Source organism: Neovison vison, chromosome 2 (genome assembly GCF_020171115.1).
Source record: "Neovison vison isolate M4711 chromosome 2, ASM_NN_V1, whole genome shotgun sequence".
In the NCBI taxonomy this organism is placed as follows: domain Eukaryota; kingdom Metazoa; phylum Chordata; class Mammalia; order Carnivora; family Mustelidae; genus Neogale; species Neogale vison.
In genome coordinates this window covers 184,409,827-184,662,877 of record NC_058092.1, presented here as the reverse complement: position 1 = coordinate 184,662,877, position 253,051 = coordinate 184,409,827, and the positions used below count along the sequence as shown (strand labels likewise).

At 48.2% G+C, this 253,051-nt stretch overlaps 5 protein-coding genes across 8 annotated transcripts; 4 read left to right on the top strand and 1 right to left on the bottom strand.

The window, feature by feature from the left end:
• The first annotated feature begins 11,425 nt into the window (after positions 1–11,425).
• Positions 11,426–18,853, top strand: NODAL (nodal growth differentiation factor). Its single transcript, XM_044239692.1, has 3 exons — positions 11,426–11,622; positions 15,784–16,481; positions 17,945–18,853. Exons 1-3 carry the CDS (start codon positions 11,427–11,429, stop codon positions 18,095–18,097), a joined length of 1,047 nt encoding a protein of 348 aa, XP_044095627.1. The 5' UTR covers position 11,426; the 3' UTR covers positions 18,098–18,853.
• Positions 18,854–21,606: 2,753 nt separating this feature from the next.
• Positions 21,607–44,558, bottom strand: EIF4EBP2 (eukaryotic translation initiation factor 4E binding protein 2). Its single transcript, XM_044239691.1, has 3 exons — positions 44,233–44,558; positions 28,908–29,093; positions 21,607–27,972 (listed from the first exon to the last, which is right to left on the bottom strand). The coding sequence occupies exons 1-3, from the start codon at positions 44,375–44,377 to the stop codon at positions 27,941–27,943; spliced, it is 363 nt and encodes a 120-aa protein (XP_044095626.1). The 5' UTR covers positions 44,378–44,558; the 3' UTR covers positions 21,607–27,940.
• A 278-nt stretch (positions 44,559–44,836) lies between these two features.
• Positions 44,837–163,302, top strand: LRRC20 (leucine rich repeat containing 20). 4 transcript variants are annotated; one of them, XM_044239688.1, is made up of 6 exons: positions 76,318–76,383; positions 82,115–82,259; positions 120,828–120,977; positions 138,891–139,058; positions 151,670–151,725; positions 163,056–163,195. In XM_044239688.1, the coding sequence occupies exons 2-6, from the start codon at positions 82,178–82,180 to the stop codon at positions 163,122–163,124; spliced, it is 525 nt and encodes a 174-aa protein (XP_044095623.1). In that variant the 5' UTR covers positions 76,318–76,383; positions 82,115–82,177; the 3' UTR covers positions 163,125–163,195. The 4 variants fall into 4 exon arrangements, with proteins under 4 accessions (XP_044095622.1, XP_044095623.1, XP_044095621.1 ...); XM_044239687.1 differs by lacking the exons at positions 76,318–76,383; positions 151,670–151,725 and adding an exon at positions 44,837–44,859 and having other exon boundaries at positions 163,056–163,302; XM_044239686.1 differs by lacking the exon at positions 151,670–151,725 and having other exon boundaries at positions 163,056–163,302.
• An 11,870-nt stretch (positions 163,303–175,172) lies between these two features.
• Positions 175,173–194,934, top strand: NPFFR1 (neuropeptide FF receptor 1). The gene is made up of 6 exons (XM_044236824.1): positions 175,173–175,179; positions 183,974–184,049; positions 188,006–188,046; positions 188,734–189,048; positions 192,822–192,921; positions 194,055–194,934. Exons 1-6 carry the CDS (start codon positions 175,173–175,175, stop codon positions 194,932–194,934), a joined length of 1,419 nt encoding a protein of 472 aa, XP_044092759.1.
• Positions 194,935–213,630: 18,696 nt separating this feature from the next.
• On the top strand, positions 213,631–250,607 carry PPA1 (inorganic pyrophosphatase 1). The gene is made up of 11 exons (XM_044239685.1): positions 213,631–213,790; positions 216,604–216,662; positions 230,862–230,915; positions 231,754–231,873; positions 234,255–234,341; positions 235,526–235,652; positions 240,753–240,880; positions 241,177–241,262; positions 248,507–248,576; positions 249,606–249,648; positions 250,270–250,607. The coding sequence occupies exons 1-11, from the start codon at positions 213,727–213,729 to the stop codon at positions 250,299–250,301; spliced, it is 870 nt and encodes a 289-aa protein (XP_044095620.1). The 5' UTR covers positions 213,631–213,726; the 3' UTR covers positions 250,302–250,607.
• Positions 250,608–253,051: the final 2,444 nt, after the last annotated feature.

Here is a 253,051-nt window from a genome sequence, read left to right as displayed (position 1 = left end):
GCGAGCTGTGAGCACCGAATGAGACAAGTGTGCACAGCGCTCCCGCGGGTCTGGCTCAGGCACGGGTGCACTGTGGCAGACTGCGGTGACAGCCAGTGTAGCCCGGGATCCCCTGAGGCTGGGGGGTGTGGGGACCCCTGCTCTCGGTGCGCTCAGAGACAGCAGCAACTCCTGGGGGCAGGAAACACTGAGGAGGACAAAGAGGGGGTGGCGGTGTGTGTGTGACCCATGTCTCCTGTCATATCCTTTTCCCAGAGCTAGCCTGGTACCTCCTGGGGGCTCTGCAGATGGTCCTAAACTATAACTTTATCCTCGGGTCCCCTGGTCTACAGAGCAGGCACCTGCCACCCCTTGAGGCCGGCTGGCAACAGGAGAATTAGGCTATTGGCCAGAGACCCAGAGTGGGAATGGGACGGGGGAAGGGGGACACATCCAGCCACCCCCAGGGAGCCCTGACCACCCTGCTGCCCCATCCGGGGCTCACCTGGGAGTGCCCCCCTTTGGCGGGGCTCAAGTCCAGGACCCCATGGTAGTGGCTCGACCCACAGGGCTGGGGAGAAGCCTGCTGGGCGGTGCCAGGACGCGGGAGCCACAGACAGGACTGGGGTGACTCCACAGCGTCCTCAGGCCAGGGCTCAGGGTGGGGGCGGCCCAGGGAGGGGGCGGCCCCGGGGACACTCACCGCTGCCTCGGGCCTCCTGTCCAGCGGCGCCACAGCCGCTCTGCCTGCTTTCCTACAGAGACGGGGCCCGCGAGGCGCCGTAGGCACTCAGCTCGGTCCCACGGGGTCTGCAGGCTCCAGACGCCTGGGCTGTGCCAAGGGCAGGGCCCAGTGCACCAGGCGACTGGGCACCGCCCCCTCACATCCCTTTAAGACCCTTCTCCAGAAACAAGGAAGCGAACCAGAGGCAGGCACACACGCTGAAGGACACGGGTTCGACTACTGGGCCAGCCGGTGCTCCCTTCCTTGGCCTTGGCCACCCCCTGTGACAGCAACCAACCTGCGGGGGGTGGGGGGGGAAGCAAGCCTTTTGATAAGAAAAGTACCCTTTGGGGCCTCATTTATTAGCAACTACTGTACACAGGGCACTGAGTGCAGGGGTCAAAAGGCGACTTCTGTCCCCCTGGAAGCTCATAGTCCAAGAGGAGGTAGGTCATAGGGGGCATGACGTAAAGGCCCTGGAACCATGCCAAATGCAGAAACAGGCTCCCTGAAGCCATGTGCCCTAGTCAAGGTCACATGCTGGTCTGGATTGAGCTGAAAGGAGATCCTAGGTGTCCCAACTCCCTTCACCTCCCCCCAACATACTGCAAGTCTAATTGGTACTAATTTAAACCAATACTGTCCCCTGCTCCTGGCTCCCCTGACCTGAGCGGGATGGATGCCCCAGCAGGGCAGGGCCCTGTTAGTTTCTATTTCCAGTCCTCCCAGTTCCACTAGGGCAACTCAGGTACAGGCAGAAAAAGGGAATCTTTTTAAATCTTAAATCTTACCAGTGGGGAAAGAACAGTGTTCTGAGAGTACAGCCCACGGGAAGGACGGAAAAGGGGAGCTAAGGGATGAGGTGGTAGAAGGGAGGGAAAGGGTGCTGCGAGCCAGGAGTAGGAGCTGGGCCAGGGTGTCCCTGCAGGGAAGCCAGTGTAGCCTTTGTCTCACCTCCTAACCCTGGTCCCCTGGCTCTGAGTCTCAGCTGTCAGGGGAGTGACTGGGGCGTGGGGGGTGGATATGGAAGCCGCAGGATAAAGTGGGGGCATGGGGTGGTTTTGTACATATATAACATCTCAAATCCAGGGGACATGATCCCAGCACTGGCTTACCCAGTCCCTGTCCCCCCAAAGATATGAATGTAGAAAGTCAGCAAGGAGGCACAGGGCCTCCGCCCCCTGTGCCTGCCACCCTTCCAACAGAGTGAAGAAAAGACCAAAAGAACACCCAGGGGTCTTAACTGTTTGTCCCTTTCCAAATGATAGGATAGAATATGAGGGTTAGAGTCGAAACAGACCTTGGACCCAATTCCGGCTCAACTGCTTAGTACCAGTGTGACCTTGGGCGAGTATTTAAGCAATCCAAGCCTCAGCTTTCTCATCAGTAAAATGGGAATAATTTTATCTATAGACTACAATGTGAAGGGAGTTGGGCGTGAGGCCCGTGTCCAAAGAACTCAGCACTAGGCCCGTGTCCAAAGAACTCAGCACTATGCCTGGCACAAAACTGGTAACAACTGGTTTTCAACATGTTTTTCAAACAGCTCTCACCTCCCCCCCTAATTCCCAGGGGTCTACAGTGTCTGTTCGTAGCCACAGAATGAAAGATGCTGGGGGTGGGGGGTGGGTGAGAACGTATTCAAGTTCCTTCCACTGAATGATCCGCTCCATGAAGACTCTTCCTGCCCCATTGGGTCTCTGGTTAATCATATTAAGCTCTCCTGGGCCTTTCCTGCATACCCAACCAGCTATGTGCATCTCCCTTTAACCTGCCTTTGAAGCCTGGGGCCCTTTGATGTGGGTGGGGAATGCACCAGCCTGGGATCCTGCCAGCCTTGTGGTCAGGAGCTAACAGAGCACAGAGCTTGGTAAAGTTTGGAAATTCAGGTCCCCTCACCCTGCCTGAGTTACCCCAAGTGCAGGCTTTGGAGTCAGACTGCCTGGGGCCCCCATTCCAGCATTGTGTTTTGTTTTGTTTTGTTTTAAGATTTAATTGATTTAGTTGACACACAGAGACAGAGAGAGCAGGAACCCAAGCAGGGGGAGTGGGAGAGGGAAAGTGGGCTTCCCGTGGAGCAGGAAGCCTGATGCTGAGCTTGATCCCAGGACCCTGGGATCATGACCTGAGCCAAAGGCAGACGCTTAAGGACTGAGCCACCCAGGCGCCCCTCCAGCACTGCTTTTAACTGCCTTCGTGAGCTGGGACAATTCACCCAGCCCCTCTGAGCCTTGAACCCCTCAGCTGTAGAACAAAGCTGAGATAAAGCAGCTACGTCATGGGTTTGTGGAAAGACAGAAGAGAGAGGAAAAGAAAGAAAGGATGCCCTTTTCCATCATACTTAATAAGACTCCTCCAGTAAGTCCAACAGACCTAGAAGGCTTTGGTATTCCAAGTTTTAGTGCATTTTGAAGCTTTAGCTGAAGTATAGTCCATTAAAGGGGCTTCTATTTGCTAAATGCTTTTAAAAGCTTCTTCTAGAATGCTACAAATTTACAAAGAACACTGAAGTGTAATTATCTGAATGTCTTTTTTTTAAAGAATGGCTTATTTAATTTTTTTTAAGATTTTATTTATTTATTTGACAGAGAGAGATCACAAGTAGAGGGAGAGGCAGGCAGAGAGAGAGAGAGAAGGAAGCAGGCTCCCTGCTGAGCAGAGAGCCCGACGCGGGACTCGATCGCAGGACTCTGAGATCATGACCTGAGCCGAAGGCAGCGGCTTAACCCACTGAGCCACCCAGGCGCCCCGTGGAATGACTTATTTATTTTAGAGAGAGCAGGGAGGGGCAGAGGGAGATGGAGAGAATCTCGAGCAGACTCCCCCCTGACCTCGGAGCCCAATGCAGGTCTCGATTCCACAACCCAAAGATCATGACCTGAGCTGAAATCAAGACTCGGACGCTTAACCAGCTCAGCCACCCAGGCGTCCCTCTAATTTTCTTTTATGCCTATTTAGTTTTGTGGATTTCGAATGATGATTTTTATATTTTGAAAGTTTATTATGGTTACATTCATTGTGACAAATTTCTTTTCTTTTCTTTTCTTTTAAGATCTTATTTTTTTTAAGTAGTCGCTCTACCTAACGTGGGGCTTGAATTTACAACCCTGAGATCAAGGGTCCCACACTCTACCAACTGAGCCAGCCATGTTTCCTGATTGTTACAGCTTTAGTTAGGTATAATAATTCAGAATACCTGAAGCGTGTGTTTTGGTAAGCTTTGACATGCTATACAGCCATTGCTACAACCAAGACAATAAATGTATTCATCACCCCCCAAACTCTCCAGGCGCCTGGGTGGCTCAGTGGGTTAAGCCGCTGCCTTCGGCTCAGGTCATGATCTCAGGGTCCTGGGATCGAGTCCTGCATCGGGCTCTCTGCTCAGTAGGGAGCCTGCTTCCCTCTCTCTCTGCCTGCCTCTCCATCTACTTGTGATTTCTCTCTGTCAAATAAATAAATAAAATCTTAAAAAAAAAAAAAAAAACTCTCCTTGTGCCCCATTGTAACATTTCCCTCTCCTCCGCGACAACCACTGAGCCGCATCCTGCCCTGTTCACCTGCAATCATTAGTTTGCCTTTTCTAAAATTTGAGAGAAATAGAATCCTACAGTATATCCTACCTTTTTTCTGGTTTCCTGAACTCAGCATCATTTTTTTGAGGTTCATCCTCGCTGTGTGTGATCAACAGTTAATTGCCAAGCAGCATTCCCACGTACAGGTACACTACAGTCTGTGTGTCTAGTCACCCACTAGTGGGTGCTCGGGTTGTTCTGAATTTCAAACAATGAAATTTTCATTTAATATTTTTGGGAAGACAGCCAAGGTCTCCTGGAACAAAAAAAAATTTTCATTAAGAACGCCATTAAAAATTCACAAACTAGTACAAAAGGAATTTCTATCCTTGTACTGTCTAAGGGGGGTTTTTGTAAGTTTCTATCCTTAGTACTTGCCATATTGTTAACATTTCAAAGGGCGCTAAACATGCACCCAGACTTTGGGGGCTCCCTTTATCTTTAAGAAGTGCCTCCTGGGGATTACTGTGGTCACGCAGTTTGGGGAGACACCAAGTCACGGTGCATGTAAATCTTTCGGCATAGCCAGGACCTGGCACAGGGGTGACGTCCCTAAGCTCCCCTTATTGTCCTTCGAATGTTTGCCCATAGTTCTCATTCTTTTCCCTGCCCCCCACGCACGCACACATGCGCACACACGCACACATGCGCACACACGCACACGCACGCATACGCATACACAGAGGCTCTCCGACTCCCGGCTCTCTTATATCATCAAGCTCCAGCCCACCTTCAGCACCAGAGAGTCTCCCTGGAAGGAGATGGGGAGGTGGGAAGCAGGAGGTGGCTGGCGGGGCTGTGGGAATCTCTGAGAAGCTTCCCAGTGGGAGGAGAGGGATTCTCCCGGTGGTCTCTTTGTTTGTTTCCCAGGGCAGGCTGAGCCTTCACCTCCTGACCCTGTGGGAAGCACAAGTGGAGCCTGGGCTCTAACCAGGAGGGGTTTCGAAGGAGAGCCCTGATCGAAGGGAGCACTGGACTCCAAGTCAGACAGGCCTGGCCCCTACTGGCTATACCATCTGAGGCTAAGCCCCCTCTCCAAGGCTGACGGCAGCCTTGCTCAGGGCACAGAGCTCCTAGAATGCGGCAGAGATGGCTTCCTTACATGAATCACGGTCAGAGAGAGCCAGGAGCACTCAGGAGGCATTCTCCTGCTGGTGTTAAGACATCAGCATGCTAAAACAGGTGTACTGACTATTTATTGAGCATCCACTGTGTACCCGCCAGCCATGTGCTCAGGACAGTGAAGTAGAAGAACTTGAAACCAGAGGAAACTGGTGACCTGTGATGCTTACATCCTTTTGACGGCCCCTGGATCTCCCCGTCCTTGTCTTCTCACCTCTGTGTCCCCCAGTCCAGGGACTGGGTCAAACAAATTCATTCAATAAATAGGTACTGAACACTTGCATGTGTCCAGATCTGTGCTAAACCTCAGGGGTTCTGTGGTGAACTGAACAGACAGGGAATCTGGCTTAAAGCCCAGGGCTGGGGGAGGGAAGAGACAAAAACTGAACAGGACCAAGCACAAAAGGTGAATTTCTGACCAGGGAAGAAATGAACATGGTGATGTGATAGAGCCCAGAGGGCGCGCTGAGATGGGGTAAGTGGAGAAAGGCTTCTCTGTGCACAGGCGGTAATAAGTGACTGTGTAGGGACATGGTGGTAGTCAGGCTCACTTCAAAGTCAGAATAACTGAGGGTCCATCCCAGCTTGACCACTTGCTAGCGGTTCTGCCTTGAGCAAGCTCTGAGTCAGTTTCGTCACCTGTAAAATGAGAGTCAATATCCAGTCGCTTCCTAGGGGTAGGAGGGGTAAATTAGATAATGCAAACACATTGTGGTAAGCACTTATTTAATAATAGATTATTCATAGCTCATCCAGCCTGGAACAGGTCCCCACAATCTGTGGGTTAGTACCCGTGGAGTAGGACACTCCTGAGTCTCTGTTTCCTCACTGCTTCCAGAATGTCTCTCTCTCATCCAACACACAGCACGTGTCTCAAACTCACCTGTCTCAGGCGGCCGGGCGAATGGGCGCAGTCAGGTAAGGAGTGGTGAGAACCGAGGCACGCTGTGGACAACAGAGCCTGCCACAAAGCAAACAGCTACTGTTCCGCATTAGGGAACATTTGCCATGTTGAAACGAGGGCCAAGACCTTTCCATTTCTCAGACGACGAAATAAAACCATTTTATTCAGGGGCACCTGGCCAGCTCAGTGGGTAGAGCACACAATTCTTGATCTCAGGGTCATGAGTTGGAGCCCCACGTTGGGGGTAGAGATTACTTAAAATGCAGAGGTATTTTATTCAAGATCTGAGGCATTTTTACTGTTGATGATTTAAATGAAAACCTTCCAAAACATCGTTGGGGGTAGGTAAAACACTGCTGCAACCCAAGGCTGGCTGCAGGCATGGTTTGTTCCCTCCCCTTACAGAGTGCCAAGCCCTCCACTGAGCACTCTGACGAAGGCAAAGGCCGACAGCAGGCTCGCTGGTGGAAAACTCCTGAGGGCTTGAGGACCTCAGCCCTCAACAAAGAGTGGCTTGGTTCAGAGCCTGCAGAGGGAGAGGGACCACATAGGAAGGCTTTGGGGAAGAGGAGACCCTCAAGTTGGACATGGGAATAAAAAGGAGTGTTTTGTGTGAATGCAGAGGGGACAGAATTACCCTGGACAGAGGAAGAGGGGCTTTGAACTTTGAGGAAAGGGCAGGTGTTTCCACGGGGCTGAGTACATTTGGAATACAAAGGCACTGTAGTGGGGAGGGCTGGGTCTCTCTCTCCAGGTCACAGGGAGCCACGTGTGCTCAGCAGAAGCATCTAGATGGTACCTCCCAGCTCCGGGTGTCAGCCTCCAAGATCAGCAGAGTGGGCAACAGAAAGGATGGACAAATACTGAAGACAGAAGCCTGTGCTGAGAGCCACCTCTACCATTTCTTCCTTTCTTTTTAAGATTTTATTTATTCATTTGAGATAGAGTATGAGAGAGCACAAGCTGGGGGAGAGGCAAAGGGAAAGGGAGAAGCAGACTCCCCGCTGAGCAGGGAGCCCAATCCACGACTCGATCCCAGGACCCCGGGATCATGACCCTAGCTGAAGGCAGACGCTTTACCAGTTGAGTCACCCAGGCGCCTCTCTACCATTTCTAGGACTGGACTCATTCCTCTAGGTTGAAGATCACCACAAGCGACAGTCAGTTATGAGCCAGGAGCTGGGGCTTCAGAAGAAATGGATCAGGAGCCATCTCTGCTTCTTGGGAGCTCACAGTCCAATGGTGGCCACTGAAGACAGTGTGGATGATGGCTCTGTCATGCTGTGCTTAGAAGAGGCCCTGCCTAGTTGTGGGGGAGCTGGTGATGGGTCCTTTAAGCTGTGTCTCGATAGCTGAGTAGGCGTTCCCTCGGGATACAACGGACACACGGCCGTAGAAGAAGGAGCAAGAGGGGCACTGGGGAAGTGGGGACAGCCCAGGTCACACTGGCATATAGGAGATGCTCCCTAAATATGTGCAGACCGGAGCTGCCTTCCTGCCTTGCCCCGAGGTCGTCTAGCTCTTGCTGTTAACCGAATGTAGGCACACTAGAAAAGCATGTCTGTTCGATGAGTGAATACACAGCCAGCGCGACGCTATGCACACTGTGTGCTTTACACACATTTCCTACTTAAAACACCCTGTCGCAGGGGTCCTATCCTTTACTCCCGTTTTACCACTGAGGAGCAGAAGCTTCGAGATGGTTAGTGGCTGGTCTGCCGCGCCCAGGTAGGGACATAGAAGGATCCTGACCCTGCCTCCTGGCAGCCTGGGCTCATGGTTCCAGCATGTAACCATTTAACCATGCTAAACGCCTCTGCCTGTGTCAAGGGAGGGTCTGCGACTCTCTGATGGAAAGCATTCAAGAACTTCGGGGGACTTTGCTCCCCGACCCTCCAGCGAGCTGGGAGGGCCCTGAAAGGTTATCTCCCAGGTCAGGTAATCTGTTGGTCAGTCCGTCTGGGGCAGGGGAGGCGAGAAGGTGTCATCCCCACCCGGGAACAGGGAACTTGTAGTCCTTCTTGCAGGAAACAGATCCTGGGTGAACAAACACCCTTAAGAAATGAGCGGGAAGACAATGAGCCTTTGTCCAACAGAGGTGACAGATTCTATTTCTTCTAGGTGTGGGAGCTGCAGAAAGGTCGGTGATGGATGGGATTTGACAGTCGCTCTTGCTGGCTGGAGAGCACTTCCAGGCCCCTGCGTGGTTCTGGGCCAATACACATCAGAAATGAGCTCTGTCTGCAGCTCCCAGACCCTGAGAGAGGCAAGGCTTGGAGAGATTCTAAGTCTTAGTACAAGGCACACATTCACCTTCTCATCCGTGGGGAAGCGACAGAGCTCAAAGCACAGCTTTGGGTCCCAAGCACACCTGCTCTTCACATGCTGGCCTCTCCCATCTGTAAACCTACGGCCTGGAGCAAATCACCTTGTTTCTTCCAAGCCTCTGTTTTCCCTTCTCTGTGATGATAAAAATCAACTGCAAGGATGAGCAGAGTGCCAGTTGCATGAAGGACTCAGGAAAGGTTAGCTACCGTCCCAACCATTCAGCTTAGCTAAAACATTGATTACGCACCTTCCAGGTATCACACAGTGCAAGGGACACAGGAGGAATAAAACTTTATCCTCCGTTTCAAGAAGCTTCTGGTCCACTAAAAGTAGATTCATCTTTGCTGTTCCTTTCCCCATCTTGGGGGGGTCAGACTGCTCTGTACTGAATGTTCCTGTTTCCACAGGGACCACCAGGATTCTGGCGCACGTGGGACTTGGGGAAATCCAAATTTGGAGGAGACTGACTCCTGTACCTCTGTCAAGCTCTACACCCCTCCCCTGTGTTGCCATTCTCGGTGCCCACATCCTTGTCAGGGCTCCCGCTGCACTCTCAGTGACCTGTCAGTTTTTTATTTATATAATCGTCTGAGGGCTGGGGTTGACCATCCCGAACCAGCAAGCCCCTAGGCTGGGGAGGCTGAGCGACAACCATGGACCACCCATAATGTCCACGTGCAGAAAGTTCTACATATACACCAGGTTTCAGAACTTCTGAAACACTTTACCCTTTGCTCCATTTATTCTGTATGAAAGGAGGGAATCTCCGAGATAACATTTTACAGATGAGAAAACTGAATGCTGGGACGGGAAGGAGGTCTGAACTACAGCTAGAACCCCAGCCCCGCCCAGGTTCTCGAAGTTGTCTAGTCGGGACCATGGGGTGCTTGTTAGAAATGTAGATAACCAAGCCCTCTCTCCAAATTCTAAGTCTAGAGGTCCGGATTGGGACTCAGGACTTGATAGTCTGACAGACACTCAAGGTGATAGTTATCTCTAGGCCAGTCCGGACACAGGGCCACTCACTGACTTATGGACTCAGCTAAGATTCTGGGGGTCCAAACTCAAATGCATACTGTGGGGAAAGTACAATGAACAAGGCAGTCCCCTCTTTTCTTTTTTTTTTTTTTTTAAGATTTTATTTATTTATTTGACAGAGAGAGATTACAAGTAGACAGAGAGGCAGGCAGAGAGAGAGAGGAGGAAGCAGGCTCCCCGCCGAGCAGAGAGCCCGATGCGGGACTCGATCCCAGGACCCTGAGATCATGACCCGAGCCGAAGGCAGCGGCTTAACCCACTGAGCCACCCAGGCGCCCAAGGCAGTCCCCTCTTTAAGGAACTAATAATCTGCCGGCTGAGCAGATTGTCCAGGTCCCAGGGCCGGCGTGGGACTGCAGCCCAGCTGTGTCCTAAGCCAGGCCCCTTCCTGCTGGCTGTGGGCCTGGGTGTGGGCCCAGGTGTGGGCCATCTTCTCCCCCTCGACCTTCCCCCACTCCCCCAAGTCTGGAGCTCCTGACTGAGCCTGCTGGGCTTCCTTTCCCTGTCCCCACCTGCTCTGGAATGAGTCTGTGGTTCTTTAGAGCTCAGCATCCTGTGGAAGGAGCAGAGGTGGGCCTGGCACACCGCATTTCTATAAACGCCAGCTGGCTACTTGTGTGCCCAGCAAAGCTAAGGAAGGAAACGGGGAGGAGGAGCCCTTCTGGGTGGAGGGAGGACAGCTGTGGCCCGACAAGGGGCAAGGATTTCTACTTCTTTAAAGGTAATTCCAGCTCTGACCTGATTGCCCCGGGAAGGGCAGCCAGACCAGGGCCAGTCCCTTGCAGATGAGGAAAGCAGGGCTCAGAGAACGGGAAACCAGAGTGCTGAGCTGAAACCCAGGTTTCCTGCCGGGCATGGAGACCACTGTCGACACCTTTCTCCTGAAATCCCCTGGGGGATGGATGGAAGCCTGTGAAGGGAAGAGCTTGATGCCCCCACCACCACCACCCGCAGGTGCTCCACTGACCAGCGGCCAGGATCCCCCTGTTAGCCATGCCCCAGCTTCTGCTGAACACCTCCCTTCTCTGATGGAGAGGTCTGTCCTTTATCCTGGTCCTATCTGCCCTTTGTTTTCTCCAGGAGAGCCCTTCTATGCCTGTCTAAAGCCCGTCCCATGGGCCTTCCTCTGGAGCTCACCTTCCTTGATCCAGCAACTCCCAGTACTCAGTGGTTTCCCGGAGGCTAGGCCTCCCGACAGGCCTTGCGGGATGAAGCCAGGAGTGCTCCCGGAGGCCATGGGGCGGTGTCCTGGAAGGCTGCGTCTGGTGGGGCTGGATGGGAGCCTTGCAGGCCAGTGTGGGGAGAGCCTCCAGCACCCACCACTGTTCTCTACCCAGTCCTGTTGAGCCAGACATCTATTGGGAGCCTGGGGACACAGGAAGGGGCAGGGATCCAAGGTCAGGCAGAGCAAGGAAGCCACAATTCTAATCGGAGGGTTGCCGGTGACATGTTTGCTGTGCCTCCAAAATCAGGCCGTTAGTACCTAGAGGAGCCTGGGCTCGGTGCCCGGAGGGGCCACCAGGAAGGTCCCCCACCTACCATCACCTCCAGCTCCGCGGGTCTCCTCCCTACCAGGCTCAGGTCTGGCCCGCCCCAGCAGGTGGTCCCTCTGGGGGCCACCACCAACAACCCCCTCCAGGTTGAGGGCAGGTATAGGAGCTCAAGGCTTTCCCCAGGGAGGGAGGAAAGAGGCGGGGCGGCGGCGAATGCCGGGGATATAAGGGGCGGAGGCGCGGCTCGCAAGCCCAGCCAGCCCACCATGCACGCCCCCCAGCTGCCCGTGTTCCTCCTGCACGTCTGGTGGGTTCTGCGCCAGGCGGGCGCCGCCACGGTGGCCCCGGTGCCGCTCCGAACGCGGGTACAGCCCTCGTCGCCGTCCCCTCTCGCGTACATGCTGAGCCTCTACCGGGACCCGCTGCCCCGGGCGGACATCATCCGCAGCCTGCAGGCTCAAGGTAGGCTGCGCCGCCCCGCCAAGCAGCCGGGGACCTCGGGACTGCGGAAGGGCGCCTGGGCGAGTTGCGGGCGGGCGGTCCCGGGCTGGGGACGCCACCGCTGAGGGCGCACCAGGCTGGGAGCGCGCTGCCGGGGTCCGGCTCTGGGATGCTCGGCGTCGGCACTGGCTGGGCGCGCGGGGTCGGCGGGTGGAGGGGTTGTGGCATAGGAAAGGGCCCGGGCGGAAACCTTCGCGTTGCGACTCTTGCTTTAGAGTGGTCAGAGCACGGTGCGGGAGGGTGGGAGGCCGACTGGGCCAGGGGACCACGTGGGCTTGTTGAATTACGTAAGCTCCCGTCTCCTCGGCGTCCGATTCCCTGCAATGGGGACACCAGTACCTACCTCCCTTAGAATACAGTGGTGAGCGCTGGATGACAAAACACGTAACAACAATTAGCACGAAACCAGACGTAGTAATAAATGGTCGTTATTATTGCTACATACATTTTGCGGATTTCTTTTCCCGCGTCAGGGTGAATGGGTGCGGGAGTCTGGCGCGGTGAGAGTCTCAGGCTGACTGCGAGCTTCAAAAGCCAGTGGGAGCATGTAACATCAGGGATTAGAGTTCCGAGATCCTGGAGGAGAGATGGGGTGCCGCGAAGTCGGGAACTGAGACAGGCTTGGGAACTCGAGTCCAGACTGGGAAGGGGTCAGCGTCCTGAGTGATTCCGGTTCGGAGCCTAGGTGTGGATGGGAGGAAGCCCTCAGCGACCATGGTGATTCGGGAGGATCACTCGGAAAGGGCTGGGCGTTCCAGGTGTCGGGTGCGACAGGCCGGTGGGTCCCGGCCCGACAGCACTCCCCCGGGGTCCCCTTGCCCCTTGCAATCCACATCCTGATGCCTGGGGTTCCCGGCCGCCCTGCTCCCGCCTGTGCCTCCCTCCCCATCTGGGGCCAGACGGCCCTCCCCCACGCTGGGTCGCAATCCACATCCTATAATCTGACCTAATTGGTCACCCGCCAGCCGCTTGTGGTCTGGGGGCGGGGGCTCCTAGCTCCCTGGCCGGCCACATCTGGGGTCAGACAGTTGATGACCTTCTCCTGAAGGGTCATCTGGGGACCAGACTGTGGACACCCGAGGGGCAAGCTGGCTTGGAAATGACTGGAGTGGTCTCCTCAGTTTTTCTACCAGAAAGCTGCGTGCGGGAGGACGCTGGGCAAACGGATGGGGGGTTGCCCTTTTTCAGTTCACTTGTCCTTCTGGAGAGTTCCAGAAGGTTTGTGGGGGTTTGACAGCCTGGGAGACTGGGAAATGGAGTCCTGGTCTTCAAAGCCCGCTTTCCAGTTTGGACTGGGTCCTGTGCATATCCATTGAGTTCTCTAGTTTCCCCTTCAGTAAAGCGGGGGGCTGGCTTTCTGCCTCATTGGTGTGTACACATGGTAAAATATACAGGACCAAATCTACCATTTTACCTCTTTTTAAATGTGCGGTGACATTAAGTACATTCAGTGTTGTGAACTGGCTTTATTTTTTAAAAAGCAGCAAGAAGAGTCTGCCTGGAAAGACAATGGTGGAGAAGGGACATTCTAAATGCCCCTTTCCCTTGGGTTTATCTATAGGCCGCCCCAGGAAAGAGGGTAGTGGGTGTTGGAGTCTAACCAAAGTGGCTTTGCATCTGCCTCTGTCCGTGTTAAAACAGCCTCAGCTTGGGCCTTCAGTTTTCTTACCCCACAAAAACAGTAATAGTGATGGTGACGATTGAAAGAGACCAGGCTTGGATGGGGAAACAGTTAGTGGCACTTATCTTCAGAGCTGGACACCTAGTGTCATCCCCACACTCTCTTTCAGAGCCCCATGTCCTAACTCAGCCTTAGCACCCTGTCTGAAGGAGAGAACCCAAGGGCATGGGCCCAACCAGTTTCTTCTTTAGAACTGGACATGGGTCAAGATTTCACATGGGGCCCGTGTGGCCAACTCTGTTCAGTGCCTGGATCGGTTTCAGGGTGTCTGTGAACCCCCCTCCTGATACCGATCCCCTGAATCCCATTTATTGTACAGGTGGGTGCATTCTTAGCTTGTATCAGGCATCAGTGAACCCCAAAGGATTAGGCACCCCTATCCTAACAAGAACCAGAGCCAGATCTAAAAGAACCTATCAGCACTGTTTCCCAGGGAGCCCTGGGCTAGGGGTGAGCTTGTGGAATCAAAGACTTTTCCTGGGTATGGAGCACTCCATGCACATTGTCCATCCTGGGAACAGATGACTTTGCTCCTTGTCCAGGTCCCTCACTACCTATCCTGACACCTTCATTTCTAACCTTGGCCATCGGCAATAATAAGGAGGTAGTTGACGCCAGCCAACTTTTGCTGTACTTTGGTTGTGTTGGGTAAACACCAATGCATGTTATCTCAGTAAATCCCAACACTCCGTCACTATCTTCCTTTTACCAAGAGGCCTACAGAAGGAAAGTAATCTGCCCAAGGTTCAACGATGAGTGGCAGATTTTGAAGCCTCACAGGATGCACCAGAGCCCCTGGTCTTGACCGCTGAGCTGGAATGTCTTCCTCTAAGAGGCCATTTGTGGGTACTTGAGATAAGACTTGACCAGGAGTTGCTGCAGGTCCCACCTAATTCCCTGGAGGCTAGGGGGTGCTGCAGTGGGCCAGGGAGAATTCTGGCCTCCTCCCCACACCTCTGGGGAGAGTTGCTAGCCAGGGGCCGGTTATTGCCCCCTGCAGGTGCTAATGAGGAGGGAAGTGGAAATGAAGCGAAGGGCAGCTGGAGGTGGGCTGGGAGAGGCTGCCAGGAGACCAAAACTTGTCTGCAGGTTGGATTTCTCACAGAAATTCACTTACCATATGACCAAAGATGCTTCAAAAAAAAAAAAAAGTGGAGGGCACCTGGGTGGCTCAGTCGTTAAGCGTCTGCGTTCGGCTCAGGTCATGATCTCAGGGTCCTGGGATCAAGCCCCGAATCAGGCTCCCTGCTCAGCGGGAAGCCTGCTTCTCCCTCTCCCACTCCCCCTGCTGGTGTTCCCTTTCTCGCTCTCTCTCTCTGTCAAATAAATAAATAAAATATTAAAAAAAAAAAAAAAAAAGGAAACTGTCATGTGATCTGCCCAGAGTGGACTTAAATCAGAGACCATTACCACCCTTGAGATGGGTTCACAAAAGAGTTAGTGTTTCTATTCTAAGGGATGATCCCTGACTTTGATTCAGCAATAAGCCTTCAAGCCTCTTTGTTTCCACGTGGGCTCCTGAGAACGCAGGAATGGATCGGGCACCACCGTTCCTATCGCAAAGAAGAGGAAACCAGGCTTGAAAAAAGTTAAAGGTCACTTTTAGGTGACCTGAAAATCCACAAAAACATGTTATTCCCAGACATCGGACCAAATTAGTCCAGGACTAAAATGAATGGAATGTGCTTCCCCATTCCTTTTCATCCAGTTTGGGTTGAGTTGTCTTGAGGAGGGGGGTGTGGAAGAGGGCCAGGGGCTGTGTGTGTGCTGCGCTGTCTGCCCCAGGTGTGGGAATGCCCCTTGTGGGGGCGGTGTGATAAGCCCCATGTGGGTAGATGAGAAAGCCCCACTGGGTGGCAAACTGCCAGGTCATGCTTAGAAAGCCTGCAGAAGCCTGTGCGTCAGGTTGTCAAGAGCTTCTGAAGTTTCTGCCTCCACCCTTAGAAATGGGTGGAGCAGAGAGGGGCCAATCTTGGCCCCCTGAGGCCCCAAGCCTCACCTTTCCATGATATATGCCCATGAGCTAGACCACCCTTCCCAGGGAGGAGACGGAATCTGGGAAGGTGACTTGCTCAGGGTCACAGGGTGGGTGGAAGCTCAGGGTGTGGCCAGAAAGCAGGGAGGACTCATCCAGTTTGTACCAGTTGTTCTCTAGCTCTCAATCCTCTTGGAGGGAGCTGCAGAACCGTGATTTGCTGTTTGGGCAGATCCAGGTTCATTCTTGGCTGTGCCACCTTGTGCGGGTGATTTAACCTCTCTGAGCCGCAGTTGGAATTGGACCAAAGTAGACTCCACATTCCCAGCACCTAGGGCTGGGGAGAGCATGGAGAGGATTCCTGTCAGGTCAAGGCTCCAGCGTGAGCTCCGGTGGTTGTCAGAGCGATGAGGCTGCAGGGGGCCCCCACTCATCCTGCTTCCTTCCCGGTTTTTTCCCCACCCAGATGTGGAGGTGGATGGGCAGAACTGGACCTTTGCTTTTGACTTCTCCTTCCTGAGCCAAGTGGAGGATCTGGTGTGGGCCGAGCTCCGGCTGCAGCTGTCCCGCCCTGTGGACCTGCCCCCCGGCGTCCCACTCTCCATCGAGATTCTCCACCAGCTAAAGCCCGATGCGGAGCAGGACCCGGCTGACTGCCACGAGCGTCTTCGGATGGACCTGTTCACCGTCCCTCTGTCCCAGGTTACCTTTTCCTCAGGCAGCATGGTCCTGGAGGTGACCAGGCCACTGTCCAAGTGGCTGAAGCACCCCGGGGAGCTGGAGGAGCAGATGTCCGGTTTGGTCGGAGAGTGTCAGCGGCGGGCTCCCACCCCGCCTGTCACCAGCGTGCTCCTGCTGCTCTACTCCAACCTCTCCCCAGAGCAGAGGCGGCTAGGGGGCTCCACCTTGCTGTGGGAGGCTGAGAGCTCCTGGCGCGCCCGGGAGGGACAGCTGTCCCAGGAGAGGGGCCGGCGGCACCGTCGACATCACTTGCCGGACAGAAGCCAGCTGTGTCGGAAGGTCAAGTTCCAGGTGGATTTCAACCTCATTGGGTGGGGCTCCTGGATCATCTACCCGAAGCAATACAATGCCTATCGCTGCGAGGGCGAGTGTCCTAGCCCTGTGGGGGAGGAGTTCCATCCCACCAACCATGCGTATATCCAGGTGCGGAGCCCTGCTAAGGGGAGGGGAGGCCATATTGCCCAATCAATGAGGGGACAGGACTCTGGCTTTGCTGGTAAATTTGTGTTCATTCATTCACCGTTACTCAGGCACCAGCTGTGTGCCCACTCCTGTCCTGGGAGATAATGATAGCCTGTGACACGGTCCCCGGAGGGCCTACGTGCAGTCGCGCCCCCTTAGGTTACCTTGAACACCTTGCGTCCTTAGGCCCCTTTCCTTGCCTTTCATAAAATTGCTTTTGACTTCTCCTTCCTGAGCCAAGTGGAGGATCTGGTGTGGGCGGAGCTCCGGCTGCAGCTGTCCCGCCCTGTGGACCTATACCTGGAGGGTATAGACCAGAAGGCCTCCGCTTTTCCTCAGCTCTGGCTTCTAGGAAAGGAAGTTCAGAATCTGGTCTCTGTGAATAAACCTGGCTTCGATCCCTACATATTAGCTGTGTGGTATTGATCAGGTTGCTTATTCTCTCTGAGCCGGACTGTTCCTGCCTGTAAACAGGGGATGGCAATGCCATGAGACGAGATGGATACCGTGTGTGTACCTGCTGACAGGGGACCAGCATGTTGGATGTTGTATTATCATTTCTAGAAGCCTGTGATTCACTGATGGAAGGAGGGGGTGCGTTAATGGGGGCGTGGTTGGGGTAATCCTGTTCCAGCCACTGTCCTTTTGCTCCCTCAAATGGGAGTTGGACACCGTTATATAGTAGAGAAAGCCCAAGACTACCACTGTGTGCCACGAATCAGCCTAAAGTCTAGAAAGTGGTGGAGGAGAGCAAAGGGAAAATGAGAGGGAGGGGGAACAGAATAGAGCCTCACATGGGGGCCCTGATATTGGGGTTCAGATGCTCTGGGGAGCGCGTGAGCTGAGCTCCTACAAAGGAAGCACTGGTGGGGCCAGAGCCCTCTAGGACCTTTCCTGGGCAAAGGCCTCAGCCTGTCCTGGGACTTTGCTCCCTGAACCTCCCTGCTGCATGATCAAGGGGACCCCCAGAGACCCAGAGAGCCCCAACAGCAGCTCTGACACTGATCCAAAAAGACCTTGCTGGGCCACAGGGACGGGGCGCGGTTCCAGAGTGCCAAGGAATCGTTACCTTTTCTCCCGTTGACTCTCCTTGCCCTTCTCTGGGCGACAAAGCAAATCCCACTAGCATTTCCACATGACTCTCTTCTGCTTCATGTTTCTGGAACTAAACCAGGAGTTTCTTGGAATTGGTATGCACTCGAGGCTAGAACAACAGGAGGACAAGTCCGTTTGCTCCTGCTCTACCCAGATACAGCTTTTAGAATCTTCTCTTTAGCTCTACTTTTTTTTTTTTTAGCAGCCTGTAAAGTTACTTTACATGTAGAGAGTTGTGGATACATTGGCAGGCTGATTCCCTTTATGAGAACCAGGTTCTTCAGCTTTTGTACCAGAAACGGATTTTAACTGACTTTTTTCTCCCCCAGAGTCTACTGAAACGATACCAGCCCCACCGAGTTCCTTCCACCTGCTGTGCCCCGGTAAAGACCAAGCCACTGAGCATGCTCTATGTGGACAACGGCAGAGTCCTCCTGGACCATCACAGAGACATGATTGTGGAAGAATGCGGGTGCCTTTGACGAGATCCTGGTGGGGCCGGATTTGCCTGTACCCTGGGACGTTGGGAAGGTCCTAGAAGACACGAGAACCATCTAATGCAATGAGGAGACACAGAGGGGGAAAGGTTGTTCTGTGTGCTAGACCGAGGAGGAAGGGCTGCCCCCTCGGTAAAGGAAGGCTCTGGGAAATGTGCCTCATACGGAGGCTGCTGTCAGGAGATGGCAGGCTGGTTGGCTGTTCTTCCTGAAGAGACGGTGGTGATCAGAAGCACTAGGGCAAGTGTTCTTTACTTGACTTCTTAACCTATGAATCCCCAGAAATGATAGGCAAAAGGTGGGGCATGTGTGCATTCATCTTTGAGGTGGGACAGGTTACCGATGACTTTTATGTATTCTCAGAAGGGGTCTTGGACCAGCCCTGTCCCCCCCCCCGCCCCCCCGCCCTGGCAAGATGAAGTTCACTGTGTTAAATGAAAAACAGTTTCTCTCATTGTCTCCGGCTGGTTTAGGGTAGCCCCGCCCCCCCCCCTTTCAGGCTGGCGGGTGGCAATGTGCTGGTCTTGTCCAGAGGCTCCCCGGAGTGTGTCTCTGCTAATGATGTGCACAGACACTACAACCATTGTGAAGTCCTCCCAGGCCAGCTGGTGCCTTTGAAGGGAGAGGCAGGAACTCCCCCAGAGAGCTGGCCACGGTGCACTCCAGGAGTGGAGCCCTCGGGCACCCCCCCAAACCCCCCAACCTCCCCTACCCCCCGTCAGCCTGCTTGGCAGACACAGTCCGAGTCTATTAAAGTTGGTGACAGTTCTCCTTGGTCTCTCATTGTGTGCTGTTAATGAGGCCCCGAGCTTCCCATCCAACAGGGGTGAGGGCGGCCTAGGACTTGGGTTATGGTCACAGCTGAGCCACTAAGAAGCTGTGTGGCCTCAGGTAATTCCTTGCTCAGCCTCCTTCTGTAAGGTGTGAATAGGAGGATCCTGTTGGCCACCTGTAACCTTATCAGCAGGCCTGACGTCATGGACTGTCCTCTGGGCCTTATCCCTGTCTCCCTCTACAGCTTACGAAGCCTGCTGAGCCCCGGGGCCTGCTGTACCCCTCTCTTGAACCTTTATCAGCCCTTCTGTTGCTCAGGGCTTGAAGTCTGGCTTCGTTTCGGGTTCCACCTAGCCGCCCAGTAGAAGGAACCCCAGCTTTTTTGTGGGAAACTCTGCATCACAGCACCTGAGCACGGCTTTGCCTTTTGGACAAAAAGACCCCAAAGGCAGGAATCCTGTTTTTCTTTTAGCTGACCTCATAAAGCGTTGCCGGAACAGGGGCTGTTTCTGTTTGGCAGCAGGGAGGAGGGGGGCATTCTAGTGCGATTGCGGGGTCTACGGTCTTTCTACCCCTGCTCCCCACCAAGAAGCCGGTCAGCTTGTGCTGCCTCTATTCAGAGGAAAGGATGCATGAAGTGCTAGGAGAAGGCTTAGAAAAATGATCCCATCATGTGGGAACCTGTCCTGACATGAGATGTGACTCGACTGTAGTGACAGCTGAATCAAGTTAGCAATCCTGGCCTAGGCCAAGGTTGAAGCTAGAGCCAGGTCCGGGCTTGAGAAACCTCAGTGCCCTGATTCGGCAACCAAGCCATTCTGGCCTCTGGCTGCTCCTTTCCTGGGGTGGAAACAGAACTGCCCTCGCCATGATCCCAAATCACAATGGGATTCTGCCCGCTGACTCCATTCAGAAAAGAGCAGAGCTGGGGAGCCCCTGTAAGGCCAGCTTTTTATCCCACCCAGAGGCCCAGGGCCTGACCACACAGCTAGGAGGCACTAGGTCAAGACCACAGCTCTGGTCTCGGGAGCCCCAGGGCCCTATCCTTGACAGTAGCTGGAGGTTTTTGCTCCCCTACTTTGGGGTCAAGGCCTTTGGAACCGAACATCTGGACCCAATTCCACTACCACACTGAAGTTCTGGCAAGTGAAAATCCCACGCTGGGGCTTTCAAGCGTCTTGCATACTAAACAGGTGTCCAACATTCCTTCTCTGGCGACGGCCGGGAAAGTGCAAGTTCAAGCTGCTTGTGGCTGCGGCTCCCTGGGAAGGTTTACTGGCTCAGAGCAAACTCGAAGACAAGGCCCTACCCCTCCTCGCAGGAGGCAGGCACTAAGGGGCAGAGCTTGCTTCTGCGGAGCCCTGCTGAGTGCCCCGCACTGGGCCTGTCAGCCGTGGGTCGTCCTGCCACTGGGCCAGAGGCCTTTGGGGCCAAGCCTAGGAGTATAGCCTCGAGCCCTGCACTCCATGTGGAGGAAATACCGCCCCCCAAGAACAGAGGCCTGCCCTAACCTGGGGGCCACACGGGGCTCTCAGAATGGTTACTTCAAAGTGCTCTCAAGGCAAAGGTCTCCTGTACTCAGAGCCGTGCCAGGCCAGTAGCTGAGTGGGGACAAATGGATACCTTACTGTCCAGGGCTGGAGCAGGAGGTGGGCCTGGCGGCACGTATGAGTGAAGAAAGAGATTGGAAGGAGAGAAGTGGAAATGTGGGCTGCGTGGGAGTCGGTTGTGACTCCCACTGGGACTGTTCACCGCCGTCTTGTCTCCCTTTCTCCCCCCATCCTAAGTCACCTTGGAAGGTGGCATCCCACCTACCTTGATGTAGGGGAAAGGCCATATGAAGTGCTAGTGGGAGGGTTTGGAACCATCTTCCCCCAGATTCCTTCCAGAGGTCCCAGGCTAGGTGGCTGGCTGCAGCCAGCTCCATGCCTGAAGTTGCTCACTCCCGAGGGACAGGAGGCCCAGCTGGCCGACCTCGGGTCACCCCACCAACTGGGCTGTGCTCCAGCCCTTTCCCGAACTCTTCCTGTGCCCGGTCCAAGGCTAAACGCCTTCCATGAGCCTCACAGCCACCTAGGGGCAGGTAGTTCTTAACCTTGACCTACCTGAGCGAATCCTGGCAGGAGGAAGGCCTCCGAGCAGCTCGGCTGAGCTTCAAGTCTGGCTCACTCCGAAACCTCAGAATCAAACTTCACCACTGTCTGATCAGGAAAACATTTCCTCGGGTCCACTTTGACTCCACGGACCTCTGTTCACCTCTCTGACAAGACAGAATTCTCACTTGCGGTGGTAGTATGTGAGACTCACTGGATTAATAATAGCAAGGAATTGGATGCCCCTGCAGTACAGCCTAGTTTAGGACCTCGGAGGGGATGCGTGTCTGGCAGGTGCCCCTGGAGACACAGGTTGCCCTTTTGGGGAAAAGGGGAAGCCGCTGTCTGGGCCTCTGTGACACTGGTCCACGCCAGGGGCCTTCCTGGCACGTCTGGCCTCCTGCATGCACCCATTCACCACCAGGCTTGAGGGAAGGGACAAAGCATCTCGCCGCATCTCTGGGCCGGCCAGACAATGTCGGTTCTCCACCAAGGTTGAGAACTGCCCCACAAGATGGCTGACCACCCCTGCCCCTGCCCATCTACCTCACCAGTAGATATCCCCCCCAACCCCCCGTATGAAATCAACAGGGTTTCACCCAAAATTTAAGACAATCAAAACACAAGTTGATATTCAAGATCTTTATTGATTTAACTGTAACAGCAACCATTGGTGAGAATTTTTTCCCTAATTTCCATACACCTGCTGGTTTAGGACAGTTACAAAAACCAGAACCAAAACCAAAACCAACAAGAGTGATCACAGGCTCACAAAGGACTGCCTCGAGACCGCATGGCATCCTCTGCTCCCCATCCATGACGGTGAAATGGACGGGAGGGACGGGGGACAACCACGTCAAAGGGCATGAAGGGAAGACCAAGAAGTACTGGCAGTCTCCACTTTTCCGTTCAGTGGTTGGAACTGGGCCACTGGTGGCACCGACAGGAAAGGGCATTTGTTTTATACAGAAAATATCTTATTAAAGATGCATAAAATGGACCCCTGGATATGTGAGTGTCCTCAGGGCTCTCCAAGATGCCTCCTCTGAGGCTCGCCCCTGGGGTACCCAGGTGGGAAGAGGTGGGCTGTGTTCAGGGGAGGGAAAGGCACTGGCTCACAGTACTCAGTGATTTGGACCCGGCCACCAGGAGCAAGATGGCTTACTTGGAGCACCGGTCCTTACTTAGCTCGTGTTCCTCCCCAACCCTCCTGGTTTCAAGTAAAAATTACCCTTGGCCTGGACTTGGTTTTTTGTTTGTTTTTAAAGATTAAGATGGAGAGGAAGGGGCTACATATCAGGGGCAAGATTGGCTGTTCTGTGCTGTAAGTGTCCAGGAATTTGGGGGGTAAGCACCGGCAAGAGCCCCCTCTGGAAATTTCGGCACGGCCACATGATGATCAAACACTGCAGCATCAGTCAGTGCCCCACTCTCACAAAGGTGGCAAAGAATTTAATACCCCAGGAAATGCATTTCATTTCCCCCTGGCCATCCATACTGCATGGCCGGCTGGCCAGGGCTGCAGGCAGAGGTTAAGCAAAGAGAAACCACAGGCCCTCTGAACAGGAACTTGAGACCTCTTCAATCTAGTTTTGCCACAAGGTATTCATTTCTAGGACCAGCCCAGAGAAAGAGATTTAAATTCCGGGGGTGGGAAAGGTGACATGAATGAATGCTTGAAAAAAATCAGTTTGCATCTCTCTCCTTCAAGCCTTTCCTAAGAAATTCCTGAGCTAGCCTCAAGGAAACCTCAGTGCTGACCTGGAAAATCCTTACTAGAACAGGAAATGCCCCTGGGTGGAAGCATGCAAAAGAATTGTGACCCGGTTGCTTCAAGATCTGATTTCATCCTTTATTAAAAGCTGAGAGGTAAGGACACAGGGATGGGGGTGTGTGGTTAACCACACCCCTTTCAAAGTCCGGACAGAAAACTGCCCTGCCAAAGAAACCATGCTTCTTTAAAATGATTACCCGTGCCCAGATGCCATGGGTGGGTAAGTGATTGGGTTTCGCAGATTAATACACAGCTGCTATTCTAAGTCCAGAGACATGCCAAGACAGGCAAGCTCTGGCCAAGATGCAGAGGCAGCATACTGACCACCACTCTGCAGGAGAACTCAAAGGGCCCAGGGCCCTGGCTTTAAGCAGCCAAGATGCTTGACATGCCATCGAATATCCAAGAAGCAGAGAATGAATAAAAAGTCCGTTTCTGGGATCCTGCTCCAGCACTATCAGCTGCCTTGACTGCACGCAGGCACACAGTGTGTGCGGCTAAACAAAAGGCTTTGGGGTGAAACCCGCACAGGCAGTAGGCTGTGTGCTACTGCAGACGTCCGAACCCAGGAGGTCAGACGGTCAGACGGTCCCAAAGAGCTGGGAGCATAAACAACAACAAAAAACAAAAGACTCATCTATTTTGACTCTACCTCAAAATCAGAAGGAAAAAGGCAATTCATGGAAAAGTGGTGTGAAGGAGTCCATACTTGTGGAGGGAAGTGCCTTGTTCTCCAGGCTGCCTCAGCAGCAATGCTTCTTGGTCAAGTTCACGCTTAACCAAGCAGTGCTCCAGAGAAGAAAACAACGGGAAGAGGCAGAGCATAAAGCCAGACAGGACTGTGTGTCTGGAAGCTATCTCAAGTCTCTAAAACGTGGTTCAGCACGGGCGCCAGACACCCGGCAGACGTTCCCTAAAACTTAGTGTTCAACTGACTGGGGTCATCTAGGTTTCTTTCATGGGTGAAGCGCGGACCAGTTCTCTTTAAGAACACGTATCCATCAGGAAGCCCAGGCCAAGGTGGGCACCCAGTTAAGACACACACTGGATTTAGAGGTGTGATGAAGCACCAGCAGACATTTCTAATTCCCAGATGTTACCTACTGAATTGCAGAAGTAGCTTCCTGGGGGAGAGAACCGACCTGAACGTGTTTTGGCTGGTATGGCTGCAGAGAGCAGGTGCCAACCTCGACTCAGCCAGGGGCGTGGCTCACAGCTGCAATCGACTTTCCTCTGAATCTCAACAGAGAAGCTTTTATTCAGCCGCTAACCCAACACCTCGTTCACATACCCTCCTTTGGCTTAACAACGCTGACTCCAATGGAGTCCGCTTTAGTGGCTCAGTTAGAAGGATCCGGTTCCCTTTGTCAGTTCCTGGCCCAGGGAGAGGCAAAGATGGGGTGCTGGTCCAAGACATCCTTGCCCTGCTGGTAGCCAGGCAAACGTAGAACTCTTTTTATTCTCTTAGGAATTGTCATTTCTTGCCACCTCTCTCCAAACCTGCAGGTGGCTTTGGGGAAACAGAAAGCGTCTGTCTTCTATTCAGTTTGGACATGGCAGTAGCAAGCTATCTCTCTGTGGTATCTAGTTTCACCTTCCCCCCGTTGGATTGACTATATCCTCTGTTGGGAGTGAGGTGGTTTTAAGATAGAGCCCCCACATTCTCAGATACTGCACCACTGTTGGCCAGGCGTAGATCTTGCTTCTAAGGGCCACAGGACCGTCATGAAAGGCACTGCAGACTCCTCCTTGCCCTTCTCCCTGGGGTCCCCTGCTCAGGAGTAGCCTGCTGCTCTGGTGCGAGGACCCTCATGATGCTCTACACAGGGACCCGTACGGAGAGATCGAAGGCATCCTGCCAACAACCACAAAGAACGCACGCAGAAGGGGATTCTCCAGCCCCAGTGAGATGACTGCAGACCCTGCCAACATCTGGGTGGCCACTCCTGGTGACCCTGTGCCAGGGCCATCATGCTAAGCTGCTTCCCATTCCTAACCTCCAGAAGCTGACAGAAAACGTTTGCCTTTCGAGATTTAAAGTTTGGGGGTAATCTGTTACACAGCAATAGAAAACAAACACAGGCGAACGACAAACTCTGGCCTTGACAGCCCAATACCAAGAAGCCAGCTGCAAGACAGTGTGCTCTGGAGAACTTGAGCTATTTAAACAGAGTACAAAGACGTGGTGATCTCAGCAAACTACATGGTAAAGACAGACCAAGACAATGCATGTCTCCTGCTGGAGTTTTGAGGAAAGAGGTCATTTCTCACTGCAATGGACTGTCCTCAGGGGTTCAGAAACATGGTCTCGTCACAAAAAGAACAAATCATCACTAAGATTTTAAGAACCATCTCACTCAGATGGTCCCCAAAGGGTTCTCCCCCAAGAGAAAGCCAGGAGAGATTACTCATTCTTCTGGATCTGGCTCGCCCTGAAAAAAAAAAAAATCACTCCATGAGGCATGGTACCAAGGTGTCATCTGTCACAAGCTCATCTGCTGCCTTGTGAAACTATCTTTAAAATGCAGATCCGTGGAGGTCAAAGTACGTCCCACGGCAGTGGCCTCCAGGAAAGGACACCAACCAGTAAGGAGGTCCTTGCAGAGAAGGCTGAAGGAGTGGGCTGCTGCTCTACATACAGCTGACATTCCCTCAAAAACTAGAAAGATGGCCTCCGATTAGGGAGCCGTGTGCAGAGATTCCCCAAGATGGCAGAAGAGGGGGAAATGGCGCCTTGACATTACCGAAGCTGGCATGTTTCAAATCCACTCCCTGCTGCTCAGCGAGGCCGCCAGATTTTCATGTGTAGCAAGAAAGATCGAGAAGGAGCACTTTTCTGCTCACTGCCCGACTAGCTGGAGTTGGAGCTGGGTTCCGCAGAATGCCAAAGCCAGCTATGAAGGACGAGAAGCTTCATTCCCAAAGAATCGAGCTCCCAGCGGACTATGGGGTCCTGAGCAAGCTTCTCATGCAAATGATGGTGCAACTGAAGGTTTCCAGAGAGTATGGAAAGTGATATTTGGGAGTTTAATTACAATCAGAACAGGGATACATGAAAGCAACAAGAAAATACTTTTTTTGATCATCAATTTTTGAGACTGAAAACATCCCCCAAATTTTAGAGATCCAGCTTATTCCTGAGAAACATCAACCATCACAAAAGGGTCACTCTGAACTACTCACATTTTGTAGTAGAAAACAGAACAAAGTTCCCTGGACAGCCTTCCTTTCTTCTGTCTAAAAGGTATTCACAAACAGGGTCTTTTCATAGTTCAAAAGGAAAACAAACAGCTCACTTTCTTAGTTGGTTGGCCTGTTACTATCACCCCGGGATGCTGTCTCTCAACGAGAGGGTTCAGGGCACCGAATGCGACCAGAAGTTGCCAGAACACCAGTGGCTACTTTACTTGTCGTTCCAGGACAGAGGTGTTAGTCTTTCTACAGGGGTGGGGCGGGGGTGGGGGGTGTCACTCTCCCGAGATTACTGTACCAGTCAACAGTCGGGAGGGTGGTGGTGGGGACATGAAAAAGCAAAGGGGAAGGGAAAAGAATGAGGTTCTGGTGAACAAGCCACGTCAAGGCAGAATGGTCCAGTTTGACACACCACCCGCTACAAACTGCAAACATGCACACCCAAAACTAGAGGAAGCAAAGAGCTCGTCAGGGACTCGGTGGGGACAAAGGATGGTGACATGGAACAGCAGACTCGCCCGTGGACATTTCTCACCTTCCTAACACCGAAGATGTGTAATTAAAAAGTTGCTGTTCAAAATCGTATTGAAAACATATCTAAAAATAGGTCTGTAGTCATCTTAAAAATAAAAGATCACTCCTCAGATAAGAGGAGTGAGATATTATCAGATACCAACGCTTGAGGTATCTTTGATGTGTACTTGAAAAATGGCCTGGCAGAGAGAGAGGTGGGAGGGAGGGAGGGACAGACAGAGGCAGGGAGAGGACAGGAACAACTCTGAGGACGACGGGGAAGGCAAGAGAATGGGGAGAACCCACTTTCGAGCCGGTGCTTATCCATCCCAGCAGTCTCGGCAGGTCCACAAAGGAAAAAAGTTTGGCTCTCTTCGAAGAGCATTCTTAAAGTCATCTTTTAAACTCAAAATATAAGACCCTGCGGTCAGAGACAGTGAATATCTCGAAGCTCAGGGGACGAGGAAGCAAGGACTGCTGAGGCTGAGTAACCACCCGGTTCAGCACGCTCCCCAGGTCATTCTGCAGGGTCTCCCAGTAGAACGCTATGACCAGGCCTCCCCCAAAAGTGCCTGTCGCTTGGACAGGCCTGTTGCAGGAGCGGCAGAATCACCTGGGGGGCTCAGATACAAGGGGACAGCAGGCAGTGGCACGCTAGCAGGGAGGGAGGAGAGGAGAGCCCCGCTGCTTCCCGAGGACTCCCTCTCAGGTGGGGCCCACACTTTTCTGCACAGATGTGCTAAGTGAAGGACCAGGAAGCGGCACTCAAACATTAAAGACAGAAGACATTCGTGCCGGAGGAAGGAGGGGAAGCAGGCCGAAGCGGGTCTCAGGAAGCGTGGCAGGGTGATGCCAGCAGAGCTGTACAAGCCACACTCTGACCCGAAGGACAAATGTCTCAACGGACGAGGAGAGTGGCTCTCTCCATTCTCACCCCATCTGACGGCTGTGAAGACCTGAGACCCAGACTCCTGCAGCTCTGAACCACAGAGGGGAGACAGGGAGGGCACACGGGGGGTCAGGACGTGGACAGTGCCAAACCCACCATACCCGTGTCACTTCCCCAGACTTCCCAGCCAAGCAATTGTGGGCAGGTTGATATCTGATTTGGGATTTTAAAAAATGGGAGGTGGGATGGAGGGAGTACGGGGAGGCTAGGTTTTCTCAACTGTCTTTTTCAAATGACTATGGAAGCCAGAGTTTAACTGTTTACCTCTGTGGGCTGCTTAGGTCTACGGAAATATGCCAAGGACCTTGGATGAAATCTGTGTAACTGGGAAGGGGGACAGGAAAGAGGGAGAGGAAATGGTCAGATGAAGCTCATCTGCGCATCATTTGGCACCCAGAGCAAGGAAGAGGAGGACTTGGGGGCTGCAATGGGACTGCTGGCTGCCCCTTCTGTCCATTCATTGTTGATCCGATGGGCCCAATCCAGTGCGCCCGGCCTTGGCGCCGCTGCTCTCCTGCCGCTCCTGCAGGCGGTCAGATGTCCATCTCAAACTGAGCATCATCCCCTACGAAGAATCAAGACACAGTTTAGAACAAAAGGCAAGGCCAAGCAGCTCTGTCTTTCCTCCGCTGGAGGGTCAAAAACGGATCCAAACTCTCCCATTCTCTGCTGCCTTAGAACAATTATGTGTTTGTTTTGGCTCGTCTTTTTGATGTGGAAAAAAGAATGGCACTCAACCTGCAAGGAGTAGGATCTGGGAAAGAAGATCCAAGTGAAAACCCGCTCAGCATCCCTCTGGCTGCAGGCGACCCCAGTGGGATGCCTGCATCTATCATGCCAGCAAACTCTTCTGGAGGCTCTCAACTTCAGCCCTGCTCTCAATCAACACTTTGTCCATGCAAAGCTCATCTGGAATTTGAGAAGGCAGAAGGCTGGCTCCTGCACAGAGGTCGGGGGGTACGACCCGAGGCATACCTTGGGAGCTGGCCACTTCCACGGAAACAGAGTGGCTCATTACTCAGTGTGTGACAGAGAGAGAGTGAGTGAGTGTGTGTGTGTGTGTATCATAGGTAGTCCTGGAAAATGGGGAAATAAATCCTATTTCCCCCTGCACCACAAAAAGGACATTCTTCTTGTAAGAAAGAGGTCTATTTCTGAAGGGCAATGGAAATGAGGCCTGTTCAGTTCTGTTCTGTGTGTTACTCCCAGTTCAGTACAGCCCAGGCTGGAAAGGACTTGAGGGCTGGTTCAAGGACTAATCTAAGAATTTCCTATGCCCTGAGTTTGGATTTCTCCCTATTCCCGGATTAGATTCACCTAAGATTTAGAACCTAGGGTTTCCAGAACATTTCAGTAAACCTTGGTGATGGGAGCTGCCGGGAACCTTAGAGACCTATACATGAATGTTGGTTATAACCGAGGAATCAATTTTCAACCTGTCAACCTTTCGACTGACACTGGAATTCCCAGGGCTACCCACTCGGCCCCCCAAATACTTACCAACTGCATGCTTCCTGTCATGATTGTTCAAGTTATTCAAATTGTTTACTTCTACTTTGGAGTCTTCGATTAAGGTGCCAGGGCTGGTGACCCCTGGGATATTGGGCAGATGGCAGGGCGGGGTCTGAGCCATGGGAGAATTGCGACGATCCAACAGAAACTTTCGGTCATAAATGATTCGGGTTCCTGGAAAACAGGGTTCAAGAGTCTGAAACAAATTAAGGGTCTTTCAATCTACAATTATTACCCAGGAATTTATTTTAAATTCCATCAAAACCTAACTCTTGAGGGTTCACAGTCCAAACAAAAAGGATAAGTTCTATCCTCCCCGCCTGGGCCAGGCCCCTCTGCTGGAGGAGTGCCTTTTCCTCCTCTTCCACTCCAGCTTTAAAGCTCAGCCCCAACATCACTTCCTTTACAGAATACCTTAAAAAAAAATTCTTTCCCCCGTCCTACTCCATACACATCGCCTATTCTAGATCCCATTTCATCGCTTTGCTTCTCTAAAGCCTGTGACTTCCTTATGCCACAGCTATGTCTCAGTTCTATGTGACCTTGGTTCTACCATTTAGAAAGTTTTATTTTTTATTATTTTTTTAAGATTTTATTTATTTATTTGACAGTGAGAGACAAAGAACACAAGCAAGGGGAGTGGGAGAGGGAGAAGCAGGCTTCCCACTGAGCAGGGAGCCAGGTGCACAGGACCCTGGGATCATGATCTGAGCCAAAGGCAGAAGCTTAACAACTGAGCCACCCAGGGGGCCCCCATTTATAAAATTTTATTATTTATTTATTTTAATATTTTATTTAGAGTTAGAGAAGAGTACAAGCAGGGCAGAGGGGCAGAGGGAGAAGCAGAGCCGGATGTGGGGCTCCATCCTGGGACTCCAGGACCATGACTTGAGCCGAAAGCAGATGCCAACTGACTGAACCACCCAGGCGCTCCTAGAAAGTCTTAAATAAAGTAATAAACGCGTGAAAAAAAGGCACCAATAGATTAGATTGCTGCCTTTAAGTTGAAGGCTTTCCAAAGGCACTGAGACAAACATCCTTCCCAGACAGAGCTGTGGTAGAAACTGGACCCTTCTCTATTTTATGAAACAATCTGCATGCCAGTAAGTGCTACCTGATTGTTTTACCACAATCCTTCTAAAGAGGGCATCTGAATCTGACCTGATGAATAGTTAAGAAGACCTACTACTGCTGCCCCTTCTGTTGTCCCAAAGTGACTTAATGGAACTCACCGAGCAAACCAGTGTCCACACCAGAACCAGGCTCCTGGTGTGCGGACTCCCAGACCAAGTCTCTCCACACTCTAACTCCATGCCCGGAGTGGGAGCACATTGTCGGAAGTGAAAGAGTCGGACCGTAACCACCATTAACACACAAACACCGGGGTGAGCGGCACATGGGCTGCCCCAAGGGCCCCCAAGCGCTGTTTCTCAAGAGGGACACAGCAGGATGGCCACGACCTTACTGCCCCCCTTGGGAGGGCGATAGACACCGGTAGAGGTGGCTTCTGTTTTTCGATTTCTAAGTTTACCAAGGCTTGAGTGCTTAGGTGTTTTAGAAACTAGGTAATCCGTTCATTTTTGCCCACAGAACAGAAATAACGCAGTTTTAAAAAATTACACGAGCAGGCAGGTCCTATAATCTAAGTGCATTTCAGAATAATAAAGGGGGCCTCGCTGGTAGTAAAAGGAGATGCTGGAGGATCATCTCTGAAGGACAGCAGGGCACAAACCAGGTCAACAGCTCTAATCCCTGTTGCCCGCCGGCTCTTTCATTCCAAAGCCTAACCGAGATAGGGAAAGGCTGAAAACTTCAGAGAGGGAGTCTCTGAGTCCTAGAGTGGGCTACAATTATCTTCCTATGTTTACTATTAGAGTAACTGAGAGGCAAAGGCCCATAGCCCATGTACGATAGGACTCACACCGTAAACCTAACCTTAGCAAAGCACCTGGCATGCCTCCCTCCAACCCCTGGAGAACACCTAGAAAAGCTGGAAATCATTCCTCCCCAGCTGAAAGAAGACACAAGTCTTAGGTCCTGTGTCCAATATAATTTTAGGACAAGGAAAGTGAAAAAATCTACCCTCACCCTCTTTGCTTTGAAAAATAAGAACTACAGTAACAACTTAAAAAGGCATCTGGAAATGAGGAGGAGTGAGTCATTTTGGATAGCAGAAAACAGTTCAACTTTCCAAAAGTGAATAACGTGAATTATTCTGGGTGGAAATTTTTCTAGTACAGATTTAAAACTTTTTACCACCTTCCAACAGGAAACAACCAGACCCTTGCTTGATGAACTGCGGTCACTATTCTGAAGATCACCTCATGAACTGTGCTGTGGCGACTCTGGGAACCTACATTACTTTCCCTCCACTGCACAGTATTTTAACAGCCTGCACATGCCCCTTTCCTCATTGTTTCCTCCCTCATCGTTAGGCTTAAGAACTCCCCTCTTTTCCCAAGTCTCAGTCAGCTCGGGCTGCCACAGCAAAATACCACAGCTTCAACAGAAATCTATTTTCTCAGTTCTCGAGAAGCCCAAGACTGAGATGCCAGCATGGTCCATTTCTGCCGAAAGTTCTCTTCTGCGTGTACAGCCACCACATTTTCAATGTGGCCTTAGATGGGGCAGGGTGGGGGGCGAGCTCCCTAGTGCCTCTTCTTCTAGGGGCACGAATCCATCATGAGGGCCTCATGACCTCATCTAAACCTAATTATATCCCAAGACCCCAGCTGCAAAGATCATCACACTGGGGGTCAGGGCTCCAACTTATGAACTTGGCGAAGGGTGGGGGCGCACACAATTCACCTGTCCTAACCTGATGCTTCTATCCTTATAGGGACTTTGTAATCAGCGGTACTCTTATTCGGACACTATGTAAAATGAAGAGCAAATGGGCTGAGGGGCCGATGGCTTTCCAGTGAAAAAAGGGAAGGAGCTTTCGTGGATGGACTTTGCATATTTGCTGTATCACCTCCACTTCTATTCGTCACTAGCTTTCAAAAGAGTGAGGTTTCATTGTCAGATGTTCTTAAACTAACAATCAGCTTGCAAGTCAGAACAAGATTATTCTTACTTCTGCAGTATGCCAAGCCTGGAACTCTGGGGAAAAGACAGTGAAAAACACAACACAGGGTAAAAGCAAGCTTTCTATTTCTAAATTATATATTAGCAATAGCATATGCATTAAAGAACTGTAATTGGACCAACTAGGAAATAAGCAGTAGAGGGTCTACCTAAATGTGTGAGGTCTAAAGGAAATTTTGGAGAACTTCTTTGTCTTTGCAGAGGTGATAAAATCCATTTTTTACAGCTTTATTGAGACGTAATTCACATATAGTTCAAAGTGTGTAATTCAGTAGTTTTTAGTAGATTCACAGAATTGTGCAACCATCACTACAAGCAACTTTAGAACACAGCAACCATCCTCCAAAAGATAACCCATACACATGGAGCAGTCCCTCTCCAACCCAGAAGCCCAGAAAACCACTGTTTTCTGTCTCTACAGATTTGCCTATTCTGGACATTTCATATAAATGGAATCTTACAATATGTGATCTTTTGTGACTGCTTCTTACACTTGCATATGTTTTCAAGGTTAGTCTATTTTTAGTATCTTTCAGTGCTTTCTTTCTTTCTATTGTCAAATATTCCATTACATGTATATGTCACATTTTATCAAGTAATCAGTTGATGGGCATCTGGGTTATTTCCACTCTGAGTAATGCTGCTATAAACATTCATGTACCTGTCTTTGTGTGGACATATGTTTTCCTTTCTCTTGGGTAAGAGCAGAATTGCTAGATCATATGATTAACTCTGTGTTTAATCTTTTGAGCAACCACCAGACGGTTTTCTAAGGTGGCCGCACCATTTTACATTCCCACCAGCAGTATGTGAGGGTTCCAATGTATACACATGGCAGCTGACACTTTCTATGTTTTTTTATTGTAGCTATCTTATGAGTGTGAAGTGGTATCTCACTGTGGTTTGATTTTTAAGTTTTTATTTAAATTCCAGCTAACACAAAGGATAGTATTAGTTTCAGGTGTACAATATAGTGAGTCAACACTTCTATACAACACCTGGTGCTTATCACAACAGGTGCACTTCTTAATCCCCATGACCTATTTCACCCCTCCCCCCACCCACCTCCCCTCTGGTAACCATCAGTTTGTTCTCTATAGTTAAGAGTCTGTTTCTCAGTTTGCCTCTCTCCTTTTTCCCCCTGTGCTCATTTGTTTTGTTTCTTAAATTTCACTGTGGTTTGATTTTAATCTGCATTTCCCTGATGGGTAATGGTGTTGAACATCTTTTCATATGCCTATTGGCCATTGCAACGGACATCTTCTTTGGAAAAATGTCTATTCAGATCCTTTGCCTGCTTTTTAGTGGGTTATCTGTTTACTACTGAGTTTTAAGAGTTCTTTATATTTATGAATACATGTCCCTTATTCATATATGATTTACAAATATTTTCCCCTATTCTGTGAGGGTTTTTTTTTTTTTTGTATTCTTTGAAGCATAAAAGTTTTTAATTTTGACAAAGCCCAATTTATATCTTTTTCTTTTGTTGCTTGTGCTTTGGGCACCATACTCAAGAAACTATTTACTAACCAAGGTCATAAAGATTTGTGCCTATGTTGTTTTCTGAAGATTTTATAGTTTTATGCTCTTACATTTAAGTTTTCGAGCCATGGGCCCCAACTTCAGTTTTTGTGGGTGGATATCTGGTTGTACCAGTTTCATTTGTTGGAAAGACTGTTCTTCCCCCATTTACTTGTCTTGGCAGCCTTGTCAAAGATCAAGTGGCCATAACTGTATGGGATTTTTTTCTGGACTCTCAATTCTATCTCACTTATCTATGTTTATCCTTACAGCAGTACCAAACTGGCTTGATTTGTAACAATTATTGAAATTGGGCTATTTTAGGTCTCTTAAAATTCCTTATTAACTTTGGGATCAGCTTGTCAACTTATGCAACTTATGCCAGCTGGGATTCTGATGGGATTGTGTTGACTGTGTAGATCTGGGAAATAGTCATCAACACCATCTTCCAGTCCACGCATGGAGAATGCCTTCCATCTATTTAGGTCTTCTCCGATTGCTTTCAACAATGTTTTGTAGCTTCCACAATGTAAGTGCTGTGCTCCTTTCATTAAATCTATTCCTATATATTTTATTATTTTATGTGATTAGAAATGGAACTGTTTTCATTTTTGCATTGTCCACTGAAAGTGTAGAGAAGTGTATAGAAATACAATCGGTTTTTGTATACCATTCTTGTATCCTGTAACCTTGCTAAACTCAATTAGTTCTAATAGTTTTTTAGTGGATTCCTAAAGTACATTTGGTTGTGAATGCAAATAAAGCAAATTAATTGAGAAGAGAAGACACTCTGAAGAACCGGAGTCTTAAGGGTCGTCACTAAGGTTCTCAAATAATGCCAGGGAAAATAGGAATACAAAAGGATAGCATTTTAGGTGTTTGGATTTTAGATACCTGAAAATTAAAAAAAGTTTCATTGTAGCAGATACAGAGCAAAAATGGGGAATTAGCCTGTCAGCAACTGAGGATATACAGTACGATTCAAAAGCACCTGACCATTCAAAAAATCAAAAGTACTCAAAGAAAAACATTAAGATTTGACTATAAATAAAGTGGCAAGAAAAAAAGCCTTTGTTTCCCTTGTTATATACTGTGTTTACCATGAGATTATGTCTATTCCAAGATAAAAACAAACCAAAAAAAAGTGCTACAATACTCAGGGTCTCTTACACACATGTATGCAGACATCTATTTTCTAAAGCAAGAACTTCCTGGTAATCCACATTTCATCCAAACAGCCTGCCACACTTGTCAGGACAATTTCATGTCAGCCAATGCAGCCACAAGCAACTAGAAATGAGTTAATATAAATTCCTGAAGAAGGAAAACAAAAAAAAACATACAAGAAACCCATACCTTGAATATAACATATTAAAATGGGCTGCGAGGCGCCTGGATGGCTGTTGGTTAAACATCTGACAGTTTGATTTTGTCTCAGGTCAAGGTCTCAGAGTTGTGAGATGGAGCCCTGAATGGAACTCTGTGCTCAGCAGTCTGCTTGAGATTCTCTTTCTCCCTCTGCCCCTCCCCTGTGTATATGCTCTCTTGAGAAATAAGTACCCCCCTCAAAAAAAGACCATGATTTTGATCAATTGATGGAGTGTTTAAAAAAAAAAAAAAGTTCTCTATTTCACCTTGACAATGGATGCTTTTCCTTCCAGTGAGTTTTCTATTTCCTTTTCTATGAAAATAATCATGTCCCTTGGTTTTATATTGAAAAGTTAAGAACCAAAATATTATATATGCTATATACCAGATTTCACTGTTTGTGATCAAACTATAAAAAGAGCGAGGAAGAATCCTTACAGGAGAGTATGTACATGTTATATGCCTTCCCTGATACTGTCAAAATAATGGGGAAGTTGACCTACCACGGAATTAAAGCCAGAAGGGATGGTACAATTTTATATAGCAGAGAGCTAAGCTGACAGATTGTGACAGAGATTCTGACTCTATTATTTTACATTTTGAAGAGAGCTATCAGAAGAACCGATAACACAATTTACAAAAACTGGTAAACGGAGAAGAGCGGAAATGAAAGGGAGAAAGTAATGAAAGTGTTCGAGATTACTCATTTTTCATAATAGGGAATCAATGGTATTATCTAACGTTAACAAGCCAAGAAATTATGGTGCACATGTACATACAGCACCAGCAGTAACCAATAAAAGCACTAAAACCACTAAAAGTAGTTGTCTACTGGCATTTTACTTTGCATTTTAGGTGCTTCTGTTTTACTTTTTCCATCTTACCTCTTTTTTTTTTATTTTTAATATTTTATTTATTTGTTAGGAGAGAGTAGGAGCATGGGCAGGAGAGGGAGAAGCTGATTCCCCGCTGAGCAGGGAGCCCAATATGGGGCTCAATTCCAGGACACTGGAATCATGACCGGAGCCAAAGGCAGCTACTTAACCGACTGAGCCACCCAGGTGTCCATTACCATCTTATTTTTTAAATGTGCACATATTACTTCAGTCTACATGTTTGGATTTCAGAACAAATAAGAACTTCGAAATCTTTTAACATCAGATATTTATAAATTTTCCTCATGCCTTAATGACCAGATAGATAGATAAATCTAATACCTTGACCCTATTGCTTTCTAGATGCTGACACTACCAGGAAATCATGAGAGTACAACAGAGTTCCTTTAGTGAATGGAAGAAGGGGGAAAAAAGCTTCTACCCTTTGATGAAAACACTAGGAATTTTCAAAACGGCAAGGAACAAGAAGACCAATAAAAGAGGCCCCAAATTATGCTTAACAATGGTTAGGTACACAAACAAGGTCATTCAAGACCAAGGGTCTCTTTCTAGACCAAGTAGCTTGGTTTAAATAATTAATCCAGGGATTATGCTATATACATTCAAGAAATTTTATTAACTTAAACCACCTAGAGAAAGTCCACTGTCATATGGTTAACTGAACAGGGTAGTCGTAACTATACTTTCAGAGGGTCCCCAGCATAAAGTTCTGTTTAACTATGGCGGCCTCCTATATAGAATTAAGCATCCGCTCATGCAAAATGACAGCTCAGAGCAAGAAACTTCAAGTAACTTGCCCAGATTGCACAGCTTGATTGAGTAAGCTGGTGACAAAAATCTTCCAAAGGCTAAGATGGACCTACACCCCCACACAAGTGTGCAAGGAGAAAGGGGGAGTGTGGAATTAAACAGGGCTTCTCTCAGGGGACTCTCTCCATCTAAGAGAAAATCCTTCTCAGCAAACCCTCGGCACACTTTCCTCTACATCTCATTTGGCCGGAATTGGGTCAGATGCACACCAGACCAGACACTGCGGGAAGCCATGACTGGTAGGCATGGTGCATATCCTGGGGCTTGCAACACTGCCACTTAGAAGAAATGACTGCTTTTTGTTTTGTTTTGAAATGTCTGCTTAAACATCTATGCTTCATGGAGACTCTGGATGAAAAGCAGATTCCTAAAAAGCCCTATGCCGATAACCCAGAGTAAACTAAAAGCTGCCTAAGCCAGCCCCCTCCCTTCAGTGTGTGCCACGATCAAATCCCTGAAGTGCTAATAAAATCAAGAGGGACAATTTTTTACATCAACGGGACGTATGACTGGAGGCTTAGGATCCTCTTAACTTAGTATGAGTAAAGTACCAGGGGAAATGGGAGACGTCTAAGGTTTGTGAAAAGCCAATCCTACTCTGCTTTGTTTAACTTCAAGTTTCAATGAGCGGAAGCAATGATCTCCAAGATACTGTCCAAGGATGGCTTCTGGTGCAGTCACTTGGGACACAGCCATCACGGAACATACGCCTGGGCTGAAAAGGAAGTTGGTAACGACTGTGTTCCTATTCTGAAGGTCTGGTGTTAGAAGAGGCTTAGAGAACATCTGGCAGAAGCCTGTCATTTTAGACAAGAAAAAACTAATATCCAGAGAAGTTAAAAGTATTTATGGAAGGGACACATAGTGCCCCTGGAGTCAGGAGACCAACACAAAGTAGCTAGGGACGCTAGGCAAACCTCGTTCTCCAGGAGTCTCAGCTGCACTGTGAGTTGAAAAGATGATCTTTTTAGGGAGTACCAGGTCCAAAATGGTATATGAACCACAAACTAATCAATAAATGCCAAATGATTTTAAGTTTGTCTAGCCTTGACCTTCAGAAAATCTGGGTCAAAATAAAGTACGTCAAATATATCCACTTCTTTTTTTTTTTTTTTTTTAAGATTTTGTTTATTTATTTGAGGTGGGGAGAGAGGGAGACAGAGGGAGAGGGAGAAGCAGACACCCCACTGAGCAGGGAGCCAGACACGGCGCTCAATCCCAGGACCCTGAGATCATGACTGCCCTCTTCCCCCAAAGGCAGATGCTTGACCGACTGAGCCACCCAGATGCCCCCCAAATATATCCACTTCTACTTGGGCTTGAACATTTATCCCGAAATAAATCATCTCTACAAAAATGCCTTGCTCTGATTCCAGGAAAAAACTGACTGGCTCTGCCAGGTTGCTGACTGTGTCCTAGATCAATTCTTTGGATTAGAGTTCACAGACGTGGTTACGCTCTGTCTGTAATACTAATAATTAACGAAGGATCACTGCTACTGGTATGGGGAAAACATTCAGATTCAAACCTGGCTTTCATTTCAACTGTGTTTCTTCCAAATTTCATCCAAATTTCCCTGCTCTTGGGCACTTATTTAAAAAAATAAAAATAATGCCTATCTACTAACATCTCCCACTTTTCACGTATGGAGCCTGAAGTCTAACAATAAAGTCTTTTTTTTTTTAAGATTTTATTTATGTATTTGACAGAGAGAGATCACAAGTAGGCATAGAGGCAGGCAGAGAGAGAGAGAGAGAGAGAGAGAGAGAGAGAGGAGGAAGCAGGCTCCCTGCTGAGCAGAGAGCCTGATGGGGGACTTGATCCCAGAACCCTGAGATCGTGACCTGAGCAGAAGGTAGCGGCTTAACCCACTGAGCCACCCAGGTGCCCCACAACAAAGTCTTGATGAGAGGCAAGAGTCTACTGGAAAATCCCTGGTCTAGGTCACTGTTTTTACCTGCTGCCTATTCGCGATTCTAGGAATTTATCTGACCAGAGAATAGTTTCATTTCAACCTAAAACAGCCTGACTCGAACATAAAGTCTCTGGTGGTAACATGGGCTCCTCTGAGGCCCAAATGATTAATTATGCATCTTAACGTGAAGAATCATAACCTCTCACACTTTCTGAAAAGTGTCTCTTAACACCTAGAGAGCAATGGTCTACCTTCACCAATAAATAGGCAGCAATTTTGCTATAAACAGCAGGCCATTTCTAAAATAATTAGAAGTGAATGAGGCCAGTATTACCTTGATTCTAAAACCAAAGACATCATAAGAAAAATACAGACTAATACCCCTTATGAACAGAGATACAAAAATCCTCAACCAAGTATTAGCACAACAAATTCAGCAACATAGAAACAATTCCATACCAAGACCAAGTGGGATTTCTCCCAAGAATACAAGGCTGGTTCAACATCCAGAAATCAACTGACATATATGCTATGTCGACAGGATAAAAAACAAAAATCACACAACCAACTCAGTAAGTGGGGGGAAAAAAAGCATTTGACAAAATCCAACCCCTTTTCATGATGGAAACACTCAACAGACGAGGAATAAAAGGGAACTTCCTCAAACTGATAAAGGGTATCTATGAAAAACCCACAGCCAACATCTTACCTAATGGTGAAAGACGAGATATTTTCTTAATACTGAAAACAAGGCAATCTGTTCACACTATCTTGCCACTTCTGTTCAATACAGTACTTAAAGTTCTAGCCAGAGCAATTAGGCAGGAAAAAATAAAAGGCACTCAGAAAGAACAAGGAGACATACAACTATCACTATTTACAGATGATATGGTCTTGTCTCTAAAAAACCCATGGAACCTACACGGATGGAACTGCCTTCTCCAGTTCATTTGTCCTTGCTTGTTAAAGTTTTTACTTTCTTAAAACACTCAATGACTAGAACAGCTTCTGTTTGTCAGGGCATTCATCCTGAAGATCTAAAAGATTATTTACTTAGAAGTAAACTCCCAGGGATTTCTGAGCTTTTGCCTTCAAAGAATGGCCTGAGAACACATGCAGGGGACCTTTAAAAACTAGCCACTCATGGGATGGACAGCTGCTGCCTGTTAAAACACAGGTTCTAAGGGGCTTTCACAAAATGGGAGTTCCACAAGGAACAAATCTGAAAATGGAAGTCTAGGCCTTGCCTATTCAGTAAGGTGAATGACTGCAATTCTCAGCTGACTTTTGTTCTATTATAAATGGAGAAACAAAAATCTTTTAAATATTACACTGTTCGGGGCCCCTGAGTGGCTCAGTGGGTTAAAGCCTCTGCCTTCAGCTCAGGTCATGATCTCAGGGTCCTGGGATCGAGTCCTACACCGGGCTTTCTGCTCAGCAGGGAACCTGCTTCCCTTCCTCTCTCTCTGCCTGCCTTTCTGCCTACTTATGATCTCTGTCTTTCAAATAAATAAATAAAATCTTTAAAAAAAATAAATATTACACTGTTCATCAAAAGACTTGGAAGGCAAGAAAAAGTTCTGCTACTCACAGGCTGTCTTCTCCAACCAGATGTACTACCTTACCCACATTAACTGCACATTTTTACACACACAATGAAGCCTACAATGCAGCCAAACTATGCAAGACTCCTCCTCTTCTTCGTCTTTTTTTTTTTTTAAAGTAGGCTCCACGCCCAACTTGGGGCTTGAACTCACAACTCTAATATTAAGAGTCACATGCTCTACATACTGAGCCACCCAGGCGCCCCTTTGCAAGACCCCCTCTTATAAAATTGTTAAGACTCCAGTCATAAGTCTGAGTCATTCAAGATTAAGGGTCTCTTTCAAGACCAAGTAGCTTGGTTTAAATCATGAATCCAGGGACTATGCTATATACATTCAAGAAATTTTATTAACTTCAAATTAAACCATCCAAATAAGTACATTTGTTGGTTCAGAAGATTTTGGCCTAGAATAAACTCAACCCAAGGTTGAGTTAGAAATTTCACAACAGTCAGAAACTGACCTTCCTTCCCCATATCCACAGAGAGCTCTATTCATCTCCCAGGGAAGGAACCAGATCAAAACTAAGAGCACTCCTCACAAATACTCTTATTTATTTACAGGTCATGCCAAGTTTTTTATTTTCCCTTCTTCCTACTTTCTCCTTTATTTCCAGACCTTTCCAATGGCCGGCAGGTAATTCTGACCCAATGAACCAATCCCAGCAACCCTCCAGTTGGCAGAGAGGAGATGTAGCAGGACGAATAAGATTTTAGACCATCACAGTTAGTTCCCCTCTGGTGCTCTTGTTATGGCAACAGCACTTTTCCATAGCTGATGAGGATATTATGCAGCATAAGAAAGGCAGAAAGAAAGGCTAAAAGAGTTCTCTCTGTTTCTGCTCATTTCCCAGAAAACAACATTCCCAGAAGGAGAAAGTTCAGAACTTACGAAAGCATTAGGTCCCTTCCAGCTAACCAGAGTGTTACAAAAGTGAGGACAACTACCATAACTCTCCCTTCCATTGAGACTAGATGTAGCTTCCCAAAGGAAGAACCAAATATCATACTCACTCCTCCACAGGCAGATAAAACATAAAATCCAAGGGCATTTTTGTTGTTGTTGTTTTGCCTTGAATTTACTCAACAAAAATCTTCCTCCTCCTCAACAATGAAAATAAGTAAGCACTCTTCTAGCAAGCTGAGAAATCCAAAGGTCAGAGCAAGTGTGCTTCCACCCACCTCTCATTTCCTAAACTATGAGAAGGCAGTTTTGAGAAACCTTCCCAAGGGATAGGCTGTAACCTCTGATCCCCAGTAAACAAAGGACTCTCAAAGGAGAAGCAATTCTAAGTTCACTATGTTGTGAATGTCCCTGCCCAGTCTGATCACTTAGGGCACTGAGCACATCAACTGCTATCCTGGAACGCTGCAACATGTGCATGGCACTCCAAAAGGTTTCCAGAAGTTAAAGACAGGACATACTAATCCCCTTCCTTCCCACTAAGTAGAGATTTCCAACGCAAGCTTACTGACTACCATTTTTCCAAATGTTTTCACACCTGAAATGTATGTTAGCATTGGATTCTATACTTTATTGTTGTTGTTCTAGAACAAACAACAATCTCAGTCCCTAGCCCCCTTCAACATTTTAAGATCACTGAGCAAGGGCCGCATTTCCTACTTTTGTCTGTGGTTCTCTTTTGTGCAAAGCACTGCACTAGGCCCACAAAACACACTTAAAATACCTAATCTCATTAATTCAGGTACCTGAAAGAGAGACCAAATAAACTATCTTTCCCTGGCTCAATTACACAGTGGCAGAGAGAGGAATGTAACAAGAGATGAACAAACCACCACAGGAGGGGAAAAATTTCCAAAGGGAGAAAAATTAAATCAGTAACTACTGTGCATCTAAACAGCACTGAATTAATCGTGATTAAATCCAAGCCCAACAGTACTGTAGCCTACAAACACATTATGTAAGTCTCCGTGTTAAAAACCCAAAGATGACAATCTGCTCTACCCATAAATGTAAGTTCAATATCATAGATGAGCTAAAATGACAACTATTTAAATCTGAAACAAAAGACTGTGTACAGAAACTATCTGGAGGCAGTTAAGTGATATTCGAGAAAGCAGTAGTGACTCTAAGTTGGAAGGAAGGGTAAATGAATCAGTATCACCGACAGAATCTTTCCAAGCATTTCAGGAACTAATCCAGACTATGAGACGGGTTTCTATCTTTAAAGCAATGCTTAAAGACTATGCCCTTATTTTAAAAGCAAGGTAGCTTGGCTGTTTGAAATACGCCCAAAAGGTTCTCTTTCTGTGACTCTTCTGGCAGGGGAACAATGATTAATATATAGCTCAAAGTTTAGTTCCTTTCCCACATAAATAATAGCTCAGTGCAGCTGTAAACCATGACATGTTCTCAACAGCTGGCAGCGTGGGCATTTACTGACCAGTACCACCGAGAATTCTGCAGGACGTTACAAACCCCTTCCTATCACCTTGGAAAACAATATCCACTTCTTAAAAGCTGTCAGTTCAAGTTCAGGACAACTGTATCTGGAGCAGATCCTGGTCTGCCAAAATCTTTCACCATCAGAAAGCACAATGGCAGCATACTCAGGGGCTGGCCTTGAACAGATCAGAAGATCCAGAGGGAGGGCTCTCCAGTGAGGCAAGCCACCTCACCAAGCCATCCCACTGTCCCGCAAAGTTAAAGCCTCTTTAAGCCCAGCTATCCAAAAATACTGGTGAACTTCTGCTTGGGTCATTTTAAAGTCTTTCAAGGCAGCCACCCCTCCCCGTCCTGGACGGATTCCTCTGTAGAGTGGCCTGGACCGTTTCATCTGCAGAGCTCTCTCCTCAATTTTTATCCGTTGTTGTTGGCAAGTCTTCCTACTCTGTGGGCCTTGCTGTTGTGCAATCAAATCAAGGATGGCTGGGCCTAACTGCACCCGATTGGTTGTAGTACAAGCTGGTGAGCCCGGCCCACAGGAACGAAGCTAGACATCTTCTTCACCAGGAGCTGCCAGCAAAGTTCAACCCTCTAGGGAGAGGCCACCCCAACACCAAAAGAACGCAAAGTTCCCAAGTTAAAATGAAGCGCCAACCCCTTCAATGAGGTCCCACAAGATCTACTCCCCAGTCTCCTCCCTCTGAAGAACAGCCCAGTCAGCGGACACACAACCTTTGAGTTCCCTTTCCCCAGACCAATTCAACATGGTTCACCTCCCCTCCAGTGTTCTTCCTTGTAAACAGTTCCTGGTCACACTTGGAAAAGCAATGCTAGGGGAAACTCTCCCTGCGCTGCCCCTTCCCCAGAATCCAGCAATCCCACCGATCCGGGTGCCCTTCTTGACAATTGCCCTCCTCATCTATCCCCAAGAGCGTCATCGCCAAAAACTTATCGTTAAAGCTGCCAGCGCTCTACTACCCCCACGTCTTCTCCCTTAGCTATTACTCGAGTATTATTTTATCACTCTCTCATTCTCTCCCCCATCCTGGGCCTGGGGACTCCCCCCGCTCCCGCCCCTCGTGGGGCCTCGTCCAGCAAGTAAACAATGCTGTCAAAGCAGGATAACGCTAGGCGAGGCGTCCAAACTCTGCATTCCAGCCTCCTCCTGCTGTTCTAAAAGCAGCAAAACAAGTCATCGCAGAGTCCCAGCAGCGAATTACTCTGCCCAGCTTCCTTTCTAAAAAGGCCCGGGAGAGAGCTCCAAAGTCAACCACTAATGTGCACAAACGCAGGACATGCAAGAGGCAGAGGTAATGCAGAACGAGAGCAAGGCCAAGTGCAAGACGAATTTGCCCAGGAGGAGGCGGAGGTGGGGTGTGGGGGGAGAAAACTGGGTCGAGCGCAGAAAGCTGCCACGAAACGGGAACAAGGGCTCTTTTGCCCCCCACCGACGGGAGAGCCACGTTCCCCGAGTGGGCGCGCGCTGAACAGAGTTGCAGCCAAGAGAGAATGCGAAGTTAAGGTTCCGAAAGCATCCTTCGGGGGCTTTGGCGGAGCTGGGGGGGGGCATCTGGCGGAGCTGCGCGGGCCGAGGCGGCCCCGCTTGGACACGCCCTGAGTTAAAGGCCCGCGGTGGGAGGCAGGCGGGGACGCGGCGGAGGAAACGGGCTACAGGCTCTGGCCGCGGCGGGGCGGCCGGCGCTCACCTCCCGGCGTGGTGGAGAAGAGCGTCCCCCCGGGCGTGGTGCAATAGTCATGAGGTAGCTGCGCGGCGTCGCTGATGGGCACGGTGCGGGTGGGGATGGCGCGGCTCTGGCTGGGCTGGTGGCCGCTGCCGGCGGACGAGGACATGGCTCTGGGCGCGGGCTCTCGGGCTTTGTCCGGCGGGCGGGCGGGCGGGCGGCGGCGGCGGCGGCGGCTGGGGGCCCGGGCTGCTGCGGCCGCTCCGGCGAGCGGAAGGGCGGGCGGGGCTGGACGCGCTCCGCTCGCTCCTCGCTCGTTTCCTCTCGCTCCCTCGTCCCGCTCCGCTCCCGCCGCCGCCCTCTCAGCCGCCGCCGCCGCCGCCGCCCGATCCTCCGGCCTCCGCCAGCAGCCCCAGCAGCAGCAGCAGCGGCAGCAGCGGCGACGACGACGACCGGAAGCGGGCGAAGGCGGGAGCCAGAGGGAGTTCGGGGAAGCGGGTCGGCGGAGGTGACGTCGAAGGGGGCGGGGCGATGGCGCGAGGGGGCGGGGCGATGGCTGGGGGCGGGGCCGCGGACGGGGAGGGACTGAAGCCCGGCGGGCGGGACGCTAGTCTGGGAAGTCTACGCCAAGTGTTTCTGAGTCGTGAGAAGGTAGGCGCAGAAAACTTTGGTGGGCTTTTTCTTCTTTTTTTTTTCCCTGGTTGCCGGTTAGCACCACTTTACTTTAGCCAACTTCTGTTTTCTAGCCATCCAAAAAATGTAATTTTACTTTTAATTGCTCCGTATTAAGTGTAGGTGATAAATGCGCCATGTATTAGAAAAAAAATCAGAGTTGAAAAGTTAAACCACGGTCTCCCAGTTTCCAAATTCTTCTTTCCTGAGGGGTCCACCGGTACCAGCTGTATACTCGTATATCCCTCCAGAAACAGTCCCTACATGGGGGTATAGCTCAGTGGTAGAGCATTTGACTGCAGAAACAGTCCCTACATATAACATATAACATACAACATTATATGCAACATACAAACATTAAGGAAACAAAGAGATTAATAGCTACCCATGTCATAAGGATGAGAACTGTGTTAGAAAGGAACTGAAACACCGGGTAAGGATAAGAACCCGAGGTACCTGAAAAATCTCGATTTGGAACGCTACTCTTCCCTCTTAAGGGTTCTCAGACTTTTCAAAGAATTACTGAGGATCCCAGCTTTTCTTTGTGTGGATTATATCTATCGGTAATTACTGTGTTAGAAATTAAAACTGAGAATATTAAAAATGGTCATTAATTTATAAAGTAATGTCATTACATGTTAACATATTTTTATTTTAAAAATTATATTTTCCAAAACAAAAAGAAATTACTGAGAACAGTGACATTGTTTTACATCTTGGCAAGTATTTTAATGTCTGCTTCATAGAAGACAGTTGGAGCCTCACATCTGTTTCTGCATTCGATCTGTTGTGGTATGTTATTTTGATTCAAGTATGTGAAGGAAACCCAGATTCATGCAGGTATGCAGTTGAAAAGAGAGGCCCTCACAGAATCTTGGAAAGAGCCTCAGGGAACCCCCCCTCCATCCCCCAGGGATTTCCAGACCACATTTTGAGAACTGCTGCTCTAGGTAGCATTGTCTCTGCCCAAACATATCCAAAATGGAACTGGAAGGAGAATCATGGGTACCACCAACATAAGTACCCTCATTCCCATTTTTTGAATAAGGAAATTGAGGCTAAGAGATATTGAGTGTTCAGCCCAAGTAAAACAGCCACTACCTCACTACTGAGAGCACCAAGCAATTACTTAGTAAAGACACAAGCAAAAGAACTTAACACAGGGAAGCAAATATTGTGATTGGTGGTCAGGTTGGGCCAGAGCATGACATGGAACTGATTTTGTGGTGAGTGTCCAAGAATTCGGGAAAAAGAACCTCCTGCCTACTCTGCAGTGTGGAGGTCCCCAGAGCTGAAGGGGACGGAGCTCAACCTTGGAAGATTCTGTGCTTCTGTGGTTTTGCATATGTCAAGACAAGGACAGGGTGCCTGGCTGGCTCAGTTGGTGGTAGAGCTTGCAACTCTAAGTTCCAGCCCCACCTTGGGTGTAGAGATTACGTAAGTAAATAAATCTTTTAAAAAGAGAGAGAGAGAAGGAGGCACTTTCTAGAGGAAAGAAAAGCTAAGATACTAGTTTACATCTGTGTAAAGCTTGCAAAGTATGTGATTACAACACACCCCCTCCTTGATCTCTCTTTGATTATAGATATCCCTGTGTTCTGGGAAGAGCAGGGAGAGCTTTCTGGCCAGAGATTGGGTTGGAATATGAAATGAAATGAAGTAAATAAGGTTGCCACCAGGGTACAATTTTGAAACTGTAGAGGCAGAGGGTGCCTGGGTGACTCAGTGGGTTAAAGCCTCTGCCTTTGGCTCCGGTCATGATCCCAGGGTCCTGGGATTGAGCCCCACATCGGGCTCTCTGCTCGACGGGGAGCCTGCTTCCCCCCACTCTCTCTGCCTGTCTCTCTGCCTACTTGTGATCCCTGTCTGTCAAATAAATAAATAAAATCTTAACAAAAAAAAAAAAAAAGAAAGAAAGAAATTGCAGAGGCAGAGATAGGGAAGTATCAACTGGTTTTTTAATTCATTTTGACAGGCTGCCTGGAGAACAGAAAGAAGCTCTTCCATTAACAGCTGGATGACCCCAGGCAAGATACGTACACTCTCTGAGCCTCATCCATATAATGGAGATAAATAACTCATCACCTCACTGAGTACTCCTGTTAGTTAAGCATATAAAGGGTTTAACAATTGTCTCCTAGAAAGGGCGTCCTGAGGAGCTCTGGTGTCTTCTTTGCCTAGATAGAAGGTATCATACTCACATATTCTGGTTTCTGGTTTGAAAATAAATGAGTGTGTGCACATGTGCACGTGGTTGTGTATGTACATGTATGCATGGATTTCATCACCTCTAGAGTACCCTAAAAAAACCCAAAACACTCAACTAATTTTTTCACACCCTTTCTGAAAACTTGCTCTTGTGTAACATCTTTATTGAAATATAATAATTTACCATCAACTTTAGCCTTTTAAGATATGCAATTCAGGGGTGCCTGGGTGGCTCAGTCATTAAGCATCTGCCTTTGGCTCAGGTCATGATCCCAGGGTCCTAGGCTTGAGCCCTGCATCCAGCCCCTTGCTCCTCAGGAAGCCTGCTTCTCCCTCTCCCACTCCCACTGCTTATGTTCCTTCTCTTGCTGTGTCTCTCTTTGTCAAATAAATAAATAAAATCCTTTAAAAATAAAATAAAATAAAACATACAATTCAGTCGTTCTTAGTAAATTCACAAAGTCATTCAACTATCATCACCATTATCTACTTTCAGAACATTTTTTCACCCTGAAAAGATACTCAGTATCCATTAGCAGTAGCTCACATTTACCTCCAACCTCCTCAGCCCTAGGCAACCACTAATCTACTTTCTGTTTATATAGGTTTCCCTGTTTTGTGACCGCTTTCTTCCATTTAGCGCATTTTCAAATTTCAACTATGGATAGCACATATCAGTACTTTGTTCCCTTTAATAGCTGTTACAAATTGCACTGCTATGAACATTTGTGTACAAGTGTTGTATGAGTATATGTGTTCAATTATCTTGGTTATACACCTAGGGATGGAATTTTAACTGTAGCCTTAACCACTTGGAGAACTCTCAGGCTGTTTTTCAGAGTGGCTGCACCATTTCACGTTCTCAGGAATTGTGCATACGGGTTCCAATTTCTCCACATCTTTGCCAATACTTGTTATTAGCTGTCTACCTGATTATAGCTATCCTAGTGGGTGTGAAGAGGTATCTCTTTGTGGTTTTGATTTGCATTTCCCTGATGACTAATAGTATTGAGCTTCTTTTCATGTACCTATTGGTGTTCCAGAATATATCTTCTTTGGAGAAATGTCTATTCACATAATTTGCCCATTTGAAAATTGGGTTATTTGTCTTCTATTGAGTTTTAAGTGTGCTTTATAAATATTCCAAAAACTAGAACCTCATCAGATATATGACTTGCAAATAATTTCATTCATTCTCTCTTTTTGCTTTTTTGATGGTTACCTTTGAAGCACAGAAGCTTTTAATTCGATAATGTCCTATTTGTATTTTTTTCCTTTGGTTGCTTGTGCATTTGGTGGTGTCCTACCTAAGAAACCATTCCTGAATCGAAGATCACAAAAAATTATGCCTGTGTTTCTTTCTTTTTTTTTTTTTTTTAAAGATTATTTATTTATTTATTTGACAGAGAGAGAGATCACAAGTAGATGGAGAGAGAGGCAGTCAGAGAGAGAGAGAGAGGGAAGCAGGCTCCCTGCCGAGCAGAGAGCCCAATGTGGGACTCTATCCCAGGACCCTGAGATCATGACCTGAGCTGAAAGCAGCGGCTTAACCCACTGAGCCACCCAGGCATCCCTGCCTGTGTTTCTTTCTAAGAGGTTTATAATTTTAGCTCTTACTTATAGGTCTTGGCTCCATTTCAAGTTAATTTTTTATATATGGAGTGAGGTAGGGGTGCCGCTTCATTCTTTTGCATGTGGATAACCAATCCCTGTGGCACCATTTGTTGAAAAAGCTACTCTTTCCCCATTGAGTTGTCTTGGCAAACACTTACTTCTTAATCTGACATTCTCTGGGGAAATATACTTCCAGATGAGGAACTCAAGGAAGTGGGACCATTGTAGGTTGGCATGAGTACTTTTAGAAGCAACTAAGTGGTAACTGTGATAGCAACTAATGTGCAGTGTCTCACCATTTTAATTGATGTATACTACTGCTTCATATATTCCTGACAACAACCCTATACAGTAGCCCCCATTATTATAACCTTTTTACAGACGGGGAACTGAAGCTCAAAGGAGTCGAATCCCTTACACAACAAATTACCCTAAAACCTGTGGCTTAAAAGAATACATATTTGGTATCTCTCAGTCTTTGAAGGTGAGGAACGTGAAAGCCACTTTCTCTTGAGGTTGCAATGAGACTGTTTGCCAGGTCTGTACTTATCCGAAAGCTTGACCGGGGTCAGAGGATTTGCTTCCAAGTTCATTCACATGGTGGGGGATAGGAGGCCTCAGCTCTTCACTGTGTAGACCTCTCTAGAACCACTTAAGTGACATGTCCTTGTGACATGGCATCTGGCATCTTCCTGAGTGACTGCACTGCAGGAGGGAACAAGGAATGAGTTACAGGGAATCTCCCGACCTGGTCTTGACAGTCACCTATCATGTCATTACTTCTGCATTCTGTTCATGAGAATTGAGTCACCAAGTAAGGCAAACATTCTCTGGGGAGGGAATTAGTTTCCTCCACTTGAAGGGAGACATATTTTAAAACCACCACACTTGCCCAAGGTCACAAAGATTATAAGTGTTTTAACAGGAGAAGCCCAGTGTGCAAGCACTGATAAATTCCCGCTTGTACCACACTTGTTAGTGTTGCTTTGGCTAAAGAAATCAGGTGGCCAAGCCCAGAAGCAATGGAGGAGAGGACAGGAGCCCACTCACCAGGAGATAGAATTTGCTGGGAACCGCCAATGTAACAGTCTAGCACAATGCACTGCCTTTTATCTCCCTGAAATAATCAAGTCTTTTGGAGTTGTCTTTTCCAACTTGCTTTGTCTCTGTTTCCTTGGGTTTACTGTTTTTAAGCCCCTTTTCAGGTTAGAAACATCCCCCACATGCCCAGTGATCTTCGGCTGTCCATTCACGAGGGCCTGACATACTTAAAGGACACTCTGAGGTAGGAGGGAGGCTTGTCTCAGGGTGAGAGTCTCTGTGCAGTCATCAGATCCAGACCAGCTATTTTGGAGGGGGGTAAGGGGGTACCCTAAATGTCAGTAGCTATAGATATTTTATCATCTGCTGGTCAGTGTTACCCAAAAAGCAGCCTTTATTTTCCTGCCTGGGAAATGGACACTTGGGCCTGGGTTCTGAAAGCCAAGCGGGGGCCAGGCAGGGAGTAGGGACTCTCTCTATTCAGAATACAGACTCCCTTTCTTTTACCCCAGCATCTTCCGGAAGCCACACATGGAGTGTGTCTCTGAAGCCCCAGGTGTCCCCAAGTCCTGCTCTATCTCTTGTTCCACTTCTCTCAAAGGTAAACCTCCCATCCCCTGTGGGTGTCCTGGAGGGAAAGGTGCTTGGCTGGATAGGATAGTGGAAGAGATGTGGGGGTTCCAGCTGTTCCTTTTTTTTTTTTTTTAAGATTTTATTTATCTATTAGAGATGACAAGTAGGCAGAGAGGCAGGCAGAAGGGTGGCGGGGGTGGGGGGGAGGAGCAGGCCCCCTGCTGAGCAGAGAGACCAATGATGCAGGGCTCCATCCCAGGACCCTGAGATCATGACCTGAGCTGAAGGCAGAGGCTTAACCCACTGAGCCACCCAGGAACCCCAAGCTGTTCCTTTTAAAGACTTTAAGCCAGTCTTTCTCTCTCCAGCCATACCTTGCATCCTTGACCCCAGAGGTACCTGGAGCCATGGATCTGTGGGCCTTCCTGGAATACTGATAAAAACTGGTCTTTCTATTGTTAGCTGCTCCCCCCGCCCCACTTTCCCACTCTGTTGGGTCAGTCGCCCTACATCTGTCTGCATTTCAACTTCCAGAATGTTGTTGCTCTCTTTGGTCCTTGGCCATATCCTGTCCTGACTTCTTAGTCCTTATGGGTTTGTGCTTTAAAAAGAAAATTCCTCCAGTGTCACTTTGGGGGGTGTCTAATGGGAAAACAATAATAGCTAAACCTGTATGTTTCCCTGGTTTCATTTAAAGAACACAACACGTGTTTTTAAATAGTCTATCAGTTAGAAGTCTGTTGTAATAACAGAAGAGGTTTATTCAGAGGAGTGGGTGCTTAAAACAAACTGGGTGTGCTCCAGGAGGGGGGTCTCCAGGCTGGACCTCCAGGAATGACTCTCAGAACCCTATAGAACTGACCCTCCAGGAAAGCCACTACCTGGACTGGAGTCAGGAGGCTGGGGAGTAAGCAGCTACTGGCCCAGCCGCCAGCCCCACTGTAGCCCCTATTAGGGATCACAGAGCTCTTGTTGGACTGGTGGCTTCAAAGCCACACCAGACCTGCTAGATCCATCCAGATAACGGATGTCTGGGGCAACAATGCTGCACCTCCCTCCCCACTTAACTCAGTTCTGAATTCAAGCTTTGTGTGAAGGCAACTGCTGGTATAACCCCAATCCCTGAAACACACATCTGGGGGTCTTGCTGTAAAGAAACATGAAAATGCCATTTTTTAAGCTTTCAAGCCTCTGCATTGTGAGAAGGCACAGCAGAAGGATGTTAGAACAGGCGTTGAGTGCGCCAATCTGTCTGTCCTCCATGAAGGGTAAGGAAATGTGTATGAACATTTTGTAGCTGGACACTAGGATTCATTCCCACTGCTCTTCTCACCTCCCCTAATCTCCTTTCTCCTAGCCCTTAATTAGGGGTTAAACTCCAGGGGCATCCCCTCTTGCCTTTGATCAGAGGTTCACAGCCTTTTTCTGTAAGAGGTCAGAGAGTAAATATTCTAGGATTCGCAGGCTAGATGGTCTCTGTCACAAATATTCAACTTTACTTTTGTAGCAAAAGGGAAGCCAGAGACCACGCGGGGACAAATGAGTGTGGGTCCAGTAAGACTTACTTTCTTTCTTTTTTTTAAATTTATTTGACAGAGAGGAAGACACAGCAAGAGAGGGAACACAAGCAGGGGGAGTGGGAGAGGGAAAAGCAGGCTTCCTGCCAAGCAGGGAGCCGATGTGGAGCTCGATCCTAGGACCCTGGGATCATGACCAGACCTGAAGGCAGACACTTAATGACTGAGCTGCCCAGGCACCCCCCAGTAAGATTTTCTTAACAAAAGCAGGCAGCCAAGGCACCTGGGTGGCTCAGATGGTTAAGCGTCTGTCTTGGGCTCAGTCATGATCTCAGGGTCCTGGGATCAAGCCCCACATCAGGCTCCCTGCTCAGTGAGGAGCCTGCTTCTACCTCTCTCTCTGCCCCTCCCCCTGCTTGTGCTCTCTGGCTCTGTCAAATAAGTAAATAAAATCTTTAAACAATGACAGTAAAAAAGCAGGCAACCAGACAGCTGGATTTGGCCCACGGACCATAGTTTGTCGACTCCCATATTTGCTCATACTGTCCTTTAGCAAATCCTTTTTTTTTTTTTTAAGGTTATTCATTTATTTGTTTGACACAGAGAGAGAGAGCACAAGCAGGGGAAGTGGTAGGCAGAGGAAGAGGGGGAAGCAGGCTCCCTGCCAAGCGGGGAGCCCGATGCGGGGCTCGATCCCAGGATCATGGGATCATGACCTGAGCCAAAAGCAGTTGCTCAACCAACTGGGCCACCTAGGCACCCCTGTCCTTTAACAAATCTTTAATGAGCACCTACTATGTGTAGGGTACTTTCTGGGGAAGGGGATATGGCAGTAAACAAGATAGAGGCGCCCCAGGTCCCATGGAGTGTAAGAACATCCTACCTGGAGTGATGGTCTCCTCCACCCACGGCAGCCCCCCCCACAGCCCACACTCTTATTCAATACTCCATTTAGGTTGACCTTCCTTGACTTTCCTCTCCCCATCCAGGGTCGGTTCCCTCCCTCCAATTGCCCGCAGTGCCCTGTGCACACTGAGATCACTTTTACCCACCTTGTGCAGGGGTGCTGTTTGCTTCTGCTTCTGGTCCCCTGCAGGACTGCTAACTCTGCAAGGACAAGGACTTCCTTGCCTCACATTCCCCGGGGAACTGGCTCGGAACCAGCCTGTGGTCTGTACATGCTGAGCTGATTTTAAAAAGCTTCTGTGGAAGCTAAGGTATAAACAGGAGACAGTTGAGGGCCATTTGGTCTCGTGTGGCTCTCCCGATTCAGATGAGAATTTTTGTTTCTCAATTGCATGATGGTGTAATTGACACGCACTTCTCGCAAAGTGTGCTTGCCTCTGAGTTTTGAGGAAGGTTTCCATTTATGCAAACACCAAGATACAGAACATTTCATCACACCCAGAAGTTCCCCTCAACCTTTTTGCAATCAACCCTCCCATCAAAGCCCAAACCCCAGGTAAGAATCACTGTTTTACTTCCTATCACAACTGATTCACTTTGTTTGTTCTAAAACTTTGTATAAATGGAATCATACCACATGTATTGTTTCAGATGTCACTTCTTCATGCGGCATAACGTTTTGCTTCTATGAGTAGACCATTCCTTTTTATGACCGAGTAGTAGTCCTTGTGGATATACCACAGTCTGTTTGTCAGATAAGAATTTGAAGATACCTCTCTGCCTCCTCCTCTAGAGCTTACCATGGGGGACTAAGATGGTCTCATGGCTCAAATTTGCCAGTTGGGTATTATCACAGAATGAGGTTATCTAGATGGTTCAGGATTGGGAAGCTGCCAGGGCAATCATGACCCCATTGCCACTGAACATGCAAATTATTGATCGAACATGCAAAATATACCACATTTGGGCAGCCCTTTCTTGGAGAGGTTAACGTGCACTGATATAATTGGGGTTGCAAAAAACGGAACTTGCCAGGATATGCCCAAGCCGGGGATATCCTTCCTAGAGTCTACTATTTCAGTGGTTAGCCATCTGGGCTTTCCAAAACTCATTCCTTCTTCTCCCTGCATTTATCTGATGCCCGTGTTCCTTCTGGTTGTACCTTCCCCAAGGGCAGAGGGAGGCTGGTCCTCTGTAATGAGGCCACCCACACAATATCTGTATTGTCATAAGTAAGGATAATCACCCCTTACCTTTGGATAACACTTTGCCCCTTTCAAAGCACTTTCAGACCATCATCCCACGTAAGCTGAGCCACAGCCCTATGATGGAGGCAAGCTGCTTATTATTCTCACCTACATTTTACAGATAAACTGAGGTTCAAAGAGGCTATGACTTCACTGAAGCCATGCAGCCAGGACCCATGGAGCTGGGACCAGTGTTCCTGCTCCTGGCTATCCATCCTGTGCATCTCTTCCTTCAGCTTGGGTGAAGGTGCCCCTTGGGTACTTGTTCTTTATTGTCACATTTCTGAGTGTACTGGGCAATGAACAGCATTCATTTCCGGAGCTCCTGAAATGTAAGAGACAGAATGTGTTAGAAAGTGATAATAATCACAGATCACTTTTATGGGCATCCGGGTTGAGTCAGGTGCTGTATCAGGTCTTCTAGAGATCTTATCTCTATATTCCCACTGCCATACAAGGTAGGTTTTATTATGCATGTTTTACAGATGAGGGAGCAGCCTTAGAGAAACTAGCTTGCCCAAGGTCACCTGCTGTATCTCTAGAAATTCTCTAGCCTCTTGCTGTGATCAGGAACGGTCTCCAGTGGACAGGCTTTCATGTGCCTTAATTCCAGTGCTGGGTTTCCCACCTGCTGTTGTATGACCGTGAGCTTTGAAGCCATTCTGTCCTCCAAAAGAGGAGAGGGTGACCCCCCACCCATACCCAGACTGTTCTTCTAAGGATTACATGTCAGGCCCAGCCAAGGTTTGGCCAACAAGCCAGGTGATTAGGCACCGATCCAGATCCAAGAAGGTGCTGGGGGCCAGGAGGCTGGGAGAAGAGGGGCAGTTGGTGTAGCAGTGTGTGTGACTGTTGGGCATGCCAGAGGGGCTGGGCCTCAGCATTTCCTTCTCGGTAGGTTTTGTCGGGTGATGCCAACAGAAGTCTGTAGCTGTAACTTCAGAAAGAGGTTGGGTTGTTCAAGGTTACTTCAACAGAATGAAGTCCTCCATCAAAGCCAGTTTACTCTCTGCCTGTTTACTACAGTTCAACACCTGCCTTGCCTGTCTTTCTCCCTCTCCATCCCAATATTAAATGGAAGATTCTTCGTGGTACAGTCCTCCCCGTTTGACCCCAGGCCTGCAGGGGAAAAGCGGGCAGGACACTTAATGCCACACCACATCCATTGGTATGTTCTGGTTCTGATAGCTTGAGGTCCAACCAGAGAGAGCACTTTTTTTTTTTTTTAATTTATTTGACAGAGAGAGATTACAAGTAGGCAGAGAGGCAGGCAGAGAGAGAGAGAGGAGGAAGCAGGCTCCCCGCGGAGCAGAGAGCCCGATACAGGACTCAATCCCAGGACCCTGAGATCATGACCTGAGCTGAAGGCAGCGGCTCAACCCACTGAGCCACCCAGGCGCCCCCAGGGAGAGCACTTTTGACATGGAAATGTACTGTCATCCAAACAGTGAATGATGTGCCATGCCCTGTGCCAGCCACAGCCCAATGGCAAAGCACGCACAGTGTACACAGCCTGAGAATCAGGAGCCAAGAATGGGTGCCTGCCATGTTGGAGCAAGAGGTACTCTGCCCCAGGGAGCTCTGCTCTCTTTTGGTGGAGCCCAAGGTTTGGTTTCCTCTCCTCTCCTCTATTCTCCCCTCCTCTCCTCTCCTCTCCTTCCTCTCCCCTTCTCTCCCTCTCCCTCCCCTCCCCTTCCTTTTTCTTTTGTTTAAAGATTTTACTTATTTACTTGAGAGAGTGAGTGACAGAATCCGAAGCAGACTCCCCACTGAGCACAGAGCCCTATGTGGGGCTCCATCCCACATCTTCGAGATCACAACCTGAGGGGAAACCAAGAGTTGGACACTCACCTGACTGAGCCATCCAGGACACAATGGGAGCTCTTTTTTTTTTTTTTTTAAATCCTCTGTGGGAATCCTTTTTTTTTTTTTTTTAAGATTTTATTTATTCATTGACAGAGAGATCACAAGTAGGCAGAGCAGCAGGCAGAGAGAGAAGGGGGGAAGCAGGCTCTCTGCTGAACAGAGAACCAGACACGGGGTTTGATCCCAGGACCCTGAGATCATGACCTAAGCTGAAGGCAGAAGCTTAACCCACCAAGCCACTCAGGTGCATCAGTGGGAAACCTTTTATGATGACTAAGTAGGTGCTGTCAGATTCAGGATGAAAGTCTCGACTCCAGGGATCTGATTGTCCATGCAGGCTCTGAACAAGAGTCCTGGCCTCCATCACTCCATCAGCTAATTCATTCAGAAACATTTGCTCGGATCCTGGTTTGGCCCCAGCTCTCAGTTCAGGGGTGGACAAGAACAGACCTCATGGAGCTTCTGTCCAGCTATGGGACATACCTGTCTTGGTGACACCTCCTTGTATCTAGGTCTTCCGGCTTGATTCAGATGGGGGTTATTCATCCTTCACTCTGAATTCACCTAGAAGCTCTGGGGCAGCATTGACGGGAAATGCACACTGGGTTATGTCACCACTCTCTCTCCCGTGGCTTGCCATTTTTCTTAGAATCTTGAGGAAGGCCCTGCATGGTCTGGCCTCAGCCCTTTCATATCTCTGTCTCGATCTCTGTGCTCCCGTTCCTCACTCCCTCTCATGACAAGGCCTTTGCATGGGCCATTCCCTTTGCCTGGTTGATCTCTGTGACGAACAGATTTTAAGGGGACGACCATGATGCTCATCTCCTGGCCTTCACATCCTTGAGTGTGGGGGGACCCGTGACTTGTTTCTAACCAATAGACTATGGCAAAGGCGATGGAATGTCCCCGCTGGGATTATGTTAGGGACAACTCCATCTCACTAGTGGACTCACTTTAGGGTCCTTCCCTAACTCCATCTCTGTCACTCTGGCTCTCACTGGCTTTGGAGAAGCAAGCTTCCATGAGTCCTGCTGCCACAAGAAAATGAGTTCTGCCAAAACCTGAACGTGCTTAGAAGTGGATCCTTTCCCAGTCAGCCCTCCATGTGAGAATGCAGCCCCGCATCACACCTAATGGCAGCTTTGCCGAAGACCCAGCAAAGCCATGCCAGGACTCCCGACCCACAGAAACTATGAGACAATAAATGTGTTGTTTTAAGTCAGTAAATTTTTATTTTAAAAAAAGAAAGCTGAATAAATGTGTTTCTATTTTCCGTGTGCAGCATAGAAAACCAATATATTCTCCAATATTCACCTAGTTGACTTCTACTCATTCCTTATCATTCCCATCCCACTCGGATGCATTTTCTCAGGGCAGCCTTCCCTTTCCTGTCTGCCAGGACCCAGTGTCCTATTAGTGGCTCTCAGATCATTGTGTGCCTCACCTGGATGACCTGTCCAGTTACAGCTGTGTGATTAATTACTATCTGCCCCTTCACTGGACTGTTAGGTCCAAGAAAGCAGCCTATCATGGTCTCTGCTTTTCCCCAGGGACTAGCACAGCACCTGGCCCATGAGCAGATTCAGTAACGCTCTGGTGAATAAATAAATAATTTATCAAGAGGAGTCAGGACAAGTGTGTTTCTCTTGGAAGCTCCAGACTCCCTTCTCCTTTCAGAAGAATGTCTTGTATTTTGATCACCAGGCAACTCTCTTAACAATGTCCTCCTTTTGAGTTCCTACTTGGAGGACAGAAAATGCAGGGGGAGAAAGGAGGGGTAGGTAATGTGAACTTCAGCTTGGCAGTTCGGGGAAGGTCCACAAAATGCCAAATAGCTTTCCCCCATAAGAGATAGATAGGTAAGTACATGGTGCGAGGTACTGACAGGGTTGTCTCCACTCTCCCCCCAACCCATGTGCTGAAGTTCTAACCTCAGATACAGTATTGTATTTGAAGATGGGACCTCAGCCCAGATTCCTTGAGACTGCCTGGATGTCCCTCAATTAAGGTTAAAGGAGGTCATAAATGTAAGGCTTCAGTCCATAGGGCTGAAGAGGAAGAGATACCAGAACTCTCTCTCTGACATGTGAGAATGCAGCAAGAAGGCAGCTGTCTACTGCCAGGAAGAGAGTCTTCACCAGAAACCAAATCAACTGGCATCTTCCTCTTGAACTTCCCTCTTGAACTTACTGACTGTAAGACAATACATTTCTGTTGTCTAAGTCACCCAATCCATGGTATTTTTGTTCTGGAAGACTGACCAGATTAAGACATGGGGTTATCAGGAGGCAGTTTATGGTATAAATATAATGTTGAGGAACCTGAGTTTAGGCGTGTGTTCTCTCATATCTTCAACTGGACTTTTTCTGTCTCCTCTGATTTTTTTTTTTTTTTCAACATCAGAGTTTAGGCATGCCCAAGTCTCTATAGCTTTAAACATCCCTCTCTGGGTCCCAGCGCCCTTCCTAGCGATAGCCACCTTTTCCTCCCCACCTTCCAGCCAACCTTCTGGCATTGTCTACACTTGCGGGATTAGCACACTCTCATTTCTGTGTATTCACTCTTCGGTCCCTTCAGCTGGGCTCGGAATAGCTCGGAATCTGCTTTGTTATTACATCCATCAGACTCCCTTCGGTCCTCATCTGACTGTTCTCTTTTTCTCAGCCCGCCCTCCTCCTCTGAGTTTCTGGACACTGTTCTCTTCTGATTCCCTTTATCTCTTCCTGGCATCTCCTTTGCCGTCTTCATCTGCCCTCTGCTACCCTACTGCCCCACATGGAAATGTTGACATTCTCCAGATTTTGTCCTTGGTCCCCTTCCTTTCTCACCCCTTGGTCCCCTTCCTTTCTTACCAGGGAGCCGTCCCACTCCTTTTGCTCCAGCATCCGCTGAGGGTTCCCACACCTCCACATCCGCTGAGGGCTCCCACACCAAGGAATCTTCAGCCCAGATTCCTTGAGGCTGCTTGGATGTCCCTCAAACACATTTAACTGTATGTCCTGTAAGCCAAGCCTACTGCTCCCCCTCCTCCCACCCAGCTCCGAGTCCTCTCCCCTCCCGCACATCATTTCCTGGAACATGGCATCGTCATCCTCAGATCGCTCCAGTCAGAGACTACAGGTCAACCTCCATTCCTTTTTTCCCTCATTCCTCAACTCTAGTCAGGCACAGTGACCTGACTTCTCGGCTTCCTAAATATTTACGTGCACCCATCCATTCCTATCTCCTCTGCCTCTTCATCCCATATAGAGACCCTGAAGGACTCCAGTGTATCTGTTGCTGCTATATGGCAGGATTTAAACAGGCAAAGGGAAAAGTAGAATGGGTGCACTGAGGAAAGGATCTTTCACTCTTTCTAAAGCTGTAGGAGAGAAGTGGATTGATGTCTGGAGGTGCAGGGTTTTTAGTGGATTTTTAATGAACTCTGTGCCATTGGAGGCACTCAAGGAAAGGATACTATAGTGTGGTCTACTGCTTTGGGTGTGACGTGGGGCTGGACCCAACGTGGCACTTTGGTGAACACATCTGGCTCACAGATGTGTTCTATTTGGCTCATGGATGGTTCAAAATTGTTTAATGAGTTTCCAACATTCAAAACCCAGGTGGCTCAGTTGGTTAAGCATCTGCCTTAGGCTCAGGTCATAATTCCAGAGTCTCAAGATCGAGTCACACGCCAGGCTCCCTGCTCCACAGGGTGTCTGCTTCTCCTTCTGCCCCTCTCCAACTCATGTTCTCTCTCTCTCTCTCTTTCTCTCTCTAATAAATAAATAAAATCTTTAAGAAATCAATAAAACAGGGCGCCTGGGTGGCTCAGTGGGTTAAGCCGCTGCCTTTGGCTCGGGTCATGATCTCGGGGTCCTGGGATCGAGTCCCGCGTCGGGCTCTCTGCTCTGCGGGGAGCCTGCTTCCTCCTCTCCCTCTCTCTGCCTGCCTGTCTGCCTGCTTGTGATCTGTCTGTCAAGTAAATAAATAAAATCTTTTTAAAAAAGAAAGAAAGAAAGAAAGAAATCAATAAAACAGTTTGCTTTAAAATTAAAAAAAAAAAACCTGGAGATTTAAACATAAGAAAACGGATTTTTAGCTTTTCTGGAAAAATCGGAATTAGCAATTCTGGGCCCGAGCCCAGGATCAAGACTGGGAGGTGACTTAACAGCTGCTGCATCTGATGGACTGTTCCCCACAGTGTCTACTTGTGGCTTCAGTCACTCATGCTACTGCCTGGACCCTGGAAGCATCTGAGTTTGCTAAACCCGAACTAGATATTCCCCTGTTTCCATCCATCCTGGGATTTTACACTACCATATTTCAGCAATGGAGAAAGTTCCCCTGGGATTTCCTCGCGGCTCGGCCATGTCACTAGTCCCGGAAAGTCCCCCTTCCCTTGTCTCTGCAGTAAGAAGTGTTAACTGGACCTATCTGCTTTTTGCCTTTACCCACCACACATCCCTTTCCTGTCCACCCCACTAGTGTTCCTGTTCCAAATACTCTTCTGGTTGAGGTCTTCTGTTCTCTGTGGTCCACTCAGCTCTAATAGCGTGGCTCTTCGAAGCCCAGCCTCTTCAGGTATTTCAGTTAGAGGATGTGTGCCCATGTCTCACCAGAGGTTACGTGACTCGCAGAGTGAGACATTGCAAGATAGATGAGTAGGGACGTTCTTATACGAGGTTCAGGATGTCTGCTAATGGATGCAGGGGAGCGAATGACCATCCAAGGAGATGCTAGACTGGTTAGAAATGCTTTCAGCCGCAGATAAGAAAAACGGCTCCTCAAAATCTTGAATCAAAGCCATGTGACAAAATGTCCAGAGTTCTGAGGTTGCTGGAGTGGGTTCAGGGCCACTGTCACAGTCAGAGCTGGCAGCCGAGGTTGTAGCTATCATAGTCACACTCAAGGCAGGAAGAAAATGGTCTCATTTTATCAGGAAAGCAAACACTTGCCCAAATACCTTCAGCTGATTTCTGTTTTTATTTCACTGCCGTGGTGGGTGTCCTTCCGAAAAAGATTGGCCGGAGCCCTGAGCACCAGGACCCAAGAATATGACCTTATTTGGAGACTGCAACTTGAAAGAGGTAGTCAAGGTAAAAAGAGGTCATTTGGGTGGGTTCTAACCCCATATGACTGGTGTCCCTGTAAAACAGGGAAATTTGGACAGAGAGGCACAGGAGGAAGGCAATGTGAAGGAACAGTGGAAGAAGGTGGCCATCTACAGGCCAAGGAGAGAGAGCTGGAAGAGAGCCTTCCCGCACAGCCCTCACAAGGCGCCAGCCCTGCAACACTGCAGTACTATGTGACAGTAAATGCCCACTGTTCAAGCTACCAGTCTGTGGCACCTTGTCATGACAGCCCTAGGAAATGGACACAATCGAGCAGACCATGACACATGACTCCCTCTGGTTTCAAGAGAGGCAGGAAGGCAAGGACTTCATTGACATAGAGCTGCCCCGAACAAAATGGGATTCTGCTGATGAGAAAAAAGAAGACAGTGGATGTTGGAATGGGTGCCAGTAGCATCTGCCGATATCCTGTGGAGTCAGGGATAAGAAAAGCTGATCTACAAGAAAGGGTGAAGAGAATGGATGCATTAATAATTTCCTGGCCCACTGATGAACAAAGAGTTGGTTAATAAGCATTCCCAAAGCCTGTAGGGTCACCAGCCCCATTCCAGGTAGAGGTTATTTCCATTGTCGATCTCTGGCCTTCCCTCGAGAAGCTCATAAGTAGACTGCGGACACAAGATCTATGCTTATGAGCCATGTTTCCCTGGGCCCCAGTAGTCTGAGCATGAAAAGCAAGGTTTATTTCTTTGGCTTGGTCCCCACCTACTGAACTGTAGGCTGCCCGCATCCCAAATCCCTCCCTCGGGCAGAGATGCTAATTGTTCCCTAGTAGCCATTGCCCCTTCCTCTTTTCCATAATGAAATCTACAAGTTTTAACTGAGCACTTGACCACCCAGCCATAGACTATATTCCCAGCCTCCCTCCAAGTTAGGTGTGGTCACATGACCCAGTCTGGGCCATGGGGAGTGAAGGAAAGTGAGGCCAGCAATACAAACGGTCATCCCCTTAAAGGCAAACTGGCTTGGTCAGGATGCCTTCTTTTCTCCTTCCTGCCAGCTCGGAAAGGGTCTAACTGCTGCAGCACTCTGGGACCCAGAGGTGGGAGAAGCATACCGAAGAGGACCCCGTCAGCTGGCCGTGGTGGTTTTTAGATGACTTGCTGCAACAGAGCTGTCAACCCTCCCTAGATCACCGGTTTCCAAGAGAGAGGGAAACAGATTCTTTTGTTCAAGTTGAAGTATTTTTGGATCTTTTTTACAGCAGCCTAGCTGTCCGCTAGTTGAGATACTCCCTGAGAACAGAGTAGGGGTGCCCCATGAGTGCTTGCAGACATACTGCCCTCTAACGCTGTGGGGGGTGGGGAATATGCTCTGGGGTGACGTTGCTTCCTCGGGCTTTGTTTTCAAGTCCCAATGCAGGCCTGTCTCTGGCTTTCAGTTTCTCACTGGGACCCCCCCCCAGCTAGGGCCAGGGGCAGGGCCGTGGCAGACAAGCCTTAAAGAGGCACTTTCAGGCTGTGCCTCCATGGGATTAGCAGCTGAGAGGGAGTGGTTCCTTAAATGTTGTACCCTGGGAGCCTCTGGGACCACTCCCTAGTCTAGGATTGCCAGAAGCCGTAGATTTGTTGTGGCCACCCTCTTTTGTCTCTGAGGGGTCTTCTATCACATGCTTTCCACCTGGGCCTGGGAACAGTGACACTGCCCGCTGAGCTCCAGCCCCCATCTATCTCTGGACCTCCTGATGCTACTTCCAAGACCTTGTTGGACAGCTTCCAGTGGATGTGCCCTTAATGGTCTTCGGAACATACCCTAAATCCTGCTGCTTGTCAGCCCTAGACCCACATGTCCTTTGTTCTGTAGAGGGCACAGCCCAGGCCCCTGCTCCTGACCCCTCCCCCAAACATTTTTCCCCTTCATCCCCACATCATTTCCAAGCGCTGCCCTGTCTACCTTGGCAGTATCTCTTGCATCTGTCCCTTTACTGTTCTCTCTAGAGCTACCTTAAGTCAGGTCCTTGACTTCCTCACGTGGACCACCCAAAGGACGACCTTGCATGGGCCCTTCTAGACTTTGGCCACCATGCACGCAGGCTGTGGGGCTGGGCTAGCTGAGGTTGAATTCTAATTGTACTACTCAGTAGCTGCGTGACCTTTGACAAACTCTTTACCTTCTGTGTGCCTTTGTTTCCTCATCTTTAAAACGGGGCTGCTAGCAGGTGTGTGTGTGTGTGTGTGTGTGTGTAAAGATGGAATAGATAACACAAAGTATGTGGTGGAAAACGTGAGATTTTAAGTGTGAACTATTATTGCTGCTGTTATTAGCATTATTGTTTCAAATCACCCTGTGCTCTGTTCCTTCCTTCCATAGTGCTTCTGGAAGGAAGTGACCTGTTACTCCCTTAACCAATATGTTTACTCCTCCCCATACTTAATCCTCAGGGGCCCTTCCATATTGTCTCTGGGCTCGGCCATAGTTTGGCTAATAACCTAACAGAGTTTGTGCCACTAGCTGAGGCTTGAAAAGTTTTTTCACGATGGGCTTGCCTTTTAGACCGGGCTGGTCCCCGGTAAATGACCATGTGGAGCAGAGGCCCCCATCTGTCCCCGCTGTGGCCCCTCAGCCAACAGCCTGCTGACTGCCGGATGCGGGAGTGAGGCTGTTCTAGACCATCCAGCCCCAGCTGGCTGCCAGCTGACTGCAGAGTTCAGCCCAGCCAGTTCAGACCAGAACCACCCAGCTGACCTACAGAATTGTGAGAAATGACACGTTTATTCCTGCAAGCTGCTGAATTTCAGGGTGGTTTGTTGCAAAGCAAAAGCTAACTGAAACACCCAGGAAATCAAGTGCCACTTTATCATCTAAGAGCAAAGGCTCTCACGAGGGCTCAATGTAGCTTGGCGGACCAGTCCCATGGCTCCTTAGGCACCTGTCCCCCCCATCCCCTCATCCACTCCTCCCACCCCCAGCCTCAGCCAGAGTGAGCCCTTGGGTGTTCCCAGGAATGCTTTATGCTTTCTGGCTTCTCACCCTGTGCTGGGACCGAGCCCCACTCTGGGAGTGCTCTTCCCTTCCCTCCTCCTTTCCCTGTCTCATGTCCTACTTGGTCTTCTCTGTCTATTGTAATTCATCAGATCCTTGAAGGCATTTTCAGACTTCTTCGAGGGGTGGAATTCCCTGTGGCTGGTGGGCCAAATGGAGCAACACACCCTTGAAACTCTTCACTTGGTACTGCGGAACTCCTAGCTCTCTGTGGTTGTGGGACAGTCTTTCCCAAGGCAGGACATACATTCTTGGAGGTCCAGGAGCACTGCTTTGAGAGAGTGATTCCCTTTTTAAATTTCTTCCAAGCATTTTGAATCAACCATGGCACTGCCATGTCTTTACTAGCTCCCTAGCACTTGCTCGCTTCCTTTTAGAACAAAGAGAAGAGCCTCAGGAGCAGGCCGTTAGTAGGCAACCGTAATGTTTCATTTTATTCACTTAATTATATTTAACAAGTTTTTCCAGTTCTATTGGAATGGAATTAACTTGCAGTATTTATTTTTCAGGTTACATCGTATCTGTGGCAAGTGATACTACTTTTCATTTCTAGTAAGGATATGTGGTTTTCTGTTATTTTTTTCTCTTTGTTTTTCTTTCTTTCTTTTTTTTTTTTTAAGAGAGGGAGGGTGGGGAGGGGCAGAGAGAATCCCAAGCAGGCTCTGCCCTCAGTATGGAGCCCGACCTGGGGCTTGATCTCACGACCCTGAGATCATGACCTGAGCCGAAATGGAAAAGGAGAGATTTGAGGTCTGGTTTTCATTTTTTAGAGCTGCTGTAATAAAGAATCACAAACATGCCCCAGTTCTGGAGGCTAGAAGTCTGAAATCGTGGCGTTGGCAGGACTGGTGCCTTCTGAGGCCGAGGGAAGACCTGTTCCAGGCATCCGTCCTTGGCCTGTAGATGCCCCTCTTCTCTGTGTGTCTCTTCACAGTGTCTTCCCTCTGTGCCTATTTGTCTGTGTCTAAATTTCCCATTTTGACAAGGACCTAGTCGTATTGGATTATGATCCACCCTACTGATGTCATTTTGATTTGATTACTAATGTAAAAACCCTGTCTTGAAATAAGGCCACAGTCTGGAATCCTGGGGGTTAGGACTCTAAACACATCTTTTGGTGGCAGGAGAGCGGTATGAGTAGACCCACAATAGGCCTTGAGATTGAGATTGATTCTAATAATTTTTGGTTGGGAAGTGGTTCCCATCAGGGCTCCTAGTCTTTGGAGTTGAGCTGCTGGCTTTGGGGACAGGAAAGTACCCCTTCCTCAAGTACCCTGAGAGTTGATCCTGCTTGATGAGGGGAAAACCTGCAGGAACTAGCCAAATAAGGGGCTTCCTACCAAACAGGTAGCAGCAAGGCTTTGAGGAAATTAACAAGGGCTATATTTAAGCTCTGGCAAAAAAGAAAAAAGCCCCTCTCTGTTTCTAGGTGAAAGTGTATGGCTTCCAGCTCACATGACCAGGTCTCCAAAGATGCTCTGTTTGGCGGCAGGAGCCCGTTTGGGGCCTATGGAGCTTCTTCACTGAGAAGCCTCAGTGGGGCTTTCTCTCGCACAGCCCTGTCTTCCTGATCACCTCATTTGTTACTCTGGAACCGAAGGTGGCAATGGATAGCTTGTGAGTGAGAGATAACATTTTGCCAATTGACTGTGTTGAACGAGATCGGTAAACATCACGATTAAAAATCTTAGCGCCGTGATAAATACTGAGCACCCACTGTGGGCTGGGTGTCATGGGAGTATTTATCGAGCACTACAGTAGATTGCAAAACTAGCCTTGATTGTCTACCCATCCCCGTATCCATGTTCCTTGCAATGTGACCTTGCTGCTCTTGCCATCAGAAGATGGAGTCTATTTCCCCACCCTTGAACCTGGGTTAGACTCATGACTTGGTTTAGTCAATACGACTATGGAAGTAATGTAATGCCAGCTTTGAGCCCAGATCTTTAAAGATCTTGCACGACTCCATTCTTGCTCTCGGAACCGCACAGCTCCGCGTGAACCAGGGTTAGCTTGCTGGCGGATGAGAGACGTGTGACTCAGTTACCTCAAGTGACAGCTAGCCATCTCCCCAGAAGCAGAAGCCTCTGCTGACCCCAGATGCATGAGGAAGTCCAGGTGAGACCAGAACTGCCTAGGTGAGCCCAACCTAAAAGGCTGACCCATTAAAATAATAAACTAAATAAATATTTATTATTTTAAGAAACTTCTGGGGTGCCCGGGTGTTTCATCTGGTTAAGGGTCTAGCTCTTGAATTTGGCTCAGGTCATGATCTTGGGGTCCTGAGACAGAGCCCCGTGTTGGGCTCTGCGCTAGGCATGGAGCCTGCTCAGATTCTCTATCTCCCTCTGCCCCTTCCCTCCCTCAAAAAAAAAAAAAAAAAAAAAAAAAAACTCTTCTGCACTTGGGGGTGTTTTATGATGTAGGGACAGAAAGGACTGACTGATACCAGAACTTACTATGTGCCTTACTCTGGATGATCTAAAATCAGGCAGAGTCTTGGGAGAAAAGACATTTGCAGAGACGGCATAGTAATGGGCATGGTGTAGTAAGTACTCTGGAGAAGCAAACTCACCAGCCACAGGAGCCGTGGTCTTTAAGTTGGGCAGGAGTCTTCTCCCTATGGAGTTGGAGGGTCCAGGATGAAATTTTTGGGAGAGAGGACTGAGTATAAGGAACGAATATGGGGTGCCCCAGGCTGGGCCATCAGTCAGTGGTATTCACTGAGCCCTTACTATATGCACAGAAGCACTAGTCTGGCAATCTCAGGTCTGTATATGGCCTGGAAGAGAAGAGAAGACTCCCACGTGTGGAAATTAGCCGGAGATGTAAGGCTGTTTTTTCTTTCCTTTTTTTTTTCCCCTTAAAATTAAGCTCTATGCCCAGCCTGGGCATAGAACTCACAGCCCAGAGACTGAGTCACATGCTCTACTGATTGAGCCAGCCAGGCGCCTTCTAAGGGTGGTTTTAAGTGTAACAAGTGGCCGAGTCCTCTTTGTCCAGCGTAGTAAGGATCTTGGCTTGGGCAGAACAGGACTCAACACTTTTGTTATTAATACCTGGAACCTGGTACATATGTGGCAGGGATAGAGTGATGATGAGGTTGGGAAAAGGTCTCCACGGATAGTCTTCCTGGGATGGAGTCAGAACACATGGCCATTCAGGCATCCCCAAGTGGTAACCCCTTGAGGGCAGGATCTGGGTCTCATTGATCTTGGCATACCCAGAGACATGGGGACCTTGCATATCCTAGGCATTCAGGTTTAAAGACTTTCTTTGGAGACGTTTCCCCTTCCCTGTATTGCCAGAAACAATGTGACTTAAAACTAAAGAAATATCTTTTCTCATAGTTCTGGTGGCTAGAAGTCCAAATCAAGGTGTCGTCAGAGTTGTTTCCTTTCTTGCCCCTTCCTAGCTTAGGGGCCTTGCCCACACAGTCCTTGGGATTCCTTGGCTTATAGGCACATCACTGCCAAATCTGCCTCTGTCTTCACATGTCCTTCTCCCCGAATGTGTCTCTTCTCATCAGAACACGATTCACACCTTACTCCAGTATGACCTTACCTTAACTAATCTCTGCAGTGACTCTATTTTCGAATAAGGTCACATTCTGAGGTACCTCTTTTGGGGCAGATGACCCAACTAATAACATCCATCAAGACCCTGGGGGGAATGTGTGTTCCTTAACTGAGTGCCCCTGAAAGATCCCCCGGGGCTCCAAGCACCCCGGAATGGACCCCTTCTCAGGAGGAGACCCCCGGACCCAAAAACCAAGCCGAGTCCACTGATCAGATGCAAACAGCACGAGGTTTATTGAGTTGACACAGGTACCTGCGGGCGGTCAAGTCTTAGGAAGACTCGCGCGCCAGCCCTTTGTTCAGGGCCTTTTTATGGGGTTTGGGGAAGCAAAAGCATACGTACAGAAGCAGAAACATAGTTACAAGGTTCTTATTGGCTGGTTTGAATGTAAGGCATACTCGGTGTTTGTGGATTGGCTTTGAAGGACCCCGGCGTGCAAAGAGAAAGGTGGGGAGGGGGAGTGAGGAGGGGGAGTTGGACCTTATTACTCAGCAGAGAAACATCCTGCCTACGTGACTAGGCCCACGTACCTAGGCGACCCCCCTTGCCTATGTGACTATGCGCATAAAGTATCCTGTTGAAACAGGAGACCAGTATCACCCCCTAAAAGCCAAGTGGTTACAGAAAGGCAAGGGAGTGGTTAAACAATTAACTGGGGGAGGGGTCTAACAGGGGAAGGGCGAGCGATTACAGAAAAGCCAAGAAGCAGTCAGTTAATCAATGGCTGGGGGGGGTGTCTATATGCGGAGTCTTTCATTCCCCCCTTTTTCTTTATCATGGATAGAATCTTATATCCATTCGCTCTGGTCCTGTACCAGGTCAGTTTGGGATCTGGTCTGTCGAATTAGCTGATATTGCTGTGTCACCAGTGGTTTCGCAGCCCCAATAGCGACTATAAAAGTGGGATGTCCCACTACAGTAGGTCCACTCTCTGGGTCTGTGAAACCTGGGGCATAAGTGTTCTTAACATACTTTGTTGACTTCAGTCCCCATAGCTTCCCCAAGGATTTAACCCGAGTTGCCCCCAGGGGGGATGGTTGTGAAGGCGGTCAAAGTAATTTTCTACGTCCTAATTGGCTGGAGTTCCCATTGCTAGCTTGCAGATGTTAGGGTGTACTAGCTGCAGGGCTTGCAGATGGGCTTGAGGAACTGAGTTATGTGTCTTTGGAAATTGGGCTATTGATAAGGTAACTTCTTTGTTGTAAATCTCAAGGACATTTGCAAACAAAGGGAGACTCCTGCCTTACAAGACTGTGATCTCTGCAATATAAACATTTGTTCTTTTTTCAGGGCAGTCAGGGGTGCCTGTGAAATGTCATACATATTACCAAGGGGAGGGGTGGAGAGGGGGTGCAAGGCGCCAGCCCCTGCTCCCTCTTCAGCCAGCCTCCTGAACAATTTTGACCCTTAAATCTTTAAGGTGGTTGAAGGTGGAAGGTCTTATCTTCTGTAACTTCTTCCTGCTGAATAGGGGCGTAGAGCTGTCCCTACCTACTCAGGTCAACATTGATCAGTGGAGGAATGTATAGGGGAGTTACGAAAGGCGGAGGCAGCTGAATCCAGTGCTGACAGTGTAAAAGTATCTTTGCGCATGGTAAGGATCATCTGTCATGGTGAAGTCATTGCAGCGATGGAGTCTCGGCATCAAGTAGAGAAATAGCGAACAAAGCAACATGTTAAGGTTAATAAGGCGATAAGAATGAGAAGCCCAAAAAGGAGATTTGGCTACAGTCCTCCTCCAAACCAGTAAGCTAACCAATTGCTGAGAGAGAGAGAAGGATCTTGTAGAGCTTTAATCTGGGCATTCATATCCTTTATTAATCCTGTGACACTTTTGTGATAGTCTGGGATGTACACACAACATTCTGCTTTGATAATTGCACATGTGCCACCCTGGGCTGCTGTCAGGACATCTAAGCCCATCCTATTTTGTAGGACTGCCTTGCGTATTTGTGAGACTTCGGTATTAAGTAGGGAGATTAGCTGGAGTGGTGGTAAGTTTTAGTAATGCGCCCATGAATCCAGGCAAATCCTAAAGGGAAATCCTTATCCACCCTGGAGGAAGCCAGGGCCACAGGTTAGTTCCACATATCCAGTGGGTTCCATTTGGAGCTGGCCATCTAATGCCAGGTCGCCTTGCCCAGTCAGTAGCAAACCAGTAGCAAACCAGCCTGGAGTACTATTATTTGGGAACACATTTCTAATGATAGCCATCCTAGATGTCGTGTGTTATTTGCCCAAGTATCATACATATGATTTCTTTGTTCCCAGCATAAAACTGCCTTTTGACTGAGCTGTCCAATCATGGGTGTGAGTCACAAATACGTATCCCAGATTTGATATATGCCATCCTTAGTATAGCGATAAGGAGGGTTTTGGAACTTAGGCTCATATTTGATTGGGGAGTTATGGCTTGACAGCAATCCCCTTTCCTTCCAAATTGCTCCATGGGCATGTAGTACCAGGAAGGCATATTTGGAGTCAATGTTAATGTTTATTCTTAGGCTTTGGCAATTGAAAAGTGCTAGTGAACACTACAGTATACCTAGCTTTTCTTATTTTTTTTCTATGAAAACTATTGTCATCAGTAAACTGTCATTCATATTTTTAACAGGGACATCTTAAATCTGGCCATATAGAGTAAGCAAGATCAATAACCTCTGAACAGTTTTGCTCTATAGAGAAAGAAGTACAGTGGTCAGGTTCAGGCATACAGGTAACTAGGTTTAAAGTTTGACAAGTTTTAAGTATTATTTCTGGCATATCTGTTAGTGTAGCCCAGTATTTAATTAGTCGGCCTTCATCATTCTTTGGTGGCCTCTGAATTCTAAGAAAAATCTGGACCTGATGTGAACTCATTAGTTAGGGGCTGTTCCATAGTGAGCTCTGAGGCTCTTTTTATAGGAGGGCTGTTTTAGGTTTCGCTAAAGCATCTGTTTGCAATTGCACCTCAACAGAGGTGGCCTCTAGGATAAATATGACTAAGGGATGAAACCAATAAGAAGACTTTTGAGTGGTCCAGCCTTAACAATATCCTGATTACAGAGGATCACTGGCAAGTGAGAAAACTTGTCAAGAGATAAGGGGAGTTCCCCATGCATCATCCGATCCAATCATAAAGAAAGTGGGGTCATCCATTATCTCCACAAGTCCATAGTTAATCCTATGGAGTGCAATAGGCTGGCTTTGAGGCAATTTCATTATCCCAGCCACAAACAAGGTGTTAGTTAAGTTATACAATTGTAGGGGAATCAATCCCATTTTCCAGTTGTTTAATCATGTGCCATGGGGTCTTGCTAATATACCCACAAAATAATAAGATTGACTAAAGAAGCTATTGTGTAACTTCTCTGAAGTTTACCTCAAATTGTTTAGCTTAGGTAAACAAACATTTAAAGACAATCGAATCTAGAATTTAACATCCATAAAGGTGTGTTATTAAAACGTACTTTTTCTCTCTAAAATAACCCTCATTTACAGAGATAGCCAAATCAGGACTAAGTCACTTGTGAAACAAGTCTGGTTTTAACAAACTTGGCCCATTATTTACATAAGCTCAGCAAGAACAGTTGAGTGTGATCATATAGATCTTTTAGAATCTGCTTTGCTGGAACTTCTTATAAGGAATCTCTAGGTTGAACTTCTAGTAGCCTCTCCAGGCCAGAAGCCAAGCCACGTACTTGCCATCAGGCATGCCTGCAATACCTGTCGATTTGGGCATATGCCTCTTCATGAGACTCTGCACCTACCAAGGAGTGACATTCTTTACTCACCTGGTGAGGCTGCTTGGAACTCTGTAAACAAGGTATCAGGCCAATAGTCCCAAGGGGCTTTATGGCTCCAGGTTTCATAAAGTCAACCTTAGTTCCTTAAAGCTGTCTGGTCATATCTGAAACTTTTCAAATATGACATCCCAGTCAAAGCCTTGGTAAAATAACCAGTTTCCAATGCTGTCCTGTTACAAGGAGAACAGATTCTTATTGAATTTATGCAAATGACTGACTGCCATGGAAGAAAGAATACTTACTGAGACCTTTTGGTTTCAGAGGGTTCAGATAGAGAGAAAAGTTGAATGCCTTGATTCATTTACAAATGAGCACTTTTACATCTCTGTGAGTTACAGATAACTTAAGAAAAAGTATCCCTAGTCTGGAAGAGCAAACATTAGAGAGAACCAGCAATGTCTAAAATAAGAGACACAACATTATAATCTTTTAGTTCATTTAGTTCCATGTTACTAATTCTGGTGAATGCACCTTTAGTTAGTTCTGGAAATTTTTACCCATTTCAGTTTTAGGATTTTCAAGTATATCAAATATCTGTATTTGTCCTGGAAGTCCTTTATATGAATCTCCTTTAAGATAAAACTCATTTTACAAGAGAATTAAAACAATTACAAATGACAAAACTCGGAATGGATATGGTTAGAGCTGATGAGACAAGAGTTTACAATTTAGCTGACAAGGAAATCAGGTTACTTCTGTGACACATAACATTTCTGTAATTATAATATCAAGCGATGATCTTTTAAAACATTTAAAACTTTAGGAAATGTATAGAATCTCTAGAATAATTATAGCATTTTCCCAAATGTAACCCAAGGTTTATCATTGGTTTAAATCTTGTCAACAATTGCTAAAATCTTAGAAAGTTTTAAAGCACATGCCTAAATATAATTAGGGATGTTAAACACGTGATAAAACAAAACATAGAGACTGGGTTTTCTGGGCTGGCAAAGAGGAAACCATTTACATTCTCTTATCTGATCAATTAATCTAAGAAAACTTTGTCCTTTTAAACAAAGAAAATCAGCTTTTTTTTTTTTTTAACCAGTGTCTTTTCCCTTTTTAATTTTATTTTTAAGTGTGCAGTCTTAAGATAGGAGTTTTCTGGGTTTTTCTCCCATCATGAATGATGTCGCAGACAAGGGAGGGGGATCTTTCCCCTGCTGTCCTGCTCGCATTCCCCACAGGAACTTAGGAGCGTTTTAGCTAAGGCCTGTCCGAATAAACCCTAGACCAGGCTACTCCGTGGAGTAGATGACCGTTCTGTCATATGACGCCCTGCGAGACTCAGGGTGCAGCCCACTCAGACTCCGTAGCCGAAGCAGTGAAGCCGTACAGACAGATTTACACAGTCAGGCACTCTTCAGATTCAAACAGGTTGGATACCCTCCCTTTTGGGTATCTCTGGCTAATGGGAGGTGATCAATCTCCCTTTTTACTCTTTACAGATTAGAGTGAATTTCTATGGTTACAGGCAATGGAGGATGGCAACCGGGTGTTTTCGCAGTCTCTCAAGGTTGGGCTTCTTCCTTAATCTCTCAAGGCCAAATGGCCCTTATACTTTACTTGGAAGTATAATCTATGTGGAGGCAGGTCAGGAGAGTATTAAATCACCTTGGAGGTTGTTTTTCTTCCTTTTTAGTCTGTCCTGACCATATCTAAAATTCCTTTTCTGAAGATTTCCCTTCATAAACCTTCTACAACTTTCCTTTGCATTTAGGTTTTGTCCCAAGCCATTTTCTTTCAAACAACCATTTTATTGAGGACAAAATTACCTTCCCTAATCTTCAACAAAATGTATTCCCATTCCTTAAATCTTTCTTACATATCTCCTACTTTCCTATATATAGTTTCCCTTTATTTTCATCAGTCTTAGTTACACTAAGCAGAACTTTGTATTGTTAGAAACACCTTTAGTTATTAGCCATTTGTGAACTGTTACAACAGAATTCTTCAGGTGGCAAATTTATGAATCAGTTAAGTGGAAAACAAGTTTACCAGCAGATTTAAATACTCTTAGTTTCTTTGCAGTAAGAAGTCAAAAGCATAAACCTACATCCAGTAATTAACGACTTAGCATTTTATCCTGTTTGGTTAAGATATAGATGTCCACAATTCAATTCCGTTTGTCATCCAAGCAAAACTTTAAAACTTTCAGGTTACCAAAGACTTTGAAAGCTACTTCAGCAATTACCCATTAGAACTTTGAGACAGACAATTAACCATCAGTTTAGTCATCTCTTTGCTAACAAATTTTAACAAATAACATGAGCTTATTTGACCTTCAGTAAACTTCGAAGTTTCACATTTACTGCTGATAACTTAAAAGACACATCTTATCTTAGTTAAACCAACAAACTTAACTTCATTCTAATACTGATTTACAGTTCACCTGGACCCACTCCATTTCAAATGTTTACCTGAGACACAAGTGGGAAGATCTGGAGTGGGGGTGCGTTAGGTCCAGGGGCTGCTCTTCTTGCTCCTTGACAGTGAAGAGAGAAGGAGCCATGGTGCATGATTGAGAGGCTAGTCATGCAGGCTGCACGCACATTGGTACAGAAATACGATAAGGGGGAAACAGAAGAAACAAAGTGCTGCCAGGAGGCAGAGAAAAGATTCCCGGTTTTAGAGCTCATAAGCCCCAACAGAGGAGCAGATGCCATGCTTTCCCATCAGCAAGGGGGGAGGGGTTAAGCAGTCCAAGTCGGGCCAGAGAACACAGGGAAACTTCCCCGAAACAAAGAGAGTTTCGGCAGCTGCTTGGGAATATTCCTTATGGTCTCTGTCTCGAGTTAGACCAACCCCAGTTGGTTCCAGTTATAGCCATTAACATGAGAAGTGAGTGAGGGAGAAACCCCCACATCTATTAGGAGAAACTCAGAATCTCTCCAGTGACCTAAAGTGAGACTTAAGGGGGTGGTAAGTGTTTGCCCCATTTTAGAGTCAAAGAAAACACCAAGGACAATAAGTAAGACACACAAAACAGTTAACAAGAAGGACGCTGCGCGATTTCGGTACAAAACCGAAAGCAAAAACTCAAGCGGAGATCCTGGGGGTCCGGATTCCCCCTCTCCAACCAAGGCCACGTATCTCTCTGATACAGGCTGAGCTCCAAATGCCCCGCTGCACCAGGGCCCAAATGTCCCGAAGGACTCAAATGTCCCGCCCGGGAGGACTACAAACGCCTCTGGAACGTCTTCCAGGGCTGCGAGGGAGAAGTCCGAGCCCGTCAGCTCCTTCTGGCCCCCGCCAAATACAAATGGATCCGATCGAACCCCAAACCAAACGCATGCGCAAATACTCAAATGTCCCGTCCGGCGGGACTACAAACGCCTCTGGAACGTCTTCCAGGGCTGCGAGGGAGAAGTCCGAGCCCGTCAGCTCCTTCTGGCCCCCGCCAAATACAAATGGATCCGATCGAACCCCAAACCAAACGCATGCGCAAATTCACAAGTAACAGGTTCAGACGCAGCCACAGACGCAACGAACAGACACAACGAATAGAGTGCTGGCCAGCTTACCTCCTGACAGTGGGTCGGTGGTCCTTGGGTGGGGGGTCTCGTATCCCGGACGAGCCCCCAAATGAAAGATCCCCCGGGGCTCCAAGCACCCCGGAATGGACCCCTTCTCAGGAGGAGACCCCCGGACCCAAAAACCAAGCCGAGTCCACTGATCAGATGCAAACAGCACGAGGTTTATTGAGTTGACACAGGTACCTGCGGGCGGTCAAGTCTTAGGAAGACTCGCGCGCCAGCCCTTTGTTCAGGGCCTTTTTATGGGGTTTGGGGAAGCAAAAGCATACGTACAGAAGCAGAAACATAGTTACAAGGTTCTTATTGGCTGGTTTGAATGTAAGGCATACTCGGTGTTTGTGGATTGGCTTTGAAGGACCCCGGCGTGCAAAGAGAAAGGTGGGGAGGGGGAGTGAGGAGGGGGAGTTGGACCTTATTACTCAGCAGAGAAACATCCTGCCTACGTGACTAGGCCCACGTACCTAGGCGACCCCCCTTGCCTATGTGACTATGCGCATAAAGTATCCTGTTGAAACAGGAGACCAGTATCACCCCCTAAAAGCCAAGTGGTTACAGAAAGGCAAGGGAGTGGTTAAACAATTAACTGGGGGAGGGGTCTAACAGGGGAAGGGCGAGCGATTACAGAAAAGCCAAGAAGCAGTCAGTTAATCAATGGCTGGGGGGGGTGTCTATATGCGGAGTCTTTCACCCCAAGCTCCACCCCCCCACACACACTGCCCCAGAGGCGGAATTAAATGGTCTTTCTTCAGGACTTCTACATAGTACATGCTCTGTTTACTAGAGCATGGGACATGTTGATCACTGTCACAGGCTGAGTGAGGGGTCTCACCTCTTTTGTGGTCTCTGTAGTGCCTTTTAAAGGGTATGTGGTGAGTACCCCAATGAAGCCACTGCCTTTCCCTGAGCTGTCAGGCTCAGCAATGCAGGAAACTTGTCATATATTAGTCCTCGCAATGACCCCTGTATATTTGTACTTTAACTTTATCATGGAGAATGTTGGGATTTAGAAAGGCGAGATAACTTAGGGTAGCCATTGTTTATCGTCTCTAAAAACCCAAATGGGCACCTCAAGGCGTCCCATGGAAAGTTTTCAATCTCCATTTCTCAAAGTACCCCTGATCTGGCTAATTCAACTCCATTCCCTTGAGAAGAACTGGAGCCGCAGTCCTATCTCAGGGTCTGTGTAGCACGTTCGGGTCTACACGCCGCCTCCCCAGCGCTTTCCCTCCAGAAGCCGCACACAAAGCGGATACACCCAGCGCACGAGAGCGCGCGGGTCGCTTTTCCGCGCGCCCCGCTGCCGGGCGCGGCGTGAGGACTGGGGCGCTGATTGGCTGCTCGCGGCCCGGCCTGCGGCCTGCTCCCGCCCCGGCACCTATCCTGGCGCGGCGATTGGCGGAGCGGCTGTGCGCGCCCCGACCGCGGTTCCGCGCGCCCCGCCGCGCCCGCTCTAGCGCGCCACAGTTGCATGGGGCGCCGCCGGCGGCCGAGGGAGCGTGACTGCGCTGCGCAGGGCGCTAGGAGGCATTGTCGCTGTAAGTGGAGCAGAAAGCGGCCCAGAACGGGGCCCCACGCTTCGTGCCCCGCAAAGTAAATGCAGTCTGAGACTGAGCGCTGGAGGGCTGGGGGCGAGAGGGAGAGAAGTGCCCCCGGTTCTGCAGCGTCCCCTCCCCTCCCCCAGGTCACCGGGTGGAAAGGACAGCGGTGCATCAGCTGCGGCTTCTGCAGTGCCCAGGGGCCCGGCGCCGTGCCGGCTTCTGCTTGCAAACTGCGGCGGGACCCCGGCTGGCCCGCGGGAGTGGGTGCAGCGGTGGCAGGGAGTAGGGAGCCCGGGGAAGCGGCGCAGGGCCTCCGTCCCCGCGGGAGGCGCCCCGGCCGGGAGAAGCTGTGGTGTATTTCGTTCCAGAAGCAGCGCTGTCGGGATTCGCTTCCGTTCCGGGAGCCGCAGATGCCAGCCCCAGAGCATGCCTCCCGGCCTCCGGGGAGCGCGGGAGTCCCCGACCCTCTGCAATCGCCGGCTTTCGCCCCTCTCCCTGCTTTATTTTCCCCAGTCTCCGCCTGCCGCGCGAGGGGAGCGCCGGCGACGAGGAGCCATTGGCTGCGGGTTCCGGGGGGTGGGGTAGACGGGTAAGGCGGGCCCCTTGCGCTAGGCGCAAGGACCCCGGCCTGGCCCTGCGCGCATTCCTGGGAGGCGCTGCCGGAGGATGCCTAGGTACCCTGAGCCGAGTGCGCGCGCGGCGCTGCAAACCCCAAGGCTCAACACCAGGCGCCAGCCGGTCCCGCTCACGCCCCAGAGGGCTGCTTCCCTGGGGTGGGAAAGTGGGTCAACTCTGTCCAGGTCTCCAGGGCTTTCGGGGCTACTTGGATATCATCCAGCCCTCCGTCTCTCACCTTCCCACCTGCTTCCCCACCTGGCGTGGCCGGAGGGACCCGCGGTGGGGGAGCTTGCACACATGGCCCAGGAGGCTCGAGTTGCCCTTCGGAGCGGCTGCCAGGCTCTAAAGTTCCCAAGTGACCACATGTAACTAAATATAGGAGCAGCTGGTGCGGACGGGGTGTCCGCACCAGCTCCTCCAAACAGATCTTTGGGCTCCAGATAGGGCAGAGTCCTCACTGGGGAGAGCAGGAGCGCCAGCAGGGGGCTGCAGGCAGGGTTTAAGCAAAAACCTCCCCAACTCCAGCCTTGTATCCCGGTAAAACTAGGTTATAGATCAGAAGGGTCTGTTGCCAGCTCCCACAAAGGAAGACCACTTTTCTGTTGTTTAATTTATTGTGTCCTGAATCACCTACATTTAATGCATTAATGTGGGAAATGCTTAACATTTGCAAAGACCTTTCTCAAAAGTTGTAGATCATTTGCTGCTCTCCAAACACTGAGAACTTTTCCAAACTCTGATCTTAGGCTGCTGCCCGCAGAAAACTTTCCCTAGCTCCCTGCAGAGAAACAGGACAGAGTGTCTGGAGGGCCTACAGCCTCCTCCCCCTCCCCCAGTAGTCTGGGGATGGATTGGCTAGCTGTCTCCCACTTTCTCTCATTTCTTTGGGTCCTTCTGCTCAGTCTGTGTCTCTCTTGCCTTCGTGAGGAGTGCACACGTGCCCCTTGGGCCTGGTGTCACAGCCCTACTAGCATCTAGCTATTCTTCCTTTTGTCACCCAGTTTCTCCTAGTTGTGGAAGCTCATTCTGCCCTGTGCCCCATCTCTATAAATTTATTCCCCTGTGTGGCCCTTTGAGAAGGTGCCCAGGAGATGTTTGTTGGATTTAAACATTTCCTGAGGCTATGATGCCCACTCCGAGGAAAGGGGAGTTGGGATGTAGGGAGAGGAATGTATGGCTGGGGACAGCAGCCCTGTAAGTATGGCTTTGGAGCCTGGGCTGAAGGGTCTCCAGGACTTGGAGCACTTAGCCTTGAAATTAGCTAAGGCTTCCTTGCAGTCCCTTGGGGACAGTCTCTGACTTTCTTCTACTATCACTCTGCCTGTGGGTTTGGCCAGATGCCTCAAAGAGCCCAGAGGTTGAGCCTGTGGGGTTCTCCTGGGGCCCTGTAGTTGGCTTCCAGTTCCAGGAAGGCTCCCTCGCATACTGATCGCTCCTGCTGGCCGGCATGATACTTCTCTTGTGGGATTGCAAGAAATGGGTGGCCAGAGTGGTGCTGACATGCTGATTTTGGTTGACTCGTGTTTATTCATTTTTAAAGATTTTATTTATTCATTTGACAGACAGAGATCACAAGTACGCAGAGAGGCAGGCGGGGGTGGGGGGGAAGCAGGAGCCTGATCCAGGGCTCCATCCCAGGACCCCGAGATCATGACCTGAGCTGAAGGCAGAGGTTTACCCCACTGAGCCACCCAGGCACCCCTTGTGTTGTTTTTTATAGAGACAAGGATCCCCCCACCCTAGGGGCTGCCCTGCCTATGGGCTTTTGCACTCTGTCCACAGTAGGCCCATAGCTCTCTCTGCCATTCAAATATGACCCAGACAGTTTTTTATTTTTCTCAAAAACACTGTAAAACAAAAGAATAGCTTTATTTTTATTTCTACCCCCAACCTCCTCTTTCTTGGGGTTTCTGTTACATGCTAAATAAATCTTGCTTTTTTTTTTCTTTTTTGTCAAAGAGGCCCAGTGTTGGTTTAGATCTGAAAGGAGCCGTTGTGAAGTTGGACAACCTCTTAGGTGCCCTTTTGGAGACCCACTCCAGACTCCTATCATCCTATTTATTCTTCCCTCAATCCAGGGCCCCCTGACTCCACCTCAGGTCTTATACCACACATGACCCTGCCATTCTCCTCTCTCACAACCCCGGCTGTGCCAGAGTGACAAATTTTGTCATCTGACCTGAGAGAGGGACAGTCAGCTGGACTGTAAGAAGGAATGATCCCTGAAGAGGGGTGGGGTTGTGTTAGGTGAAGGGAAGGTGGTTTCCTGGTCAGTTACTGTGGTTGGCAGTTTGGGACAGATAGCACCTGTCAGGGGTCTAGGACACATCTGTGTGGTACCCAGAGCATCCTCTGGAATGTAAGGGGCTCTTCCTACTAATGACTGGCTCTGACAGCCAGACCTTGTAGCTTGCTCCTGTTCCCACTTTGATGTCCATTCTCTGATCTACACTGTAGAGTGTCTTCGCTTGCCACCAGGGGTGATGTTTTTAATTTGATTAATTGTCATCAGTGGGCTGTATGGCCTGAGGCATCCCCTGCCCTGCTCCCTTCCTCCCCCAACCCCCCCCTCCCCCCGCACCTGGTGGCAGCTAGAATTGTAAGCATAGCGCCTGGCTGAAAGTAATCAGCCCAGACAGTCCCCCTCAGGGTTAGCACAGACCCTGGGCATCTTGGAGATCGACCTTCCTTTTCCCTTGTGCTGGGAGGCCAGGAGTGACTCAGTGATGTTTCCTAGAAAGCTGTCCATCAGAACCATAAGTCCGAGCTTTTTCCTTTGTTTCTGTCCTCTTCGTTCTTATGCCCTATACCTAGTAGCTGCTCCATACATGTTTGTGATTATGGATGATAAGTATTAGGGATAGGGCAAGGCAGGAGCAAGGTACAGTAGGAAGAATCCTAGGCTGGGAGTTAGGAGACTGAGCTTTTTTGTCTTCCCTCTAGCTCACTTACCTCCCCTCTTGAGCCCTCAGCGTTCCCATTCATAGCGGTTAGGGTAAGTCACCAAGATCCCAGCAGCATTGCTGTGACTCAGGCTTAGGGGATGGTCCTAAGGGCAGCATGGTGGAGGTGTTGGGTTTAGTTTGCCATGTCCTCACTATTCCCAGCTATCCTCCCCTGGCCCACCTTGTGCAAGTTGTCTACCTAGCACCATTGGACATTTGACTCTATGACCCTTCTCATTTAGACGCTGTCTTGGATTTATTTTAAGAGTCCATTGACTTGTATTTCGATTTGGAACCCAAATGGTGGCTGTTGATCGTCATCATCACCATTGGGGTATCCTACCTAGACATCTTTATTCAGTTTGTGGTGTAAATTGTGGGGGGAGGGGAAGCACAGTAGAGAGCTGCTCCCTGTGCCCAGCTGCCTACAAGCTGATTAGGGAGAAAATATGTATATTTTAAAAAGCTCCTAAGTAACCCAAATGGTTTGTGCTGTCATTAAGTGGTACTGAAACTCAGAGGGAGGAGAAAACACTGAGGGCTGAGGCAATCAGGGAAAGCTTCCTGGAGATGGAGAAGGAAATCCTAGTCATTCCTTAAAGATGAGTTCCACTGAGTTGTTTGTTCAAGTCACATGGGTATGAAATTGGGATTAGAGGCCAGTGTCCTATCTGCGTGTGTACTGTTTTATCCTCTTGACTAGAATTTGTTAAGACCTACATGTCCTGGGCCCTGGGCTGGAAAGATGTAAATATTTTTGTTCAATTCTCATATGAATCCAGTGAGGTATTACTAGATCTCCTACTCAGAGGAAGAAACTACAGCTCAGAGTAGTTAAAAATCTTTCCCAAGGCCCCTGAAGTAATAAATGGCAGAGTTGGGCATGAGGCTACCGCTCTAATTCTACTGCACTGTGGGTCTCAGACCTTCCGAGTCAGCCTCCGTGGTGAGATGCAGCCACATACCAGAGTCACTCAGCAGATGGCTGGGCCTGGCCAGCCCCGGCTCAGCTTTGCCTGTCCTGCCTGTGTAGCTGAGCACATTTGGACTTTGATGTGGTGTCTGGTAACAACGGCGAGCGCTCCCCTTACCCCCTTCTCTCTGTCCTCACCTTCTTCGGCCTTTGACACTCAGAGCGGTCTTTGAAGCTGAGACAGGGATCCAGAGGCAAAAAAAGGGCACTGGCCTTGGCCCCAAGTTCGTTCTGTCCCTGGGGTGCTGCTGCCCGTCTTGTGGGCGATTTTTATAAAGAGGTGAGCGCTGAATGTGGAGCTGAGCTGTTAACATTGTTGTTCACTTTGGACTTGGTCCAGCTCTGTGCCTTAGTTTCCCTCTCTGTTATCAAACAGGGAGTTGGAGACCTTTCTAGAGTCCTTTATGTCTTTAACCCCAAATAGCTTTGATTGTGTTCCTCACCCTTCTTGAAGCCTTTTCCCCCTCAGTGATCCAATTTCTCTTCTCTCCTTTCCTCGCCCCGCCCTCTTCTCCCTCGGGTCTGGCAAATAAACTCGGTGCCAGGCTGATCATCACGTCTGCCGGCTAAAACAACCGGAATCAACCCTAGCCTTCCCTCCTTGTTGACAGGTGGGAAGGGAATGCTTAATGACCCCTCCCCTCTCCAACTGTGACCTCTGACCTAGCAGGCCGGCTACATTTGCCTTTGTACCCCTACTTCCCAGCACGCAGGAGGTACCCAGCAGAGGTGGGTGCGGTGAGCCGGGAGCTGGGGAGCTTGTCCCTGTGGTTGTGGACAGGGCACCAGCCCAGATGCTGTTGGATGGAGGGACAAGTGTCTCCTCCACAGTTGGCTGCCCGCCCCCCCCCCCCCCGCCCCCAGCTTCTCCATTGTTCTACCTGCTCAGTGAGTCACAGGCAGCACACACCTGAGTTCTCACATCTGCCTGGCCACTGTTTGAGGTCCTTGCCCTGAGTCTGGAGAGGTCAGACGTGTGGACCCACCCAGGAAACTGGTTGGGCTGGGCTGCCCCCACCCCTGATGGGCAGATCAGCGGCACGTGGCATGGTCTCTGGGCCTCCCAGGTGGAAGTGCGTGGCCTGGCACCCTCCCTGCGGGCTTCCTGCAGCCTGGGTCCCAGGGAAGGATGGCGTCGGGGACATGTCCCTAGCTGGGCGGCAGGCGCTTCATGGTCCTGTGTCTTCCCCAGGCACGGGCCCCCTTGTGAGCAGCAGACCGGCCTGGTGGCTGGCAGCAGGACCCCCTCGCCTGCATGCTGAAGAAGATGGGTGAGGCCGTGGCCAGAGTTGCAAGGAAGGTCAACGAGACTGTGGAGAGCGGCTCTGATACCCTGGGTGAGTGAGGCCAGGGCCTTTCCAACTGCAGGGCGCCCCGTAGGCAGCGTGTGAAATCAGTTTAGATGGGGAATTGAAACAGGAACAAAGAGACGGTATCCGCACCTTGTCCCGAGGAGATGCGTCCCATGGAGTTTTACTGCACTCGTGCTTGGTGTGGGAGCAACCGGGAGTCTGTGTACACAGCTGCCAACTCTGAGTGGATGTGTGCCCTTGGCCCAGGTGACGATAGCTGCCGCTGCCAAGGAGCCTCAGGTCCCAGGCCCCATGCAGGGGCCTGATGAGTGTCGCCATATTGAATTCTCACTGCGGCCGTGTGATGGCGGATCCCCACCAAGCATGACTAGCCTTGGTCTTCAGATGAGGAGGCGATGGAGGGTCAAAGGCAAAGGGGGCTTTCCCCAGGCCACCCAGCCTGGAGGCCGCTTTTCACGCCACTGTTTTACTTGAATTGTGTCTTATATTTTTTGCTTTGACTTGGCCATAGCATTTTAGCCCATACAATTATGCCAAGGCTTCAAGCATCGAACTGAATTCAACAGGTATTTATTGACTGTTTGCATGTGCAAGGATGACACGCGTGTGTGTATGTGTGTGTGTGGCTCATGTGCTGGAATATGTGTACCCCTTAGAGCCATTGACATACTGTGGGAACCCAGAGGAAGGGGAGCACATTCCTGCCTTGGGGGTTATGGTGTACCTAGGGTGGGATTTGAGTGGGGCCTTTGGCACGTGGAGAGGAGTTCCACAGGCAGGTGTGTGTGCCCATGTGGATTTGTGTCTGTCTCTTCAAGGAGCATTTCCGTGGATGTTATTGCCTGACCAAAGATCCAGACACTGGGGCGGTAGAGCATTTCTGTAAACAGCCATTGGTCAAGTGTGTCTGAGGTTCCCAGGCAAGGCGTGGTGGTCTCGAAAGTGGAGGGTCACTCAGCCTTCAAGAGGAGCTTGGGGGCACCTGGGTGGCTCAGTCAGTTAAGTGTCTGCCTTCTGCTTGGGTCATGACCCCAGGGTCCTGGGATTGAGCCCCATGTTGGGCTCCCTGCTGAGTGGGGAGCCTGCTTCTCCCTCTGCCCACCACTCGTGCTCTCTCTTGATATCTGTCACTATGACTGTCTGTCTGTCTCTCAAACAAAAAAAATAAAACAAAACAGAGAGATGAGCTTGGTCACTGCTTCTTTCAGGAAGCCCTCAGCCCTACACCATCCACCCCTCGCCCTTTCTTCCTCTGTAACATTCATTCAGTGTCCCTAGAGGGCGGAGACTTTTGCCTCCATCCTCCAAGAGCCAGAGCAGTGTCAGGTACCTGGTAAGCACGTAGCGTTTGCTGAACTGAGCTAAAGCAGAAGCATCTGCCGTGGCAGACAAACTTGAGGCTTGTGGTTGGTTTTGGAGGGAACTTTCTGGTGAGCTGACGGGCATGGGCCCACAGGAAAGGAATTTTGGAATCCCAGGCCAGTTCCTGACGTGGTGGTACTTAGCCCAGCGTTCAAGGCTCTCTACCACTCACACGGCCTGGATTCGAATCCCCACTCTGCCACCCACTCACCCACTACCTTAGCAAACCTGCTAGCCTCTTATGTACCTGGTTTCTTCATGTCTGTAACGAGGATGGTGACCGTGCCTGCCTGGTCAAGGTAGGACCCAGTGGCCTGGTCGTAGAGGAGTTGAACGTCTTATTTAGCCTTGGCTGTCTTGACCTCCGAGCTCGGAACTTTCACAGGGAGGTGACTGGGTCTTGACAATTAGGGCAGACCGATGGAGGCCCATTTGTCTCTCAGTGCCCAGCAAAGACACAGAATGCCAAGACCAGGCCCCTGGCGGTGCTTACACTTCAGCGGGTGGAGCTCTCTGGGGTCATGCAGTCTCGGGGCGCTGGGGTCAAAGCTGTCTGCATGTATTGAGCACCTGCTGTGTGCGAGGTGCTGGGAGGCTCCCTCGGGCTGTGTGCAGTAGAGTTCTGGACGCGAGACCAGCCCACCACTGTGGGACAGAGAGCGGTGAGGGATACGAGGTTTCCTTGCTGAGCCAGGTCAGACACACCGCAAGTGGTCAGAGTTCAGAGGTGGGAGATGTTGAAGGCGTCTGGGAAGGCTTTCTGGAGGAGGTGGGCATTGAAAGGGGTCCTGAAAGAGGTGCCAGCTAACCCAGTATGGTTCTCATGTAAAACAGCAAGCAATCTGATGCAGCCTGAAACAACCAGCCCCAGAAAATGGCTTAAATAGATTTTGTTAAAGCTGTACAATGCCATTTGTGGAGCTACTAAAAGTGGTGTGTAAAATCTAATTACATGCTTGAACGAAGACTGGCATATTCCTTAGAACATAGGTTGGAAAAAGGCAAGGATCCCCATCTGTAGAGATAGCGAGATGCTGTTATGTTAAACACGCGTATATACAGGAGAAGAAATGGAAAGGAAATCAAACAGGACACAAATGGATGTGAGAAAATACCCTTGTGTGCTTCCTGAACATTCTATGATAAACATATTACTCTTTTAAGGAGGGAAGTAGAGATTTTAGGGAAAGGGCTACCTGTCACTGTAGGAGGTAGAAGGAACACTTCCTATCGGCAGACGAGAGTTACAGGGATCGCTCCTTCTCTCAGCCCTTGGGTATGGATGGGGCTTTTCTGGCTTCTCCCCCTCTACTGGTTTCCCCAGCCTGCCTCCCTGTGCACAGGCCTGGGGTGCAGCCCTGGGATGGCTGGCTCAGAAGCCGCAGGTGTCTGCAGGGCAGAAGATCCCTGCGGAGACAGGGAGATGAAGACTGGGCTGAGAGGGCTCAGTTACAGGCTCTCACCTTACTCAGGTAAGCATCATGGGTATCCCCCAGGCGCTCGTGGGTGCCTTCTGGAGCCAGGTTTGCTCCTCCTGCAACCTGAGCCATGGCTCCTGGCCCTGGTCGCCCCACCCCAGGCCTCTTTGTCCCCCTGACCCCTCTGGTCTGCTCCTCGGCTTGAGCTGAAGCCACTTTTCCCCAGCCTCTTAACCCGACCTCACCACTTTCGAATGAGTTTGTACAGAGGTGGTAGCTCTGCACAGTCCTCAGGCTTTCCTCTCCGTCCTCTCCCCGTGTCCCCCAAATTAGTTCTTTGTCTTTGTCAAGGCCTCACTCCCAGTTGGGCTTCCTGGGTTCTCAAACCCCTAGGGGCATCTTTCTGACCTCACTGTTCCCTGGGCCAGTGGCTGGATCGGCAGACCAGGCCACCCTGCACCCCACTCCTCTCCAGGGGAGAGGCTCCTAGACCTTTGGGGATGACTTGTAAGAATGGATCACACTTGCCGAGGAGCGGAACTTGGAAAGGTCTGGGAGAGTATGGCTGGCTGGGACAGAGATGCTGGCAAAGCTAGCGGGAAGGAGTGCCTGGAGTGAGCTGCAAAGGAGGGAGCAGGCTTTTCCCAGGCCTGCTGTGTGCTGGACACAGAGGTCTGAGCCCTCTTTTCCTCTTTTCTCTTGTCTTCTGTACTTCCTGCAGGAGGATTCCTGTCTGTGTTCATTTCAAGAAAATTCCGAGTCATTAGCTCTGGGCATGTTGCTTCCCCTCCATCCCTTGGGTCTCTTTTGCCTGGAATTCCTCTTGGGGCCTCCATTCTGGGCGTCCGTGCCTCTAGCGTATTTCCTTTCTCTTCGTCTTTCTGCCGCATTCTGAGATCCGTCTGCCATTTCATGGTTTGCTTCTCCATTTGTGTTCAGTCTGCTCTTGAATCCATCATTGAGTTTTAAGGCTATGTATTTTATTTTCAAAAGTTCGGAGGGGGGGCGTTGGTGGCTCCATTGGTTAGGTGAACGATTCTTCATCTTAGCTCAGGTCTTGAACTCAGGGTCATGAGTTCAAGCCCCGCGTTGGGCTCTGTGCTGGGTGTGGAGCCTACTTTAAAAAAAAAAAAAAAGTTCTGTTTAGTTCTTTTAAAAATCTGATTTTGTATACTCTATTTTCTCTCCAGATCTGGTAAGTGTTTTACCTTTTACTAAAAAAAAAAAAAAAAAAAAAAAAAATCCTATTTGAGGGGATAATATCTCATTCCTTTCTTATGTGTTAAAATCTATTTTTTATTTCTTTAATCATTTGACTCTTCTTGTCTTTTTTATCTTTTGTACTCCCTCTATCACAGGCAGTTCTCAGCAGCCCATGTCTGCTGTTCTGCTGACTGTAGCTCACAGTGGGTTGTTCCGGGTGGATTTGGTGTAGTACTAGACCCCTACCCTTGTCTGATGGAGCCTTGTGTGGGCTGAGGGGCTGTCCTGCAGAAGGGCTGCCGTCCCTTCCGTCAGACACCTGCCCGAGACCAGGTTAGGAGCACCTCTTTTGTTAGAAACAATCTTTCTCAGCCCGAAGGGTTTCTGGGCCATAAGGGAAAGGAATAGTCAAACCCCCCTGCACTGTGAGGGCAGGCCTGTGACTTTGTTTTCTTAATTCAGGGCCCAGGCAAAGACAAAGCAGTGTTCTTATTATGAAAAAGTGCATTTTATCCCTAGTCCATTCTTTTCTCTGATGGCGGTCCTTTAGAACTCCAGCTTTCCATGGGCTCTCGGCTGCAACATCCCTCAGGCAGGCCCAGAGCAGCCTTCCTGCCCGCTTCTAGGCCTTTCAGCCCAAGCCCCCGGCAACCCAGCCTCACGGCCGCCAACAAAACATCAGTAGCTGCCTGTCGCTGTCTCATGGACGGTCCTCTCTCTCTGCGCCCGGCTCTGATTAAACGTCGGGCAGTATTGTCAGTACTTGGCCAGTGTTGAACCCCATTGAACCCCCGCAGTGACTTTGTGAGGGGGTGGTCTTAATATCCCTATTTTTACAGATGAAGAAACCAAGGCAGAGATTTTTAAATCGTGGGTTTCTGAAGTGGTTGGTGGCACGAGGGTGTGCAGCTTGTCTCCTTGGCCATGTGACTTCTGAACTACGCCTTTCCTGGTCTTCTAGAAGCTGGAGCTAAGGCTAAGGATGTAGGTGTTGAAAGGTGGAGCAAGTTCTGTCCCAGCCCTGGGTGGCCTTTCCCGCTGAGGGCCATGGGAGATGAGAACAGGGGCCCCTGCTCCCCGATGTGCTGGCCTCTCTACTCACACCGGGTTGGAACCACAGTTGGGTCTACTATGTTCCTTGAAAAGGAGGGAAGTTATTGGAAGATTAGTGTCTGCTGGATCATTTACAGTGTCTCAGGTCATGATGGGGACAGCCGCCATGGGCTGCTTCTGTTTACAGACAGATCCGTGGACCCCACTCGAGAGCTTTGAAGGTGACGTCTTGGGGGGTATGGTATCTGCATTTGAACATGAACCTTATAGGATTCTTCCCTGCCTTGAATAAACCACTGGCTTAGGATTTCCAATCTGGAACTTCCTTCTGGTGGGTTCTGCGGGGCTGGGCAGGGAGGGGTGTTGTCTGGGCAGGTGTGTGCATGTGTGAGAGAAGAGAGAATGAATGTGAACGGGGTGTGATCCATTCTCAGGGAACTGAGCAGCTAGGCCAGGAGCTGTGAGATAGTCATGGGGCAGACCAAAGCTAGTGAGGGAAGGGACACATCCCCCACTTCCCAACTTCCCTCAGATACCAGGCTCATCCCCACTTTGCTGCTCCTCCTCTCACCAGCAGATGGCGCCCTGTCACCGGCCAAGCAGGTGACCCGTGGCTGAGACTGGGCCTTGACCAGACTGTTGCTGGGCCAGTGTCAGTGATCCAGTCCTGACTTCCCGAGGAGGGCTTCCACTCCCAGCCCAGCTCACATCCTGTATTTACATTCCTAGCTGACTTCCACGGGGGATCTGGTTTTGCAGCCCCTTTCTTGAGAAAGGGTATTCAGGAAGCTGGGTATTTAGGAAGCACTTAATATATACACTCACTAAATGAGAATAATATCTTCCCTTGCATCAGACACTGCCCCTTTTCAAAAAACACCACATTGAGCACCTACTGTGTGTACCCCACTTAGAGGAACCACATGATCACTAGTGCCCAGTCTAGAAGGGGAGGCAGACACACACACACACACATATACTGACGCTCTCTCAGGCACGCTATCAGGGAGGGGAGCCACCAGGGACTGTGGGGGAAGCAGTTTTTCTTGACCCTAGGCAGGGGTCTGCACACCATGGCTGGGCCCTGAGCCCAGGAGGCTGGTGCTGGCAGGGATGACAGGTGTGCCTGTTGCTCGGATGTGGCCTGGCCTGGGGCATTCTGAGGGTCATCTCGACACAGGTCAGCTCTGAATGTGCGGAAGAGGGAGCGGGCTCTCAGAGGGCAGCCCTCCTCCAGGCCCGGGCTACTTGTCTGTTCACCACAAGGGCTAAGCTTCTGATCTGTGTCCTCAGCTTCCTGCCTCTCAGCTGGGAAGGCATACTGCTCTCACTATAATCATTTGATTATAAACAAATCTGTAGGTATTCCGTGTGCCTGGTGTATAGAGCATGAGATCCAAAGGATAAACAGTGGGAAGCCAGGCTTCTTCCCACCCTGTCCTCTGTGCCCTGGCCCCTTCCTCCTTGGTATCATGTCTCGTGGAAGCAGAGGACTAGTTATAAGGCCCTGTTGGTGTTAGACTGACAAGCTCTGGAACTGCTAGGGGTGAGGATGGTTAGCAGCGGGCCTGAGGCTTTTTCTGGACTGTTTTCCAGCAGTGGCCAGGAAGGGACTCCAAAACCTGACAGGCGTGGCCCAGGTCTCTCACTGGGCTTCCCTGAATCCCCTGCTAGAGCTTTGGGGAACTCCAATGGCCATGAGTCCCCACCTGTCCCCACCCCCATCCCCTCTGTGGACTTTAGACTTCTGGGGGGATGGGGGCTAAGAGTGGGGGTCAGTGGTGGGTGACCTCTGGCATGGCTAGCCTGTGTCTTGCATTCTAGGTTACTGCAGTGCTCCCCACACAGGGGGCGCAGCAGGCATCTTCTGGGTGCATGGACAGGTGCCCTCAGCCCCTCCAGTATGTGTTGACCACTCAGGGCTCTCCACTTAACCTGCTCCCCTCACCCTCCCGTCTGTGGAAAGGAAACTGTCCAGCCATGAGAACTGGTCCAACCCTGAGTGGGCTCCAGGGTGGCCCTGTGGGAGGCGGAGAGCCCTGTATCGCAAGGAGGCCATTAGCCAGGTGTGAAACACCTGCAGGGAGGAAAATGAACTGGGTGGATGAGTCCCACCTCTACTGTCTGTAGACGGATACACGCCCACTCTGGCTGAGCGCCCATGCTGAGGATGGCACAGAAGAGGGGGCATTGTGGCTGAGCCCCCGAGGATGGAGCAGGTGTAAGGGAGGGGAAGGCATGCAGGTTCTAGGGGAGGGCTTCTCTGTGGACAAAAGATGTGGCCTTAGGCAGGCGCTAGCAAGGGGGTCGGCAAGGCTGTGACCCGGGAGAGTAAGGGGAGCCCTCGAGTGTCACCTTCAGTAGTTTCTGCAGTGAGGTCCTATTTTCAGTGCAAATGAACAGACCTTTTAGAATCTCTAAAAGCAAGAAAGAGAGTTTTACTAGAGTCCAACTTAGGACAACTGTCCAGGAAACACGCTCTTTGCAGGGAAGAAAGTGCTCCGCAGAATAAAAGGTTCTTATAGGGCTGTATATTAGCTCGTACTTTTTACACCTTGGAGAAGCTCAAAAGATTGTAGATGAGCATAGAAGCAGGAACCACAAGTGCTATGATAAAGGACTGAGGGGAGTAGGAGCATTGATGGATATCTCACTCATTCACAAAGGAGATGTACAGTGCACATGTGGCAGGCTGTACATCAGACTTTTGGTTTGAGTCACATTGACTGAGAAAGGAATCTAAAAAGGCTTTCTTTGGGACGCCTGGGTGGCGCAGTTGGTTGGACGACTGCCTCCGGCTCAGGGCGTGATCCTGGAGTCCCGGGATCGAGTCCCACATCAGGCTCCCAGCTCCACGGGGAGTCTGCTTCGCTCTCTGACCTTCTCCTCGCTCATGCTCTCTCTCACTGTATCTCTCTCTCAAATAAATAAATAAAATCTTTAAAAAAAAAAAAAAAAAAAAAGAAAAGCTTTTTAAAAAAAAAATAAAAAGGCTTTCTTTGTATAGCATGCCTTTAGAGAGTTTTCCTGTCATCATTTCCCTTTTTTGACCTATAGTCTTTTGACAGAAAGCATTGAGGGTCATTGTCCTGCCCCTCAGTGCCAGCGTGATTGCTTATCTGCCCTGGGCCCATCATGTCCCTCAATGCTAGGACCAATTTAGGTCACCTAGGAGTCTATGTGGCAGGGGGCGGGGGTCAGTAGTGGGGCCTCTAATAGGGAATACTACAATTGATATATATTTTTTTGGTGAGACCAAATTGTCATGCAAATGTGTATGTGTGCTTTGTGGTGAGTTTTGCCTTTACATTTTTGGGGTGTTGATTATAGCATAAATACAGAAATAGTAATAAAAGCCCAATTAATAACATTTGAAGTCGGGGCACCTGGGTGGCTCAGTGGGTTAAGCGTCTGCCTTTGGTTTAGGTCATGATATCAGAGTCCTGGGACTGAGCCCCGCATCGGGCTCTCTGCTCGGCAGGGAGCCTTCTTCCCCGTCTCTCTTTGCCTGCCTCTGCCTACTAGTCATCTCTCTGTCAAAAAAAAAAAAAAAATTGAAGTCATCACCAGTGAATAGGTACAGAATTAGAAAGACAAAAAAAGGAAAAAAAATCCATCATAAGTTATTTGGTTGTTTTAAATTAGAGCATCTGTTTACCTTCTTTATGTACAGTTATGTGTGCTTTGTGATATAGTTAAGTTGATGGGCTTAAGTGGTTATTAAATTTTGTTATTATCTGTAACAATGTCCCTCACCAGTTATTTTCTGTAAATATTACCTCTTGTGGTAGTTGTAGTTCTGTCTCCCAAAACATTTGGTATAATATGCATCAATATTAACATTAACATAATTTTAAAAAGATTTTACTTATTTATTTGTTTGAGAGAGACAGAAAGAGAGCGCATGCTCATTAGCGGGGGGAGGGGCAGAGGGAGAGAGACAAGCAGACTCCCTGCAGGGCAGGGAGCCCAACATGGGGCTTGATCTCAGGACCCCAAGATCATGACCTGAGCTGAAGACATACACTTAACTGACTGAGCCACCTTGGTACCCCAATATTAGCATAATATTTTAAAAGATTTTGTTTATTTGAGAGACAGGACCTGAGCAGGGGGAGGAGCAAAGGGAGAGATAGAGAGAATCTCAAGCAGACTCCCCAGTGAGTATGGAGCCTGACATTGGGCTCCATCTCATGACTTTGAGATGGTGAACTGAGCTGACATCAGCAAGAGTTGGATGTTTAACTGACTAAGCCACCCAGGCACTCCAGCGTAATTTTTGTTAGCATCAGGCAATTCTATTTGAGTTGGAAAGCTAGTATTACACCCTATAACAGTAGCATTATGATGAAAAGTACTCTGGTTACAAAATAAGTCAAGGAGTATTACAGAGGTGTTTTATAAACCTTTCCAACAAAATCTTCCTTTTCCTATATACCCTGTCTTATGGGCATAGACATTTGTTTGGGCATAGCTATTATAGGCCAATCTGGAGTGAATTCTTGGTTCCATTGTTGTTCGGGGCATAATGATGTATCTTGCCTGAATTTGCAGATGTCAGTAGGTATTAGAATCCAGAAAGAATCATTGACTGATGAGAACATCTGTCCCCAATGGAAAAAACTCTGGAGGTATTTACAATAGTTCCTATTCCTATTAAGACATTGAAGAATGTCATAAGCCTGGTTGGCCATACATTTGGGTACCGAGGACAATAATTGAACATTTATATAAGATACAGGAGTCTGTAGTGGTTTTCTACAGATTAGGAGAGCTGTACATTTGGGGTTTCTGGAATTAGTAAAGAAGGCCATTGACCAGTTGTTACCTTAGAATCTTCTGGGTCGTAGGGCAAAGTTAGATTTGGGAGGCGGCTGAATCTAGGTCACTGCCAGAGCAGTGTCTCTGAAAGATACCCATGTTTTTTTCTTATTTTGTCTTAGGCCTTTCCATCCACAAAAACATGGTTAGTGATTACCTTGGAAATTCTGGCATGTTGGGCAAGTTTCTCCCCTTGTGTCTGGGAGCTTTTCTTAATAAATTATTGCCTAAGTTTATAGAGACACAAGGGTCAGTCCATTGAATGTTATATATAATGCCGCTTAAATTTGAATTAGATGGTACTTCTTGAAAGGTTTTTCCAAATGGAGGCCCTTCATAATGTATAAGCACCAGAAGCTAACAGAACGTTGGAGTGTGTCTAAGAGGTCATAAACAGTCTAAGTTCTCATTATAATATGGTACTAGGGGAGTATTTGAAGTTATATTAGTTAAATTCATGAGTAACTGTGATATTTTACCAGGGTGTAATAAAGGGGGAGATGAAAGCAAATAAGTAGGTTTTTATTGTCTTCTAATATTACGATTTAAAAAGAAAGAAGAGTAGAATCGCAGGCCTGGTGCTGAATCTTGGGAAAGTAGTCTACTCTGATGTCATCTCCTCATCCTGGTTTGTAATTCAGGTAGCTCTGATGATCTTTAGTGGCCCGCCGAGCAATGGGCTCAGAGATTGTGAACGCGTGAGCTATTGTGGCTGATTTCCTTACATCAAATTTAGTTTGTAGGGCTTCAAGAAAAAGGGCAATTGTAGCTCTCAAATGATTTCAGGTCAAAAGGGCAGGAGAAAAATCAGCATGTTAGTCTGGAGAATTGTAGTCAGGCATTGGAGGACACTAGAAAAAATAAGGGTCTGATCTGTTTTATAATGAATGGTATTAAAATCTAATATCTACAAAGATGTGTTATTGAAACATTTTCTTTCTATGATCACCCTCATTTTTACCAAAAATAGCCAAAAGAAGACAAATTTCTTCGTAAAGTAAGTCCAATGTTAATAAACTTGGCCTAATTTACTTTTATAAGCAAAGAAAGAACAGTGATTTACCATCTAAGTTCTTTTATTTTTATTTTTATTTTTTTTTAACCATCTAAGTTCTTTTAAATCTATTTCTTGCTAGAATTTTTTATAAGGAATTTTAGATTGAGCTTTTAATAGCTTCTCAAAGCCAGAAGCCAAGCCAAATATTTGCCATCAGTTTGTCCACAAGACTTGTAAATTTGAATGAATTCCTCTTCTCAGATTCCCCCAAATATCATGAGGTTCCTGCATCTGTCAGGAAGTGACCTTCTTTACTCACCAGGTAAGATTGCTGGGAACTCTGTTAGCAAGATGTCAGGCCAGCATTTCCCAGGGGCTCCACTGGCTCCATAAAGTCAACCTTATGCATCTTTCTCTATCTGAATATCTGCAACTATGCATCTTTCTCTAAATATGACCTTCCAGTTAAAGCCTTAGTAATATAGCCAAGGTGTCTTGTTAAGAGAACAGATTTTTTTTTTAAGATTTATTTATTTATTTTAGAAAAAGAGAGAGAGAGAGAGCTAGGGGAGGAGTAGAGGAAGAGAGAGAATCTTAAGCAAGCTCCACACTCAGTGTGGAGCCCGATGCTGGGCTCGAACTCACCATCCTGGGATCATGACCTGAGCCAAAATCAAGAGTCAGACACTTCACCAACTGAACTACCCAGACGCCCCTGTAAGTTGTATCTTAAGAGAAAAAGTTCTCTTGAATCTGGAAGAGCACACATTAGAGCGAGCAATTTCTCAAAGAAACGTTCATAGAAACTATCATCATCTTTCTCCTTTCATTTAGTCCCCATTACTAATTCTTGTTCTAACTGAATACAGCTTTTCCATTAGTTCCGGGAATTCTTACCCACTTCAGTTTTGTGATCTTAGACATGTTAGAAACCTGTATTTGTCAAAAAGGCTTTTTCATGAATCTCCTTGAAAATAAAATTGGCTTTAAGAGCATCAGAACAATAACAAAAAAATAAAAGAAGGACATGGTGAAATACTGGATGACAGTTCATTATAGTGCAGTTCACAAGGAAATGCAGTTACTTCTGCGACACAACATTTCAGTAACTAGCATGTGAAGAGATGACCTTATACCAGGACATGTTAAAACTTTAGGGATTTCATATAACTTCTGGAACAGTTATAGCATTTACTCATGCAATGTAACCTAAGAAGGCTATCACCATCTGTTTGACAGCACTTCCCCTGTAACCCAACTTGCCGAATAAACAAGTCTAATTAGTCAAAAAGTGTTCCTTTTTTTTTTTTTTTCCCTTAAGTAAACTCTGTGCCCCAAGTGGGGCATGAACTTAACGACCCCAAGATCAAGAAGCACATGCTTACCTACTGAGCCAGCCAGGTGCCCCGATTAGTCAAAAAGATTTCGTTTAGAATTCGAATATTTGGAAACGTTTGTTAAAAACCTCTGAAGGTTTTCAAGCACGTACCTGAATAGGACTACAGATCATTATAAAACTTAATTTTTTTTAATTAAAAATTTTTATTTTTTTATGAACATGTAATGTATTATTAGCCCTAGGGGTACAGGCCTGTGAATTGCCAAGTTTACATACTTCACAGCACTCATCATAGCACATATCTTCCCTAATGTCCATAACCCAACTACCCTCTCCCTCCTCCCTCCCCCCGGGCAAACCTCAGTTTGTTTTGTGAGATTAAGAGTCTCTTGTGGTTTAGTGATCTGTGGCAATTATAGACCAGGGTGGCAACTATAGATTCCAAAAGCAAACACAGTTGTTAGCAAAACGTAAAAAGTTCCTCCTCTAATATTGGGAACTTTTAGTTCTCTTAAGTAATCAAATACCAGATAGACAAAGCTTAGGAACTGTGATTTTCTGGGAAGATAAGGAAAAAAAGCAACAACTTTGTTTATAATTTCTTATCAAGAGCAGACCAACAACCTAAGAAAACTTGATCCTTTTAACACAGAGAAAGGCGGGGCATCTGGGTGGCTCAGTGGGTTAAAGCCTCTGCCTTCAGCTCAGGTCATGATCTCAGGGTCCTAGGATTGAGCCCCTCATCGGGCTCTCTGCTCCGCAGGGAGCCTGCTTCCTCCTCTCTCTGCCTGCCTCTCTGCCTACTTGCGATCTCTGTCTGTCAAATAAATTAAAAAAAAAAAAAAAGATTTTATTTACATATTTGAGAGAGAGCGCACAAGCAGGGGGAGCAGCAGGCAGAGGGAGAGGGAGAAGCAGGCTCCCCTCTGAGCAAGGAGCCCAACGAGGGGCTCAATGCCAGGACCTTGGGATCATGACCTGAGCTGAAGGTAAATGCTTAACTGACTGAACCATCCAGGCGCCCCAGCATTTCATAATTTCTAGAAATGTGTGTTGTTGGTTTTCTTATAGTACAACTTTCAATAAAGCGCAAAGCACATTTACCAACAGATCCAGGTATCCCCAGTTTCTCTGCAGTAAGAAACCAAAAGCAGGCAAACCTATGTTCATTATTCAGTGCTTTTGTATTCTGTCTTATTTGGAAAAGACTTCATTAACCAGTGAATTCAACCCTGTTTAACATAACTTAGCAAAACTTCAAAGTTTCAGGTTACCAAAGGTTTTGAAAGCTATATACCTTTTAATTTATTCAACCTATTTATTTGGTTGTTTGTTTTTAAATAATCTCTACCCCCAACATGGGGTTTGAACTCACGACCCTGAGCTCAAGAATTGCATGCTCTTCTGACTGAACCAGCCAGGAGCCCCTCAATCTATTTGTTTTCAACAGTTACCCATGAAGACTTTATGAAACAGACAAAATTAACCATCATTTTAGTCATTTTTACTCTCAGATTACAGCAGGTAAAAGATGAATTTAATAACCTCAGAAGTTGATTATCTGTATTCTGTTTGATGTTGAGAACACCAAAAGACATGACTATTTAACTTATTTATTTTTTAAGATTTTGTTTATTTATTTGACAGAGAGAGAGATCACAAGTAGGTAGAGAAGCAGTCGGGGTGGGGGCAGGCCCCCTGTTGAGGGACCCTGAGATCATGACCTGAGCCCAAGGCAGAGGCTGAACCCAGTGAGCCACCCAGGTGCCCCAAGACATGGCTATTTTAGTTAAACCAACACACTTAAGCTAGTTTTTTTTTTTTTTTTTAAGATTTTATTTATTTATTTGACAGACAGAGATCACAAGTAGGCAGAGAGGCAGGTGGGGCTGGGGGAGAGGCAGGCTCCCTGCTGAGCAGAGAGTCGGATGCGGGGCTCCATCCCAGGACCCTGGGACTGTGACCTGAGCCAAGGCAGAGGCTTTAACCCACTGAGCCACCCAGGCGCCCCCTTAAGCTAGTTTTAATACTGAATCATTTTCGGGATGCCTGGGTGGCGCAGTTGGTTGGACGACTGCCTTCGGCTCAGGGCGTGATCCTGGAGTCCCGGGATCGAGTCCCACATCAGGCTCCCAGCTCCATGGGGAGTCTGCTTCGCTCTCTGACCTTCTCCTCGCTCATGCTCTCTCTCACTGTCTCTCTCAAATAAATAAATAAAATCTTTAAAAAAAAAAAATACTGAATCATTTTCCACATCCTGTGAACTTGAAAAACATTTGCATTAATCTCCATCTGAGTTTTAGAATGCCCGATTCTTATAAGGCCTTGCCTTTTAACCAATTAAATAGAGTTCTTTTAGAAATTAATTTTATGATGACAGCTTTGTAATAGAGCTTGAAGTCCGGAATTGTGATGCCACCAGCTTTGGCTTTCTTTTTCAAGATACCTTTGGCTATTCGAGGTCTTTTCTGGTTCCATATAAATTTTAGGATTATTTGTTCCATTTCTTTGAAAAAGATGGATGGTACTTTGATTGAAATTGCATTAAATGTGTAGATTGCTTTAGGTAGCATAGACATTTTCACAATGTTTATTATTCCAATCCAGGAGCATGGAACATTTTTCCATTTCTTTGTGTCTTCCTCAATTTCTTTCATGAGTACTTTATAGTTTTCTGGGTATAGATTCTTTGCCTCTTTGGTTAGGTTTATTCCTAGGTATCTTATGGTTTTGGGTGCAATTTTAAATGGGATTGACTCCTTAATTTCTCTTTCTTCTGTCTTGTTGTTGGTATAGAGAAATGCAGCTGATTTCTGTGCATTGATTTTATATCCTGACACTTGACTAAATTCCTGTACAAGTTTTAGCAGTTTTGGAGTGGAGTCTTTTGGGTTTTCCACATATAGTACCATATCATCTGCGAAGAGTGATAGTTTGACTACTTCTTTGCCGATTTGGATGCCTTTAATTTCCTTTTGTTGTCTGATTGCTGAGGCTAGGACTTCTAGTACTATGTTGAATAGCAGTGGTGATAATGGACATCCCTGCCGTGTTCCTGACCTTAGCGGAAAAGCTTTCAGTTTTTCTCCATTGAGAATGATATTTGCGGTGGGTTTCTCATAGATGGCTTTGATAATATTGAGGTATGTGCCCTCTATCCCTACACTTTGAAGAATTTTGATCAGGAAGGGATGCTGTACTTTGTCAAATGCTTTTTCAGCATCTATTGAGAGTATCATATGGTTCTTGTTCTTTCTTTTATTGATGTGTTGTATCACATTGATTGATTTGCGGATGTTGAGCCAACCTTGCAGCCCTGGAATAAATCCCACTTGGTCGTGGTGAATAATCCTTGTAATATACTGTTGAATCCTATTGGCTAGTATTTTGGTGAGAATTTTTGCATCTGTGTTCATCAAGGATATTGGTCTATAGCTCTCTTTTTTGATGGGATCCTTGTCTGGTTTTGGGATCAAGGTGATGCTGGCCTCATAAAATGAGTTTGGAAGTTTTCCTCCCATTTCTGTTTTTTGGAACAGTTTCAGGAGAATGGGAATTAGTTCTTCTTTAAATGTTTGGTAGAATTCCCCTGGGAAGCCGTCTGGCCCTGGGCTTTTGTTTGTTTGGTGATTTTTGATGACTGTTTCAATCTCCTTACTGGTTATGGGTCTGTTCAGGCTTTCTATTTCTTCCTGATTCAGTTGTGGTAGTTTATATGTTTCTAGGAATGCATCCATTTCTTCCAGATTGTCAAATTTGTTGGCGTAGAGTTGCTCATAGTATGCTCTTATAATTGTTTGTATTTCTTTGGTATTAGTTGTGATCTCTCCTCTTTCATTCATGATTTTATTTATTTGGGTCCTTTCTCTTTTCTTTTTGATAAGTCTGGCCAGGGGTTTATCAATCTTATTGATTCTTTCAAAGAATCAGCTCCTAGTTTCGTTGATTTATTCTATTGTTTTTTTGGTTTCTATTTCATTGATTTCTGCTCTGATCTTTATGATTTCTCTTCTCCTGCTGGGTTTAGGGTTTCTTTCTTGTTCTTTCTCCAGCTCCTTTAGGTGTAGGGTTAGGTTGTGTACCTGAGACCTTTCTTGTTTCTTGAGAAAGGTTTGTACCGACAAAGCTGTCATCATCAATACAGCATGGTTCTGGCACAAAAACAGGCACATAGATCAATGGAACAGAATAGAGAGCCCAGAAAGAGACCCTCAATTCTATGGTCAACTAATCTTCGACAAAGCAGGAAAGAATGTCCAATGGAAAAAAGACAGCCTCTTCAATAAATGGTGTTGGGAAAATTGGACAGCCACATAGAAAAATGAAATTGGACCATTTCCTTACACCACACACGAAAATAGACTCAAAATGGATGAAGGACCTCAATGTGAGAAAGGAATCCATCAAAATCCTTGAGGAGAACACAGGCAGCAACCTCTTCGACCTCAGCTGCAGCAACATCTTCCTAGGAACATCGCCGAAGGCAAGGGAAGCAAGGGCAAAAATGAACTATTGGGATTTTATCAAGATCAAAAGCTTTTGCACAGCAAAGGAAACAGTTAACAAAATGAAAAGACAACTGACAGAATGGGAGAAGATATTTGCAAACGACATATCAGATAAAGGACTAGTGTCCAAAATCTATAAAGAACTTAGCAAACTCAACACCCAAGGAACAAATAATCCAATCAAGAAATGGGCAGAAGACATGAACAGACATTTCTGCAAAGAAGACATCCAGATGGCCAACAGACATATGAAAAAGTGCTCCATATCACTCGGCATCAGGGAAATACAAATCAAAACCACAATGAGATACCACCTCACACCAGTCAGAATGGCTAAAATTAACAAGTCAGGAAATGACAGATGCTGGCGAGGATGCGGAGAAAGGGGAACCCTCCTACATTGTTGGTGGGAATGCAAGCTGGTGCAACCACTGTGGAAAACAGCATGGAGGTTCCTCAAAATGTTGAAAATAGAACTGCCCTATGACCCAGCAATTGCAGTACAGGGTATTTACCCTAAAGATACAAACGTAGTGATCCGAAGGGGCACGTGCACCCGAAAGTTTATAGCAGCAATGTCCACAATAGCCAAACTATGGAAAGACCTAGATGTCCATCAACAGATGAAGGGATAAAGAAGATATGGTATATATACACAATGAAATACTATGCAGCCATCAAAAGAAATGAAATCTTGTCATTTGCGACAACATGGATGGAACTAGAGCGTATCATGCTTAGCGAAATAAGTCAAGCGGAGAAAGACAACTATCATATGATCTCCCTGATATGAGGAAGTGGTGATGCAACATGGGGGGTTAAGGGGGTAGGAGAAGAATCAATGAAACAAGATGGGATTGGGAGGGAGACAAACCATAAGTGACTCTTAATCTCACAAAACAAACTGAGGGTTGCTGGGGGGAGGGGGGCTGGAGAAGGGGGGTGGGGTTATGGACATTGGGGAGGGTATGTGCTATGGTGAGTGCTGTGAAGTGTGTAAACCTGGCGAGTCCCAGACCTGTACCCCAGGGGATAAAAATATATTATATGTTTATAAAAAAATTTAAAAAATTAAAAATTAGAAATTAATTTTAGCAGTGCCACCGGAAAGTAAAAAAAGATCTCACATTTATAACACATGTGGACAAACATGGTGCAAACAAAATCTAGCCTTTGTTTCATTACTGTTTGTGCAGACAGCATTAAAGGCCCAATTTCCAAATACCTCTCTTTTATAGGAACAGATCTAATTGCAAGATACCATTATAATTTATGGATCCATTAATTAGTTACTTCCCATTTTCCAGTTAGAACATGTCCAGTTTTGTCCAGAGATGCCAAAAGCTGCACCCACGAACAAACCAGAAGAATCCCAAAATACCTCCATGAGTGTTGGTTCCTCCCCAAAAGTTGGGAGCTTCACTGAGCGGCCCAGATGACTCCCTAGTTTCTGGCTGCTCAGCTTTCTTTAATTGCACAGGCAGGAAAACTAATTTAGACATGTCAGAGGAACCCCACTGGGGCCATCTGCGACTTATCCGTGGCTACATTTACCTATTTCAGTAAGCACTTGCTCAGAGAGGTGCCATATATGTCATATGTACAACCTACTAGGGTTCCCGTGAGTGGTTGTTGGTTTTCAGGGAGCTCTTCCACGTTTGGAGAGAGATTCCGCATTCATGTGAGTTTCGGGTGGACAGGGTTGAGCACAATCCAAGGATATTAAGTGTGGCAGATCGAGAGAGTGGTGCTGGTGAACGTCACTTCCAAAGGGCCGTGGTGCACTATATTTTGTGTCTCGACCTCTCCCAGCAAGTCTGAGACTACCGAGAGGGCTCAGAGCGCTGGGTGATGGGTCCTTATGTGTGTGTCCCTAGACAAGCCAGTTGTTAATGACCTTATGCGATGGGAAATTCCTACGCGACTGCTTCATATCTCGAGGAATATCCTCAGACACTTGCACTAGGCTTTTAGTCACTGGAAAGCACCATTTGGCCCGAAGGACTGTGTGCCTTCTCTTCGGAGCTGACTCAGTCTCTCTTATCTCCAGCCAGAAAATTGATTCAAGGCTTATATTAATAACACAAGTCCAAACAATGCCAAGTTAAAACAACTACCTCATCTACTCCAGCCCCTCGAAGTCATTCCCACCTCAAGAACATTCCAGGAACCCTCAACAGCTCCAGTAAAAGTCAAGAGCATTAACTCAAATCGAGGAGCTCCAGATACAAGGAGAAGTCAGAGGGGCACAGGGAGCCCATGTTGGTGCAGAGCTCAGAGTTCCAGACGGCCTCCAGGTGTCCCTGGGAGCCTTGCTCTGATATCCTGCCAGCTACACCCAAAAATGGAGATGAAAAAATGAACAAACCCTTAGTATTCTGAAAGGAAGAAAGTTTCATTCGAGCCAGGTTAGGACAGCTGCCTCAGGAAACATGCTCTTCACAGGGCAGAAAGTGCCCCAGAGGATGAATGGTTTTTACAGGGGTGTATACTTCTTATATCTTTGAAAAGCTCGGAAGAGTGCAGATGTGCATGTAGGCACAGTCATCAGTTTTAAAGGAATGCAGGGAGCCTGAGCACTGATCGCTGTCTCAAGGACAGGACGGTTTTTCTTTAGGCTACGAGCTCACAAAGCAGATGGACAGTGCACGCGTGGTAGGCCGTAAATCAGGCTTTTGAACAAAGTTTATATACAGTCGTGTTGATCTGGAAAGAAATCTAAAGGGGCATCTGGGTGGCTCAGTCAGTTAAGCGACTGCCTTCAGCTCAGGTTGTGATCCCAGGGTCCTGGAATGGAGCCCCATATCGGACTCCCCATTCAGCAGGAAGTCTGCTTCTCCCTCTCTCTCTCTGCCACTCCCCTTGCTTCTGCTCTCTCTCTCTCTCAGATAAAATCTTTTTTTTACATGATTTTATTTATTTATTTGAGGGAGAGTACAAGGAGGGGGAGCCGTAAAGAGGGGGGGAGAAGCTGACTCCCTGCTGAGCAGGGAGCCCGACATGGGGCTCGATCCCAGGACCTGGGGATTATGACCTGAGCCAAAGCCAGACACTTAGTCAAGTGAGCCACCCAAGTGTCCCTCAAATAAAATCTTTAAAAAACAAAAAAAAAAAAAAAAAAAAAGGGAAGAAAGAAATCTAAAGTGGCTTCTTTTATATATCAGGCCTTTGGAGAGTATTTCTCTCAACACTCTCTACACAGGGGTTATATTCGAAAGACAGCCCAAGAATGAACATCACCTAGAGTCAAAATGTCCCATGAATACTAATGAGCTCACACTTATTTAATGCCCATGACATGCTAAACTGTCCCAGTTGTTTTGTGTATGTCTTGTTCAGTCCTCACCGGGACCCTATGATCTGTTCACTCAGCCTGTAAGGGAGCTACTGTTCTCCCAGCTTCCAGAGGGAGGTGACGCCACACAGAAGGGCTAGCTGCTTCTCCAAGGGAGGAGGGGGGTTCCTAACCCAGGCACTCTGGCTGCAGAGGCCACATTCTTACCCCTGGCTTAACCAACAGCATGGGATAGAGCGCACTGATGGCTGGGAATCAGGGGAAGTCCCTGGCTGTGGACAGCAGACCCGCGTTGTAGGGAAAAACCAGCTTTCAGACACTCAAGTCACGCTCAGCCTCTGAGGTCCGAAAGTTCCATGGGGCCTGAGGGTGTCTGCTGTATTAGATCTGGCTGTTTCTGAGCAGAGTATCCTGAGTGACATGATAGGGGTCAGGTTAAGGAAGATCACCACTGGGCCGAAGATGGTGTGAGAACAGCAGGAGGGAAGCCAGGGAAGAGGCACTCTCCATGGGCCAGGCCTGAGCTGGTGTAACTTTGTCCTGAGTGGGACTTGGAGTGGGGCAGGTTGGGGGCCGGGGTAGACGGGCAGGGAAGGCTGTGGATGGGGGTGGGGATATGCAATTTGAAGCCTGGTCCTGCCATAGCAGAAATAGGGAAGTCTGGGCTGTTTGGGGCAGGTAAAGGGATTCTGATGAGTTGGGGTCCCCAAGGGACACATCCCTGAAGAAATGCACGGCAAGGGGACTGGAAATATTAGCACAGCCAGCTGGAAGTGGAGAATTCTGTAGAAGGGTTGCTGCCCAGGGACCAGCGCTTTCTGTCTCAGCCCCCACCCCTACTAATTGCAGGGGCCCTGACAGCCCCCAGAACATCCTTCACGTCTCCCTCCAGTTGTAGACCCCCAGACACCCAGCTACCCTAGTGTCACTGGCACCTGAAGCAGCGTTGTTTGAAGGTGAAGAGAAATACTGACCTCACTTGGATAATTACTCAGCCTCATAAGATACGTGTTGGCAGAAGACTGAAAACGTTCTGCCTCAGAGAGAGAACCAGATAGAAGGTGTTGTAGCAGCAAACGCTGGGGTTGCTCCGGAGGCGAGTGTTAGCCTTGGGAAGGTGATTTAGGGAGACGGAGGAGTTGATTAAAATAAAATATTTTCAGAAACGCCTCCGTGGCTGCGGCTGCCGAGGTGGCCGGGGGCAGAGTGCCCCCCATGGGGGGGCTCTGACACCCCTCGCCGGGAGTGTGGGGAGTGATTGAAACAAGTGATCCCCGCTCTCCTCTGCGGGCTGGGAAATGTGGTTCCTTCCCGGAGGCAAGTGCGCCAGAAGGTCATTATCTCTGAAGACGAGGTTGGATTCGATAGACTTGTCATTGGCACTTGCCTCATCTTGGTTGACTGTTTCGCTAAGGCGCCTGTTTTTGTCATGCACCAGTTTATCCCCAGGCTTCCTTATTCTGTCAAGTTCATTTCAGCAGGCCTTTATTCATGGTGTGCTGTGTCAGGCTCTGGAATGCTCTGCAGAGGATGGAAAGGTGAGGGAAGGAGGAGGGAGCTAATTACTCAGCTCTGGCAGGCGTCCCATTATACTGCATGCGTGTGTGGGTGTGCGCGCGTGCGCGTGCTTGTGTTTCTTCCTGGGCTGTCCTTTGCCTAGATTTTTGCATGCCCTGCTCCTTCCTACTCTCGTCTCAGCTAAGTGCCGCTTCCTCAGAGAAGCCCTCCCTGACCACCCTGGTAAGGGTGGCCCCTGCCTCCGCCGCAGTCACCTGGTCTGCCATCACACTGTTTCAGTTTCTTGAGAGCAGTATTGCTGCTTGACATTCCCTCAGGTATTTGTATTACTACTCTTCTCCCCACACTAGAGTGTAAGCTCCTTGAGGTCAGGGACTCTGTCCTGCTCACCACCGTCAGCCTGGACAGTGCCAGCTTGGAGCACATACTCAGGAGACCTCTGTCAGGTGAATGACTGCATTTGATTTTCTCATCAGCTGTGGACAGGTGGTGTTTTCACATCACTCATAGAAGGGGAAGCTGAGGCTCTGGGAGCACCCCTGTTTTGCCTGGATTTTCATAGCCAGCAAATCTTTTTTCTTTTTTTTTTAAAGATTTTATTTATTTTTGTGATGGACAGAGATCACAAGTAGGCAGAGAGGCAGACAGAGAGAGAGGGGGAAGCAGGCTTCCTGCTGAGCAGAGAGCCTGATGTGGGGCTTGATCCCAGGACCCTGGGATCTCCGAAGACAGAGACTTTCACCCACTGAGCCACCCCGGCGCCCCTCACAGCCAGCAGATCTTGTGTGGGACTTTGCACTTGAGTCTTTGGGCCTCCCACGTCCCTTGTAACATGCTCCCACCTCAGTGGGACCTGATCCCTGCCCTTGGGGAGCTCTATGCCCTGCCAAGAAGCGTGGACATCCTGACAGGCAACAGACTCATGAAGGGGGCTTGAGGGCGGAAGTAATGACATCCCTAGATGAGAAGAGCAAAGGCTTCATGGAAAGGCAACTGTTACAAGGCATTGTAGTATGGTGCTGATGAAAAACAAGGTTTCTGAGGCTAAGGGAGTAGCACCAGCAAAAATACAGAGGTGGGAAGTAAAGGGATTTTGCTGGCTTGGCCTGGGGTGGGAACTCTTGTGAGCTGTGTGAGGGACTTCTGGAAAGGGAGGTCGGACCCAGACCCCTTGGCAGGAATGCAGGGCTACAGAGGGTGGGTTCCACTCATGTGCCGTGGGGCGTCCTGAAGGTTCTCAATTGCTTAGGGGTATTCAGGTGATCAGGATTGAAGGGTGGGAGCGGGGTGCAAAACCAGGGAAAGGGATTCTTTAATAAAGGAACAGCCTCGGTCATTGTCAAGGTGGATGCCAGGGTTAAAAAGCTGGTTTCAGGTAACAGGAAGAACATTTTAGTTGGAATCTTCACATCTTGGCTGCAGAGGGCTTGGTTCTTGCTGTGAACTCAAACCTTAGAGAGGTATTATCTCGTTGTTTTCCTCATTCCCCAAAAGGGCCTCTGTGTCCCCATTTTACAAAGGAGAATCCCAGAGCAAAGCTTCTGTCGGTGGTGACGGGGATAGTTGAGTCTGGAAGTGTTTGCCCAGCTCAGTGCCAGGCCTGAAGGGTCGTCAGCAGAAGGGATGCACACTTCTCCTGTCAAGTTCACCGCTCATGGATCCCAGAGGCAAGACAGTTACCAGCTGGGAGAAGATGATCCGGGACGAGCACTAAGGCAGGTGTCCTGGAGGTGAGGTGGTTAGGGCACCCTTCCTGGGGGAGGTGGGGCAGGCTGGCCAGCCGGAGGATTTGTGGGGGCAGAGGGGAGAGGGCAGGGTGTTCCCGACTGGGGGAATGGCATGGACCAGGTCCAGACGGCTAGCGAGCTCGCAGACTGGCAGGCGGGCGAGACAGAGCAGGCTGGTGGCCGGGTGCTGGTGTCTGACAGAGTCAGATGCTGAGCACAGATGCTCTTTGGAGGTGTTTGCTGTCGTTCCCTGGTCCCTTCAACCAGCTGTGACCTCAGGAAGCCCAGTTATTGCTCAGAGAACTCACACCCTGACAATTGAGGAGAAAAAAATGAAAATTTAGCCAGCCATTAAGTGAGCAGTTCTCTTATGCCTGGGGCCCTGCCTTTGTTGCTAAGAGCTGTCTCCCGGCTGTCCGCCGCAGCCCCCTCACCGTCCGCCCTGCTCAGAAGTGGTCTCCAGGGGACCAGAGCTGTCTAGAATCTCATCACCCCCACAGGTGTCCACATGTACCTATGGGCGGGCACCTGCCCCGTGGCCCCCAGGGCAGGGTATGACCCAGTCAGACCCCAAGTTTCTCTGGTGCCCGGCACATCGGGCCAGAGAAATTTATCGCGGGACACGCCTCAGCCCCCACTGTGGATGAGGCCTTGTGCTGAGCGCTGCAGGTGCCAGGGAAGCTGAGGGGCATCTGAACACCATTCTGCAGCTGGGAACAAGCGTTTGCCTCGCTTTGACCGCGCCCAGGGGACAGTCACAGTTTTCGCCTCGTCAGAGGGGAATGTGCTCATTCAAAGGTGGAATAACGTGATCAACCCTGAAATCCAGCTGCCCTGACTCGAAGCCTGGCTCTGCCACCTGTTGGCTGGGTGACCTTGGGCAAGTGACTTAACTCTCTGATCAGGTAAAGTCTGATCGCAGTTAGGTTTCCATTTGCTCCCTCTAAAAGGTCCTCACTTTCTAGAGTCGTAAGGATGAAAATTATTTTATGTTTAGAAGGGCGACTGGCCTCTACTCAGTGCCATAAAAGTGTTCGTCGTGATTATGGTCACTTAACGTTTTTCTTTAAATGAAGTTAGCTCAAGTAAAATTTGCAAAGACTTTATATTACGACTATAAATGTAAAATCAGTAGCTGTTAACTATAAAAACAAATATGAAAAGAATGCATAATTGGGGAAATTTAGGTATGTAGGTTGGTCTTGCATCTGCTCCCTTGTCGGGAAGGGGCTAAGGCAAAGGTAGAGGGGTGAAGGCCAGCTCCACACTAAGACTTTGAAGTAGCCATTTTTTACCCCGTGGCTGGCTGCCATTTGCATGGTGATTCCCCTCCAAGTCCTGCTTCTCAACGTGGGGCGAACCTCAGCATCGCCAGGCAGTTCATTAGAAATGCAGATTCCTGGGTCCCATCCTGGGTCTGCTGAATCAGAACCCGCGTCCTAGCAAGGTCTCCAGGTGACTCGTGGGGCTGTTCTGTTTTGAGAAGTCTGGTCTGTAGTCACTGGTGCATGTGTGCCACACTTGGAGGGAGACGGGCCCAGAGGCCAAGTTCATTCTTTGCACCTGAGGTGCAGGGAGCTTAAGGTTCAAGAGTGACCCGAGGAGTTACGACAGCGTATCAGAATCCAGGTCTCCAAACTCCCTCTGCAGGGCAGCATCCTTAAAGGAAGACAAGCTCCAAAAGGTCTTCACTTACTGTGTGACCTTTGAACAGATTCTTTTTTTTTTTAAAGATTTTATTTATTTATTTGACAGAGATCACAAGTAGGCAGAGCCGCAGGCAGAGAGAGAGAGAGGGAAGCAGGCTTCCCGCCCAGAAGAGAGGCCGATGCAGTGCTCGATCCCAGGACCCCGAGACCACGACCTGAGATGAAGGCAGAGGCTTTAACCCACTGAGCCACCCAAGTGCCCCTGAACAGATTCTTTTTTTTTTAAAGATTTTATTTATTTATTTGACAGAGAGAAATCACAAGTAGAGGGAGAGGCAGGCAGAGAGTGAGAGAGGGAAGCAGGCTCCCTGCTGAGCAGAGAGCCCGATGCGGGACTCGATCCCAGGACCCCGAGATCATGACCTGAAGCCAAAGGCAGCGGCTTAACCCACTGAGCCACCCAGGCACCCCCCCGAACAGATTCTTAACCTCTCTGAGGCTTCCTTTCCTCATCTGCAAGAAGAGACTGATAATGACGCCCTCCCTCCGAGGTGGTTTTTAGGATTATCTGGAGCAGCTGTTCCGTCTGTGTTGGCTGCCCTTGTCTTTGTAGGAGACTTCAGGGCCTGTCGCGGCCTTCTCCAGGGTCTGGCTCCACGTGCGGCCTCTGCCGGGCCCAGCGCTGCTGGCGGCAGAGGTGTTGGCGGCCACGCTGTCGGCATCATCGCGGCTGCGGTATCTGTTCCCCCGGGTCCCAGTGTGTTAGCCGTGAGTCATCTCATAAGTCAAAAGAATTTAATCTCTCAAATGTTGACTGTGTGTCACTTGTTTTTTTGTTTTTTTTTTTTCTGTGTGGGATTTAGTTCCTTCTGATTTTAATTAGATAGGTGTTTGTGGATTGGCTGGCTCACCAGGAAGACACTGGGACTGTTGCGGCAAGTCCCAGATCCTACAGGGTAGCACACGTGGCGGTCTGCTTGCTGTGAGGCAGTGAAGGGGGCGGCTGCCAGGGGCCCTGTCCCTCCCTCGGCCAGCCGCAGAGCTAGAGCTCAGCCTGGCCCTGAAGTCTTACCTGGAAACTATGTCTTTGCCTTCTCATGGTGGTGCTTCCTGTCCCCTGCGTGACACCATCTGCTGCCCTCCGCACCCAGCTTGAGGACGTTTTATTTCATGCTCGGAACAACCCTATTAGTTAGTTGGATCACCTTGTTCTTATTTTTTTATAATTGAGGAATAATCCCTTTCCATAAAATTCTCCATTGTAAAGTACGGCGTTCCATGGTTTTTATCGGATCCATAGGGCTGTGTAGCCATCACCACAGTCCATTTAAGAACATTTTCATCACCCCCAAAAGAAACCCTGTCCTATTAAATGGTCTTTCCCCATTTTTCCCATCTCCCCCTACCCCTGGCAGTCTCCTTTCTGTCTCTACAGATCTGCATATTCTAGACATAGCTCTATCAGTGGGATCATACAGTATGCAGCCTTTCGTGACCGGCTTTTCTCACTTTGCACACCATTTCTGAGTATCAGTATCAGTATCTGTATCAGTACTTCATGCCTTTCTGTGGCTCCGTGCTGTGCCATTCTACAGAGACAAGTTCCCACTGACAGACATTTGAGCGATTTCTACTTTCTGGCTATTGTGAACAGTGCTGTATGAATGTGTACCTACAGGTGTTTGCGTGATTTCTTGTTCCCATTTTATTGAAGGGGAAACTGAAGCTGGGGTTAAGTAACTTGCCTTAGATTGCATCACAGGAAAGCGCTTGCACAGGAAAGCCTTGGTTTGGATCCTGTGGAAGAGTGAACTCTGAGGCCCCACCCCAGCCAACCCTTCCTTTTTAGATCTCTGGCCCTCCTGCGGCTAGAACACGTTCTGGCTGTTGGGTGTGACAGTCACTGGCCTGGGAACCAGAGAAGTTCAGCTTTGTTCTATGAGGCAGACATCCTGCAGTCATGTCATTTCCCAGAGCGGCTGGGACTCCTGCAATAGTCAGTGAGCAAGCACCTCTAGATCGGGATTCCCATGTGTGTGGCATCTGTCATGGGCGGTTGCCTGGGCTTTGCTGTAGCCCCTCTCAGCTTGGCCCTGATGTTTTTTGTTGTTGTTGTTGTTTTTTTTTAATTTAGATGACAGACAGATCAGAAGTAGGCAGAGAAACAGGCAGAGAGAGAAGAGGAAGCAGGCTTCCCACTGAGCAGAGAGCCTGATGCAGGGCTTGATCCCAGGTCCCAGGGATCATGACCTGAGCCAAAGACAGAGGCTTTAACCCACTGAGCCACGCAGGCGTCCCCCTGACGGGATTTTAACCCAAGTCCCCTTGTCCCTATCAAGACGATCTCCACTGACCCAGCATTCTTAGCACTTGAGGGAAAACGTTCCATGGGTAGCTAGATGCTGAGGATGTCCCTCTGTGCCAGTGACTCCTGAACATGAGGGTGCCTCAGAGATGGAGGGCTTGTTAAAACACAGATGGCTGGAGCCCACTCCCAGAGCTTTGGATTCTGCGGGTCTGGGCTGGGGCCTGAGAATGTGCATTTCTAACAATTCTGGGGTGATGCTGATGCAGTAGGTCCAGGGTTCCCACTTTGAGAACCACTGCGTTGGCCTGGCCCTTGCCACCTTGCATGGTCCTGGGACCTGCCTGGTAGATGCAGAATCTCAGGCCCCACCTCCAGACCTGCGGCATCAGAAGCCTCACCTTAGCGGGGTCCCCAGGCGTCTGTGTGCATATCGTGGTTCGAGAAGCAATAGCACGGTGCAGAGTTCCCTACCGTGGCTATGGAGTAGAAGTGCCAGGAGACCTTCAGAGGCCCCGGACTCCCAGGCTCCAGCTCCCACTAGTAAGTCAGAGTCTCTGGGAGTGAGACTCAGACATCAGAAGTCTGTGATTTCAGCGTGGCCGAGTGTGAGAACCAGCAGCTAGAGTCCACAGTGGCAGCCAGGAGGGACCTCCGGGACCGTAAGTTCTAACCCTGGCATTTGACTGAGATGTAAACCAAAGGCAGGAGAGCCACAGCGGACTGCCCGAGGTCCCACGGCTGGGAAGTGACATGTCCAGGCTCCTGAGTCTGGATCGTTCTTTCACAAGCTCTTTTAATTCCAAGTCCCCTTAGTATATAGCTGCCTCTTAGCTGCTGTTAATATACCCATGTCCACGGGCATCCGTCACACCTTGAAGACGGGTCAGCTCCTTGGAAATGGCCTCCTGTTGTATCCCACAGCAGCCTTCCATGCTGCGTGCGCGTTGTCCATTCGAGTGGTTAGGGCCATGTACCGAAGGCCAGCCCTGCCACTTACTGATCGAGGCCTGTGGTTCCATGCCTCTAGTTCTTCCTCTGACAACGGGGACAGTGATAATAGTACCCATCCGTGGAGCTGTGGTGAGGATTAAGGGTTAATGTGACAATCAGGGACTCGCTCAGGGGAACACTTCATAAATGTTAATTAGTATGTCAGTAATGGGGTGAACTTGGATAAGTCCTGTGACCTTGAGCAGTCCAGGTCCTTTCACTTCTCTGTGACTCTGTTTCCTCCTTTGCTAAATAGAGGTAAACAGAGAACTGACCTCACAGGGTGGTTGTGAGGAGGAGGTGAAATCGTGAGTCTGAAGCCCCAGACCAGTTTCCTGCACCCAGTTAGCCTCCACAAACAGTGACTGCAGCCTTGTGTCACAGACTGAAAGCCTGAACAAGAGGAAGTTCTGGCTGGGGCAGGCTCTGAGTTGGGTCAGTCCTGAATCTCCAGAGGGAGCATCTAAAATAATGAGGATTGAAGTTTTCTGGGATGTTTTTGTCTGGAGAAAAGCTTATAATATCCCTCATCCTCACTGATGTAAAAGATTGCCATGCCAGGGCAGATACACTATGTGTGAGTAACAGCATGTAGCTCATGAAAGAACTCTCTAATAGTTAAAACCATTCTGTAGAAAGGAAGGGTGAGCTTCCCATCACCAGAGATATTCAGGAACTTTATGCCCTCTGGTGGAGACATTAAGAGAATTTCAGGTTGAGATCAGAGGCTACATAGTGTTCCCCAAGTTTGCTTGTTGCTAAGAATCACCTGGGAATATTTATTAAAAATGCAAATTGCCCAGTGATCATTACAGACACACTAAAGCAGAATTTCAGGGGTAGAAGCCTAGGATTCGCCTTTCCACACAATTCTTACAGGGAGGTTTGGAAAACATGGGCTAAATGACCTCTAGTCTCCTTCTAACTCTGAGAGTCTGTGAAAAAAAGATTATATGGAAACAGGCTCAGGTCACACTCCCACAGCCTTGGCAGTGCTGCTTCTTGGCCAGGCCTCAGAGCCCATGTGCACGCCAACTTGAGTCCCCAACACTTTCTCCTTTGGGCCTATAACTGATGGGCAGGGGCTCTGCAACCCTCTCTGCCTCCCACTACAGGACCCTGTCACCAGGCCCAGCTCTGAGCGGGGACTGAGCCAGGGCACACTTCCATGTTTCTGAGAAACCAGGAGTCTGACCCAGCCCTCCTGGCTCCCTGCACTCTGTTTTGTTTACTTCTTGGATTTTGCTTGTTTTGCCCTGGTTCTGCCCACCAGTGACTTTTCAGTAGGCATTCATTAGGATTAACAAGATAACCTTTAATGAAAGATCTGGGCATTGTGAATAAAAACTGTTTTATTAACACCAACACTATCGTAATTAGAGGTTTAGGGAGATGCATTTTGACTTTCTCGCAATAATAATTATAATTATGAGAATAATCTTGCTTTGTGTTTATTACAGTGCCTTCCCTCAAGCTTCTCTGTTCTCTGCTGCAGCTCAGATATCAGCGGGTGGCGGCGGGGGCCGTGGGGAAAGTCATGCATGAAACCAGCTACTGTCCAAATGCTGGTATTATCCCCTGTTGTTGGTACCCCTGAGTCTCACTTGGGGTCTGTGGGTATGCATGTACCACCCGGTCACATGAAGTGTTTCTGAGCCAGAGCCTTCCTCTCTGAGGACTCACTGAGCAAGGGTGGGGCCCTACAAAATTGTAGGACAGGGTGGGCTCAAACGGGTTGTCCCAGGGTGATTGAAGTCCTCTGGGCCTTTGCTTGTGGCTTGGCCCACATCTGGGTTGCCTTCCCTCTCCCGTGCCTCTAGTAATCTCTCATCCATCAGCATCTAGCATGCATCAAGGGGGACCAACTCTCCAGAATTGCCTGGGACTGAGCAGTGGTCCCCCAGGACACAGGACTTTCAGTGCCAAAACCGGGAACGTTCTGAGCAAACCAGGATAAGCTGGTCACCGTACTGGAATCTTTGCTTTCAGATTCTTTGTCCTTCCTCGTCTTGCCAAAATGCCCTTGAACAATTTACCTATCAACATGGGGCTCACTTTCTACCTGTGAGGATAACTCATGGTTATTATGGGAATTTATTGAGTTAATTTTAAGAAGTACCTATTATGTAGTGAATACTCAGTGATGTTAGCTGTGTTTGTTTTGTTGAATCGAGGGAGACCTTTGAGATCTCCTGGCCTCATGTGGTTCATGAACCCTGTGGGTGGTGACTGCTTGGTCAGACCCCCTGATGTTGCCCTCACTTCCTCACGTGGGGCGCCTTTCCTTTATGACTGGTGAGCTAGTCCCTTTACTGTCAGCTGTTCCATAAAGAATGGGATCCCCTTCTTGGTGGCATCCCATGGCTTCTTGAGGATGACTCACCTGCTCCAGTCTGGGTCTTCTCTTCCCTGGGCAGGGTACCCCCTCCATTAGTGATAGCTTTGTCTTCTGGGAGGAGTGCTGCCTGCTCCCGTAAGTTCCGGGGCCCAACGTTGAACTTGGCTCAGGCTTAGCAGGCTTTTCTCTACTGCAGACAGGTGTGGTGGGTAGATATGGTGTCCATCCTCTGCATTAGATCTGAGAAGAATTTCCTGAGAACAAAAGGTGACTGGCCTCAGTCTCCAGAATCACACTAGAAAGGCTTACTAGAAAGGATTTTTTAGCCAAGGCCCTGGTTTCCCTTTGCAATGCTCTACATGGACTCCCATTTCTCTGACTTGGCCCCAAGACAGGCACCTAGGTCCTTCTTAACTCAAGGGGGCAGGATAGTAGAATGGTTAGGACCTGTGGCTTCCTGCACATCTTCACCATCTCAGTCTTACTCTTCTCCTTTTAGCTGTATGACTTTGGGCAAGTCAATCCCTTGCAGTTTCATCATGTGTACAGCAAGGAAAATTCTTATAACCTAGGACATGTGAAATAATAAGTGGTACTATTTATGGTTATTATTATCCCCGTTCCTGAAGGAATAAACACGAGTTATATTGCTCCTTGTGCACAGGTGGGAAGAAGACTGGGCAGGGCTGAGACCCGTTCCTGCATGTCTGGGTGCCTGGGCCTCCATATTCTTGTCCCAGGAATCGTGGAGAACTGTTCCTGAGATCATGGACCTGTTCTCTCAGCAGGGATTGGAGTCCCTATGCAGTGTTAGTGGCTGGTGACGTGGCCTGGATGGGGTGTGTTTGTATCACGTTCCAGCAGAGCCCTTTGTCATCGTTGGGGTGCTGTACCCCTCCCACATGCACGCCAGCCTCTGGGAGGCTGTTCTGGGGTCAAAACGTGGATGGAACAGATGGCATCCCTAAGAACAACAACAAAAAAATCCTAGGGAAATCTCTAGGCAAAGTGGGGAGCAGTGCCTGGCACACAGTAGGGCTGTTACGGAGAAGAAAGGAGAGCAGCAGGCGTGAATACGTTCTAGGCCCTCAGGACCTTAATAAGGCGCCGGGGGTGGGCGGTGGCACATGCGTCTGTGATATAGGTCAGTCGACCAGATGAGGGTGCTGAAGCCCGGGCTGCTTGAATTAGGGACTGAAGAAGGGGAGTGTGTGTGGTCAGGATGCTGTGTGGGTGGCCCAGATGGCAGAAAGGAGGTTGTGGGCTGAGCATTCCTGGGCTGCTGTCTCAGGGAAGACTGCTGCTTTGATGACCCTTGGAAATAACTCAGATGGCCTTATGGCTTTGCGTCTCTTCTTCCTCCATCGCAACCACTTTCTCTCCCGACTGTACAATTTATTGTACAATTGACTGTACAATTGTACCGTGCAATTGATTCTTGGTGCCTGAGTCCTGAAAGTTCCATCTCTTAGCTTTTGCTCTGCTCCAATAACAAGAGAATTTCTTTCTTTTCTGGGTCTTTCTTGTTTCTTTTATTGAAGAGGAACTGGCTGCCCTCGGTTTATACTTGAATTTGCCAGGTTATTTTTTCCAATAAAAAGCAGTTTTTATGATAAATTAACTTTTCTATTTTAAAAGTAAAATATCAGTATATATGCTTGAGAAATATTTTTATTGAAATAGAGGGTGGTACTTTGCCTGTTTTATGTAAAAGAAACATCGGGACTGTAAGTAATCACCAGTTGCTCCAATCCTTTGTAATAACTGGTTAACATCGTGGTTATTTGCCTCTTTCCCAGGCATATGTACTTTTTTACTTAGTTTTACAAGTGTTACAGAGTGCATATAATTTTTTATTCTGCTTTTTAAAATGCTATAACTTGAATTATTAAACAAGAAAAACAATGGACAAACGTAGGTCAACAATACTACTTAAGAAAGTCTACCGACATTGGAGAGGGTGGGGGAGAAATGCCCGAAGTCCAGATAGAAAAAAGGCAAGAGATGTGAACAGGATCTGTCACAGGGGAAATAAAAATGGGTAATTACCCATGAAAGATAATCCATCTCATTATTGAAAGACTTGCTGATTAAAAGCAAGGGATGCCATTTCCCCTGATTATATTAGCAAAGATTTTTTTTAATGATCCTCTTACTTATTGGACAGGATGTATGTTAATTGGTATAAATACTCTGGAAAGCAGTTTGACAGTACATGGGGAGCCATATGTTTATTTGTTTACTAATTATATTTTTCCGCTTGCAAACACCATATGTTCTTTTCTTATCTCTCCCTGGTGGTCTTCATTTTTTAAAATTGAATTATGTTGAGAACTTTAAATAATAAAGATAACTTTTTTTTAAAAATATTTATTTATTTATTTATAAGAGAGCGCCTAAGCTGGAGAGACAGAGAGGGGGAGAGAAATTTTCAAGCGTGGAGCCCTACGTAGGGCTCGATCTCATACTCCTAAGATCATGACCTGAGCCAAAACCAGGAGTCAGACACTTATCCAACTGAGCAACCCAGGTGCCCCAAAAATAACTTTTTTTTAAAGTTTATTTATTTAAGTAATCTCTATACCCAACAGGGACTTAAACTCACAATCCTGCGATCAAGAGTTGTATGCTCGGGGCACCTGGGTGGCTCAGTGGGTTAAGCCTCTGCCTTCGGCCCAGGTCATGACCCCAGGATACTGGGATCGAGCCCCGCAGCATCGCGTCGGGCTCTCTGCTCAGCGGGGAGCCTGCTTCCCTTCCTCTCTCTCTGCCTGCCTCTCTGCCTACTTGTGATCTCTGTCAAATAAATAAATAAAATATTTTTTTTAATTTTTTTTATTTTTTTATTTTTTAGAGAGAGATCACAAGTAGGCAGAGAGGCAGGCAGAGAGAGAGAGAGGGGGAAGCAGACTCCCTGCTGAGCAGAGAGCCCGATGTGGGACTCGATCCCAGGACCCTGAGATCATGACCTGAGCCGAAGGCAGCGGCTTAACCCACTGAGCCACCCAGGCGCCCAATAAATAAAATCTTAAAAAAAAAAAAAAGAGTTGTATGCTCAACCAACTGAGCCAGCCAGGCACCCCTGAACATAGCTCTTTATCCTATCTATAAATCCTTTTCGCAGTCTGTTGCCTTATTTTTTTTTAAACATCCAAGTGTGCTGTGTGGTTTATGCAGTAGGTCTGTTGATCTGTTCGTTGTGATTCTGTTACTGCTTATCGGTGACTTTCTAGTCATCTTCACTTAGGAGGTTGTATAAATACTAAATTCTGCTCACTTGTGATTTTTTGTTTGACTTCAAAAATATTTCAAGTGTAATTCTAGAATTTACTTCTGATTCTTTTTTTTTTTTAAATAGGGAAGAGGGGGAGGTCAGAAGGAGAAGGAGAGAGAGAATCTTTTTTTTTTTTAAGATTTTATTTGTTTATTTAACAGACAGAGATTACAAGTAGACAGAGAGGCAGGCAGAGAGAGAGAGAGGGAAGCAGGCTCCCTGCTGAGCAGAGAGCCCGATGTGGGACTCGATTCCAGGACCCTGGGATCATGACCTGAGTCGAAGGCAGCGGCTTAACCCACTGAGCCACCAAGGCGCCCCGGAGAGAGAGAATCTTAAGCAGGCTCCATGACGTGGGACTTGATTTCACAACTCTGAGATCATGACCTGAACTGAAATCAAGAGTCTGACCCCAAACTGACTGAGCCACCCAGGTGTCCTAAGTTTACTTTGATTCTTAGGTTAATTGAGAGTCTCTTTTGTTTTCCCAGAATTCTTAATTGGCTGTTGTGATATCAGTTATTAATCCTTCCCTTCCCCAATTTATTTATGAGGTCTTCTTTGGTGTTTATTAAATTGTAACATGTTTTTTATAGGCTACATTTTCCAAACTATTTTCTTTCTATAATATATTTTTCCTGTTGCCCTCTGTTGTAATTATTGTAGTCTTAAAATATTGGTCATCCCCTTAACCTTCTCCTCTCTTAGGGAGCCTTGCTTGCTTAATTCCCTAGCTGAAATTTAAAAGCATTTCAATAAACGGTTTTGGGTTTTAAAGTTAAAAAACTAAAAAACTTTCTGGATTTTCAGTAGGAATTACATTATACAATCTATAAAGTGATTTCTTTTTTTTTTTAAAGATTTTACTTATTTATTTGACAGAGATCACAAGTGGGCAGAGAGGCAGGCAGAGAGAGAGAGGGAGAAGCAGGCTCCCTGCTGAGCAGAAAGCCCGATGTGGGGCTCGATCCCAGGACCCTGAGATCATGACCTGAGCTGAAGGCAGAGGCTTTAACCCACTGAGCCACACAGGTGCCCCTATAAAGTGATTTCTGAAACAAATTACTATCATTTCAATTTTTGTCACTAGCGAGCATGTTCTGTATGTTCACATCCAAGTCTATTCTTTTTAGTATTTCTTAATTTTTTGAAAATTTAAATTCAATTTAGTTGACATAGAGTGTATTATTAGTTTCAGGAGTAAAAGTTAGTGTTTCATCAGTTGGATGTAACACCCAGTGCTCATTCCGTCACATGCCCTCATTAACAACCATCACCCCTGTAGCCCATCCCCTGCAGGCACCTTCCGTCTGGCTACCCTCAGTTTGGCCCCTATAAGTGAGTCTCCTTTGGTTTGTCTCCTTCTCTGATTTCATCTTATTTTACTTTTCCTTCCCTTCTCCTATGTTCATCTGTTTTGTTTCTTAAATTCCACATATGAGTGAGATCCTATGGTATTTGTCTTTCTGTGATTGACTTATTTCGCTTAGCATAATACCCTCTAGTTCCAAAGACATCTTTGTGCACTTTTCTCCTTAATATTGGTTAGATACATTTTCCATTCTGGTTATCTCTATATATTTCATATTATTATTGCTGTTTGAAGTAGGCTCTTTAAAAATTATATTTTATTGCTGACGTGTGGGACTACTACTGAATTTTGCATATGTATTTTGATTAGCCACTTTGCTGAGACCTTTTTAATTTGTGTAGTTTTTCAGATGACTGCTTTGGTTTTTTGAGGTCACACAGTCATTTCATATGTGCATGATAATCATTCTGTCTGTTTCCAGTGTTTGTGTCTTTTGTTTCTTTGGCCAAAACTTCCAAGATCATATTCAGAGATACTGGTGATGGAAGGCATTCTTTATTTTGCTCTTTGCTTTCAAGGGAAAGCTTCTGACATTTTCCTTGATGTTGCCTCTAGCTTGAATGAGATCTGTCGCTTTTACCCAAAGGGGCTGCTATGATTTACAACCACAACAAAATTCTTTTCTAGCTCTAGCCCATTGCACATCTGCCACAAAGTACTAGGAGACTAATTGTTTGGATGTGTTTGTTCTTTCTAGAATCCCTAGCCTGCTCCAAACTTTGAGCCTACAGGGCTAGTCTATTTCCAACCCTTGATCTCGAAAGCCTGACTTCCAGGGGATTCATTCCTCCCTAGCAGGACCTCAGACCCTCTTCTGTCAGGCCTACTGGCTGATGTAAGAGCCAGTGCCTGACATTGGACAGTGGCAGGGCTAGAGTCACTCATGCAGACTCCCCAGTGAGCTCAGAGCCCCACTCGGGGCTCTGTCCCACAACCCCAAGACCATGACCTGGGCCAAAATCAAGAGCCAGATGCTTAACCAACCAAGCCACCCAGGTGCCCTAGGACACTTCTTAATAGCGTGCCCTACAGAAGACACCTATGGATTCTCAATTGTCTAGACTTCTGCCCTTGCCCCATCTGTCCCCTTTCCTTTCCCAGCCCAGCTCTGTGAGGTTGCCAGTCCCCCTACTTTACCCTCCGAGCATGCTGGGACACTGCCAGCTCTGTGCTCTGGAGGTCTTCCCAGTCCAGTGGGAAAGCAGACAAAAAACAAGGTTACCATGGCACAAGATGAAGAGGTCTCATTCCTGCTCTGAGACTCCAAGCCTGGAGCCACTAACTGCCTAGAGCAGCCAGAAAAGGTTTTTAGAGGAGGTGGCATTTGAGCTGCTCCTAGAGCAAGAGTAGAAATTCTATGAGGTGGTTGAGGGAGAAGGGCTTCAATTATGATTTTTTTTTTTAATGATTCTATCCATTTATCTGACAGAGAGAGAGAGATCACAAGTAGGCAGAGCGGCAGGCAGAGGGGAAGGGGGAAGCAGGCCCCCCGCTGAGCAGAGAGCCCAATGTGGAGCTCAATCCCAGAACCCCGAGATCATGACCTGAGCCAAAGGCAGAGGCTTAACCCACTGAGACACCCAGGCACCCCCCAATTATGAATATTTTGACAGACTTTCCATTTACTGTTGCTGTTCAGAATGGAATCTATAAAAACTACTTATCATTACTGGCATGTAGGAATATTAACTAAATTTTGCATATTTATTTTGGAGCAATCTTTAAAGGCTTAGAGGCCCAGGGGAGTCCAGCCTCTTTGGGGCCAAGACAAGTTTGCAAAGAGACTGGACAGTGCTGTCTGAGTTGGTTAGTGCTCCTGGGATTCATGGGTTGGAGGAGGGTGATCCCAGTAATGGGGATGGTTCAGGAAGATTTCCAATGAGGTGGGATGGGAGCTGGCCTTGAAGCATAGAGAGGATTTGGGTAGAGTGGGAAGGGGAGGGTGAAGTGGAGGAGGTGGTTAGAAACGGCATCCCCACCCCCACTGTGCACCTGCCAGGCATTTTGTTAGCACATTGAGTCTTTTTCATATTTCACTTTCCTGACAACTCTGCTTGGTCAGTGGTATTAGCACGCCTGTTCTGCAGATGAGGAAACTGAGGCTCGGGGACTTTAAGTGACGTAGTGTGCAGTTGGAGAACCTAATTTCTGAGCTTCTGTGCCTTTAGTGCGTCCCTGCTGTCATATGTACTCAAACAGTTCAGTGTTTCGGGCACATTCCTGGAGCTGTGCAACTGTCATCAGCATCCAGTGTTAGAACCCCTGCCCCTAGCTGCTGACCCCCAGGCTCTCCAGCCCTAGGCAGCCACTGCCCTACCTTCCATGTCTAGACATCCGCCCGCTTTGGATATTTCGTGTCAATGGCCTCATAAAATCTGTGATCATTTTCTGACTGGTTCTTGCCGCGGAGCCTCCGGTTGTCAAGGGTTATCCACACTCTGGCTCGTATGGGTACTTTGCTTCTTTTTCTGGACAAACGATAATCTTTTTGATGGATGATACTACATTTTGCTTAGCCAGTCATTCTGTGGATGGACAGGCGGTGGTTTGCACGTGGGAGTAACGCCCCCGTGTGCAGTGTCTTCAGTTCTCTCCGGTGGACCCCTGGAGTGGACTTGCTGGGTCACAGGGTAACACCGGGCTTACCCATTTGGGAAAGGGCCGGACTATGCTCCACGGGGCCTGCCCAGCTGCCTCTGGCTCAGGCTGGCCTTCAGAGGCTCAGGGCTGGGAGGAAGGGCAGACCACACAGTCTGTGTGAGCCGTCCGTTTTCCAAGGTGACTGTTACAAAGTAGTGTGGAGACGGTGGCGTCACCGCGAGGTCTCTGGCGACGGCAGACTCACAGGGCTCAAGGCCGCCACTGTGAGTGTCCGTGGTCTTGAGCGGGCACGGCTACTCCTGTTGTACTTCAGCTCCCAGGCCCTGCTCCCAGATGAGTTGGTTAGTGCTCCTGGGATTCATGGGTTGGAGGAGGATGATCCCAGTAATGGGGAAAGGTCAGGAAGATTTCCAAAGAGGTGGATGGGAGCTGGCCTTGAAGCATAGAGAGGATTTGGGTAGAGTGGGAAGGGGAGGGTAAAGTGGAGGAGGTGGTTAGAAACGGCATCCCCACCCCCACTGCGCACCTGCCAGGCATTTTGTTAGCACGTTGAGTCTTTTTCATATTTAACTTTCCTGACAACTCGGCTTGGTTGATGGTTCCAAACCCACGGTTCTGGGTGCCAGAGAGAGAGGGCTATGACCCATGGTGATGAGGGCTCTTGGGAGAGGGAGGGCAGAATTCTGAGCCTGGCACAGGGGAGACGGGCAAGAGAGAAAGGAGGTGGGGAGCAGAGGCGGGGTCAGGGGCCTCACGGTGTGGGGCGAGTCCCCGAGCAGCCAGGGCTGACTCTGCTCTGTCTCTGCTCTCTGGCTGCAGATCTGGCCGAGTGCAAACTGGTTTCCTTCCCCATTGGCATCTACAAGGTCCTGCGGAATGTCACCGACCAGATCCACCTCATCACGCTGGCCAACAACGAGCTCAAGTCCCTCACCAGCAAGTTCATGACCACGTTCTGTCAGCTCCGAGGTAGGCCCTGCTTGGCCCCGCTGGGAGGGCATGGCCAGCCCTTGGCCCTCAGGTGCCAGCTCTGTGTGGACAGTGTCCACTCGGGCCAGGGTCCGGTCAGCTAGACTCTGGAAATCATTCCGGGGAGAGGCTTCGAGGCTGGAACCATGTCGTCCCTATGGCCTGGAGGACTGTAAGCATTGCTCCTCCGTCTAGCTGGCTGTGAATCAGATCGACCGATGGTCAAGGGTGTGGGGTCCCGGAGTGACTGTCTCATTCAGAGCAGACCAGAGGACGGTGTGGGGTCCTGACGCCCTTAAGTAGTTATTTCTCAGTAGGCTTGAACCAGTCCTCTTTGTACTTACCACCCTAGCCCTGGTTTCCTGCACGCCTTGCGGCCGGCAGGTGGTATCAGGGATTCTCTTGAAACGGCTCCTCTGGCTGGGCGAGCCGGGTGTGGTGGCCGCTGCAGTGCCTGCTCCGCTCTTCCCTGCAGAGCAGCCCCTCTACCTTGCACGAGAGTCCCCTGCCGCTCGGTGAACCATGGGTGAGAAAACTGGGGAGGACCCAGGGAGCAGAGGAGAGGCGACTCCTACCTTCTGGAATTCTGTCTGGTAGGGGCATGAGACAGGTCAGGGCCTGTTGCGAGCAACCAGTAAGTCACATGCTGATGCAGCAGGAGGCCTCATACGGCTGATTCCAGGCCTCGTAGGGGAGGTGAGGGCATCAGGCAGAGCCCCGAGGGGAGAGGGAGGCATGGCTTGGCAAACACAGCCCTGGGACAAGAAGCAGGTGGTATAAGGCTCGGGAATGGTCTACAGGCAGGGCCTGGAAAGGCCACCGGCTAGCTGCACACACGTGGCCCAGTGGGGAGGGATTGGTCTGTGTTGTCATTTCTGAGTGACGCTCACAGGACTCGATGCTTTGGGGCCTAAACCCCTGGGGGATGGTGGATCCTAGGGCAGCACTTGGCTCCCTGGAAGCACCCTGGGTACTTTGAACCAGGCTAACTTTCCCTGTCTTCTGCCCTTTTCTCGTGGCTGCTTCTCTGCATGGGCAAGAGGGGCCCTCACAGCCTGCAGGCCCTGTGGACCACTGTGCTTGGCCCTGGTGGAAATTAGAATCATCTGGGGCACTTTCCACAAACATAGTCACCTTAGCTTTACCCCACGGCCAATTGAGCCAGAATGTCTGAGTATGGGCCTGGGCCTTGTGAGCACGTTTTTGGTTTTTTTTTTTAAAGATTTTATTTATTTGACAGAGACAGATCACAAGTAGGCAGAGAGGCAGGCAGAGAGAGAGAAGAGGAAGCAGGCTCCCTGCTGAGCAGAGAGCCCGATGTGGGACTCGATCCCAGGACCCTGAGATCATGACCTGAGCCAAAGGCAGCGGCCTAACCCACTGAGCCACCCAGGCGCCCTGTGAGCACGTTTTAAAACCTGTTCCTGTAGTTCTGAAATGCCGAAGCTGAGGCCTTGGCTCGGGTTATACACGCAAATACCTAAGAGACTAGCGTGTGAGCGATGAGCATCAGGACTTGAGCTTGGACGGCAGGTGGGGGGGTACTGTGACAAACTAAAACACACCCCACTTAGCTTCAGCCAGATATGCCACAAGAATGTTCTGTTTTATTCAGTAGAAGCTAGAGAGAGGGGCTTAATGGGGGCTGTACCAATTTTTATATAGTCTGGAAGCCGATAAAACTCCTGCGTGGTGGATCCAGCCCGTGGGCTGTAAGTTGGAAGACTCTCCCATGATTAGAGATGTCTCTGCCACGTCCTTTGGTGGCTGGGAAAGGAAAGTCAGGGAGAGAAGGCTTGTTAGGAATCTCAGAGCCACATACCCACATGCTCCACTGTGTAGGCTAGGGCTGTCTTTCCGGGCCCTCCTGTAGTAGCCCATGGGTCCCCTAGAGATGTTTGCTTCCCAGAGGAGAGTAGAAGGATCAAAACTGCATGGCAGGGCTTGGCAGGGATCTCCAGGAAGGCCAGCCAGCTAACGCCCGAGTTCGCTTGTGTTTCCCTTCATTCCGCTTTCCCTTGGGTCCCTGCAGTGTTCCAGGTGTGTGTCTGGAGGCTGGGGAAGAGACTGGTAGGCCAGGGTGTTCCTTAAGGAGCCCAGGGTCTCCTGTGCACTGGTATGGATGGCGTGCTAAGGCCGCTGGGAAGGAAACGTCGCCATGCTCCCTGTGGCATGGGAAACGTTGCCATGCTCCCTGTGGCATGAGTGGCGTGGGCGGCAGGTGGGCATGGAAAGCAAGGACTTTCAAAGGACTTGACATTTGGCAGCGCCTTGGGGGATGAATAAGTAGGCCCTCTCTAGGGGGCATGGTGACACATGCCAGAGAAACGCGCCTGGAGTCCCGCACCTTTGTGCCTTCGCTACAGAATTATTTCTCATAATACCCTTCCGGTCAGATGTCCGTTCAAGGATGCAGTTTGCACTCCCTCCGTGTGTGGCTGGCCGCCCTCCCCCACGCCGCCCTGATCACAAAGGGAAAGCTGTGCTGTGCACAGTCATCGGACCTCACAGAGGTGGCGGTGGCGGTGGCAGCAGCCGATGGTGGGCTGGTGACCAGGGGCAGGGAGGGGCTGGAGCTGAGAGCGGCACCTGGCTCCCCGAGCGATGGCCCTGGGCCCCGGCCAGGATTTGTGGTTTCTCTTTCAAATCGAAAAAATGCTCCCCTCCCCCTTTATAAATGAAGGGGAAGCTTGAATAAGGCTTTGCTGGCTTGCCAGCTTCCTCTTCTTGGTTCTTGACAGAGGAGGCAGACTGCCTCGGTGCTGAGGAGAAAGCCGTCTCTCTCCTCTCCACCTGCCACATTGTCTCCGGTGGGCGCCCTGGGGACTGGCTTCTGTCAGGCTCCTAGCCCCCTCAGAGTTGGGTCATCGTTAAATGACTCCATCACCTTGATGCCCTTTACCCATGTTCTAGAAGAAGAAAGCAAAACCCAAGAAAGCCCACGGCACCAATGGAATCTGTGCAAAGGGCAGGTGCGCCCTATGGAGGGTGTCTCATTGTCTGACTCCGGCTCCTCTGTTCCCTGTTCTCCCAGGTGCCCGTCTCCCCACTTCCTCCCAATCTGAGCCATTCAGCTCTTCTTATGACTGTGCCCAGGGCCTGCACACCTGTGGAAATCCACAAAAGCCACCCAGATGAGAAGCAGAGGCTGTTTATTCAGAACTGGCTCTGGTGCGGTGGTGGGGGGTGGGGAGTCAGCAGCTGTCACTGGCATCTGGCAGAGACTCAAAGGCAGGCAGAGGAGTGGGATAAAAGGGAAGAGGATAAAAGGGAAGGCTGTGCCCCGCTTGCAGGGGAGAGGGGAGCTGGAGGCAGGCCAGCTCGCAGCAAGCATCCTGTGGGATTGGTTTGGGTACATTTTTGCCTTTCTCCAGTTGACCCGAAGTTGGACATTGGAACAAGAATTAAGGAGAACATCTGTTGGTAATCAAGTCCTGGCCATTTTGGGGGCTGATTGTTCTGGGAGTCATAGCTGGCTTCCTGGAGAGACTGCCATCTGAGTCCCTGCGAGTATGAGTGAGAACAGACTGGCAGCCGGGGCCAGTTCCCACAGAGGCTGGGTTGGTTCCCTGGGTGGGGGGCTGCAGGGTGGGGGTCGGCGTGCTGTCTTCATAAGCGACCTGGCTGCTGTTTGTGTGTCTGTTCAGTTGCTCACAGCCGGCCTCTCAGCTCTGTGCAGCAGGTCCTCGGGTGCACCTGTTGTGGCCTGACTGTGGGCACGGACACGTGAGTAGTAACCCGAGGGTCCAGATTTGCGGGGCACTTAGCCCTCAAAGCTTCTCGCGGAGGGACTGACACGTGTCATCTCAGTTAACCCTCCTAGCACCAGCCATCTGGGGTGGACAGGATGACAAAGACCTAGACGTGGTCCTTAAGGAGTCCCCAGTCTCTCAGGGGAGGCGGGTGTGGAAGCAGACCGCCACCTAAGCCCCGAGGGGTGGCACGGCAGGCATTCACTGCAAGTGTGGTGGGTGGGCCGAGGAGGCGAAAGTCAGGGCTGCCTCGTGTGCGAGCATCAGGTCGCTGGGGCTGCCAGAACAGAACACCACCGCCCAGGCCTCCACCAACAGACATTCATTGCCCGCAGTCCTGGCAGCTGGGAGTCAGACATTGAGGAGTCGGAAGGTTGGGTTTCTTCAGAAAAGACCTTGCCTCCCAACACAGTCACACTGTGAGGTACAGGGGGCTAGAGCTTCAACATAGGAACTGGGTGGGGGGGGGACACCAAGACGAGGGGCCAGGCTGTTCGGTGTTCAAAGCATGGACACCCAGTTCTGGGGCTTGCTGTCTCCTGTTTCCCTCTGATCCTACTCTCTCTTCCCCTGTGACTGTGGTTGGAGGTGGCTGCTGGGGAGCCCCGCAGGAGATCAGGGGGTGAGAGAGAAGCAGCTCAGTGAATACCTCCCATGAGGCCCACCTCATCCCGAGGTCACTTCCCTCGAGGCAGCCTCCACATGACTGTCTCATCCCAGGGTTGCTGTGGGTGGTGAGCTCCCTGCTCTGTACCCAGGGTTCCTGCATGATCCTTTGACATTCCCCTACAGCTCCCTATGCCTTTGTAAACAGCTCCTTGCAAATAAAGCCTTCATAATTGTCCTAATTGGAGGGTGCCATCTGTTCCTGGTTGGGGCCCTGACTAAGGCTCTTTGCCACTTACTAGCTCTCTAAGCCTGGGCAGGTTGTTGAATGGCCCTATGCCTCAGTTTCCCCCTTAGTATCATGGAATGGTGATGGTAAAGGCTTTACCTCCTAGGGCTCCTGTGTAGACTGGCTGAGTTCATCTGTGTACACCCCTGGGGTGGGGCGCTGCAGCTCCAGCACCTTCCACCACAGGACCTGGCCCCCAGCAGCGGGTGTTCAAAATGACGCGCTGAGCTGCGAATGAGCGACTTCCCATCACCTGGTCGGTGGAGTAATGACCCCTCCCACAGATGTCCACGTCCTAGTTCTCAGCACCTATGACTCTGTTATCTTATGCAGCAAAAGAGGCTTTGCGGATGGGAATAAGCTGAGGACCCGGACTTGGAGAGAGATCCCGGGTTAAGTGGGAGGGGCATGGATGTCCTCCCGACGGTCTTCACGAGGCAGAAGGGCCCGAGAAGGAGACAGGATGGTAGAAGCAGAGACTGGAGCGGTATGACCTCAAGGGCCTAGAAGCCAGGAAGGTCAAGGCACGGACTCTCCTCTAGAAACTCTAGACCATACATAGCTTTGTAACTTGCTTGTAGTCATCTGAGACGGACCGTGGTCTTCTGAGCTCCAGAGCTGTAAGAAGAGAAGCGTGTCTTGTTTTGCGCTGCCTAGTTTGTAGTCATTCATCACAACAGAGTGGCAGGGGGCTCCTGCCTCAGTGTCCCCACTCTGCTTGCTTTTCCTCTTCTCTCACTCGACTCCCACAGGACTGTGCCCCGAAGGAGAAACCTTCTCCAAAGACCCACCATGGCCCCTTCTCTGCGGCGTGTTTCCCTCGGTGCCTCCCAGCGTTTGATCCCTCCTAGGGCACATGGGCTCAAGGCAGCTGGTGCTCAAAACTCCTCTGTGGGTCTTGCTCAGACCCCCAGTAGCAGGTTGAACTGTCACAGTGGGGCAGAGCAGAAGACCTGCTTTCTTTCCACTCCCGTGTAGCCCCGAGCTGGGATGCGGCAGGGTGGGACCAGCTGTCCTTAGAAGGTCTAGGCAAGTGTGCGTTGCTCCAGGAGGATCCTTGGCAACAGAAGCCCTGTTTCTTTGCTCTATTACTGCGTGTCAAAGCACCCTAAGGTTAATTGGTCTCAAACAGTAGTGTGCTATTCTCTCCAGCTCTGTGGGCCGACTGGTCTCTGCTGGTGGTTCTGCTTGATAGTGTAGACTGAGGTCACCTGTCTGGGCAGGGAGGCCCCTCAGCCTCCAGGGCCTCGATCTCTGTGGGCTCAGATCTGCTTGGACTTCCTCACGGCACAGTGGCTGGACTCCCCAAGGAAGGAATTGTGGGTAGTGCCCAGCTTGATGGCCCCGAAGTCATGTCTGCTGCGTTCCATGGGTCAGAGGGGTCACGGGGCCAACCCAGGTTCAAGAGGTGGGAACTAGGCTCTACCTCTTAATGGAAGTTACTGCAAAGTCTCAGTCCAAAAGGCCTGAAGCACTAGAGATACCACCGAGCCATCTGTGGGTGGCTTTCAGGATTTCTCAGCTGGCCCTCTGATGGATGGCACTTCTGCCATTCCTTATTTGCTCAGCTGTCTGCGGCCGCACTTTGCCAGCCACTGTGCTAGGACCCTGGAGGAATTGGTTTACCACTGGGGTCCAAAAACCTCGCCCTGGCATTTCCCAGCTGTGTGACCTTGAGCAAATGATTGAACTGCTCTGAGCGCTCCACTCCCCATCCATTTCTCTAGTCACTGTAAGACTGTAAGGCTTCCTTATATACACACAGTACAGTATTCCAAGGGTCAGAGAGGGAAATAGGGGAGAATAAGTCTCCTTCTTATTCCCATCTCCAGATACCCATTTCCTCCACCCATAGGCAACTTACTTTACCAGTTCTAGAGATAATCCATGCCAGTGTGAACATAAATGTATTTAAATGTTTGTCACATTTATGGTGTATTGCCAAGGGCAGGTACTAGGAAAAGCACTTTGCAAGTATGAAGTCATTTAAATCTCTACCTTGATCATCACTTTGTTTCTGATGAGGAACCTGGGGCAGGGACGGGATCAGGAACTTGCCCCAGGCCTCACCTCGAGGAAGGAGGGTTGGGACTGCGGGCCCACAGCCAGAATCCCTTTGTGGAGCTTCTTGTTTTGCTACTTGTCTTTTTCACTTAGCAGTATATTTTAGCAGGTGGCCCCTGTTGGTACAAGGAGACTCCCCTTATTCTTTTCCTGAGGCAGATGGTTAGCAACTTGGCTTTCATGAGTTCCAGACCCGGTTTCCCTCCCCTTCCTTTTGTCCGTCCATGCAGATGTGTCTTTTAGAGACCTGACTTGTCTCTTGGCCCCTCTGTTCACTGTGGCCAGCAGCTGTCTGTGTGCCAAGCGTGGACCAATGGAAGGACACTGACGGCCTCACCCCACCAGCCCGCTGCCCCGCAGGGGGCCCTTGCAGACAGGAACATGATTGCTCATTGACGCAGGGTCACGGCCAAGGTGCTGATGGATCCTCAGCGGGCAGGTGTTTCTGGGGCCGGCACAGTCCCTTGCTGCCTGGCTTGCCTAATTACTGCAGGCCGGCTTCGTCTGCCCTTTCATGGAATCAGCAGGCTTCCTCCATCCCCTGGGGTCAGTCCAAGGCCTCGGAGTCAGACCTGGCTGTTGTCCAAGATGAGGAGAATGCGGAAGTAATAAGAAGAACTTGGGGGAGGAGAGGTCCATTAAGCAAACACCAGAACACACACTTCAGCAGGGATGATAAATAAGGGAATGTCATGACGGGCTGCTCCTAGACCGCGGACAGTGTTGGGAGCTGGACGGAATAGGTTTTCTCCCAGAGCCCCCATCCATGCTGGGAGCCCAGGTAGTTGGACTCTGAGCCCTGGCATAAGAGGGAGCAGAAAGAAACACACGGCGCCCCCACTCACACTGCCCTATGGGGCCAGAGGACCTCAGCCCTCTGCGTCCACAAGAGAGACTGGCCAGGCCAGTGCACCGTTGTGACTCAACAATGTAGAAGTGTGTCGTGGCCCCCGGGTTAAGCAGCAGGGCCAGCCGTGGCTGCTGCGTTGGGTTTCTGGAAGCTTAGCCCACCAGCACACCGGGTAGCTGGGGTCTCGCCACACCTTTGTTCTTCCTCTGACGTGGATACATCAGAGAACACCTCAGGCATCCAGGGTAGGGCGACATAACGTCCCGGGGTTAGACAGGGCTAGAACTTGGATGGGTGTGGTGGATTCCATCCCAAGAAACCTGTGTGCTTTGCCCTCCCTCCCCTTTTAATGGGGGCCTGGGAGCTGCTGCTCCTTGGCTTGGTTCCTGCTCAAAACTCACCAAGTCCACTGTGAACAATGTGGCATTTGGAAACTCTGTAAATTCCCTAGCCCAGCTAGGGGTGACACGCAACTGACGAATTACTGAACACTGCATCTGAAATTCATGTGTTGGCTAATTGAATGTAAATTTTTTTAAAAAAGAAAAAAAAAATACACTCTCTAAGCCCAGTTGATTTCACTGGAGAACTCTACGAAATGTTTAAACAAGAACTAGCATCAATTTTACATAGCCTCTTCCAGAAAAGAAAAAGGAAGGGCATTCTTTCCAGCCCATGCTATGAAGCCCGTGGAGCTTTGATTTCAAATTTAGATAAAGATGGTCTTCAAAGAAAACTATCAGCTGGTGTCTTTCATGAACTTAGACACAGTAATTTTCAGCAACACATTAGTGATCAAATACAGTAAAGTATAAAAAGCATTACGTGCCACAGCCAAGTGGGATTTATTCATTTTTCCAGATGTGCAAGTGGGATTTATTCATTTTCCAGATGTGTCATTTGAAAAGCTTTTGAAAAATCAGTGTTTTCTATCATATCAAAGACTAAAGAAAAAGAATCATGTGATCCTATTTGTTGATAAAGATAAAGCATTTGACGGACTAGGAGTACAAGGGAAGTGCCTTAAATTGGTGAAGCACATCTAGAAAAGTCCTACAGCTAACATCAGACTTAATGTTGAAATGTTTTCCCTGTAAATCTGAGAACAAGGCCAGGATGTCTACCCCTATCCTGAAAGTTTTAACTACTACACCACGACAAGATAAAGAAAGGCATAGATTAGAAATTACGAAATAAAACTGCCCCTCTTTGGGGCACCTGGGTGTCTCAGTCGGTTAAGTGTCAGCTCAGGTCATGATCTCAGGGTCCTGGGGTCGAGCCCTGCACCAGGCTCCCCTGTCTGTGAGAAGCCTGCTTCTCCTTCTGCCTCTGCCCCTTTCCCCTGCTTGTGGGCATGCTCTCTCTCTCTCAAGTAAATAAAATCTTTTTTTAAAAAATTGCCATGATTTGCACATGACATGATTGTCTGCATAGAAAACTCCAATGAATCTACAAAACAAAACAAAACAAAATCAAAACAAAAAAACCCTCCTAGAACGCATTAATGAGTTCAGCAAGCTCCCAGAGATACAAAATCAACACAAAACATGCAGACTTACTCTCGAAATGCTTCCCTTGGCTTCCTATCTGACGGAGAGTAAACCCACTGTCTTCCAGACGTCTCTGGGGTCCTGTCTAACCTGGTCCCGGCCCCCCCAACAGTGTTCTTCTTTTGCTCCCCTCTCCCGACACACTGCCCCCTTTTCTGTTCCTTGGGTGTGTCAGGTCTTCCCTACTTTGGGGCCCTGTACGTGTGATTTCCTGATAGCTTTCCCCTGGGCTCTTTCCTTCTCATTCTTCACTCTGATCTTAAGTGCCTTCCTAGCCATCTGAAATAATCTTACTTATTTATTTGTCCCCACACACACACACGTGTATAAGCTTGTTAAGGGGAGACACTAGTGTTCCCCGCACCCTCCCCATGGTCATACAGCAGTTAACCCCATGGCAGGTGCCCAGTGAGTGGGGGTCAAGTGAGGGAATGTGGGCTGTTCCGGTGGCACCGTGTCTCAGTGACTTTCCCATAAGTCACGTGTCCCAGCCACACCCACCTTTTCTTTTATTTTCCCTTTCGATTCCTGCTTTAATGTTTGCTTTCAATTTGGTTTCCAGCAAAGGCTCCAAATTCCAAGAATTAAGTCTCATGGGTCTTATACCTCCTTAACAGAAAGAATGCCATTGATTGAGGGCTTTTACTTTTCAGAGGGTGTCCATTTCATGTTCAAGTGCCAGGCTGAGTGTCTAGGGGCTGCTTAACTAATCCTATCAGGCAGCCTGTCTGCAGTTCACAGCCCTCTGTCAGGGCGCCCTCTCAGCCCTGCTGTCCACGGCATGGGAGACCTTCTCGGGGGGCCTCAGCAGGAGGCCACAGACACGGGAGGAGAGGGACTCCGTCCAGGTCAGAAATAGGGATTTGCCCAGTCTCTTCTCTGAGAACGGCAGGGTTAGAGAAACAGCGCTGGAAAAGACAAGGTGCCTGAGTGGCCCTCTTCTCTCGGGGGTTCAAATCCTGGTTTTGGGAATTGGGGGAGGAAAGTCAGACCTGGGGGAGAGGTTGGGGTTTGACCTGGGACACATTACTTTATCTCTCTGCAAACTGGGGCTCATAAGTTATGAGAAAATGAACACATTGATTGCAGGGAAGCCCTGAGAACAAGTACGTGAAACACAGCAGTGCTCAAGAGCTTTTAGTGTCCTTATTACTTTTTAAAAAAATATTTTATTTATTCATGTGAGAGAGAGAGAGAGTACAAGCAGGGGGCAGAGGCAGAGAGAGAAGCAGGCTCCCCACCAAGCAGGGAGCCCGATGCGGGACTCAATCCCAGGACCGTGGGATCATGACCTGAGCCGAAGGCAGACGCAACCACCCAAGCATCCCATGTCCTTATTAATTTTTTTTATCAGCCCCAGACCCCATGAGCTGAACTTTTGGTGTCCAGCAGGTGAGCTCTTTCCTGGAATCCCTCCCCAACTCCAGCCTAGCACCACAACACTTAGCCAAGGCAGCAGGAGTCTGATTTACCGATTCACCGATTTACCCAAGGGGCCTGACACAGCCTCGGCCTCTCAGGAGCACCTCCAGGCCCCCTTTGAAGCTCAGCAGTGGAAAGCCCTCACCTTGGGCCCCAGCTTCAATGCAGCCCCTTTGATGAGCTTAAGGCCTTTAAGGACCCATCCGCCAAGGGTGCAAGATCTGCCTTTCCTGGGGCCTCACACTTTTCAGAAAAGTTTCTGAGCTGTGAGAGAGGCCACCTTCCCTGCAGATCCAGCCCCGCCTCCTTGCTGGAGCCTTTCCTCTTCAAGAGCCTGCGGCTAAAGAAGTCCGGACTTCAGAGAGCAGCCTTTCCTGGGGGGCTGGAAGCTGGGGCCGGGCTGCCTGTATCCACAATTTTCTTAATCTTTAGAGCTGTGATCCCCAGAGGATGCAGTAACCGATGCCTTGGAAGGCTGCCTAAGCTCTGTTGAGTGAAAAAGGCGGGTCTCAAAAGAGTGTATAGTCTATGATTGCATTTTTAAAAAACACTGATTGATTGATTGATTGGGGCTGGGGGAAGGGTAGAGGGGAAACAGACCCCCTGCTGACATGGGGCTCAGGACCTGAGTCGAAACCAATGCAGGTAACCCTACATTTTTGCGTTTTTTTTTTTTTAATCTATCCATCCATCCGTGAGTATATACTTAAAAAAAATGGAAGAATGAAGAGCAAACAACTCTGATACTCTCTAGGGGTGGAAATACTTGGGAGTTTCATCTTCTTCTGCCCTGTGTTTTTGTGAGGTCTTTATTTCTACAACGAGCGCGCACTGCTTTTGTAAGCAAGAATACGCATCTGAAGTTCAACAAACCATTATCAGTCGGGATGGGCCAGCTGCACCTCAAGAACCAATAATCCCAAATCTCAGGAGCTAAAACAACAAAATGCTGTAGTTCCAATGGGCATGGCGTTTGGTTTCTGCAACAGTGATCAGACCCGCTGAGTGCTAGGCTTCCTGCTGCCTTCAGTGATGACCGAGGGCTGGGCCCTGCATTGCCTTTAGCGTCGTGATGGCACAGACAGGGTCTCTGCAGATGCTCCCCATGTTCCTGGAGATTCATAGACAAGGGAAGGGGAAATGGAATGAGCACCCCCTATCCTCCGGGAAGGGGGAGGCATCCAGACACCAAGATGGGGCCAGGGCTGGGTGGAGTGGAAGGAGGGGCGGAGTCTGAGGAAGGCTGAAGACCCGTCTCTGGGAAGCCCGTTTGGCACAGGCTCAAGGCGGAAGAGCAAGGTGAGCCCCTCTGCTGGGAGCCCTGCCGGGATCAGCCCGGGGTGGGGGGTCCCCCAGAGCCAGGGAGCTAGCAAGCCTTTTATCTGACTGATGGCACTCTCATAAATGCTCTGCATGCCCTGCCCCATCTCTTTCCTGCTGTTCAGTAGCTTTTCTCTGCGTCTCTGTCTTGCCCCACCTATGACTCAAGGGCTCTGCATATATTCTTCCCTCTCACGCTCCTAGAATGAACGTCATCGGGAGGCTTTTGTAGAATCACCGGCCCTCCTCTTCCAGCTGCGGGAGGAGCAGGTGGACGGGAGCTCTCTCTGCCTGGAAAGCTCTGTACACATTTCTTGAGCCGGGCCTGGAACTACGAACAGTGCTATGGGTTCAGTAGATGGAAAGACCTGACCCTTATCAAATCCCTGCTCTCTCCAGTTCCTGGTCACCCCGGGGCAGGGGCCACCACACACCTATGATCTGGGTTTTCTGGACTGTAAAATGATTTACGTCCTTTCTCTTTCCTATACCTTAGGCAAGGACAGAGTTAAGAGTGTTTTGAGCACCTACTATGTGCCAGGCACTGTACAAGTATCATCACCTTCAGTTTTCCTAGCACCTTGGCAGAGGTGACTTTTATCATCTCTTTTAGAGATGAACAAAATGACTCAGAGAGGTTTGGTGATTTGCTCAACATCACACAGCTAGGGAGTGGGGCAGCTGAAATCTGACATTGCATCTGTCTCATTCCAAAAACACTGTGGGCTGCTTCCAAAAGGGTGGGTGAAGAACTTTATAAGCAGAGTTGAATGCAGAGAATGATGACAGACCCATGAAAGACTTAACTCTTCCAAGCTTTACAAAATGTCAAGTCCCTACCTGTGGAGGGCCTAGGTTATCAGAAGGCCAAGACTGCACCATCACCCAACATGATTAATTAAAAAGTACAAGCCCAACAAGACATTCCTGCCTCCAGAAAGGTTTGCCCGAGAACCACTCTGAACAGCAGGCTCTTCTTCCTAAGCTCCTTTGGCCCTAGGGACTTTCTGTTTTGACTCCATTTGGTTGGACCCCATTCTGGGAAAAGGCAACACTCATTCCTATCAAATTTCAGATGGGTTGTTCACATTCACACACACCATGATTTGGGGTTAGCCCTGTGTCAGGCTGGGAGCAGCAAGAAGAATTTGGGGCATTTGTGGTCAAGTCAGCCTATGGCAATCTTTTTGTTTCTTATCTGTCAGGTCTTTCCAGAGCATCCTCTCTGAGTCAGGCCTGGTGCTGGGCACCCAGTAGCTGCCTGCAGTGGTGGCTGCTTCTCCCAGTTCTGAGGCAGTTTGGGGCTGTCATTAGACTCAGGTCCAAAATGCTTTCATGAGAGTCTCTTTTTTTTTTTTTTTAAATAGCAATTTGGGACATGTCAAAAATTGAGGATTGGCGCCTGGGTGGCTTAGTCGTTAAGCATCTGCCTTTGGCTCAGGGTCCTGGGATTGAGCCCCGCATCGGGCTCCTTGCTCAGTGGGAGCCTGCTTCTCCCTCTCCCACTGCTTGTGTTCTCTCTCTTGCTGTGTCTCCCTCTGTCAAATAAATAAATAATTTTTTTTAAAGATTGAGGATAACGGGGCACCTGGGTGCCTACTCTCTGCCTCTCTGCCTACTTGTGATCTCTCTCTGTCTATCAAATAAATAAATAAAAATCTTTTTAAAAAAAAATTGAGGATAACAAAACAAAGAAAAGGGAGATTCCTTTCCCCGCCCCCATTGCTATGATTCTGGGCCATGCTTCTCAGCTCCCCACTGCTCCCCAAAGTCCTCCGTGTTCACTGTCGCTTCAGGCAAAGAGCATTCTCTTCCAGGTTTGGGCAGTTAGAAATACATGCCTAGCAGGTTAACTCTTTTCTAACTGGACTTCTGTGTTCACTGGCAGTACCTGACATCATCTGCCACATCTGTCTGTCCGTCTGTCTGTCTCACATACTTACACAGGGCTGACTGTGTGCCTGGCGCTATTCAGAGCCTTTTTTGTGTATTAATTCACTTAAATTCACAGCAGTCCTATAGAAGAGTCTAGTACTGTCCTCATCTTACAGATGAAGAAATTGAGGCCAAGATACACAATTTGCCAAGGTCATGTAATCAGGAAGTGGCAGAGCCTGACTGAACCTACAGGTTCCAGACCCTGGAGCCTGGCACGGTCACACGCGTACCGTATGGCCTCCCCTGTCTACGTGGGGCTGTACCTATGTCATCTGTGAACCTAGCGGGCAAGAGCTGCTAGGGGAATGTGGCACATTCCGGGAGGGGAGGGTCCAGCACTCAGGTGTGGGAAGGCCTTCCCAGAGTTGGCATTCCCAACCATGGGAATGAAAACAAACCTGGGGACAGTTGACATCTGCCACCTCCCTGCTAGAACACTGACTGGCATGTGCTACCGAGCTTAGCACATGGCACCGTGCCCTCGAGACTGCCCTCTCTGTCACCAGCAGCTACCTCATGGGCCGGACAGGCTCCCTGAGGGACCTGTGACAGCCTGCACTGGCAGGTGGCCTGCGAATTGGGGGTTTGGGGGTGTGGCGACCACCAGACCACACAGAGCATGGCAGGCAGATTCTCAGAAAATGATGGCTCAGGGAAACACACCCAACAGGAACCGAACAGCCAGGAAAATTGGGCCAATTCTCATCTGAGAACAAATGTCCCTTCTAGGCATGCGGCTTTGGAGAGCCTCTGGGAGGCAGCCAACCCCCTGCCCTCCACTCTTCCACCCTCCGCTGGTGTAAATACGTCGAGGGCCCAGAGTCCTCATCCGGCCTCAGCGGCCAGTGAACGTTGAGTAACATTACTCTTATGGAAAGTAATAACAACTTTTCCCATTTTAACGTAATAAAAAAGACCGACTCAATTTTAAGAGAAAATGTATGCATGGAACAGAAGTTTGGCAAAATTGTGAGGGTGATACTCTGATTCATTCATTTATTCATTTGCACACTCTTCCAACATGGAGTCCTCCACGCAGACCGGGCGCTGTGACATGGGCACCTTTCCGCAGCAGAGCAAAGCCCCAGCATCGTGCGGCTCCGGCCGTAACGGGGGAGACAGTGTGCCAACGGGTCAGCGTTAGGTGACCATGGATGCTGTGGAGGGAAAGACTACAGGGGAGAGGGCAGAAACCCATGGGAACGGACCCTAGTATAGATACAGTGACACTGGACAAGAACGAGCACTGCAAATAAACCAGTCAGGAGCATTCTACAAAGAGAGGACTACAGGTGCAAAGACCCCGAGGCAGCAGCATGCTCGGAATGTCTGGCAAAGGCAGGCCTGGGAAGCACTGGCCTGGACGCTCTCCAGCATCCCTTCCAACACAGCGACCTTGTAAATATGATCTGGATAGGGGTGTTTTCTAGTTTAAGGCGTGGCCATCTAAGAAGTTCGCTGCTGGGGGGGCCCTGGGTTTGTGGGGGGTGAGCTGTGGTTCTGCTGATGGAGCTTTGGGTTCAGGATGTCCCCAAAGGTGGGAAAATGAGAGGCAGATCAGTTAGGCCCCTCGCTTTATCTGTGTGCCCCCAGGGTTGGGGGTGGGAAGAGCCGTTAGTCGTCTGGTATTTGCTGAGTGACCACAACGTGCCCCTCAGAGGGCTGGGTGAAGGGGATAAAGATGAATCAGGTACAGTTCCTGTCTGCCTGAGCCCCAGCATGGCAGAGCAGGGGCCTGGGTATGGCCGGTACTCAGATGTGTGGATACAGAGAGTGCACGGCCGGGGAGGGGGGGCAGGGCAGGGGGCTCTGCCCTCACTGCTAAGCCCTGGGAGGGGCCGTTGGCACATGAGAGCAGCTCATCTCCCACAGCTCAGGGCTGAATCCTGGAGGACCCGAGGGAGGAGGGAGGAGCACAGCCAGACACATAATCACTGGGGTCCAGTGCAAAATGAAAATGCAGGATCCTCATTCAAAAAGCAGGAGAGAATTGCCATTAAAGGTACATAAGCGTTTCTCTTCTTCCCGAGGTCGCTCTAATGGCGTCACGGTGCTTTTCATTTGCCACTGAAGGTCCTTCTGTGTAAGGAGAAATTAACAGTTCAAACGATTCGTGTGAATTTTACCTGATTTCATCTTTAGACTATACACTGCTGGTTTGAGATGCGGGTATCAGAGCATCTAACTTGTATGTATTAAGAAATTACACAACTCGTGTTTTGTGACCCATTTCTAGAGGGTGCCTTGAGTGGGCCAGGACAGATTCAAGCCAGGCTCACGAAGTTTAGATGGAGGGAGGCAGGGAGGGCAGACTCTCGTAGGTGCGTAAGCCCTTCCTGTCCCTGTGACGTAGGATACACGTGCATGAACCTTCAGGCCTGATGGCTCCCATGGTGTGCAGGACCCCTGAACTCTCCCCCAACCAGGGATGGGATCTAGGAAGGCTCAGCCCACATCTCAAGCATCTTTTTTTTTTAAAAGATTTGTTTATTTGAGAGAGTGAGAGCATGTGTGAATGGGCAGAGGGAGAGGGAGAGACCCTCAGACTCCCTGCTGAGCACAGAGCCTGACACAGGTCTTGATCCTATAACCCCAAGATCATGACCTGAGCTGAGATCAAGAGTTGGATGCTTAACCGACTGAACCACCCAGGCGCACCTTAAGGATCTTTAAGCCTACCTCAGGACATGCTCAAACCTGGGTCGGGGTGGATGAGAGGCTCCCTCCTGCCTGGACCCAGTCCCCAGCTGCCCCCTACCAGACATACTTTGGTGAGGCCAGCCCAGAGGCAGGGAGAGTCGGCTGCTGAGAACGTGTCCTCGGGAAGCAGGGGGAGTCCTGACTCTCCATGACCCCAGCTCTATTTATCAAACACAGATTCCAGGATAAAATTAAGACTCTCAGAACAGCAGCATAGAACATTCAGTCTCTCGGGTGTGCGACCCTTCTGAGCCTAGGACCCCACGTGACTGCACCAGTCCCAGGCCCGCAAAACCAGCCCTGGGGAGAAGAGTGAGGTTGTTGTTCAGGTCCCTTGCCATTTCTGGGCCTCGGTTTCCTTTAGCTCAGACAAGGTGACAGGATGTGCCTGAGTCAGGGAGCAAAGGAGGAGGGGACGGCAAGGTCCCATGTGGACGGGGCTGGGAGAGCAACAGGAACCAAGGCCTCTGCTGACCCAGCCTCTTTATCTCAGGCTTGTGATGGTTCTGCTTCTCTGTCTCCCCTGTTTTCCTGATGCCAGCTGACTTCCTCTGATTCCTTAGGCTGTTCCCCAGTGTTTATTGAGCATCTACTGTGTGCCAGCCGTGTGCTAAGCCCTTGGCACTCCCCCATCTTCCTAGAGCCCCGTGCTGCGATGGGAATGGCAGTGTGTATGAACGCTCACTGTGTGCTGGGTACCACACCACATGCTTTACCCACGCCAACGGAGGGCCCTCCCCGATGACAAACATTACGAGGCCAGTGGTACGTGGTATTAGTCCTGATCTGCAGATGAGGAAACTAAGATGGAACGTGGTTCCATTTCAGGCAGCACAGCTGGGATGTGAGCCAGGCAGTGGGGAGCGCAGGGCCCTGCCTTACTCTCCCTCCCCATTGACTCTTAGTTTCTGCCCCTCATCCCTCTCCCTGCCCAGGCTCCCCTACGCCCTGCACCCCGGCTTCTGTCTGCAGAACACAGCATTCCAGCTTCCCCGACCCCCCGCAGAGGGACTCCTGCAGAGGACCACCCTCGTCTGTGGCTGAGCAGGGGAGCCGGGTCACATGACACAAAAGGACCTTGGCCGGCCCTGGTGGCTCCTTGAGCAGGGAAGATGCTAAAAAGTGATGTCCCTCGGCTGGGCTATGGATGTGGGAAGTCCAGTGACTGCCCACCCTGACCTGTCCTGTGAGGCCCAGAGTTGAGGCCTCATCTGAGGGAGGAGTCAGCCGATCCTGACCCTTTGTCTAGGCCATGCTTCTGGCGGGAGAGTCTAACGTTCCAGAGAGCCAAGCCCCCCGGGAGCCCAGCTGACATGGTGGGGCAGGCCCTCCTGCACACACATGGACTGAGCCCCCTTGGGAAGACTTCCTGTGGCTGGTTGCCCCCTTTCACCACTCTCTCTCTTCTCCCCACAACGGCAGAGCTCCGCCTGGAAGGGAACTTCTTGCACCGCCTCCCCAATGAGGTCAGCACCCTGCAGCACCTCAAGGCCATCGACCTCTCCCGGAACCAGTTCCGTGACTTCCCAGAGCAGCTCACCACCTTGCCAGCACTAGAGACCATCAACCTGGAGGAGAATGACATCGTGGGTGAGTGGCCCTGGCCATGTGGCCTCTGCAGCTCCCACTGCCTGCTCTTCCTCCCTCTGAGGGGGACATGGGGCTTTTGGGTTAGACTGTCACAGACAAGAGGGTAAGGGTGAGCTTTCTGGTCTGAGACACCTGAGCACAGGCACTGAGCCTGGGAAGGGAAGCATTAGGAGACCCTGCCGCCTGCTGGGACTGGGGTGGACCGCTGCTTTCACCTGGCAGGTGGAAGGCCTTGGCTTCCTCCTGGCCTGCCCTGAGCCAGCACGCTGCCTTGGCCTACGAGCTCTGTCTCACTTCTCTGTCTGCCGGCCCAGGCTGCCTCCCAGACTCTCCAGCTGGGACCCTGTATCCATGTACTCCCCTCTGAGGGCCCCCATCTCCCCCCACCCTGGCCTCCACAGTGAGCTCTAAATTGTTAGTACCCAGGAGCCACTAGGCAGCCGTGCTCAGAAGAGCCTCTGGGAGCTTTCCAGTGCACACACACACTCGCCCCAGAGAACCCGAGGGTCTCCTTCCCTGGGCTCAGAGCACCTTCTGCCTCCTGCAGAGGGCAGGCCCAGCGAGTGGTCCTTTCCTCCTCCTGAGGCTTGTCCATATGAGCATCCTCTCCCACTGCTGCCTGATCTCCCCCGACAGAGGAGCCCCACCTCCTCGGCTCCTTCCTCTAGCTGCCTTGGCTCCCTCAGAAGCCTGTCTTCAGCCCCGTTTGGTGCCTGCTCATGTCGCCTCTAATGTTGGCAGTGCCCATAATAGCCCCCTTCAGAGCCGCTTTTATTTTTGTAATTGCTTTCACAGCCATTATGCCATTTGACTAAAAGCAAGAGTTCTCCAGTGGCTTGGAGCTGGATGGAGAGTGTCTGTCGCCGGCATGGGGTGGTGAGCGTGGCCCTGGCTGAGAGGGCATGGGACCACTTAACCTCTGAGGTTTGGGATCCAGTCTTTTACAGATAAGTAGACCAAGGCTGGGAGGAGTCATGAGAGGGCATCGGGTTGGACAGGGAGATGGTATAGGTGCCGCCGGGACAAGGATACGTCTCTCAGATTCAGTCTTATGCCTGGGATGAGGTTCCTTGTCTGGACTCCAAAAGCCCCGCAGATGGGCTCCGGTTTGGTCTTTTCCCTCCCAAGACCAGGATCCTTGAGTACCTTGCGCCAGAGATGGCCACCCGTCGTCCCTTGAGCCCTTGTGCCGTCATTAGCTGGAAGGAGCATGTGCAGAAGGGCCTTTCCACCCTGAAGCTTTCCCTCCCTCCCATGCTGCCATCACTGTCTGGGGTCTGGCCCCGAGCCCTTCATCCTCGACCAGGCCCTCCTTGCTGAGCCTTTCCTTCTCTGCCTCCTGTTCTTTGAGGCCATTGCTCATGGCTCTGCTTCCTTCTGCTGCTTCTCCGAATGGAGTAGTTCCCAAGCAGGGGCATCAGCCAGCTGATGCCAAGCCCAGAGCTGTACCTTCAGGCAGCAGGTGAGGGCGAGCGCTGGCCATTGGCTTCCCCACTTCCCAACGGCATCCTCGGAAGTCCCATGTCACCTCTCTGAGCCCCTGCTTCTTCTCTGCTTTTAAACCGAGATTCTCCCCCACCCCACCCAGAAGGGAGCTGGGCCCCAAGCCGGGGAGCAGGGCACATGGTCTCCTGTGCCGGCTGCTGTAGGAAGTGGGGCACATGGCATGGTCCAGATCCCCCCGTCCTTCCCCTTCCCCTCCCCTTCCTCTTGTCCCCACAAGGCCCACGACATCCCTTAGCAGCAACAGTTCCCACAACAAAGATGGGCTGTTTTGATACATTCTTTTGTGTAGATATCTCTTCCTTTCTGCACAGTGACAGTAACAACTACATGTGGGAGCCTCTTACAGTTTACCAAGAATGCTCAGGCACAGGGCCAAGGCCCATCTGATAGATGTAGAAGCCTCGGCTTGAAGAGATTTTCCCTTGCCTTTGTGGGCAGGTGCCTGTCGTACCGCGGGCGGGGTGAAAGAGGCATCAGGCCCTGGGCTGTTTCCAGCCAGGTCCACCTGCAGCAGAGGTGCAGGCCAGCCTGGCCAGGTGCAGGGGATATAGGGGTGCTGGGGACTGCCCTGGGCAGCAGAGGCTCCCCGAGGTCCTATACTGATCCTAGGACCCACTCCACTGCAGGAGGCCTTGGCTGTTCTGCCACATGCCCCCCACAGAGAGAAGGGGCCCATGGAGGCGGCTCCTGTAACCTTGCTGGAATCTCCTCGCTTCCATTCTCTGCCTCTCCCTGATCCATCCCGGTTTCTTGGATTGCTTCTATCTCGCAAAGCCGTGGCAGGCCTGCCTTCCTAGCCTTCCTAGCACAGAGGGGGCCGTGATCACAGCAGTGTGGAAGGTGACGACTGCGCCAGCCTTCATTACTGAAATAGCTTTGCCCTTGCTGCACTTTTAGCTCGTCTCCTGCAGGATCGCATTGGGAAAATTGTAGTAGGAGCTTAGGATGCCTTAAGCGTGGCTTCTTTCTCCCCGAAGAGCCCGCAGATGTTGGAAACATTTTGGTTTTTTTTCCTGAGAAATAAATCTGAGGTGCATGGGTTGCTTTAAAGCTTTAGTTCAGAGAGAAGAGAACAGGCAGCTCGGACGCGAGCCCCCACATGCATCAGTAGACTGTCTGAAGGGACCGCCCTGAGGATGCCTTCAGCCTGGTCCCCGGGAGCCCGGGAGACTTGCAGCACTTCGAGAGAGGCCGAGGGCAACTCCATCCTCTTCTGCTTTCTCAGTAGGGCTGTTACCTGATCCTCTTCCTCTCTGGCCCAGAATGGGGGCTCCAGTTCATGGAGGGGAGCAGGGAGGGGGCCTCACTAAGTCCGTAGGCTGGGAGAGACAGGGATGCTCCCGTCTGCTTTCTGATGCCAACCGCCAGCCAGTGCTGGTGCCTGTCTTTGGTGCTCCCTAGGAGCTGACTACCCTCACTCGGGCTGTGTGTCTGGGTGGGCCTGGTGGCCCCGGGGCTGCACCTGGTACAGACCGTATTCCGGTCCGTGTGCACGACATCTCCCTATCCCCATCTCAGAAGCTGCCCTGCTCCCCACCTCCACCCAACCACCCCGAGGCTGCAGGTCTGGGCCAGGTGTAGGGGAACATGAAACGGTGCAGATCAAGGGGACTTGCCTCCCCCCACCAGCTGGCCCCCACGCACATGCAGCAGCCAGTATCCCCATCTGCGTGGGAGAGCCACCAGGACAGTCGTGGTGGGTCATGTGTGCTTGTGAGGTGGGGCTCCCAGGGAGCCGGGAGAGGTGACATTCAGTCATGTCAGGACATGCTAGATCATCTGTCTCGTGAAAATACCCAGAAGCTGGCTCTCTGGCCCTGGCAGCGGCCACACGTGACTGGAAGGTGGAAGCAGGAGCCACATCAAGTTCACGTTAGAATTGGATCCTGCGTGGCTTCCCACTGTTAGGGTCCGTGATCAAAGGAACGAGACTGATACAAAGCGAAGGTCAAGCAAAGCTTTATTTCGCGCCAAGCATCATGAATCACACTGACCGGTCAGGGCTTTCTTTGACCCCGGCGAGCCTACTCCCAACGAGGTTGCTGACATCTAGGTCGTTTCTCACTGTGTCACTGCTGAGAGTCCTGGAGTGCGGGGCAGGGCCGCTGGCATCTCAGGGACCGCTGACAACTGGACCGCAGATGTCTCAGGACCGCAGGCGTCGAGGGACCGCTGACAACTGGACTGCTGGGCCGCCGGAGGCTGGAGGCTGCAGGCGGCGGTTTGGGGCCGCTGCCGGAGGCTGGAAGCTGCAGGCGGCGGTTCGGGGCCGCCGGAGGCTGGAGGCTGTAGGCGGCGGTTCGGGGCCGCCGCCGGAGGCTGGACCGCCAAACGCAGTTATAGCTCTTACAAGAGCTGTTACAGCTCTTCTATACACCGTTGACTCCCCTGCTCTCCTGCAACTTCCACCACTCTCCGCACTGCTTCACCGCTCTCCGCCGACTTCACCGCTCTCCGCGGACTTCACCGCTCTCCGCCGATTTCGCCGCTCTTCGCACCGCTCTCCACACCACTCTCCGCGGACTCGGCTCCACCGCTCTCCTGCAGCAGCCCCGGCTCTCCTGCAGCAGCCCCCCTGCTCTCCTGCAGCAGCCCCCCCTTTGACAGCCTGGCAGAGTAACCTTTATGGGGGTGGTTGAGCCCCGCCCCTACACAGGTGGCCAATTGAATTCCAATTTTCCCAGTGGATATACATACGGCTTACTAATTGGATGACTCCACTCAGTCTGCCCCACCCTTACACCACCAGACTCCTGGAATGTGTGGGGGTGAGGAGAAAATCAAGAACTTAGGAGACTTCATGTTGCTAAGCAGGGGACTCTTTCAGTTAATGTAGAATTAATTCTCCATGACCCTCAACTCACAGGGGTTCTTCCCAGTGTTCCAGAGAGAGCCAGAGATCACAGGAAAACAAGCGCTTGCTAAGAATTTCTTAGAGCAATAGAAATCGGAAAGCGCATAGTGTCTGTCCTATAGGGATGCTTCGGGCCGTGCGGTTTCACTTCTTACTCATATTTCTTCAAGTGGGGTCTCGGCAGCAGCGCCTGAGAACTCGTTAGAAAAGCATGTTCTCACAGGGCGCCTGGGTGGCTCAGTCACAAGCATCTGCGTTTGGCTCAGGTTGTAATTCCAGGGTCCTGAGGATAGAGTCCAGCATCTGGCTCCCTGCTCCGAAGCGAACTGGTCCCTCACCCTCTGCCTGCCACTACATCTGCTTTTGTGCTTTCTCTGCCAAATAAGTAAATAAAATCTTTCAAAAACAAAACAGAAGAAATACAGAGCCCCAGGCTCTACACCTAGCCTCAGGCCAGAACCTGTATCTGAGCACAATCCCCAGGTGATTTCTGTGCATCCTGAAGTGCTTGGTGGAGGGGGGTACTCCCCACCCCACCAGGTGCCACCAGCTGTGCTTTTTTTTTTTTTTTTTAAAGGAGGAAGCAGGCTCCCGCTGAGCAGAAAGCCCAATGTGGGGCTCGATCCCAGGACCCTGGGATCATGACCTGAGCCGAAGGCAGAGGCTTTAACCCACTGAGCCACCCAGGCACCCCCACCAGTTGTGCTTTTGGCCCTGCCCCCCACCCCTAAGCACAACTGCTCTGTAATGCTCCACATCCTGGTCCCCCCAGAGTGCTGGCTAGGCTCCCAGGTCCTCTGTCAGAATCTCTGCAGATAGGCTTAGGAACCCACATTTCTAACAAGGGCCGGGGACGGGGTGGGGTGGGGTGGGGGCATCTGTGTGATGACTGAGAATCTGGGCCCCACCCCCACGTCACGGGCTTTAGTCATTTGTTGTAGTTTATCTGGCCCGTGGTACCAGCCCTCACAGGGCAGGTTTCCCCCAAGGACAGGACCCCTATTGTCCCTGCAATACAAGGATGGGAGTGGGGACACCATGGGGACTTGGAGGGAGCATGGCTGGCCAAGGAGTCACCTGTACCACTGCCCTGGCCCAGTGTATCCCAGGGGGCCTGGGCCCTGGGTCCCAGCATCCTTTCTCTTCTTTGGCAGGCAGGGGAGGGCAGATCCTTCCAGGCAGCCGCAGCTCTGCCCTGGCCTCCAGCAGGAGGAGAGATCCTCAGGAAGGCAACCTCCTCCGCTGTCCTCCTAGCCTGGGAGCACGGATGCCAGCCAGGACTTCAGGGTCGCCCTCCCCGAAGTTCACACGGCTGTTCCAGCCTTGTCTGTGCCACAGAGAAGAGCGATCAGTGTCACGGACAGAGGGAAGGTGGCTTTGTTTCACTGTGGTTGCTCTCGGAACTCACCTGTGTGGCAACGGGGCAGACGTGTTGAGTTCCACATGCTGAGGGAATGATACCCTTAGAGGCGGGGCGGGGAGGACTTCCTGGAGGAGGTGAAGTAAGCAGGACAGTTCCCTCTGGTGGGATGGCAGGCGAGTCTCCCTAGTTCTTTCACTAGAGCCTGGAAAATGTTTTTTAAAACAGAGAAAACCCTGGACAAGCAGAAATAATATTCTATTTGAGCTAAAAAGGCAGAAGTGCACGGACTTTGCAAAACCTAATTGCTCTGGGTGCCTAGCTCAGGTCTCCTGCAACGATCTCGTTCAACCTGCTCCAGCCTCTCTTCTTGTTAGGACTCTGGACCACCCCTTGACAGCTGAGAAGAGAGGCTTGCAGAGGTCAGGCAGCCTGCACAAAGACCCGGTGGCAGCGGGATTCTCACCCAGGTCTTTGGCCATCGAAGCCCACGTGGCTTCATTCGATGGGAGAGGAGGGTGTGGGTAGCTGCGTGAAGGGAGAAGTGAGGGATGCCACGTGTCTGGTAGGCACCCACAAACAAGCTGGCAGGTTACAAAGGGACAGCTTTGGCCCACTGTCCTCCCTCAGCCCTGGAACAAGCCCAAGGCTGCAGAGAAAGCTCTCCCAGGAGAGGATACACTGCAAGTCCTCATTACGGGTGGTTTCCAAGAGGACCGACTTCCTGTAGCTCGCTGCCTGCTGTGAGAGGCCTGTCAGCCCCTAAGCCGAGAAGCTGGCCTCTGGCCCTCCTTTCCCTTCCCTGCCGGGCTGCCGGGCTCTGCTGGGGGAGGGGGCTGGTGTGGTGTGCCCATGGATGAGTCAGTGGTGTGTTCTGTGCCCTCCAGTGCCAACACGCTGCTCAGCCAGCAGCCTGTGCCCAGAGCTACAGAAGTAACTTGTGGAATCAGCTGGTTATCTCTTCTGAGCTCCTGCAGTTTCCACCTCATCCCACTCCGGGTTTAGCCAGACTCTGGTCCTGGTCCCTCCGAACTGCCACGCCAGAGAGGGGCCGTGTCCAGCCCACAAGGGCTTTGAGAGGCTGGGCTTGCCGTCCACCCTGCACCAGCCCTTCCCACCTACCAACACTCCATAGGAAAAGGGAGCAGCGAGTAGGGAAACCAATGCTTCTGGACCCAAGGCCCTGCCTCCTGGCCAACCAGGCAGTGACGTAATGGGGGCACTTCCATCTCCCCAGCCTTCCAGGGCACGTACCTTTATCTGTTAGCACCTACCGCCCTCTGAACCCACCCTGGGCCCAGGAGGAAGCTTAAACAACAGGCAGGGAATTCCAGCTTCTTAGAGTTTACTTCCCTAACCGTCCTCCCCACTCCCTGCCCCCTACCCCACCCCGCTGCCCTGGCCTGCCTACCTGCCTGTTGTCACTCTGAACAGAGAGGAACACCCCCCCCCATGGTGATCACAGAAGCAGAGTTTTGTAGCTAAAAAGGCATAGGGCCGGGGCCCCACTTACATCATTAGCACGAACATGTCACCTCTCCTCTGCACACCTCTGTTGCATCCCTGCTGCATAGTGGGGAGGGCAGTTCCCCCCTTTGGAGCTGGTGTCTGGGTTCACTGCAGTCACTTCCCACCAGCTGCTGGTCCTTTAGCCACTCCAGCCTGGAGTCCCGACCTCATGCAGCCTGCTCAGCCTCTTCCCTCGCTCCTTGCCCTCCAGCCTGCTGGACCTTTTCTTGCAATTACCCAGGGGCCAGGACAGGCTGCAGGGGCCGCAGCTGAAGGGTTGGATAGAGGCTGATGAGTGGGCCACAGCATCCAGGGCAGGGCTCAGCTGGCCAAGAAACATTTGCCAGAGTTGTCCTTCCGGAGGATTCTGAGGGCCAGCCCCTGGCAGGATCGTGGCACCCACCCAGGTCCCCTGAAACCCACCTCACCTACCCCCACCAGATACACACACACCCTGTAGCAGGCTGCCGTATCATTCCCGGTACCACTCTTGCTTCCAGTGGGAAGGGATTTGAGAAGGGCACTTAGTAGCTGAGAAGAGGGCGTGATCACTGGGTGCAGCCTTCAAGACAGGCAGGGATTCGATGAAGCTGGCAGGTCTGGGAGGATGAAGTTACACTTCTGGCACTTCTCTCCTAAGTCTGGACCTGGGGCTCCAATCTGGACTGGGGGAACATGGAGCCAGTCCCCACCCTGGGCACTGGGCTTGGCTGTCCCTTGAGCACAGCCAGTTGATAGCTGTCTGAGCCTTGCCCGGCCCCCTCCCTCAAGCACTGTCACAGGGCCCAGGGGACAATGACTGAGTGCCATGGCAGACTCCTGCCGTGTCCTGGCATGCCCTTGTCCAGCACCGCAGAGTACCACGCTGTGCCCACAGGCAGTGAGCGGTGGGCGCAGGCATCCCTCGAGCTGGCAGGCAGCTTGGGGAGGTAATCTTCAGACACACGGTGCAGGGAGCACTGGCCACCCACAGAGCCAGGATGAGGGAGAGTAAACAAACAGGCTTTAACAGCAATTAGTGCAAGTTAGGCATGCCCCCACCCCGGATGGGGGGCGGGGGGCAAGCTCCTGTTCTCGGCCCCTGCTCATGTGTGTCTGCCCACAGGGACCAAGCAAGTGGGTCTCTGGGCAAAACACCTCACACTCTGGGTCTCTACCCAAAAGGAATGGCTTTCTCTGTGTCAACCACTGTGTGATAAAGCCTCGATTACTGGGAACCTCCAATTATCCAGGATGCTTTTGGCATTCTGTCGGCAGCACACAAGGAAACAGCAAGAAAAAAGGGGGTTGTTCGACGTTTGTTTAAAACAACAAAACACTTGCATGCTCCATGAGCCAGCCAGCCAGTCTCCGGCCAGTCTCCGGCCCCGTCCAGAGTGTGCTGGAGAGCAGCCCCTTCACTCCGAGCCACAGAGCTCAGCCCTGCACGTGCCTGACTCAGGAAACACAGTGTGCGGGGGCACAGGCACAAACGGGCATTAGGAATGTCTGTTGGTTCGATGTCCGTTGGAGTCAGAGATGGGCAGAGCATGCGCTGCGGTCTCCCAGGGCTTGTGGAATGGTTGGTGACACCCGCTGGTACTCAGGGACTGTTTACTTCGTGTCCGACCTTCTCTAAGCATTTTTCAAGTGTGCTCTTGTTGAATTGTCATGACAACCTTGTAAGGCAGGTACGGTCTTTCTCCCTAGGTGAGGAAACCAGGGCACAGGGAAGTTGAGTAACTTGGCCGTAATGCCTAGGCAGAGCCAGGGTTCCAGCCCAAACGGCCTTGCCGCACAACTCTGGTTATTCAGGACCACACTTTGTGCAGTCAGAGCAGATTTTGCATATCACTGTAGGGAGATAGAAAGCCGCAGTGATGTCACAGCTGAGACACACAACTTTGGTCAGAAGGAAGCTCCCTTGGGGTAGAGAAAAGGATGTAAGCACAGAAGTGCTATTTTGGATTTTCACCAGATTCTCCCATTAAGCCTCATAGGTAAGACCAGTGGTGCTCAAGCTAAGTCATATGTTCAGATCATCTGGGGAACTTGTAGAAACCCTCATGTCCGGAGCACACTCTGTGCCAATTAAGTCAGGTTCTCTGCTGGTGGGTTTTGGGCTTGAAGATTTTTTTCAAACTCTCCAGCTTGTTCCAAAATGCAGGCCTGGTGGAACCATGGAGCTGGACCTGACCTTCCATCATCACCCGCATTTCCTCCTGAAGAAGCTGTAACCTCCCTCCTCCTCCCAGTGTCTGTCCACTGTGTGGCTGTAGCTCCATCAGGATGAGGAAAGCCACAGCCTGGCCTTGACAGCTGACACTTGGCTGGAAAGGGGGCAGGGGTGAGCTCTGTGGATTTGCATCTTTCCCTTGGAGTTCCCCTTGTACACCGACCCTGCTGTCCCCTTCATGTCCCCCACCCTGAGCATGGTGCTCTGCTGCCCCAGCGCCCACAAATTCCTCTCTCCTGCCTGTGGCACAGCATGCTTACCTAGCATTTTCTGAAGCAACTTGATCCAGAAGCCAAAGGCAACCACCAACATACGGGTAATAAAACAGTGGGCCAGTTCCCAGAGTACAAGCTTATGCCAGAGATTTCTAGTTTAAGTGTGGAGTTGGCCTGAGCGCCAGCATCCGTCATGCAGCAGTCCTGGGGTGGGCTTCTCAACATGGCTCCCCTATGGTGCTCTGGGGGTGCTCAATCAGGTGAAGTAGCTTGAAATTGGCCATAGTGGGAGTATGTTGCACCAGGACACATTTGCATATAAATATACATCCTCCTCGGGGAGTGGATTGTGAACTATTAGCCAGCACACCACTGGCTGTGATCTCCCCATCTCCTACCTTCCACCTCAGTTTTGTTTCTCAGAAGCTAGTTTCTCTGGGGTGGGTTAGGTAGCTCATTCCTACCTGGTGGTTATCTTAGGACCTTTTCTTCTTATTTTTTCCAATAGTCAGGGAGGTCTTAGTTCTCTGACAATGGTCTTAAACCTGAGCAGTTTTGTAAAGTTAGTGTTAGCAACCTTATTTTGCAAGTATGGAGAAGGATTTTTCAAAGGAGCCATTTTCACTTCTGCCCCCCACCCCACCCCCACCCAGGGAGAAGAACTTTTAGGAGAAGTGATTAGTCTTCCATCTGCGTATCCTGTCCCGCCCCTAGACGCTGGCCATACACACTGCAGATTAGACAGTTCGGGTCCTCTGTTCACACCCTGCCAGTGGAGGGAGCACATGACAGACACTTAGAGCTGACAACCAAATCGTCATTCTCTGGGCATTTGGAAGCCCTAAAAGAGGCCTGGAACAGCCTGGGGTTGGGGGTCGGGTGGGGGTGGTGGCCCTGGAGGTGCCTTCCAGTGGCCCAAGTGAAGGGGATATAGGCGGGGAACAGGGACGTCAGCAGGGGGGCAGGAGAGGACAGCAGAGCAAAGATTGGAAATCCTACTGGGAAGATAAGGGGTCGCCGACGTGACTCCCTTCTCCAGCTGTCTCCAGAGCAGCCAGCCAGTAAGACTCTGTCACTTATGAAGAAAATCGTCATGATGTGTCTTTGACCACTTCTCAGCCTGGTGGGGGGGAAGTGTGCAGGGGCTGATGCCCCTTCAGCCCACCTTTGCCGGCCCAGCTGGGGATGGAAGCGGGGTGGGGGGGCTCATGGCGTGGACTTTTCTCCTCCTTTCTTTCCCCGAAGCTTGTAGTGAAGGAAAAATGTGTCTCTAGGTTCATCAGTGGATTCTCTTTTCTCCTGAGTACAGTTGACACATGATGCTACAGGGGTATCAGCCATACGGCAGAGTGACCCCGCAAGTCTACCCCTTACGCTGTGCTCACATCAGGGGAACCGCTGTCTAGCTCGCACACTGTGCTGCTTCGGTCACAGGTTCTTCCACACTCTGCGCCCCATCTGCTCACCGGGGTGTCTGCCGCACCCTCCATGGCTCAGTAACCGTGTCCTCCTTGGGGTGATTATGATGGTCCCCTCCATGGTGGCCCCTGTGACCCCAGGAGGCAGAGGACCATTTAAAAGACAAGAGGTGGGGCTCCAGGGAGGTTGAGGCGCGTGCCTGAGGTCCCATGACTCAAATGGCAGATCCAAGGTTAAGGATGGGATCTCTGCCCTGTTCACACCCCCTGGCTGGTCTCTCTGTCAGCGGGGGGCTTCCAGCTCCCCGTCCACACCGTCTTCCCTGAGGGCCGTGGGTCTCAGCTTGCAGGAGGAGCAGGGCCATGCGCTCCGTGTTCTTCCTGCACCATCTGACTCTTCCACCCCCACCAGGATGCTCAGGCCAGGGCTCTGACGTGGGTTCAGTCCCTGCCCGCCGCCTTTAAGAGGGACAGACCCAGGCATGACAGGAGTGAGGGATGTGAATGAGAGTGTGCCTCAGGAGCTTTCTGGTTATAGGCCTAACTGTTCTGCTACGTTACCATAGTTGGCCTGCTTGTCTCTTGCGGCATTTCAAGTGGGGACACGCAGCTCGGCTCAGCTCAGCACTGCATCCTTAACCTTGGTTAGATTTCCAGCTGCCGACTGTCGCATCCAGGCCAAGGAATGGGGACAGACTCCAGCTGTGAGACAGTCTGGATTCTTGAGCATGAATGTGCCCACAGTTGCCTGGAGAGGCTGAGATGGCTTCCCAGGCATTGGCCTCAGGCACTAGGCTGGGGTGCCTTCCCCCGCATCTTTACCCAGCGCCTCAGGTGCCATTGTGAGTGTGTATCCCAAAGGTATAGACTCCACACTCCCCAGAGTCCTGCAGAAGCAGGAATTCTGGCCAGAGGCCTTTGTCCAGGTCAGAGGTGAGCCAGCTGCCTCCTAGGAACTCTCTAGGATACTCCAGCATGTGGCAGGGCATGGGGTGCCATGGTTGGTTTCTTTCTTTCTTTCTTTCTCTTTTTTTTAAGATTTTCTTTCTTTTCCTTTTTTATTTTTTTAAGATTTTATTTATTTATTTGACACAGAGATCAGAAGTAGGCAGAGAGGCAGGCGAAAGAGGGGGAAGCAGGCTCTCTGCTGAGCAGAGAGCCCGATGCCAGGCTCCATCCCAGGACCCTGAAACCATGACCTGAGCTGAAGGCAGAGGCTTAACCCACTGAGCTACCCTGGTGCCCCCAGTGTTGGTTTCTAAGCTGCCTGGGAATCCAGAGAGCTTGTGCCCTGGGCCACCAGGCTGGGGAGCCTCAGATCCTAATTGCAGAAGGGACCTCAGAGGTCATGGGGCTCAGCTGCACCTAAAGCAGGAATCCAAGGGCTGGTCTCTGCCTGGCGGCTCCCTTAGTACCCATTGCCGCCTCCCTGCACCCAGACCCCTCCTCCTCTCGGGGTCTTGTTACACCCTGAGCACCACAGGTATGAAGACTAGTGCTCTGGAGTGATCGTTTTTTATCATCCTGTCTCCAGCAGGTCTCATCAGCACGAAACAAGTTTGCCAGGCAGTAATGCTAATGATTGAGGAGGTAAGGTCAAGCCGACCTCAGGAAGGTAATTTCCTCTAAACATTTCCTGCTCGGATTCTGCTATTATTGATTACCTTACGCTTCCACAGACACAGGCAAGAGTCTAGATGGCTGTCTGCCATGGGAGGAGAGTCCAGCAGGGACTGGGGGCGCCGGCTGCAGCCATGTGAAGTGACAGGAAGAGGCAGTGCCCTGTGCCTCACCCAGAAGGCAGTCATGGTATTTAGTCCAGGCTGGGGGCCTTCTTCTCCACCAGGGCTCTCTTTGTGGCTTTAGGCTTCACCGCGGTGGTTTCTTACCATCACCACAAGGTACTAGGGGCCCTGGGAAAGTCAGAGGAGCAGGACTCTGGCTTCATCAAAGGATTCTAGAACCCACCATCCTACATTCTGCAGTCATGAGCTGAGAGATGAAGGAAGCCCAGAATGACCGTGGACTCCGCCTCTCGTTATCTGTAATACTGAACCCTGGGAACCACCCGAGTGTCCCTCTGTATGCCATGGGCTCCCATGCAGTCCTAGAAACATCACTGATTGCAATCTGACAAGGTATTTACATCATCAAGAAATCATTTTATTGGATAGTATCTAGGTGGCCTTTTTTGAAATCTAGATGCACCTACACGTACATCCATATTAGTAAGGGGGGGAAAGCCATCTACCAACACATTACCAGTGATTGGTTCTAGATGATCAGTGTTTTCTCGTTTTCTGAACTGGATAACTGCTGCTAACAGGCCTGCAGCCTGTCATAGTTGGTCCACAGATGCCCAGTCCTGACCGGCAGGTATGCACAGAGTGGGTCAGACCGGGGAAAGGGCCCCAGCTCTCCAGTGTGCTGTGGTCAGAATCACTTAAGCGAATGGTGGTGATGGCGGGAGCCCAGCGTGGTCCCAAGCCTGAAGGAGCTTATGCTGTAGTTTAGGAGACAAAACATTCATGCATTCATCCATCCTTTAATTCATTCATCCATCCATTCATTCATCTTTTCATTCATCCATCCATCCATCCATTTGTTCATCCTTCTATCCATCCATCCATCCATCCTTTCATTCATCCATCCATCCATCCATCCATCCATTTGTTCATCCTTCTATCCATCCATCCATCCATCCATCCATCCATCCATCCATTTGTTCATCCATTCATTCATCCATCCATCCATCCATCCATCCTTTCATCCATTCATCCATTTGTTCAGCCATCCAGCCATCCATTCATCCAACATAGTTACTGAGCACCCCGTGGGTACTGTGCCTGGCGTTGCATTTACAGGGCGAGGAAGCACGTTCACTGGTCACAGAACACGATGTGCAGTGCTTATCTGGGGTGAAGTGTTAGGGGAGTTTGGTTGGGGACCACAGGGAACGACAGAGGCGGTAGCCTTGGAGCTGGAATAGGAGGGTGAGCAGGACACTGCCCAATGGTCACTGGGGTGGGGCCCACAGGAGATGGGAGAATTGAGGCCCTCTTCCTCTTCACATGCGCCGAAGTCCCAAGACTGACTTCTGTTTACTCCATGATGCCGACGCATCTTACTGCCTTGGGAAGCTTATTAACCTCTCCAGCCTCAGTTTCCCATCCCACAAAATGCAGATCATTTCATATCCTCCTCCACCCTCCCACCATCTCTGTCTGTCTTGTCAGGATGCTGTGAACATAAGTGTTCTTCTTTAAGCCTTATCCAGAAACTTCTAGTTGGCCTCTTGGGCTTGTCGCTTGCTAGCTTGGCTGCTCTAGTCCGTTGACTCTGCTGGTTTTGACAGTTTGGTGGCCCCATTGCTCCTGCCTCAGAGCTGCTTCTGCAACTTGGGTGGTTCCATCAGGGCGAGGAGCTCTCCCTATACCCAGCTCTGCACTCAAGAAGCCATCCTTGTCTGAGACTGAGTGGTTCGGAGAGCTCTGCAGGACCTGGAGAGACGGGCCGGGTGGTCGATTTGGAAACGACAGTGAGGAACTCCGGCAGCACAGCTGTCTCTAAGCCTGGAGTCCTGGGGACCTGCTCCAAGGCGGGGCCACACTTGGGCTTCATGTCACATCCAGCAGACCTAGGGCAGTGGCATCACAGGAGGACCACCCCCACCCCCACTCTTACGAGCATCAGCCATGCTGTAGGCTGCTGGACCCCCGGGCTCAGGGATGCAGGGGAGTCAGGAGTCCAGACACAGAAATGTCCCAGTCCAACCCCTCTGGAGAAACTGAGGCAGGACCAGTGGTCCACAGTGGCAGCTGAGGAGATGGGGTGACTTAGCGGCTCTGAGCCTCAGCCCACACCCTGAATTGAAGCCGTAGTGACAGTTGAGGCTACATTGCCCTCAGCCCGGGGTCTAGCCCTTAGTGAGTCACCGGTGAAACGTGCCTATTGTGATTTCCTGTCGGGGGCTGAGAGAGGCAGATGGAGACCAGCTCTGGCCTTGGCCTTGCCCTCAATGTTGGGGGACGAAGCCTATGGACTTTGGGATAAGGAACTCTCTGGCCTTCACCACGTACTGTCTTGGTAACCCTGGGCCCTGTCGAAGAAAAACCAGAGCTGGGCAGTAGTGGAAGCGGTAAAAGCAGTTTTTATCCAGGACCCTTGCAGTTGGAGAGAAGGGGACTCACTGTAGAGCCAGGCTCAATCCCAAATGCATTATGGGCACGTGGGAACTTAGAGCCCAGAAGCAGGGTGGGGCAGTGGGTGGAAATGACAAAGAGGAGGTATCAAGTGAGTGAGGCTGAACCGATCCCACAGGCTTCCCGTGGCTGGAGGCCAGGGTGAGCAGACATCACCTGGTTGGGGCGGGGTGGTGGAGAAGGATGAAGAATCTGATCAGATACCAAGGGGGGAGGGTTCTGGCTAAGGCAGTGTAGCAGGATTCTAAACTAAACTGGGAGCATCGAACACAGAAGCACAAAAGTCAGGCTTTTCATTTTAATTGGAAAAAATTCAGGGGAGCCGGAGTAGAGTTAGAGAATCTGTGAGCGCCAAGAATTGGAGCCTCAGTTTCCTCATCTGCACAATGGGTTATTTGGAGACCCCAGCAGCCTCCTTTGCTGGGCCCATTTACACAAGGTACTCAGCCTTCCCGGGCCTTGATGTCCTTCTGTGTCACATGCAGGTTACAATACCTCATGAAATGACTTCAACTCTTAAACGCTTGTGCAAAGGGGTTTTCTTACCTCTCAGGCCCCCCTCTCCCGGCCCCATTGCTATGACCATTAAAAAGCTGCCACTGATCAGTGAAGAAGGTAAGGCTTGCAAATAGGTAGCCCTTTTCGTCCCAGCCAGGGGGTAGGGGAATGGGAGCGCAGCTCTTGGGGAAAGACTGAAGGGCTGTGGGGAGCCCCCACTCCTGCCCTGCCTCGCCCACTGAGCCTCAGGGAGTTGAGCAGGCTGCTGGCCAGGCGGGACAGCACATCAGCAGAAAAATGAGTGCAGGTGAATGCTGGGTTGGTTCAACTTGCTTTTCCTCTGCTCCCAGGAGGGAAGTGTACTTCAAACCCTGCTTATGGGAAAGCCTTTGCTTTGCTTCCTTCTCTCCCCGAACTTGCAGGTGCGCCTTGGGCTCTGGGTCCTTCCCACTGCCTCCTCACATGTAGGCATCTACCTCAGACAGGTAATGACCAGCCTCACCCCCTACCCCCCACCCTGGTGACTCAAGGACAAAGAGGAGCCCCTATCTTCAGGAGCTCCTGAGTTTCCTGTGCCACTGGGGCGGGGGGTGGGGGGCGGTGCACCAGGCCAGGGACTAGGCCCTGTGCTCACAAAGAGAGCTGGGTGCTCAAGGAGCTCTTAGCCTGGTCCCTCAAAGTGCCAAGGGATGGCAAGCTCCTGGGAGGGGATTGGGCCCAGCCCAGCCCAGGGACTCCTGTGCATGCCTCCTCTGCGTTCTGAGCAGGCCACCATGTCTTCTTCAGTTTGGCCACCCTGGGGCTGGTGATCTGGGTAGAAGTTCCTTCCCCCACTGTGCCTGAGTTTCCAACTTCCTCCCAGCTCTCACAGTCACTCTGCCATAATCTGTACAGCCCCTGCCCAGCAACCCATGAACAGGAGCTCGAGGGACTTTCAGGTTGGTCCTCTCAGTGGAGGCCATATCCCAGGCTCCTGACCTCTCCTGAGTGGTGGTGAGTGAGGTCATTTTGGAATGTTGGTGAGGTTGGTAAGGTCCAGAGCCAACATCCAGGAAAGAATTCTTGAGATGTCTTCAGTGCTGAAAGATGGTTTTATTAAAGCCCAGGGACAGGACCCGTGGGTGGAAGGAGCTACTGCCCTGGGATTGCCAAGAGGGAGGGACTCATGAGACACTTTGGGATGGGGGTGGGGAGCAGTAAAGATAAGGGAATTTTCAAGAGGATTTTCGTATACTAAAGAAGACTCACTGGAAACCTGATGCCTTGCTTTTGTCAAACCAAGGTTGTTTATCCCTCCAGCAAGGTATTAACGTTAAGCCAGGAGCTTCCTGGAGGAGGGTTATACTCTGTATTTGTCAGTGGTCTGCAGGTTATCTGGACATGTATAATTGACAGCCTTCTGCTTTGTTCTCCAATCAGTAGGGGGCTGGGGAACTGTGAGGAAGTCTGGACTCAGCACCTCTGCCCTGCACAGATCTTCCCTCCAGGTCATCTCCTGGGGAGCTCGAACCCACTGCTGGCCTCCAAGCTGACCAAGCATGGGGGCAGGGGGGTGGAGGAAGGCATGTTCTGGGGGGATGGGGGGGGCGTTCGGCTGCAGAGGGAGCCATCCCCTGGCCAGCAGCCCATGCAGCAGGCGCCCTGCCACTGTAAAGTCATCCCCTCGCTTTCACCATCCCCCTGCATTTCCCAGGCGAGAAAGCAGAGGTTCAGGGGTCCTGCCTGAGGCAACTGTCAGGCACTGGCAAAGCTAGTCTTACCTTTCTGATTCCAAAGCTCTGCTCAGCATCTTAACCACCACCTACTCCCTCCCCACAACATATCACATGAAGTAAACAATCTGGGAGGGAGGCGTGCACGCAAAGTATATTTGGGGCTACCAGTTTCAGAAATTTTTATCATAGAAAAAGGGACAGGTTTCTTCTGCATTGTGACGCAGAGCAGAACAGGAGGCATGGAAGATTCTAGAAGGAATCTGAGAAATCTCCAGGAAACCCTTTCAGGGCAGGTCAGCAAAGATGCCATGCCTGCTGTGGCGGCATTAGAGAGCTCTGAGTTTATGTGCCCCTGGCTTCCCCTCGGAGGGGGAGTCCCTGGACTATGGCAGGGAGCCGTTCCTGGCTGGGTGGTCCAGAGATCTGTGAATGCTGGGGTCTGAAAGCCACACACTCCTGCTAGGTCCCAGGAAGACTGGTTTCTGTCTCCTGTTGACTAAGGGGACCTGTGGAGGGTTCTCTGGTGGTGGGATGGGGGCATGGGATGCCCGGCTGGAGGGCCCAGTGGGAGGTGGTGTGAAGAGCACAGACTCAAGCCAGCTGCCCTGACTTCATATCCTGGCTCCAGCACTTGCCACCGGTGTGACATGGCCAAGTTACCTAACCTCTCCACAAGCTTCCTCATCTATAAAATGGAGAGAAGCTGATACTAGGCTGTAGGGCTGTTGTGAGGATGGAGAAACTTAGCCTAAGGTGCTTAAGTCACCATGCACTCAACACTCATGAGTAAACAGAAAACCACCAACCCACCAGCAGAGATCCTGAATGGCCTCAAACGCCCACTTTGCTGGGAGCATCTTGGGCTTGTCGGCCTGTGGAGGGGTGGGGAGGCTTCCATGGTCACCGATCCTCCTACCGAGGCAGATTTAAGGCCTTTGGATTGCTTTTTCCCCCACCCACGGCCACCAAGGCTGGGCTTGGGCTGTGGGGGGTGCTGTGAATGAGCCGCCCCTGAAGGTCAGTTTCCTCGTCTGTAAAGTGGGTCGAGGAGCACTTGTGATGCTCTACCCCTTGGTTCTGGGAAGAATCAAGTGTGGAAGCATTGTATACACTTGAGGGACAGGCACCTGTGAGGAACTTTCCTGAGCCTGTGGCCTCCCCTTCCCTTCTCCTGGAAGAGCTAGGGGGTAGCTGGGTCCCAGTCACCAAGTTCAGAAGGGAGGAGAATAGATGTCTTCAGAGAATTCTGTTGTGGGGCACTTCCCGAAGGGTGGACAGCAGAGCCCAGGGTGGGCCCCGCTCACCCTCTTCCTGGACCATGGAGCCCCAGGCACTGCCCATCCCTCACCGTGCAGGGGAAGGGAAGAACACGCAGAACCCTTGCCAGAGGTCAGGGACCCCCTCTGCCTGGAGGTTGGGGCCAGCAGGCCCAGGCAGCCTCATTTGAAAGCCTTGGGACTCCAGGGTGGCTGGAGCCCGTTGGAGACTCAGCACGGTTTCTAGAGAGCAATGAGATGAAGTACACACACATATCCTTGGACAGAGCAATTGGCCCTGCTGCTGGCATCCACCCAAGGACGTTAGCACACCGACCCTGAAGGCCAGAGGCACCTCGCTGTCCGTCACTGGCAGAGTGGAGAGCTAGAGTGTGGTGAGGACTCAGGATTGGTGTTCTAGGCCACAGTCTGAAGCAGAGAGAGCAAATGTGCACAGGGCCTCATGGGTGGCTTGTAAAACATGGTTTGATCACCAGCACCGTGAGTATTGGGCACGGATGCTCTTCCCACCGAGAGGAAGAGGACTTCCTGGTAGCTGATGCCCGGGCTGGGGCAGCGAGGCCTGGAGATGAACATTACTGCCAAGTCAGGAAGGGCATCCAGAGAGGGGGTGGGAGTGGCTGTTCACAGGACTCAGGAGCCGGATCAGAGGGCCTCCCACTGGCCAAATCTGGGGCAGTTTGAGCACTGAAGTGATGAAATTCAGCAGGGAACCCTAAACTGCTAGAAACATAGGTATCCACGTTGATGATGAATAAATTCTGGGAGAGAAGGGAAGGCTCTTGCCTACAGCAAAATGCTGAGGGGCTGCTGGCACTGGGAAGTCAGTTTGCAGCCTGCGTAAAGATCAGATCAGGCGGGGCGCCTGGAAGGCTCAGTGGATTAAGCTGCTGCCTTCGGCTCAGGTCATGATGTCAGGGTCCTGGGATCGAGTCCCGCATCTGCCTCAGCATCCCTGCTGAGCAGAGAGCCTACTTCCCCCTCTTTCTCTGCCTACTTGTGATCTCTCTCTGTCAAATAAATAAATAAAATCTTAAAAAAAAAAATCAGATCAGGCAAGAGTCAGCAGGTGTTACATCTGGGGATGATGGATGTTAATTCTGACAAGCGGGATATTTGCGTGCTCCTAAAGTGTGTCCCCGCAGACTTCTTACAAGTTGCAAGGGAGGAAAAGACAAAAGAAAACCAGTCATCACACAGTGGAGAAATCAAATAACACCCAGACTGGGTGATGATGGTTAACATCACATCTGAGGGACAGATGGATGGACACTGTGTGCTGACAGCCCAAAACCCTACCACCTCTTTGAGCTGAGGACCCATAGTCCCAGTCGCGAGCAGTGCCAGACAACCACAAAACATGAGATTCTTTTTCTTCATTTTTACAATTAAAAAAATTTTTTAAATTTATTTTTATTTATTTATTTATTAGATTTTATTTATTAATTTGACAGACAGAGATCACAAGCAGGCAGAGAGAGGGAGGAGTACAAAATTTTTTTTTTTTTTTTTAAAGCAGGCTCCAGCACCTGGCTTGGGGCTTGAACTCAAAACCCTGAGATCACAGGTCACCTGCTGTATCAACTGAGCCAGCCAGGTACCCCAAAACGTGGGACCCCTTATTAAAGACGAGATGGTGGTCCTCATATTCTTCCAAAATGTCAGTGTCACAAAAGACAAATGAAAGGAGCACAGAGAGGCAACACCTGTCCCTACTCTGGATCCTGGGGCGGGGGGGGAGGGGATGCCCAAAGGGATATGATTAAGCCATGCAAGGAAACTGAAATATGGGCCATGTGTTAGGGAAGGGTTCTATCAGTGTAAACTTAAAAAATCAATAGCTGTGGTTATGGCAGAAAATGTCTTTTTTTTTTTTTAAGATTTTATTTATTTGAGAGAAATAGCATGAGCCGGGGAGAGGGAAAAGCAGACTCCCCACTGAGCAGGGAACCTGATGCAGGACTCAATCTCAGGTCCCTGGGATCATGACCCGAGCCAAAGGCAGACGCTTAACCAACTGAGCCACCCAGGTACCCCAGAGACTGTTTCATTCATAGGAAATACACAGTGAAGTAGGGATGAAGGGCCATGGTATATGTATGTTACCCTCAGAACAAGTGTGTGTGTGTGTGTGTGTGTGTGTACGTGCACGTGTGTGTGCAGAGAAGACCCAGGCACAAATGATAAAGCAAATAGGATAAAATGTTAACCACCGGTGAATCTCGGTGGAAGGTTATGTGATATTCTCTAAACTGTTCTCCCTTTGCAGATTTTTATAAGTAAGGAATTATTTCCAAGTAAAAAGGTGAAAAAAGTAACTTGAGAAAATTGTATTTTAAATGTCCCCAAGTAAAAAATTGTCTCACTGAAGGTCTAAAGCAAGACATACTGGTAGGTTCCACTTGGATCAAGTTCAGGATCAAGCTTGTGAATCAGTGGTGAGAAAAAGCAGTTGGAGATAAGCTGCAAAGAGGCACAAGAGCCCTGTGGAAATACTTGAAATGTGTTCTAGCATGTTCTGGACAGAGGTCTCAGGAGTGTGTGTGCCTATTTGTACATCTACCTGAACTTGAGGCATTTTGCTGTGTGTGTATCTAAAAAAAAAAAAATGGTGCTTAATAAAAAAGCGCAGAAACAGATGAGATCTATAACAGTACCATTTACCTAAGTTAAAAATATGCATATAACATGCCGAAGTCGTCTAAAATGAAAAACAAAAACCAGAAAACCCTCCCTATGCCCAATACAGGTGCCCAAAAGTGGTAGAAGTTGGTTCTTGCCATTACTGATGGCCCGAGGTTGTGTAAGACTCAGGGGTGAGGCCCTGGCCCTGTCTTGGGCTGGGGTGGGAGGTCACGTGTGTGGGCGGCTTGCAGGGTTGGAGCAAGGTGGGGTTGGGGGTTGTCTGCCTCCGGGGGACTGGCCCCCAGGCCTGTGTGTGTGAGAGCCTTGACTCCTGGTTGTTGGCTGCCTACCCCGTCCAGCCACTGTTCTGAGTGCCTTGTATTATCTCTCTAAGACTCATAAGACCCCTGTTGGAAAGATGGTGTTGGGGCGCCTGGGTGGCTCAGTGGGTTAAGCCTCTGCCTTCGGCTCAGGTCGTGATCCCAGGGTCCTGGGATCGAGCCCCGCATCAGGCTCTCTGCTCAGCAGGGAGCCTGCTTCCTCCTCTCTCTCTGCCTGTCTCTCTGCCTACTTGTGTTCTCTGTCAAATAAATAAATAAAACCTTAAAAAAAAAAAAAAAGAAAGATGGTGTTATTTCTCCCATTTCACAGACAAAACTGAGTCACAGAAAGTTGGATCAATTAGCCCAAAGATCCGTGGCTAGAAAATGGGAGAACCAGAGCCTGAACCCAGGTGGCCTGGGTTCCAGCCACCTGAGTAGAGATTCCCTCACGGGTGGTCCAAGGCAGGGAACGGAAGCACAGGTGGCTTGTCCCACAGGTGTCCCTAGGCCCAGATGGGAGGGCCTGGCTTCCTGGGCTGAGAGGTCCTACAGGCTTTGGTGTTCATAGCTGCCTGCAGGGCTGTGCCCTCAGGATCCAGGCTGGGACGATGTCATTCTAGATGCCATCGACAGAACCTCCCGGTCCCCCCGCTGCCCCCAGCTCTCGCTCTAGCATCCTAGCCCCACTCTTCTGCCCTATTTCCCTCTGGCCACAAATACCCCCTTCCCCTCATTCAGACCCCCGTCTACCCTTCAGGTCCTACCTGAGCCTTCACCTCTGTCTCCAGCCTGGCCCCTTTCTCCCTGGACTCCTGCAGTCTTTTTTGAGAACTTGGATTCCAATCTGGTCTCCGCTAATGATGTCTTTGGGGCCTTAAGCAAGTTACTTCACTTCTCTGGGCCTCTGTTTCCTTTCATAGTCATATCTGATGTTCAGGGAGTCCTGTGCAGAATGCATGTGCTCTCCCATTCATCCCCAAGCAGCCCTGCGAGTTATGTCCTGTGATAATGATGAAGGTTAGTGATGTCCTTTAGGCTCACAGCTGTTCTCGGGGACTCCAGGGACTTGACCCAAAGATGGAGTGATCCTAAAGGTTAAGGGTGAGGTGCTGTAGACTGTTAGCAAGTTAATACAGCTGTTGCCTTGTTCTGCTATTTTTTTTTTTAAGATTTTATTTATTCATTTGGCAGACAGATCACAAGCAGGCAGAAAGGCAGACAGAGGGGGTAGGGAAGCAGGCTCCCTGCTGAGCAGAGAGCCATGGGGAGCTCTATCCCAGGACCCTGGGATCATGACCTGAGCTGAAGGTGGAGGTTCTAACCTATTGAGCCGTCCAGGTGCCCCTCTGCTTTTTTTTTTTTTTAAGATTTTTAAAAAAATTTATTTGACAGAGTCACAGCCAGAGAGGGAACACAAGCAGGGAGAGTGGGAGAGGGAGAAGCAGGCTTCCCGCCGAGCAGGGAACAGGGAGTGCAATGTGGGGCTCAATCCCAGGACTCTAGGACCATGACCCTAGACGTAGGCAGACACCCAATGACTGAGCCACCCAGGTGCCCCTGCCTTTTTTTTTTTTTTTAATGGAGATACAACTCATGTAACAAAGGTACCCATCGTAAAGCGTACCTACAGTTCAGTGGTATCTAGTTCACAGTGTTCACAACCATCACTTTACCTAGTTCCAAAGTACTTTCCTCCCCGCAAAGGAGACCTGCGCCCATTCCCCCAGCCCCCAGCACTCAGTTGCTTGTCCATTCTCGGTCTCCATGGAGGTGATTTTCCCAGGCTTTTCTTACAAATGGAGTCGTATGCTTTGTTAACTTTGGTGTCTGACTGTTTTCATTCAGCATCTTGTGTTCGAGATTCGGGGCACGGACTCATGCCTCATTCCTTCCCCTAGCTGAAGCGTTCTGCTGTTGGGACCTAACTATACCTAGTCTGTCGCTTGCCTGTGGCGGGACACTCGGCTGCTGGGGACGTCTGTGCCCACGTCCTTGCTTGAGCACCTGTTTTCACTTGTTCTGGTTCTACCCAGGAGCGACTGTGCTGAGAGACGAGGCAATGCTAGCGTTTGACTGTGTTTGTGTTGGGGGGGGGGGGTGCTTCCCTCCATGTGGGTGTAACGGTGCGGTGGGGTCTGAGGGTCCCCCACCCGGGGCTGGGTGCCAGCCACTGAGCCCCACATGCAGTGAGTGATGGAGAGCTATATCCACGTCTTCCTGCTGCCTGTCCTTCTCTGCCTGCTTACTCCAGCCCCCCAACCTGTCCTCTCTCCTCAACAGATGTGCCTGTGGAGAAGCTGGCCACCATGCCCGCCTTGCGCAGCGTCAACCTCCGCTTCAACCCCCTGAGCCCTGAGGTGCGCGTCATCGCTCCGCCACTCATCAAGTTCGACATGCTCGTGTCCCCCGAGGGTGCCCGACCCCCTCCACCTTAGGCCTCCCTCCTCATGGCCACCCGGCGAGGGACTGAGGCCACCTGGGCTGGCACCCTTAGGGGAGGGCGTCCCACAGGCCCCTGGGAGGCCAAGCCTGGGGTGGGGGGAGCTGGGGGCGGGTGGGCCAGAGAGCACGTGCTGGGAGGGGGCCCAGCCGGCTCGGGATAGATAGCTTAGAGCAGTAGTGGGCCCTGGGGTCCCCAGGGGCTGGAGCCTGGATGCTGGGCGCCTGCAGCTTCTGTGTGCATCTGGACAGACGCCTACCCTCTACGAGCCTTGTTTGGGCAAAGGGGCAGCGGTGGGAGTGGGGGCCTTTGCCAGTCCTTTGAGCTCCTTGAAGGCTTTTTGGGCAACACGTGCCTTCAGGTTGCCTTCGGAGCCCGCAGATCACTTTCTGGGCCACTGTGGGTTTGAGGCCTTGCTTCTGGCGCTGAAAGCCAGCCGCCACCCTGAGAGGACTAGAAGACAACCTCCCTCTGTTTATTGCTTCCTGAGGACCGACCTGCATGGGGCCCTCTCCGGGGCGCCATCCGCAGCCCCGTGGGTCTCTAGATTGGCGGGAGCCGGCACCAGGAGTTGTGGGAACGCTGTGGGGAGAGTGTGGCTCTGTGCTCGAGCCAGGCTGCGGACGTTTATAGAGGAGCCCAAGGCCCATCAGGCCAGGAAGAGGAGCAGATCGGGTCCTCTGTGATGAAGACATGAGCGGGGCAGGCAGTTCTGAGGGCTCCGCAGGACAGACCAGGTGTGCATGGCATCAGCCCTTGAGCCACACAGGAGGTGGCCCAGAAGAAGCCAAGCCAGTCATGCCTGTGGCTGGGTACAAGGTAGTTGGCTACCACCATGGTCTCCTTCTGGCAGCAGCCTGGCCGCCACCTCATTGGTCCCCTGGGGGGCAGAACACACTATAGACTATCAGATTTGTGGCTAGCCAGCTCCCAAGCCTCCACCCAAAACCCTGCACCTAGTCATTTTTGGGCCCTCCACCTGGGGTCTAGGATGTGGCCAGGCCATAGGACTGGGACTGAGGGGTTTCCTGGGACATGGGATTGCAGTGCTCCTGCTGAGACAATACCTGGCAAACAGGGATAGCTGGTTTCCTATGAGCAAGGGGCTTGGGGCTCTTGCTGATCATATCTGTGGTGTGGAGAACCCCAACCTCTTGATCCCCCAGGCATCCGCCTCCCACCGTCTCATCTGTGGAGCCAACAGACTCAGAACCCACCTGGCCTGGACCTTTGTCTTGGTCCGTGGGAGATAGCTGAGACCCAGGACATGGTACAGACCAGGCCACCCAACCCTACATCCAAACATTGAAAGCCACACTTCCATGCCCAGGGTTAAGCTTCTTCCAACCCCAGACCCTCCTCCTCAGAATGCCGTGTTCCTTGTCCCCTCCCCAGCCCTGGGGCCCGCCTCTGCCCAGGCCCCCTGCCTCCTAGCTAGGACTGACAGGTTGGACCATTGTTGGCTCAGGGTGCTCAGCGTCCCAAGAGATGCTGTGTTGACTGTGCTCTGGGAAAGGGGTTTGCAAGGCAGGGAGGTCCAGATGGATCTTCAGGCCTGCAGGGCTCAGCTGTGGACGAGTGGGAACTGTGGCCCCGTCCGGGCTGGCCTGGCCTCCCAACCCTGTGTCGCAGCATCAAAGAAGAAGTGCACTTTTCTGAGAGGCACACAAGCACTGTGTGGCCAGAGCCTCGCAACCCAGAGTGTGGTCTGGGGACCAGCAGCACTGGCATCCATGGGAACTTGTTAGAAATGCAGAATCCCAGGCCCCACGCCAGACCTCCAGCAGCAGCACCTGCATTTCAACAAGATTCCTAGGTGATTCCTAGAAGCACTTTATCATTTGAGAAGCCAGGGCCTAGGTGTGACCCTGGGCTCATCCTTAGAGTGGAGGACAGAGGTTCTCTTAGCCCTCCCCCTGCTACTCCAGGTCTCTGAGACTGTGCCCACTCCCATCCCTAAACCAGCCCCAGGACACCCCAGGCCTCTCAGATCTTTTCAGAGTCTGCGTGACTCTTGCAGCGAAGGGAATGATCTGAAGTCCCCAGGAGATGAGGGTTGGGTTTGCCTGGCCCTCTGGCCACTGCCTTTCTGGTTACCCTCTGCATAGCCAGCTCCTGCTTCCCCACGTCCTCACATCAGGCCCTTTTGAAGGGGTTGCTTCTGGAAGTTGTTTTCTACTCTGCTGGGAGAGTCTCCCCTTGCTTGTGTGGGAAAGCCTGAGGTGCAGAAGACCCCAGATCAGACCCCACAGTGTAAATGAGCCCTTAGCTTCAGTCTGCAATAAAGAACGCTTTGGTTTCATCTGCTTGCTTGGTGCTGGGTTCCTTCTTTCCGCACAGAAAACCCCCCACCCCGCCCTGTAGCCTTCGTGTCAAACCTGAGGGGCTCCTTTTGTTGAAAGCTTGAACTTCAAAAGGCGTCACCCTAGGGTGATACTCAGAATAATTACAGGCTGCCGCAGAGGTGACCAGGTAGATGTGATACATGGCTTGGAACTGTGCTATTACAAGACCGCCAGACCCCAACCCCGGCTGGGACCACAGACCTGGGAAAGGATGAAGGCACCTGCTGTCCCTCAGTTTCTCCCTTACCAATGCAAGAAATGACACCCTTAGCAGTTTGTTCCTCAGTGTCTGTGGCTCTCAGAGAGAGGCCTCTGGACCAGCACACCTAGGGAGCCGGCCAGCTGTGCACATTCTTGGCCCCTGCCCCGATCTCCAGAATCCGACACGGGGTGGGCCGGCACCCTGTTTCATCAAGACTTCCAGGGGGTCCGCTACCTGCTCAAGTTAGAGTTCGGAGTTCAAGTCGGGTTTTGTTTCCTAAATCTGAAAGGCTTCCTGAGTTTATTCTGAGTTGTGGGCCACCCAATCCATTATTTTTATGTAACAACACTGAGGTTAGTGGGTACCAGGCAGCGTCTACACACACGGCAGAGCTGAACTCATATGACCCTGTAACAACCCGAGCAAGCTGGGAGTTGGACAGATCCCATTCCCTCTCCAGGCCTATTTCCTGTTGATAAGGAGATTGCACCAGAAGATCCCTGAAGGCCTTTCTGGAACATTGATCCCTATTTCTTGATTCTGGGGCCTTGCTGTATCTGTCCCCTGTGGATGAGCCTGGACGCAAACTGCCCACCCCTCGCCCCAAAGCTCAGAGGACCCCATTTCTTCTGGTCGAACTCTGGGTCGCCGAAAATCGCACAGGCTCGGCTGCTTGGTGAGACAAAGCTCCGCCTCGAGAGCATCTGACTAGTTAGTGTGTCCCGTGGGATGACAGAAATCACGGCAATCAGATTTCGGAGTGTGATTTCAGGTGGGTTTTCAATGCAGTGGAGGACGGACACCTTGACTGAGCCTAGGTGAGGATTATGGTCTGGTTTGGGATGGGCGGACACAGCAGAGGGGCATTTGGAGACAAGGAAATCGGAGTCTGTAAGATATAAACTCTTGCGATGCTATTTACTGAAGAATTGAGTGGTTTTCCTTTAAATGATTCAGGAAGCCCCGGAATGAACAATAAAGTTATTTACAACTTCCCTTTCTCAGGCAGGAGTTTCCTGGAACGATACCATTATGTTGAAGAAGGCAGGGGTATAACCAAGTCTTATGAATGTAGACAGGTGTGTGGGACTCAAGGGTTTTTTTTGTTTTTTTAAGTATTACTGAGATGTAATTAATATACGACATTATCTTAGCTTCAAGTCTTCAAGTGTTCACGATACTGAGTCTCCGTAGCTATTGTGAAAAGAACAACACCAGAATTCTGGTAACATCCATCACGGCACATAGAGGATACTGATTCTCGGTCTCACCAAAATACCGTGTGGGATCCTAGACCCCTGCTTTGGAGCTGCGTTTTACACCAAACGTGCCTCTTGCTTCTCAGAAAGCCAGCCCTGGCGTGGAGAGTGGCTCCTCGGAGGGTCTGCCCCAGAGTCCCTGAGCGTAGCCCTGGGAGAGATGCCAAGGCCAGGACGGACGGGGGCCAGGAGCAGCGGGACGCCAGGTGTGCCAGACCCCTCCCTCAGGAAAGGGCCACGAGCTGGCTGCCTGAGGTCTGGGCGAGAGCACCCATGGAGCTCCTGGTCCTTATAAGCACCAGGCAGGCACCTGGATGTTTCTCCATTACTCTTAGCAGTCCCCCCTCCTGATGCCTGCTGTGCCGATGAGGAAGCCGGCTCAGTTTTGGGCTTAGCATGGGCCTGGGAAGGAGCAGAGCCGGGGTCTGAACAGGGAGACCAGCTCGGACAGGACAAGCAATGCCATCTCCAGCTCGCACGCTTCCTTTCCCATCACAGTCCCGTGAAGAGGCCTCTCTGCACCTTACTCTCCTCATCTGAGAAATGGGTGCTACCCCTGCCTTCCTTCCCTAACGTCCGAGGGCTTCACAACAGATGGTGCAGGTAAGCAGCGCTGGGGGCGCCACCGCACATCCATCTCGCACACTCGAACATTCCTCTCCCCGCAGAGCACCGCTGCCTCATGCAAGCCCAGCCCTCCCTGCTGACAACCTCACGGGGGTCCGGGCAGGGCCGCACTGCTTGTCACGCAGCCCCGGGGCACACCGGCTGCTGGTGGGAGGCTGACTCCCACAGGGCACGAGAGGACAGACAGATCCCCCCCCACCGACTCACCCCACCTTCACAGTTCGGGCACCCCTGAAGCTCTGTCACACGCCTTGGCTCAGGGCCAGCCGGGGCTGATGGCAGACTGTGTGTACATCCGAATTCTTACAACCAAGGGCCTGGGCACCCTTACTCCTGTAGACCGGAAGCCCGGCAAGGTGGGTGTCTTCAAGGGTGGATGTGGCAGGCAGCTGCACAGCCCTGCCCCACGGATGTCGCCTGCCACGGACTCCAGCTAATCGGTGCCAGGCACCTAGAGAACAATGGGAAGGGGCCACTGGAGTTGTGCAGTGCAGGAGAGAAACGGACTCTTCGAGGAGCAGAGGTGTGGGCTTTGCTTTGAAGTTGATGTACTGGGAACCTTCATCTCCGTGGGAGCCAGAGACCCGGTGCCAGACCCTGCACAATTCCAGGGCCCTTTTATTTTTTTAATTTTTAATTTTAATTTTTTAAAAGATTTATTTATTTATCTTAGTGAGGATGAGAGTGAGGGGCAAAGAAAGAGGGAGAGAGAATCTCAAGCCGACTCTGTGCTGAGCGTAGATCCTCATGCGGGCCTCGATCCCAAAACCCTGAGGTCACAGCCTGAGCAGAAACCAAGCTTAACTGATGGTGCCACCTGGGCACCCCTGGAAGGCCCTTTGGATCCTAAATCACTCATCTGCCCAAGTTCTACAGTGGTTCTCCATGGTAGTTCAATATAACAGCCGCATCCTTATAATGGTCTTTGAGCCTGATGTTTTCTTCCCTCCATCACTGCTCGTTTCGTGCCTCCAGCTCCTTCACCGCACTTCAGGCACACTGGCTTCTGCGGTTCCTCTAATATTCCACATCATCCGTGCCTGAGGGCCTTTGCATCTCACCAAGGAAGTCTGCTTCCCAAGGACTGACAAGCAGTGGGATGTCTTCCCTACTTTGGTCTTCTTCCCATCGCTCACAAGTCTTGGTACCGTGGCTGGAGCTTTTCCTAAATGGAGTGGTCCATAGCTAGTAGGCACAAGCCGAGAAAGTGGGGGCACTCCCCCAGTACCCCCACCAGCCTGTCACTGTGCCTGAAGTCCCACCAGTATGAGACCACTGCTCTTGGTTAGGCTCTCCCTGTGATCATATGCCAAATACTGCCAGGATGCTGAAGGGGGTTCCTTCAAGAAAAAAGTCAAGTGTTTGCCCAGGCCCTTGTCACTCCCAAGTGTGGTCTTCAGGCAGGCAGTATCGACAGCACCTGGGCATATGTTGGAACTGCTGAGGCTCGGTCCCTCCCCAGAACCACTGGGTCAGAATCATGTTTTAACTACACCCTCATGTCATCTGTGGGCCCATTGAAGTTTGAGAGCCGGACTTTGATGACTGAGACCCCATCTCAGAACCTACTCCAAGTAAGTCCCAGTGATAGACAGTGACAAAGCATAATTTTCAGAAGCTAAAAACACAAGTCTTCCTATAGGATGAGCTGGTATCAAAATTTTATTCAATTTTATTGATCGATGAAGGAATCAGTGGAACGGTAAATCTGGTTCCCAGAGCTTTTGAGGAACTGGAGTTTATGTAGCACAAATCCACAAGTTCACTTGTACCTTCTCAGAGCCTACGCCCTCGATGAACAGTAATTAACAAAACCACAGTGGAACATTCTCAGGGGCCGGCCTGTTAACCAGAGCCTCATCTCGAGGCTTGGGTAGGATTTCCTAATAACAGATTTCCCTGAAAGGGCGTGAATCTTCCCAGGACCAAGCAGATGACCAGCTCTGTGTTCCTGTTAAAGGATCCAAAACTTGAGGGGAAGGAAAGAACCAGGGCTGCCCAAAGGAACAGAGGGGGAACATAAAAAAAGTGATGAAGTTCTCGAACCTAGGTGAGGTTCAGTGGGGTGAGGTTCGGAGCCGACGGCTAAAGAAAGAATTCTTAAGACGTCTCTGGTGCAAAAAGGTGGTTTATTAGAGCACGGGGACAGGACCCGTGGGCAGGCAGAGATGCGGCTGCCCCGAGCCTGTGAGGAGTGTCTGGTTATATACACAGGAGTTGGGTAGGTGAGGACAAAGGGGTGTTCAGAAGAGCTATTGGGGCAAAGAAGACTGTCAGGATATTGAAGGCCTGGTTACTATCAAGCCAAGGCCACTTTCCCTCTAATGAGGCACTAACATAAAGACAATTGGGAGTCTCCTGGTGGAATGTTACATTCCTGCTATCAAGCGTCCTTGTTAGTGAGATTTAGGTTTTAAAAGAAATTTAACTTTATTTACTTTTCCTTCTACCTCCGTCTCCTTCGGTTTTTTTACGGAGGGGAGGGTGACGTTAGGGCTTGAGGAACTGAGTTATGTGTCTTTGGAAATTGGGCTATTGATAAGGTAACTTCTTTGTTGTAAATCTCAAGGACATTTGTAAACCAAGAGAGACTCCTGCCTTGCAGGACTGTGATCTCTGCAAGATAACCATTTGCTCTTCTTTTAGGGCAGTCAGGGATGCCTGTGGAATGCCACACATATTACCAAGGGGAATGGGTGGAGAGGGGGTGCAAGGCGCCAGCCCCTGCTCCGTTCTCAGCCAGTCTCCTACTCCCTCATCAAAAGGAACAAAGGAGGTGAAAGTAAAATTAAAATATACGCTAGCAGCTTACCACATATCTGTGACTATGCCAAGTACTTCCCATTTCTTCTCCCACTTAATCCCCACAGCAATGTCTGAGCCCACTATCACTTGTGTTTACATTTTCTAGAAGAGGACACTGAGGACTGGAGTAGACCAGGAACCTGGCCAAGGTCAGACAGTGCAACTGGCCTTTTGAGCAAAGTCCCTGTTTCTTAGAATTGTCGTCCAGGGCCCCAGGAAATGGTTTACAAAAGCACCCCCCTACCCTGGAGGAGGCTCCTGGGCTGCCTCCAGAAATCTCCCCACCTTTCCCAATAGGCTTCAACACCTTTTCCAAGTACGTGTTCTTCCTGAACTGGGGAGCCTGACCCGAACCCCACTTTGATCCCGAAGTCTACAGCAGCACTGCCCAGGGGGCAGGACCCCAGCCAGAGAGCTGGGGTTCCCTGGGGGGGGCTGCCCACCCCCTCCTCAAGAAGAGACTTCTTATCCTGGGCTCTCCAGAGGACAAGGTCAACTGTTCCAGAAAGAGTGTTCCAAAGGGCGTGTGGAGTGAACTGCCCAAGAATGGGCAGCGAGCAGGTGGCAGAGCCACAAAGGGACAGGTTTCCTGGCTCCTGCTCTGGGTTCTTTCTGGGACCCCTGCAGGGCCCTGGCGTTTGGGAGCTCTTCTGCTGAGCCTTCATTTTGGCCTCTCCTCTAGGGCTGTGTTGCCCTAACTGTGCCTGCCCTGGAAGTGAGTCAGTCCTTTGAGTCCTCCCTTGTCATTTATAAATGCAGATAACAACTCTGGCCTCCTTCCTTGGGGAGAGCTCACTAATAAGCATTTGAAAGCATTCTAAAGGAAGGGCTCCTCAGGGGCTGGCAGGAGAGAGGGAGGGGCCCCACGTCCAACCCAGCCTCTCTGCACCTCCGGACCTCACCCTCCAGGAAACAGGCGCCCCCTCCCTGAACTCCCTCCACTACCACCAAGTAGATGCTAAAAACACCAGCTGTGTGCTGGGGTCTGCTTCCCAGGGACCCCCATATTGCCACCAGGCAGAATCCCCTTCCCCTTCCCCATGAATCTGAGCCTTTCCAAAATGAGGGCTATGCCAGTGGCCTTCCTCGCTCCACAGGCCCAAATGCATTTCCATTTCCAGCCCGGAAGAGAGAGACTGGGTCTCCTGTGGGAGATGCTTGTCTTTCCCACCAGCGGGGAGCTTCCCCACAGGGCGCTCTGGCTTCATGCCAACCCTCTCTCAGGCTCCTGCCAACTCTCAGGCATCTCAAAATGCACCTCTGACCCGGCTGAGAAGAGACAGAGTTCATGTGCCTTCCAGCCATACCCAGCAAAAGCCTGTGACCAGGGTCTTAAACCTCCAAGGAGAAAGGAAGTCCTTCAGTCATGGTAGGGTCCCGTTTGACCTCCCTCACTGCCCTCCAGAAAGTTTGATTCTGAGAAGATCCCCCTCCTCTACGTCCTCCCCTGCTTTCTCTAGCCCTTCTCCAAGCAGGGGTTCACATCAATGCTTCAGGACCAAGGCTCCTCAGAATCCCACTGCCCAGAAGCCACCTCCTGGTTCCCAGCTTTTCAGATGGAAATCAGTTTCCAGGATGGTGGGGTTTTCTGTGAAAAGACTCCCTAGGCCACAGCTGATAGAGGCAGGTCAGCATGGGGCAAGCTCCCCCCCACCCCGGAGGAAGGGACAGGCCAAGAGGTTGGCCAGAATGGGCCATCAGAACCCCTGAATGTCAAGGCGGGGGTGGGCCTCCTCAAGACGGACAGAGATCTCTTCTGTGCTCTGAACAACTATACCCATAGTTTCTCAGATGCTCCCAGAGGGCCAAGAACCTTGAAGGCAGGCTGGGGTAGGAGCAGCAGGGCTAATGCCCAAGAAGTCTAGAAGAATGTTCTTCCTCTTTTTGCCACTGCCCGGCTGTGCAGGGTTGGATCAGGCACTGGGTTCACCTGCAAAACAGGAACAAGGGTGCCTTGCTTGTCTGAGGGGCTCTGGATCCGCAGTTCAGGACTGGGAAGGACCCCAGCCCTGCCATCATGTGAGCCCAGGAGGAAGGCATGATCTACAACAGAACACTGAGGTGCCTCTGGTTTCCTGGGAGCCACTTTGGGGCAAGGAGGGGAGTGAAAGGAGGCACTTTTTTTTTTTTTAATCTGCATGGAGAGATATTACCAAGTCTATCCGGCCTCTTCCCATGGCTTTGGGGATAAGGAAGGGCACTGTATGACAGGCACTTGAGGAGGATTGTGAATCCCATTATATAGGTGTGGAAAATGAAGTCAGAAGGCTTATCACCTGGGTCACACAGTGATTAACGGTGGAGGAAGAATTCACACGCAGGTCTTCAATCCATGCCACTGCCCTCCCTGCCGCACAGAGGCTGACCCCATGGAGTGTGCTCTGTGTGGTACTTGGGCGTGTTCATATATTTGGGCACCATATAAAGGTAAAGGAAAGAAGTCTGTGGAACAGGAGGCAGAAAGAAGTCTGTGGAACAGGAGGCACCTTTATACACCGTATAAAGGTGAAGGAAAGAAGTCTGTGGAACAGGAGGCTGACCCCATGGAGTGTGCTCTGTGTGGTACTTGGGTGTGTTCATATATTTGGGCACCGTATAAAGGTGAAGGAAAGAAGTCTGTGGAACAGGAGGCAGAACAAGAAAAAAAGGCTTCATGATCCAGAACCACTCAAATTAAAAAGATGGGGAATGTGGGAACTTGGCCACAAGCCTGAGTTAATGCCCTAGAATGATGTGGCTGCTAAGGAAAGGTGAAAGGCAGAGGAAAGGGTGAGAAGGTGGGGGGGAGTGAAAAAGTGAGATTGAATTATTCAAAGCCTAGTGCCCAACACACAGCTCGTATTTATTGAGTACCTACTATGTGCCAGGCACTGTTGTCAGTGCGTGACTTTACGGTGGGTACTATTATCCCTATTTTGTAGATCGGGGAAACTGAGGCACAAAGAGATTATATAACTTTTCCAAAGTCACCCCGACAATAAATAACAACGCTGGGCTACATGGACAGGGAAACTGAGGCACATAGAGATTATATAACTTTCCAAAAGTCGCACTGACAATAAATGGCAATGCTGGGCTATACGGATTTTACAGCAGTGCCCTGAACTCCGAGTCAGTCAAGGGAGCTTGATATCACCTATCACAGTTCTGGGTCCTGACAGTCAGAGGGACTCTGAGAACTGTGAGCGCTTCCATAGGGAGGTGGGCTCAAGATAGTAATGATACGAATAACTAAGGTTTAGGGAGCACTTACTACAGGCGAGGCACCGTTCCACATGCGATACATAGAGTAACTCCTTTCATCTTCACTGTGACTCTGGGAGATAGGTACTGTTATTAGTCCCATTTTACAGATAATCCTCAGGCAAGCCACAGGAAGAAAAAAAAGCCCAAAGAAAATCAGATGTTTGGCCTGCAGAAGGGGGTCTCGACAGGGAGCTCTCCCTCCCCGCTGCTCCTTCTGGGCTGTTCTGGGCAAAGAAAGGGTGATGCGAGGCAGAATTACCCACTACTGGGCATTAGGAACCGGAGCCCTGGCCCAGGGTGGGGTTAGACTCCCTGGTCTCTAAGGTCTTCCAACTCTAAAACTCTGCCGGCCACTCAGGACACAGGAGGAGCTGGAGGGAGACTGGGAAGAGGCTGGATTCCAACATTTTCCTCAGATGTCTGGATAGAGGCCCCACCCCCAGAAAAGGAAGGAATGGGCCAGTCACTCTCTTCCATCTGCTTGGAACCTAGGATCTTCATTCATGTGACACAAGTCTGTGGTGGTGGTTGTCGGGGCCTTGACAGGGGATAGAGTAATGAGAGGGAGGTGGCCTCCCATGCAGCTGGAGGGACCTTTTGTTGGGCCTCTACTATGTGCTGGGCGGAGGCTTTGGCATCTCATTTCCTCTCCTGGAGACCATTTTTTACAGAGGCAGAAACTGAGACTTGCCTGAGGGGGAAAGTGCTGAATGCCTGGCCGCTGCTGCCAACGCCAGCAGTCATGGAGGTGAGAGTGTCCCCACTCTCTTCCCGGAGCTCAGAGCTGATGCAGCAGCCACCCCTTCCCTCCTTCGGCGCTCCCATGTATTCACAGCTGCCTCTTCTTTCTTTCTCAGGAGGACCCCAGGGTCCTGGACACCGGGGTGGGTGTCTGGGGGTCAAGCTGGGATGGGGCAAGGAGGAGGAGGAAAGGGAATAGGGACTGGGACGTAGGGCGCGGGGAGAGGTACAGAGTTAGTGGGCATTGCTGCCAGGGCTCCAGTGGGGTGTGTCGCTTACTTTGGAGGGGCGCTCGGCCCCTGCGGAGAGAGGTGCATCGCGGAGGCGGGCCGGGGCGCAGCTAGCAGGGGACTGTGCGGCGGGCACAGGCGTGCCGGTTGCCATGGCGACGGCGCTGCGCGAGCACCCTCTCTCGCTCCCGCCAGGGAAAGCGCCGGGCAGCCGGCTGCCGGCCGCAGAGCGGGGCAGGCGGCTGCGCTGCGCGGGAACCCGGCCACCGCGGGGCTAACTCTGGGCCCCGAGGAGGAGTGAGACCCCGCGAAGGGCTTCTTCCTGAGGGCGCACGCACCGCCGCCCACCCCGTCTCCGCGCGTTTCTGCCGGGTTCCAGACTCGATCCCTGGAGCGCAGAGGTAGAGGCGCGGGCAGGCCAGCCAGTGCCTGGAGACCCCCTCGCCCTGCCAGGGCGGAGGGGCCCGCTGTGCCCTCTCCAGAGCCAGTGGGAGTGGGCAGCATGGAGGGTGAGTGAGCCCGGAGCTGGGGCTGAGGGTGGGCTGCAAGTGGGAGTGGGTCGGGTACTGACTCAGGAGCAGTGAACCAAGGGAGAGCGAAGGGGCTGGGGTACCTGCTCACTGAGGGCTGTCCAGAGCCAGACACTGTGACAATGTGTGTGTGTGCATGCATGTGGTGTGTTTGTGTGTATGTGTGTGTGTATGACAAAGACTGAGAGACACAGAAAGACTTAGAGTGCTCTGTGGTGTGTGTGGTGTATGTGTGTGTGCCAGAGACAGAGACGGAGAGACAGAGAGAGGGAGAGACACGGGCCTCCATGTGCCTGAGCTTGGCCGTTGGCTTCAGTGGAACTGTGACCCATTGATTTTACCTGCTAGGAGTGGGAGTACTGGGGGAGATGGAATTCCAGACAAGATTTCTTCCAAGCAGAGAGAATTTTTCTCCATGGAGAAAAGGTGGATTTATGGACCTGATCACCAGGACTCTAAGGTTTAAGTCCCAGGCATAAGGCTGCTTGCTCCAACCTTACCAAGAGGAGGTCCAGACTCCTATCTCAGCCAAGGTGGGCAAGGGAAACCATATGTAGGCTAAGAAACTGGAAGACTGAGGGCTGGTCTACTGGCTTGCTGGGCGTCTTTGGGGGTGGTGTCGAAACCTTTCTGTGCCACTGGTTCACCCACCTGTTGAATGGAGAAATTTACATTTAGCTGGCTTCATAGGTGGCTGTGAGAGTAAAATAAGATAAGATGTGTTGAACAAATCCATACCGGTAAGAGAGGCTTCCTTCCAGAGATAATAAAACACTGAAATTCCAAGGAAGTAATTGCAAACACTGCTGGTGAGAAGGAAAAGAGTTTCACAGCACCTCTTGCATGCTGCACTTATTGGATTTGAAAAGTGCACGCACACAAAGATGCAACAAGGAATGCATAACCCAAGATGAATCTGGAAGACTGGCAGGATCTGTAAGAACAGTGGTAGCAAAACAGCAGCACCCGAGTGAACAGGAGCCGGGGGAAATTAACAGAGAGCAAAGCTCTTTCAAAGTCCAAGTAAGGATATCACGAAGGAATCTGCTCAGGGTTGGGGATATGTGGTATAATCTTAACACACAAGTGAGGGCAAGCAGAGCAGGACACAGGCAATTTTATACCAAATGATGGAATAAAGAGCATAAGGAGGAAATTGAAAGCCAAGGTAGGTGATGGCAAGAAGGCATCGAAGCCCAGACAAACGACATCCCGGGGATGGGGAGGCCTTGCGGATGTAATCACTGCCTTAAAGGAAATGACAATGAATAAAGCGAAACCAGAAAACTAAAGATGGGCAGATGTCCTGATTTTCAAAAAGGAAGCAAAGATAGATTTAGAGAAGAAAAAAAAAATCTCTAAGCTGCTAAGGTTAATATCAGCCTCTACTAAAATTCCAGAATAAATTATCAAACACGTAGTGAACATTTCAGAAACAATAAAGCCATGGAACATCTCAAAATTTTTTCAAAGGATGCTGTCCTGTACGCTTGCAAAGAGATGAGACTGAGCATTTTCAGCTCAGTGCAAAACTGGAAACCATTGAGTTGTCCATAATTAAGTAAATTAAAGGATGAAACATCTGCAGTGGGATAGTATATAGACAGTAGGAACTGCGTTTAGGATTTTATTTATGGGCATGAAAAGATGTTTTGTGCCTACTGTGAGTAATCTTTCAAAAGCAGGTTTTAGAACACATGTGTAGTGTGATCCCCTTTTTGCAAAATTACATAGGTTTATTATTGGATATATAGGTAAACCATATGCAGAGAGACATCTTCGTGTGGATTGCCCTGCTTCTGAAAGTGAACCCTAAGACAAGGGCTCAGGTCTGGGGAGTTTGATGCCTGAAAGCCGAGGTCAAGAGAGTGAGGTAGGAGAGAAAGAAAAATGGGTGCAGGAATGAACTGGGGCTTCGCTGTGGGCATCTGAGGGCTCTATCCCTCTCGGGACCCTCTGGGCAGCATGCAAAAAACACCCAAGATTTGCCTCACACCAGAAGGGGAGGGTCTGCTGTTTGCTCCTCTCTGCTGGTTGAGGGTTACCCCTTCTGCACTCCTAGAAGGTTCCTGTTCTTGGGTTCAAAGAAAGTAGAGCAGAGAGACGCCTGGGCGCAGGCTAGGCCAGGCACAGGAAGTACAAGGAACAGTCCACTACAGCTGGGATCTTCAGGCTGAGGAGATGTGGCAAGAAGCATCACATACACACTGGCCATGGAAGTTGCCTCACATGTGAAATATCAGTAATGTTCATTCTCTTCTTTCATAGCACTCAGAACTGTTTCATAAGAAGCACATCATTTTTTACAAAAACTTTTTTTTTTTTTGCAAAAAGAAAGAATGTAACAAGAAGACCCAGTAGCAGTGTCCACTAAAGCAAATCAGACCAAACTCACCAGTTTCCTCTTTCAGACTGGGTTTCTGAGAGGAACAGAGACGGATTGCAGGATTTCAGCAGGGCACAGCAGAGATCTTGGGTGAGAGCCCTGGAAAGTGATAGAAAGATGTGGGAAGGGGTTGGAGGACTGCCAGCAGGGTTTTCCTTAAAGGCTTCAGTGCAACTTAGAGGTCCCTCTGGCTCTGGCCTTGACCTGACATTAAGCAATGTAGAGGGAAAATAAAAGGCATGCTTATCAGATCTCTGAATAAGAGCCACAACACCCACATGGCAACAGATTCAAGATTTGAGGCTATCTCAACATTCAGAGCAAAACCAAGAAAATGAAATGTAAACGTAAGCAGAAGGCAACGTCCTTAACTCCAGTCCAAACAGTCAATTGTGTACATTTACGATGAGGGAGCTCTGGTTTGAATTCCTGGGCAATATAAGGAAGTAAATTCCTGGGCAGATGAAAGCAGACTGATGGTGTGCTGATCCTAGAACCCCTTTCCCTGAAGAGCCCCTGGTGGTTCCAGTGGGACAAAGGTGGGGAGAAGGAGATGATCCTGGGGGCCAGGGGCTCACTTTTGCTCTCTGAAGCTCCAGGGAGCAGAACTAGGACAGGTAGGGGCAAGTTATACTAGACGATGCAACTCAGCTGTCAGGAAGAACATTCTAGCACTCAGAATTGGCCTAGAAGCTATTTCCTCACCAAATCTCATGATCCAGCTTGGACAAGGGGGTCTGGTGGGGGCCTGAAGGGGGAATTCTTGGGTGGCTGGACCAAAAATAGGGGCTGGAGGGATCTTTGGGGGCCAGAAACCTTCTCCCAGGACCTGCAGGTGGACACTGGGGTCCGCTGAGTCACCTGCGGAGTTGTTGGGGACTGCCAGGCAACAACCCCATCAGACTTCCCACTGGCCTTGGTGGTGGTACGCAGGACTATAAGTCAGCAGAGCACAGCAAATCACCCCCACTCCCAGTCCCATCCCAATCTAGTGGCCCCCTTGGAGCCCCTGGTACCCTGTTTAGCTGCTGCTTGGACCCGGGGGAGCTCTGTGGCTGAGGGAGGCCTGGAGGCTGGGAGGAAGTAGGCTCATACTAGCTGAAGGTAGGTGTGCTGTGGGGCAGCGGCCCAGGCGAGGGGAGAAGGTCACAGGAGAAAGGAGAAGGAGAGGAGCAAGCCAGCTGGTTTCCCTCCAGTGCCAGACACAGAAGTATCTTGGAGGTTAAAGTGGGTCCTGCTTCTCCATGCCCCTGGAGATGTTGCCAGAAGCACTGTGTCCTGTTATTTTTTGCAAAGCACTTCACATCTTGGAGCAGCTCATCCAGATAGGGAAGTGGGCAGAGAGATAGCATCACCTCCATTTAACAGGTGATAAAATTGGGCTTAGAAGGTGCAGCTTGCCCGGGCTTGAACTAAAGCAGGTCTGCTGGCTTCTGCACCAAAGACCCAGATTCTACCCAGATTCTAGGGACACTTAGGGCTGCCACCCACATGGAGTCCAGCTCTCCAGCTATGTCCCAAGGACCATCTGCCCCTTCCTGTCTTATGAGGACTTGGAATGGGCGGGGTCTCAGCTGCTGCTGGGGAAGCAGAGGCCAGGTAGGTGGATGTCTGGTTCTCACTGGAGCCATCTCTCTGTCCGAAGGCAGTCTGTCCTGCTTCTGGCAGTGAGTTTGAGACAATAATTGCAGTAAGTATTTCTGTTCCAGTCACTGGGTGGCCGTTCCACTGCAAATACCTCAGGTTATTAGAGCCAAGAGAGGACTGGGTAAGCAGGTGGTCAACCCTGGTTTTAGAAATGAAACGGAGGCACAGAGAGTGGAACTGACAATGCAGCTAATTTCTATCAGATCTATTGAAAATACAAATAGAAGAGAATTCAATTCAGTCTCTCCTTCTCAAAAACCTTTTGCTATTCTCTCTTTAATAACTGAAATTACACCACCAGAGCTTTGTTTTTCTTTCAGATTTAAGGTTTGACTCCCTTTGAAATGCAAACACCAAAAAGAGACACTGCACTTTAAGCCGTTATGAATCATTTCCTCATCTGTGTGAACAAATTCATCAGACTCTTCCCTGAAAGAAGATCATGCTAGGAATGGGGAGAGAGAGTGCATAAGTAGCTTGGGACAGGGATGTTGACGCTCCAGGCAGTGATGCCTGTTTGGGAAGTATTGGGTGGGGGAAGAATGGATCCCAAAGGAGTTGGCGCTCACTTCCATTACTTCTCACTTAAGCCCAAGGTAGCCTGGCTCTGCCTCTGGTTACTGTGTGCCTGCTTCTTCAGGAAAGGTTTCAGATGACCTGTGTAGTATTCATGGTGTCAGCTTTGCAGCTGGAGCCTCGGGGAGGCAGGGACCCCTCAAATCAAAGATCCCCAGTTGCTGCAAAGGGACACTGGAGGTCATAATACATGGTCTGATAATACCGAGAGAGGATAAAAAAATTATCAGAGATGGCAGAAAAAGAGCAGGTGCTGAAACTCAGACTAGGTCACCCAGCCTACTTGATGGACCCTGAATCCTGGAGCCAAGGGCCTCCTGTGTTCTAAGAGCATGTCTCTGCTCTGAGCTTTGATTCCCTATCTGTGAAATGAAAATTTTTCCTTTCCTTGTCAGAGATAACTTGATGCTGTATAAAAAGTATTTCTTTTCATTTTTTAAGATTTTATTTGTTTTAGAGAAAGAATGAGAGAGACAGAGCATGAGCAGGGGGAGAGGGACAACCAGACTTCCCACTGAACAGGGAGCCTGATGCAGGACTCAATCCCAGGACCTTGAGATCATGACCTGAGCCAAAGGCAGACGCTTAACCAACTGAGTCAACCAGGTGTCCCTGTATAGAAATTATTTCAACAAAAATGGAAACAGTATATATCAGAGCCTAGGGAATACAGCTAAAGCTGTCCTTAGAGGAAAATTCATAGCCCCAGGATCTGTATTAATTGCAACAATTTATTAATTGTCTGCATGGTCTATGCCCTGTGCCAGTTAGTGGGGATTACTCTGAAACGAAAGAGTCAAAGTTTCTGCCACTAAGACATTTCCACCTTAGTGGAAGAAAAAACATTTCTGTACATAGCTGAAATAGGAAACTGAACATGAGCAGTACTACAGGCAGACAGAGAGGAAGCAATCATAGAACCTGGAAAGGATGCTCCTGGGCATACGCTTGGCCTTATCTAGAGCAGGAGAGAGGAAAATCTTTCCCTTTCTGCTCTTCCCTTAAATCTTTTCTACCCTTCTTTTTCTTTTCTTTTCTTTTTTTTTTTTTTAAGATTTTATTTACTTATTTGACAGAGGGAGACACAGCAAGAGATGGAACACAAGCAGAGGGAGTGGGAGAGAGAGAAGCAGGCTTCCCACTGAGCAGGGAGCCCGATGCGGGGCCTGACCCCAGGACCCTGGAATCATGACTTGAGCTAAGGCAGGCACTTAATGACTAAGCCACCCAGGTGCCCTCTACCCTTCTTTTTATTTTTTATTATTTTTAAAAGATTTTATTTATTTATTTATTTATTTGACAGAGAGAGAGAGAGAGAGCAAGAGAGTTCAAGCAAGGGAAGGGGCAGAGGGAGAAGAAGCAGCAGGCTCCCCACACAGCTGGATCCCAGGATCCTAGGATCAGGACCTAAGCCAAAGGCAGATGCTCAACCAACTGAGCCATCCAGACACTCTCTTCTACCCTTATTTTTCTAAGGCTTGGAATTCCTCTAAGTGTGCTGAGAGTATAAGCTTAAGATGTGAGTAAAGAGCAGCTCAGTAACTTCAATTTTTACTGAGAGGTAAACAATTTGCATCAGAACCTTCTTTCCTGAATCCAGATTTTGATGAGTAAAACAGAGAAAACTGGAGAGCTCCAGATGGAAGCGAGGAGAAATAAAAGGGGTTTAGAGTAGAAGGGAAAGTGCAGAAAGAGTCTAGTTTGGCTCCCATTGGCTGCTGCGGCAGCTCTTTAGCCATTGGCCTTGGCCAACCCAAAGGATTCTTAGGAGGTCCATCCACTCCTCCTCACCAACAAGGGGCTGGCTTGCGAGATCCCTGTTGCTGTGGTGGGTGCCTGGGATGCGGTGGGTTTTAGCTTAGCTGCCAGGAGGGAGGGAGGGAGGGTGGGAAGTGAGGTCGCAGGTCTCAGAAAGCCTCCCTCCTCAGCAGTGATCTCCCTACACACCCACATTTCCCTTACCTGTCTTGCCCAGGCTGGTTTCCTTGGGGTCAAACCCAAATGAGCTGGAACCTGTCACCCCTTGGTCCCCTACAGCTGCCTGGTAGAGAGCTAATATAGCCAAGATACAGCCCTTATTTAGGTCTGTGAGACCCTTTATAATTTTACTCTGATATCTTGCAGAGCCTTATCTAACAGCACCATGAGGTGGGGGGATGCAAGAAGTCCAGGCCGTCCAAGAACAACACAGGGAGGTGCGGGGGAGCTCCCAAGTTCACAGAGGAGTACCGAGGGACGACATGCAGGATGGAGCTCCCCCATCAGCAGTCCCCAAACAATCCCAAACTAAATACACCTCCTTGTCAAAACCACGCAAAAGCAACTTTAGGACAAGTTCCTAAGCTAAGCTTTTCCTTCAAACCAAGTTAGCCCCCACCAGCCCCTCTTATACGGAGTGACCACCACTGGGCCAACTCTCAAGGTCATGTTTTCTGACTGCAAGGTCCTTTCCTTTCCTCTCTGTGCCAGCAAAGTCTCCGTGGAAGATTGCGTGGCCTGTGAGATGAAGCAGAGGGAGGGCTGGAATCTGATCCGGGGAGCAGGAATTCTGGGGCTTTCTACCCTACCCAGCTGTCCCTGGGGTTTTGAACCTGGACTCCCCAGATTCCGAGGAGGCCTAGGGATGACCAGCTTTGATCTCCTTGTTTTAGTCAAGACGATAGGCTGCAAGCTACAGAAACTGTTTATGGCTAATTTAACCAATGATGCAAATTTATTGGAAGAGTAGGGGCAGATCATCCAACAGAAGGAAAAGCTGTGTTATTGAGACTCAGAGTCAAATCTGAAGCAGAAGAGGTCTGATCAGTTATCCTTTGGCCAGGGGCCAGTGCAGACTCCTGACTGACAATCTCTCTAAAGGGCCCACAGAGAGGGCTTGCTCCCTAAGGCCAGAAGGGGTAATGGGAGTGAGGTGAACCACAACCACAAATGCCTGCCGTTCCCTTGAAACTGAATAACCAGTGCGCTTTTTTTTTTTTTAAGATTTTATTTATTTATTTGACAGAGATCACAAGTAGGTAGAGACGCAGGCAGAGAGAGAGGGGGAAGCAGGCTCCCTGCTGAGCAGAGAGCCCAATGTGGGAATCGATCCCAGGACCTTGAGATCATGACCTGAGCCAAAGGCAGAGGCTTTAACCCACTGAGCCACCCAGGTGCCCACCAGTGCACTTTTTAAGAGACGGATCCAAAGCTGCCAAAGACTGTGGGTTCTGTCTGGACCGGCATTCCTTGGCCTATCAGGACAAAGCTCTAGGAAAGCATCTGTGAAGTGAATTCAGATGCGTCAGAGACGGGGAGTTTGGCAACTCCCACAATGCCAGGCACTGACTGTAACCACCTCGGAGGCAGGGACTTGGAAATTCAGTGGTTCTGTCCTTGGAAATCACCAGGGGAGCTTTTCAGAAAAATACCAGTGCTGGGACCCCTAGAGATTCTGATTCATTTGGGGGCGGGAGTTCTGTATTGTTAGAAGTCAGGTGATTCTGACTTGAGTCAGAGTTCAGAACCACTGAGGCAGTCAGTTTAAAATCACACTTATCAGAGCTTCCTTCTGATTAGAAAGGTCAGAATGCAAGTTAGCGAACAGGAAAATAAAAATCACTTGAAACCTCCCTGTGGATAAATACTATTTTTCTTCTTCTTCTCCTTCTTCTCCTTCTCCTTCTTCTCCTTCTTCTCCTTCTTCTCCTCCTTCTCCTCCTTCTCCTCCTTCTCCTCCTTCTCCTCCTCCTTCTCCTTCTCCTTCTTCTCCTTCTTCTTCTTCTTCTTCTTTGTCATTTGTTCACACACACGTACACACCCTTTTATATAGAATCCAGATTTATAATATATACTATTTTGTAGCTATTACAACCCAGGGTCAGTATTTGCTCTCACACCATCAGATCTTATCCCCTGGGAGAAGTCCCTAGAAGTGGAATGGCTGGATCCTGGAGCAGGTCCACTCTCAGGGCGCTGGATGGATGCGCCCCAGCTGCCAAGGGTTGAGGGGCTTTGTGCCCCCCCCCAGGGCACAGTCACCCCCTGGCCATCGCTGAGCACTTTTCTTCTCTGCCAATCGAATAGATAAAAAAGTTCTTTAAAATTGCCTTTTTTAAATCACAAACGAATTTAAACTTTTTGTCTTGTGCGTTTATCAGCCATTTGTGCTGTTCTGTGTTGTAGCCTTCAGCAGCTCCCTGGCGCCTCTCCGTCCAGGTCAAGGTCCCCCAGGAGGCTCTCAGGAAGTGGCTCCTGAATGGTGAGCCCCAAGTCTCTGGCCAGGGGTGGGGGTGGGGGTGGTGAAGCTCCCTGTGGTACCAGGAGAGATCAGCAGGTGGCGATAACGATGACTTTATTAGTGGGAATTGCTGAGAATTCCAGGAAGCAAATACCCAGCCTGATTCCGTGCTCAGGACCATGGTTTTGGTGGTGTTTTCTCTCCTGCACATCTTTTGGGCTTGGTGGGGAGGTCCAGACCAAGAGCATCATAAAGATCTCATCCTCACAGTTGTGTTGTTGACACTGTTGATACTGCTGGTTAGGAGCTAAAGTGCATGGGGCACTGAGGTCTTCTCGCCCATCATCTCTTTAGCTCTCACCGCACCTCCTTTCATTTGTGTGAGCTTATCCCCATCTTACCAATGAGAACTCTGATTTCCAGAGAGGGGACATGCCCTGTGCTAGGTCCTAGCCAGAAACTGTGTGTTTCCATTTTCAAGATGGGAACCCTGAGCTCCCCAGAAGGGAGGCGGTGTTTCAGTCCGTTGGGCAGGCTATGACAAAATACTGGTGTGAGGGGCTTCAAAACAACAAAAACCGGGCACCTGGGTGGCTCAGTGGGTTAAGCTGCTGCCTTCGGCTCAGGTCATGATCTCGGGGTCCTGGGATCGAGTTCCACATCGGGATCTCTGCTCAGCGGGGAGCCTGCTTCCCCTTCCCCCTCTGCCTGCCTCTCTGCCTACTTGTGATCTCTCTCTGTCAAATAAATGAATAAAATCTTTAAAAACAAAACAAAACAAAACAGAAACCTGTTTCTCACAGTTCTGGAGGCTGGAAGGTCTAAGGTCAAGATGCAAATTTGGTGTCTGGTGAGGCCCCAAATCCTGGTTAACACACAGCCCTCTTTCTGTTGTATACCCAGGGAGCTCCCTGGGGTCTCCTTCATAAAGGTGCTAATTCCATTCATGACAGCTCTCCAGTGGAATTTAACCTCGCCCCAAAGGCCCCATCTCCAAATACCATCCCACAGGGGAGTAGGTTTCAATTTGTGAATTTTGAAGGGACGCAGAGTGGACACAGTCGGTTACCTGGAGGCACCAGGAAGGAGACAGGAAAGAGGACTGGGACTTCCCAGTTGGGGTGTGTCCACTATTTCCAGAGCCTTTGGTCCAAGCCCTTTGAATCTGTGGCTCTCAAACTGGAGTGTGCTATCAGAATCACCTGGGAGATGTGTTAAAGCAGTTGGGTTCAGGTTCCCTAGATCAGAGGTGAGGCCCGAGATCCTTTCATTTCTAAGTTAGCAATGCAGATGCTGCTGGCCGGGACCACCCACGGAGGTATCAGTGTACCCCCATCTTCTCTCTGGCCCTGGGCTTTCTGTGGCCCAGGATTTGCTGGCTTTCTGAGATCATCAGAATGCCTTGGAGGCAACCACGATTATATCCTGAGACCACCACGATTATATCCTGAGACCTCCAAGAAGCTCCTGGGGTAGGAGAATGACTTAATTGGGTTCAGTGGATAAGATTTTCACCTGCTTTAATGTATCCACAAGGGCCCTTGTCCAGAAAGGACAAGTCCAGGGTGTTAATGAGGTCTCTGGATGCTGGTATGGATCCGCTGGGGTGGGAGGGCTGCCTGCTCCCAGCTCAGCTCCCCCCAACCCAGGAGAGTTGCTAGGAATCCTCCCCAAGAAAGGAACATTCTGCAATGCAGCAATGGGCACTGAGGATGGGGACAGATGCCCAGCCCAGCGGAGTGTCTAGAGATGGGCAGGGTCACTCCTGGGCACTTCTCAGGACAGAGTACAGAATATGAGCTCTCTAAGCAGTTTTCTAAGGCCAAGTGAAGGGCAGGGACAGACAGACTGGAGTTCGGGCCGGGCAGATTGTGTCAATTTCCTCTACATGCGCACATGTGCAGATTTCTTTGAATCATGAGGACAGATCCTGAGCTGATCTGGGGCTCAGGAGGGGTGAGTTGCTTGGGGAAGCTCCCAACAGACTCTGGGATGGGGTTCCTTCCAGAGGAGCCCCTGAAGGCCTTCCAATACTAGCCATGTCACCTGTCACCTGGTTTCAAAGTTCATCTTCCCTTCCTTTTTCCCTTCACGCAACTATGTATCCATCCACCAACCACGTACTGAACCACTGAAGATAGGCAGGCACCGACGAGACCCTGGGGATTTGGCTGCCAACTGTTCTTCAGGACCTGGCTTTCAAGGGTGGGGAAGAAAGCCCAGTCAACCTGAAAACAAAGAAAATATTGACAGCTGGAGGAAAAGAAAGAAGACGTAGCGAGAGATAACAAATAGGAGGGCACCTACTTGAAATAGAGCAACTGTGTCAGGCTTCTCTCTGAGAAGACAGCCTAGTCTAAACGGAGAGCTAAAGGGGAGGAGGAGACAGGAGCAATAGAAAGGGGTAAAATACTTGGGGCCGGAGAAAGTAGGAGCGTGTAGGAGCCAGCGCAAGGTGTCCAGAGTGGAGTGGGCAGATGGGCATGTGGCAGGGGATGAGGTCAGAGGTGGCAGCAGGAATCAGAGCACAGAACGTCTGGGCAGTTGAAGTCAGAGCTCGGACAGTGAGGGGTCTAAGCCATAATCCTTAGTGGCTGCTGCCAAAACCATTGGTGAACAGCTAATGGGATCACCTCCACTGGAAGAGCATGGGACTCTTGATTTCGGGTTTGTGAGTTCAAGCCCCACATTGGGTATAGAGATTACTACAAATAAATAAACAACCTTGTAAAAAAGTTATCCAGCGATCAGGGAATTTGTAAGCTGGATGTTGGGCCATTGATAATATGAGACATCGTTGTCAATTTTGTTAGGTGGAACACTGATACTCCGGTTATGTGAAGGTTTTTTTAGTCCTATCTTTTAGAGATTCCGGTTATGTGAAGGTTTTTTTAGTCCTATCTTTTAGAGACTCCGGTTATGTGAAGGTTTTTTTAGTCCTATCTTTTAGCGATACGAGCGGAAATGTTGACGGATGAAAGGAGGTGATGTGCTATTCCAAAGAGAGGTGGGTGAAATCAGATTAGCCTTGGCCTAATGGTTGTTGAAGGTAGAGGATGTATGCGTGGGAGGTCTTTATACTCTTCGCTCTTGTAATAGTTCATTAAGCTGCATACTCGTGTATGTCCACGATACCATTCTCTCTTGTCCACGCTTGACATCTTCTGTAGTAACATAAAGGTGTTTGGGGGCAACTGGACGCTCGCGAGCGGCTAAGCAGGAGGCTGGCACCTATTCCTCTCGCTGTGCCCCCAAAACCCGAGCATCTCCACCTCCACCAGCAGGCTCTCCACCTGCTCCCCACCGCCTTGTGCCTCCGCTGCTCCTGCTGGGTCCTCCAGCCCTAGTCATGCCAGCTCCTTGGCCCCAGAGCGTCTCTAGTCTCCAGATCCCAAGCCTCCGGTGGGTCTCCAGGCTAGTGGCTGAGCTCTGGATGTGACAGAAGACTCTTCATCCCCTGGAACAGGCTACATCCAGTCCCAGAGGAAGGCAGGAGGAGAGTTTATGAGACGATATCATGAGTCACCACATTTAATGGCTTCCCAGAGGAGCTGTGGTCAGACCTGGAACTGCTCCTTCCCACAGGTGGCTGGGTAGGCACATGCTAAAGCCTGGATGGGATCCAGAGACACACGGAGTGGGACCACCTCAGAGACATACTCCCGAGCTCCCAGCAGAATGTAGAAGAACCCCTCTGATCTCGGTTCTCCCATTTCAAATGGGGCGCATACCTCACAGGTTTCCCTCAGGGGGTAATTGGGAGGGTTAGACAAAATAATGCATCTGTAAGTGTTTTGTTAAAGACTGTGCGAATGACGCTATAGATACCACGGTGGGAGAGAATGAAGGATGTATGGTAGCCTTGGCTTTGGGTGGTCTTCTGGTAAATTTCGTGTGTGCCTTTGCTCCTTACCCAGGTTCAGAGTCCTCTTCCATTAGCCCTTCCTTTACTGCCTTCTTGCCTTTCCCAGCTAAAGTTCTGCAGAGGAGATGAGGAGGGACAACAAAGATTTTGAGGGTATAATAGGAGACTATTTCAGGAGAAAACAGGTGGTGCGCTCAGAAGACTCTAAGAGAGGGACTTTACAGGGCAGAGGGGAGGGTGAGAACCAGCAAGTGGTGGGCAAGGACTGGCACTGGCAACCACAGGAAGCTGTGGTGCAAGGAGAGAACACGGTGTCACTGTGGCCCCAGAAGAGCTGGAGTCATGGGATGGGGTCACCTAACAGGAGCTGTATCTGTAAAGACAGCCCTGCAGGCAGAACTGGGCCAGGCAGGGAGGGCGTCGGGAGACAAATGCCCTGATGTCTGTCTTCTCCTGTCCTTCAGTCTCCTTCAGTGCTTTCCATTGGCTGAACCGGGTCAGAAACCAGAAGGCAAGATGTAGTTCTTAGAGGTCAGCCTCTGGGGCAGACAGCAGGGCTAACAAGGATGGAGCCCAGATGGGGCAGCAGGGTGGGCCTTATGGGAATGGAGAAGAGCCAGCATTGGGAAACGAGTTCTGGACGGGATGAGGCGAAGGTATGAGATCAGGGTTTGGGTGCTGTGGGTTGAAAGTGCATTCAGTGGCTGTTGCAGTTGAGCTCCTAATTGGGGTACTGGGGCATGGTCAGGATTTGGAGCGCAAGACAGTGTCATCAGGGGCAAGAAGTCAGTCATCTCTTCTTTGCCTACAATCCTGACCAGTATGCTCCTTTGCTTCTAGGGGAGCCCTCCCAGCCTCCTAACAGCAGCTGGCCCCCAAGCCAGAACACGAGTCAGGCCAAGGCCACCCCAGCTGCAAATCTCACCTTCTCCTCCTACTACCAGCACTCCTCCCCAGTGGCAGCCATGTTCATTGTGGCCTACATGCTCATCTTCCTCCTCTGCATGGTGGGCAACGCCCTGGTCTGCTTCATCGTGCTCAAGAACAGGCACATGCGCACCGTCACCAACATGTTCATCCTCAACCTGGCCGTCAGCGACCTGCTGGTGGGCATCTTCTGCATGCCCACTACGCTCGTGGACAACCTCATCACTGGTGAGTGGAGGCAAGGGAGGGAGGCAGCAGGAGTCCCCGCCACCCCTGACATCATTGCTTGGCCTGGTCTCTTGGCCAAGGTGTCATTGTCTCAAACTCTCCAGACAGTCTTGTGGCTGAGGGATTAGGTTAGAAATAACAGATACGATGAATTAATTATTCTCTTCATGGCGGTTGTATGACTTCCTCTTCCATCGTTAACTAATCCTCACACCAATCCAATGAATTATGCGTTGTTATTATTATCCTGATTGTAAGGGATGGGGAAACTAATGCTCAGAGTGATGAGGGACAGGTCTGTGGTTACACAGCTAAGTGTCCAGTCCCATGTCCTCACACCCATATTTCTAACCACTACACCATTCAGTCTTACTCTCCTGGGTAGCTCCTCTGGGCAGAGCTAGAACCCGCAGGTTTCCTCTGAACATGGACCTAATAATCCACTTATTTGAGTTGTTCTCCGACCAAAGAGAGTTCGGTCCTATAGGTAGTGAGCTCCCTGTCACTGGGAGTGTCCAAGTAGAGACTGGCTGGCCATTCAGTGGTAGAAGGAATTCCATGGTAGAAGGAATTGAAGCAGAACTAGACCACTTAACCTCTAAATTCCTGCCTGTTCATCCCACAAATGTCAGAAGGCTCACACTGTCGTCTACTCTCTCTCATGTGATTTAGTCTTTCTTGTTTCGGAATAAGGTTACTCAGACCCTGAGACTCTATTTGGGGAAGGACTGGTTTCCAGAGCCATGGAGATGCCTAGAGATCTGAGCTTGTGGGCTCTGCTTGTGGGCTCTGAGCTCTGAGCGCCCGGGAGCTCAGCTGCAGAGCCTGGATTGCTCCAGTGGGAGTGACTTACCTGACTTTGGGGCAGGGGATCACAGCCTGGGTTTTTGTAGATTTCAGGATCCAGGAAGTAGAGCCAGAGCCATCAGCTTTCCCTCAAGTGTGCTGGCTCTGTCTGGAGGTACCGTCACTCACAGCTGGATCTCAGGTTCCGCCAGCACTGCTGAACATAAACTGTTCATCTTTCTCCTTCCCAGCACACCTAGACCTACACATAGGTGTGCACGCACACACACGCAGAGGTGCACAACCTAGAGGCACGCACATACACACGCACCAGTTAACAATGACACAGTGAGGCCATTAGTTGGTTACAGAGGTGTCTGCCAGCCCTTTTCACCTGTCTACGTTTAAAAAATTGTTGGAATAACACATTCACATGGTTCAATCGTCAAAAACTATCAAAAGGTTTCCAGAGAAAAATGTGGCTTCCGTCCCTGTCCTCTGGCCTCCCCGCTTCTCTCCTGGGAGGAAATCAATATGGCCAATTTCTTGTGTCGTTTTCCAAAAGTATCTTTTCTTAAGACTTTATTTGTTTGATGGAGAGAGAGAGAGAGCTCAAACAAGCAGTGAGAACAGCAGGCAGAGGGAGAAGCAGGCTCCTCGCTGAGCAGGGAGCCCAATGCAGGACTCCATTCCAGGACCCCGGGATCATGACCGGAGCCGGAGGCAGATGCTTAACTGACTGAGCCACCCAGGTGCCCCTCTTTCTAAAGGTACTTTCATGCAAGAACAAGCAAATTAAGGACACACTGGCTTCCAAAACAGTCAGTTCTGCATCTTTACTTTTTTTTTTCCAGCTTAAAAATATAGCGTGTAGATTGTGGGATTCATTAAAATCAGTTTATATGGAGTTATTCCATATTGATAAATAAAAGAGTTTTTCATTCTTTTTGCCACTGCCTGGCATTCCACTGTGTGAACGTACTGTAACTTATTTAACCAGTCTCTTACTACCGGGTATCTGGGTTATTTTTAACGGAATCTTCTGCAATAGAACAAAGCTTCGTACAGCTAGCTTTTCTTTCCTTTTCTTTTTTCTTTTTTGGAAAGAAGTTGCAAAAGGTTGCATTATTTACATCTGCTGCTCCCGGTGCTATGTAACTTCATTCTGTTGTAAAGACCCTCATTTATTTTTTATCCCTTCCCTTCTGTGGCCCTACCTGACTACATATTCTCTTCCCTGCCCTCTAGGCAAACATTCTACTCAACATAACGTATGTCTTCTTACTTGTATGCCTTCTTACAAATTGTGCATTGCAAATGTGTGCACATTTTACATTGAAATATTTTTGTCCAGGTACAATTTAATACGCACACAAATCCTCCTCCTTTTGTGGACAGTTCCACAGGTGTCGAGGGTCATACACAGTCATGGCGCTACCACCACGGTCAAGATAAAGAACAAGGTCCGTCTCCTGCCTCGACTCCCCAACTACTCCCTTGTCACTTTTCTGGGTCAGGGTTTTCCTAGTTATTCTTGTGGGTCTATTGTTAATTTGATGGTGTGGTTTGGTGTTACAGAACTCATTCTTTTTCTGACCTTTGCCACTAAGACTTCTATTTACTTTGCCCTGCGGACATCTCACCTGCTGTTGCTGAGAGCTCCCTGCTGTGCTACTGGGTGGGGGGTGCTTCTGCCCCATTTTACCCTCTGGTCTCCTAGGGATGGACACCCAGTGGCCTCTACTCAGTGGTGGGTTAAAGCCAGCTGCCTGGGTCAGTGACGTCATGGTGGTAGTAGGAACTTGGCCATGTGGGGAGGTATTGGACTTGGCAAATGCTATAAATCAGAGCGTTTTTAAAATTAAAATTTAATTTTTTTAAGAGCTGATTTACCAGCATATCGCTGCCTCCCACTCTCCAGCACTATGAACAGTTGGACTATGAGGGAATGCGTCTGGGATATGAACTTGGGAGAGGACTTGCCGAATCAGGGCATTTGCACGTTCCTGCTTTTCCAAAACAGAATCAGATGCTCTTCATGGTGATGTGGGCTTTCGTGATGTTCCCCAGCACCCACACCAAACTCTCACACTCACCCAGAGTGATTCAGGGGCAAAGAGACGTGAAACCAACGAACTCATGACCCCTCAGCTCTCTCATCTGTAAACAGGAGGTCACATTAGGGTTGTTGGGAGGATGGAGCGAGACAGTGCCTGGCACTCTCAGCAAGCATGCAGGCAGAAAGGTAACTGGGGGTGGCTGTTGGGGAAGAGGGAACCAGCCTTGGGAGAGGGCTCCTGTGGCCAGGCACAACAGACAGAATAGGTGGGACCCCCAGACCTATAGGGGCAGAGACACCAGGCAGTGACCAACACATGGCCTCAAGGAACCAAGATGTGGATCCGCTCTCAGTCCTGAGGCCAAGTCCTGGTCTCTGGACAGAGCGAAAGCCTGGGAATCAGAGCAAGACACCGGCGGGGCTAGATCTGCTCAGTGTCTCCCCCACCTGGGAGTCAGGCTCTCTCAGTCCCAGTGGTTCTCAACTCTGGCCACCACTCAGATCCCTTGCATAGATCTGAAAAGTACTAATGTCCGGTCCCACCCCTAGAGATGCTGATTGTAATTGGTCTGGCATGGTCAGGGCACTGGCTGTTTTCAAAGCCCTCGGGTGATTCTAGTGAGTGGCCAGGGTTGAGAACTGCTGGTCTAGAACTTGAGGCAGAAAGCCAGATTAGGCCTGGCTGGTACAGAGCTCCTGGAGAGAAATCACTAATCAATATAAAGACTGTCTCTCTAACAGTGAGAACTGAACACAGTGGTATAGACTGGTCATTTTGTCGCTTCTGGAAGTGCGTAAGCAGAGGATGACCACCTAGCAGGACATGGGGGAAAGATCGGAGCCACAGAGGGGACTGACCTAAATGGCCCAAGGTCTCCAGCTCTTTGTGGATGAGACACTTATTCCGTCGTGGACTCTGTCATTACAGGGTGGCCCTTTGACAACGCCACGTGCAAGATGAGCGGCTTGGTGCAGGGCATGTCCGTGTCGGCGTCTGTGTTCACACTGGTGGCCATTGCTGTGGAAAGGTGAGAGGGCTCCTGGCTGGGTCATCCTCGGCTGACAGGGGCCCAGAACTAGGAAGAGTCACCATCTCCACTGTTGTGCCGACCAGGAGGCTGGGGCTGAACCGTGAACCGTAAACGGAGGGGCTGTGGGGCTGGCTGCCCTCTGCACTTAGGGGACCTGCAAAGAATACCACCACCTTCGTTTAGAAGGCTGGGAGGCAACTTCTGTGAAGGTTTACCAGGGATTCCTGGATCCTATGAGAGCTTGAGGGCAGTCCTTGTTTCCTGAGCATAGAATCTTGCCACTCACTTGTCTGAGCAAGGAAAATTAGTTTCAGGGTAGGGGTGTGGGGGTGCGGTCAGAGTGTGGCCCTGCTCCTTCACTGACCTTCCCCATTCCTCCCAAGCCTGCCTGCAGCCTCCTTGCTGGTCCCTGGCAGCCCAGGCCTCCCTAGCTCCCCATCTACACCTTACCTCAAGCTACTTCTGGTCTCTTCTAGCCCCTGATTGCATCAGATTATCTGATTAGCATGAGTGGGTGAATGGAATGGAGCCAGGGGCCAAGGAAGCTTCGCAAACAATAAAACTGACTCAAATGCATGCCTTAGGTCCTCCTGCCCTCATCCACTTCCGTGAGCTCTTGCACTAAGGGTTCCTCTGGGCATTTTTCCCCAGAGCATGGGAGGCAGGCAAGGATGCTGGCCCAGATGACATAGGGACAGCCCATCATGTAGAGTCAGCCCCTGAACACCAGGGGTTTTCTGGAGAATCCCTGAACAGCTAAAAATGTTCTTTGATGAACCTACCTAATCAGCCTACTCGAGGACAGAATGTGCAGGCTGATCCCTTTGCTAGCTGCCAGCTAATCAGCTTATGCGCCGGAAGTGCACAGACAGGATTGTTTTCCACGCCTCCCGCAGTTGCTTCCCCCTTCTTGGTTTTGCCTTTGTTCCGCAATACCGACTCCCTTGCAGTTGAGAACCAACTTGCTTGCCAAAGAACCTAAAATTCTTGAGCTGCCCTTGGAAGCTGCCCACGGTGCCCACACACCGCCAGTCCCCACAAGGGGTAGCTTTCCCCTGAACCCCTCTTGGGGATGGGGAGACAGGGACCCTCGGGCCGGTGGTGAGCTGGCTTCTCTCCCTGCCCCTCAGGTTCCGCTGCATCGTGCACCCTTTCCGCGAGAAGCTGACCGTGCGCAAGGCGCTGGTCGCCATCGCAGTCATCTGGGCCCTGGCCCTGCTCATCATGTGTCCCTCGGCCATCACGCTGACTGTCACGCGCGAGGAGCACCACTTCATGGTGGACGCCCGCAACCGCTCCTACCCGCTCTACTCGTGCTGGGAGGCCTGGCCCGAGAAGGGCATGCGCCAGGTCTACACCACGGTGCTCTTCTCACACATCTACCTGGCGCCGCTGGCGCTCATTGTGCTCATGTACGCGCGCATCGCCCGCAAGCTCTGCAAGGCCTCGGGGCCCGCGCTGGCCGGCGGGGAAACGGCGCCCCAAGGCCGCCCTGGGGCCCGGCGCAGGGCCAGGGTGGTGCACATGCTGGTCATGGTGGCGCTGGTCTTCACGCTGTCCTGGCTGCCGCTCTGGGCGCTGCTGCTGCTCACCGACTACGGCCAGCTCAGCGAGCCGCAGCTGCACCTGGTCACCGTCTACGCCTTCCCCTTCGCGCACTGGTTGGCCTTCTTCAACAGCAGCGCCAACCCCATCATCTACGGCTACTTCAACGAGAACTTCCGCCGCGGCTTCCAGGCCGCCTTCCGTGCGCAGTTCTGCCTGCCGCGGTGGGCCGGCCCCAAGGAGGCCTATTCCGAGCCGCAGCCCGGGGAGCTCTTGCGCGCCCGGCTCTCCGCGGAGGGGCAGCCCGGCGACTCCGGCCTGCCCTCGGAGTCCGGCCAGAGCAGCGGGGCAGCCCGCTCTGTCCGACTCCCCCTGCGCGGGGCCCGGGTGGCCCATCATGGCATGGCCGGGGAGGGTCCTGGCTGCGGCCACCTGCCCCTCACCATACCGGCTTGGGATATTTGAGTGGTACTGGGAGGGCGGGCCCTTGATCCCAGGGGCGGGGGTCCCCTGAGGGGAGGGGGTGGGGTGCCTGGACAGGATAGCAACGCGGGTAGTGGGGGGAGGCGGTGCGGCATGCCTCCTTCTCCCCTGCAGGACGGTGGCAGCGGCTAGAGCTATCTGGTCTACTGCTTTCCACCTCGGAGAGAGGGAAGGAGCCGACTTCCCAGCAAACCCTTCCTCCCGTGTCGGACTCCACACACACCCTCTCGCTGAATCCTTACAATGCTTTGGAAGTGGGTCTTCTTTCCCCTTCTACGGATGCAGACGTGAAACTGAGGACCCGAGAGGAGGTGTGGCTAGCCTGGGCTCTCAGCGGGGGAATCTCCTGGGAGCCTGACGCCAGGGCCTGGAGGGACATCTCCAGCGGTCTCCAGGAGGACCCGTTAAGGTGGGGCACACTGAAATGGGTGAATCCTAGTGACATGGCTGGGAAAGAGCAACAAGAAAGTTGTCCTGCCCATTTGTCACATCGTGTTCCTGTCCTGGAATCCCTTATGTGTTACCTAAGCACCTCTGCTTCACCCTCTCCTAGGAGAACACAGTGTGCCTCTCCTGCCCACTCCCTGTAGATTTGTTCCAAGATGTGTTCTGGGCCATTCTCTTTTTCCCAGAGCCCTACAACGGAAAATCACATCTAAGCAGCTGCACAGGGAGTGTCCTTTGCAGACACTCTGGGTCTTGCCCTTTGGGTCCCTGCCCGGAGGAGAGAAGAGGGGGTACTGTTCTCCCTCCTCTCCTCATAGGGCCCCCTGCCATCACCCAGCCTCCCCCCACCCCTGAACTTTCAAGGTGACAGACAGATGTCAGGCCACGTGGAGGCCTCTGTTTACTTATTCATGAACAGGAGTAAGGAAAAGTGCAGTACCTACTTTCTGCTTCTGGAACTACATCAGCCCACTGGAGCTGGGAGCAAGAAGCCTTCCCACTCTGGTCGGTTCCCGCAGGGAGCTGGCCAATCAGAGCTCAGGTGGCCTTAGGGCCTCCTGGAGGTCAAACTCTACACCTCTCCCTGGTACAGATAGCTCCTGTCCTCTGAAAACAGGTGGAGACCAGAAGGCCCTTTGTTTTTTCTATCACTCAGTACACTTGCATCACCTTGAAGAAATGAGGCTTCTCTCAGGGAGGTGGGAGGAAATGGGATTGCCTCAGTGATTGCTGCATGGCCCCGATAACCTGAACTTCATTGGACATTTTCCCCCTCCTCTCTGTAGAAAACATGATTTTGCTAGAATGTCCATGCTCGGCAAATGACTATTTCCAGGGCTCAGTCCAGACAATGCCGCTCGGAGGCTTATTGGTTTTGGTAAGGGACACACAATGACTTAACCCTGTTTTACTCCCTCGAAGTACTGGACAAAGGGAGCAGATTAAACTTCAGAGAGCTTGTACAGTACATTCTCTGAGCATGTCCCCAGACTCTGTCTTGTTGGATCCATGCGAATTGTTGTCGCCGTTCCACAGACAGAATGACCGAGGCCACAAGGGCCCGAGGTCACAGGCCACAGAGTGGCAGGATTTGGATTAGAATCTGTCTTCTGATGGTTTCTTCCCACACTGCGGCTCAGAGAAGTGGATTGGACGTAATGGGGAGGAGAACCGGACTTCCTACAAAGGTTTTCTGCCTGACAGTGAACCAGAACATTCATGAAGCTAGGAGTCCTTCAAGCTGTCAGTCTGGGAAATGGGCATCTCTTGTGTCTACTCTTGTAATATGTAGACTAAATTGTTCTGTGCACAATATCCATAACCCATGTACTGGGCAGGCCCCCGACAACCTGGTCCTGGTATCTGGGGGTGATGAAGGAGGGTCTCTGAAGAGGGTAGGCCATCTTGTCCCTCATTAGCTAATGTACTGTTGGTCCCCATTTCTGGTTGTTCTTTGTTAAGTGTCACATAGTCCAGAGAGTTCCTGGCTGCTAATTGTGAAGAACTCTGTCTCCAGGCTCTAAAATTTGGCTGGAGAAAACCCTAACGCTCAAACCCCAACGCTGGTCCCTGTGGCTGGGGGGGATCTGTCCAGAGACACCGTCTGGTTTCTCCTCTGGCGTGTGTTTCTCCTTTAGCATGCCCTCCCCAACCACAAAATCACAGCCTTTATAGCGGGGGGAGAACAGAGTGTTCACCCCAGCCAACCTTTCCACCAAGGCCCCTTTTGTTTTATTTCCCCCCAAAAGATGCTGTGCTTTGCAAGATTGGGACTGCCAAAAAAGCTGTACTAGGTCATAATTCATATATTTGGCTGTTATTTTTCTTTTTTAAAAATCAATCAATGGCTGTGCCTGCCCATTCAGAGATTGGATCTGAATGGTAACAAGCATGACTTTATGCTTTCATGAAAGGGTGAGGCCTTGCGGGTATGTGCAGAATGTTTGTTTTTTTATGCATGTTTTAAAATATACACAACATAAAACTTACCATTGTTAACATATCTAAGTGTGCGGTTCAGTGGCTATAAGTGCATTTACACTGATGTGGAACTATCACCACTGTAGATTTCCAGAATTTTTTTTTAACATCCCACACTCCAACAGTGGACCCAGTAAACACGAACTCTCCATTCCTCCAGGCTTCTGGTAACCACCATTCTACTTTCTGTGTCAATGAATTTGACTACTCTATATCCCTCACCCAAGTGGAATCAAACAGTGTTTGTCTTTTTGTGTCTGGCTTATTTCACTGAGTAGAATGTCTTTGCAGTTCAGCTGTATTGCATCATATGCCAGAATTTTCGTTTATTTTGGGCTGGATAACATTACGTTGATGTATATGCCGCATTTGGTTTAGCCATTCTTCCATTGGTGGACATGTGGGTTATATCCTCATATTGACTATTGTGAATAATATGCAGACTTTTAAGATATTAGAAGTTCCTGAAAATAATGCCTGTGTGACCCTAAGGACAGAGACCCCAGGTTAGAAACTTAGGATTGCTCCCAACTCAGCATTGATGGGTGAGAAAGAAGAGATCAAGGATGCTGTGATTTGTCTCAGTTCCCTGTGCTCAACCCACTGTTCTGAGCTTCTGCTGGGCTTTATTTCTTCACCAGAGTGGCTGGAAAATTGTATGTTCCCTCCGTGGGATGAGAGCTTATAAAGTTATTTTTGTAACTATAGCTCTATTATCTTCACCGGAATCCTCTGTCCCAATACCTGGACCCTGTCAGGAGTCTTGTCCAGTTATCCCAAGGACACAGTAAACAACGCAGCCTTCTCCTGATGTGCCATCCTTCGCCTATGGGCTTGTTGGGTCTCCTAAGGTGACTTCCCTTTCATAGGCGGAAAGTCTGAAGACGAATTGGATGTGTGATGGGTGAAAAGGGCCAGAGACCTGTTGACACTGAGCACCCCCAGTTCTGAGGACTCTTGGAGGGACTCCGTGTCCTGTCCTGCCATGTGCAGCACGAGGGGCCATTCTAAGCGGGGGTCTCCATGGATGAATGGCCTCTTGACTTCCCCAAGGCCATGCAGCCCTCAACAGACCAATGTGAGCCGGAGGCAGGCGTCCGGTTGGGACCCCACAAACCACAGTCTGCCCGACCCTATGCTGAGGACTTTCTCTTGGGGCCTGGAAGATGCATGAGTTGATTTGGGTTGGAATGGAGGGTGGAGCTGGCAAAGGAGGACGAGAGCCCCCTATCATTAGTCTACTGTGTATTCATCCAGAAACCCAGGTGAGAGCCAAACCGAGAGCTGGGCGGACAAAGCATTGCTATTAAGCTCTGTACCTTTTTGCATCCGTTTCCTCAGCTCACCCCTGAGAAGTGCCACTGACGAAAGATAGATGAGAAGGAGGTAACCCAAATGGGCTTCATTACAAGCAAACAATGTTGAATCGACAATAGCTTCCTTGTGGAATAACCCAATTATGTATGTTTATGGCATTTTATTGTTGGTTTTTTCTCTCTCAACACAAACGCTCCACAATCATTGTGGAAATTTTACAACATTTAGATAAGCAAAGAGAAGAAAATAAAAAGCACCTAAATGCCATCACCAGAGATAAGCACAGAGTCATTTGCTCTACATAGATATCAGTATGTTTTAAAATTTTGTACAGCTTTATTAAGGCAAATTTGCATACAACAAAGTTCCCCCATCTGAATTGTATACTTTGGTGACTTTTAGCTGATTGTGTAAGCACCACCACACCCAAGATATTCCAAGATATTCCCTTGTGCCTAACTGCAGTCAACCCTCTCCCCCACTCCCCGCCCCAATATCCACCCATCTGATTTCAAAATGTCATGTGCATGGACCCACACAGTGTGTAGCTTTTTGAGTCTGGTTTTTTCCATTTAGCATCATGTTCTTGAGACTGATCCGTGTTGTGTGTATCGGTCCTTTGTTCTTTTTATTGCTGAGTGGTATTCCTGTGTACGGCCATGTCACATTTTATTTCTCTGATCATAAGTTGATGGACATTTGGGTGGTTATTCAGCTATGACTTTATGAATTATGAATAATGCTTCTATAAATGAATTCATGTAAACGTCCTTAGAGTAAATGTGTTTTCAGTTCTCTTGGTGTGGGTTTGCTGGGTTGTGTGATGAATGTATAGTTTAACCACGTAAACAACCATCAAGGTATTGTCTGAAGCTGCTGCACCATTTTGCACTCCCATCAGCAGTGGTTGAATGTTCCAGTTGTTCTCGCCAACGCTTAGTCGTACTACTCTTGAAAAAAGGTCCCTGAGGATTAGTGATGCTGGGCATCTTTTCATAGGCTCATTGGTCATTCGTAAATCTTTTATAAATGTTTCCAAATGTGATTATATTGTAGAGACTATAGTACAATTTGCCCTAAATCTAAGAGGAACTTGTCACTAATAGATTATTATTTTCTTAGAGGGGGGAGTGGCAGAGGGAGAGGCGGAGAGAGACAGAAACTTAAGCTGGTTCCACACCCAGCATGGAACCCAACGTGAAGCCCAGTGTGGGGTTTGATCTCACAACCCTGAGATCATGACCTGAGCGAAAATCAAGAGTCGGGCACTTATCCGACTGAGCAGCCCAGGTGCCCCCTACTAATCGATGATTTTTAAGCCCATCAGGAATGGATTTGAAGCAAGATAAGTAGACAGAACATGTGCGAGGAGGGGATTAGGGGATTAGGAATGGCCTCTCTGGGAAGGTGACATTTGTATACAGCTGTGAATAAAGCAAGAGAGAAAGCCATGTGAATTGCTGAGGAAAGAACAAGGCAGATAGAATATCATTTGCAAGGCCCCTGAGACAGGAAAGGGATCAATGAAAAAGGAACTAATGCATTTCGAAGGGTACTAAATTTCAAGAACTACATTTCTGGTCAACTGAAAACTGTTAAAAGCCAGGCACAGTAAAGTGCTTCTGCCCGCAATATTTTTCTCCCAAGAGACCGTAAGCTCCATGAGGACATGTCTGTTTCACTCACCTTTGTAGACTCAGATCTAGGACATTGCCTGGTACATAGGAGGCACTCAGTAAATGTCTGCTGAATGGGTGACATAATGAAATACACAAGTATTTATGACTATTCCCATATTACAGATGGGAAACCCAGGTCCCGGAGAAGGTAAGTTAACTCACTGAAGGGCCCATAACTAGATGGTGGTGAAGATGTGGACTCACATCTTCATCCATCCAGCCAGAAAGCACAGGTTTTGCAGCTCCCTCATGCTGCCGTGGATTCTCCTTCCTGTATTTGGGGAATTGAGGTTTGGAATAAAACAGAGAGGCTTGATGGAGGTCCCCTTTGATCCAGAAATAAAACCAGCCAGCCACAGGCTCCAGGCTGCCGTTTTGGCTGGAAGACCACATTTCCATCACATTTAGTGGATTCCAAAACTTGGGGATGGAAGGCGTACCAGGAGTTTAACTAAAAAGGTGAAAACTTAGTTTGATCCAGTCCCACATCAAGTCTCCACAGGCTGAAAGCAATCATCCTTTTGCTTCCTGTGCCTCTGCAGCCCGTGATAGGACCAGAGCTGCCCGGCTGGTTAGAGTTTGCCTTGCCTTGAGTTGTTTGTGTTCTCTTGCTAGCTGCAGTGCCCGGGCCTCTGAATCCTTGTCACCGACAAATGCAGCTGTTGTCATGTGCAAGCATCCAAATTAATGTGGGTGGAAAAACCCAAGTTTAGTGATTTGGGCAAATTAGTTTATCTGTCCCATGGCCAGGGGCTGTGTTAAATCCCTCTCTGTTTAAGGAGTAATCACTCCCCAGCCCACTCTGTCTTCCTCTCCACAGGGAGGTTAGAACAGCCCAAGCCAAGCTGTTTTTGTGACGGGGCAAGCTACATTTCCGTGTTTGGACCAGCCCCAAGGAAGAGTATTTTACACAACGTATTTTGTTCATTCACAGTGCTGTCTGGAGGATCTCTGAAGCCACCTCTAATGGTCAAAATCACCCCTTTATTCTCCTCTAGTCCACGTCTTTGGAAAATGACTCCATTCCCTCTGCAATAAATTATAGACAATAAACTCATTATGAAAGCCCTGAGTGTTTATTTTCTGCTTTCCATCGCGTTAGTAGATTTCTCTCTTTTGCATCTTTACTGTGAATGAAAAGTCTCCAGGCAAATAGCCATCCCCCCAGAAAAGGGAGACAGTAGGCTATGTTACCACCGACATGACTGCAGTATTCCCATTTTACAGATGGGAAAACAGAGTGGCGTAGAGGCCCAAGAATGTCCTTGAGGCCCCCACATCTTGCAAGTGGGGGAAATCAACACCAAGTTTCAGGCTCTGTGGGCTGCAGTCCAGTGTTCTTGACAAAGCACCAAGCTTCTTGGTGAGTTCCCTACTTTTAGGCATATGTGACAAGTTTAGATAAAACTTAAATCTGGTATGTGTATGCTCACCAAACCTAGTGTCTGCTGACTCTGGAAACATGGGCCTCTCACAGGGCAGCAGGCAGAGATAGAAAAGGCAAAAGCTGACATGCGGTGTACTACTTTCTAAAGGAAATATCATGGTTGGCCAAAGAAGCAATGGAATAGCCCAAGGAGTGTCAGAAGAGAAATCCCTAAGAAGATTGAAATAAGTCTTAAAAAAAAAAAAAAGATTGTATTTATTTATTTGACAGAGAGAGAGAGAGATCACAAGTAGGCAGAGAAGCAGGCAGTGGGGTGGGGGAAGCAGGCTCCCTGCTGAGCAGAGAGCCCAGTGTGGGGCTCGATCCCAGGACCTTGAGATCATGACCTGAGCTAAAGGCAGAGACTTAACCCACTGAGCCACCCAGGTGCCCCTTGAAATAAGTCTTGAATTAGAGACAGCCAGATGGAGAGCAGGGTTTGAAGCAGGGAAGTGATACACTCAGATCTTCTTCTGTTAAAGCTTATACTGGCAGTGGGTAGAGAGTGACTCGGAGGGGAAGTTGGAGACCAGTGAGAGAGGAGGTATGTGGGGGGCAACCCAGCGAGATAGGCCGGGACTGGCAAAGGCAGTAGGACTGGAGAAAGGACAGCACGTTCACAGGATGTTTGAGAGATCAATTCAGTATTTTCTGGTAACTACTAGGATGTGAGATGGGCCATCATTCTAGGATACTTCTAGTTGTCACGACTGGCTGAAACAGAAGGTTTGAAAAATAGTCAAGTGCAAACTATTGGTTGATCCAGAAGCTCAACAATGTCACCAAGGACCACACTGGCTCCTTTCCTTGGCTCTGCCATCTACAGTGTGAACTCGGTCCTCAAGCGGGCTTTCCTCATGGTGCAGAATGCAGAGATCGGCAATCAGACATACCTGCTTTCTTACTTACATTGAGAGAGAAAAAGAGAGAAGGAATATCTGAATAGCTCTTCCTGTGACTTTCTCCTAAGAGAACACAGTAACTTCTCAGAAGGAAGTAGGAAACTTATACTGGTTCATATTAAGTCAGGTGTCCTTTCCTGAACCAATCCCCATGGCTAGGATAATGCCACATTCTGAATTCCATGTTCTTTGATGGGATTCCGGAAAAGGAAAAGGGGATAAGATTACAATGATTGATTTAGACAAATCAGGGTCCACCCCTGGAACTAGAGTCAATCCCCAATCTAATTAATCTGGGGGCGGGAGTGACAGATTAATGGGAAGTTGGATCCATTAGAATGTCTTTCAGCTGCAAGAAACATAATACTGTAAATCAAACTGACTTTTATGCAACAACAAAGTCAAATTATTATCTTACATAATGCATCGACTATTAGTAAGCTCAGTTTATTATCTTTTCATAAAAAGACCCAAGGCAGGAAGGACCCAGTTTTATTTAAGTCAGCAGCTCAGTGATGTCAAGACCCGAGATTTGTCCCCTCGGCATCTTCATTTTGGGTATATTGGTATTATATGCAGCCTCTGTCCCCTCCAGACTACAAGACAGCTGTGCTTGGCAAATCCCATGACAATGTGTAAAAGAAGAAGGGTAGCTCTTGCAGAAGCAAGAGAACCTTTGCCAGAAGACTCGATCACCCCTACCCTTAGACGGCATTGGCAGCATTGTGTCATGTATTTACAACCAAACTAGTCATGGGCAAGGGGAACAGAACCACTGTGATGAACTTAATCAGACCCTCCCCTGGGCCTCTGATGGCACCACATTTCCCTAAACACATGGCTACACAGGGGTGGGTGGGTGCATGTCTGAACAACATGGTCCTGTTGGGAAGGAGAAAGGGGAGTGAACAGGTGTTGGATAGGCAACCACCAGTGACGGCTACAAGGAGTAACCAGGAGAGGCCCGTGAGGAATTCTGGGTAGGATGACTGGGCAGTTGAAACATTGCCACCTAAGTCTATCTCAAGAGAAAAAATTTTTGGACCTGGTGATTAAGAGATGCTCATGTACCAGCCACATTGAGAGGTCTAGAAGGCAGCTAGCTATATGTAAGGCTTAGACAACCCTCCCTTTTAAAAATAATTAATTAATTGATTTTATTTATTTTAAATTAACATATAATGTATTATTTGCTTCAGGGGAACAGGTCTGTGAATCATCAGGCTTACACAATTCACAGCACTCACCGTAGAACATACCCTCCCCAATGTCCATCACCCAGACACACTCTCCATACCCCCTCCCCCCGGCAACCCTCAGTTTGTTTTGTGAGATTAAGAGTCTCTTATGGCTTATCTCCCTTCTGATCCCATGTTATTTCATTTTTTCCTTCCCTACCCCCCACAACCTCCCACCCTGCCTCTCAAATTCCTCATATCAGTGAAATCATATAATTGTCTTTCTCTGATTAAATTATTTCACTTAGCATAGTACCCTCTAGTTCCGTCCACGTCATTGCAAATGGCAAGATTTCGTTTCTCTTGATGGCTGCATAGTATTCCATCGTGTATATATACCACATCTTCTTTATCCATTCATCTGTGGATGGACATCTAGGTTCTCTCCATAGTTTGGCTATTGTGGATATTGCTGCTATAAACATTTGGGTACACGTGCCCCTTCAGATAACTGCATTTGTATCTTTAGGGTAAATACCCAGTAGCACAATTATTGGGTCATAGGGTAGCTCTATTTTCAACTTTTTTGGGGAACCTCCATGCTGTTTTCCAGAGTGGCTGCACCAGCTTGCATTCCCATCAACAGTGTAGGAGGGTCCCCCTTCTCTGCATCTTTGCCAACATCTGTTGTTTCCTGACTTGTTGATTTTAGCCATTCTGACTGGTGTGAGGTGGTATCTCATTGCGGTTTTGATTTGTATTTCCCTGATGCCGAGTGATGTTAGCACTTTTTTGTGTGTGTTGGCCATTTGTGAACATCCCCTTTTTATTTTTTTTTAAAGATTTTATTTATTTATTTGAGAGAGAGAGAGAGAGAGCATGAGAGGGGAGAAGGTCAGAGGGAGAAGCAGACTTCCCGCAGAGCTGAGAGCCCAACGTGGGACTCGAGCCCAAGACTCCAGGATCATGACCCGAGCTAAAGGCAGTGGCTTAACCAACTGAGCCACCCAGGTGCCCCAACATCCCCTTTTAAACAGCCCCCTTTCTCTCTGGCTTCTAAGACACCATACTTCCTTGTTTCACCTCCTATCCTTCTGTCAGGGCTTCTTTGACCTGTTCTTGGCACTTTGTCTGCCATCCATCCCTGGAATATTGAGATCCCTCAGGGTTCTGTTCTAGACCCTCTGCTTTAAAAAAAAAAAAAAAATTGTGGGGCACCTGGGTGACTCAGCTGGTTAAGGGTCTGCCTTTGGCTCAGGTCATGATCCCATGGTGCAGGACTTCCTGCTCAGTGAGGAGCCTGCTTCTCCTTCTCCCTCCCCCTCTGCCGCTCCTCCTGCTTATTCTCTCTCATTCTCTCTGTCAAATAAATAAATAAAATCTTTTTAAAAATTGTATTTCATTCCTATATATATTTCCTCTAGGTGGTCTCATCTTTTCCCATGGCTTCAATTGCCCAAATGAATGACTTCAGCAAACCTGTCTTTCTCTTCTCAGTTCCAGGCCTCATATCAATTTTTTTAAGGATTTTATTTATTCACCTGACAGAGAGAGAGAGAAAGCCAGAGAGCACAAGTGGAGTGAATGGCAGAGGGAGAAGCAGGCTCCGCATTGAGCAGGGAGCCCAATGTGGAGCTCAATTCCAGAACCCTGGGATCACGACCTGAGCCAAAGGCAGACACCTAACTGACTGAGCCACCCACGTGGCCCAGGCCTCATATCTAACCACTCACCGGATCTCTCAACCTGGACTTTTGTCTCTCCTCATCCCCCAGAATCTCTATAATATTTTCTCCATTATGTGTTCCTGATGATTCTGGACATTTTTTTCTCTTATATAATAGATTATGCCACTGTAACTTCTAGCCACGTCTTCATCCAGCTCTATTGCTGTCCTAAGTCCCTGTTGTCATATCCCTCCATTCTCTACTCTCTTCTCCTGCTCTGCTGAATGTATTGTGGGCAAGGGGCAGGGGGACGGCAAATCCCTATAGACCAAGTTTCCCAAACTCCTGTGTCAGAGGGATACAAGATTATATTATTGTTTCCAATTATTTACTCTCTTCCCTGAAATAGGAGTATAGAACCCTGTATTATCAAGTGCATTATAATGCCTCCCTGCAGATTAAAATACTTCTCTTTCCCCTTAACATTGGGTCTGGCTGCTTACTTTGGCCAGTGGGAAGTGAAGTTCAATATCAACACTGACCAGAAGCTTTAGGAGCCTCAGTGTAGTTCAGCTGTTCCTCTTCTCCCTCTACCATGAGACCAAGATAAGAACTGTTCCCTCCATCAAGATCCTAGAATAACAGATAACATGGAGCAGAGTCAAAGCCAATCTGTAGCCCGAACCTGTAATCTGAGAAAAAAATGAATGTAGTGAGATTTCGGGCGATGGAGGGGAGGGCTGTCCGCTAATGCAACATTAGCTAGAAAAAGCTGACTAATAGGATGATTGGTGCAAGTTGCAGAATGCTGTCCTTAAGTATGTGCCATTGTGGGGCACCTGGCTGGCTCAGTGGGTTAAGTGTCTGCCTTTAGCTTCAGTCCTGATTATCAAAGTCCTGGGATCAAGCCCTGTGTCTGGCTCCTCGCTCAGCAGGAAGTCTGCTTCTCCCTCTCCTTCTACCTGCCACTGCCGCCCCACCCCCACCCCAGCCACTTGTGCTCTCCTCAATAAATGAAATCTTTAAATAAATAAATAAATATATATATATATATATATATATATATATATATATATATATATATGCCATTACTTCTGAGTGGTGGGGAGCAAGTGGTGAGGCCTTTGGTCATTTAGAAGGCAGATCATGGGGGGCGCCTGAGTGGCTCAGTGGGTTAAAGCCTCTGCCTTTGGCTCAGGTCATGATCTCAGGGTCCTGGAATCAAACCCCACATCGGGCTCTCTGCTCAGCGGGGAGCCTGCTTCCTCCTCTCTCTGCCTGCCTCACTGTCTACTCGGAATCTTTGTCTGTCAAATAAATAAGTAAAATCTTTTTTAGAAGGCAGATCATGAACCAAGTACCTTGTGAGATTAGGCAAAAAGGTTGGGAAACAGATTGTTACGAGTGTGCCTTAGTTGTTTTTAGCTGCATTTGACAGGCTGCTACAAGAAAGAGGTGAGCTCAGAAACGAATTGACTGTTTTGTAAGCGAGATTACAACTCAGCCTTGGGGTAGAGACCAGATCAAGGTTATGAGCAATGGCTGCTAGTGAGTCTCTTGGTGGATAAATGACCCAGGGAAAAGAGACTTAAGAGTGCAGATCTCCAACAGAGGAGAGGGTTGGTAAGTTCGAGTTCCCTAGCAGTGATGTCTACAGAGAGAGGTATGTCTTGAAAAGAATTATACGTGTGGTAATTGGCATACAGAACCACTAGAAGCAGGTCAAATGTTATTCAAGATATAGAGGTGTGCAGCCAAGACACATCAGCTTGGGTTAAAAGATGTGATTGTTGGAGACCAACATTGGGTTCCCAAATTTCTGTGCACAGGAAGGAAGCTGAGAAAGCGGCTCCGCCCCCCAGTCAGCCACAAGTTATGAAAAACTCAGGCTACTTCCAGGGACCTGAACGAGAACTTAATCAAGGAATGTTTCTACACCCAGTAGGATTTGGGAATTCTAAGAACCAATGATGATTGTGAGTCTCTCATTCTTTCTTTTGATGAATATTAGTATTTATTCAGTGTTTATTCTGTTCAACTGTCTCATATTAGGTATAGATGTGGGGGGCAGTAGATAATGTTTGTTTGTCTTTTAAGTTCATTAGTCTCTGGATCAAGAGAAGCCCTATCAGGACATAATGCAGAGACTATCATGAGACTTTAAACTTTGGCCCTCATGTCTTGATTGGTTGAACCTTTTGGGTGTCACTCTTTGCAGGAAGAGTGAGTAATATTTTTCATGCAAAAAGGAGAGAGGTGAAAATTTATGATCAAGACGGTAGACTGTGATATTATTTTTACTATTTATTTGCTTCTTTCCCTGTAGGAGAATTACACAGCCCTCAACATGGTTACCCATTTGCAAGGTCCTCCTGCTTTAGCGAATTGAATGTGAGTGGAAGAGACATATACCATTTCTAAGCAAAAGCTTATGAGTCCACTCTGTGGTTTGACCATTTCTTTTTCCCATCTTCTTGGTCTTGTTAGGGCAGGCTAGGGGATGCCACTTCAGCCTCAGTCTGCAAATGAGAAGGCATATGGGGCAGAGCCACAGGTGACTCATAGCATCACCAGGGAACTTGAACGAGAAATAAATGTTCATTCTTGGGATGCCTGGGTGGCTCAGTTGGTTGGACGACTGCCTTCGGCTCAGGGCGTGATCCTGGAGTCCCGGGATCGAGTCCCACATCGGGCTCCCAGCTCCATGGGGAGTCTGCTTCGCTCTCTGACCTTCTCCTCGCTCATGCTCTCTCTCACTGTCTCTCTCTCTCTCAAATAAATAAATAAAATCTTTAAAAAAAAAATAAATGTTCATTCTTGTAAGCAACTGAGATTTTTTATATTGTTTATTACAGCAGCACAACTAGTCAAAATTGACTAATACACATGGCTTCCATCTGGGCCCAGCCAATGGGAAACACCATCAGGAGACTGAAGGATGTGAGGAAGGGAAAGAATACAGGTCCCCTTCCTTCTCCAGGCAGCCTCTCCAGCAGCAACTCTATCTCAAGATAGGCCAGCCCACTGGGATCCCTGTTCCTGACCATGGGCCCTGAGCTCCTCCCTTGGGTGAAGCTGCCTTGTCCTCCAGTCTGGTCCCTCTAGAATTCTTGTTGTTGCTAATCTGTATTTGACTTCTTAACTCTTCTTTTACTTACTGACTGACTCTCTGTGTTCAAGTCCCCTGGTTTAAACATTTTGAGTAGTTTTGGTTCAATTGGACCCTATCTGATACACCATCCCATGGATAAATTTTGGAGTAACTATTGATCACCGAGGTCTCAAACTTTGTGTGATTTTTTTGGGTAAAGATTTTATTTATTTATTTGACAGACAGAGATCACAAGTAGGCAGAGAAGCAGGCAGGGGGTAGTTGGGGGGGAAGCAGTCTACCCACTGAGCAGAGAGCCCAACGCAGGGCCTGATCCCAGGACCCTGAGATTATGACCCGAGCCGAAGGCAGAGGCTCAACCTACTGAGCCACCCAGGCGCCCCTGTGTGATTTTTTTTTTTTAAAGAAAGATACATTTGAATGTATATTTTTTAAACCATTGTCACCATTTAAAAAATTTTTTATTTAAATTCAATTCGTCAACAAATAGTACGTCATTAATTTCAGATGTAGTGTTCAATAATTTATCAGTGATGTATAACACCTAGTGCTCATCACATCATGTGCCTTTCTTAATGTCCGTCACCCAATAACCCCAATCCCCACCCCCACTGTCGCCATTTTAAAGTGTAGAGTCCAGTGGTATTAAGTACATTCCCATTGTTGTGCAGCCATTACTAGCATTCACCTCAAGTACTTTTTCTCTTCTCAGACTGAAACTCCATAATTATTAACAGTATCTCCCCATTTCTTCTTTCCCCCAGCCCCTGGAAACTTCTACTACCTGTGTCTGTGAATTTGACTACTCTAGGTACTTTATGCAAGTGGAACCACACAGTATTTGTCCTTTTGTGACTGACTGATTTCACTGAGCATAGTGTCTTCAAGGTTCATCCATGTTGTAGCATGTGTCAGAATTCCTTTCCTTTTTCAAGCAATTAGTCCCTCATCTTCTACTCCATCCAACCAATGGCCAGTTCCATTGATTCTACCTTAAACATGGCTCCGTCATTGCTCTTCTCTTTTGTCGCCCACATCCAGGAACTGGTCAGCATCTTCAACATTGGCCACTGGGGCAGCCTTCTCTGGGGTCTTTTGCTTCTAGTCTTAATAAAACTTCAACCAGGCTCCAAGCTGCTAACAGAACCACTTTCTAAAGCAGTTCTGATGGTGCCCCTTTCCTGCTAAAAACTCTTAGGTTGCCCATTGCTTTTAGGGAAAAGTTCAGACCCTAAATTATGCCTTCCAAGGCCCTCCACCAATTAACACTGACCTATTTCTCTGGTCTCACCTCTTAATATTCCCTTTCTGGATTCTGCCTTGTCATCTTCATCTTATTAACCTCTTCTCTGCCTTCCAGGCATAGGTTAAGACTCACTTCCTTGTAGGGGCTCTCTGTTCCCATAATGCAATGCCCTGTACTTTGTCACTCTACTTATCCGAGTTTATTGTAATTATTTGCTGAAGCTGCCTTCCCTTTGGACTATAACTTCTTTGAGGGCCAAGACCATGTCTTTCTTTCCTTTTTTTTTTTTAAAGATTTTATTTATTTATTTGAGAAAGAAAGAGAGTGAGAGAGAACATAAGCAGGGTGAAGGGCAGAGAGAGAGAAGCAGACTTCTCGGTGAGCAAGGAGTCGGATATGGGGCTTGATCTGGCTTGATACGGCTTCGTTCTGGGACTCCGGGATCATGACCTGAGCCAAATGCAGAGGCTTAACTGACTGAGCCACGCAGGTGCCCCAAGACCATGTCTTTCTAAATGCTACATCCCTACCACCTAGCAGAGACAATGACCACAATAAGCATTAAATAAAACATAGCTGTAAATTTGAAGTTTTCTTGTTACAGGACCCGTAGGTGGTAGTTGACACCAAATATCTACATGAGATAATCTAGGGGGAGGGTCCCTCTAGAGACAGAGAACAGGAGAAGTAAGAAAGATATGATTAAGATGAAGAGGTAAAGACAATGCTAAGGGGGAGAATGAGAAATGAGCGGCCAGAAAATGTCAGAAGAGAATGTGGTCATAAGCCAAAGAAGAGAGACCACTGGAAAATTAGAAGCACCCACCAGAGTCAGCCACAGCAAAGAGGACAGGATACAGACTGAAAAGAAGTACCACTGGAGTTGTTACAGAGCAAGAAAAGATAATATTTGGCAGGAGCTGGGTTTATCTTTTGTCAAACTACTATACGTAAGAAGGTATTATCTGCTTCCTTTTCATTAATTCCTCTATCCATTAGCCCAGCAAAGACTTAATAAACATCTCCTCTTGGCCAGGTACTGTGCTAGCCCCCAGGGACACATGAGAAACTGAACAACTTTCACTTGAGCCCATGGATCTTACCCCCACTGCCCGCAAGGGAAAGTTCTAAAGCACTGACATGGATATCAGCTCCAATAAGACACCAAGCCAGGGCGTGGAGTTTTATTGGAGTTGATATCCATGGGCTTTCCTAACACACAGGATGAAATAAAAAATGGTGTGCAAGTCCAGAGGTCGGCAAGAGTTTGTTATCTTGCTCTGAGCTGGCAGGAGGCAACGGGGAAAGTGTCCGTAGAACACAATTGCATCATTTCCATCTGTTTGTTAAGTTAGCCACAGAGACGATTCTGGGTTTTTCCCGAAGTCTAGTTCCTGTGCTCAAAGGCAGAAGACTGATAGAGCAACTTAATCCAAAGATCATCCCCTTAAAAAACTCCCTGAACTTAATCCTACTTAGTGTTCACTCTGCAGAGATTCCTTTAATTTCCAGTAATACATTGTATTCTGACTAAATTCCTACTCTACTCTTTTTGCCTGTCCTGTATTCCAACTGGAGTACAGCAGTGTGGTGTACTATTCAAAAGGTCAATGAGTCATGGCTTTCTGAAAATTAATGGTAGACTGGATGGAGACAAGGGAGGAACACTCTTTGTAACTCTTTAGGAAATTATCTTACTAGGTTCTCATTTCTACAGGGGCCATCTCATTTTCCATAGTAGACATGGCTTTGAAACAGAAAAGTTTAAGTCAAAATGAATTTTTTTTTTTAAGATTTTATTTATTTATGACAGAGATGCGGAGAGAGAGCGAACACAAGTCGGGGAGTAGGAGAGGGAGAAGCAGGCTCCGCACTGAGCAGGGAGCCCAGTGTGGGCCTGTATCCTAGGACGCTGGGATCATGACCTAAGCTGAATGCAGATGCTTAACGACTGAGCCACCCACGTGTCCCCAAAATGTCTTTAAAGTGTATTATCTTTGGGGCACGTAGGTAGCTCAGTTGGTTTAGTGTTCAACTCTTGATTTCAGTTCAGGTCAGGATCTCAGGATCCTGGGATCCAGCCCTGCCTTGGGTTCTGCAGAACTCAGGGGGGAATCTGCTTGAGAATTTTCTCTCTTCCTCTGCGCCCCACCCCACTCACACACACTCTCTGTCTCTCAAAAATAAATCAATATATCTTAAAAAAAAAAAAGGCATATAACTTTAATGCCCAAGAAAAACAAGATCTTTTAAAGGAACCCAGCCCATTGAACTAGGCATTCTTTGAAATATTCATTATTACATAATCGAATTAGTGAATAATCAGTTCCTAATTTATAATTTGGATTTTGAAGTACACTTTTTTTTTTTAAGATTTTATTTATTTATGAGAGAGAGCAATCCAGAGAGAGCAGGAGCAGGGGGAAGGGTAGAGGGAGAAGCAGACTCCCTGCTGAGCAGGGAACAGGGTGCAGGGCTCCACTCCAGGACCCCAGGATCATGATCTGAGCTCCAGGCAGACACCTAATCTATGAAGCCACCCAGTCGCCCCTGAAATACACTTTAGAAGTATGTGTATAGGAGTGCGGAAGTAAGTGAATCACTTAACCGACTATAGCCTCAATCAGACTTTAGTTGTTGGGGTCTGGCCTGACTCAATAAAACATTTGCTGAAAAACAAGCCCTAAGGAACTTATGCCTGAGAGAAATGTGCTCAAGGGCCTCTGAGCGCATGCTCGGACCTTCCCAGCGCTTAGAACTGAAAAGCCCCCGGGGATCTGGGGTGAGTTGAGCAAGGAGGGGCCACAGCAACTCTTCCTTTACTGAGGAGGGTAGAAATAACAAGTCATACTTCCATAGTGTTTACAACGAGCCAGACTCTTCCTCAAACTTTAATTAAAAAAAAAAAAAAAGATTTTATTTATTTATTTGGCAGAGAGAGAGGGAACAGGAGCAGGGGGAGCAGGAGAGGGAGAAGCAGGCTCCCCATTGAGCAGGGAGCAGGATGCCGGACTCCATCTGAGTACCCAGGGATCATGACCTGAGCTGAAGGCAGATGCTTAAGGTACTTAGCCACCCAGGTGCCCCTTCCTCAAACTCTTGAAACGCATCAACTCAGTTAATCATCCCCCAAGCCCGTAATAGTTACCATTTCTATCTCCATTTACCAAGATGAGAAAGTGAGTTAGAAAGGTTGGCAGCAATTTGCCCGCTGTCTTACACTAGAAGATGGTAGAGCCGGTTACTCACCAGGAAGCCATTGTGGGGTGGGGGTGGGGTCAGTAATACACCTCAAGTTCGTAAAACTGCACACTTGTAAGTTCAAAGGCAGGGCCCGCCCGATGACACATGTGATTTCGGAACTCCTTTTGACACAGGGAATTTCTCGGGGCGGGGGTGGTGGGGTGTAGGTGGGAATGAGAGTTCCCTGTGTGCACGGTGGGGGAGAGGTTGCCGGTCAGTTCCTAGCTGGCGCAAGCTCTCGTCCTCTGTCAGAGTCCCCGAGCACTCGGGGCGGTGGCAGTACACAGGCAGGGCCAGAGCTCGCCGCCAGCCACGTGGCCCAGCCTGAGAGTCAGGGGCCTGTCCCGCGAGGGCGGGCCCGGGAGGAGGGGCTGGGGCAAGAGGACGCGCGGGCCGGGCGGAGTGCGCCTGCGCGCGGCGTGGGCCGGCCGGGGGGTGGGGTGGCCGCTTAAAGAGGTTCCCCGCCCCGCTTTCGGGGCCAGTCTCCGCGGTGCGCAGGCGCGGAGCTTTCTCCTTGTCAGTCGGCGCCGCGTGCGGGCTAGTGGCTCTGTGGTGGCGGCGGCTAGTCAGCGGCACCATGAGCGGCTTCAGCAGCGAGGAGCGCGCCGCGCCCTTCACCCTCGAGTACCGAGTCTTTCTCAGTGAGTGTCGGTGGCCCACGGCCCCTCCCCTCCCGCCAACCCATTCATTCCCGGGCCTCGCCTCGCCTCCTACCCCGGAGCCTGCGGCCCGCGCTCCGCCCCTCGTCCCGGGCGCGGGCAGGGTTCCTCGGGCTGCCCGGGGCCTGGGCCGGCCCTCCGGTTTCACACGTCGCGCTCGCAGACGGGACGGCGTGGCTCGGCGTTCCTCTTTCCCACGCGCTGTGGGAGCCGACCCCGGGCCGGGCTAGTTCTGCAGGTGTCCTGCTCGGGCGGGCACCGTCTGATGGGAAAGGAAACCACCAAGTCACCTTAGAAGGCTGTCTGGGGGTAAACTAATCCTCGTAAGAGGATTGCTTGATTCGGAGGAACTGGGGCGGGGTGGATGACTCCCTGAGGACCTTAATTCCTGAACTGGAGCTCAGCTTGTGGGCATCCAGCAGGGTCCAATGCAACCCTGCGTTCTGCAGACGGGGAAACTGGGGCCGGGATCGGAGCGGTCAGTGGAGGAGCGAACCGATCCCCCAGGGTAGCGCTCCTGCCCCTCGCGCCGGGCTGTCCCCGGTAGCACAGATGCTGGGAAGGCGTCTTGTGAAACAGAAAGCTGTTCCCTTCAAGTCAAACAGGTGACGTCAGTCTGGGAAGCACGAGTGAGAAAGTGCCAAGTTTTTGCCCCTGGGCAGGGAATCGGCATCTGAGGGGGACCCACCCCAAGTCCGCACCTCGAGCTGCGCTTAGAGCCCAGCGCGCTGCGGGCTGGCTGAGCTCCGCTTTCCCTGGCGCACGACCTTTTTTGTCTTGCAGGTGGAGGAAAGCTACCTCGGGGTTATCTTTATCTCTTACCCCCCCTCCCCCCCGCGCCCCGCCAAGCTTCTAGGAACAGATTATTGGAGACAACGGAGGCGTTCGAAAATGTGTCACCAAAGGCGTTTCTGTTTTAATTGTAAACAGTTTACTCGGGAGGAAACGGGCAGGTGCAGAGAATTCTGCGTGTGGCGTGTGAAGGGTAGGAAAGAGCCGGATGGAGGGGGGTGAAAGGGATTACGGAGAGAATGAACAAAGCTCCTAGCAAAAAGTAACCAGCTGTGGGAGGAGCAAGAAAGTCAACTCAAGTTTACGCATGTAGCTGAAGGTTACCACGTAAAATCCAGGAAGGGTGGGACTTTAAATAAGGAGTTTATTAAGGGCAGTGTGGGAACTTTTGACGAATAATTCACTAAACTGTTTTTCCTGGATTTAGGTTGGCTCTGGAATTGCTCTGTAAGAGGGATTTAGAGAGGTGACCCTAGAGTTTGAAGGTGGAGGGATGATTGGGGAATTGTCTTCAAGCAGTATTAAAACAGTTTTTAGGGGCGCCTGGGGGGCTTAGTGGGTTAAAGCCTCTGCCTTCAGCTCAGGTCATGATCCCAGCTTCCTGGGATGGAGTCGCATCCGGCTCTCTGCTCAGTGGGGAGCCTGCTTCCCTCCCTTTCTCTCTGCCTGCCTGTCTGCCTAATTGTGATCGGGCTCTCTCTGTCAACAAAAACCAGTAGTTTTTATTTAGGTTATGTAATGGTCATATTTGATGGCCATTATGGAAGACCATAGCCATTCCTTGACTTTGCACTGGCTAAAGTAACTTTTTATCAGATAGAATTCTCTGGGACTTAAGAAATAACAATAAATAGAAACAACTCTGTAATTACATAATTGTAAGGGTTTTTTAAAATCACAGATTTCTTAGCACCCTTCCTTAGAGGATTTTTTTTTTTTACCTCTGTAATGTTACATTTGCCAGACTCTTTAAAATTGATAGTGGAGGGCACCTGGGTGGCTCAGTTGGTTAAGCATCTACCTTCTGATGGGGTTGTAATCCCCTCCACCGCCCCCCCCATGGGTCCTGGAATCAAGCCACATGGGGCTCTGCAGGGAGCCAGCTTCTCTCTACCTGCTGCTCCCTCTGCTTGTGCTAGGGTGCGCTCTCGCTCTCTGTCAAATAGATAAAGGAAATCTTAAAAACAAAAATAAAAAATCCCAAAGAAACAAAACCTGATAGTGGATAGGATTGCAGAGTCACAGGTGACTCTGAAGGGATGGGTGGGTGGTGGATGGGGGTGGTCACTGCTCAGTCTTTGCTATTCCACCTTGGTTTTTAAATATGAAGGGATATTGTATGGACTGACCCTTAGGTTTCTTAAAGAATAGTAAGGAAGTTTTGAAATTACTTTTTGGACATGGTAGTTAAATCTCTAGAATATAGAAATTACCTGTGAAAGTGTTGTTGGAACTTGATTGTCCTTAAGAAATACAATAATCTAACATGGCTCCTGGAACATTACTTAAGAAGTGGGGTTTTATAATTCCCCAAGTTCCCCCCAAGCCCAGTTATTTCATTAGTTCTGTAAACTGTTAACTGATATAAGATCAGTCCAGTACAATTTGATCCCCTTTTATATCCCAGTCACTGCTAGACTCTGGGGATATAAAATAATATAAGGCAGCCCCTGCCCTCATTGTAGAGGCTTGTATCTGTTAGACACCTAAGGAAAGCATAGGATGAAAACTCCAGTCTTGGAGGGGTTAGGAAGGTAAAGTATACAATCAGTTTTTCTGGTGTGGGAATAAAAAATGTCTATGTCACTCTCCTGGTGAATGGTGTTGATAATGGAGGGAAGCTCTGCAACTGTGTGGCGGGGGGGGGGGGATCTTTTTTTTCAATTTTATTGTAAACCTAAAATTACTCTAAAAATTAAATATTTTTAAAAATGTGTACGTATTGCATCTGGAAATACAGTTAACAAAAAATTAGTAATAACTTTTTCTAATTCATTTTGCAGAAAATGAAAAAGGACAATATATATCTCCATTTCATGATGTTCCAATTTATGCAGATAAGGTAAGATGTCCTCATTTAAACATAGTCTCTTTACTCAGATCAGTTAGTTCATATGAATTTTCATATAGGTCTTAATAAAAGCTTAAAATGCCTCATTGTGCTGTGAGTTAAAGGTACATTGACTGAATAAGAAGTCAGTCTTAATTCCAGATTATTTGGCTAAAGAAGCAACTATAAATTGGGGAAGGAATAGAGGAACAGACACAGCTGTCTTGGTTTAGTAGCGCCTGGGTGGCTTAGTTGGTCAGGTGGCTGGCTTTTGGTTTCTGTTCAGGTCATGATCTCAGGGTCCTGGGATCAAGCCCTGCATTGGTGGGCGGGGGAAGGGGGAGGGTCTCTGCTCAGCAGGGAGCCTGCTTCCCTCTCCCTCTAGCAAAAATAAGCTAGAGTATTCAGTGACTACAGGAAAATTCAGTAATTTTAATGGGTTGGTAGAGTTAACATGCATAGTGTTAATAAAAGTTAAGTCTATGGGCTTTTTTTCCTTTTTCTTTTTTTATTCTTTTTTTTTTTTTTAAAAGATTTTATTTATTCATTTGACAGACAGAGGTCACAAGTAGGCAGAGAGGCAGGCAGGGAGAGAGAGGAGGAAGCAGGCTCCCAGCTGAGCAGAGAGCCTGATGTGGGGCTCGATCCCAGGATCCTGGGATCATGACCCGAGCTGAAGGCAGAGGCTTTAACCCACTGAGCCACCCAGGTGCCCCTCTTTTTTTTTTTTTTAAAGAGAGAGAGTTGGTATGCAAGTGGGAGAGGTTGGGAAGAGGCAGAGGGAGTAGGAGAGAGAATCTTAAGGAGGTTCCACGCCTAGTGTGGAGCCTACTGCGGGGCTCCATCTCACGACCCTGAGATCATGACCTGAGCCAAAATCAAGAGCTAGATGCTTAACCAACTGAGCCACGCAGGGCACCAGGTCTACAGACTTTAAAAAGAGAGGTCTGTTTCTGTGCTCACCGGTGAGCTGAAGAAACCGCACAAATTTACCACAAATTGGTAAGAATCTTACTTTGCTAGGAAAAAATGTCTACAACTATATATTCCAAAGTTTTTGTGATCCTTTGGAGGTAGAATTGCTAGTGACTCTTTCTGTTTTTTATTTTCATTTTGCCTTTTTATATTTTCTAGTCTTTTTACAAAGAGTGTGCATTATTTGTACAAATTTCACTTTTTTTTTTTAAGATTTTATTTATTTAAAAAAAAGATTTTATTTATTTATTTGACAGAGAGAGATTACAAGTAGGCAGAGAGGCAGGCAGAGAGAGAGAGAGGAGGAAGCAGGCTCCCTGCTGAGCAAAGAGCCAGATGCGGGACTCGATCCCAGGACCTCGAGATCATGACCTGAGCCAAAGGCAGCGGCTTAACCCACTGAGCCACCCAGGCGCCCCAAATTTAACTATTTTGTTTTCATTCATAGCTTTAGATACCTTCGCAATAGTAGAAGACTGTAGTATATTTAGGAACCAACACAAAGACAAATGTCTGCTTCCTTTTCACACCTTTAAAAATTCTTTTTGGGGCACCCAGATGGCTCAGTCTGTGGTACATGCGACTCTTGATCTCAGATTGTTAAGTTTGAGCCCCACATTGGGTGTGAGTTTTTTTTATTAATGACCTCATGATGATGGAGTTTAAATGGTGCAGGGGCACCTGGGTGGCTCAGTTGTTAAGAGTCTGCCTTCGGCTTGGGTCCTGATCTTTTGGGTCCTGGGATCCAATCCCTCATCAGGCTCCCGGCTCTGCGGGAAGACGGTTTCTCCCTCTCCCATGCCCTGTGCTTGTGTTCCTTCTCTCGTGGTGTGTGTGTCTCTCTCTCTATCAAATAAATAAATAAAATCTTTAAAAAAAAAAAAAAAAAGAAAGAAAGAAAGTAAACGGTGCAGACCCAGGGGTCCCTGCTGAGCACGGCTCCCACACCCCTGAGGGTGGGCCCCTACTGACTGCCCAGCCCTCAGTCTAGCTGAAGCCTTCTGCTGCGGCTCATCCTGGAGACCCCGGGCCTCCCACACTTCGCAGAAGAACAAATTGTAACCCAGACCCCAGCCAGAAAGCCTAGGATCCTAGAAGCCGCACACCACCAGTAGAGGAGGGAGAGAGAATTGGCAGCAACATCCAGAACCTGAGTGGGAAATGGAGGGGTGGGCTATTGTGTTTTTTTGTTGTGGTGGCATTTTATTAAATTTTTCCTTTTTTTTTTTCCTACTTATTTTGATGAACACCGTCCCTAGCTGCCCTGGCCTGTGCTCCTGTCAGGTGTGTCTGGTGGGGAGGTGCCCCAGCACCCCCAAGACTTTAGGGTTTCTGTTTGGGTCTAGTTTAGACCAAACTCACGTGGTGCTTCTGAGGAACCTGCCTGAGCTGGGCTCCTCCTGGAGACAGTGGAGCGCATAGCTGGAGGCCAATTATGTGCCACAGTTACAGAGGGACCTCTAATTGGCTTGGTTTTCCTGTGGGATTCTGAAAGTTGTACTTATTCAGAAACTAATTTGTTACATCTGATTTCCCGGGAGTTGATAGGAACTGCAGGATCCTTCCTCTTGAACTGACATTATTTGGTTGGCTTGATTATCTGTCTGGTGTATAATTAATACATATATATATATATATATATATATATATATATATATATATATATATCAAAGTACTTTACAGTAACCTCTCATGCCATTTTGAGTAGTTAAGCAGTATAAAATGATGACTGAAAGTTTATTGATCGTATCTTGACATATAGATGTGCTAAGGAAGAAAAATATTTTCTTGACACAGAGTTGGGTTTTTTGTGTGTGTTTGTGTCTTAGTCTGTTTGGGCTGCTGTGGCAAAATACTGAAGACTGGATAGCTTAACCACAGCAGAAATTATTGCTAACAGTTGTGGAGCCCGTAGGTCAGCGATCAGGGTGCAAACATGGTTGGGTGAGGGCCCTCTTCTGGTCATGGACTTGGAGCTATGTACTTACATGGAAGAAGGGGCCAGGGATCTCTCTGGAGCCTCTTCTATAAGGCACTAACCCCACTCATGAGGGCTCCAGCCTCATATGTTAAACACTTCCCAAAGGTCCCACCTACTGTACAATCACCATTGAGGGTTAGGATTTCAGCAAATGAATTTTGCAAGGGATACAGACATTCAAAATAGCTATAAGAAACTGGACAATATTCTAGCCAGTGGTCATGTGCTTCTCGCAGTTGCGATGCTTAGTTTTTCCAAAATAGGACACAGAGACTGCATTTTGGTGCTGTGTAAAACATCTTCACTCAGATTATTTTGCGACTCCTTTGAGTCTTTGTGGGACTGATTGTGGCGATAATGTGGGATTGCTCAATGAAGACTCAGCCTTTGCACCACCCTGGGCTGGCTCAAAAGTACAAGCTCTTGCAACAACTCTGGATTTCACCAGTGGTCCAGACCTCAGTAACCCTCAGCACTTGAGATTCTTTTCTGAGAAGCAGGAAAGAGTTCTTTTGTTTTGTTTATGAGGAAGTTTATACAAAACACAAAGAAGGGTGTGGCACACAAATTATTTTGGATTATAGCCTAAATAAAAGATCTGGTTAATTCCATTGGTTAGAGAAGAGTGTGATTTTTTTTTTAATGCCAGTGTGATTAAGTTTATGTAAATACATTTTTATGTGTGTGGCTGTAGACTTTATCTCTTATATGGTCAGTCATTTGAGGAATGATGATGAGAGAATGTACCTTTGAGACAACTCTGTCAGCTCTACAGGAAAAATGCCCAAAGGCTTCTATTGGGAGCATATGTAAACATGGAACTATGTTTCTTTTTTCCTCTTCTAAAAGAAAGTCAAGCTTATAATACGTTGATGCTTCAGAAATTTAACAGAATTTTTTTCTAGTTGTGTATCATTCTCTCCTTTTTAAAAAAGATTTTATTTATTTATATGAAAGAGTGTGAGAGAGCATAAGCAGGGGGTGTGACAGAGGGAGAGGGAAAAGCAGTCTCCCCACTGAGCAGGGAGCCTGACAAGGGGCTCCATCCCAGGAACCCAGGATCATAACCTGAGCTGAAGGCAGATGCTTAAATGACTGAGCCACCAAGGCACCATCTTTTTTTATCTTTTTTAAAGATTTTATTTTGGGGGCACCTGGGAAGCTCAGTCGTTAAGCATCTCCCGTTGGCTGGGTCATGATCCCAGGATCTTGGCATCGAGTCCTGCATCAGGCTTCTCTGCTCAGCGGGGAAGCCTGCTTCCCCTCTCCCCCTGGTTGTGTTCCCTCTCTCACAGTCTCTCTGTCAAATATATAAGTAAAAATCTTAAAAAAAAAAATTATTTTTAAGCAATCTCTACATCCAACGTGGGGCTTGAACTCACAACCCCGACTGAGACCCCGAGATCAAGAGTCACATGCTTCACCATCTGAGCCAGCCAGGCGCCCTTGCAGTTATTTATCATTCTTAACTTTCTAGAGAAATCTTTAGAGGTGATATAGTCAAGTGGATTCTTTGTGGATAACTCACTTCCTTACAGGGTTTGTATTGTTTTGAATTTTCTATTCCTTTTTATAGAGAGCTCCTTAAATGGAAATTTTTTAAATGTTGCTGAATTAGTAATTTAAATATTGTTTTCTTCCTGAACTTTGTATGTATATGGAATGGGTTTTCTGGATTTTTGTTTTGTTCTGTTTATCTTTTGGTTTCATGTTTTCTAAACCAAAGTTATAACTGGGAACAGATGAAAACTGACGGTAATTAAACTTAATTGGCATGTTATGGGCTCTTGGGTGGCTCAGTTGGTTAAGCAACTGCCTTTGGCTTAGGTCATAATCCCAGGGTCCTGGGATGGAGCCCCATGTCGGGCTTCTTGCTCAGCGGGGAGCCTGCTTCTCCCTTTCCCTCTGCCTCCTACTCTGCCAGCTTGTGCTCTCTGTCAAATAACTAAATAAAATTTTTAAAAAATTAAAAAAAAACTTAATCGGCACCTAAATAAAATTTTTAAAAAATTAAAAAAAAAACTTAATCGGCACGTCATAACTGAGAATAAACTGCTATCTCCCTGCCCCACCCCTGCCCCAATGAGCTTGCAGGTGACTAAATTTTGAAAACAGATATTCTAACCATAATCTCTGTGGTCTGTCAACTTTGTCAAAAAGGTAAATTTGGGATGGATGATTAGGTATGTGTATAACATACAGCCACAATGCCTGGCTTTATAGGAAAGTCTCAGTAAACAATAACCAAACAAAATGGTTATTTCTTTAGCCTTTCAGAGCTTTATTTTATAGAGTAAAAATCACTGAATCGGGAATAAGGAATGTAGATATTAGTCCTGGTTTTGCTACTAACTGGCTTTACGATATTGAGCAGGTTACTTCCCCCCTGTGTAGTGTTAATCTTGGTGGTGTTTTTAGATTACATTCTGCACTGATGTCCCGTGATTCTGTGTGTATGGCTTATTGATGAAGCCTTATTTAAGATTGTTGTTGATGCTCCTGGGTGCTTCAGTTGGTTAAGTGATGGCCTTCAGCTCAGTACAGGATCCTGGAGTCCCAGGATTAAGCACCGAATTGGGTTCTCTGCTCAGCAGAGAGCCTGCTTCTCCCTCTGCCCCTCAGTTCACTTGTGCTCTCTCACAAATAAATAAATTCTTAAAAAAAAAAAAAAAAAGATCACTGTGGGGAAAAAAAAGGTCAAAAAATATTATTGTTACCCGGGGCACCTGGATGGCTCAGTCGATTGAGCATCCCACTCTTCCTTTCCGGCTCCCATCTCAGCGTCCTGGGATTGAGCCCTGCCATGGGCTTTGTGCTCCGGGGGTGTCTGCTTGTCTCCCTTTCCTTCTTCCCTCTTAGGAGCACACCAGCATGCTCTTTCTCAAATAAATAAGTAAATCTTTAAAAAATATATATTGTTACTATTTGTCAAATGCTTCCTGTGGCTTAGGTACTATGCTAAAGCCTTTATGTGGATTATATCATTTAACCATCATGTCATGTCATTCTCTGAGCTGGATTCTTTCATTAGCCCCATTGTCAAGGATCAGCAACTAGAATTTCTAAGTGACAGTGGTAGACTTGAGACCCAGGCATTCTAACTCAGAACCTTTGTTTTTTTTTAAATTAATTAATTAGTTAATTAATCAACTGGAGAAAGAACAAGTGAGCAAGCAGTTGGGGTAGGGGGCAGAGGGTGAGAGAAAAGCAGGTTCCCTGCTGAGCTGGGTGTCCTGGATCCTGATCTGAGCCCAAGGCAGAGAGTTTAACAGACTGAGCCATCTAGGCATCTCTCAGAAACCTGTAATCTTTTTTTTTTTTAAAGATATTTTTTATTTATTTGACAGAGAGAGAGAGAGGTCACAAGTAGGCAGAGAGGCAGGCAGAGAGAGAGGAGGAAGCGGGCTCCCTGCTCAGCGGGGCTCGATTCCAGGACCCTGGGATCATGACCTGAGCTGAAGGCAGAGGCTTTAACCCACTGAGCCACCCAGGTGCCCCAGAAACCTGTAGTCTTAACCACTGTTCTATATACTTCCTTGAATGATTAGGTGTGTGTGGTGGATTTTACTTTGTGCCTTTTATATTTTCCAAATTTCCTACAGTAAATATCTGTTTGATAATGCAGAAGAAAAGGTTTACTTTATTTATTTAAGCTTAGAATTCAAAGGAAATGCATAAGAACTTTCTTCCTTTGGATAGGCTCTGAAGTCTTCTAGTCCAGGGATTCTTGGTGACCTCCAGGCCCTGAAATGGCCAGGATGGATTTCTGAGGTTCTGTGAACTCTATGACACTACAATTTGGTATATATATGCATTTTTCTTGGGAAAGGTTCTGTGGTCAAAATTGTTAGTCATTGGGGCGCCCGGGTGGCTCAGTGGGTTAAACCTCTGACTTCGGCTCAGGTCATAATCCCAGGGTCCTGGGATCGAACCTCGAATCTGGCTCTCTGCTCAGCAGGGAGCCTGCTCCCCGCCCCCCTTCTCTCTCTGCCTGCCTCTCTGCCTCCTTGTGATCTCTGTCAAGTAAATAAATAAAATCTTAAAAAAAAAAAAAATTGTTAGTCATTGAAAATCATAAAAAGTTTGACAGCTGGAAATGCAGTCTTTTGCTTGATTTTATAAAAAGAAGAAAGTAAGTAGATTGTGGTTATAATATCTGTTTTTAAATTTTAGTTGTATTAATCAATTAATCAATCAATCTCTTTAATTAAAGTTCTCTTAAAGCTCATCTGAATGGGGGTGGATAGGAACTTATTCTTAGTTATGAGACATCAGTTAAGTGTTTTTTTCAAAAGATTTTATTTATTTGACAGAGCACAAGCAGAGGGAGCAGCCCGCAGAGTGTGGGGAGAAGCAGGCTCCCCACTAAGTAAGGAGCCTGAGCCTGATGCAGGCCTCTATCCCAGGACCCTGGAATCATGATCTGAGCCAACGGCAGACACTTAACCAACTGAGCCACCTAAATGCCCCTCAAATAGACTTTTATCATTTATCAATGAAATAATTAGAATCCATTTACTTTTTCTTTTTAAAAAATTTCACTGGGGTGGCTCAGTGGGTTAAGGCCTCTGCCTTCGGCTCCGGTCATGATCCCAGGGTCATGGGATTGAGCCCCACATCGGGCTCTCTGCTCAGCAGGGAGCCTGCTTCCACCTCTCTCTCTGCCTGCCTCTCAGCCTACTTGTGATCTCTGTCTGTCAAATGAATAAATAAAATCTTTAAAAAAAAAATAAATAAAAAAAAATTTAAAAATTTTTTTCAGCTTTACTGAGGTAGGATTAACAAATAATCATGTGTTTATGGTATACAGTGTGATGTTCTGATGTATGTATACACTGTGAAATGATTCCCCCCAATCAAGCATACTGACCTCATCACTTCACATACTTAATTTCTCATGTGTGTTGAGAATACTTAAGATCTACTGTTTTAGTAGATTTCGTTAAACCATGCTGTACATTAAGATCTCCAGAACGTAATTGTCTTATAATGGAAAGTTTGCATCCTTTGATCAGCATTTCCCCTTTTCCTCTAGCCCCGGCAACCATCATTCTACTCTGTTTTTATGAGTTTAACTTTTTTAGATTCCACTTAAAAGTGAGATCAGACAGTATTTGTCTTTCTCTGATTTAATTCACTTAGCATAATGTCTTGCACGTTCATCCATGTAGTCACAGTGGCAGGATTTGGATTTCCTTCTCTTTTAAGCCTGAATAATATTTGTGTGTGTGCGTACACATGTATTTATGTATATATGCAACATCCATTGACGGACACTTAATTTGTTTCTGTGTCTTCTGTGAATAATGCTGCAGTAAACATGGGAGTGCTCTTCAACATTATGATTTAATTTCTTTTGGACATATACCCAGAAATGGGATTGCTGGATCATGTGGTAGTTCTCTTTTTGGGGTTTTGAGGAACCGCCATACAGTTTTCCATAATGGCTGCACTAATTTATATTCCCACCAACGGTGCACAAGGAGGAATCCATTTATGTTTAATAGCTTAGAGTATATCCTGTAATCAAAAAAACCACTTTGAAAAAGCCTAAAACTAAGGGTTAAGAGCCATTATCACTTGGGGAGCACTTAATAAGGTATAATATCCTTAGAAATGATGAAATCTGGTACACCTTTAAAAAAAATTATTTATTTGATAGAGACAGTGAGAGAGGGAGCACAAACAGGGGGAGCTGGAGAGGGAGAAGGAGACTCCTTGCTGAGGAGGGACCTCCCACCCTCCAATGCAGGGCTCAATCCCAGGACTTTGGGATCATGACCTGACCTAAGCCACCCAGGCACCCCTGGTACACCTTTTCAAAAGCCCTTCCTGGCACTGGAACATTTCCTTATTCATTATGTGAGCTCTTCTGATAGGGATTTTATATCCCAAAATTATTCTAGAGGTTAAAAAAAAAAAAAGGGCAAGCTGCCCTTGTTTTTTATTAGCCTCTTGCTTGATGTCTAATCTCTAGATATATTTAGAAAAAAATCCTCTCTACCACCGTTTTCTGCCAATTTTATTGCAAAACAGAAAAATAAAAGGAAGGATGATGGAATCAGAGAGTGATTTTGTATTTCTTCCGATATCTGACATTTACTTGATTCCTGAAAGTATCCAGAGAAAAACACGATGGGTCAACTTGAAAATGCTAATTTAAGGGGCGCCTGGGTGGCTCAGTGGGTTGGGCCGCTGCCTTCAGCTTAGGTCATGATCTCAGGGTCCTGGGATCGAGTCCCGCATCGGGCTCTCTGCTCAGCAGGGAGCCTGCTTCTCTCTCTCTCTCTGCCTGCCTCTCCATCTACTTGTGATTTCTCTCTGTCAAATAAATAAATTTAAAAAAAAAAAAAGAAAATGCTAATTTAAGCCACTTACATAATTTTGCAATATAGCATGTCATGTTCAGTAGGCTTCAGATCCCGTGTTGGAAATAGATCATAAGTCATGAGGTGTTCAAAGGTCTCCCAGTAAAGACACATTTAACTTTACTACTAAGATTCAGAGATGGCATATAATTAAGAGCATGTTCCCTATATGCACAAACTTAATTTAGTAGTAATAGCCTACCAAAAAGCTATAGCCTGTTCATTAGTAAATGACTCATTAGACTACTCATTTGACCCACAAGAAAAATAACCAGTTTGGAGGTGAAACATATGGTTACCATACTACTGTAATATTCCTGTTTAATCAGTGAAATTAAAAGACTAATCAAGATATAGGTTATATTTCTTCTATTCCTAAAATCCTTCTGTTTAAAATCTTTTTGATTTAGGGGCACCTGGGTGGCTCAGTTGGTTAAGCATCTGTCTTTAGCTCAGGTCATGATCTCAGGGTCCTGGGATCAGAGTCTACATCAGGCTCCTTGCTCAGCAGGGGACCTGCTTCTCCTTCTCCCTCTGTCCCTCTGGCTTGAGTGCGTGGGCGAGCGTGCGTGCCCACCCGTTCTCTCTCTCTCTCACAAATAAATAAATGAATAAAATCTTTGGAAAAAATAAATCTTTTTTATTTAATGGAGTGATGTAATTAATTTTAGCCTTAAGTTTCTAATCTCCTTAGAGTCTGGACACCTTTAACATTGACATTCTTAATTGGTGAAATGATCATAAACCTGGGAAATAAGACTGACTGTTATGTGTTGACTTTCCAAAGTGACTTTGGGAAGTCAACACATAACTAAAGAGCTAAAACTATGGTTTGCCTTTCCTCTGCCTCCTACAGGCTTGTCAAAACCATCAAACTAGGGGTAGAGGTTAGTACCTTTTTCTTCCTTCCTCTGAAACTAGAAGGAGCTGAGAGCTTGATGCCAAAGCAGGGATTTAGAATCTGAGCATAATAAAGTGGAGAACAGAGTTCTGAGCAGCTCTAACAATGGGGATAATTAGCCCACAGACCCAGGATTGAGCTAAATCATAGTTGAAACCAGTTGGGATTAGAGAAAAAAGGCATGAATTTGTAACTGGGTGGTACAAAATATCCTAAAATCTTGTCTCAGTATTTTAAATGCATAAATGTTGGAAATGTAAGAATGCATGATTTTTTCCATTTGTTAAATGTAAACTCCCCCAAAACACAAGATTGACCATCTTTAGCATGGTTAAGTGTACAGTTCGGTGGTGTTGAGTACTTTCACGCTGTTATGCAACCATCGCCACTCTTCATCTCCAGAATTCTCTTCAGTTGGCATAACTGAAACTCCCCCGACCCACACCCACACCCAGACTCCCTGGCAGCTATCCTTCTGCTTTCTGCCTCTATGAATTTGACTTCTTTAGATACCTCATATAAGTGGAATCATGTATTTGTCCTTTCGTGCTGGCTTATTTCATTTATCATGTCCTCAAGACTAGCAGTGAATAGAATAAAAGCTCTTTTAACTCCCTAAAAGTCGGATCTCCAAATCAGGTTGTTCCTATGTGGAGGCCTCAGGCTGGGGACAGCTGGGGGGTGTCCATAAACCTGGGTGAGGGATCTTGTCTGTGAAATGAATGTTTAGCACATTTTCAAGGGGTCATCCACATTATATAGCATGTGTCAGAATTTTCTTCCATTTTTTTTGGGTTGCTTCTACATTTTAGATACTGTGAATAATGCTGCAAGGTCATGGGTGTACAAAGACCTCTTCAAGACCCTGCTTTTGGTTCTTCTGGGTATATACCCAGAGGTAGAATTGCCAGACTATATGGTAATTCTATTTTTAATTTTTTGGGGAACTGCTGTTTTCCACAGTGACTGTACCATTTTACATTTCTACCAACAGTGCACAGGAATTCCAATTAGAATGCATAGTTTAACAGTAAAAGTGTTTCCAGGAATGGGGTAATTGGTTGAATTTCTTAAATTGCCCTGAAAGGCCTAAGGATCACTGGTCCCCTGAACAACTCCCCGAATTATAGCCATGGTATCTAGGAGAAATAAACTATTCTTTAGTAGTAGTTCCTGCTAAAGAATGAAGCTCCTGTTTTATATCAAAATACTTAAGTAACACCTCTGTTGTGATAATAATTGGAGAGAATAATTACTAAAAGCTATAAGCTCATTGCTTTAAAAAAATATATAGGAATTACTATGGCATCTCCATAAACATTCATTTTATAGACAGGATCCCTCACCCAGGTTTGTAGACACCCCCCCACACACACACCCCCATACCCCCCCACCCCAAAGCTGTCCCTAGCCTGAGGTCTTCACACAGAAACAACCCAATTTGGAGATCCAACTTTTAGGGAGTTAAAAAGAGCTTTTATTCTGTTCACTGCTAGTCTTCAATGCTTGGCAAAGTAGCAGAACAGTGGCACTCAATGATTCATTATTTGTTGAAAGAAAATGAATAAATCGGCTCTGAGACTCTTTATAGGATACTCCTTGCTATTTTTTGGCCTAGCTAATTTCTTCTTCTTTTTTTTTTAGATTTTATTTATTTATTTGACAGACAGAGATCACAAGTAGGCAGAAAGACAGGCAGAGAGAGAGGAGGAAGCTTGTGGGGGGAAGATGTGGGGCTTGGTCCTAGGACTCTGAGATCATGAACCCACTGAGCTCCCCAGGTGCCCTTGGCCTAGCTAATTTCTAAAAAGCACCAAATCTTCAGACATTTGGAATTCTTCTGTTTGCAGTAGAGTTATCTTACCATTTTCAGAAAGATATTTTCTTCCCTGTAATGTTGGTTCATCCTTTCTTTGTTGGTTCATTCTTTCTTTTCTTTGCCTGCTTGCTTCCCATTGTAGTTACGTAGGTTTGGAGTATTAGGTAATGTGGTTTTTGAGGATCTATACATACTTTTCATTTAATTCAATTAAAGTGCTTAATATAGTTACCAAATTTCAAATTCTTATATTTTATCTCTGTTTGCTACTTTTTCACTTGAGATAATATATTCACTTGATAATGTTTACTTGAAAAAAATTAACCAATCTCCTTGGTTTTTCCTTCTTAGTTACTCTTTTACGTGGTAACAGCTCCATCTTGTGAACCTTTAGGATATTGCTGTTGAAAACTGAAAAGTCCTGACTCATTCATAAATGCAAAGATCTTCCATTTTAATACCTGAGGAGTGGTACGAGATGGACATGGTTCTCGAAAACATATAGTGCGGAGAATGAAATTTAATCAAGGATTAGGTCTACCCATGAACAATGTATTACTTTTTCTAAACCACGCAGTTAATTACTTTACAGGGATAGAGCACTTAGACAGTCCTGGATTTAAATATCTCTAATTTTTTGTGAGTTTTATGTCATATCAGGTAGGTGTTAAGAGGCTTGGAGCAGAAACGTGTGAAAAGCTTTAGTCTTCCCCGGTTTGACCATGAGCTTACATAAGTGACAGACGTTTTAGACCGTGAACTCTAGCTTTTCTGTTTGATTAAAAGGAACAGCAGGATAATTATTGGCTTAAAACCGTTGACTTACTTCCTTGCAATTTACCAGTATGCTTTTCTTTCTTTCCTTTTTTTTTTAAAGATTTTATTTATTTATTTATTTGATAGAGAGCAGGAGTGAACACAAGCAGGGGGAAAGAGAGAAGCAGACTCTCTGCTGAGCAGGGAGCCCAACCTGGGGCTGATCATGGCCTGAGGTGAATGAAGGCAGTCGCTTTACCTACTGAGCCACCCAGGTGCCTCTCAGTCTCTGTTTTTGACGTGAGGTAGCAGAGAAGTAGTCCTAAGAAGTGTGTAGCTAAGTGATTTTCATTTGAAGTCCACTTGTAAAAATGTACATTTTATAAAAGAACAATTGCAGATTTGGCTTCATATGTGCCTTTTGCAGAAGCTTGTAAACAGAAAAACTGCATTTAAAGTTTTATTCCTTGGTGAAAATAATTTTCTGACCATTTAGAGCTTGATTTAAGGCTATAAACTAATTACAGTAGGACTACTATGGGTTAAAATATTTTTGGAACTTTTATGTGCTCTTCAATGTCAAATTTCTTGTCTTTTTGAGGAATACTTGATTTTTTAAAAAACATTTTTTTTAAAAAAATTTTATTTATTTATTTGACAGAGAGAAATCACAAGTAGACAGAGAGGCAGGCAGAGAGAGAGAGAGGGAAGCAGGCTCCCTGCTGAGCAGAGAGCCCGATGCGGGACTCGATCCCAGGACTCTGAGATCATGACCTGAGCCGAAGGCAGCGGCTTAACCCACTGAGCCACCCAGGCGCCCTAAAAAACATTTAAGTTGGGAGAAAAATGTGGGTAATAAAGTTGATTGACTTTGTATGAGGCTAAAACTAAAGTATGACAAAGTAATTAAATGGACTTGGGGTTTATCTTACAAACTGCCTCTGAAGTCAGAGTTCCAGAAGCATCTTGAACAATTGCAATGCCACTGGGGAAAGTGAAGAGCCTTTGAAGATGATCGCTTTGAAGATGGCCTTCCTCACACATACAAGATTTGTTATGTTATGTTTAAAAACTCTTTCTTTATAGGAACATGCTTACCTACCCCCTAACATTTTATTTTGAAAAATTGATTATGTTTACTGAAACATACAAAACAGTAACAAAACAGTTGAAAGAATTATACTACAGACAAGCACACGCTCACCACCTTGATTATACAGTTATTTTGCATATTTGCTTTATCTTTTCATTCATTAGTCAGTCTGATTTTTTGATGAATTTTGTTGAAAGCCCATTGACTTCAAAGGTCCACTCCAATGAACGCTTTAACTTTGGAAGAACTAGGGTGTGCTCACTTAAGTAAGAGAACCAGTTAGCTCCTGTGACCCTCTTCATTCTGTTTTTTTTTCAGGATGTGTTCCACATGGTAGTTGAAGTACCACGCTGGTCTAATGCAAAAATGGAGGTACATTTCCTCTTATGTTGATCATCAGACTTAGGATATTAATTTTGACCTAGCCAAACTGATTTGCTAAAGGGTTCAATAGCTGAGGTCGAAGATTTTCTTGTTGCTAGTCCCAGTCTGTTTTCCAGTTGGATCTCCTGTTGCCTGCCAATCTCTCACTTGAGCTCCAGCTCATTTACTGTTTGCAAATATGCCATGAACTTTCCTTCCCCAAGCCTTTGCTTCTGGTATTCTGGAAGCCTGGAATTACCTTTTTCTCTTGTCTTGTTCCCCTAAAGTTCATCACTGACTCCTCCACAGAGTCAAACAGGCTTTCTTTAGTTGCCCCAGCCACCTGTATTGAAATTTCTGTTGCATTTTGTTCTTTCTGATGATACCTAATAGGTTTGGCTTTTTATTGTAGATGTTACATATTTTATATCACTTAAACTTTTTGACTATAACCACATTTTGTATATATTATATACTCAAATATTTGAATAAATTTAAATGTTATAAAGGAAAATTTAAGTTGGATAATACTTATTTTGCCCTTTTACTAAAAACCTTAAAACATTTATCAAATGTTAGGATTTATTCCAGGTAATTTAGTTTTTGCTTTCTGGAATAAATAAATGTTTTTTGTTTGTTTGTTTTCCCTTCTATATACCTCAAATAAGTTTTCCACTTAAAGGCTGTTTATGGAATAACTTTTATATCAAATCATTAAAATGTGAGAGGTAAAGTAAGTCATTAAGGTGGAATTAGGGGATGTGTATTCCTTAATTCATTTCCTTAAATTCTTATCTGATAGTATTTTATATCCAAATACACAATGATTTGAAATTTTTTATTTCAGATAGCTACAAAGGACCCTTTAAACCCAATTAAACAAGATGTGAAGAAAGGAAAACTCCGTTATGTTGCAAATTTGTTCCCTTATAAAGGATATATCTGGAACTATGGTGCCATCCCCCAGGTATGTCTCAAAATGTACTTTTTAGCTTACAAAAAATTAACCTACTGCTAGTAAGAAAGATTTAAACACAAGCAGAAAGTTTTTGCTATAGATGTTAACAACATAAGAGTAATTATAATACTTTCTTGAACAACTTATTTCCAAGATAAACTGAAAGATAAAGGTTTACAATGTTTAAATTCACATTTGAAAGTTTATTCTTTTCTGAAATCTTTATTTTTCTATATGGACTGGTTGTAAAGCATGCACATGGTTTCTTTACAGAATGAGTAGTAAACCCATTATAAGAGCCTATATGTATATATAGCCTAGTGGCTGAAAGCACTGATTTTTGGTACCACATCCCACATCTGCTGTTTGGCTCACCTAACTTGCCTTTCTTGCTTCCTGAGACCTGTATTCCCAAGAGCACTTAGCTCTTATGGCTATTGAACCTTGCACATGGAAGCTTTTGTATTGAGGCCTGATTTCTTCTTACCGCCAGTCTTTTTGTGGTAAAGTGGTAAATGGGGTTCTGTTTCCCTAAGCAGCCAGCACTTTGAGGAGGGAGGCTATCTGCACTGTTTACCAAGTTGTCCCCAGCACCATGCCAGTGGGTATAGTAGGTTCTTATTTAATATTTAAGTGAAGAGCCACTAGAATCATGTCTATTATGAGTAAATGATGGCTATTTAATTCCAATTCAATAGGCTAATGCCTTTGGTACTGAATGAGTTTTGCTCGAAAGTCTCAATTTTACTCTTTTCCTGTTGATAAATGGTTTGTTTTTATTAACCAGTAAGTCTCTTAATTGCAGTCTACTGTGAAACAGGGTGAAAGTTACCAGAACAAAGACCACACTCCCCGAGCTTGTTAGGTGATCACAGAGTCGTTTGTCTGCCTTTATGGCGCCTCACTCTGTATTTCAGTTGATTTAGTAGTTAGCCTCAAAACATCGTCCCTTTGGAAGACACTGCCAAAAGACTTATCCTGTGGAGGCTGGATTTGGCTTTGTTGCATCCAGTCTTCCTTTATGACCCTTCACTTTTCTGTTTCTGCCTTTCCTCCCGCTGAGTAGGTGAACAAATCTGAGAAGTGGGTTCTAGATTGGGGGAGCAAAGAACGAGAACAACAGCTACATTTTAAGCTTGTAGACCAGCCGCTCCTCGGTGAGATGCTCTACAAGGAGTCGGGGGAAAAAGCCAGCGACTGAAAGCTCCAGATAATCCTGATTAATAAACCTTTCAGTCTTGGATCCTGGTCAGTGATGACCCTTGCCTCCAGAACATCTCATTTCCATTTTAGTACTATTCTCTCCCCACCTCTGTTGTGGAAATTTGTTCCAAGGAAAATCTAGTTAGAAGACAGTGAGCACGAAGAATTCATCAAACACACTTTACTTTTAATGTATTTTTTAGGTAAATATTTGGTTTTGTATTTGTGTTTGCATGTTGTCTTGGCTGTTAGGTGGTTGGTGTTTGTTTTATACAGCATGGTTATTGGCTCCCAGTCACTGGCTCCCAGTCCTGTGACTTTTGATCTTGGGGTCGGGAGTTCAAGCCCCCACACTGCGTGTGGAGATTGCTGAAAATAAATAAACAAACAAACAAACAAACAAACTTTTTAAAAAAGAAAAAAGATTCTCTGTTTTATTTATTTATTTAAAATTTATTTATTTGACAAAGAGAGACACAAGAGAGGGAACACAAACAGGGAGAGTGAGTGGGAGAGGAGCAGGCTTCAAGAGCAGGGAGCCCGATGTGGGGCTCAATCCCAGGACCCTGGGATCATGACCTGAGCCAAAGGCAGATGCTTAACCACTGAGCCACCCAGGTGCCCCCATTCTGTGTTTTAAAGCTTAAAGTTAGTTTAGCGTATACAGCATAGCATATTTAGCATAATAAATACAACTATATATTATATATAATAAATATAAATATATTAATTAAATATATATAAATATAATAACTATATATAATATATATAGCTATATATTATATATAGTAATAAATATAATTATTGTGCCCAGTGAAGGGTCTTAGATGTGAATAAAGAATTTCTTAAAAGAAAAGGGGCGCCTGGGTGGCTCTGTGGGTTAAGCCTCTGCCTTCGGCACAGGTCATGATCTCAGGGTCCTGGGATCGGGCCCCGCATTGGGCTCTCTACTTGGCAGGAAGCCTGCTTTCCCCCGCTGCCTGCCTCTGCCTACTTGTGATCTCTGTCAAGTAAAAAAAAAAAAAAAATCTTAAAAAAAAAAAATGAGAAGAAAATAGCTGAAGATTCATGTTTTGCAGAAAGACTCATGGGATATATGACCTTTTAAAGTCCTGCATAGTCCACTTTGTCAGTAGCATGTGTAGGAGTGATACACTCTCGGCCTTATTATTGTTACTACTTTTTAGACTTGGGAAGACCCAGGACACAATGACAAGCATACTGGCTGTTGTGGTGACAATGATCCCATTGATGTGTGTGAAATTGGAAGTAAGGTAATGGCTCTGAAATATTTTTCTGTAGTGTTAAGATGATAGTCACGAGGTATACAGAGTTCATACTTTAAAAAATATTGTGAATAAAATACAAGTATTAGCGAAATAATGATGTCTCTTTGATAAATTAACAGCTTCTGGTTCATCTAAGCATTTGTATACTATAATCTGTGCATTGAAACCTAGTCTAGAAAAGTGTGTATATACGCATGCGTGACTGTATACACACACGTGGGAGAAGTAGGGGTGTTCTGCATCTTCAGAAGGCACATGACCAGTCAGTAGGTGAAGAGTACCTGGAGGTAAATTTCATCTCAGTGCAGGGCAAACCTTGCCTAATGAACCGCCCCATGCCAAATAAGCTCATGAGAGGGAATTTCTTTATCATGGTGAGAATTTCTTTATCAAGTAGGGCTGCTCTAAGATTATGACTACAGTTAGATTTCTTTATGATCTGTCTCAGGCTCAGGGAAATAGTTAACTGAAAAGAAAGCTGTCATTGATGTTTTTAACTCATAAAGTTAAGTCGTATTGTATGACTTGCCTAATTCATCCAGGGGGTGGGGGGCATAGAATTCAGTGATCCATCACTCACATACAACCCAGGTGTTCTCCTTAATACTCATCACCCTTTTAGCTCACCCTGCACCCACCTCCCCCCAGCAACCCTCAGTTTGTTCTCTATCAATAAAAGTCTCTTATGGTTTGTTTCCTTCTCTCCTTTTTACTTTTCCCCCTTCCCATATGTTCATCTGTTTTCTTGAATTCCACATATGAGTGAGATCATACGGTATTTGTCTTTCTCTGACTGACTTATTTCGAGAAAACACATTTAAATATGAGTTTGAAACATTAGGGAGGATTTATTCTCTGGCACAATCAGTGACAGTTCAAAAAATGTGAATTATCCTGAACCATGCTATTGCTTAAGTAATAAGGGTAATAGGTAATAATAGTAATAATAGGGAATAATAGTAATAGTAATAAGGGTACCTATTTTCAATTTTGATAAGAGTGACAGGGATTTGCTTGTTTAGCTTTTTAAAAATTGCTCAAAGGAACAATTTTAAGGTAAGTTTGCAGAAACTTGGTATCTTCCATATTTCTTGTTATCTGCCAAGTAGAACTTTTCTTCCAAAGGTTCATTTTGTAGTATTGTCCTAACTGTGGTTATTGACTCTCAGGTATGTGCAAGAGGTGAAATAATTGGGGTGAAGGTTCTGGGCATACTGGCTATGATTGATGAAGGGGAAACTGACTGGAAGGTCATTGCCATTAACGTGGATGATCCTGATGCAGCCAATTACAATGGTAAGGAAATCTGAAGATCTGATCTATGTCCAAATCTTATGTGCCACCAGACTTAACCTGTGATGATAGATTTGCCTTCAGGAAGCGATAAGCAATAAGCCCATGCCTTCAAACTGTTAAAGAATGGAGAAGCAAGAGGTGCCTGGGTGGTTCAGTCGGTTGAGCAGCTGCCTTCAGCTCAGGTCATGATCCCAGAGTCCTTGAATCAAGCCCTGCGTCTGGCTCAGCAGAGAGCCTGCTTCTCCCTCTCCCTCTGCCTGCCACTCTGCCTACTTGTGCCTACTGCCTGCCTACTTCTGCCTACTTTATCTCTCTGTCAAATAAATAAATAAAATCTTAAAAAGAAAAAAAGAGTGGAGAAGCATAACATTGGACAAAGCATTGTTACTGCACCTAGGGAACTTCTTAATAATTAACTTAAAATTAACTAAACTTTCTCCTTCATTCCAGGAAAGAAAAAAACTGGTAGTTTGTGTTGACTGTTTTCTCTCTTCCTTCCATACATATTAGCATTTACTTGTTCTATTTATTTATTTAAAAATATTTTTTATTGAGCTATGATCTGCATACCATAAAATTTGTTTTAAAATATATAATTCTATGATTTCTCATATATTCACTCAGTTGTGCAAATATCACCACTATCTAATTCCAGAACATGTTCCCCACCCTAAGAGGAAGCCCCATAACCATTAGCAGTCACTCCCTGTTCCCTCTTCCTGCTGTCCCTGGCAACCACAAATCTATTGTGTGTCTTTATGGACTTGCCTGTTCTGAACATTTCGCACAAGTGGGATCGTATGATAACGTGTCTGTCTGGCTTCTTTCATAGAGCATCATGTTTTCAAGTCTCATTTACATCATAACACATATCAGTACTTCATTCCCTCTCCCTTTTTTTGATGGTATAATTCACTTAACACAAAATTCACTGCTGTAACAGTTTTAAAGTGTATAGTTTGGTGGCATTTAGTACATTCACAAGGTTGCGTGACCATCGGCACCGTCTAGTTTCAGGACATTTCATCACTCCAAAGGAAGATGCTGCCTCTAAGTGGTCAGTCTCTAGGCCCTTCTTTTCCCAGGCCCTGGCAGCCACTGATCTGCCGTCTGTCTCCATGGATTTACCTATCCTGGATATTTCATACACGTGGAATTTCACACACATGCGGCTTTTTGTGTCTGGTTTCTTTTACTTAGCATAATGCTTACTAGGTGCATTATGTAATGCACCTAGTAGCTGTAGCTACTACAGCTGTAGCTCGTATCTGCACTCCTTCCTTTTTATGGCTGAATTCCATCCATTGCATGGATCTGTGCCACATTTTATTTATTAATTCATCTGTTGATAGACAATTGGTTTGTTTTTGGCTGTTAGGAATAATGCTGCTGCTGTGAACATTCCTGAACAAGTTTTTATGCGGAAATATGTTTTTAATCCTCTTGGATACAGATACCTAGGCGTGGAGCTGCTGAGTCATATGGGGACTCTCATGTTTAACCTTTTCAGGAATGGCCAAACTCTTTTCCAAAGCAGCTGCACCATTTTATAGTCCTGCCGCTGGCCATCAGTGTTCTCATTTCTCAACTTTCTTGCCCACTTGTTACTTTTTTTTTTTTTTCCCATTATAGCCTTTCTAGTTCTTTATGTATTCTGGATACTAGACCTTTATGAGATACATGATTTACCTGTATCTTCTTCTACTTTGTAGATTGTCCTTTAATTTTCTTAATGAAAGCCCTCGAGTTTTCCTTTTTTGTGTAATTTATCAATTTTTCTTCTGTTTCTTGTACTTTCGGTATCATATCTAAGAAACCATTACCTCTAGTCCAAGGTCATAAAGATTTACACTTATGTTTCTTTCTAAGAGTTCTATATATTTAGCTCTCACATTTAGGCCCTGATCTGTTTTATATTAATTTTTGTATATGGTATGAAGTGGGAGGCCACCATCATTCTTTTAGATATGGAGATCTATTTGTCCCAGCACCATTGTTGAAGACTATTCTTTCCTCCATTGAATTGTGTTGTGATTATTACTGAGAATCAGTTGGCCATAAATGTATGGGTTAGTGCTATAATCTGATTGTCTGAGTCCTTTTTGAAAAAGAAATGTTTGTACCTTGTAATTCTATCTTGTTTTCATGTCTATTTTTATATTAATCTTGTCTCTAGTTAATGATCGAACCCATTTTCATTATTGAATTGGTCTTCTCTTGCCTGTCTGAAATGGGTCTCACTGGACTAAAATCAAGGTGTTAGCAGGATTGTGTTCCTTCTGGAGGCTCCAAGGAAAAATATTTTTCCTTGCATTTTCTAGCCTCTGAAGGCTGCCCATATTCCTTGATTCATGTCCCCTCTTCAAGCCAGCAACTGCAAGGCAAGTCTTTATCACCCTCTTCCCTGACGGACTCTTCTGCCTTCCTCTGCCACATAAAGACCTTTAAGATTAAGCCCAGCCAGATATCCCAGGATTATCTCCCAGTTTCCAGATCAGCTGATTAGCAACCTTAATTCCACTTGCAGCCTTCATTTCCTCTTCCCATGTAACAGGACATATTCACAGGTTCTGAGAATTAGGACGGGGACATCTTTGGGGACAGCCTTCTGCTCACCACAAATGGTGACACTGTAATGGTGGATATATGATAGTATGCATTTGTCAAAACCTGTAGAATTTTATAGTAGCAGAATGATGCCACACCCCTTCAAAGTCATCTACCTCCTAATCCCCTGAATAGGTTACTTTACATGGCAGATGCACTTTCAGCTGTGATTAAGGTTAGGTCCTTGAGGTGGGGAGAGTATCCTGGATTATCCAGATGGGCCTCATTTAATCCCATGAGTCCTTGAAAGCAGAGAACCTTTCTCAGCTATAGCCACAAAGAGATGTGATAGCAGAAGAGTCAGAGTCAGAAAGAGAAATGAATAGAGACTGACTTTTTGTTTCACATTGTCCTGTATTAAAATTTTATAGAGTGAGAATGCGTTCATTCTGTTTGTTTACCCCTTGACAGTGATTCTTGTGATCAGTGTGTCCATTTTCCCATATGCTATTAACATAAGATCACGGGCGCTAAGTGGCATGCTCTGGCCACAGTTAGGGAAGCCACACCTATCATTATGTCAGCGGCATTTTGCTAGGGTATCATTTTCCTGCTGTAGAGGCTCTTAGAACCCTGAAAACTTTGTCTGGGTAGTTGGCCCCATGGTGCAGGTAGTATACAGCTTTCCCACAACATCAATCCGAGACAGTGTCTGTTTGCCATCCGTTACTGGAGTTTCTAGATGGATAGAAGTCTTGACTAGCCACAACTTTGGAAGAGATACACACAGAGCCATGGGAGAGGACTGCAGCAACCAGGTTGGACACATGGATCCTCTTTGTCATTGGGGGGCCCACAGTAGCCAGATTACCCTGTGAGCCTGGGGTTCCATGCAGGCTACAACACCAGTACTGACGGGCTGATTAGGACAGCCAAACCCAAGAGGGAACAACAGCACAGGGTGCTGTTTCTGGTAGGATCTCCATGTGGCATTAGGAGGCCCACAACTGTTGTAGCTCTGCAAAGTGAGAAAAAAAGTTGACTAGCTTTTCTAACTACTTTTTCTCTTCTGGGGCTGATGTTCAGGGTTCCCCAGTCTGGATCCAGTGTACTTTTCAAGGTCTGGTTCAGGGTCAGAGAGTTAATCAGCTCCTACAGGTTTCTAGGCTGTGGTATAATACAAAAATATATTTGGTCTTTGTCTCCAGTTCTGGCAAAGAACTTCCTGGAATTTCCTGGGTGTTTCCTAGTCTGTTTTGTTATTCGTAATAAGTCCTTTTCTTCAAACCTGAGTTTATGCTAAGTAGGTGACTTAGGTGGGGCTCCTAGCTAACCTCAGACTGGATTGGTCACCGAAAGACTGAGTGATTAGAGGGCAGGAATGTTCAGTCCCACTCAGGGGCCTCTGGGGCCAAGAGGAGAAATAACAGAATGCATGATATTCTTTAAATACACAGATTATAAACTGGACTTAAGCAAAGTTATTTTATAAAATTTAAATTTGCTTCTCTTGTTGAATGTACTCTTCCTTCCAGTAATACTTTTCTTGGTTGATTTTTTTTAGCCCTTGTTTCTTCTGTTTGCTTGCATTGAACAAGCAGTTTGGTCATTTAAAGTTGACCTTGAGGACATTGAGGCTAGGCATTGTTGATGGCTATACAGAAACCTTAAAAAGTTTAAAAGAATTTTAAATTATAAAATTTTTTAAACAAATTTTTTAAAGGATTTTATATATTTATTTATTTAGAGAGGGCACACATGACAGCCACCGTGAGTGGGGGTATGGGCAGAGGAAAATCTCAAGCAGACTCCCTTGCTGAGTGCAGAACCTGAGTGCAGAGCCTTACGAGGGGCTGGGATCCCATGACCCTAAGACCATACCCTGAGCCAGAGGCAGACACTGAGCTGACTGCTTCTCCCTCCCCCTCTGCCTGCCACTTCCCCTGCTTACGCTCTCTCATTCTCTTTGTCAAATAAATAAATAAAATCTTAAAAAAAAAAAAATCAGATACTTAACTGACTGAGCCACCCAGGTGTCCTGAAATGTTGTTTTTTTTTTTTTTTTTTTAAACAGGATAGTTTCCTGTTGGCCAGAACTAGAGCATTGTGATGTAGAATGCCTATCCTATACAGGGAGAAGTCTAGTCTCATTTACGTCACCAATCAATGGATTTCAGTATAATCCATTTTTCTTGTCTATGGTAATTGGGGTGTGTACCTCTGAATATAGCCTCAGGCTGTCTTTTTTGGCATCTCCTGCCCTTCTCATAGAAGTTACCTAACCTTGACAAACTCTTTCATTATGTAGCCCCCAGTCATATCTCCCTCCTCACCTCTAATAGAAATTATTACTGTATTAATTGTTTCCTTAATACTTAAAGTCATAGATGATTTCCTTTTCATGTGTATGTGCTCTCTTTTCAACAAGGTGGTTAGCTCTGTTATCTTTTACTTTGATAATCCATTCCATAGCTCTCTCAAAGTGCATACTTGAGATTTTTATTGCATGAATAATTACCTGTGCATCTTACAATCTACTTATTCTCTTCTTAGATATTAATGATGTTAAGCGGCTGAAACCTGGCTACCTGGAAGCTACTGTGGACTGGTTCAGAAGGTACAAGGTTCCTGATGGAAAACCAGAGAACCAGTTTGCTTTCAATGCAGAATTCAAAGATAAGGTAATGCATCATTTAGAAGCATAGCTTTAAGCCTGTTTGTATTGAGACTATTTTAACTATATATATATTTTTAATTTAACTATATTACCATTTAAAGACTATACGGTCATAAAACAAATGTTTAAAGACATTGGTAAGATAGTCTTGACATTAATTTATCCATTTAAATGTTCTCTCCTGCTTTTGACACAAGGAAGTGAATTCAGAAAAGACAAAGTTATCAGTCTTTGGGGAAATGTTGATAATAAGGAAAGAACACTTATCTGTCATTGTAATGCATTTTCTTCCAATTATAGGATTTTGCAATTGATATTATTAAAAGCACTCATGACCATTGGAGAGCATTAGTGACGAAGAAAACCGATGGAAAGGGAATCAGTTGGTAAGCAGTAATTCTTCTCGCATGTTTAACACATAAAACAGACCAGTTTGCTCCAGAGATTTTAATGATACAAACATACTGTATCATGGTATTCCCGTAGAAAAGAAAGAACTAGTTTGTCAGTCCGTGCTAAAGGGAGTGGGAAGGTAGATATATAAGCAAGTGAAAAGTACTCATAAGATACCCTCTGAACAAGTACAAACTAAAACTATAAAGGGGACAGTTGAGATCAGAGCTTTGTGAGGGTAACTGGAAAGGCTTCCTAACATCAGGATGCTCAGAATGTAGCAAGTAAAATAATTTTGAGTGCAAGGGTTTTTCTCTGATATAAATACAGAAGATGCATTGCAGCTAAACCAGTATCTACGATGCACACAAAATTTATTACTGCTAATAATAACCTAATATTTATTGAACAGTTAAATATTTGCTAGGCATGAAACAGAGATGTGTGGGGTTGCCTGGGTGGCTCAGTCAGTTAAGCGGCCCACTCTGGATTTCTGCTCAGGTCAGTGATCTTGAGGTGGTGAGACTGAGGCCTGCATCAGGCTCTGCACTCAGCAGGAAGTCAGAGCCTGCTTGAGATTCTCTTCCTCTCCTTCTGCCCTTCTGGCTGCTTGCGAACACATGCTCTCTTTCTAAAATAAATAAATAAACAAATAAGCAAACAAATCTTTTAAAAGGGGGGGGCGCCTGAGTGACAGTGGGTTAAAGCCTCTGTCCTCAGCTCAGGTCATGATCCTAGGGTCCTGGGATCGAGCCCTGAATCAGGTTCTGCTCCCCTGCATCCCCCCCACACCCCCCCACCCCGCCAGCCTCTCTGCCTATTTGTGATCTCTGTCAAATAAATAAATAAAATCTTTTAAAAAGAGAGAGAGATGGAGGGAAGTTAAACTTAACCAAAGTCACCCCATGGTAAGTGTTTCAGAGTTAGGACTCACATCCAAGTCTGTCTGACCTCCAGACAATGTTCAGGATCATATACTTCTTCTTGAATACGCAAAAATTTACGAGAGGATGACCACTATCACCAGTTAACTAATGCTCTTGAAATAGTAGTCAATGAAATACATAAGGGAAAGGATGTATTTTGATCCAGGAATGTTGGAAAAGGAAGAGCAAATTGTCATAGATATATGATTTTGTATCCAGAAAACCCTAGGGAAATAAAGAATTTAGCAAGGTGACCAACTACAAAGTGAATATATATATTAATAGCTTTCTCTACAAGTGGTAGCAGAAACCATAATGGAGGAAAAGGCCCCATATAGAGTATAGTATTTAAAAAGAAAACACAAACCAAGGTATAAACAAGACATCTGCAGGACCCAGAAGAAGAAAGCTTTAAGACACTTGAGGAATATAAAATATGTTAAAAAAAAAAAAAAAAGTAAACTGTGTTCATAAATAACATTCAGTTTCATTAGAAAAAAAAATTGCATGTGAAAATAGCCAGAAAAATTCTGAAAGAAAAAAAAAATGAGGGTAGTGGTATCAGGGTGGAGTGTTAATTGTTTTTGTCATGTTTAGTAATACTGTTGTCCTGAATGTTTGATACTGAAGAAGAAAGTCATATCACTCAGAAGTCCTTTTGGAGTTTGGTAGACCCAGAGATGTCTTAGTTTATAACAAAGTATTATGGATCCACACGGGCTGTTTAGGAAGAAAACTGGCTAGATCCCTAACTGCTCCCCATACTCCTTACGCCAGAGGTGCACACCAGCAACACCACCATGTTCTGGCTGTTTTGTTTTGTTTTAAGAGGTGCTATGACCAGGCAGGTGCTCCAGGAGTGCTCTCAGAGGCAGCTCTGCACATTTTCTCACGTATAGCCTCTCTGCACCCTTATGTTAATTGGGTGTGGTCTGTAGGTATTTGAGTTTACAGCCCTTGTCTTTCATCAGTATTTAATGTCAGACACATACATTTTGATGTGAAAAATTTCTAGAAAAAGTAGAAGGAATTTTTTTTTAAGATTTTATTTATTTGAGAAAATCTTTTTAAAAATTCATTTATACTGCATGAGCAGAGGGAGGGGCGGAGGGAGAAACAAGGTCCCCCACTGAGCAGGGAAGAGGACATGGGACACTATCCCAGGAACCTGAGATTCTTACCTGAGCTGAAAGCAGTCCGCTTAACTGACTGAGCCACCCAGGTTCCTTAAGTGAATTTATTAGGTTATAGCAGGGAAAGCCTTTTTAAACAGAGCACAAACTCAAAATCCATACGGGAAAGGTTTACTTTTCATATATATCAGGAGACATTTCCCAGTTGCTTTTTTTTTTTTTTTTTTTTTAAGATTTTATTTATTTATCAGAGAGAGAGAGGGAGAGAGAGTGAGCACAGGCAGACAGAATGGCAGGCAGAGGCAGAGGGAGAAGCAGGCTCCCTGCTGAGCAAGGATCCCGATGTGGGACTCGATCCCAGGACGCTGGGATCATGACCTGAGCCGAAGGCAGCTGCTTAACCAACTGAGCCACCCAGGCGTCCCTGCTTTTTTTTTTTTTTTAAAGAAAATACAACGAAGGGCTAAATTCTTTAATACATAAACAGCTTCTTCAAGTCAAAAAAGACTAGCAATTCAATAGATGGAGAAAAAGGTAGGAGAAGGAAGTTTACATAGAAGAAGGTGTACAGTCTCATAATTTAAAATGCAATTCAGCAAGATAATGATATTGCCCATTACATTTGCCAAAATTAGAAAAAAATAAGATGATAGCCAGAGATACCAAGACCATACATATGTAGCTATTGAGCTCATAAGTGGGTATACCATTGTGAAGGGCACTTTGATAGGATCCAGTCAAGAAATTAAAATTGCATGTATTTCTTCACACCACCACTGCTAGGAATATATCCATAGTTCACCAAGATCCACGTATAAGGATGTTCTTTATAATGTCGTTTATAATAGCAAAATGTTAGGAAAAAAATGTAATGGTTAAGTACATCTATAATGGCACATTAAAAAAAATCTCTATATATTGATATAGAATGATATCTAAAATATATTAAGGGAGAAAAGAAAAGTTCCTAGTAGTGGGGTGCCTGGGTGGCTCAGTGGGTTAAAGCCTCTGCCTTCAGCTCAGGTCATGATCTCAGGGTCCTGGGATCGAGTCTCCCGCTTCGGGCTCTCTGCTCAGTGGGGAGCCTGCTTCCTCCTCTCTCTCTCTGCCTGCCTCTCTGCCTATTTGTGATCTCTGTCTGTCAAATAAATAAATAAAATCTTAAAAAAAAAAAAGTTCCTAGTAGTGTATTTAATATGATCCTATTTATGCAAGATAAATAAGCACCCCCACACACACACACACATACCTACACATATACCAGCATCTATGTATTTATGTCCACATTTTTTTTTCTGGGGTCGGGGGAGAACTAGAAATTATAATTGAGAGAAAGGCCTTCATTTTATGACTGTCTGAATTTTCTAACTATTTATATGTGTATTATGTTCATTTTTTTAAGTGTCAAAGTTATCTGGGCAGTAAGATTTTTTTCTGAGTATGAGAAAATCCTAACATAAAAATAATTCTCAGCGATATTCTGTTCTGTGAGTCAGGATAATGTCCTGTAAAGTGAAAACACTTGTCTTTCCACAAACAAGATACAATGAGCAGTTACATATTTGTGTGAAAAAGTACGATCCTAATACACTGCTTTTAAGTTCTCAATTTTTGTGGTGTCTTATTTCTATAGAAATGATCTTAATGCATGTTAAGTAACAGGTAACTGTGGATGTTTTCTTTTTCATTTTAGTAGACAATTTTTGATCATACCCATGTTATACTATATACTATATATAATATATAGGAAATTTTGAGCTATGGATAAACAAAAAGAAAACCTATGTTTTAAAAAAATCCCCCTTATTAGATTTTCCATAGATATTCCTATTAACATGTAGAGTTTTTTTTTTACAGTGCTTGTGTGAATGTGTAATACTTTAAAAAATAATTATATTACATGTATAATTTGTTTTATTATTTTTAATTTCTAAAAATTTTTAAAAAGATTTTTATTTATTTGACAGAGGGAGAGAACACAAGCAGGGGGAGTAGCAGACAGAGGAGGGGGTGAAGCAGGCTCCCCGCTGAGCAGGGAGCCCAATGTGGGGCAGGATCCGAGGACCCTGGGATCATGACCTGAGCCGAAGGCAGACGCTTAACTGGACTGAGCCACCCAAGCACCCCATGTTTTATGATTTTTTAAAAAACATTTAACACTATAAGTATTTCCCTATATCATTAAGAATATTTTTATAATATTAGGTAACATTCCTTCTCAAAATATCCCACCTCCTAAATACACCATTTTAAATCATCCCCATTGCTGGATATTTTGGTTACTTCCAGCTTTTCATTCTTATCAATGGTGAGGTGGTGTCTGTTGAAACTTTGTAGATCATTGTTTAAATCTGTTTGAATTCTCAGAGGTAGAACTTCTCTATCAAAGCCTATGGGCTTTTTAAAAGATTTTTTCCAGAAATATTTGTCCAAGAACCAAGTGTTGCTCCCACCAGGCTAGTTTATCTCAGGTGCTTCACCAGCACTGACAGGAACAGATAGGATTTTTTGCTTTTGTCTAATTTGGAAAGATATGTTTCTCATTTTAATGTGCATTTCTTAGTTATTTCAGCAAGAATTACAGGACATTCCATCTTAGATTTCTAAATTTGAACTTGTTTAGGTACTTTCAGAATGACAACAAGAATAACTATACCTTGGCCAAATAAACAGAATATTTTATATGGGTGAGAAAGCTTTCAACTAAATCAAACTTGAATTTCATCTGGTCTACCATCTTCAACTTCCAAAAAATTATTTTTCATTGGGGTATAATTGATATAACATTATGTTAGTTTCAGGTATACAGTGTAATGACTTTTGATATTTGTGTATACTGCAAAACGATCACCATTAAGTCCAGTTAACATCCATCACCACCGATAGTTATAGCATTTTTTTTCTTGATATGAGAACTTTCAAGATCCACTTTCCTAGCTACTTTCAAATATGCAATATGGTATTATTAACTGTAGTCATCATGGTTGTATGTTACATACCCATGACTTAGTCATAGCTGAAAACTGGCACTTTTGACCCCTTTCACCCATTTGATCCACCTTCACCTCACCTCAGGTAACCACCGGTATGTTCTCTATATCCGTGAACTTGTTTTTTTTTTGCTTTTTTAGATGCCACATATAAGTGAGATCATAACGATATTTATCTTTTTCTGTGTAACTTATTTAATTTAAAATAATGCCCTCAGATGCCATCTTTACAAATGGCAGGATTTCATTTTCTTTTATGACTAATAGTCCATTTACTACATTTTCTTTGTCCATTCGTCCACTGGTAGACCTTTAGATTGTTTCCATGTCTTGCTGTAAATCAGGCTGCAGTGAACATGAGGGTGCATGTGTGTTTTCCATTTTGTGTTTTTGTTCTTCAGATAAATATTCAAAGTGGAATTGCTGGATCATAGCGTAGTTCTTTTTTTTTTTAATTTTTTGAGAGCCCTTCCTACTGTTTTCTGCAGGGGCTGCTCCAATTTGCATTTCTACCACCAGTGCACAAGGGCTTCATTTTTTTTTTTTTTTTTTTTTACATCCTACTAACATTTGTTATTTCTTGCTGATAATAGCCATTCTGACAGGTGTGAGGTGACATCTCTCTGTGGTTTTGATCTGCATCTCCCTCATGATGAGTGATGTTGCGTGCCTTTTCATGTACTTGTTGGCCATCTGGATGTCTTCTTTGGAAAGTTTCCTATCCAGTCCTTTTACCCATTTTTAAATCAGGTTGTTCGTTTGCTATTGTTGTATGAATTCTTTATATTTTTTATGTTAAGCCTTTATCAGATATATGATTTGCAGGTATTTTCTCCCATTTAGTAGGTTGCCTTTTCATTTTGTTGATGTTTCCCTTTACTGTGCAGAGGTGTTTTAGTTTGATATGGTCCTACTTGTTTATTTTTCTTTTGTCTTTGCCTTTTGGATAAATCGAAAAATTTATCTCCAAGACTGATGTCAAGGAGCTTACTGTTTTCTTCTAGGAGTTTTATGATTTCAGGTCTACATTCAAGTCTCACCTATTTTGATTTAATATTTGTGTACGATGTAAGTGGTCCAGTTTCACTCTTTTGCACATGGCTGTCCAGTTTTTTCCAAAACCGTTTATTGAAGAGACTGTCCTTTTCTCATTGTATCTTGGCTCCTTTACTGTAAATTAATTGAGCTTATATGAATGGGTTTTATTTCTGGGCTTTCTGTCCTGTTCCTTTGATCTGTGTATCTGTTTTTATGCCAATACCATACTGTTCTGACTACTGTGGCGTGAAATCAGGAACTGTGAGGCCTCCAGCTTTGCTCTTATTTCTCAAAACTGTTTTGGCTACTCAGGTTCTTTGGTGGCTCCAAACACATTTTAGGTTTGTCCTGTTTTCTGTGAAAAAATGCCACTGAATTTTGATAAGGATTGTGCTGAATCTGGATTGCTTTGGGTAGTAAGAATATTTTGACCACATTGATTCTTAAAGTTCATGACCACGGACTGTCTTTCCATTTATTTGTGTCTTCCTCAATCTCTTTTTGTTAGAGTCTTATAGTTTTCAGTGTACACATCTTTCCTACCTCCTTGGTTAAGTCGGGGCACCTGGCTCAGTAGAGCACTCGGCTCTTGATCTTGGGGTTTTGAATTTGAGCCCCACATTGGACTTGGAGATTACTTTTAAAAAAGTTATTCCTAGGTATTTTATTCTTTTTGATGTAACTGTAAATGTTACTGTTTTAATTTCTTTCTGATAGTTTAGTATTAGTGTGTGGAAAATGTGACAGATTTTTGTATATAGTGATTTTGTATCCTACAACTTGAGTAAACCTGAGATGCAAGTAAACCAAACTTGAATCTCTTCAGGCCTACCATCTCCATCCGTTGCTTTTTTCTTTTTTTTTTTTTAAGATTTTATTTATTTGAAAGACAGAGATCACAGGTAGGCAGAGAGGCAGGCAGAGAGAGGGTGGGGTGGGGCGGGGGTTGGGGGGGAGCAGGCTCCCTGCTGAGCAGAGAGCCTGAGGCAGGGCTCGATCCCTGACCCTGGGATCATGACCTGAGCTGAAGGCAGAGGCTTCAACCCACCCAGCCACCCAGGTGCCCAGGTGCCCCTATCTGTAGTTTTTTGACTCTTAAGAGACAAGTTTTGTTACTGTAACTCATGACTACTTCTGTTTTATTTAATAGCATGAATACTACAGTGTCTGGGAGCCCCTTCAAGTGTGACCCGGATGCTGCCAAAGCTATCGTGGATGCTGTATGTAAAAGTTTTCCTTGAAAAAGAATGTACCTGGTACTAAACAGATTAAGATGATAATTGGGAGGGAAAGTACTTCCTTCAGCAAATACGGGGAGTCCCTCCTGACTGCCTATCATTGTGTGAGGTCTTGAAATTACAAACTGTGAGTGCACACAAGTGGACTTTTGACTGAAGGGAGAAGCTGAGAAGGGTCTTAGTCAACTCTAATTGGGCAAATAGTATACTTGTAACAATCAAAGTGATTCCAGAAGGTTCTAACCCAAATCCTGTGTGCGTATCCTAAGCCCGTTTTCCAAAAGAATTAATGGGAACTTCCTAGAGTTGGTTATAGCAAGGACTAAAAAGGTGGTCAAGTTTCAGGCACCATGCAAGAGCGGTTAATAACCCTAGAAAAGACTTTCTTTTAGTAAACTATTCATGAAAGAAATAATTTTGGCTTTGTATTATGTTTAATTATTTGATTTGGATCAACCAAAAGACTGAACTAGATAATCTTAAATTATTTTCATTTACTATATTAAATGAGGAAAAGAAAATGAAATCTGACTTTTTACTGCCTTGTAAGTGGGGTGTAGCACAAGGAAAAAGAATGATTTAACAATGAAGCCAGTACATTTAGATTTCTCTTTATATCTGAATCCTGACAAAGTTGAGGTGAATAAGAAGAATTGGAAGGGGAAAACTGTTGGTTAACAATCATAACTTTTCAATGAGAACACTCTGCCTACTTTTTCTGTATATGTGTATATATAAATTCATTATATATGCATCAATCTGTTATTTCAAGCAGCATTTCATTTTATTTATCTTCCTATGTTCAGTCAAAAGCTAAAGGGCCTGAATTTGTTTTTTGGCAGTAAAGTGAACCTTGCCTTGTTCTTATGTATTATAAATTATTTTTAGAACCTAAAAATTGGGAAAGTTATCTTCTGTTCAGATTTTTTTTTAATTTTTGTGTTGGTATACCTTTTTGGCTTACTTTTTTTTTTTGGAATTAGACTAATACATTTTAATATTTTATTTTAGTTACCGCCACCATGCGAATCCGCCTGCACAGTACCAACAGATGGTAAGATCTATATTCTAGTAAAATTACACTAAACATTTTGTGTTTAGTGTAATTGTGTGTGGGAAAAATATATTTGTACCTACAGATATATATTACACACCACATCCACAGAGAAAGAGAAAGAAGGGAAGAAGAAACATTTTTAGAGTTCCATAATGTATGTGGGAAGAAAGATGGCTGCATTGCCACCCTTCACACCAGCTCCTATCACAGCAGTTTCCAAACCATGACCTGCTGTGGTTCTCTGGGTTCCGGGAGAAGGACTCGTGGATGTGGGAGCAGGTGGGGCTCTGGATCCCCCTCAGGCCACCAATACAGCTTTCTCCCCCTTTACATTTAGAATTCTCTGTAAGGTGGTTCTGGTGAGAATCACATGTTTATCGATTAGGATCAAATGTGAGAAAGCCCAGGAGAAAACACTGTGATAAATTACCTGTTTTTGCCATAGTGGAACTTCAGGTGTCAGTTTGTTTTAAGGTGATCTGTGGTAGGATACATGAAAAGCAAGTATGATATTCGTTGTTATATTTCAGGTGTATTTTAATTTTTTTTTTTTTTACTATTTTACGTTTTGATTCTTAATAGAGATTCTAATTTGGTTTTCTTTTTCTCCAAATGCAGTGGATAAGTGGTTCCATCACCAGAAGAACTAATGACTGTTCTGCCGAATACAGGCTGGTGATGCCGCACCGTTCATATGGAGCCGTAGATGCAGAAGTAGCTTCTCACAGCTTCACATTCATAGAACTAATCTAACTAAAGCAAATTCTGCTGCGACCAATATATTCAGAATGTTATGCATCTAAAAGCATTTTTCATATCTCAACTAAGAGTACGTGTTTCAATATCAAAGCGGTTGTTGTAATTTAGAAGTCATTTGTGAATATGCAAGATGAATGCATGTTGGATGTATATGTTTACCATGTGTTAGAAAATAAAATTATTTTGCCAAAACTTCATTTATAATATTTTTACTTTACTCTGAAACCTGGCATTACCAAGTGGGCATGGGTGCTATTTGGTGTTTGTTTTCTATCAGTGATCTTATAATTCAATTTCATAATTATTAGATTGAAACTGACTTTATTTTTAGGAACCTGAGAGTGAAATCCCTCATGTTTATAGTAATCTCGATACTATATTCTTTTTTTTTTTTTAAAAGATTTTATTTATTTGAAAGAGAGAGAGAGATCACAAGTAGGCAGAGAGAGGGGGAAGCCGGCTCCCTGCTGAGCAGAGAGCCCGATTCAGGGCTCGATCCCAGGACCCTGGGATTGTGACCTGAGCTGAAGGTAGAGGCTTTAACCCACTGAGCCACTCAGGTACCCCTCTATGCTGTATTCATACTAATTCCTAACAACCCATCGCAAAGCAGAAAGCAAAACCTTGCTCACATTTTGAAATGATATAGTTACTTTCTTTACTTCTCTAATCAACAAATTAGATTCTTAAGTCATTTACATTATATTCTGAGTTACAAGTCCAAATACCTTTGTGACTAAGGTCTTAGGTTTTGGAGCTGTACAGACCTGAATTTTCCATCCTAGCCCATCTATTTTTCTCTGTAATCTTAGGTCAGTTACCCACCACCCAACTTCAGTTGTTTCATTTGTAAATAAGATGTTACTCGGGACGCCTGGGTGGCTCAGTTGGTTGGACGACTGCCTTCGGCTCAGGGCGTGATCCTGGAGTCCCGGGATCGAGTCCCACATCAGGCTCCCAGCTCCATGGGGAGTCTGCTTCGCTCTCTGACCTTCTCCTCGCTCATGCTCTCTCTCACTGTCTCTCTTCTCAAATAAATAAATAAAAAATCTTAAAAAAAAAAAAAAAAAAAAAAAGATGTTACTCATGTAATGGCCTGTATTAAGCAGATTTTTTTATTTGAGGTCATTGTGGATTCACACGCAATTGTAAGAAATAATACAGAGAGTTTCTCTATACCTTCCTGCTTCCTCCAGAGGTACAATTTTGCAAAACAATGGTTTGATACGACTGACCACCAGGACACTGACTTTGATATGGTCCACTGATCTTACTCAGATTTTCCAGTTTTACCTGTGCTACTTTGTGTGGTGTATTGTCCTGTACAACTAAATATCCCGTGTAAGTTCCTGTATCCTTCAAGACACTCAACAGTTCTTTTTTCTTATTTTGTAAGATTTTATTTATTGGGGTGCCTGGGTGGCTCAGTCAGTGAAGCATCTGCCTTTGGCTCAGGTCATGATCACAGGGTCCTGGGATGGAGTCCCATGTTGGGCTCCCTGCTCCTTCTTCCTCTCCATCTGTCTCTCCCCCAGTTCATGCTCTCTCTCTCTCAAATAAATAAAATCTTAAAAAAAAAAAAAAAGAGTAAGAGAGCACAAGTGGGGTGTAGTACATCCTTAATCCCTGGCAACCACTAATCTGTCTTCTATTTCTATAGCTTTATCATTTTAAGAATGTTATATAAATGGTACCACGCAGTGGGTAGCCTTGTGGGTTTTTTTTACTGAGCATAATTCCCTGGAGATTCTTCTAGGTTGTTGCATGTATCGATAGTTCATGCTTTTTATTCTTTTTATTACTTAGTAGTATTCCTTGTATGTATTCCTAGTATGTATGTAGGCTCACTCCAGTTTTTGGCTATTACACTGAAGCTGCTGGGAACATTGCCAGACACATTTGTTGTCTGCATCACCTGTCACTGTGATTGCCAGGTCAAATGATGGATGCTTAGTCTCATAAGAAGCTGCCAAATTGTTTTCCAGAGTGTTGTACCAGTTCACATGTAAGATAATTACTGCTATGTTCACATTTTATCCTGTTCAGGGTTTGCTCACCTTGGATCTGTAAGTCTGTGTCTTTCACCAGATGTGGGAATTTTCCAGTTGTATTTCTTCAAATACTCTTTCAGCCCCAGCTGCCATCCTCTTTCTCTGGGAGCCTGATGATATGAGGGTTGGATCCTTTGCTACCGTCCATGGGTCCGTAGGCTCTGTTTTGTTTTTCCAATCTATTTTCTCTCTGTTCCAGACTGGGTGAGTTGTGTTGTTCTGTCCTCGAGTTCATAGAGCCTGTCTTCTGTTATCTCCACGCTCATAGTGAACCTGCCCCGCAGGTGTTCTGTTACTATGGAACTGTTAAGTTACTGTATTTTTAGTTCGATAGTTTCCATTTGGTTCTTTTTTATAATTTCTATTTCTTTGCCAAGGTTGTCTATTTTTTAACTTATTTCAAGGGAATTTCTTTTTTTTTTTTTTTTTAAAGATTTTATTTATTTATTTGAGAGAGACAGTGAGAGAGAGCATGAGCGAGAAGGTCAGAGAGCGAAGCAGACTCCCCATGGAGCTGGGAGCCTGATGTGGGACTCGATCCCGGGACTCCAGGATCACGCCCTGAGCCGAAGGCAGTCGTCCAACCAACT

Excerpts from the sequence above, each read along its gene's own strand:
- EIF4EBP2 (XM_044239691.1), bottom strand. The coding sequence starts at position 44,377 with ATGTCCTCGTCCGCCGGCAGCGGCCACCAGCCCAGCCAGAGCCGCGCC. Across the intron at positions 29,094-44,232 it reads CTTCTCCACCACGCCGGGAG|GAACCCGAATCATTTATGAC; the intron begins GTGAGCGCCGGC and ends CCTGTTTTCCAG. Across the intron at positions 27,973-28,907 it reads TGACAGGAAGCATGCAGTTG|GGGATGATGCTCAGTTTGAG; the intron begins GTAAGTATTTGG and ends GATTCTTCGTAG.
- NPFFR1 (XM_044236824.1), top strand. Across the intron at positions 184,050-188,005 it reads CAGGAAGTGGCTCCTGAATG|TTCTGCAGAGGAGATGAGGA; the intron begins GTGAGCCCCAAG and ends TCCCAGCTAAAG. Across the intron at positions 189,049-192,821 it reads CGTGGACAACCTCATCACTG|GGTGGCCCTTTGACAACGCC; the intron begins GTGAGTGGAGGC and ends CTGTCATTACAG.
- LRRC20 (XM_044239687.1), top strand. The coding sequence starts at position 82,178 with ATGCTGAAGAAGATGGGTGAGGCCGTGGCCAGAGTTGCAAGGAAGGTC. Across the intron at positions 82,260-120,827 it reads GAGCGGCTCTGATACCCTGG|ATCTGGCCGAGTGCAAACTG; the intron begins GTGAGTGAGGCC and ends CTCTGGCTGCAG. Across the intron at positions 139,059-163,055 it reads GGAGGAGAATGACATCGTGG|ATGTGCCTGTGGAGAAGCTG; the intron begins GTGAGTGGCCCT and ends TCTCCTCAACAG.
- PPA1 (XM_044239685.1), top strand. The coding sequence starts at position 213,727 with ATGAGCGGCTTCAGCAGCGAGGAGCGCGCCGCGCCCTTCACCCTCGAG. Across the intron at positions 213,791-216,603 it reads CGAGTACCGAGTCTTTCTCA|AAAATGAAAAAGGACAATAT; the intron begins GTGAGTGTCGGT and ends TTCATTTTGCAG. Across the intron at positions 235,653-240,752 it reads TGATGCAGCCAATTACAATG|ATATTAATGATGTTAAGCGG; the intron begins GTAAGGAAATCT and ends TTCTCTTCTTAG.
- NODAL (XM_044239692.1), top strand. The coding sequence starts at position 11,427 with ATGCACGCCCCCCAGCTGCCCGTGTTCCTCCTGCACGTCTGGTGGGTT. Across the intron at positions 11,623-15,783 it reads CCGCAGCCTGCAGGCTCAAG|ATGTGGAGGTGGATGGGCAG; the intron begins GTAGGCTGCGCC and ends TTCCCCACCCAG. Across the intron at positions 16,482-17,944 it reads CCAACCATGCGTATATCCAG|AGTCTACTGAAACGATACCA; the intron begins GTGCGGAGCCCT and ends TTTCTCCCCCAG.